Source organism: Lepisma saccharinum, chromosome 17 (genome assembly GCF_977018435.1).
Source record: "Lepisma saccharinum chromosome 17, izLepSacc3.1, whole genome shotgun sequence".
Lineage (NCBI taxonomy): Eukaryota > Metazoa > Arthropoda > Insecta > Zygentoma > Lepismatidae > Lepisma > Lepisma saccharinum.
In genome coordinates this window covers 1,676,362-1,964,719 of record NC_139245.1, presented here as the reverse complement: position 1 = coordinate 1,964,719, position 288,358 = coordinate 1,676,362, and the positions used below count along the sequence as shown (strand labels likewise).

General features: G+C 39.0%; 3 protein-coding genes and 2 long non-coding RNA genes across 5 annotated transcripts; 2 read left to right on the top strand and 3 right to left on the bottom strand.

The window, feature by feature from the left end:
* The first annotated feature begins 24,003 nt into the window (after positions 1–24,003).
* Positions 24,004–53,080, top strand: LOC146001142 (uncharacterized). The gene is made up of 3 exons (XR_014443526.1): positions 24,004–24,083; positions 27,564–27,645; positions 53,012–53,080. It is a non-coding gene; the product is annotated as an uncharacterized LOC146001142 (long non-coding RNA).
* An 11,016-nt stretch (positions 53,081–64,096) lies between these two features.
* On the bottom strand, positions 64,097–90,817 carry LOC146001141 (uncharacterized). Its single transcript, XR_014443525.1, has 5 exons — positions 90,720–90,817; positions 87,665–87,802; positions 84,174–84,304; positions 71,401–72,172; positions 64,097–64,799 (listed from the first exon to the last, which is right to left on the bottom strand). It is a non-coding gene; the product is annotated as an uncharacterized LOC146001141 (long non-coding RNA).
* LOC146001770 (uncharacterized) lies at positions 84,240–147,592 on the bottom strand. Its single transcript, XM_083139490.1, has 4 exons — positions 146,891–147,592; positions 138,547–138,604; positions 87,665–87,802; positions 84,240–84,304 (listed from the first exon to the last, which is right to left on the bottom strand). The coding sequence occupies exons 1-4, from the start codon at positions 147,590–147,592 to the stop codon at positions 84,240–84,242; spliced, it is 963 nt and encodes a 320-aa protein (XP_082995616.1).
* A 982-nt stretch (positions 147,593–148,574) lies between these two features.
* Positions 148,575–150,880, top strand: LOC146001769 (uncharacterized). The gene is made up of 2 exons (XM_083139488.1): positions 148,575–149,060; positions 150,866–150,880. The coding sequence occupies exons 1-2, from the start codon at positions 148,575–148,577 to the stop codon at positions 150,878–150,880; spliced, it is 501 nt and encodes a 166-aa protein (XP_082995614.1).
* LOC146001463 (putative NADPH-dependent quinone oxidoreductase VAT1L) lies at positions 150,707–266,556 on the bottom strand. Its single transcript, XM_083138789.1, has 9 exons — positions 266,264–266,556; positions 197,051–197,180; positions 195,340–195,555; positions 184,104–184,246; positions 165,587–165,690; positions 161,962–162,017; positions 160,105–160,299; positions 154,806–155,046; positions 150,707–151,496 (listed from the first exon to the last, which is right to left on the bottom strand). Exons 1-9 carry the CDS (start codon positions 266,515–266,517, stop codon positions 151,474–151,476), a joined length of 1,362 nt encoding a protein of 453 aa, XP_082994915.1. The 5' UTR covers positions 266,518–266,556; the 3' UTR covers positions 150,707–151,473.
* Between the last annotated feature and the right edge of the window lie 21,802 nt (positions 266,557–288,358).

The window sequence follows — 288,358 nt, the reverse complement described above, 5'->3', positions numbered from 1 at the left end:
TCTCTCTGGATGTATTCTATTTTAACACCTTTCTCTGTTCACAGACCAAAGATACAATACCTTCTCCGTGTAATAATTACTAATATCCTACACTTGGTAATAGTAATTATGTGTGGTGTTCACAATATTGGCGTTAAGCTCTTCGTCAAATTTCCAGAAAGTTACTTTCTTCGTCTTGATGGCATGTGCAGGTGTTACATGTTTGACAGAAAAGAGACACTTAATTTCGATAATGCCATCCTCACCTACCAGGCCGTCTGGGGACACTCCTAAATAGGAAATGGTGGGGTCAACAAACAGGCCGCACGGTGTTACCGTCACGTTAACCTCCTTTTCCACATGTTCAATGGCAGTGAGTTCTTTTTCCCTGCCGTACCGCATTGCTTCACAGTCCCAGTCACTGTAGAGTAGGGTTTTGACTAGTTTCTCGCAGCCAGTGTAGGGCTTTCTCTTGCACACTACCCCGAAATGGGATGCTGTGAGTAACTTACGCCTCTCTTGCTTCCAAAGCCCGCTGTTCCACTGCATTACAGTGCTCCCTCAAGCTCATGGCGTTCCTGTTCTGTGCGTGATAACGACTGCAGGAACTCTTGATATCTTTGCTGTAGCATATCAGACGAAAGGTCTGGTTTTTTGGTCATTTTGACCGTAATCCTTGTTATGCGTAATACCAACAGACGTAGGCTCAAGTCGCAACCTCTTCCTGGTTCTGGGATGCTGCCGGTTCTTGGAGAGGCTTAGTCGACGATTTCACCTTGACTCTAGCAACTTTGTGAAAAATCCTGGGCTGTTCTCGGCGCACATTTCTTTGTGTAGGCTGTATAATGGAGTGTGTGTGTTATGAGAAACCAGAGCAGCGGAGCATCTAGCCCAGTAAAACCTCTTCAACCCATAGTTCACTCGTTTTCCACCAAAAACTTTGCTATTATGGAGTTGAACTGTTCCGCAGGGTTGTTGTCTAAGTTCTTGAGGAGACTTCTGCAGTGAATTGCGAGTTGGCCCACTGCTTCCATGATGAGCGGGTACAGACTGGCTGCCTGAAGTTCGGGAACAATATTAATTTCTTCTGCAGATTTTCCAGAGCAGAAGTAGCCACGCTCAAAGCAATGCAAATGTTCACCGAACACATGTCAACAAGCAGGTGTCAAACCGTCCTGACTAATACGATATTTCACGGCCTTTGTCACTCCTCCTCCTAATCTCAGAATGCTGGATCCGATTCGTTTTCTCAGGTGAACATACTTCAGTTTACTATTAGTGCTTATGAGTCTCAGTTTCTTACAATAGTTCCGCAGTAAGTGATTAGTACACTCAATTTTTTCCACTATGACATCGGTGTAAGGTCTGGCTTCTAGAATTTTTGCATACACGCTTGAATACCCATCAGCCACAACCGAACTTCACACCACTCCAAACTTCGTTTAAAGCCCTCCACAATTATATTCGGCTTCATGTTGCAAACTCCACTAAAAGATGAAACGCACACGACACTTCAGTAGCAGTTACAGTCTGGCCAAGGGAGACAAAACCATCTGGAAGGACTATTCCAAACGCGAGAAGAGAAGCAGATAGAAACACGCTGTAAACAATGCTGTGATATTTCATCTGTGTGCGTTTGTTTGTGTAGTTTTATTTTCGCTCGCTGTGTTGTGTTCGTGATAGCTGTTACACCTCGTAATAAACCGTTTCGAAGTGGAACAAAGAAAATTCTGCACAATCAGTGGCGTATCCAGAAATGTTTCGGGGGAATATGAACGAAATGTCTACGAATAATAATAATAATAATAATATTTTAATTGAATTAAAGTAATACTAATTTCAATATATAAATTAATATATTATTATTACGTGACTAGGTAAAGAGGCAAACAGTGTATATTCATTCTGTAGCTTACCTGTAGTTAAAAGTAGAAACATTTACATAAGAACAAGTGTCAAATAGAAGAAGAATTAATACTATTGCATAACGAAATAAATGTTAGATACAGTGAAGTTTCTGATTAATATTGTATACATATTGTTATGAGTTGTAGTATGCATAAACCTTCTTTGTAATATCATTCAAAGCCGTACGATCCCAATATAATCCTTGCCTTCCAATAAGTTCACTAATGCTAAACGAGTATTGTTATTATTTTATTACTTGGTAATCTTTTCGTTTGGGGGAGAGGGTCCAGATGCCCTAAATAAATCATTTATGTCTTTCAAAGCCGTATGATGTCAATCCTAATCATTGCCTTCCAACATATTCAGAGTAAAAATAGTAGTACTTGATAAGTATTTCGGGGGCTATACTTCAAAGCCGTATTATATTTATAGCTATAATCCTTCCCTTCCAATACGCGTTCAGAGGAAATTATCCATCGAATATGCAAAAATTGCTAAAGGAGTATATTTACATTATTTAATTTTAGTACTTCATAATCCTTTCGGGGGGGGTCCGGACCCCCAGCAAACTTGTTCTACGTATTATAGCGTAATATTTGCCAAGGAGACCGATTTAATTGAATTACTCAAAATAACGTTACTGGTTTACGTACGTACAATGTAAACGTCTAATGGAAAGCGATAAATACTTCCCTATTTGATGATGTAGTAAACGGATAGGTATTATTTATATTTCATTCTGAACCCTTCCACAATACGTGAACGTCTGTGTAGTTATTTTGCCAGCGATTTTGTAGCGCTTGAAACTTCATTGTTGTTTCTGCAGCAGACGATTTTCTCGGAGCCCACATCTTACGCCAAACACACTTGCTGCCGTCACCCATATTTTGTAATTGAACACGTCCAGTTGACGCATGCACACTTCCCTGTCTTTTGCGATCGTGTTTTGTCTTCACGAGCTTTTTTGTTGTATCCCTCCGCGTTCTACTGTGGGTGGGGTTTAGAACGCTTCTAACTACCTGCACGAGGTGTCGCCACAGTGCAGGGACACTTTTACGTATTGCAAGGGTTTCGTTTTCCTCAAACAGTCTCAAAATTGGAAAACTGACTTCTACAGTGATGATGTTAATGTCAAGTACAATGAACATTGCATGACCCCAACAAAACAGTTTTCCATAAGCTTGTGTGGTTAACGAGATAATTGCATGTGAAAATTACGGTTCTCCCCATTTTTATGCCCAATTTACTTATTAAGCAGGGTCTTTTTTAAAATTTCGGCTTTAAAGGAATTACGCAGTCATATTTTCTGAAGGATAGAAAACAAACCCCGAGGTCCTATCTTTGCTCGTAACTGAAAAATCTGTTCAAAACGGAACGTCTGCACTGCGCGTTTTCGTCAATGTATGAAGGAGCCTTAAAACACCAAATCAAGCAACCAACCAATTAGGCTCATCGAAAGTGTCGAACGGAATTTTTTTGCGGACCCCGTGAAAGACTAAAATACCGGAAGAGTATCGGCTGGTATCGGTATATGAATTCCAACCGATACTTTCCGATACCGATGCATCGGTAGGTATCGGCTCAGCTCTGATAATTTTACACTAACATTCGTTTTCCGGGTGGCACGAACCAGTTTTCCCTACCTTCGGGAAGCCCATGGATTCTAATGCGAGATTGTAAATGCCTCGTTTTTGGAAGGAAAGAAGGTTGAATTCAAAGACATTATTTTGTACATTTCCATATTTATTGTGCATTTGCCTTTCCTCCTTTCTGATGAAAATGTTACGCAAGAAACAGATGAAATAGCTATTTCAGTTAATTCCAACACTAACGCTAGGCAACATAGCGGAGCCACAAATATCTTCTTATTGCAAAACTTGCATATTTAGGCTTCATACGAATTGTTTAGATGTAAAAGAGGAAATATTAGTTCCGTAATTATATTGTTAATTTAAATATTCCTTTCCATGGACAACTTTGCATGAAGGCGCAGTGCAAAAAAATATGTATGACAATATATCGCGAAATTCTTGGTGTAAATGAGTTCTTTGTATGATTTTGTTCTGGTTTCTATTCTCTTGGTTTTAAATGAATGTTACTTCCGATACATGTACGCAGTTTTAGTGGTGAATCAGGGTAAGAAGACTTTTCATTGGTGGCTACAAATATACCACGTGTAAGGTTGCTTTGCCAAATAAATGACAAGGACATGTATGAAGTAACATCCGGACATAATATTCCGTATTACGATTGCAGGTGATTCACTACATTGGCGTAACATGCTCGGAGCTTCTTTTCTTCTGATTTAGCAATCCCATCTTCTGTTTCTATGAAATAAAATAAACAGTAATTTAGTTGTGCCTAAGGGCGTGTCGACGTTGGGGACAAGCTCCCTCGATATAACTTTGAAATATTATTTCGAGCATAAAAAATTAGATTTATTTATCAGCTTCTTTCATATCACAATATTTAAATCGCAACGACCTCGATCTCTAAGGCTACTCTTATGTAAACAGCTTGAACTGTGTTCTAAAGAAATCTTTCTTAACCTTTAAACGTCCTGAATGTAACTCGGGGTGTAAGAGGTGAACCTTCATCGTAGTACACTCATTGCCAACCTCACTTCCACGCAGGGTGCAAAATCACTGCAGATTGGTGGGGGGAAGGAGCAGAAAGACAGACACACACACACTATCTATCTATCTATCTATATTATAAAATATACAATATATTATATCGACTGTATTTCATTCAAAATGTAATTGCAAATTGAAGATTTTAATGTACTACTGATGCTAAGAACAATGATTTGCGTAAGGGAGGAGGGGCAAAAATTAAGAGACATTAAGAAGATAATAGTTTCGTGTATAAAATTCACATATAAATGCTTTTACGTGTTTTATTAATATATTTATATACTTCGTGGTTGCTAACGAAAGGCGATGAGAAATGGAGAAGAAATAACAAGTCGGTCTAATTTCTGTGTTCTGGGGATTGCTGGGTTCAGTGTCCTAAGAGATGAGGCTCTTTGTTGTCCGTTTTTGTTTTTTTTGCATGTTTTCGATATAATTCCAGTCAAGTATATTCGAATCCCAAACTAATTGTTTATGTTTGTTGTTAAAACAAAAACTCTCCCCCCCCCCGGAAGAAATTGGTGGGGGGAAATTTCAGGACAAGATTGTTGGTGGGGGGGGGAATTCCCCCCGTCCCCCCTGGATTTCGCACCCTGCTTCCACGTAGTACACCCTGGACTGCCAAACTAACGAGACTCTGGCGTCTGGACCTTCGGCAAGTGTAATCTTCGTAGGACTGTGTGTGTGTTGTCCTTGTTTGTGCTGACTGTCCCTTTACAGCCTCAGCTTTGAACCCAGATAAGGATATTTTAGTTTTCAGACATGCTTTTATTTTTTGTTATGATAAGGAGCTAGGCCCCGTATAGTCCGTGAAAAATAGCTTTAGTGCTGACGCACCCATAATTTTAATATCAAATTCAAAATTCAACACGAATGTAACTCGAAAAGTCCACCATCTCTCATGAAAAGTAAGTGAGAAGTAATTTGATTGAAGTTTAGGGTATCCCTGGCAGAACCCGCATTTGGAGCGGGTCTGCCTACAACCCTGTCCGCAAAAGGATCTCCATTTCAAGGAACACTGACTTGAAAATGTACTGCAATAAAACACTTTGAAATGTGGTAAAATTATTAAAAACAATTAACCATCTGAAATAACTTGCCTTAACAGATTATACGTACATATGCGAGGGGCGTTCAAGTCAAACTGGGGCTTTCGATTTTTCACAATTGCGGTACACGTATAAAAATACTTTTATTTCTCAATACGTTCCGAGCTTTACACTAATGCATTTATCCCAGAATTTGACTAGTGCTTTGTTACCAGTAGAGTATAAAGATTCTCACCTGCAGGAAAGAACGTCTTTGGTGATCAAACCAGGTCCTTTCTTTTCTTGGCAGCAATACGCGCATATTTGAGAACTGACAGTAGTAAAAACTGTTGAAGTTTACACACCAGATAATTCATATGAATTATGCCATTTTTGTCTCCAAAAGTACTGGCCATAACCAGTATTTTTTCCAGGGAGGTGCAAGCAAGGTAATTTTTCGCCGAGGGGGAGGCAAAGGAGACATATTTTTTCCCATAATAGTGATTACCCCTCAAAAAACACTGCTTCAGTCTGAAGTTACCATGTTCCTTCAACACCATTATAATAAACATAAATTACTGTGACTGAAATGAAATTGTGTGTGAAATATATACTTTTTAGGTGGACATTAATTTTCCAGGGGGACGTGTCCCCCCTTGCCCCCCCCCCCTTCCGGACGTCCATGGCCATGACTTTGCTTGCTTGCTGACGCGATTGCTTGAAATCTTTTGGAGGTGGTGAGTCCACATGCTTCCACTGTTCGATTTATTCCACGCTTCTACGTACTTACACACTTGTCTGCCAACTTGTTTAACAAATTGTCGCGTTGTCTAGGTATAGATAGCAAATTACAGAATGATACTGAAACCTTGACGATATATATTTTTCTGATGTTGCCATTGCATTATTAGCATTTGATTTGTTCACTCAGAAGTTTTCCATGATACCATTTTTGGAAAAGACACATATTCTTTGTTCATCGCGAATTTGAATCAGTTTTAATAATTAATTTTTTTGTTTATTTTTCTTCACTTTTCTGCCACTTTTGGCTAATCGCGAAGATGAGGATGAGTGATGATGTGACTAAATTTTTGAAGTGACACTCACAAAGAACACGCATGCCCGGCCAGGATTTGAATACGGGATCCCTGGCAGATCTATTGTTTTGAAAATCACAGAATAATTTTCAGCAAGTCTTATATTTTACTGTGATTTTCGTTCATCAATGGTTGAGTGTGAAGCACAAATGTAGTCTTAAAAGGGGGTTATACGACTCTTTCTGGCAGTCGGTGCCATACCTTTCACGGATCTATGGTCTTTTTCTTTTTGCAGGAAAGCTGCGCCAAATGAAGATATTAATACCCCTATCAGACGTCAGTCCCCAGGCACACTACTGTTACAGCGCCTACCACAATATACTCAACATCAACCAAAAACGATAAATAGTTGCCCAGTAACTTCCAAGTATGAAAATAAAACACTTAGGAAAATATTTGGACCTAAAAGGGATGAGGAGACAGGTGAGTGGAGAAGGTTACATAATTTAGAACTACATAATTTGTATTCATGTCCAGATATTATTAGAATAATTAAATCAAGAAGACTTAGGTGGGCAGGCCATGTGGCACGAATGGTAGAGGAAAGAAGAGTTTACAGCATTCTTGTTGGGAAACCTGATGGTAAGAGACCTGTAGGAAGGCCAAAATCGAAGATGGAGGGATAACGTTGAGATGGACCTAAAGCAAATCGGTAAGGATGGAAAAGATTGGATTGGTCTTGTTCGGGGTAGGGACAGATGGAAGGCTTTTGTTGCTGCAGCCAAAAACTCTCGGGTTTAAGAAGGTGAGTGGGTGAGCTTCTTAATCGAGGCGAAGCAAAGTTTAAATTGGGATTCGATGCAATGCAAAGCGATATCATCGTCTTGCTGAATCGGAGTGCCATGAGTCTTTCTAACACGATCCAAGCTTTTCAAATACGCGAGTTCTCGATACATGACATTACATGAAGCGACTGCTCACCCTGCCTCTTGAAATCTCCTCTGCTGCATTGCGGTCATATCCCTTGCTCCCTGCTAAAACGTCACAGGGTAAAAGTAAGTTATCTGTATCCATGTGAGAATACATCCCTGATAATGGAGGTCTGGGTGAACACAGGCCCAAGGTTTCGCCCAAAAAAAAAGTTTCGTGTGAGGGACAAACAGATCAAAGTACTCAGAGAAGATCAAAGTTCTGCATGATAATTTGGCGCGTTAATTTCTACGCACTAACTAAATAACAACGAGCATCGAAGGTTGCAAAATAAGTAACCAAGGAAGAAAGCTGGTGTTATTTTTATTAATTATACTACCACAGTTTTGAGTATGGGCTAATAAAATCACCAATGGAATGTGTATCGCACAGGAGGCTTGTTAAAGGTTCAGGAATTTTAAATAAATTCAATTCCGCTCCAGAGAAAATCAGCGAGCGTAAATGGGTTCTGGACCGAAAAGATCATTTTTTTTTTCGGATAAATTTAAATTCACTCCCGGAACCTTTTTTTTCCGGATCAATTTAAATACGGTCCAGGAACTTTTTTTCAATGAAACAATATGCAACACGGACCTAATTTGAATTGTGCGAGAAATCAGGTTCAGATCCTGCAGCGTAACTCAATGTATGTAACTCTCTTCACGTCGGAAGATCACTGTACTGAGATCAATCGCCTGGTATAGAAGCAATAGACTGGTAAGTTGTACTTCTCTCGCGTTTTATTAACTAATTTATGTTTTCTGTGAAGGTCAGATAAGGATGACGAAGTACCATCTCGATACAGCATTCCTTCCCTGCCCTGTCTGTTTCTAGTGCTACAAAATTTGGAGTGTATATTTTGTTGTTCATATTCTACCTGGTAACATATACCAATGAAATCTTGTCGTTCAGCTTCTTTACATAAGACAACATTGCAAGTACATGTGAGCAGTGGCGGAGTAATCACGTTCTCTAGTGAAAGGCAAGAGTAGATGACCCCCACTTTTTTTTAAAAAAAAAAAAAAAAAAATTCTCCCCTGCTAGCTTCGTTAAAGCTTTATTATTAGTTTCAGACATCATGTTTGGGCTGGCCGATGGCTTGACTTTAAACATCAAAAAGAAGTATCGTCACTTATTCTAATGTTCACATGTAATTTATTTTTGCTTCGGGAGGAGTGAACTTTAGTTTCAGAGGTCGAGGAGGCATGATCTCCTTTTGAACATCTCGGAAGAGGGACAAAGGCCCAATTTGCCTTCCATCTTAGCATCTCTTGATATAGTTCACTCAAATCTGAAACATCTGATTAGTGAAGACTTGTGAAGTTGAGAGGGGTGAAAAAACTACCTCCTGTTGCAACATATTTTATCACATCCAGCTTTGTTTTTCACATCTAAAATATTGTTAATATTCTGTATTATTTCTGTTGATAAATTAGGGAAAGAGTATAAATACGTGCATTATGATTAGGGAAAGGATTTTAAGGTGCAAAATTATGGTCGGGAAAGGGAAAAAAAGGTTCTGAGGATGTTTTCAGAAAGGTGCTGATAAAATGCCTTTATTCAATTCTCTCTTCATCATCATTGTTCTTAACTGGTAGTGTGTGGTGTAAGTATCGTCCCGTAGGACTCGGCTTTTCATTGGAACGTGGTGCTGGGTAGGAGAGGTAATCTATTCTGTTTGTTTAGTTGGGATGATGGATAATAAACCTTTTCCTTTTGGAGAAAGGCCTCATCTCCAGGAAGCTATCAACTCGCTGCATTTGTTTAGTTGGGATGATTTTTCTGCACCTTCTGTATATAATTCGCGCGGACCGCAGAGAGAACTGTAGTTCTGTCGAATAGATTTTGTTGAAGTTTGTGTTTTCTCTCGCGGGTTTTGATACATTATCTTGGGAACTATTGGGGCTGCAATGATTATATTATACCCTTTTATAGCTCTTGTTCTGCTCTACAAAATGAGACTGTAGGATTTTATGTAGGTGCTCAAGAAGAGTGAAAATCATTTATTTTTCTGTCCAACTTTTTAACAAAACATGAAAGAAAAGGAAGGAAAAGGGTGCTGAAGCATCAAAGAGGGGGTAAAAAGGGGATAAATGCGCTAATCTCACGAAAAGGTGCAACAAAGGGTGTTCATTTTACTTGATTTCATGTCCTAAATACATATCTCAAACCAGGGTTGGCATTTTTTTTTCGGAAAAAAACAGTTCCAAACTTACGATTAGGGCCCGGGAGTTTATGTTATAACATATTTTTTATTTGGCATCAGATCGAGTACTGGGGTGAGATCTTTACATATCTGATGATTTGATTTGATTTGATTTGATTTAGTTTATTTTACTTCGCGTTTTGTGCCTCTTGGCTAATTTGCGAAGATGGGGATGAGTGATGAAATGATGAAATTGATGAATGGACATTCACAAACAACCAAGCCCGACCGGGATTCGAACCCGGGACCCTTGGCGTCGCAGCGCGATGTGCTAACCACTCGGCAACAGGGTCGGGCTACATATCTGATGAAAATCAGTCGAAATAGACAAACTTGATAAAGCATATTTTGACATTTTACCAATTTCGTGTTTTTACAACATATTTCTTCAATTTTCTCGTAATAAGACATATTTCTGTATAATTTCGTAATTGTCTTGCATATAATCGGTTATTTTATATTTTTTTATTTTTATTTTATAATTCGTACCTTTAGCACAACGGATAGTTCATATTATCGATGGCAGGATAAGGAAATTACGAACGAAGAAATTAAAGCAGATGTCACCTTCTTACCAACTAGTACGGAACAAAAATACCCCCTTTTTTATAGCGAGCTGCCAATTATGCTTTACTTTCCACAAAGGTGTAAATCTGACATAATAGCAAATAACAGTTTGAATAAATGCAGTGAACATCACAATATATTGTCAGTATTTTCCCACTACATTATATGGTTAAAGGGATTCTGACTTCATTTAATACCCCACCCCCAACGTAGTCGGTCTTCCCTGGAAGATACTGACATCCCGTATAATGAGACATTCGAAAGTACTGTTGTGCATAATTTTTGGCTTTACTGGGGATACTTCTGAATTTTTCTGACATATTTTTAATTTTTCATGACATTTTTTTCCATTTTTATAACATAATTACATACATATTTTAAAGTTTTATAGGACATAAAAGTTCCGGGCCCTACTTATGATAGTGAAATGTATTTGGGAATGATGCGTACTGTAGAAAAAGGTTCTCAAAATCTCCGGAGTTTGATAGTGAATAATGTCTTCTTTATTTTATCATTACCATGACACGTTCTGGACGTCGATGAATTCTTGAGTGCATATCTTTCATAATTTGCGCTTGTAGTATTAAAACTTTACAGGAATCCAGCTTCGTTAAGCACCTGTGTATAATTTTGACTTCAAATCAGAGTTTTGTCACATTATTTTTCCTTTCTCAAAACGATAGTTAATCTTATTTAGCTAGCAGTACCATTCGCAATATTTGTATATATTTTTTTTCAGTTTTCTTTAATAGCACAACACATTTCATGAAAACCACTATTTTTATCTAAACGACCAAGTTTATGGCTGTTGCGGTCTTCCCACAATTTTTGACGAAAAGAACTAAGATGTTTTAGGGCGAAGGCAATTTCTTTCTCTACAGCCTATCCCCCCCCTTCCGCCCATGAAAATGTATGATCAGCATGAAAACTTTATTGACACAGTTATACGTAGTACATGCGGAAGAATAGATTTATTTATCCTCTCCTCATCTTAGCCGTTTAGTTAAAAGTAAGAAAAAACGACATGAAATAAATCAACAGAGCATTGAATGGTGGGAAAACTTACTTATCGCGGTTTGTCAGAAATGCATATCTAATAAATAGCTATATAAATGATAATACAATGCAATGAATGTAAATAATAAATATACAAATACATTTGTTTATTGATTTGCTTTACTTTACTTCGCTTTTGTGCCATTTTTGGCTAATTTGCGAAGATGGGGATGAGTGATGATATAATGAAATTGAAGAATGGGCACTCACAAACATCCAGGATTCGAACGCGGGACTCCTGCCGTCGTAGCGCGATGTGCGAACCACTCCGCCACGGGGGCCGGCATACATATATTTGCGTGTGTGTGTGTGTGTATTTTAGAGTGCGGAGGGGGATTGTAAAAAAATCGGTCCCCTCCCCACTCCGGAATAACTTCCGACGTCCCCTGACCACTTCCACCCGAAAAAGGAAACGAAATGGAAAAGAGAAGAGAAATAAATGCCAGATCACGTTTGTCACCTCAAATTCAGTGACGTGCGGTGATGTCGACACTTGGGGTAGCAATCAGTGGCGTGCCCAAGGGAGGTTGGTGTTGGTCATAACCCCCTTCCCCCTTTAGGGACCAGTATCCCTAAAAAAGAACGTCCATGATAGGAAAAGATTGCAAAATAAGGATGGACTACTAAATGAAAGTACACGTAACTCCCAACCCCTTTCGAAGATCAAAAACAAGTTGATTTGACTACTAAGCCAGAGATCCCGGGTTCGAAACCCGACCTGGGCATGGGTGTTGTTTCTATTTGTTCCTTCATCAATTTTATCGTATCATCTTCACTATTAGCCAAAAGTGTCGGAAAAGCGAAGTAAAACAAACCAAATCAAACAATCAATCAATAATTTGATTTGATTTTTGTAACTTAGCGTCGCTGACACGTTTGGTTAATCGTGAAAATGATACGATACAATTAATGAAGAGACAAACACAAATAACAGTCATGCCGAGGTGGTTTCGAACCCGGAACTCCTGCTGTCATAGCGTGTACTGATAACCACTCCCCCATGGTTGATTGATTTTGTGTTTAAGTCCACTTTATGCACACAAAGGCTAATCGGGACTGGACCTAGATTTTAAAGTGAGATCCGAAGCACTATGTGCCTCCACCGGGTACCGATCCGGGGCCACTTGCACTCCTCCACTGAGGTCGTCCGACAACAAAGATGAGTGGATACGTGAGTACCGGTAAAACAAACTGCATTTTTCCTCAGTGGTAAATTTCAATTGGAGTTTTGAAACACCATATTTGTATATGATTATCGTCTTTTTTAAAAAAAAAAAATGCACTGCTTGATTTCCCTAATTTCTCCATCTCACGATATCGTTACTGAAGGATCCGGGCTCGAGTCCTGACCTCTGCATGAGTAACCACTCTTCACCCGTTTAATTTAATCAACGTTCATCGCCATGGCAGAAGTTAGGCAAAGTTATGGAAGAGCAACGTTTAAAAAAAAATCCTCCCAGTGCATCTACAGGGCACTGTGAAATCAGGAGTCCAGAGTTCTCTGTTTATGATTGTCCCTCGTGACTTCCTTAAGGTCAAGAAGTGTTGCATATGAACTGTGGCTTCAAGACAATAAATATTGTGATTTGAAAATAATTAGAGACGTGAGATTGATTGATCTATCTCTGCTAGACTAGCTACTCTTCAGTGCACGTCACTGCTCAAATTTGTGCGCGCCCCTCCCTAGGCCTAAATCTGGCCCTGCAGCTAAACACTTTTTTTTTTCCACAAGCGTTGCCATCAAGCACGAAGTTGAAAACTCAACGATGAAGGAGGGGGTTGGGTTTCCTTGATCTACGTTCATGATAGGTGGTAATCTGTAGTCGCACTGCATGCAACCTATCACGTGACGTCGTTCGCCGCGGGCCGCGGCAACCAGTGTTGCCAGGTCTACTGATTTCGCAAGAGATTTCCTGATTTTCAGCACGATCTACTGATCTCCTGACAAGTTTCAGGAAAATGTGGAAATCTCCTGATTTTTTGCTTCCTCAAATATTTATAATGAACGACTATTTAAAAAATCGAAAGTTGATTTAAACTTTACATATTCAGCTAGTGGAATGCAAAGACCTACGAATATTCCGGGGAGAGAGAGAGAGAGAGAGAGAGATTAAGATTTGGGAGAGGAGGGTCGTAACAGGCTTGATGACACTGGGAAAGACACGCGGCTTTTTGAGCCCTTTGTGCATTGGGAACTCCAAGACGGGTGTCTTTTCTTTTCCCATCTCGTGCGGTTTTGGTCAAAGGAGAGGCAACTGGAAACTGGATACAATACCAATGTTGCCACCCACACCTACGAGACACTGGTTCAGGTTTATAACTCTGATAAAAAATAAAATAAAAAAGGTATTCCACATTACGAATGCAGGCAAAGGTTATGGTTACGCAAGGTGTTGATTGATTGATTTGTTTTTATTTTACTTCGCATTTCTGCCACTTTTGGCTAATCGCGAAGACGAGGATGCAGTAGCGTACGCAGGATTTCATCAAGGGGGGTGTTATTTCTAAAACTTTTTTCCAAATTCACATTACTATTGTTTTATTATACTTTAATTAAATAATAATAATCACAATTAATTAATAATACTTATAATTAATTAATTAGCTAAATTAATACTAATAATACTACTAATACCACTACTACTACAATTAAGTAGTAGAGATCTACATAAATATAGTATTTATGAAAACAATAGAACGAAATTACTTTCTGGTCATTCGATTTTTATCAAATCCTGGGAGCATGTTTTTGTTTCTTTGTTACGAAATATTTGTCTGGTCAACGAGGTGACACATTTCAAGGGTGAAGAAGATCCATAAAAACAAGAAAATATATTAAAATAAATTGAAATAATCAAAGTATGGGACTCATCGAAGTAGCTGCGGTGATCTGGTCGGTAGAGCGTCTGACAATTTATATCACGCGGGAGATCCGGATTCGATTCCCGAAATTGGTTGGAATTTTTCCGGCTTCTTCCCCGCATAAATGTGCCCGATAATTCACATCTGGATTATCTCGCTGTTCTTACCAACAAAACATTTTACAATAGTTAAGCTTATTATCGTTTGAATAATTGTCTAGTCAACAAGGTGAGACATTTTAAAGAGAGACATTCAAACGTGCTGAGGTAAACAGTACAATGGGAAGGCGATCTGGTGACTGTATTCTTGTCCGCCTAGCCTTTGTCTATACATTAGACTCTTACAACGTACCATTAACTTTATTTAGTTAATTCTCATTATTCACACAAAACAAAATACATGTGCGCTGAACACTGGCGTACATAGAGGGATGGCCGATGGTGTTCCAGCCCCTACCAAAATTTTGAGAAAATCAGAATTTTCAAATAAAAATCCGTTAAGAACTTTAAAAAATCAAAATGTGTAAATGCGAAACCTCTTTTAAAGTGAATCCCGATTACCATTTTTGTCTTTGAATACAATTTTAATAGACTGAAAAGCTCCAAAAATACGAAATATTTTATTATGCATCCTGCCCTCCAAAACGAAGCCATGTGCTATCCACATTTACTATTCCAGCCCCTCCCGAAAAAAAAATCCTGCGTACGCCACTGAGATAAAAAAACAACTTTTTTCTCTTTTAAATCATAGTTACCCTAACCTAACCTCATAAACTCGTGTTTATTTTCAAGTCATCACTCTGAAAGACGCATGTGTTTGGAATGCTCTGCTTTTCTCCATGCTGCATGGAAATAAAACTTCAAATGATTATTATTGTTGTTAGTAGAAGTAGTAATAGTAATATTATTGTCCCAGATCTTTGACTGTAAAAAATTGGCCATTTAATTATTTTTCCACAGCATTTTTCATAATATTTCACAAGCTCAAGGGTAGGGGTTTAAACCCCGTAACCCCCCCCCCTTGCGTACGCCACTGCGAGGATGAGTGATGATATGATGAAATTGATGAAAGGACAACCATGCCCAGACCGAGATTCTAACCCCAGAACCCCTGGTGTCATAGCGCTCTGCTAAGCACTCAGCCACGGAGGCCTGTTAGAAAACTGTTGTTGCAGGCTTATACGTCGCAGTTTTATTCCTCTTAACTTAGAAATAATAGTTCATGTTTTTATAATGTTCTTTTTCTTTTAGCAATTTCTGAGCGTAACTGCTTCTACAATTGGTCTTATCTCCCTTTATACACAATCAATACTTTGCCGGTAGAAATTCAATTTCCCGATATTATACCAGGTAATCGACGAATGCAAAAAGCTGATTTAATTAACATTTACTTTCTCTGGAGCGACTGAGGAAAGAATGAAGAAAAACCTGCAACCTGATACTGGGCCCCAGGTTCGAATCTCTGACTGAGCATGGGTGCTCTTTGTGAGTGTCCTTTCGCCAATTTCACATCTTCACGATTAGCCAAAAGTTGCAGATGCGAAGTAAATTAAACCAAATCAATCAATCTATCTGTCTAATACGGCTTCATTGCCTTCCGTTATCAAAAAGGAAAAATCTTGGTTCAAGGATATTTCGGGGGTCCAGGCATGATAGCCCTTCTCCATTACCATTAATGGAATGTGTTGTTAAAAAAAAGTGTGGACTTTCTTTCCTCCCGTAAACTTTGGCTAGTTTTAAATAAAAGCAAGCTAAGGTGTTATCAGGTAGAGTATCCCCGAATGCGTAGTGGCTGAAGCTCCAGTTTCATTTTTACACAAAAATCACGAAATGTTTCCATCAACTTTAAACGCTAAATACATAAATCCACGCAGTCACAAGTATTTATTCTAGAATATTTCTGAGATAACAGAAAATGTAGGTCGGATTTTTCCCAGTAATATTACTGCTTTTTGCAATGTGTAGGAGCAGTGCCGTCGAGTAGGGGGCCAATGAGAGCAGTCCTTGCACCCCCCCCCCCCCCAGTTTTGGCACCCGATCGTCGCCACTGGTAGGAGGAAACTGTACCTTTACCTTAGGTGAATTAAGGGGGTGGGGTTATCGTACTCCTTGAAGTGCAAATCATAACAATTTTTTTATTAACATTAAAATTAATAATTAATGTTCAATAAAGATAGTGGAAAGCTTTTCCCACTCTACGCCACCCCCCCCAAGAACGTTGTTAATCCGCTATTATTAGTTCTTCTGATTTTTTAATAGATCTCCTGTTTTTTCAGGGGACGATCTCCCGATTTTAAAAAATCTGACCTGGCAACGCTGGCGACAACAGCTGGTCTGATTGTCAACTGCTGTTTGAAACACGTGCGGGAATAAAATCGGACAAATATACTAAAGGAGGCAACCCAAGAATGAAATCTAGAGCTGTAAGTACCCAGTAGTTGCTTTTTATGGAATTTTGTTTGCTTATTTTTCTGTCTTACATATAACCAGTTTCTAATAACTGAGGGTTGTTTTGACAGATCACTTTTCAATCTCATGTCGCCGTTTTGTAAGTCTTTTGGTTGCTTTGTAATTACAAGATAGGATAAGGGAAGTATAATTTCTCCACTACGCAATTATCGAATTGAAACCAATCCTATACTTTTTCGATTCCTTAATGTTGTGTAATTGGCCTATGGCAAATGCATTCCGAAGTTGGTTGTTTCGACTGGCATCGAAATTACGCGTAATTTATAATTTTACATTCAAATGCCTGCAATCCTGATTATGTTGTGCTGTGCAATAGTTCGCTAAATTTTCTTTGGTACTAGTTTACTATCCTTCGGACAGATTTCTTCAATGATAGAAAATACCTTCACGAACTTTGAAAATGCCACAGAAACTCATTTCCGTAATTAGTTTCTGTAAACTTTTCGTATCCCTAAAACGTATTTCTTCAATTTTACAGGAGAAAGTACTTACCGAAATGGCTTTATTTATACTTTAGGAAGGTCTTGGAAGTTTGTTTTCACCTCGTTGAAATTTTTTTGCCGGTAAATCATGTAATTTTCGACATTAATGTCACTCCGATGCACGAAAGCTGTTCCCTTGATGTCCGTCTACTAAGTGAACCCAAGGTACCTTTATAAGGTATGCCATTCCCGAGGTTCCGAGATTTATTCCCATGATTCTGTGCGCGCTATGACGTCATTAAGCGGACAGAATGGAACTTACTTCGTTATCGTATACGGAAGCTTGAGATAAATGGGTCTATTATTTACTTATACACACTTTTTCTTGAATGCCGGTAGAATGAGAACAAATCATCCTGTTTGTGCTCTTGCCACGTGCAATAATAATAGAAGAAAATCGCCTGGAATAAAGTCATCATCGCTTCCCAAAAAACAAGTTGCTGTAGCAGGATTGATTCAATTTGTTCCTCCAAATTTCGGACTTACTCAGTGGTGTAACCACAGGGGAGGGCAGGGGCATTGTCCCCCAACCTTCGACGGAAGTCAATTCTAGGGGGGGGAACATTGATGGCCAAAGGCACCTGCAGGGGGCACAGAGGAGAAATTGCCCCCTTCTATTTCAAATTTTATACAAATAAAAATACATTTCGTAAAATTTTCTTGCTCGCTTCGCTTGCAGTGCCAGCTTTTCTGAGTCTCGTCAAGTTCAGAGACGTAGCTAGGGGGCGTCGGGAGTCGGCCATGGGCGCCAAATAATCTAATTTTAAAAAAAATGTGAAAGAGAGAATGCCTTAGCGCCATGTGATATTATTTGTCCCTTATTAAATCAATATTGTTTTAAATTGCAAAAATTGGATCAAAAAATTTTCTTTCTCGCTTCGCTCGTAATATAATTGTTTTTTGTAATGTGATGTATGTAAATAATATGTTTTGTATATAATATATGTAATGAAAAAACTTTGAATACGTACATAATTTAGTGTTAGAATCTTGCATATGTATTTTCTTATTTTATGTCGCTCCATGTTGCATATGTGTAAAACATATGAAAGTTATACATGTTATATGTACAAACAAATATCTTCGGCATGCATTTATCATTCATTTTCTGCCATTCAAAAATACAGTTTGTGTGCTTGTTTTCAATTATTAGCTAATGTAAAATTCCTGGTGTTGAAAAAATATTTCAAATCGTTTGTTCCAAATAAATGCTTTAGCACAGACATCTACCTCCCTTTTGCGTAATTTATGAGGATAATAACGTATTTGATACTACTACTACTACTACCGCTAGTAATAATAATGCCATTATTAATGTCATTATTATTACTATTATTATTATTGGTACGTTTATCCTGGTACTTTCTCCCTCCAGATAAAAATTCGTGGTTGCGCCTCTGGCCTTACTTCCACACTCGCCTTCCGTATCATCACGTATGCAACTTTCAAAAACCTTTACACAATCGAAACTCAGTTTCTAAGTATTGCTTCATTGAATATTGAGTGCAAGATAAGATTTATTAGCTTTGAAGTTGAAACATCGTCCGCGAAAATAATACTTTGAACATCTCGTAGGTAGCGAACACTAATTAACAATTGCACTGTTACTTTACTTTATGTGCGTTTGTTGAGAAATTGTGCTGAAAATATAATGTACGACTTACAGGACAGGCGTTTCTCCCCTGCACATCCTTTCAATCTTCTCGTCAATCAATGAGAGGAGCTGTCATGTAAATAATGACCAAAGAAGCTATTCAATCAGGCCCGTAGCCAGGAATTCTTTGTAGGGGGGGGGGGGGGAGCGAAGTCAATCCTAGAGGGGGCAAATTTTTAACATATTGTGTCGCATTGGCACATATTATGGTAGGGTACACAGAGGTACTTGCCCCCCTCCCCCAAAAGCTATAAGTAACAGAAAAGGGATGGTATCTTGAAACTGCAACGAACCAAAAAAAAAAAACTTCGAGCAACATCAAATAGCAATATTTCGATGATGACCTTTCCAGGTTGCCAAAGAATATAAAGTTTAACATAAATAGGCTAATAGGGACTGTACCTACTTGATATCGTAATTGATTGATTTGGTGTTTTAAGTCCACTTTGTGCACACTAAGGCTAATTGGGACTGGACCTACAGTCTAAAGTGGGATCCTAACCACTATGTCCCTCCACCGGGTATCGAACCCGGGACCCCTTGACTACAAGGCGACGGCGCTACCACTAGACCATCGTGGAGGCCATATTTGTGTTGCTTGACAAGACTTATTTTCTAATTGCGCACTCTATTATTAGTAAAACACATTTTATGTGTGTGTTGGATATGGTATGAGATTTAATTAGGAAAAGCGATGGATAATGTAATATTTATACAAAGTAAATTAACGCATTATGTTCTTACAACAAATGTAACTATTACAGAATAGGAAGCCAGTGACGAAATTAGCCGTAAGTTTTTTTTTTAATTCCTCGCAGTAGTAAATATTGTTACAAATAAAATCGAGAAATTTAGATCCTCAACTTAGGTGGATAAGAGACCAAATTATAATTCTCAGCTTGCATTTACCTCCGATTATTAGAAGTATCATTCGACCGAAAAGCAATCTCTGACTGTTGGCTGATAAATGCGACGTGCCTAAAATACAGGAAAACGTAACAGCATAATCGTTCCATTATTTTTGTTTTGTATTTGTATTGCTTTTGTTTTATTTCAAGTATAATTTACCCCTTGGCTAATCGCAAAGATGAAAATGAATGGTGAGTAGATGAAATGGATGATCACAAATCCATGTGGATCACAAACAGTACAGAGTACTACACAGATTGTTGGCCCACATGCCAGAACCTAGTAAGCCCGCAAGATTGAAGTTCCTAGGATATATTACCTGGAAGAAATATTGCTATTTGAATGTTTCCCGAAAATACACCATTTATACAATAGCCATTATCTAATTCATTCGCCGGCTCGGTAGCCGAGGGCGTTAAGTGGTCGACTTTCGATTTCGCCTCCGAAGTTCCCGGTTCAAGTCCCAGCATGGGCATAGGTTTTCTCTGCGAGTCAGGCACGTATCCAGGAATTCCTTTCGTGGTGGGCTAAACACCATATTTTTAAGGGGTATATATAGAACCTCACAATTGTATGTTTAAGGCCAATGGTGGCAATTGGGTTCAAAACGGGAGTGGGGGGGTGCAAGAAAAGTTTACTTTCTCTTCCCTTGGTATGCAAGGGTTAGCATAAAGAGGTCATAGTGTGAAGGCAAAAAAATGGGGAGCAACTATCCCCAAAATCGTCGCCACTGTTCAAGGCTGCCAAATTATTCAGAACGTGAAATCGGAACATTTTTTACCACTCAACTCCTCTGTTTCCATGCATTAACATTGTGTGCCGGAACCATCTCAGTATGTGTGTTTGCCCATTTCTTATCATCAGACATCAAAACATCTATGGCGTCTTCGAGTGTTTTTTACGAAGCTGTTACACACGCACGGGATGGACAATCCACTCGACAACGCGAGACTCAAACTGTGGGCTGAGAATATTCTCGAATATTTCTCTCTGATTCGAGCCTGAACACCACTACTGTGTCTTGTCCTCCCATGTTTACAGTTCTTATAAAAGCTGAAACCCACCAAATTATTCATATTGAGGCCTAAGCACTCGCAAGTGTTCACAATTGTCTGTCACAACTTCCGCAGTCTTGTCGTATATTGGCACAAAACAGAGTAAGTCTTCTCGAATACAGTTCGAAACAATTAATTCACAATGAAAACCTTTCCGATCCCAACACATCTAGTGTTTCTTCTCCCAATATGATTAAATGCTTACTCATTTATCTCCAGTGACGTGCCCAAGGGAAGGTTGGTGAGGTCATAACCAAATTTGACCAAGTATTCCTTAAAATAAAGAACTTCAAAGAGAGGAAAAGATGGCAAAATGAGGACTGACCACCAAAAATAGTATGCATAACCCTCCTCTTCTAAAATTCTGGGAAAATTTGGTCCGGGCACAACTAACTCATCACTCAAAACTTTGATTTTCAGTTGATCTGTGCAGCTTATTTCTTTTTTAATTAACCGCTCCAATACCCGTTACTGATTAAATATTCACTTTAGAGAGAGACCTTCGATCTCTTCAGCCCTCGACCCGAACTAGCACTACACTGAGGCTCCGGAAATTCCGCTGTCGTTAATGTCTTCTGGTTTGGACCCGAACTGGAACTAGTAGTAGACTTCGTTACTTTACGGTATTTAGTCCTTTTCATCTTCGAATCACTAGATCTTATAAAGCCACCAATGGACACTGACTGTACACTAATCGACAGTATGAACTGTCATACTTACCTTTGAATACTCATTAACCGATTCTGTTGTACAGATCAACTTGGAAATTGAAGCCGCGTATTTTAACCTCATTATATTCTAGAACGTTCCACAGATAAAACGATTCGTTAATGTTGCCAGTAGTTCGACTCCTTCTCTTATTCAAGAACGTTCCCTCTCGCGCTTTCCAGAGATTAAAAAAATATAATGAATCGTCCTACGTGTGGCGCTACGTTTACAGCTTCCAAATGCTGACAAGTCTTTGCATAGTGTTGCGACAACACCGAAAGCGCAAGAAAAGTTTTAATGCAATATTATCAACAACAGGGTTATAGAACATTCTCCGTGTTGCCTTGGTAAGTATATCTCTCCTTATATATTATCGGCACACTATTTTAGAAAACAAGAACCTAATTTTGCCGGACCCTGTGGCTGAGTGGTTAGCACATCGCGCTGCGACGCCAAGGGTCCCGGGTTCGAATCCCACTCGGCCATGGTTGTGTGTGAATGTCCATTTATCATTTTCATCATTTCATCACTCATTCCCATCTTCGTAAATTAGCTAAGAGGAACAAAACGCGAAGTAAAATAAAATAAATCAAATCCAAAAAAAAAAAAAAAAAAAAAAAAATTATGTAGTGTAAACTGAAAAAATTAAGGGGGGCTCCAGCCCCCTGATCCCACCTTGGGTGCGCACTATTAACAATAACAGGGTTCTAGAACATTCTGTGTCTTGGCTCGAAAATTATTTATCTCAAATTATCATCACATTATTTAAGAAGCTATGAACGTAATTTTATGTAGCGTAATTTCCTGAATGGGGTGCTGGAGACCCCTGATTCCCACCTTGGATACGTGCTTGACTCGATAATTATTCCTCTCCTTAAATTATCGTCACATTATTTTATTTCCGACCACAAGAAACCAAATACCTCATTTTATCTATTGTAAACAGAAAACTTTTTGGGGGGTTCGAGCCCCCTAAGCTCCCCCTTGGATACGTGCCTGCTACGAGTGTCCCTTCATCAATTTAAACTAATCATCACTCATCCTGTTCGTCGCGATTAGCCAAAAGTGGAAGAAGACGATAAAAACAAATTTATCCTCATCGTGGCGATCAACTGGAGAATGTTAAAAGTAGCGTAAAAATATTAAAGGGAAATTCCAGGACATTCAGTAAAAAGACATATCAGAATATGCCCGGACAAGAACTTTCCTTAGAATGAGACATTTAAAATAAATGCAATAGGTTAGCTGGAAAGAAAAGCCGGCAGTGGACTACAGCCTGCAGGGACAAGATATCACGCAAAAAATAAACTATGCATTGTTTTGGAATAAATGTATTCTTCTATCGCGTATTTGATCTCTTGCTGTCAAATCAAATTAACAGCTTTGGTGTATAATATCAAAAGATGCATGAAAACACAGCGTTTCATGGGCCATCTGCTACATTCTACGCATAGCTTTCAACCGCTCGTGTCCGCTTGGTGACGTCACAAGCTCTAGCCAATAACGTGCAAGTCGCGGAGTGGCCCCCCCTGAAGTGAACCAAATATTTGCGAGCGTTTCATGACGTAACAACCGGTCAGTGTTTCCAAATACGCGGTTTTGTAACTGTGTAACAGTTCTAGAACGTAAATAAACGTGAGTTACTGTTCATCATTTCTGATTACGAACTTGCGACAACATGACGTGCACAGGATCAGTGGCGTGCTCAGTGTGAGGTTGATGGGAGTTATAACCCCCCCTTTCGCCCAGTATCTCTAAGGCTATCCGTGAATGGTTCGTGGGGCTATCCGTGAATGGTTCGTGGGGCTATCCGTAAATGGTTCGTGGGGCTATTTATGAATGGTTCGTGGGGTTATCCGTGAATGGTTCCTGGGGCTATTTATGAATGGTTCGTGGGGCTATTTATGAATGGTTCGTGGGGCTATCCGTGAATGGTTTGTGGGGCTATTTATGAATGGTTCGTGGGGCTATCCGTGCATGGTTCGTGGGATTATCGAACCTGACCTTGCTGGTCAGACATTATTGTCATTTTTCATATAAGTTGTTGTTAATGTGCTGTCTGCCTTTAATGTGTTTTAAAAAATTGATCACTCCAGAGTCTTAGACCATTGGATTTTTTTTAATCATGCGTACATTAAATTGTTTATTAAGTCTTGTCTACCAAGTGTATTTATTATTTTCAGAAGTCCATATTCTTCTCATACCAATGGACATGGACGTCCGCAGGATTTTTTCCAGGGAGGGGCAAGGAAGGTATTTTTTTCCAGGGGGGGTAAACGAAGGCAAATTTTCCCCAAAAATAGTGTTGTTCCCTAAAAACAATGCTTAAATTTGAATTTATGGTGTTCATGTAATAAATAACACATATTATTGTGGCTAAAATGAAATTATATGTATGAAATACATATTTTTTGGTTGACTTTCATTTTCCAGGGGGGGGCCACGGCCCCCCCTTGCCCCCCCTTCCGGACGCCCATGCCAATGGACAATGAAGATATGAAGAATTCTTCACTGGAACTTCTCTGATATCATGAAGACTGAACAGTGTGGTGTAATGGCAAGGTATTGCGCACCAAATAGTTTAATCTAACAGAATTTGTAACATTTCTTTTGATAAGTTGAAATTTTTATAGTTTAAATTCAGAGTTGCTGTTTCAATAGCATTTAAGTCTTAAGCAATTTGTGTATGTGAAGAAATTACTACATGATGGAATGTGTTGACCTACTGTGACCTTTATAGAGCCGCATCTTGAGTAGTGTGTTAGTATTTGACCATAGTTTTAGTATTTTTGTCAGTTTTACAGAGTATATAGTTCAAAATTGACTTGTACCCTTTTTTGCACATCAAATTACAAACGTTACATTTTCAACTTGATTCTTGCAATTGACATAGCTTGGCTATTCCATCTTCCAGTTTTTTGTTTTTTTTACTAGCATGTGAATTTTGCTGTAACTATGTGACATTTAGACTTGGGGCTTTTTTTCGGACTTGGTGAACTTCATGCATTTCACATGATTCCAGTTTAAATTTTATAAAAGTATTAACAATTATCATTAGAGTAGTAATACGTGGAACAAGTCCCTCATGTTTAATTGTGCATGCATTCTTTACGTACATGGTTTTATTTCTATTAACATATACTGCAGAGTTTTAGAGATTATTAATTGCGTGTTTGCTTGAGAATATTTTTCACATCTGTATACCCTTTTCAGTTTACTGTTGTCTTAGTTATTTGCTGCTGCCATCTAGGTAATATGTGTGGCATGTGAAGGGATTTTCTGAATGTGTGTGTTCATCGTGCAGTGAGCTATTGCGTAGTTTTGAATTGCCAGAAATGTCGGTAAATGCTTTCGTAGTTAGGTTAGTAGCATCTCAAGCACGACACCTCTTTGTACTTCACGTGGAGAGCCACCAGTGACAGATGGCAATAGTCTGTGGAATGCCTTGTCGATGGGAAACAAATATTTGGGCCAGGTACCTTTTACATATTTGGCGATAAATAGGACTTTTTGGAACGTAATCAAGGATTTTGCTTTGGGTTTTGCAGTTCGTGATTATTTCAGTCCAAAGAGGAAGTTTTTAGGTTTTTGTGAATTTCTGTATGGCATTATGAAATGCTTATATCCTCTCAAGTTAGGTATTTAAATTGTTATATTACTAAAGCGCATGAAAAGTTCAAGAGTTTCTTGGAGAGTGCTTTTGTAGTCCAATAATATAAATCTGCTCTCACTGCCCCCTGCTGGTTACTCTGTACCATAATAGACTTTTATTCAATTTAAAAATGCATGTTTGGTTCATGTGGACAGATTAGGATGTAGGCAATTTAAAGCTAACACCTTAGGCCTGCTTTTTACGAAAGCATTTTCCTTAACATTTATGCCATGACCCAAATGCTACTCTGAAAAATCTTATAGCATTTCAATGTCATGGCATTTCTCAAGATAGAATCGTTCCTATTTCCGTAGCATAACCAATCAAAACAAAGTTCTAGGTCACAAGTGCAAATGTAATCAACGTATCACTTCACATATGGGTCATTTCATGTAAAATCACCCAAGGAAAGTTGCTTCATAGTCATGGATTTGCTTCAATTTTTTTTTACTGATAGATCCTTGGTCCAATATGACAAATATGTAATTTTAGACTTGTCAAACAAATATGTTGAAAGTTAACATTTTTTTAAAATTCGAAGATTTTCAGTAATTGAGTGGAAGAATGAATGCACCATATGACACAAAATATGCCACATCTCGGAAACTATTTGCAATATTGTGATGATTTAGTTATTGCTGGAGAAGAAAAGAATAGTCCTTACAGAAAATAATTATGTTACCTGCTTAGAAAGTAGAAAAATCTTTAAATGAAGTAAAATGTTGTGATGAAAGAAACACTCCACTTCAGGTAATAGTTTGATAGGGAATCCCAGGTTTTACCACAATGAAAATTGTTACACAGCATAATCAAAACATGTCCAACAAAATATTAAAAAATCAGAAAGTTAATATTTTTCATAATAAAAATATCACAGGATTACCAGTAGTATGAATACACATAATGTTTGAAATGTTGAATACGTGGGAGAAGCATTAGTATGATGTTTATCCACTTGATATCAGCATTTCATTAAGAAGCTAAACAACTGACAAAGTCAGTGCCTAAAATAACCTATTTTGCTTGTTAGAACCTATTTTAGGTTTATGTGCCTAAATAAAACCTTCTTACTGTCCTTGTTTACTCCCCATTCTAAGGTTTGGCACCCAATTGTCTCTACAGCCTGCACAGTCCCAAGTGCAAACTTCTGATCTGTTTGATCCTTTTTGGCATTCACTCCTTGCAAAGTAATGTTTCAGCATTCAATTTTGCACTACTGACTATGTTTCTGTTGAAAGATAATTTTCAGCACATGAAATGATACTCACAGACAAAAGGTGGAGTTTGAGTGTGGATAATGCAAAAAGATTCATGGTGGTCACTAGAACCATGATAAAATTCAAGTATAATTCCTGTTTTTCAAGGTGAACGTTCCAAAAATTCAAGGATGCAAGCAGATGTTTTCTCTATTCAAACCTTACATATTACCGACTTACACCCTCCCTTCCACACACAAAAATATTAACAATATAAACGGTTTGTATGATTCCATTGTACCAAAAAATTTACCTAATCAACTTCAAGATATATTATTTTGTAATAATCTTTCGTCTGTCAGATTGTTCTGCAAAAGACACTAACAAAGTAACCGATTGAGAAAATTTTGTTTTATTTTCATGTAGCGTTCTTTTTCGTCCTAAAAAATAAAAATAATAAAAGCTAGACTGAGAGAAACTTGCCTCAGGGCATTTATAAACATGTATAAATTTAATGGGATTTGTATTAATAAAGGTTGCAATTTTTCATGTCTACGGAGAAAAAAATGGGATAGAGAAAACATCCGCTTGTACCTTTTTTCATGTTTTGTTCATGAATAATTTCCGGAGCCAATAATTCATGTGTAATTCCCGGAATTCCAAGTGAGTTGCCACCCTGATATTGTGCAGTATTATAATAATTTGACAATTTTGAAAATCATGAAGAAATAAAAATTTTAGAAAATTAATATTTGGTTATTACGGTTCTTGTGAAATTTTGTTTTTAACGATTGTATCTAATCAGGATTTTTCAGGAATTTGCACCAAATTAAGTCTTTTTGCAACCTATTTCAGGATTTTTTAGAGCCTATTTTAGGATTTTTAGAGCCTATTTTAGGATTTTTAGAGCCTATTTTAGGATTTTTAGAGCCTATTTTAGGATTTTTAGAGCCTATTTTAAGAACCTAAAAGCACACTTTTTAGAACCTAAATATCTGAGGTCTACTTATGACTTAATCCACATATATGTGTATTGCTATACCACAACAAATCTACCAGATTGTACCTTAAAATAAACCACAGAGTGCTGTATTTGTAACATCAATTCACAACAACTCAAACTTTTTTTCTTTTAATACTTCAAATCTGTGTTAAATTCGAAAAGTGTAGGCAAAAACTGTTCCTTTCTTCCAGGACCATGTTTCCTGAGCTGGATCTCCAAGGACTCCCTGAAGTTCGATAGAGAAGCCATCGTCCATAGAGCTTCCGTTTGCTTGTGAGTAGTGGGGTTATTTAAAGTTCCTGACATCACCTAGGCGTTGTGAATTAAGATAAGAGGACATTCAAATACAAAATAAATACGTAAAATAGTATTAAAACTTTTCAAACTTGCGTGAGTGAGTATATGTTAATCCAGATGACGTTTTGAAGGTAAATACTTCCTCCTTCTTCAGGTCACCTTACTGCTGAACGGGAGTTCATCGGCTGCCATGTGAGCACCTGGTTTTTAGTTTTTTTAGTTTCGAATATGAGTATTTTTTGGAATGTTTTACCTGGATAGGGATTTTTACGATTTTAATAACTAGGATTTTTAAGTGTTTTTTACAGATTCCTTCAACCTTATCCCTATTTAACACTATTTCACGTCACAATGTCCAGTGTCTAGATTTCTAGTTAGACCTGAAGAAGGAGGAAGTATTTACCTTCGAAACGTCGTCTGGATTAACATATACTCACTCACGTAAGTTTGAAAAGTTTTAATACTATTTTACGTATTTATTTTGTATTCAATAGTGAGTAATATGCACTTCCTCATCATCTTGGACATTCAAATTAGACTCAGTTAAATTGAAGTCATATTTGATAGCCAGCACGCGAAATTTCTTTTTCCACATAGGACAGGACTAGCACCGGAAGTGATGATGAAATCCTAATTAAGGGGCCTCGCGCAATCATCATGTAAACAAATGAAGATCAGATACCGAAGCGTGTTGTTTGTTGTTGTCTTATTCTGTATATCAATTGAATATATGTTAATTATAAAGAAGTGTGTGAATAATTTGTCGGATTGATATCATTTTCAGGTGAAATCCTTTTACAAACTCCCGAAAGTTAGTACACAGTTGAATCAATAATGATAATAATGCAATAACTGGAGTATAAAATCATATTGAAAACTGCAAGATACAAACTCGCCGAAAGTGAGTAGACAAGACAGTTGAATCAATAATGCAATAACTAGAGTATAAAATTATGATACTGAAAAATGGAAGAATGACGAAAGAAATGTCTGTAAGAGAAACCTTAGCATTGGCGTAATGATCGTTTAGTGCAAGATTCCAGCAATATGCAACATGTTAATATGGGTATGTACTGCGAGGCAGTGATTTATCAGCACAAACCCCACATTTTTTCACAAATGCCCAATTTACAGTTACTTTGGCTGTAAATTTACCCCTACACCCCTCTAAATGCAATGTTAGACCTAGCCAGATTAATATTTCTCAATAAACCTCTTCTGTGAGGGGTTGTAATTAATGCACTGTTTTTTTTACATTAAATAGTTAATGATATTTTAGTGCAAGCTTCTTGAAACATGTTGATATGAGTGTGTTATGTGAGGCAGTGATATATCCGTATAACCCCCACATTTTTTCATAAATACCCAATTTATAGTGATTTTGGGGCCCAAGTTCCTTTTGTTTTATTGCGATTTCATCATGCTACGTACGTAATTTTTACATGGTTCGATTTCGATTTACGTCTGTTAACACATACTGTGGAGTTTGGCACCCTTGACCCTGTGTACACCCTCTATAGAATGTGAAAGGTTTTGCATGGTATATGAATATTTTGTTGTTTGTGAACGGTTTCAGTTGATTTTAGCTCGCGAAAATGTGCCACTGTGAAATAAAGTGTTTCTTTACCAATAAGAGCCTGAAAGTTTTGCGCAATTGAATCTAGCACCCAAAACGACATTCTACAACAGCAAGTATAATTTTACATAGTTAGGTTAGGTTTGGTACCAATAGTTATTATCGACTTGTTCTTTTGCTATTTGAGTGTGCATACAAAGGGTTTTAATAATAACAAGCGGCGGAAGCACTCCAAAATGGCAGGTTTTTGCTTTTGCTGGTCATACTTTATGATCGAATATCTCAGTTATTTGTGTTTTCCGCACGCTGCAACTAATTTTATATTATGCAAAACATCAAAATCTGTCGATTAATATAAATGTCAATGTAATTCAGGAGGGGTATGGTGGGTAAACGGCCACATGTGCTTGACACCAGTCATTCGTGTATCAAAATGTTTGAAGATTTTGTTCAATAAGCTTCTACAGGTGCCATGATTGCCAAAATACTGCAATTTAAAGGTGTTGAAAAAATTGCACATTTTGCACTCATACTTTCGTAGTTAGGTGGGTCAGGTTTAGTTCTTTAAGCATTTTCACATGGAATGACCCTGTTTAGAATTTGATGATAAATTACAGTACACAAAGTTAAAATGCCATTACGTCCATGATGAAAAGGACCAAAATATATACTTTAGGAAATGAGTTCATGTTAATGCTAGTATAAATTCTACTTTTGGTAACAGTTAGATATAGTGAAAACAGAATTCTTCAAATTTACAGGAGAAATGATGGGAAAGTACTTACGAAATTGAGTTCCTGTGGACTTTTGGAAGCTGGGAATAGTGTTCTTTCAATTCGTGCAACTTATTCGGCCGGTAAATAATGTCATTTTCGACATTAATGTATCTCCGTTGCACGATAGCTCGTGCCACCATTACCGTCGACTACGTGAATCGAATGTTCCGTGCATTCGAATATGTAACCCCCTGTCAGTGTAGCAACCACGCAGACGTTTTACAAGATGACGTATGAGCGAGTTTTTTTTTTTTCCAATTTAATTTTCTATTTTTGCCTAACCTAACCTTCTGTGAATGGTTTGTGGATCAGTGTTAGCCTAAAAACTATCTTTTTTCGGTTAATAAGTGTTAGTGTAGCAACCACACTGTAGTTTTACAAGATGACGTGTGAGCGGTTTTTTCCCCCAATTTAATTTTCTATTTTTGCCTAACCTAACTGAACCTAACTTAACCTTCCATGAATGGTTTGTGGATCAATTTTCGCTTAAAAACCTTTTGTGAATAGTTTGTGCGGCATTTTTCGGTTCATAAGTTTGGAAACACTGCATATCAGCTGACGATAGACAACGTGAGTCAAGATTTGCCCGCCATATTGTGTGTAACGAAAGCGAATTAGCAACGACCAATAAATACTTGTAATCTGAAAAATTACACTTTTTTCAGTGAAAAAAAACATAATCCCAAGTTGAAAAATGTTCCGCTATGCATATAAGGTAAGTACAAATGTAAATTATTCGGAGTTAAATGTGTTTTCACTATATCTAACTGGTACCCTGCTTTTTATACAGTAACGCACAGGTTTCTGAAAATTTGATCTAGTGTACCCGATATATAGGCCTATGTAATAGATGTAATATATGTAATAGAAGAAAAACACTAATGAAGGCATGCAAGTAAATAAAAGAAAATGGAAATCCAACAACTTCAAATTTTCTGCTTTTTTAAAATTTTTCATAAAATTCAATCTTTACCTACAATTGGACATAGGTTTCCCTGTAGCAAGATAAATTTCCCTTCACATAACAACATTGTCTCTGCCAAGCACCCTGAAGCCTCATGTTTTTAAATAACCACTCTCCTACTTTCTTTTCGTCTCCCTTACCTACAATCTGGGAGGAAACCTGGTCATCAGAAGGGTGTGATGGAGACCAGTTTTTAAGATTTTGTAAATAATTTACTTAAATTCTGGTTTAGAAGCTTGTTTTCGTAGCTTGCAGAATATATAATGAGCAATAAACCATACTTTAAATGAAATACAATATGAAAAAAGTTTGTTTACTAGCTGTAATCGTGGTAATTGGAGAATGTGCCACTGTAATTTACATACACAGATATGGACATCCGAAAGGAGCCAAGGAAAATGACTGTCCACTTAAAAACTACATATTTCACACATAATTTCATTTCAGTCACGGTAATTCATGTTATTTATTATAAATTCATTGAAGAAACATGATAATTTCAGACTGAAATAGTGTTTTTTGAGGGGTAAAAATATTCCTGCCCACCCCCCTCGAAAAGATCCTGGAGATGTCCATGTACACAGAAGTAAGACAACTTATAGTAAACTTTATTTATATAAAAAGGCTAGGCAATACCAAATTCAAAAAGTTACATATATTTTCAACCAGATATGATGCATCATATACATAGCTTAAACAGTTTTTAAATATCAGTAAAGTAAAGTGCTCCCCTGTGTTATGCACCATGCCATGATGGCGTATAGGGGGTGTGAGGTTAGGTCCCCACAATTTCTTGATCACAGCCGAAGGTGGAGGTGATGTGATCAGCACCATGCCCCTGGCTGCCTTTACCCCCCCCCCCTGAGTTTTCTCTAGGTACCAACTTTATACGATGCTGGGTGGGTACCGGAGCTGCTTGAACAGGTGGAAAATTCCTGGTTCTCCCCTGCCGGTGATCGAACCCGGATCTCTCACATGGTAGTCAGACGCCTTAATGACTGAGCTACCGCAACTACATTTAAATATCAGTAAAGAAATTATATGGGTCATTCCTTGTCAGACCAATTTCAGAAAGTCTTGGATATTAGGTTTCTCTGAGAAATAGTTCTAAAGCTATAGCCTGTGGAAGAAGGTGGTGCACAACAAAAATTGTGACCCATATTTGATCAATAAGTATTGTAGCTAACTGCAAGGTTCAATAACTTTGGAACTATTGATCAATCACAGCTTGTTTAGCAAATACAAAGTCAAAGTATGTGTTAAAAGGTCTTGCATGCCATAACAGGCATATTTTGTGTGCATAAAGTTACAACTGTGATCCACCCAGGAACATGGTATTAATAGTAACACTGATGTCGGCTGAATAGACACACATTAGATTATTTCAATATCTATCACATGTGGCTGAATGTACTAGACATGGAAGAATCACTGGAAACTGTCGTATTTTCAAAGTTGATGCTCCGATCCCATCAATTTTTCTCGCAGATATCATCCTATTTTTTCAACTTTAAACATTAATTAATATGTACCCTTGAAATTTAACATTAATACATGAATTATGGAATATTCAAAGAGAGTATCAGGCCGTGTCCAAAAGATGCAAGACCATACTTGAAGCGAGTATACTTCGAGAATAATCTTGCAGTGTGGTCTTGAAGGTGTTGACTGGAAGTGTAAATCTTTCAAACTGCACTTCGACTGCAGTGCCAAATACGATCAGTAGATATAACCGAGAACACGTTGCTTTTCCACATTTTAAACACTTGTGTTTCAACACAGAAATCACATAGCAAATGTTCTTATACATACATTTCCACACATTTGAAGAACTGCAACAAACAACTTGCTGGCTTTCTACCTCTGCAATTTCTAACAAATGAACAACAACTCCACTTGTCATGTGACCAAGCCTGTAACTTGGCGTGCTCTTTAAAATCTCTGTGTACGCCACTTGCAGCTCCACCTTGAATAACACACAATAGGTTATAAATGATGGTATTTTCCCTCAGGTTTTTTATCACCCTGTCTCTGAACCGCCCATTCCAATTCTTCCATCAGGCATTAGTACACACTCCGAGCTACCCACACATAAAATTGGTGGGAAATTGAAGGGGGGGGGGTATTGCACGAAATTCGCTATTGAAGTAAGTAATTTAGTCTTCTAAAAATTACATGGAACTATACATAAAAATACATGGTTATTAATACATTCATCTGAAACCTTATTTGAATGAAAGCTTACACCATTTTTAACAAAAGAAAAGAAACTTGAAGTTTCTACGACAAACCTGAGGGAAGATACCATCATTTATAACCTAAAGCGTGTCATTCAAAGTGGATCTGCAAGTGGCGTACACGGAGATTTTAGAAAGTGCGTTAACTTCTGAACCCCTAGACCAATCTAAAAAATATTGTTTTTGTAATCAGCATTAAAAATTGTATAAGTATACTGAATTTAGTCAAAATTGGGGATGGTGGGTGACATGACCTGGATGAATTGACATCCAATGACCCCGAAGCAAGTGTCACTTGTTACTTGGCCTGTACTATTTTCTCAGGGAACTTTCAGACCAAAGCAACAAGTGACATGTGTCAGTCACTTGGAAGCAGACTCTCAGTAAACCGTTCAACCTTTTAAAACAAAGTGTGACAACGACCTAAACATGTCACTTGCATGTTGCTCGGACTACACTGTTTTCTCAATGGTATGCACGGTGAATGTTTTGCTTTATACTGAATGAGACTGTGTCGCTCGTCATCTGTGACTTCAGTCTGAAATCTCCTTCAATGGCGCACATCATTTCACCTCGGTCTTGCTTGTGCATGCATGGTGGATGTTTGCTTACAGACTGAAGGGGCCCATGTCAGTTGTCATGGCCCCCCACTGTCATGTGTTGCTTTGGTCTGAATATTCTCTAAACTTAACAAGATTGTTAGCTACATCATCAGACATTAAGATTTAATTTAGCCTGTAAATCACAGAGAACAAATTGCTAGTACTATTGTTGTAAAAAGGCCGGCTTTTTGATAGAAGTTTCCTTTTATAATCACGAATGGGCCTCTGGAGTGGAATAAATTATTAATGTTGCCTTGTAACAAGAAGATCGAACCTCAGTGGTCAGAGTGCCTCGGATCTCATTTCAATCTGTAGGTCCAGTCCAGAGTTGTAAAATAGGATTTTTTTGCTTGACATTTGCGACCAGTCTTATTTGCTTCTGCTTCAGTTTTAGTGCCAGTGTTTTTCAACTGCTGGGCCGCAAAAATCCATTGCACCCAGGGATTTGACAACAAATTTAAATCTAATTTTATATTTTACAGCAAGTCTATACATAATTGAACCATGATTATGCCAGAGTTGATATATAAATATTAATTAAGGGTGCATATTAATTTCCATATAAACTTTAAAGATCAGAAATGTATTTATCAGTGAAATTGTTGGGATCAGGGCATCGACTTGTAAGAAATAAATTTACTGGGCTGAGGTCTCACAAATATTGAGAATTTTGCAACAAGCAGCGAAAATACACCACTAGTTGCTCTGTGACCAGGTTTAGCAGCCATTTATCCAAATTATGCATGATGTACTGGAAAGCCAGAATACAAATATACATATTTTACTGAACACAAAATTTAATGTAAAGAGATTTGATACTAGACTTTCTAAAGGTAGAGCAGTATTTTCTTTTTTGCTTCATGTACGTGTTCGTATAACAAATTCAAACATTGTAAATAGTATCTTACTGATCATACTATTAGGTTATATTAAAAAAAAAAAAAAAAAAACATTCAAAACTACTCTAATTACATGAATATGTTTATACTACATAGATTTATTTAATAAGCCAACCAAAATATGAAGATAACACTCGGTAGGAACCGTTTCAACAATGTTTATGTCTATCTACGAATTTCATATTGTAAATTGTATTTTATATTATGAAATGAGTGTCCACTTTACAGTAGGGAGCTAAACGAAAACAATGAAACAGGAAAAATACTGCCAACTCCTGTATTTTCATTGATTTGACACACTTTTGTGAAAAAAGCTGCAGAAAGCCATTTTTTCCCCGACCATTTCCAATTCTAATTCTGCATGGATTTTTCTCTGTGCACGTAAAAATAGCAACTTTTGTGAATCAAAATTCCATTGAATTTATACATGTCTATAAATTCACTGAGGCACGTTTTTCACAGTTCAGCTTTATTTTTATCAAAGAAGGAAAAGAAAGCTGCGTGGAAAATAGAACAGAATTCTCTCAGTCTGTTTACTTTGTTAGTATCCTTTGCAGAACAATCTATCTGACAGATGGAAGATTATTGCAAGATAAAATATCTCGAAGTTGATGTTAAATTGAGTTTGAAATTTTTATACAATTAGCAATCTTTCATAGATTAGTATATGCCGTAACATTTGCGATTTATGTTTGTAGATGCATTTCGAGTCTTAGTATGTTAAATGGCAAACATAAACTCTGTACCATAAATTAAATATTTTTTGAAGTATGTACACCATTTAATTGAATTAGAATTTTTGGATCCATTGGAATGACTCAGACCCTTTATATTGTTACTATATCTGTGTGTGGGTGGAGAGAGACGGTACTAATATCTAGGATTGAAAGAGAGAGAACATCTATCTGCATGTACCCTTGAATTTTTGGAAAATTCGCCTTTAAAACTGGGAATTATACTTGAATATTACCATGGTCCTAAAGTTGCCATCCTGCAAGATCACTTAAACAAAAAAACAAATGTATTTTTCTTTAGTATCACTTTTCTGTCACTTTTGTCTATTCATGATGAAGAGAATGAGTGATGATATGGTGAAGAGACAGTCATAAAGAACACCCATATCCATATTCGACTTTTCGAGATCCCGACAAATCAAGAAATTCCAAAGGATTGTGTTGGGAAATGGTTATTTCTTGGTATTTTTTCTGCTAAAAGTGTCTAAATTTTTTGAAATTAATGTTTTTTTATTCCAGAAATGCAAAAACAATCACTTAAGAGGGAGGGGGATAGTGTGTAGAATTCAAGATTTTCACCATGAGATCTCTTCGTCAAGATGGGGGAGGATTTTCTCTTTATCGTTAATCAAATAGACATGTGTGCCAATTGTAGCGAAAATAGTCGCATACTCACAGCCAATAACTCCAGCTCCTACAGTTCACAAATTTTGTAAGTTTCCCAAAACATGATTGGGGAGGGAAATCCTATCATACGGAACTGATAAAATTTGCCATTTCTGGACCAGTTTCGGGATGGGGAACTTGCAAAATTTGTGAACATGGTGAAAATCTTGAATTTTACACATGTTCTCATCACAAATTTTTATCCTTGGGACACCCCTAGTTATGGCAGTCAAATGTTCTTTCCTTACTTTGTTCGACATGGCAGTAATTGCTATAACTTACAGTTTGCAAGTCACAAAAAAATATTACTCCCTCTGTCCCATAATTATTGTCCGGTACAACTTTGTTTGTTGTCTCGTAATAATTGCCCGATATTCAAACTGTGACATTGATGTAGGCAGAAGAACATGAAACAAGGGAATGAGTCATACAACTTTACTACTCAAGGATCAGTACAAATTGTACTTTTCATCTGCCTCTTCGGCTGTCATTCCTGTACTACCATTTTGGTATACCGGACTATAATTATGGGACAGAGGGAGTAGTATTTATCATAAAATGTCACCACTTGAATTACATGGTATTTTCTCATATCTTAGCTTTTAACAAGTCAGAATATTTTAATAATTTAGTAAAACAACATTGCAATTATGCTATTTTAGTTATGGTAAGGGCTGGATCCTGTATAACGTGACAGGTGCAAAATAGCCTAGGTGCTGACGCACCCAAAATTTTAAGTTCAAATTCAAATAAATGTATCTCCAGAGTTTTTTGCTCCTTAAACCACTCTATTCTTGTGAACAAATTGTTGCGATTGCTGTACAGAAATCTGAACAATTTGATTGAGTTGGTGTTTAAGTCCACTTTATGCATATTAAGGCTAATTGGGACTGGACCTGCAGTTTAAAGTGGGATCCGAACCACTATGTGCCTCCACCGGGGAGGCCAGAAATCTGAACAAGAATTCATAAAAACAGTAGGACGGAGCCATGTTGGTATCGATAAGTATCTTTTGAATTTTCTCCACTGTTGTCAATGATCTTGAGTGACTAGACGAGCAGCCAAGAGAAACAACTCTTTAGTCAAGATATGTCATTTTCAAAGGTTCATTCACCTTTGTGACTTGGGGGTCCAACACAAGAAGTTCCACATAGATTTTCGAGAAATGCTGTACCCTTTTGGAAAGCAGATGACAAGAACCAAGGCAGAACTGATGTGCTGCACCAAAATGTGACATCGAAGGCATGTAACTGCCTAGTGGTCAATGCTATGTGGAAAAATGAAACAAATCATCCATTGCCAATTCTTGCTTGCAAACTCTTGGGTAAGAACGTGGACATTTTCAAAACCACCATTATCATCATGCTGGGCCGATTCCAGAGTTCTTGGGAAAGGAATGAATGTCACTGTGTGGAGGGAGGGTTGTGGATTCCTACCCTTCTGTGTAAGTCTTTTGTGGGACTGCTGACTGACTGCAGCGACTTGTTTTTGTTGCATATGACAGAAAAGAATGGGCAGCAGGGGCATAAACAGAGCTGGTCAAATTAGCATTATTATTTTTCCATATTTGTATATATTTCTATGCCATTTTCCTCCCTCTCCAGGTTAACCCAAACAACAAGAATCTTGATTACATCAAATTGAAGTAGGGATGCTCATAATAATCCACTGCAACACTTTAAAAAGGCTTGCAAACTTTCAAAAACTTCTTCTTTTTGCATCCTGTGTGTCTAGAAAGAAGTTCACATAAAATGTCACAAGACATTTTAAAGTGCTATAATGCTACATGAGAACAATTTATGAGTTATTTAATGTGATGTGATGAGTTGTCATAACTCAGTAACTAGACTTTCTTATTTTAAACTGCTGCAATTATATAATCACACAGCCCTCCATTTTGGGGGAAAAATTTGGATGGTTTCAAATCAGTAGGCGATTCTGAAAGTATAATAGTATTTTGAGTGCAGATCACAGAAATGGCATCCATTTTTTTCCCCATCATGTCAGGATTTTTCAAAATTTCACAATTAAAATTCTCACATTCACCATTCCATTACACTTATTACAGACTGCAATAAACTAAATTTAAACATGGGAAATTTCGGTTGTTTACAAACCAATAGGCTATTCTGGAAGTATCCTCCTGATGGAGGATATGACATATTTCTTCCCATCATGTCAGATTTTTCTCCATGTCATTAGGTTCAATTAAGCGCCACCGTATTATAACATTCTGTTTTCAACACCTTCCCAAACACTCAATGTGTAATGAGAAGAAAGTAACACATGCCAATAATATTTTCTCTTTCGAACAGTTCTTCATGTTATGAATTGGGTATAATATCACATCTTTTTTATTTGAAGTTCTTCATCTTGTTTCATTTATACATACGTGTATACATCTCTCTCTCTCTCTCTCTCTCTCTGTGTGTGTGTGTGTGTGTGGTGAGAGAGAGAGAGAGAGATGAAGGAATTGGGAGCATAAAAATTGAAATCTCCATTTGTTAAAGCATAGCTCTGAAACTCATTGGTTGAAAGCTCATTCACTCCAATTTCTACCGGATGCAGAGTCTAGTAATAAGAAATTTCCACTCGGCTCTGCACAGTCAGCAAGGCAATGGCCCTTACCAGCAGTGATTGCACCTCCACTATAACTTTCCACCAGCATCAAGGGATACCCCTGGTGAATATCTTCAGGTGCAAAGTCCACCACATCTCAAAGGAATTCTGAAGTATAAAAATAAACCTGGAGATGGTAAATAGACACCATCAACGCTGATTGACAAGATCACATCATCACGAGGTCGCAACAAGCGTGCGGTACGATTGCAGCAATCTGGACTACAGAGAGCCAGAAGCCAAGAAGCCAGCCCAAGTCCGGAGAAGTAGCGGTCCAGCGATAAGCCACCAAAACTCCTGCCGCCTCCTATCGCTGTCAACATCTAAGCCAGCAGTCTCCAGCATCTCCCGTGCACCCATCTCTGCCCAAATATCGCCGACGCCAATAGCCGAGGGCCAAATCATCACGCAAGTGGTGAGTATCATTCAACCGACTAAGGCTCCCAACATCCTTAGTCCACACCATTCAGGGTAGAGGTGGTCAAGGGTGACCCAAACTGAAATCTTATGTTTATTTAATTGAGCTACGTCCCGGCATGACTCGATCCCATAATTAACCAGATGCCTGCCACACACATGTGTGTGTGTGTGTGTGACACACACACACACTCACACTCTTCAGATTGACCCTGCAAAGTAATAGTCGAATCTCATTAAAGAACGTTACAGGAGGCAAAATATTTTTTGCTATTTTAATGTTTCAAAGGTATTATACTAAAATTCTGTGCAAAGAAGCTGTTTAACAACACCTGGTACGAGTATTTTTTTGGTATACTCAATCTAAAATTTTGTGTCAAGACATTCTTCTGAGGACGACAACTACCATCTTTCTTTAGATGACTCATGCACTGTAAGTAGACTTCTGTCACAATATCTTCTCAACTTTCTAAACCCAATCCTTAGACTTATTTATGCACAACCATAATTCCTATTTTCCATATAAGGAAGGGGGAACACTAAAATTTTGTTGAAATTCAGTTGAAATAGCCATGCTTACGAAGGGTTTGTGGTTCTTTGCATGAACAACATGAGTATGATGATAAAATACAGTTATGTGCCCAGTTTCTTCATTTACTGTGGCTTCAATTCTTGCTGGACAGTTTACACGTTCGATTGCTAGTTGACGAACATACCACTGTTTTATGCATCCATCCTGAAATGTTTTTTGTCCTGATCTGTTGAAATACTTGGTTCTATTCAGTTCCTGTTTCCACTTCAAAAATTCTACAAGAATTGTACATGCTTGCAGTTGTAAGAAATGTAATCAGTGCATTAAAATCTCATGGTAATAGAAGAACCATCACATCAGATAATAAATACTTGCAGTAGTGGAGTGTCAATAGAGATGGGAGACAGTGTCTATCTCAAACTTTTCATTAGTAAATGCAAATAAAATATATATTGATTTCTTTAAATGCTGTATCTGGCAAAAGGATGAGTGTAGCGAGTTCATAATCTGACAGTAAAAACAGAACACTAATCCAAAACAAACCGAACCATACCTCGTTGGAGGCTGCAGCAGGAATGGGATGAGTACTGATGGATGATGTCTGGTTTCTATTTAGACAGGTTTCTATTTGCTATGCAGAAGTAAACTAGCTGATTGGAAGAATTTATTTAATTACAAGTATCGACACCATCATTCTTGACCGATCCTCTATTGCTTGACCAGAAGTTTTGTGGAATGAACAAATGATGTGATTGATTATTCAGTTTGTGTCCTTGATTTCTTTGTTTTGAGCTTCCTCCATTGTTTGTGAATCCACTAGGTTTGGAAAACAATGTGTATCTTTTCTTGTTAGGCACAGTGCCAATCATTATTGACTTCAGTAGTAAACATGGTATCCCCCAGCTAGCAAAATTTTCCCAAAGCATCCTTCAACAGTCCCATTGTCACCATGTCAAACCATAAGAGCATCTCCCACAGGGTGTTTACCACAATAACATCCAAAATTCTTGACTTTTCCATGACTTTACATTTTCTTGACCCTCATTTTTTTCTTAACATTTATTTAATTGTCCTCTAATTAGGTGTAGTAAAGAATATATTTTTATTCAATGAAAAACCCCTACCGCAAGGCCAGTTAAGATGAAAATTGAAGCTCTACTTTAAAAAGAGATTTAGACTTGCTTTAATTATTAATACATGTAAAACTTAATGCTTCAGACTTCATCCTGGATGGGGAATGGCCACATTACTTTAATAGTTTTACAAAACTTCACACATAGAAGAATGTAATTCTTGAGAAACAGAGTGAACAAATCTTTACCACAACTCAATACAATTTATCAAATCCCAGTACAATGTACATTCACTATACTGTAAAAAAAAAATTAGCAACAATTCTTGACCACAAGCATAATTTTGTGACTTTTTCTTGACTTTCTTGGCCTACTTGCTTGACTTCCTTCACATTCCTAACTGATAGACACCCTGCCCCAGATACAATTTTCAACTTCAGGTGCTAGTTTAATGCAAATATTACATGAAACTGCAAGTTACACCTGCAGGCTTCATTGCCAACAATTTTTTCTGGCCTTCACTACATGCATATTTATCATATTGGCAGGGCCTCCCTGATGGTGTAGTGGTAACCATCTTGTAATCAAGGTGTCCCAGGTTTGATACCCAGTGGAGGTACATACTGGTTCAAATTTTACATTAAACAGTAGATTCAGTCGCGATTAGCCTTACTGTGAATAAAGTGGGCTTAAACTCAAACTCTTAGTGGGTATTGTCGATGTTAGATACAAGCCTTTTGATCATATAAGCAAATATCAGGAAGTAGTTTGGCCCCAAGCAATATCATTAGCTCAGGAGCTTGACAGTCAACATGTTAAAGGATCCCACATTCAATTTGCAATGGAGGTACATTACTCAGTGGTTCAGATCCAAAGAGGCCTGAAAACAAAAATTTGGAGACCTTGTATTATTCTGTAATACTGTTTACCATCAAATCGAACATGGCCTCATCACAAATATTTGTTTTAATTGTTTTTACTAATATGCATTTTAACTTAGTGGGTCCATACACATGGTTTAAATTCATGTAGCAATAAAACTAATACATTGTGCGAGAGATTTGCATCCTTCAAGACTCTTATTCGTTTCTCAGACAGTGTATCCACATAAAGTTATTGTGTTAAAATGATAACATAGGTTCCCTTGAGTTTGTTCTGAATAATAATCCACATTTTTGAGAGATCTTAGGGAGAATTCACACCATTTCATCATTTCGAAGTGACACCAAACTGACAAGTGATGGGAGACACTTGTAACTTGATGATTTCACCAATGAAATGTAGCCTGCAATGGTGCTATGGCTTGGAAATCTCCCTCAGTCTCATCTTAATGGACTTAATCACAGTACACCCAATCTGATTAATTTATCATTGCACAACAACTATTCCCCACAGTACCAGACAGTGTTTGCTTCATCTCTACTTGTGGATATTTACCTTCTGTTATTGAAGGCTTTGTAATTTTTCAAGTGTACGCGAATGTCTATAATCATATACAGGGGCATATCCAGAAATAGAATCTTAGGGGGGATCCAGCCAGGGGTGCCCATTCCCAATGGCATGCCCCCCCACCCTACATCAAGTATTTAATGATGACAGCGTATCTATTATTATTATTAACAATAAAATTTACTACATACGAAGTGAATCATGTTTTGCTTAAAATCATGTTTCACACACTAACAAATAGTGTTTAATAGAACGAAGAAGAAAAAACAGTTTTGCGGATAAAGTGAGTATTAGTTTCTCTGTATTTAAATAGTGTTTCTTACTGCCTGGTAGTAATGCAATATATTGTTTTTAGGAATTCACCACTGCATGTATTATTCTGACGGAAAAAAAAAACAACTTTACTTACTGTACCAGAACAGTTACTCACGGTGGAGTTCGACATGGCTGAAGATAGGGATACATTTACAGTATGACTGGCACAGTGGGCACACATGCATTTTGGGTATTGTTGATTTATTCACGATTGAACACACCTGCCACTCACATCATAACCTTGACCTGTGATTTTTTTCCATGTCAAGACCAAGTTTGTGACATTGTTAAAAAAGAACTGATGTCAGATTTTCAGCTGACATATCACCACCCAGTGTGAAACTTGTAAACTTTTAGTGGATATTATTCTCAGAATCCACAAACCATGCACACAGAAAGAATTCTTCTATACCTGCTACATCGTGTCTCATCGGGAAGTATTATGAATCAACCATAGTATTTTCCAAATTTGGGGGGTATGGAGTTCCAGACCCCCTGATCACATACACACATGTATGCATGAAACAATATTAACTAATAATAAGCATGGTCATTTGAAATGTTGTGTGTTCATTTATAAGAAAGTGATTAGGGTGGAGGCACCGGGGCATGAGTTTACAATACCGGACCACTCTCCAATTTCTATAAAATTTCGCCTACTTACTAATTTCGGTGTCCTGATGACGTAACTGTAGTTCATATTTGGCAGTCACTTGTTAATATTGTACATTTATGTCTAGAAATTGTAAAATAACATTGCGATTTACCACGGTGATTGTCCCTACACAGCAATTCGGAACTATCTTTCTTTCGCATTTCATTCATGGTGTTCCTTTATGCACAACAATCTTGCTGACGTAACGAGGAATGCCTATGAGGTTAGGTTAGGTTCCATTAGCATAAATACAAAGAAAAATTAATATTTTAACTACGAGAACTATACCTTGTCTTGCCTGTTGATTTCTTCATGTTGGGAAAATGGCATCTTCCGTGGAGCTATTGTTCTTATGGTAGGGTTACGTTACGTTAAGAAAACATAGTTTATTTAGTTTTTTCCTCGATTTCCATACTTGACAGCCAATTATTACATGCAGATTCGTGTTTAGGAGTTCACAATTAGTGAGTAGGCAACATTTCATAGAAATTTGAGAGTGGTCCGGTATTGTAAACTCGTTCCGGCAACGGTTATGGTCACCTTTAAGACATTTTTGTACTGTAGATGTAATTTTGTATCATAAAAAAATTGATATTGATTTTGGAAGATTTGAAATGTATAGTTTGAAGTTTTGTGAATCTTGTCATATGGTCAAATTTATTCTATACATAATTCCCAAAAGATGAAACATTTAAAATTTTTGATGACATGTTTTCCCACTTTTGGCCACTCTGTATCTAGTTATGGGCATCACTTTCTCCATCTCTAGATTTTAGAAATTTCTTTCATAGGGGAGCTACTTTATCTGTGCCTTCACTGCCCCTGTTGCAGCCTCCCGTTTAGACAGAAATCTGTGAATTTGACCTTGATGTCATAATCCACATTCCTTCCACATCTGCGTCAAAGGTCAACAGCTCACAGGTTTTGGGAAGGAAGGGATGGAATACATGGTAGGCACTATGATTGAATATTGTGCATTCATTTTGTATAATGTATATATCTGTATCATCAAAATTGTTTTAGTAGTCAAGTGTGTAGTAGAGGATGATGTCAGTAGCAGTCAATTAACACCTCAAGAAATGTTTTAGAAGATACATAGAAAAACTAGTTTTACAACACACACATTTAATACTGTTAAATTTTGTTAATTTTAAATACATTTAAATTTTGAATGATTTTCATCTTTTTTATATTTTTTTCCTTGCTGTAGAGGATATTGAAACGATGAGATGAAATAGAACGGTCTCACTGCAGTACATGGGCTGCTTTTTTCCTCTAAATAGACGAACAAAATTTATATCCCCTGAAAGTACGTACCTTCTACATCCATTTTCCGGTGGTACTTTTCCGATTACTATTATATTACTACGCATAAAAAAAGTTTTTCCTACTACTAAAAGCAATGCATTTCTCCATTTGTTCACGTCCATATTGTTTACACACAGTAGCTGTCATTTGTTTTGGGGTCTTCCTCTCCGCACAAGAGTTTTGCTACCTTGTCTTCCAATGTCAGACGAGGAATGCTTGCAAGGTTAGGTTCCATTAGCATAAATACAATGAAAAATTATTCTTTGGGCTAAGAGAACTAACCCTAACTACCTATCAACGTAGGCACTTTTTGCTTTAACTAGATTGGTGCAGAAATGTGTGCCACCATGTCACTTTTTCCCCCAACCTGGATACGAATTTCTCGTTTCCTTCAAAGAAAATTTGGTAAATGTCTGTTATATCGGAGACACATTTCTTCATTTTTACAGAAGAAACTACTTACGGAAATGAGTTTCTGTACCATTTGGAAAGTTCATGGAGGTATTTTCTCACCGTAGAATGCTGCACAACAAGAAACAAGCACTTTTGATATAATAAACTTGCATTTTGTGCAAAGCGACAACATTATGCTGTTGTTTCCATTATGTACCTGCAGATGGCGCAAGCATCGAAAGTCACGCGGTCTCGCCAGTGTTTCCAAAGGTGCCTTTTTTTATGAGAATTTTTTTTAACTATGCTTACCTAACCTAACCTTGCCGGAAATGGTCTGTGGGGCTATCGTGAATGGTTTTTGGGGCTATCCGTCAATGGTTCGTGTGGCTATCATGAACGATTTTTGGGGCTATCCGGCAATGGTTTGTGGGGCTATCCGTCAATGGTTTGGATGACATAATGAACACGAAAGTAGGCATTTTTCGGTTAAGAAGGTTGAAACACTGCATACCCACTCCAAATTGACAAAACACAAGCACGACGCGCAATGATCCACAGCTGTGCGTGACACATTGTATGTTCCGCAACGGAAGAAAGGAACCAAAAGAATTACTCGTAATGTGAAAAATCTATGTTATTTTTGTGTAAAAAGCATAATGGCACCTTTAACTATGTTCCCCAATAAATAATTGGTAAGTACGAACACAAAATGGAGCGATTTTACAATACCGGGAATTTCTCCATTTTGTTTGAAATTTGGCATACTCACTAATTTTGGCCCCCTAATCACGAATCTGCAGTTAAAATTTGGCGCTCACACGTGGAAATAGCAAAATAATCTAAATGAAGTTCTTATTTCTGCACCCTCGATTTCCAAATTTCCCGCCGGTTCCGGGCTCCGCCCCTGGGGTAATTAACTTACCGCCCCCAACCGCTATCGTGGCCCCGCCTCCGCTCCGGCTCCCCGCCTATATCTATAGACTCCCTGTTAAGGGCATGTTAGAAATTTGCCGGATTCACCTGCCCCCAAATAAGCGCCAAATTTATACGCGAGCGCCAAATTTTAAGTGCAGATTCGTGATTACGAGGGCCAAATTAGTAAGTATCCCAAATTTCAAACAAATTGGACAAATTCCCTGTATTGTTAAATTATACCCACAAAATACAAAATATCCGATTTTAATGTGTCTCCGATATAACATACATTTACCGAAACACAGTTTCATACATCGGAGACACATTTCTTCATTTTTACAGAAGAAACTACTTACGGAAATGAGTTTCTCTAAGCATAGAACGGTAAAACTGCCCTTGCCTTGGCTAGGGTTCGAAGCCCAGACTTTCAGCAACAAGATCGTGAGTTTCATGAAACAATTTCCCTTCCAAAGAATCGAATTCACCAAATCTTTCTTACGTGAATAACTTCCTCCAAATTTCCAAGCACTTTATACTGGTGTCATTTCAAGCTGCAGCAATCCTCTGACATGTAATATTACCTTAATTTGTTGTACATTTATGAGCTCATTTGGCATGTGCATTCAATGACACTTTATATTTATTTGTAGGGTTTTTGCACAAATGTCGCAGAGAAAAATTTCCAGAAGCAAATGCGACATCTTTGCCACGAAGTTTGTATTTCTGTTTGCTTGCTTGTGCCCCTAATCCGCACTAATCTGTTTGTGCCTTTCAGTCGCAATGTTGCTAACTAACAACTCTCATTTTTGTTTAAAGAAAACGGCATATTCGCATATGTCCGTAGCTTCTTTCTAAAGCTATTTCTTTTTCTGAGTTGGCATCTCTGATTTTGTGAGGCCCCGGAATCTGGATTTCATTATCACTTCCGGTGCGGGTCCTGGGATATGTGGAAAAAGAAATTTCGCAGCCAGCACACTATAAAAACTTTTTCTTCTTCTTCGTGACCCTTACCGCTGGGTATATGGCAGTTTTGGTCAAAGATCTGGGATGTAGAACACTGGTGAGTAGATGTACCATTGAATCGAAGTCATAGTAATAGTTGTGGTCGTAAAGATATCGTAATATAATAAATAAAAACTTTTTCAATTCTTTGAAATTGATTGGAAAATCAGTTGACTATTGAGCCTGCTCTTTTTTCAAGTTCCAAAAGTCATCAGTGAACACTAGACACAGATGGACAAGAAATGTCTTGAGGCTTTCAAGTCATATGTATTATAATTACAGTCGGGCGGAATTAACTTGAGACAAATGGCTGCCGGCGCCACTGCAGGAGTACCAACCTACAGCGAACGCTTGGCTCTCACGTGAATCACGGGCAATCAGCTGACAACGGGAGATTTGAAAAATAATTACATTGTGTAACGGAAATATCACTGTATTAAGAGGACATGCTAAGAAAATTATAAGTATTCTATCTTCCACAATAAATGGATAAACAGTTTATTCTTTACCTTTATTCCGTAATTTGAAAACACTGCCGCTTCGCTTGCTTCACCAGTCACTGCACGTGAGTCCTTTCAACAGTTGGTAACATTTCGCGTGCCCGAACTTTAGAGTTTCCGTAGGCTTGTTACAGCGGGAAGTCTCCTGCTCTAGCCAATTCGAGCGCAGTTGCATCACTCGCAGAGCAGCCATTTCTCTCAAGTTAATTCTGCTGGACTGTAGTACGAGGGTGGTTTGAAAAGTTCTCGGAATGGAATAGAAAGAAACGACTTACAACAGTGATTTTTTTTTTTATTTTTCAATGTAGTCTCCCTGTACACTAATGCACTTGGTCCAGCGATGCTCCAATGCCTTGATCCCATCTCGAAAATTAGATTCCTCCAGGCCTGTGAAATACGTGTCAACTTCAGATATTAGTTCTTCCTTTGAAGAGAATCTCCGTCCACCGAGGAAACTTTTGAGTTTGGGGAAAAGATGGAAGTCTGAGGGAGCCAAATCAGGCGAATAAGGCAGATGTGGCAACAATTCGTAACCAAGTTCATGAATTTTTGCCATGGCAACGACACTTGTGTGAGGGTGCGCATTGTCCTGATGCAAGATGATTTTCTTTCTTGCCAAACCTGGCCTCTTTTCCCGTATCTTATGCTTTAGTTGGTCGAGGAGATTAGCGTAGTATTGTCCCGTAATTGTTTGACCAGTGGGAAGATAATCGATCAACAGAATCCCTTTCGCATCCCAAAACACTGATGCCATTACCTTTCCGGCCGACCGTATTGCCTTTGCTTTCTTTGGTGGTGGTGAATCAACATGTTTCCACTGCTTTGACTTGTTTTGTCTCTGGGGTATAGTAGTGGACCCACGTTTCATCTGTCGTCACAAACCTGCGCAAAAAATCTGTTTGGTTTCTCTTAAAACGAGTCAAACATTGTTCGGAAATGTCCACTCTGATGCGTTTATGGTCCTGTGTTAAAAGTCGCGGCACCCATCTTGCAGATAATTTTCTGATATCCAATTCAACTGTTAAAATGTGATACGCCCGTTCGGATGACATTCCTATAGCTTCAGCAATTTCACGCACTTTCAGTCGGCGATCTTCCATGACCAATTTATGCACTTTTTCAATAATTTCTGGGGTAGTAGCACATTTTAGGCGACCACTACGTGGATCATCTTCTAAGCTGTATCGACCAAATTTAAACTCGTTTGTCCACTTTGCAACAGTTGAATATGAAGGAGCAGAGTCCCCCAGTGTGTTCAGAAAATCGGCATGAATTTCCTTTGCTTTCATACCTTTCTTTACGAAGTACTTAATTACCGCTCGAATCTCGATTTTTTCCATCTTCACAAAGCACTGCACGGGAACAACTACAAAGTGACGTCTGCACCACAGATCTCTACCCAGAACACTGACGCGCCACGTGTTTATTAATAAAGGATGGCCTATTACTATGCGGGAACCTCGTTGTCCTAGCACTGACATCTGGTCGTGATTCTGAGAACTTTTCAAACCACCCTCGTATTATAATTTGCTACAAGGTGTGTGCTTATGAGCTGCAGTGGTCTAGTCTGTAGGGTGTCTGGCTGCCATACAGGAAATCTGGGTTTGATTACTGGAGTGGGTGATGTCAGGTTGGAATTATTTCAGCCTTGTCCCCACATAATGTGGTTATGGGGCTCACCCAGCCTCAAATCAATGGGTACCTGGGGGTGGGGGGAGGTAAAGGAGGCCGGAGCCAAAGTGGCCTAGATGGAGAATGTGTCCCATGGCATTTTTGTGGACTTGAGAAAGGTATCCGCTGATATTGGTCATTTCATTTCAGTTGATAAGTTTTCACTGGTATCAATGCAACCTTATTGCCTACACCTTTATATTATTGTTGGGGAAACGTTGATCAAAGTAACCAACAGGTTGGTCTGTGTTCGTGTTCCAATACAACTTTCTTTTTCCTAGTTTAAGAATAGTTTGTGTAGATTTGTGATTAAGACATAAATGCTTAATTGATTTTGTTAACCATTTCAGCATTCATTGTAATCTATATTGATTTAGTTTATATTACATCACTTTTCTGCCTGGCTAATTGTGTTGATGCCTATGAGATGAAGGAAGTGGCTATCAGCAATACAAGCCCCAGGAAGGATTATCCTTTGTGGTCAGGTGCTAGTGCCTCGTTAACCTGCAAAAAATACACTCCAGGGTGTACTACGTGAAACGGAGGTGTACACTGTAGAGATTACCCCTTGCACCCCTATACTGCTGAAGGGTAGAAAATGTTATAGGTAGAGACTGGATTTTAAAGGGGGAGAAATGTCCTCTAATAAGGTGAAATTATTGCCAAATAAGAGGAAAAAGGACTACAGTTTATTTTTGCACTCCACTAAAAATATTATTTTAAATGATAGCGCAATATATACTTTCATATATGAAAAGGGATACATTAAATTTCGTATCAACGGTATATATTGTGCTTTCATTTAAAATAATATTTTTAGTGGAGTGCAAAAATAAACTATAGTCCTTTTTCATTTCCTTCTTTTGAAGGTAAAGTACAGTAAGTAATCTTACCATCCATTTCAATTAAATATTCCTTGCAACAGGTTACCACATTCCATAGCTTGCTGGCACTCAATACTGTCGTCACTGTCACACAGTTAAGTTAAATCTATTCTAAAAGACTTCGCAATAAAAGTAAATCTGGCAGATAAGTACACTTTCAACCCAATGCTTACAATGTTTTTGTCTATGCATAAGTCCAGATCACGTTTCAGCAATCCCTGCAAGGTGCTCCAAAGGTAAAGTAAGGTAGAAGGCACTTGTTCTTTGTTTCTTCTAAACTGCATCAGTCATACAAAATATTTGATATCTTGTCAATAAAATGGAGAAAACTGGATGAAAAACAAGTCAATAAAGGGACCAGAAATGAAAATGTTTTAAAAAGGGGGGAATGTGGCTGAAAAAGGGAAGTCAAAATTTTGTAATCTAGTTGGTGGAAGATAATTATCAACACACATCATTCATTTAAAAGTTTTTCAGTGTGAGAAAGAGCCAATACATCATGTTCTTCGGCACTACCTGTGGTGGAAATAGTGGTAGTTAACCCTTTTCATCAGCTGAAGTTTAATACAGATTGGGGAGTTACGATCAATTGAAAAACATCCACTCTTTCTTCATAATGTTTCGCATTGCTTTATTTTTCCAGTCTCAACCATTCAGAAACTAAGGTTAGACAATAGCAGTAATGATACTGATAGTCTTACAAATTCCCACCAATAGTGTTGCTTGAAGACTAACAATAAAACATTATTCTAAATATTGATCATGTAAGTATTCCTCTGTAAATTATAGTCTTGTATTGACGAGAGTTTTGCTTTAAAGTAAGGATGGATCAATATGAAAATCTGGCAGATACCGATATTCTGTAGTAGAACCACCAGCAAATGAGCATGTGCACCGTTATCCCTCTTGCAATGCACAGCAGGGCCTCCCCAATGGTGTTTGATACCAGGTGGAGGTACATGGCACAGTGGTTGCGATTCCACTTTAAACTGTAGGTCCAGTCCCAATTAGCCTTTCTGTGCCTTAAAAACGACAAATCATAGCAATGAACAACAAGCTGCACTTGTATTTAAAGATATGAGTTTGGCGGTTACACGGAGATAGGTAATTTACTCTGATAAGCTTACTTTTCATTTTTTCCACGCAAATTTTCTTAGCGATCGATTTCGCCACCCATCGAGTGGCTTCGTCAGGCATGTACGAAATCGATCGTGAAGAAAATTTGCACGGAAAAAATGAAAAGTAAGCTTATCAGTGTAAACAAGCTGCACATTTAGACATATACTTTTTTAAAAAGTACACAATGGACATTGTGTGTTCATGTCCATAAAAAATGGCACAACATTGTAACAGATATATTGGATTGGTACAGTAATTTTACCAATAAACCGATATGGATATATTGGCTGATACCGATAGAGTACCGATTAATCTGTCCCATCTTTACTTTAAAATATTCAGATAATTACAACGGAATATATAAAATGGATGTCATTTTATAACCAAATTAATTTTTTCGCACACAATTTAGGTACAAAGTAAATTCAAAACTTTAAGTTTGCATATTTCTGCTAAAGTGCCATGCAGACCCCATATAGCACCCAAACTCTGCTAAAGTATCAGCCGATACCAGTGAATGAATTCCAACGGATACATAGGCTCAGTTCTAAAAAGAAAATGAATTTTCTCAAACAAGCACTTCATGTGGTAACACTTCCGAATGTTTAATGATTTATCGCAAGTATTGTAGGAGTAAGTTCGAAGCTGGGCGAAACTAATTAGCTAAGTGTTAGTTGCTGGAGAAATTCCAATTTGAATGTAGCTAGTGGAAGCTGGAAAAATCGTTCTCCAGGAAACACGCAGTAAGTAATCACTAAGATACTGAAGTACTGTTATGTATGGACACAATTAGAAATGAAACCATGTAAGAAATGTCTGTGGTCCATTATACATTCGGAATTAAACAATCAGAACTTGGCCCTTCATTTTCATGTAGCAATGTTTTACCATTTCTCATTCTGCTTTTGTGAGCTGTTCCTAATTTTCTGGGATTTATTTATTTTACAGTGTAGCCATTACATGAATTTGTACTGCCATTTTGTTTTCTTTTATAATGATTTTGTAGTTCACTCATATTTGTATTCCATTGGATGTACTCTGTTTCTCGTAGTTAAATTCAGTGTTGTTACCTGTGGAGGATTCAACCATTGTGAGGAATCTGTATTACACAGTGTGTGTGTGTCATTTTGTAATGTAATAAAATTCATATTGCATGTATGACCTTCATGCATTGTGTGTTTTCTGAGAAATAAAGCGAATGGTTATTCTAAGTGTCTGCATTCTGTGGAGTTAAGAAGCACGATGAGAAATGATGAAACCCCCAGAAGAAAATATAGTGCTTGTTTGAGTTTGGTTTTCGGTATAATTAAAATTTAAGTTGGAGCTGAGCATGTAAGAAATAACTACATTTATTTTTCTCTAACTGCAAGAAAGTTTAGAAAGCGACACATTGTTGCTTGGAAGCACTGCAGAACAGACGAACATTATGTAGGTGGTGATAATACAAACAATACAAAGCACTGGTATTATCATGTTGGCACTAAAAATCCTAGTTTGTTTAGATAATATGGTAGATAAGTGCATAGAGTATATAGTCTGCGTAGTATAGCAACTCTCATGAAAATACATTGCTAACAAATTGGTCAGTTGACTGCAAAGTAGTAAGAGTTTGACAAATTGTTCTGAAGATAGTGCATAATCAAAGAATTGTTGCTGCATCCATTGACTCATGATGATCATCGAAATAAGTGTACAACTATGCAATAAACAAGGTTTATATTCTTGTCATAAATATGCTTAAAACTTGGTAAACATGCCATATGAAGTTTTTGGTACAAGTGTGTGTTGGAGGGATGGGGAGTAGTCAACAAGGTCCTGACTATAATGACCTTGAGTTATGCACAAGGTATTAGTGACCAGAAAAAAAAAAGTACATTTTTATGATGAGGCTGTTCAATGCTGTGCCTATATTTCACAAGCGAACTGTGAAAATAATTTATTCTCTTAAACAATTACTCACATTAAGTGCTGGTCAGAATGTATGTTAACTTGTCATCGAGAAATATCAAATATTTATACGGTGAATGTTTTTGCAGGTTCTCCATTGGAGCTAATTCACATGAAATGCAAAGAGTGAGAGATCTACTTCCAGAGGAAGAGCAGAAAGGTAAGAGCATGAATAATTTTGTTTTCATCGTAAAACTCCTCTGAGAATTGTTCAAACGATGGTGCACTTACTCTGAATGTACTCCCTTTTTCCTCCATCTGAAATGTTGTGATTACGTCCCTAAGTGTCGGTGTGACTTACGGCACTTGCACCTGGTGTCGATGGTGGAAGTTCACCTTCATTTGAACAATTTCATGTAGTTTTCACATGATATTGGCAAGGAATGGTACTGTAAGAAAGTTAACGAAAATGGTATGGTTTTGCCTAAGATTTATACTTACCTCATTACAGTGTAATTGTACACATTTTGAAAAAAGCATCAGGGAAATCTAGATTTTGTGTTTCTTCTGATACAGCAAGTAGAAGTGAAACTGTGAGGCGATGTCTTTTGAAAATTGTGAATGGGACATGTTAATCAGTACTGTTGGTAGCAGCTGATATAGGTGTGTTTGTAGAACAGGAAAATTGCTCTAATTTAAGCTTTTAATTTAGTGCAATCTAGCCTTTTGTTATTGTTTTAATGAATATGTAGGTTTAATACAAATACCACCTGTTTGTAAAAATATGCACTTCTTTTTCTAAGCAAAACTTTTCGCAGACACTTGCTGACACACTGTTTCTTCACGGAACATTTATCCTCACAAACTTTCGTATTGTTTTGTCCATAAAACACACAATTTTATTTTACCTTTCAACGTCAGTTTAGATTTTGCCTCATGAGATAGTATTTTGGCATTTTTAGAATTAATTTCTTCCTCCCAGGCCATACCATTGTGACTCCTTCCCAAGTGATTCATTTTGTGCTTATCGAGTTATTAAACAAGATTGTTTTTGCACATCAGAAATGGTCTACAATTGCCAAGTGACAGTCTCCCCGGTGGCGCAGTGGTAGCGTCATCGCCTTGTAATCAAGGGGTCTCAGGTTCGATACCCGGTGGAGGCACATAGTGGTTCTGATCCCACTTTAAACTGTAGGTCCAGTCCCGATTAGCCTTTTTGTGCATAAAGTGAACTTAAAACAGCATCTCAATCTATTGCAAAGTGAGACAAGTAAAAGTTGCCACACTTGTGTAGTCTAAAGTTAAAGAAATTTTACTGAAGATTGTTCCAGTGACATATAAGTAAATCATTTCATGGTTTTTAGATTTGATTTTTTATATTTAGTGTCGCTTTTGTCCCACTGTGGCAAAGTGCAACGATGAGAATGAGTTACATAATGAAATTGATGAAGGGACACCTATGCCCAGCCTGGGATTCAAACCTGAGACTCCTGTCATTGTAGCATGTTTCATGGTTCAAGGACATTTCTAATTGGTACTGCGGTTTTTGTTATCAATTTGAAAGGTGCACCAGTTTTAGTGAGGTCTGGTTGTATTGTTTTCTCCTAGGCGAGGTTGTTCTCTTTTAGGCATTGCAGTTCCTGCATGACCAGCCATTGTGATGTCATACACAGTGCATCTCACGGTCTAGTAGTCCGTATAGCTGCGGCCAGCATTCCGGGCAGTAAGACTGCATCTGCTGGCAAACTGGATGCAACATCTGTGTAACTGGATCTGCTAGCTATGTAATGAAATAAGCTTGTACAATTACATGGACAGTTACAATTAAAATGAGCAAGTACCTTGTTACAAGAGGTGTTGAAAATGTTGTCCTCCTGCATCCATACATTTGCCGTATCTTTTTAGGAAATTTAACTAAGGTGCATCAGTGCACACCACGGAGCTTCGTACACAAAATCGGGTTTATCTGTGTTCCAATATCTGTTATTCTACGATGGAACATGGCCATGTAAATGGAACCAGTAACATTCTGCAACATCCAATTGCAGAAATTCTTGACACTCATGATCCCTTGGTAGCTCGCCATGCGAATGGCTTGGAAATGTGTTTCTTGTGCAAGGCACGTAGGGATTTTCCAGGGGTATGTTCAAATCGTTCTCTACGTGGTCTAATATCTCCTCAGTTAGCACATGTAGTTTCACACTTTGCTTATCAAGAACGGACCTGGTTTCCCTAATTTTGTTCACACGTTTCCGAACATTCTCTCTGTGTGGAACAGAAACATCTGGGAATTCTGCTGCAAAAAGGATTGTAACTTCCCTACAAGAATTCCTACTGACGTAAGTGTCAGCCATTGTTTGAAATTATACGAGGGCTATTTTTTATTCAAGGTCCGATCGGTTGCGAAATAAAAACCACAGTGAAATCAAAAATGTTTTTATTTGGAACATTTAGCTACACCTTCCAGCTGCTTCTCTATATAGTCGCCGCCCAAATTTAGACATTTGTTGTAGCGTGGTACCAACTTTCTAATACCCTCGTCATAGAAGGCAGCCGCCTGTGCTTTCAGCCAATTCTCTACGCTGGCCTGCAGCTCGTTGTCTGTGCCAAAATGCTGTCCTCCTAGCCAGCGTTTCATGTGCGTAAAGAGACTAAAATCTGAGGGAGCCAAGTCCGGGCTGTGAGGTGGGTGATCAAACACCTCCCATCGAAAATGCTGCAGGAGCGTCTGTGTTGCAGCTTCAGTGTGCGGCCGAGCATTGTCATGAAGGACAATGCCTGATGACAAGATTTCTCTTTGCTTCTTCTGAATTGCTCTTCGTAGACGTTAAAGCGTCACGCTGTATGAGGCTGCAGTGATGGCCGTGCCACGTTCCTTGAATTCCACCATCAACACTCCTTTTCTGTCCCAGAACACAGTAGCCATACACTTTCTGATGGAGAAGGTTCGCTTGCACTTCTTTGGTTTACTCGGGGAATCTGAATGCATCCACTGTTTGGATTGCTCGTTTGTTTCTTCATTTTCGAAATGGACCCATGTCTCGTCCCCTGTGACAATTTTGTTCAAAAATTCCTCTCCCTCATCATGGTAGTGCTGAAGAAACATTAAGGCGGCGTCCATTCGCTGTCTTTTGTGCTGGTCTGACAGCATCTTGGGAATCCATCTCACAGAGAGTTTTTTCGGTACTGAAGTCTCTCACTCACGATGGTATAGAGAGCTGACCTTGAAATTTTGGGAAACTACTCGCTCAACACAGAAATTGTGAACCGACGATTTTCTCGAATCGCCTGGTCCACTCGCTGAACAAGATCATTGGTTGACACTCTCTTCCTTCCCTGACCACCTTCATCATGAACGTCTGTACGTCCTGCTTCAAAGTTCCTGCACCATTGCCGTCACTTATGAAATTTTCACTGTACACTGCACTCATTCGTCGATGAATTTCGGTTGCATTGCACCCCTCAGCATGAAGAAATCGAATGACTGCACACACTTCACACTTGGCGTGCGACTCTAATGTTCTAGGCATGTTTCCGTGCTCACTGCGCGCTCCGAACTAACACGTGTGACGTGATGTGATCAACGGGCATACTAGAGACACTGCGCAACACATCCGTGCACAGCTTCATAGGATTTTCAATGTGGTTTTTATTTCGCGACCGATCGGACCTTGATAAAAAAAATAGCCCTCGTATATGTAGCGTGACAATATTAGACTGCAGAAAAGTCCCAGTAATGCTTAAACTAAAACAAAACACTTGTTAAAATATTGACACTTCACAAATACGTGCAAACTGGGCACCAGCTGCCTGCATACTGAAGCACTGACGCATTCAGTGCCACGGTCAGTGTAAAGCTGTAGGTCTAAATGCCAACAGACACGCTCCCACGGCTCAGCACACTGGCCTCCACCCTGTGGACAACTCGACCGTAAGATCCACTGTATTTTTCACTAGGTGCTCTTCCTTATTTCTTTCTGATCCCTTAGTGTTTTCTCATTTTTATGTTCATGATGATTTGTCTGTTCCATATATAATGACAATATGTTATTAAAGTATTTTACTTTTGAGTTGTTGTTTTTTAAAGTTATGCCTCTTCTAGTAATGTTTTCTTTGCCTTTTTTACAATATATTAATATATCACCAACATGTGAATGTATCACTCATTTTTTTAAACATCTTGGCTCTAAATTTTTTATTGCTTTCTGCATATGGTTTTGTCACTGAAAATAAGATTTCATGTGCTAAGTTTAATAATAAAATACAGTACGTCTTCAGATTTGTTGGATCCAGCATCGCTGTCACTCCTCGCCAAAGAAACCAGATGATGTGATGTCTCACGTGCACTGCTTTGAGTAATCACTTTCTTAGTCCTCCGCATGTCACACATTTCGGGTACACCTTTACACTTGCAGTATAAATGATTGAAGGTTAGAGTTGTGCATGAGCTTGATCATCCTTCACTTCAGTGTTAGTGTTTGTCAAAGTTTTTTCTGTCTAGAGATTTTAAGTTTTAACTCAACTTTGTGCTCAAATAGCCTAATCAGGACTAGGACTGAATCTAAAGTTTAATGTACAATCTGAACCACTGGATTCCTCAACCAGGCATCAAACTCAGAATCCCTTGATTACAAGGCATCAACATTACCAAAAAGCAAGGTAATAAGAATCAAAAAATAATGTGAAGGAAAATGTGTCATTGCGATATTAAGTGAGCTCTGTTGAACTTGATGTAGCTTAAAGATCTATAATGTATTTCGTATTCTCCTAAGTAATTTTTATCATATGTACATTAGTGAAAACTAAAGTATCCTATTTTTTTCATGCACTGCATAAAATAATGGGCTGCCTAATGTTCCATGAAAGCAGAATATTTTTTAAAAACTGACCAAACTAACAAGTGTTTAAGGTCATGTACATTGGATCACGTAATGCAACTAGTTTCCTGTTGTTTTTTTGTAATTCCACAGGAATATTCAGTTCAGTATTCAAGATGTGAATTAAAATATATCAAAGCGCACAAATATTAAACATCGGTGCACTTTGGCTAGAAATGTTTTAAACTAGCTTTTTGTGTGTTTCACGTATAGGATTATAATGCAACTTTTTAGCCCTTTATATATATCATTAACAGGAAACGGATTTATATGTACTAAAAAGGTCTAAGATATGGAATTAAATATGGACTTACAGTTGTCATTAACTCAATAAAATATATTAGGCTTAACTGTAATGCGAAATCCAAACACAAAAATGGATTACCAAAATTTTTTTTAAATGCCGAATCATGAATCTCCTATCAGCCCTAAACACAGACATTATATATAAAAATGTGGGTAATAAAAACAGAATTTTTGGAGCAAAGATAATACACAATAACTTTGATTTTAGCATTGTATGAATATATGTATTTACCTATAAATCAGTTTCCTGGTTATTAAATTTCACAAAAGGGGGTAGGGAAGGGGTCATTTTCAAACCACCATAATTTCACTATCACTGAAGTGAGATCAAGATCACATTCATGCTACTGTCACAAAATAAATTGTGCTTAGATTTTTTTAAAAACAACCTGTACAGATTATGTAGAGGTATAGAACTTTACGGGCACTTTCTTCCTATAGATTATTTTGCTATCTCAATCCTGGATATGATTCATGGTTGTTTCCAGTTTCTGTCTATTTACTTTTCGTACACCCTAATTGTTTCACACCTTACTTCTGGCAATCTTTCATTCTGGTCCCTAGGTGATTTCGGTATTGTTTTGCTGTTAATCATGAAGTCTTATTGCTCTTTGTACATTTGCATTTGTTATTGACGAGAAATTCGATTTAGGTACAGTGGGATCCATGAGTATTACCATGCAAATGTCCATCACAAGTTCGTGCACTTTTTTTGACCCAATAAGAGCTTCTTCTGGAATTGAAAGAAAACTCAAAACAAGCTGTTGATAACTTCTGCATCAGCATACATAGAAATCGATCGCTTATGAACACACAGGATGTAAGAGAAAGATTAACGAAAATAGTCATGGACAATTTGCATGGTAATACTCATGGATCCCGCTGTCCATCAACCGTTAAATCTTCAGTGTCTTTCTTTTCTTACTGTAGATGACTGGATTAAGAACACTCATATTCTTAAACTTTTCCTAAATTTCACATCTTAATATTGCACCAAAGGTTCCAGGTTTGAGTCTTGGCCTACATGCTTATTGGTATTTGTTGTGAACTAATAGTCTTTTATCCTCATTGTAGTCAGTCTAAGGATACAGAAAATCATTGTGAAACAAGAAAAGTGCAAATATAAAGATTATTCATAAAGATTGGTGCAAAAAGAAAAGCGTGCAGCGAGATTGGCAAAAATGATAACCTATCCAGCATTCACAGACCATAATGAATAAAGGCCTCACGTTCTTGTCTCTCTGTTTGTACATGTTCAAAAGCTAGTGACACTATATGTACACTTCTCCAAATGTTACCTGACCGCCCTTAAAGATTTCTTCTAAGTTCAAAAATCGTTAACGTGGCAACATAGCTCTTGAGCACCAGCATAGAGTAGACGACTTTACTACAGGTCACTTTACTAGACGAGAAAAACTGGTAAAAGATGTACATGCTTGGTTATAACATAAAGTCAGAAATTATATTCGCCCAACATATTAATAGAGAACAAAATGGAAAACTTAAATACGAGGGCCACTATTTATATTTTGAGCCTTGGCAACACTGATTGAAGTTAGGCGCGATTTGACGTTTGCACTGAATCATCTGGCATTATTGACTATAACGTACTTCAAATGTTTTGTCATTAGCATGATTTGTGTTGTTTATGTTGCCTTGGAGATTGCGCGACAACAATAAAATGGAATTAACTCCTGAACATTTTTGTGCGATGATTTTTTTACGATTTTCGACGTGGATTATCAAGACGAGTGAATCGATCAACTTACTTCCACATTTGGCGATGAAGCCCCATCCTTTGCCACTGTGAAACGCTGGTATAACGAATTTAATCGTGGCCGCCATTCGCTCACCGACGAGATTCGCGAAGGTCGTCCAAAATCAGTTGTTGTTCAAGAAAACATTGATGCTGTGCAAAACCTAATACTGCAAGATCGTCATGTGACATACTGTGAGATTGAGGCAACCATAGGCATTAGTTCCACCAGCATATATAAAATATTACATGATCATTTAGCTGTGAGAAAGGTATGTTCTCGTTGGATCCCACACAATTTGACAAAAACTCAAAAAGACGCTCGCATCAATTGGTGCAAACAAATGCTCAATAAATACAATCGTGGTGCTTCAAAAGACGTATATAAGATTGTAACAGGTGACGAATCATGGATATATGCATATGAACCGGAACGTAAACAGCAGTCGACTGTATGGGTGTTTCAAAATTTTTCGAGCCTTAAAGTTATTAAAAAAATAGCTAAAATACTTTCCGCTCTGAAAATGAAAGTTTGATTTTTCAATAAATTAGAAGAGAGTTGTTAAAAACCCACTCTTTGGTGGTTTAAACTAGTAAACTATTGAAGCAAATGGATATAAGCAGTTAAGTGCTAATTTAGTTTAATTTATTTTTACTTCCTTTCAGAATGGACCTTCCATGATACAGTAGACAGCTAGCATTTTAAAATACAGTTGTGTTTCGTGTACATAAGATTATGTTTTTTTAATATTGACTAATTTTACTATATAAAAAAAAGTCTGACATGCAAGAAAAAATGCAAAATAGTTTCCCTTCATCTAGGACCGGAAAACACTGAATTGTATCAGGTTTAGAATCGTTTTGAAGGCTCAGAAGAAAAGATGACTCTTTCATCAACTTCTGAGCTCTAGCCATCACATTCCTTGTTTGACCACCAAATACTTCTGATGGATTATAACAACAATTTAGGTATTTTTTGATCCAAATTGATGAAAGTTCCTGTTGCCTTCTTCAAGAATATAATAAAAATAATTAAAAAATGGTATAAACAATGAAGATTCGAAATTATTTCAGACTATTCACACCTAGCATGCCTAGATTGAGTGGAAACTTAGTGCTTGCAAATTAATCTCATCTCTGAATTGTATACCTTAGTGCCAGAAAGAGAAAAACAACAAATCCGTTGAGCAGATGGAACCATTCGTAGAATTCTACACCAAATTAATTATTGCGATCATTCTGAAACAAAATTATTCAACTTAATTAAGAAACTCCATACTCAATGTATCTCAATGCCCTACTTAAATGAACCCACGACCCTTAATTCCAAGGGGAAAAGAGAGCTGTGACGCATACTCTACAATGTCACTGGTAGCAACGTCTGATGACTGCGCTGTCTACCACTTTTCTATGCGACAAACACATTTTTGCTGCAAATTATGAGAATTATTAACTTTTGCTCATTGCAAGGCATTCTTATAGCCCATTTGGATAAACAATTCATAATTATGACCCTTTGTGTACAAACTTGACCGATTTCCTCCAGGTGGACCACTAACAATTGCAGTGTTACCAACCTTACAACAGTTTCTCTGATTCCAAATTTAACATGCCAAATCGCAAGTATTATCTGAAATTAAATTATTTGTCATATTTAAGTTTTCCATTTTTCTTTCTATTAATATGTTGGGTGAACATAGTTTCTGACTTTGTTATAACCAAGCATGTAAATCTTTTACCACAGTTTTTCTCGTCTAGTAAAGGAACCTGTAATAAAGTTGTCTACTCTCTGCTGGTGCTCAAGAGCTGTGTTGCCACGTTAACGATTTCTGAACTTAGAAGAAATCTTTCAGGGTGGTCCGGTAATATTTGGAGAACATCAAAACAGGAGAAAGCCAACAGCTGTCATGTGGAATACTTACAATGTGCATGTAAAAGTTTAGAGCTGTTCTGTCAGTTCATATCATGAAGGTTGTAGTATCTAGATTCACGTATCAGTATCAGCTTCACATATGCACCATTCTTTCTGAATGACTATATGTGGTTAAATCAAAGCATGTCACATAATTGTTAAAAACACACAAACAGCACGATAAAAAACACTTTAGCAGTTCTGCAGAGCTTTTGACCCCTTCACGGGATCATCATCAGAGCTGGTCGATGGAAGAGACGTGGTTTTAGTACCGCTAATCACTTCCGTCGCCCATCGACCAGCCCTGATGATGATCCCATGAACGGGTCAAAAGCTCAGCAGAACTGCTAAAGTGTTTTTTATCATGCTGTTTGTGTTTTTAACAATATGTTGCCGGCACATGACGTAAGAAGTTTTTTCCTGTCATATGGCACTTTTTTTTTTTTTCACACAGGCCAACTTCTCAAGAGAATTGTGCTCATTGACATGTCCTGTTCAACAACTTTCTGAAAAAAGAAAAAAAGTGGACACTAGGTAAGTTTGTATGTATAGATTGTGTTGACATCTTTTGACTCCAGAGGGAATCTTTTTCTTGCTTTTAAGGAAATGCTTTAACATGTCCTGTTCAACATCAACTGTCAGGTTCTTTGTTGAACAATTATTTTCAATGTTATCAAATAAGGTTTGAATATACAGTATCTTTCCTTGCCTTTGTACACTTCTCCAAAAGTTAACTGACCATTCTGAAATATTTCTATTTGGATTTGAACCCTTGTGGAAAAAAAGTTGAGAAGTGAAACAAACATCTAAAAAATAAAATAATTAATATAAATAATACTAGAAGCTCAGACTGTAACATTTTACCAACTGCTCTGTGAGACCAAGTCTTGAATGTGTGTGTGATTGCGCAAGTTAACACTTTCCATGTTATCACATCTTGCATAGTAGTTCATAAGGTATTGTTAAATATACTTTGTCTAAACCTGTGGTTCTCAAAGTGTGGTACAGTTCTGTTCACAGAATCTGGCACACTCGTTTGAGTTAAAGATCAGCTTTGGAGCCGATCGAGTGTGGCAGTACAGCCGAAGTAAAGGTTCGGGAAAACAGCACTCTACAGTGTTGCTTACCACGAAAGTTTTTCACTGGATGCAGGGAATTTTCTGACTTGCCGAATGAAAAGAAACTGTTACAGGAAAGCTTTGCATTTTAATTATTAATGGAATGCAGTCTCTAATTTCAAAAAGAATGGCGGGAAAAATTTCAGGAAAATATGTTTGAGATAATCAGTATCCCATAAATAATCCAAAAGAAAAAAAAGAAAAAAACCTGCCTCAATCCCTTCCCTTGGGAAAAGCTGATGTTCATTTGAAAGTAGAGGGGAGTGGATGGTGGTTCTATTACCTCTTTCCTTAGAGTAACGTAACAGCAAAGTCTATGTTCACCAAGAGGACCCGGGTTCAAATTCAGACCTGAGTGTGGGTGTTCTTTGCGAGTGTCCCTTCATCAATTTGCCCATATCATTTATCTTCTTCATCGCGATTCACTAAAAAGTGGAAGAAAAGCGAAGCTAAAAAAAAAAAAATCAAATTGACGTTCTATATGCGGAGGGGAGAAAATAAATAATCCAAGGCAATAAGAATATCTATCATGGCCTGAATGCCGTGACTTGAGTATCACTTTTGTTACTTTCTCTATGTATGCAAACTGGTTTTCTAGCTTGTAATTTGAACACGAAATCAGGATAAAGAAGCTCCCAAAATCAATGCAGATATCTTGAATTGGAAATACTTCAGAGTGGTCAGTTAATTTTTGGAAAGTATTCATTTGGTTTTTAGTAGTGTAACCCCAATCTTAAATTTTTCTGCATTATATATATATATAATCTTTCAATGTATTTCATATTGTTTGCTCATACAATTGACATCCCATAGTAACAATCTGGAGATTTTTTATTTTGTTGCAATATATTTAATTTCTAGCTGATCATTTTTTTTTTTATTTCAGGTGGATCTCTTCTGGTAGAACTGAATTTTTGAAGAACAAGTTTCTAAGGGAAGAAAGAAATCCAGAAATGTTTTCTAATTGAAACTTACTAGCAACAGTTGCTCAGCCAGTGCTTCTGATTGGGAGGAAAACCATTGGTATATGCTCTATTGTATCAATTTTTAGAACTAATAAAATATATTGAAAATAAGAAATTTGACTTTGGTTTTGAGATAGAAAAATAAATTTAAAAATGTAGTGTTTATTAAAAATTTATAAAATTCTTGGACTTACATAAAAAAATTAAAAAATCAAATTTTTGGACTTATATAATACAAAATGTGCTGATTTTGGTCAATTTTTGGCCGAAATATGCTTAAAATATCACCCTAAGTCCAATTTAAGAAAATTTTGAACCTTCCCCCACCTAAACACTTTAGGCCAAATGTTGATAAGAAGAGTCTCACATAAGGTGGGGTAAACTTTTATTATTTTAATTTAATAAGATAAAAGCTCCCTTTCCCAAGAAAGTGCTACATTTGAAAGAGTTTAAGTCCAATGTTGACAATGATTGAATTGGTTGGTACATCAAAAGGAAATGTTCAGAATGAAATCCCAAACATTTCCTTTGAATGTACCAACAGACTCAATCACTGCCAAAATGGGACTTAAACGCTTTCAAATGTAGCACTATGCCTGAAAAAAAGAGCATACAAAAAATTTCACCTTATTACAGGAAACTGCAAAACACAAAGTTTACAAAAATTCCACCCTCTGAGGGAAAACTTGCACTTTTACAATGTCTGAATGTCAAGGTGTAATGAAAGTAACCAACAAGTCTACATATTCCACGAGGTTATTTCAGGTCTTGTTTCACTCAGAATTCTTCTTGCTCTACGGCCTCCTCCACTAACCCTATCCTTAGATTTCCATCCAGCTGCTCCTCTCTTCGCTTCTGGTCTGGTGAACTCTTGCAGGCTGTTGGTGGGAGAAGCTTGGTCCATTTCCTGTACTTCTATTGGAAATGATGTTGATTGCAGTATAATGAACGAGAAACTTGCCCCATCTTATTCGAAGTTCATCGGTGGTGGTCCTTACAAGGCCTGGAAAATGGAGCAGTGACATCATGAAGAAAAAAACCTTTAAGTTAAAACTTAGAACAGAGGAATGTAACTCCAAAAATGCGGTTTTGTTTTGTTTAACATATTGCCTCTGGAGAGCTCTATTTGGAGTTAGGAAATAATGTATTCTTAGGAATATGTTTTATCTTCTGTAATTTTGAGAAACTCTAGTTACATCCCTCTGGTTCTCACATGAAATAAAATGCATCCTTAAAATTAAATGTTACTAGGGCTGAGCCAATGCTGATGTATCAGTACAATACTTTTTCGGCATTTTGCGGAGCCCATTTATCCTAGAAATTATTAAAAATTCAAACTATTTTTTTTTATTTTGCATGAAAAACTACACTGCTCAAAAGAATTAGGGTATAATGTGAGTTTAGACTTTGCATGGACAGCCAGACGATAGGTAGGTATGAAAACCAAGAATGCCAGTCAATGGGAGGCTAACACATGCCAAACAGGCAAGGCAAAGGCCACTTGTGGAAGATGAAGGCAAAATTAGTGGTCAACAGCAACATGTTACATGGGACTTACCAACGATGGACTCTCAGAGAGCAATGCCACCGCATGGAAATGGACCTCTAATATGGTGTGTGATGTCCAGCAACCGCTAAAACTGTTGCGCATCGCTGTGGCATAGAGATAATCAGGTTATCCAACAGGTCTTGGGGGATTCTGTGCCGCTCCTGAGGAGTCCGGGGAGGTGTTTGCAGACTTGCAATACGTCGGTCCAGTGCGTCCCACGCATGCTCAATGGGATTCAGGTCAGGCGAGCACGCTGGCCAGTCCATCCGCTCGATACCTTCCTCGTCAAGCATGGTGTCCACCAGCAGTGCCCGATGAGGTCGAGCATTATCGTCCATAAAAAGGAATGTGTCCCCTACCGCTGTAGCGTAAGGTACAACTATGGGTCGCAAGATCTCATCATGGTATCGCACTGCTGTCAGCGATCCATTCCGGACACTGTAGAGGTCTGTACGACCACAGATACTGATGCCGGCCCACACGAGAACTCCACCACCACCAAACGCGTGGCGATCTAGCACAAATTGTGGATTGTTGCGTGTTCCTCTTTTTCCACACAAACAGTCGTCGATTATCGGGATACGTGCTGAACCGAGACTCGTCACTGAACAAAACCGATCGCCATTGTTCATGGTTCCACGCACGATGTTCTTCAGCCCACTCTCTGCGGGCTTTCCGGTGACGTGCAGTGAGGGGCACGCACACCATCGGTCGACGGGCATACAGGCCTACCTGATGAGTGCGATTCCGTATTGTCTGCGTCGATACGCGCCTTCCCGTAGCCACGGTGAACTCACGTTGCAGTTAAGTAGCATTCATTCGGCGGTTCCGACGGGCTAGTAATGCCAAATACCTGTTCTCTTGTGGGGTTGTTGATGTTGACCGACCCTGCCCACGTCGTCTTCGTACCGTTCCGGTATCCTGGAAACGCCTCCACAGTCTACAGATGACACTCCACACGCTGCTGCCACAACTTGCTGTGTTTGACCAGCTTCCAGTCGTCCAATTGCTCTCCAAGCAGTGGACTCGCGTAATTCGCGTTGCGGAGGCATCACGTAATCACCCAACAGCAGCACTGCCTTGTTCCAAGTGGGCAGGATGACACAGAGAGGGCAGTACTTCTGCCCATTCCGCTCTACGCTCAGGCATGTGATGTGGAGCGTCGGTAGTCCCGTGGTGCATATTCTTTTCAACCGACTTTTGTGATTACATAACACTACGATACGTACGTTTACCCACAGAGTAACGATTTGTGCATGTTAGTGGCGAATTCCGTCAATATCGCATTATCCCCTAATTCTTTTGAGCAGTGTATTTTGTGATTACATAATATCTATTATAATATTCTGATGTCGTTAGGGAATCTGACTACCAAGGGAGAACCGGGATTTTTTTTCCACATGTTTAAGCTGCTCCAGCCCCCACCCAGCATCCTATAAAGTGAGTACCTGGGTGAGGAAACTCAGGAGCATGCATGGTACTGATCACATCACCCCCACCTTCAGCCGTGATCAAGAAAGTGTGGGGCCCTAACTCCACACCCCCTATATGCCATGGTGCATAGCACAGGGGAACACTGTACCTTTACATTTTTAATTCATGAATATTCTAAAACAAATTTCTTGATACATATAACCAGATAAGAATATGTACTTGGTGCGTACTGAAAGTCATGATCAACTTTTTATTTCAGACGTAAATGTTCACGTAGAGCGATGCGCTATATAAGACAGTTAGAATCATCTACAGGGTGGCTCAATAAGTCACTTAACACCCTCAGTACAAGGCCACTGCGGCGCGCAACATGGAAATGGTGATGACCAATCGTTATCAGGCCAAGGGGGAACCACATTGACGACACCCACACGGTCGGCGGCCATCTTGATGTACGCCATCTTGAATTCAACTTCAGAATTTTAAATGGGAAGGGGGTCGTGCAACATATCAAAATGGGCTAGAATTTCACGAGAAATGCAATGGTGAAGGTTTTTTCGACGTATCTTTAACCAGTAAAAAGTTATGACTGAATTCTTGTACCAATTTGCTCCTTTTCGAGGTGTTAGAAAAATGCCTTAAAATTTGTTTAGGGCATCGGTAATGCATCGAGATCAAAGTGAGGTCTAGGGAGAGACGTTCGCATGCCATTGCACATTATTTTAATCGGATACATCCATGAAGAGCTGCTCATTATGAATGGTTGTCGCGAACAATTTACAGTGTGACGCTTCCATTGAATTAAAAGTCCTTCACAGTGACAAGGCTAATGTTTATGTTCAGAAGGAAGTTCATAAACAAAATATGTGACCCTTGTCATCTGATAACTCATTTTCAACAGATCAAAGCTGAATGGTTAGTGCTGGTAAGTTAATGGTGTGGCGTGCTGTGTGGAACACGATTGGTTAGTCAATTTTCCATCAACGGAACCTTAAATGCTTAGGGCTACTTGGATTTGTTAAATAAACAGTTATTCATCTTTGCTTATGGAAGAAGGTAATTTTTACAGAGTTTTTTCAATAGGGAAGCAGTTTTTGTCCAAAGTTAGTTATCAGATGACAAGGGTCACATATTCTGTTTATGAACTTCCTTCTGAACATAAACATTAGCCTTGTCACTGTGAAGGACTTTTAATTCAATGGAAGCGTCACACTGTAAATTGTTCGCGACAACCATTCATAATGAGCAGCTCTTCATGGATGTATCCGATTAAAATAATGTACAATGGCATGCGAACGTCTCTCCCTAGACGTCACTTTGATCTCGATGCATTACCGATGCCCTAAACAAATTTTAAGGCATTTTTCTAACACCTCGAAAAGGAGCAAATTGGTGCAAGAATTCAGTCATAACTTTTTACTGGTTAAAGATATGTCGAAAAAAACTTCACCATTGCATTTCTCGTGAAATTCTAGCCCATTTTGATATGTCGCACGACCCCCGTCCCATTTAAAATTCTGAAGTTGAATTCAAGATGGCGTACATCAAGATGGCCGCCGACCATGTGGGTCCCCCTTGGCCAGGCAATGATTGGTCATCGCCAATTTCAAATTCCATGCCGCAGTGGCCTTGTACTGAGGGTATTAAGTGACTTATTAAGCCACCCTGTATTGTGACAACATACACTTGAAAGTGGGGTGATCGGCGCAGTACGTATGTGCATTAGCGAGTAGCGAGTAATGGCTCCGTTTGACATGTCGTTTCGCCAGCGTGCAGTAATTGAATTTCTGTTGAAGGAAGGTGCATCGGCATCAGATATCCACCGCCGATGGCAGGAAGTGTATGGTGATCAGTGTATGGCTGCCAGTAGCATCAGGCGATGGATAAAACATTTTAGAGGTGGAAACACAGACATCAGTAATCTCCCTCGCACAGGCTGCTCGAGAACTGCCTCGAACAACAGGAACGTGGCTCGCGTCCAGGAAATTATCCAGGGGAACAGGCATTTCGGTTAGGAACTTTGAGAAAACTTCGTCATGCTATTCGTGAAAAACGTCCTGGCAGGGATAGTGTTATCCTCCAACACGACAATGCCAAGCTGCACACAGCACAGCTAACGAGGGATGAAGTTGCCAGATTTGGGTGGGAACTCCTTCGACATCCTCCCTACAGTCCAGATCTGGCTCCTTCTGACTTTCACTTGTTTTCTTTTCTGAAAGAACACATGCGGGAAAACAGATATGACACCAACAAGGAAGTGGAACTTGCCGTTAGGAGAATACTCAGACGTGCCCGAACGGAGTTCTACAACAGAGGAATTTTCAAACTTCCAGAACGTTGGCAAAAATGTGTCGATTTAGATGGTGATTATGTTAAAGACTAATAAAGGTATGTACTTTAACAGGCATATATTAGATTCTTTTTTGTACAGTTTACTTCCTTCTTGTAACATGTTGATCACGACTTTCAGTACGCACGATACATACCATTATTGATCAATACTTTGAACAAATTTTAATTATTGCAATTTTCAAGTATCGGCTCAGCCCTAAATATTACTAAGTGAATTATGCTATAATCATACAGAGTAATACTTCGATTATGACTGGACTTTACAAAAAATGTGGGTGGGTCGTTTGAGAAACACTGCCTCAAAAAAAACTGAAATAGAGTGGCCACAAATGGCAAAAGAAAAAGTCCATTACAATTTTGTTTTAAGTCTACTTATGGTCAGATAGGCTAATTGGGATCTGAATCACTACCTCCATTGGGGAGACCCAGTCTTACCATAACTACTCAACTTCAAAAGATGTTGACTGAACACCAAGTGAGGAACCAACTTCCCCAGGCAAGAATGGACATTTGTGTTTAGCTTCCATGATGGAAGTGTTGCTGTTAGAATTCTGTTCACTGTTGAGGAGACTTCAACTTGCAAAATGACAATAATGGATGCCACAAGTCCACGAGAAACTAGAGTGAAGGGAGAGGGGAGGGTGGGTGGAAGTTAGTAGTTTGTGGTCTCTGCTTCAATACATGGCTTGCATAAAGACACACACCAAAGTGTTGCCAATCTGAAGCACTCTTGTGAAGGCAGTGGTAGATCCTCTTTATAGAGGGTGAGGGGCTCTCACTTATTGCACAAGACTCAAAACAACTTTCTGGTCAAGCCCCACCCTTCGCCTTCTGACATCAGGCAAAGTGCTATCCTTGTTAGGTTTACGTCTTTCAGCATAAATCTAGGACCTTGATAAAATTCAGTATGATTCCCGATTGCCAAGGAAAACTTTCTAAAAATTCAAGGATACAAACAGATGTCCTCTCTATTTCAACCTTACGTATTACAATCTCTCATCACCCACACATATTTAACAATATAAAGGATCAGTGTGATTCCAATGTATCAAAAAATTATATAACAAGCAAATCAGCAGCAACGTTTCACACCTAACAGGCCACAATTACAGTACGGACGCGATAAGAAGCGGCGTGCAATCAGAACGCAGAATGGCAGAACGCGACCAAATTCTGTCTCCTCGTTGGTTGCCATGTGGCTGCGGGGTTTCTACGTTGCCACGTTCGCACAAACACACGGACAGGCTAGTCAGCTGTTGGCAAGCTCAGGAAAAAGCGTCACACGAAATTAAGCACGTACGTATCAGTATGCTAATATATGTTATTTCCGTCGTAAAGTGATAAATTAACGAATATAGAAGTTTGAATCTGAAGTTTCTTGTAGGTTGACGTTAACTTCCCGTGAGCATTTTACATTCTGGCAAGCATGAAACATTTTATCTTCCTGCTCTACACAGCAACCGAAAACCTTCACTGAAAGAACCTTTGTTGTGTTTTTATTATGCTACATTGTAAGCATCAGCTACCGGCATCTTTTTACTTATGTTGTATCATATCACAATTACCAACAAAAGAAAATGCATCTTGTGTTATGAACAACACTGTGGCAAATCGTTCTCCTTTGATTTCATGCTGCCTCTCTTTGCCTTCTTTGTCACGCCGCGATTGTTGAAGCTTCAGAACGTACAAATGAAATGTATTTCTTGAAAATTAGGGCAAATTACGTATAAAGAAATTACGCACAACTTCGTTTCGTTAACACGTTTTTAAATTATATTTGAGGAACCTACAAAAATTCACCTCTAAAACAGAATTTTACAGAACTGAGTTACTGTATTACGGAGAAGAATTTATCAACAACAAATCAATTGTATGTGAATTGATTGATTGAGTTGGTGTTTTAAAGTCCACTTTATGCACACTACGGCTAATCTGGAATGGACCTACAGTTGGAAGTGGGATCCGAACCACTATGTGCCTCGACAGGGTATCAAACCCAGGCCTACTTGATTACAAGGTGACAACACTTACTCTACCACTGTGCCATCGGGGAGGCACATGTGGGTGTGTGAAGTGAGGTAATTTGGGAGCTATATGAGAATACAGGCTCTGGCAATACAGAGTTCAATAAATTACAGCGAAATGCTTGGCAATTGCTCGATTTCCTTAACATTAATGATACATTTAATACATGTGTTATTAATGCTTTGAGCTACCTACATGTAAAAACATAAAAAAATGAATGAAAGAATCAGTTGTTTTTGCTTACCGGCTACCATTGCGGTGGCGCTATCTCAAGATCATCTTCATTGTTGGTTGGTAAAGGAACATCTTCACCTGAGCTACTACTGTCACTGCTGTCTTCCCGCCCAAGTGAAATTACAAAATCCTCCATTTGCTGCTCTTCAACTCCCTCCTTTTCCCATGCTTCGGAAATAATCTTCCTTGCGTGTTCTATAACCGAACGCCACCTATCTGCTGTCACATCCCCGATAGCCTGTTCTGTCAATTGCAAAATTTTAGACTATGTAAAAGGTGGCAAAGTGTTCCTCTGTGCTACCAGCCCTTTGATCTGTGCCCAAATACGTTCGATTGCATTGTACATACAATGATAAGGCGGAAGACGGACCACCGCATGTCCCGCTTCTTCTGGAAGCTTGTCTATTCGATATATGGGGAACTGGGGTTTGTGTAACATAAGGAACTGCAGTAGTTCAGCCTTCCTCATGTTTCTGTGGGCTCGCGAAAATCCTGAAGTAGGTCAATCTGGCAACAGCACATCGCTACCAGAGAGGGTGGTCCCACGCCGCTTGCGTCTCGACTGTAGTGAAATCCTCCAAGACGAATGTTGCCCGTCACTTCAGTGTGAATTTTCCCAATTCTCCCATAATCACTATTATCTTGCACGTCTTCTCAATCCTTCCTTCAGATATGATGCAATGAAACCAGTAGCAAGTGGAAGTTGGAAGTGCAGCTCCTAAATTTATCCATTGTCACATTGCTGTGGATGCTGGGGAAATACTGTTGTCACTTGGGATCTTCTGTAAACAAGAAAGTGGCTATTACAGTAAAAAAATTAACAAAATTGGCATTTATTGCCAAATGAAGCAGTAACAAGAATATTATTTTCTTTACATGTAAAGTTATTTGCACAAATGATGAATGCAATATTAAAATTGTACTCAATTTTATTCATATTTCAAGGAAAAAGAAATACAAGCAAATTAATGTACTGAAATGAAATACTCACTTGTCTATAAAACTGGTTTATATGATGTTCTATTAACTTTGGTGGTGGCAGGCAGTGGCTACCGAAATCAATACATCATAAAAACCAGTCTCAAATTTCAAAGACCTACTTCAACTCAATTATGGAAGATTACTCCCTAAACTTAAACTATTGAGATAGTGCGATTCAAAAAGTGCGAAAATCTTACTTTCTCTATATTTGCCCACTAATATTCCGGAAAAGTTATTGTTGAAAGCATTAATTTCATTACTCCCATAAAATACTATAAATAAATCTCTCGAGTACTTTCAGTGCAGCAGTTGTGTTTGTTATTCTAGAAAATTATTTTTAGTACTGGTAAAATGTTCAAATTTTGCTACTTTCAATTTTCTTTTTCAGTTTCTCAAACCATTCCTAAAATTGAGTTCTTATTATTAACATAGAGTTGTAGCTCTTTCAAATGAAAAAGGATAAATTGTATCATTTTTCATTTCTGCATGACATAAATTTGAAGATAACCACGGTCAAGCCCCCCCCCCCCCTTTTTTTTTTTTTTTTTTTTTTTTTGGAAAAGTATACAAGAAGGTAATATGTAACACTTACTACAAGGAGGTTATTTCAGTCGTTCACCGCCAGCGTATCGGCCGTTCAGCGGACTCTTCATGCAACAGGTCCCGGCAAATTGCGTTCAGGAAGTCCGTAACAGAAACCGCTTGTTTTGTAATGTTTCCACTTTTCACAATTACAGTTACAATTACAATTGAAATAAGCACGTACCTTGTCGCAAGGATGCTGTGTGTGTGTGTGTGTGGAAAAGGTGTCCTCCCAAATACAAATATTTCTGGCACCTTATTTCTGACAGAAAATCTTAGATTAGACATCGCTACTTTATCGTCAGTTGTCAGAAAGGGAAGACAGCATCCCGGCGCATAAAGCAAACCGAAAGCGTAAAATGATATTTAAAAGTAATAATAATGATGATCACTAACCTCCTGTGTTATAAGAGATGTTGAAAATGACCTCCTTTAACAGCAATACAACACGTTTCTTAGGTTCAAGAGATCCGGTCTATCGTAATTCCCTGACCACTTTTCTGCAAGAATTCGTTTTCACGTAATTATCGTACATAAAAACTCTCTGTTCAAGACTATATTTGTTTAACGACATAACTAATGAATGAATAACAATTAACACACAATAAAGCACTGGCCATGAGTAGCAACACAGTATAAACAACATGCGTACTGATAAACGCAAACAGAAGTGAACTTGAACGTACACTGACTAGTCTGGTAGCCGACAGTGTTGCTAACCATTTTTCGGCAATGTCCCTACAGACGTAGTCAAAATGTCCCTACAACTGACCAAATGTCCCTACGCCAAGTAAAAAAATTATCACCTCATGAGCATGCAAAACAGAAGATAAAATATACACATTTACTTACCAAATCTTTCTGCTCGGTGCTTCCACAATTAATGAAGGAGCGAATTTACATTTGCCTATCCTAACTTAACCTAACCGTACCTGGAAGCGGACCCGGCGCCTACCCAGCGTCGAATAACATGGGTACCTGGGGGAAACCCTGGGGGGTAAAGGCGGTCAGGGGCGTGATGCTGATCACATCACCCCCACTCACGACCGGATCAAGAAAGTGTGGGGCGTTACCCTCACACCCCCTATACGCCTTCATGGCGTGGTGCTATGCACAGGGGAACACTTTACCTTTTTTGTACCTGAATGGTTCGTGGGGCTATCCGTCAATGGTTTGTTGGGCTACCCGTTTTTCGAGCCCAAATTTTAACTATGTTTGCCTTGCCTAACCTAACTTAACCTAACCTTACCGAGAATGCTCAGTGGGGCTATTTCTGAATGGTTTTGCGGTAATTGTGATTACGAACCGATAAAAAATATTTTTTTCGTATCACTTTAACATCATCGAAGACGCCATTTTCGTATCCTGCAATTTTATGATTGATGTAATGTTGCCAAATTTACCTGTAATCAAATCAGTTCTTCTACATCGTGATTGTCGCTGTCACATGTAAGCATGTTCTTTGGGCAATATACTGAAATGAATAAGTTTATTAATTAGCCCTCCTGCACACTCCACCTAACAATCTGTATAACATTAACAACTTTTTTACTGTTCTCTTCCGCTATTCTTATACAATCCATGCTCTCCAAGTATGAAATCAACAGTGTGGCAACGCTGTAGACAGCGTAACTAATTGTAATTTGTTCATATCAACAAATATGGCTACCATACTTGTATACGGAGAATCATTGCGAGAATTGAAATGCTTATTTTACAACTTTTACACGTTAATTAACATTTTTTCCCCCTCACCCCAACATGTTAACTTGAGATAAATCATCACGAATAATTATTTCGTGAGTATAAGACGTAGCATAGAAATTACAGAAGGGTCCGGTATTGGAAATTCTTGCCTTAATGAATAATAGGGGTGTGCGGGACAGAATTTTTTGGGTCGGGACGGGATCGGGACGGTAATTTTTTTAAATCCCGACATTCGGGACTGAAAAATTTGCAATTTCCCGACCAAGTCGGAAAATTTTCGGGACGGGAAATGTTCGAAATTTCCCGAAGCACTGGAAATCTCGAATTTTACAAGTCATTTTCACTTTAAGTGATTGTTTTTGCATTTCTAGAATAAAAACTTACAATTTTCGATAAGTTCCAGAAACTTACAAGGCAGAAAACGTCGAGAATTAACGACTTTTTAAAGTAAAGGATCCCGCACACCCCTAATGAATAACGTTGAGTCGTTTACTGTTGATTATGTTATTTGAAGTCATACATGCTGCTGCTGTGCAGAGATGGATGTTGGTTGGTGATGCTGTATTTCCTGCAGTCTTTAACAATTCTGGTCCCATTTTATTTCCCTTTTTTGTTTTTGTTGAGTTGAGTTGAGTTGGTGTTTTAAGTCCACTTTATGCACAGTAAGGCTAATCGGGACTGGACCTACAGTTTAAAGTGGGATCCGAACCACTTGTGCCTCCAAGGGTATCGAACCCGGGACCCCTTGATTACAAGGCGACGACGCTACCACTGCGCCATCGGGGAGGCCCTTTTTTTGTTTTTGTATCACTTAACATTGAAAATATTCTTTCCGTTTCCGCTTTAGAATGTGGCAATGTTAGCACTATTTTCGCGAGAGTGGAAATGTTTTCAAAAAGGAACTTGCCTTGAAAGTTTTTGGTAACCGATAACATGTTTCAAAATTCTGATGGAGATTTGTTAGTTAGTTCTTTTTTCTCCTCTTCGCTAAAGTATCCAGATAAACTAATTCATAAAATGTCATTTACCAAGATTGAAAAAAGTACCTACGTTTTCCCTCATTTGGCACAATCTGTCCCTACGTTCTTACGCGGGAGAAATTTAGTGAAAAGTCCCTATGCTTAGGGACATGTCCCTACGGTTGGCATCACTGCCGACACGTGCAGTATGAAGCGCCCTCTCGCGGCTGACAGACAACTCACCCAACCCCCGATAAGCTGCCGGCGCTGTCGCGACAACTGAGGATAAAGTAGCGATGACTAATCTAAGATTTTCTGTCAGAAATAAGGTGCCAGAAATATTTGTATTTGGGAGGACACCTTTTCCACACACACACACACAGCATCCTTGCGACAAGGTACGTGCTTATTTCAATTGTAATTGTAACTGTAATTGTGAAAAGTGGAAACATTACAAAACAAGCGGTTTCTGTTACGGACTTCCTGAACGCAATTTGCCGGGACCTGTTGCATGAAGAGTCCGCTGAACGGCCGACAGGCTGGCGGTGAACGACTGAAATAACCTCCCTGTATGTGCCAATAGTTACATATGGAGCAGGAGACTTGGACAATGACAGACAGAGACCAAAGAAAGATGCAGGCAGGCAGTGGAGATGAAATTTTTAAGGAGTATATTGGGGAAGACTAGAAGGGATAGAATAAGGAATGAGGAGATCCGACAGACAGTGGGTGTGGTGAAGCTTCAGGACAGGATAGATCAGGCACAGATGAGATGATTAGGACACATGAAGAGGATGGATGCAGAAAGACTACCAGTAAGAGCTTACAATGCACAAGGAGTGGGAATAAGGCGAAAGGGGAGACCAAGATGTTGGTTGAAAGAGCAGGTAGTGGAACAATTAACGTGAGAACAAGAACGAGACAGGCATTTACAACATGGAAATGAGACAGACATCGGTTCGTCTCATCTCGATTCCACCTCTAGTGTTGAAGTTGTGAGCCAACCAACCAACGTGCTCAGCTAATGAGATGAGGCAGCTATTTTGCAGTACAAAACTTGTAAATATCTCATTGATGGTCTGGTCTTGATTTATAAATTTATATCTGCCTCCTTCGAGTCTCGATTAGGATGGGCAATTCAAGTTCCCTCTCGTCTCAAGTCTCGAAAAATATAGAATGAACAACATATGCAAAGGGCCACTTGTACAAACTTTCTCAGTGCAGAGAGATTGAGACAAACAACAAAAAACTTCATTAAGAAAAGTTACATAAAAATATTTCATCACAATTTATAATAACTGTGCACACAGAAAGAAAACACAAACTGAAATTGCCTAAAAATGGATTTATAATAAGAGCGAAGAACATGAAAAGTATAATACTGTACTTTTTTGTGATTCCTATTTTGCACTACACTACAGGTTTTAGTAAATTTCGATAAATATAAGTTCAATTTTTTGGTCAGAATATGTTGTTCACAAATTCCGTGTTCAGCCATTGACTATTACCAGTATTGCTTTGTCAGTCTAATGCAAAAAACCCTTATTGAGTGGCTGAATTAGTAAATGCTCCTACTGTTAGGATATAATTCATCTGCAAGAAATACAGTACAAGTATTTGATTTGCAAGTTACAAGATAGTTGTGTTTTACACAGTAACTAATGACATTTTGTTGTTGCTTTCACGACCCACGCTAAGTTCACGTGGCTAGCAGAAAGCCATGCCTTCCCAATAGATGACGTCAATCAGAGGACATTTTCACATCAGTCACGTAGGTGAATTTCAGCAATGTTTGAAGGCATGTTTCTCAAGAACCAAAACAAATATCATCGAGATATCTTGCACATCTCATTTTTCTGTCATAATCTGTAAAATGAATGAATTTAAACGTTTTTCATCTTGTAGTGGAAATGTCCATTATAAGTACCAACATGGTACTTTGGTTAGTGGGTAAATATCTCTCTCTAGTATATATTCATATACATGTACATTTCAAATACAACTTTCAACAAGGAATTCATAGCTAGATATAAAGCAGTAGTTGCAAAAAATCTGGCTTCTTGGAATGGATGTTTTTTTGTTGTTGTTGTTTTTTTTTTTTTTTTTTTCAAGTGTTATCTTCATATTTCAGTAGGCTTTATAAATATAGGTACACCTCTCCAAAAGTTACTTGACTGCCCTGAAAGTTTAGTAAGTCCAGAAATCGTTAATTTGGCAACATAGCTCTTGAGAATGAGCAGAGTAGCTAACTTTACTGCAGGTCCCTCTACTAGGCACGAAACCCTGTGGTGAAAGATTTACATTATTTTTAATAATAGGAAGTCAGAAACTATAATTGCTCAACATATTAATAGATTTGATTTGATTTGCTTTATTTTACTTCGCTTTTTGTGCCACTTTTGGCTAATTTGCGAAGATGGGGATGAGTGATACGATGAAATTGATGAATGGACACTCACAAACATCCATACCCAGGCCGTGATTCGAACCCAGGACCCCTGGCGTCGTAGCACGATGTGTTAACCACTAAGCCATGGGGGCCAGCAACATATTAATAGAGAACAATATGGAAAACTCCAAGTATAAGGAATAATTTAAGAGAATACTTGCTATTCGGCATGTTAAAATTGGAATCAGAGAAACTTTTGTGAGGTTGAAAACACTGCACTTGCTCGTGGTACACCTGTAGGAAATCGCTGTCAAGTTTGAACACAAAAGGACATAATTACGAATAGTTTATGCAAATGAAATACAACACCACCTTGCAAAGTGCTGTGCAATGAGCAAAAATTAAAGAATCTCGTAAGTTGCAGCGAAAATTTGTTCTTCGCATAGAAAAGTGGCAGCTTGAGCAATCATCAACACTTTTCAAACCATTTGATACAAGTGATGTTGTAGAGTATTGGTAAAGTACTCGCCTCACAAATATCTTTTACCTAAGAATTAAGGGTTGCAGGTTCAAATCCGAAGCTCTCCAATTTTTCTTTCAGTTTTTTCTTGTAAGTATGACATCAGATACATTGAGCATGGAGTTTAGTAATTAAGTTGAATGATTTTGTTTCTGAATGTTCGCAATACCACCTTCAACAACCGTTTCCGTGTTGCCATTATCCATCTTTTATTCCCCCCCCCCCCCCCACACACACAAGACACGTCTTTTCGCAGGCGATGGGAAAGGGCCTATATATCAGGCAAGCACGCCACTATACCACCCGGACTCAACCTAGCTAACCAACTTTGTTTTCTATCTACTGTTTCTGGCAACACTGACGGTAGTGACACTGCCATCAGTATTCTGTGCCTCTACTCTTCGTAACCACGATCTCTTTCTTCTCAGTTGAATATGCAACCTGGGTTTCAAAATATCATTTTTTTTTTATTTTTGTGTAGATACGTGTTTACTGTCTTCCTTATAAATATATACAGAGCATTCCCTGACATTTGCTACGAGACTCGGCGGCAAGCGGCCCGGTGTCATTGCTTGTCTTTCCCAGTGAACGGGGTCCGCGACAGTCGCTAGAGTTGGCTATTAAAATTACAGTTTTCATATTGTGTACTAACCTTGACTACAGAAGGTGATGAAAATGATGTCCCTCTGCTGCAACACATTCCTGGCATCTCCGAAATAAATTGGCATTTACACGTGAAAGTTCATCTACTGTAATTCTCCAGATTTCTCGTACAAAACTCTCTTTTAACTCATGGATGGTGTGCAGATTGTCTTCGTATAATTTATTTTTAACATTTTCCCATAAATTTAAGAATTTTAGTGGCTCTAAATGCTGTGGTTTTTGAAAAACCCGTTTCTTGTGAGAGGCAGCAAATATATTTCCGACGAGACTGTTCTAACCCTTGTCCTATCTCATCGAGTTTTTTCTCAGTAAGTACATGTGGGTTTTTGTTTCCACTTTTATTCAGAACTGACCCTGTTACTCAACGTTTTTAAGAGGTTTAATATAGTGGTCCTATGGGGAACGGTAACACCAGGAAATTTCGTTGCAATACGTCGTCGCACTTCTTTCACAATTCTTCTTTCCGAAGTAACACTGGACAAGATAAATCCTTTGTTGTAATGTAAACTTTTGTGGTGCCATATTAAGCCACAATCTTCAAGAGACGGATACGACACAACACAACTTCCGAGGGAGGATTATACTGGTGTCAGTCTGCAATGTCAACAGAAAGGGAAAGAGAGTGAAGGCAGGGAGAGCAAAAAAAACAGACTGTTGCGGACCCGTTCACCGGGAAAGACAATCGCTTATGCCAGGCCGCTTTCCACAGAGTCTCGTAGCGAATGTCAGGGAATGCTCTGTATATAAAAAAAAATGGCATAGGAGACAGTAAACACTTACCACGATTGAAGAAAAGTTTGATATTTCGAAGTCATGACCTCATTGTCACAGTAGGTAGAAAGTATGGAGTACAAAAGCATAGAGGCACACTGTCAGTCAGCACAGTGGTGCCAGAAACAAGTAATAGAACACGGGTTTGCAAAAAGATCCTTTCACCAGTTTACTGTGGGAAGTATGGTGGGTGGGTTGTGGTTGGGGTGCAATGGGAGAAAACTTATTGGGTGGCTAGGTTGATTCGGGGGGTGTGGTGGTGTGCATTCCTGAAATGTAGGCCATTTCCCATCGCCTGTGGGTGGAGGTGTCAGTGTGCTGGAGTAATAGATGTAGTATGGCTACATGGAAACTGTTGGCGTGGGTGGCGAGGGTGAAGTTGAAGTTTTGGGTGGAGGCTCTGTGGTTATTGATGCGGAGGTTCAGGGGGGGTAATGGGTTTCACCCAGGTAGAAAAACCACAGATTTGACAGATGAGGGTGTATATTAGGTTGGAGGAGTGGCAGGTGCCCGTTGGGTGAAGGGTGAATTCACCAGCTGCGGTCGGGATCTGGAGGGTGGGGGAGGTGATAAGTATGGGGCAGGTCTTGCAACTTGTTTGTTTGTTTGGCACCGGAGGGATTTTTGAAAAGTGTGTTCCAATCATGCTCTAACGTCATCTAGTTTCTCCCCAGTAAGCACACACTGTTTCCCCTTTGCTTCTTATCAAGAACAGACCCTGTTTCCCTAAATTTGCTCAGAAGTTCTCGAACATTGTCCCTGTGTGGAACAGGAACATCTGGGAATTCTGCTGCTAAATGCCTTCTGACTTCCATACAAGAATTCATGACAACGTAAGTGTCGTACATAAAAATGCATTGTTTTAAATTGTGCGTGGCATGGTTAGACAGCAGGAAAGCACCACTAATACGTAAACTAAAACAAAACAATCTAAAACACTTGTTAAGGCGGTGGCTCAGTCGGTAACGCGTTTGACTACCATGCTGTAGGACGCGGGTTCGATCCCCGGCCGGTTCAAATCCGGGAACTTTTCTAACGTTGGAAGCAGCCCCGGTGCCCACCCAGCGTTGAATGACATGGGTACCTGGGGGAAACCCTGGGGGGTAAAGGTGGTCAGGGGTGTGATGCTGATCACATCACCTCCACTCGCGACCGGATCAAGAAAGTGTGGGGCGTTACCCCCACACACCCTATACGCCTTCATGGCATGGTGCTAAGCACAGGGGAGCACTTTACCTTTTTTTTTTTTTTTTTTTCACCAACACATGCAAACTGGACACCAGCTATCTGGATACTGAAGCACTGACGCATCCAGTGTCAAGGTCAGCTTGAAGCTGTGGATCTAAATGCCGGCAGATGCCCTCCCACCGCCTGGCATGTTAGCCGCCAATACACGGAAGACTCGACAGCGAAAGGCACTGTACATACAGTGTTGTTCCAAACTTTTAAAATAAGTAAATGCGCACATTAATTTCATTCCTCTACATGATGACTTTTTCAAAGACATAAAGAACATCAAGACCACAAAATGTAGCAAAAAGTCACATTGAGAGCACACGAGAGGTGGTCGAAAGTGCATGAGTGTATGTATACAGACACAATTCCCTGTTTGGTCAAAAACTCAGATTCTGACAATAATTTTGATCCGTGTAGAGCTTCCAACAATATCACTGAAAGCAAGTCTATTGAAATAAGATGGTGATTGTGAAGCTATGTTGCCACCACATTAACTATTTCTGGGTGCTCACGTAACTTCTGACAACCATTTCTTACTCATTCATGCATTTTTTGTGCCACTTCCTTGTTGCAATTTAATTGTTCAATCATGGGTTGTAACAACCGGAAGTGTGCATGACTTCTAATGCATGAAGTAATGTGAAATTTTCTTCTTGTAGGTACGAGCATCAAGATCTCTAAGGTACCACCTCCATGCTTCAAGAAAACACCTCTTGTCTCAACATCAGGTGAACACATTTCTTTTTGCCAATGGTGGGGATTCACAGACCTGTGAATTTACTGCAACCTCTATGCATTAAGGATTGGCTGGACCTTTGGCTGCCGCCTTTCAAAAATTGCTGATATTCTCAAATCTAAAAAATTATGTCAGTCTACAATTCCTTCAAGAGCATTCACGTGAATTTTCATGTGCTTTGCTTGCACTGCTTAGATATTCTCAATAGTTTCGTGGCTGCATAAGTCTGTTAAACTTTTGATAATATCTAGATTTGAGAATATCACAAACATTTTTCGAAAGGAGAGGAAAATTTGAAAACGTTTGCCCTGTCGGTGGCCAAAGCATCAACTAATCTACTGGGTTTGTAGTAGAATCACAGGTCTGATCCCAATCACTGGCAAGTAAAAATTCACCTCAAGACTAGTGTTAGAAAGGCACTAGGCAATGAATAACGATCACTTAGCACTCGGCTCAATGTATATTGATTGAATAATAATATATATTTATCAATGTGTCTATGTGTTCAACAAAAAACTTAAAAGTTATTCTTTCTAACAGAAAGGTTTATTGTTATCGATACTTACATACACTGGTGTGCAAGCATTCGAAACAAAAAGCTCTCTTCATACTTTGTCAAGTTGTTGACTTTACAATGAACTATATTTTTTTCCCACCGTATTTAAATTGATCTGGAAAAAAGGTTCCTGGACGTAACTGAAACAGTTTACAGATAAAAAGATTATTTTCGGTCCAGAACACATTTACGATTACTGATTTTCTCTCCTGGACTGGAATTGATTTTATTTCAAATTCCTGAACCTTTAACAGCCAAAGGTGGGGGTGATGTGATCAGCACCACACACCTGCCTGCCTTTACCCCCCACAGTCTCCCCCAAGTACCCAATTTAAAGGCCACTGGATGGGTGCTGGAGGTGCTTGAAAGGGTGGAAAAATTTCCAGTTCTCTCTAACGGGGATGGAACCCAGGTCTCTCGCATGGTAGCCAGATGCTCTAACGACTGAGCTACCTTGGCTCATTATGAGGCTATAGTGCAGGGCAAAAATTGGAAGGCAACTGCCAGACAGCATTTTCCACTACACTATCACGAAGGATGTATATTACATTTGTATGTATATTGCACACGGTGTTAAAATTCATAAACTACCACGCGTGTATAATGCGCACCCTGGTTTTTGATGGGTAAAAGTTACAAAAAATTATATCTCTTATATAATGCGCAGTACAATCCAGTTTCAAGAAATGACTTCCTTAGCTGTGGGTCATAAAGCTGTCGCTATGCTGATCAAGAGCATCATACCTATTCAATGAGTCACCTGTTGCTATGTGGACCAAGAGGAGAATATCATCTTGTGTAAACAATAAGTCTCCAACCCACCTTTCCCTTCTCCCTCCACTGTGTTTAGCATTCCAAAGCTTTCATTCTTTAACCACCTTATTTATTCTGTAATAGTAGAAAGCGATATCTAAATTACGTTATGGATTTGCAGGGCTCAGGAAGTTATTTTCAATTATTTCTCGCCCAAAAAATACTTGCTGATATGTATCCCATGTGATGGAAGGTGCATGCTCGAATTCCGCCAGAGTTGCACTGCTTTTCTTGGTGTCACAAAACATTACATTACAAAGTGAAAAAACGTGTGAAATGACCTTCAAACTTTTATACGTGGTTCTGCTCATTCCTTCTTTACTTTTTTCCGTGACTAATGTAACATTTATACGAGGCACATTCAGGACCTTCCAACTAGCAGTTAGCAGCACAAGATTTCTTCCATTAAGGAATTTACACACTCCATGTATATATATTATTATTTGGCCAGTAATACATTTTAATTATTGTTTTCTCTTATGTTTTCTATCATCCAAAGCACCATAGAAATCAGAACATTCCTTCATTTTGTGATGAACTTATTTCAACCTCATATAACATTAGCGTCATTATCTTGAATGGAATACTGTTGCCATATTCAGAAACTGCAGGATTTAAATTTAAGCTTTACAACAATATATAACATTATAGGGTTCCGTAAACATGAAAAATCAATGCAAGTGTCCCAAAATCATGGAATGATCTTGTACGGTTTCATGTTGGCTGTGTGAATTATTCCGTGCATAATACGCACCACATTTTTGGGAGCAAAAATTTACGAAAAAAGGGTGCATTATGAGTAAATACAGTAATACATATTTCAAATACACTGGACAATACAAATAAACAACCATTCACATAATTACTTACATTTCACTCCTGCATGCTCCTGTTGACCGTCAAATATATTATCAGTTTGGTCACAATGTCTTGCTTTCACCATATCCACGATGGGCACATATCCATAAGGGGCTTGCAACAACTATTTGAATCCTGCCATTCTGTAAAAAGAGAAGAGAAACTTTCAACCATCAAATTATCTGAAAATAAAAAGATTGTAAAAACAACTAGATAATATTCACATCTTAACTTTAGGGTAAGAGACAGTCAATATATTAACTTTAACATACTTCCTTACATAACAAATAACTGATAAACAAAACTATATAAAATAAATACCTAAAATGAAATGTGAATTCATTAGAATAAACATATAATGGAAACGAACATAACTAAATGATAGAACATTCAACACGTGAGAAAAACATAAAAATGTAAAATTTGACACACAAACACAATCTTATAGACAAATATAAATAACACAAAAGATTGCACACAAAACACAGAGAAATTAAAAAATCATTATTTCTAAGGGCAAGAGACAAAACAGACACAACCACACTAGACAGCACAACCATTACACAAGACAGATCCATACACACTAGGCACCACAACTACTACACAAGACAAACACATACACCACAACTACTACACAAGACAAACACAAGCACACTACACAGCACAACTACTACACAAGACAAACACACCACAGCTAGTACACAAGATGAAATCAAACACACAACTACTACAAAAGACAAATACACTAGACAGCACAACTAATACACAAGACAAACACAAACACAACTACTAAACAAGACAAACACAAACACACTAGACACCACAACTACTACACAAGACAAACACAAACACACTAGACACCACAACTACTACAAAATACACACACAAACACACCACAACTACTACACAAGATAATCATAAACACACCACAAGTACTACACAAGACAGTCACAAACACACTAGACAGCACAACTACTACACAATACACAAACACAACACAACTACTACACAAGAGAAACACAGTAGACAGAACAACTATTACAACAAGACATACACAAACACAAAAACAACACAACTACTACACAAGACAAACACAAACACACTAGACAGCACAACTACTACACAATACACACACAAACACAACAACCCTACTACACAAGACAAATACAGTAGACAGCACAACTACTACACAAGACAGACACAAACACAAAAACAATACAACTACTACACAAGACAAAAACACACCACAACTACTACACAAGACAAACAAGTACATCACAACTAGTACACAAGACAAACACAAATACTCTGGAGAGCACAACTACTACACAAGACTCCACAACTACTACACAAGACAAACACACTAGACCGCACAACACAAACACACTAGACCGCACAACACAAACACACTAGACAGCACAACTACTACACAAGACAAACACAAACACACCACAAGCACTACACAAGACAAACACAAACACACCACAACTAGTACACAAGACAAACACATCGAAACTACTACACAAGACAAACACAAACACACTAGATAGCAAAACTACTACACAAGGCAAACACAAACACACCACAACTACTACACAAGACAAACACAAACACACCACAACTACTACACAAGACAAACTCAAACACACCACAACTACTACACAAGACAGACACAAACACAAAAACAATACAACTACTACACAAGACAAAAACACACCACGACTACTACACAAGACAAACAAGTGCATCACAACTAGTACACAAGACAAACACAAATACTCTAGACAGCACAACTACTACCCAAGACAGACACAAGACATCACATTTAATACACAAGAAAACACAAGCTCATTAGACTCCACAACTACTACACAAGACAAACACACTACACCGCACAACTACTACACAAGACAAACACACTAGACAGCACAACTACTACACAAGGCAAACACAAACACACCACAACTACTACACAAGACAAACACAAACATGCCACAACTACTACACAAGACAAACACAAACATGCCACAACTACTACACAAGACAAACACACCACAACTACTACACAAGACACAAATACCACAACTACTACACAAGACAAACACACCACAACTACTACTGAAGACAAACACACTAAACAGCACAACAACTACACAACACACACAGATGCAAACAAACATGGATTTCTAAGGACATAAAACAACATAAATAAAGCAGATATACAGCCATACAACACAACTTCTACGGGTAACAGACTCACAAGTATATCAATCTACAAGAACATCAAAAATATTAACATAATTATCCAGGAACAAGATATATATATATATATATATATATCAAATAAGGTAAAAGGAAACACTCACCGGACAGTAGGAAAATTCAAAATTTTCGCTAATTTATAGCATCATCGGTGTGAGAAGAAACAGAAGCGTCTTCTGTTTCTTCTCACACCGATGATGCTATAAATTAGCGAAAATTTTGAATTTTCCTACTGTCCGGTGAGTGTTTCCTTTTACCTTATTTGATTTTTAGTTAGCCCTTTTGGCCCTCCTTGCTTTATATATATATATATATATATATATATATATATATATATATATATATATATCTGTGCGTGCGAGAGAGAGAGAGAGAGAGAGAGAGAGAGAGGAGAGGAGAGAGAGGGGCGCAGAGAAGGAAATAGACACACAAGGGAAAAAATGGAGAGATAGAAAAAATTAGAGTGAAATAAATGATATAGGGAAAGTTACAGAAAGAGAGAGGGAAAGAGGAGATAGAGGGAGAAAAATAAAAATCAATAAAAGGAAAGCAAAAACATATATTTCTAAGAACAGGACAAAACAAATAAGAAGCTAACACAACCAAACGTATAACTACTATGGACAAAATAAATCACCATGCAAGAACATGTGCATTCATAAGAACAAAATACAATGCAAAAAGACACAGCAGAATGGACAACACCTGGGAACACACACACATGCATAAAAACATAGGAAAAAGCATGAAAACAACAAACGTAAACATTTAGACATGAAAACAAATATAGATACGAGCAGTACTTAATAAGTACCTGATTTTTGCCCTGAAGACATGATGTGAACATTTTAAATAATAGAGTTAGAAATGAGATGCTTCTAAGTTAAATAGCTTGTGCGGTTTTAATATAATCAATGTAATGGCACCTTGTGTTAATTTCTGTACCATGAAAAATATTTATCCACTCTGCTTTTAGTAAATTCACTCATATGTACTATTAAATTAAAATATGATGGAGAGTGCAATGAAATAATGAAAAGAATCTGTGGCATTTTTGAAAATACCATCCCAGCATTTGCCTTTGCAGACGAAGGAAAAACCACAAAAAACCTTTGTCAGGATGACCAGCAATGGAGTTTGAACTGTTGATTTCTCAAATTTAAGTCCTCACGTAAATGAATGGTAAAAACAACTAATTACAGGTTAAACATTTAGACAGATATACTATAAATTTTCCTTACCTTTCAATATAGTGGTCTGTTGGAAATATGGACATTCTGTTGTGCTGATCCCAAGATTAGATGCAAGGGCAACATTGAAGCTCTTGGGTGAGCTGTAGTTTATTGGTTCAGATCCTGCCAAAATCTCAGATTTTGTTTCTGGAAGAAGAAGAAAAAAAGATATTACTGCCAGAAGTGAAACACAAATAGAAGTGACTACTGAAAGTCCTGCAGTGAGAAAAGAAGATACGCTTGATCCATTAGCAACTTTATTCACTTAAGCCTAGTTTTCATCTAGAGAGTGGCCACAAATTAAGGGGCACCTTTTGTCACACTGTAACTTTTATATTAATTGATCTAGTATTTATCTTTCCTTTTTATCATTCTTTACACGTATGTGTACCAATAACGTGTAGCTGAAGTTCAGCAACAAATGCTGCACGAATGTGGACCTCTAGCACTTAAAAGTAATACTCTCAAGAATCAACAAGTTATTTGATGCAACTGGTGTTTCAGACCTTAAAAATCTGGTATACCACAAACAGATAGAAGGAAAGCCAAGTACGTCTATAAGCTTGCATTGATTTTAATGAGCTCAAATTGATAATTATGTGGAAAAGATAAAATTGTCATTGTGATGTCTAAAGTTCAAATCACCAACCCTGAGACCATTTGTAAACAAAACCACGCGCATGCAGAAAGCATTGCAAACTCATAGAAGTAAAATAATCCACATGAAAATCCAGCGTTGTTACAGGATTCATTACGTAAGGTAAAGCAACGGCCAATTTGTAGTATGGGATACACTGCCGCAAATGACGTCTCACTTTAAACCCAATGCTCTTTCTTTTGTACTTATTGCTTCACCTTTATGGTTAACTATTTGCACCAGTAATCATTTCCCATAAATTTGGCTTCTTTCTTGCATGCGAATTAAATATATTTTACTTGCATTTTTTTAGACAAAATGATATAACATGGTAATGTATATTTCGGTAAATTTCTCGTAAGCGACAGATGGATTTCATCAAATTTACAGGAGAAATTACTTACCGAATGCAGTTTCTTTATACTTCTGGAAGTTCGGGGAAGTGTTTTCTCGCATCGTTCATTGAATTTTGCCGGTAAATCATATATTTTTCGATATAAATGTGTGACCGATGCACAAGAGCTCGTCCATCCGTTTACTTCCAGGTGGATGTAGCCTGTGTGTGGTGACATAATCCAGGCCAGTGTTTCCAAACACACGTTTATGTAACTGGTCACACGTTTAAATACGTTAAGTTGAACGTGCTCAACGTTTTGAAAATGACGTATGCAGGATGCGTGGTGAAATTGAAAGGTGTTGAATATGTTGTAGAGTTCGTAGTACAACATGGTACTGTTAAAGAAGAAATTGAATGTCTGAAATGTGGTAGCACATGTAAGCTGCACATTTTAAGTACACGGAAATTGAAATTTGTTTGTACAAAGCGAGTGGCAGGACGTGGCAAAGTGAGGCGCAAAAGAGTTCCCTGTGGTTTTTCTTGTTCTGCAAGATTAGGAACTTCTGTAGGACAAACTAAACTAAGTGTTCAGAAAATCGTACAATTTGTGATTTTGCAGTTCTAACATCCCGTTAACAGGGACTCTATAGGGAAAGCCGGTAGCTGGAGCGGAGGCGGGGCCGTGGTAGCGGTAGGGGGCAGTAGGAGGTCCAAATTTCCCACCAATTCCGGGCTCCGCTCCTGGGGTAATTGACCTACCGCTGCCCCGCCTCTGCTCCGCTCTGGCTACCCAGTTTTCTCTATAGAGTCCGTGTTAAAGGCAAGTTAGTAATTGGCCAGAGTTACCTGGCCCCAAATGAGTTCCAAACTTCAACTGCACATTCACTATTAGGAGACCAAAAATAGTAAGTATAACGAATTTCACATTTCAGACATTCCTCCTTACTGGTAAATAATGAGCAATTGTGCCGATCGCGGTCCACTCAATTTCGCTTATCTTGCACTTTCTACGCGTGGTGGGGTGGAAACATTGCATAGTGACTACGGTGACAAATTTAAAGTAAAAAATTATTTTTGTTTGAAATTTTTGAGTCCAAATTTCCCACCGATTCCGGGCTCCGCCCCTGGGGTAATTGACCTACCCCGGCCCCGCCTCCACTCTGGCAACCCAGCTTTCTCTATAGAGTCCCTGTTAAAGGCATGTTAGAAATTGGGCGGAGTCACCTGCCCCCAAATGAACCCCAAACTTTTAAATTTCAAGAAATCCGTTTCCAGGATACGGAAAACTTACCTGAATTTCACCACACATCCACGACACGTCATATTAGGCACAGCCCATTCCTTCTAACGAGTAGCTTACATTCACTGTCAGATTTTGGACATTCCTTCCTTTCTTCACGACCCTGTGTTCAATTAAATTAAAAAATCCACTGGGTCTTCCACACCCGGTACAAATTTCACCACGCATCCACAACACGTTATGTTTCTAACTTTCGTTGCAAAACACAGACAGTTCGAAACACTGGATACCCAATGAACATGAACAAAACACAATCACGACGCATGATGATGTACGAAGATGTACGCGCCAAACGCTATATCCGTCGGAGAATTAATTTTCAACGAACAACATAAATTTCAGCTCTGAAACATTCCCAAATCACACAAAACACCTTCCCGATGTTCGAAAATGCTACAGGAACTTATTACGGTAAGTAGTTTCTTCTGTAAAAATAAATAAATGTGTCCGAAGGATAGTAAACTAGTACCCAGTCATTAATCTCGAACGAAATGAAATCACTTTATATATCACGAACACCGTTGATATTTAAAAAGTGTCACCTCTTAACTGCATGGTCTACCATGCGTATAAATCCCGCCGATTTTATTCCTTTTAAGAGCCATCTAATCTAACTCCTTGACTTAACAACAAAAACCATAAAAGAACCTCGTCCGCTAAATAAAGGAATTATTATTTGATTATCATTATTTCTGTCATTTTCCCAGACACTGCTAATGGTTGTGTTTTTACAGAATTGTTTTTAACCTGTTTTAATTATTACTTATGAATTGTATAATTATTGACTTACCTCAGTGATACCACTAAATTCTTCTCTTTCTCGTTTAATTGGCTTGAGAAAACACACGAAAATTTTTTCTTTGAAATACTTGCGACCATGCTGCCGCCATCACAAAACAAAAGAAAGGAGAAACTGTGCACGTTCTTTTGCAATCATCTTTCATTAATGAGCAATTCTACGTGATAAATACTTTTTGTTTCATTAATGAGAAATTTTACATGACAAATAAATCTTTAACATATTCATTCTATCATTGGGGTGACCTATTTTATTTTAACGAGAATAGTACATATAAAAATAGTACTCCAAACATCTGTGTTGTGTTTAAAGATCACATTAACATTTCGGTAACCACCAAACGTCTCTAATTCCCTTATTTTCGTATTTTTCACATTGATACTTACATATTCTGCATTCGTAAGGATTCTTCTATTTCGCGTTTCGTTTTTTGCAGGCAAATAATCTCAATTTTCGAAATATGGAGTATTTTTATTTTCTTCGCTTTTGCTTGCGTTACACGCGATATGGCGGAGAAATCTTGACTAGCGTAGTCCATGATCAGTGGTTATGCAGTGTTGCGATCTTCTTCATAGCAAAATATCTAGGTACTAGTATGGAGAATACGTAAGTATGAATGTGGAAAATACGAAAATAAGGGAATTAGAGACGTTTGGTGGTTACTGAAATTTTAATGATATGGATAACAACATAGGCCTTTAGCCTAAAAATAAACTTCAGTCTGCTGACGTCAGAACGCAAGGTAGCAAGAGTGTTGTGCGATAAGTGATTGAAATAAAACAAAGCAACTGAAACCATTGGCGCGTGGATAGGTTAGTAGGGCCACGCAAAGGTTTCAATAGTGAAAAAGATAGCCCCACGAACCATTGGCGCGTGGATAGGTTAGTAGGGCCACGCAAAGGTTTCAATAGTGAAAAAGATAGCCCCACGAACCATTGGCGCTAGTCCCACGAACCATTGGCGCGTGGATAGGTTAGTAGGGCCACGCAAAGGTTTCAATAGTTAAAAATATAGCCCCACGAACCATTGGCGCGTGGATAGGTTAGTAGGGCCACGCAAAGGTTTCAATAGTGAAAAAGATAGCCCCACGAACCATTGGCGCGTGGATAGGTTAGTAGGGCCACGCAAAGGTTTCAATAGTTAAAAATATAGCCCCACGAACCATTGGCGCGTGGATAGGTTAGTAGGGCCACGTAAAGGTTTCAATAGTTAAAAATATAGCCCCACGAACGATTGGCGCGTGGATAGGTTAGTAGGGCCACGCAAAGGTTTCAATAGTGAAAAAGATAGCCGCACGAACCATTCGCGCTAGCCCCACGAACCATTGGCGCTAGCCCCACGAACGATTGGCGCGTGGATAAGTTAGTAGGGCCAAGCAAAGGTTTCAATAGTTAAAAATATAGCCCCACGAACCATTCGCGCTAGCCCCACGAACCATTGGCGCTAGCCCCACGAACCATTGGCGCGTGGATAGGTTAGTAGGGCCACGCAAAGGTTTCAATAGTGAAAAAGATAGCCCCACGAACCATTGGCGCTAGTCCCACGAACCATTGGCGCGTGGATAGGTTAGTAGGGCCACGCAAAGGTTTCAATAGTTAAAAATATAGCCCCACGAACCATTGGCGCGTGGATAGGTTAGTAGGGCCACGCAAAGGTTTCAATAGTGAAAAAGATAGCCCCACGAACCATTGGCGCGTGGATAGGTTAGTAGGGCCACGCAAAGGTTTCAATAGTGAAAAAGATAGCCCCACGAACCATTGGCGCTAGTCCCACGAACCATTGGCGCGTGGATAGGTTAGTAGGGCCACGCAAAGGTTTCAATAGTTAAAAATATAGCCCCACGAAACACTGGCGCGTGAATAGGTTAGTAGAGCCACGCAAAGGTTTCAATAGTGAAAAAGATAGCCCCACGAACCATTGGCGCTAGTCCCACGAACCATTGGCGCGTGGATAGGTTAGTAGGGCCACGCAAAGGTTTCAATAGTTAAAAATATAGCCCCACGAACCATTGGCGCGTGGATAGGTTAGTAGGGCCACGCAAAGGTTTCAATAGTTAAAAATATAGCCCCACGAACGATTGGCGCGTGGATAGGTTAGTAGGGCCACGCAAAGGTTTCAGTAGTGAAAAAGATAGCCGCACGAACCATTCGCGCTAGCCCCACGAACCATTGGCGCTAGCCCCACGAACGATTGGCGCGTGGATAGGTTAGTAGGGCCACGCAAAGGTTTCAATAGTTAAAAATATAGCCCCACGAACCATTCGCGCTAGCCCCACGAACCATTGGCGCTAGCCCCACGAACCATTGGCGCGTGGATAGGTTAGTAGGGCCACGCAAAGGTTTCAATAGTGAAAAAGATAGCCCCACGAACCATTGGCGCTAGTCCCACGAACCATTGGCGCGTGGATAGGTTAATAGGGCCACGCAAAGGTTTCAATAGTTAAAAATATAGCCCCACGAACCATTGGCGCGTGGATAGGTTAGTAGGGTCACGCAAAGGTTTCAATAGTGAAAAAGATAGCCCCACGAACCATTGGCGCGTGGATAGGTTAGTAGGGCCACGCAAAGGTTTCAATAGTGAAAAAGATAGCCCCACGAACCATTGGCGCTAGTCCCACGAACCATTGGCGCGTGGATAGGTTAGTAGGGCCACGCAAAGGTTTCAATAGTTAAAAATATAGCCCCACGAACCATTGGCGCGTGGATAGGTTAGTAGGGCCACGCAAAGGTTTCAATAGTGAAAAAGATAGCCCCACGAACCATTGGCGCTAGTCCCACGAACCATTGGCGCGTGGATAGGTTAGTAGGGCCACGCAAAGGTTTCAATAGTTAAAAATATAGCCCCACGAAACACTGGCGCGTGGATAGGTTAGTAGAGCCACGCAAAGGTTTCAATAGTGAAAAAGATAGCCCCACGAACCATTGGCGCTAGTCCCACGAACCATTGGCGCGTGGATAGGTTAGTAGGGCCACGCAAAGGTTTCAATAGTTAAAAATATAGCCCCACGAACCATTGGCGCGTGGATAGGTTAGTAGGGCCACGCAAAGGTTTCAATAGTTAAAAATATAGCCCCACGAACGATTGGCGCGTGGATAGGTTAGTAGGGCCACGCAAAGGTTTCAATAGTGAAAAAGATAGCCGCACGAACCATTCGCGCTAGCCCCACGAACCATTGGCGCTAGCCCCACGAACGATTGGCGCGTGGATAGGTTAGTAGGGCCACGCAACGGTTTCAATAGTTAAAAATATAGCCCCACGAACCATTCGCGCTAGCCCCACGAACCATTGGCGCGTGGATAGGTTAGTAGGGCCACGCAAAGGTTTCAATAGTTAAAAATATAGCCCCACAAACCACTGGCGCGTGGATAGGTTAGTAGGGCCACGCAAAGGTTTCAATAGTGAAAAAGATAGCCCCACGAACCATTGGCGCTAGTCCCACGAACCATTGGCGCGTGGATAGGTTAGTAGGGCCACGCAAAGGTTTCAATAGTTAAAAATATAGCCCCACGAACCATTGGCGCGTGGATAGGTTAGTAGGGCCACGCAAAGGTTTCAATAGTGAAAAAGATAGCCCCACGAACCATTGGCGCTAGTCCCACGAACCATTGGCGCGTGGATAGGTTAGTAGGGCCACGCAAAGGTTTCAATAGTTAAAAATATAGCCCCACGAACCATTGGCGCGTGGATAGGTTAGTAGGGCCACGCAAAGGTTTCAATAGTTAAAAATATAGCCCCACGAACGATTGGAGCGTGGATAGGTTAGTAGGGCCACGCAAAGGTTTCAATAGTGAAAAAGATAGCCCCATGAACCATTCACAGATAGCCCCACGAACCATTCACGGATAGCCCCACGAACCATACATAAATAGCCCACGAACCATTCATAAATAGCTTTAGAAATACTGGGCGAAAGGCGGGGGGGTTATCACCCCCATCAACCTCACATTGAGCACGCCACTGATCCTGTTCACGTTATGTTGTCGCAAGTTCGTAATCAGAAATGATGAACAGGAAGTCGCGTTTATTTACGTTGTAGAACTGTTACACAGTTACAAAACCGCGCGTTTGGAAACACTGACCGGTTGTTACGTCATGAAACGCTCGCAAATATTTGGTTCACGTAGTAGACGGACATCAAGGGAACAGCTTTCATGCATCGGAGCGACATTAATGTCGAACATTACATGATTTATCGGCAAAAAAAATTCAACGAGTTGAAAGCAAACTTCCAAGACCTTCCTAAAGTATAAATAAACGCATTTCGGTAAGTAATTTCTCCTGTAAAATTGAAAAAAGACGTTTTGGGGAAACGTAAATTTTACCAAGATCACAAAAATCAAATATATTTATGTAAGCCTCCCGATAGCACAGTGGTAGGTAGCGTCGACGCATTGTAATCAAGAGGTTTCGGATTCGATTCCAGGTGGAGACACATAGTGGTTCGGATCCCACTTTATAAACTGTGGGCCCAGTCCCGATTAGCCTTACTGTGCATAAAGTAGACTTAAAACACCAACTCAATCAATCAATCAAATACATTTTTGTAGAAGCGGATTACGTTTTGCTAAAAATGGCAAAATATAACCAAATATCACTTAAAATGTGCGCTTAAAAAGTCACTTATAATTTACAGAACCTTGCAAATACCCTTTTGAGTAAGAGTATTCGGGATGGAAAGAAAACTGGGAGGGGACATTAAGACCTCATAATGTGGGTCAAAGAGTTGAAAAAAGTGGGAGACAACTGCCCCCTTGTCCCTACTATTCGCTTCCACTGCTTATTAATAAAAATGGTCCACCAATTACCAAATCAAAATGCACCATCTGGACTGGGTACTAATGGTAAATTGCATTGCAGCATTGCTGCAAGTGTGACAGACCATTGAAAAGCAAATTGACATGTGACACTTAGATTTATCTTACATCCAACTTGAAGCATCAGGCAAGTCTTGCAAGACAAAATCGAATCTAGTGCACACTTGCAGTTAACTTACGTGCTATCTGGACTGTAGGAGAATTCAACGCTTTTTCTTCAGTTCTTAAAACTGGTTAAAAATAAGTTAATCGCGACGATTACGGGACATGAATGAAAAATCGCCTGTTCCCAAGTCGTCGCTCGAATCTTGAACGAAAGTCACACACACATTCTTTAATATTTGTTAGTCAAGCTGGTATTATAAACAGGAAAAGTTATATCATGCAGAATACACCACTTAGAAAAGTTGAGAATCGTCATACTCTTATAAATTAACTCTCTTATTATTCGATATTTAATTAACTTCAGTTAGGGGGCTGACAAGGAAGGAGGGCGCCCACACCCTCTGGCGTCGTCACTGTTTCATAATTACAATAATGACGTGCCTTGGAGGAGTTGTTTCTATTATTAAATTAAATTACACTTTATGCTCGTGTGCCTCCGTCGGGGATCGACCAAATAACCGTTATGTAATAATAACAATAACGACGACAACTTTACCTTGAGATATCCGCAAGAAAACTTATCGGTTATAATATTTCACAGGTGTCGCCATTTCCTAAGGTATCCCCAGGATCGTGTGGTAACATTTGGAGTTAAGCAAGCGGCAAATATGATTCCATTTCACACCAACGTAGCCTAATGATAATTTATAATAAATGTAAATATCATTTCTTTAAGGCCGAGTCTGCTGCCACGCACGTGTCAGCAGTAAGAAGAAGCGTCAAAATTGCTCCTGCCACGTAATTCGTCTGCTAAAAGGATGTTACAAGTCCTAAGAACAGATCAAGACGAGAGAAATGCAAGTTTATGATTAGTGGGAATGAATGTACAGGTAATTTAGAACCTTTTTCTTTAGAAAGCATTTAGCGATATTATTTTAATGCTAACAGAACCTAACCTAACTACCAGAGCATTTAGGTTTATTATTAGAAGAAAACTAAGGGACCTAATCTTAAAACATTTTTGTGAGTGTAATCGCTACAACTTTCACAGTATGTGTTACAGACGTAATTGCATACATAGCATGATGAAATCACGATAAAACAAAGACCGAGTCTGCTGCGACGCGCATCTTTTTTGAGGTTCCAGCAGAAAAAGAAAGTGGCAGGACACCAGTGGCGTGCCCAGGGGGGGGTTGGTGGGGGTTAAACCCCCCCCCATTGGTTTCGTCATTTAAAAAAATTCAAAGCAGAAATACATTTTATTTCATAAATCGCCAATATTGTAAAATGTTTACATTTGGCAATGAGAAATGTATTTGCTTCTTCAATTACTTTTGATAATATTGGAGTTGAGTTACAGCAATGCACAAGCATTCATTCATTCCTTAGTCACTGAAAAGGAAGTAGAATTTCCTTCTCAGTATGGTCAAGAAAAGAGCCGCAACCCTTGGAATGCGAACTGAAGGAATCCCTCCTCCCCTTTCTTTCACCCACGATGACCCTCTTAGGAGAATGACCCTCCCTTTCCTGTTACGACAGTGCTGCTAACTTCCCTTTTCTTTCTTTCCCCTTCTTTTACCATTTATGCCAGCAGAGCAAAGTTCTGTGAGATTTGAATCACTACAATTAGTAGGCAAAGTAAGTCAAAATCTTATTTCGCACCTGGATGCATATTTATTTCAAAATATCAATAATTATAATAATAATAATAATAATTTTTGCAGGCAGTAGCGAGGCATGGTTTTATGAAGGAGGCAAGCGATGTTTTGTACAATAGCATGCCGGGAGGGAGGGAGGGATGCGTTATATAGCGCAACTGGCCCAGTCAGTTTCATAAACAAAATAAAAGCAATTAATATGCCAAAATATTATACGTTTTACTCTTGTGCTCTTTACAAATTAGATATTTTTTTCTCAACCAATTTCCAGCCTTCAGTTTATTGAATTTTCTTGTAACATGTGTGAAAGATCTCACTTGAATTTGTGCGTAAATAATTTAGCAGTTGCCAACACTACTGACACTGACACTACTGGTTGCTGTCAACACTGGTGACGTAATTTGAGCTGGACCAAGTTGGATGCATGTTTCAGACATTCGACCGCCCGGTATCTTTGTCCCAAGTCCTGGTGTTCTCTGGGGTTGTAGCGAGTTGCAGTCTGCAAGGTAGCAAGTTGAAGTGGTTGTGTTGTGTGTTACGTTTCTGCGTGTGTAATAGATTTTTGACGTGGAACTAAAGATGGATAGAGAAAAGAGGAGAAACACGTATTAGATTATTTCCAAAAGAAACAAAAAATGGAAGTTGAAGCTTCACCTTCCACAAATAGAACGTCAGAAAAGATCGATTTAAGTTCAGAGGAATTCCATCCGAATTGCGAGAGTGAAACGTGCGAACTTTCAGACTCTTGATATTCAACAAGAAGGCATAACAGAAGATATTGCAAACCTTGTTGCAACATTATGTCAAGGAACTGTCGAGGTAAGTGACGTTCATTATTTGATAGCAGATATATCCATAGACGGATTTAGAATTGTTTTTCTGGGAGGGCACAGCATGTGCTGTAAGCATACAATCGTGTGTGTGCAGGGGAGGGGGGTGCCCGCGTGTGTATGTCTGGAAGACGTGTGTAGGATGTCACCCTATATCACCAATAAACTTTCGCAGGGCGAGAGAACATGAAGATGAACAAGTTCCCTCAATGATTTCAGGGGCCTCACCGATGGTGGTGTAATCAAAGAGGTCCTGGGTTTGATCCCCTGTGAAGGTGCATTGCACAGTGGTACGTATCCCGATTTAAACTTTAAGTCCAGTCCCGATTAACGTATCTGAATATAAAATGGACTTTACAATCATTTACTTTTTGTTTTGTTCACGAACCCTCCAAAAACGATAGATCCACCAAGGCATTTGAAACCCTGGCGTCGGAGCAGTGGCACTAGTGTCGCTAGTTAAAGCCACGGGGAAGCCTGTGGTTCACGTATTTTCCGAGGTCCCAGAAAGCTTGGTGCTACTATACAGTGTATATGTATGCAACCACATTATAAAATCAGTTTTATTATTTTGTAGGAAAGGGATAAAATTTGTATTACGACACGGGATAGACTAGATAGGCATCCTATTAACTGTAAATATTCCTTACAAATCTTCTGAATATTTCTCTTATACAAACGCAACAAATACAATAAGTAATATGTGTGTGCAGTAATAAATTCATTTTCTGAAAGCAACTTTTCTGGCATCAGTGGTCGAAGTAGGTGATGCTGCCTCCAGTTAAGAAAGTTTCACAAATCATACCCCCAATTAGAATAATTTTCATATTGAGCATCCTCCACCTACTGTATTGTCTCCATGTTGATCCATACAAGGATGTACCCCATCGTATTTCCAAAATCGATCAAATATCCCCTCCCTTTTCGGCTACGAATTTCTATTTCGAGCACTGTCTGGCAAGATTTTGTCGGGCTCAGTGACAGATCCTGTGGTGCGGTACTGGGCTTCGGAGGGGAAGGGGGGAGTGGCCCCTTCAACAGTTGGTTTCGCAGTTCCATAACGTTAACATTATACACAATTCCTCTCCATAGACCTAATATGAAAATGAATATGACACATTAATGACACTGTAGTAGAAAATGTTAATTACTGAAGGGGTTCGTATTTGTTTATCGACTGTCAAACAAATGTTTTGACCAATAATATAATAATACAATGCCAAAAATGTACACAATATTTAGCAAATCCATCTCCACAACAAGTACAATGTTGATTGAATTGATGTTTTAAATCCACTTTATGCACAGTAAGGCTAATAGGGACTGGGCCTAAAGTTTAAAGTGAGATCCGAACCACTATTAGCCTCCACCGGGTGGGTATTGAACCTGGAACACCTTGATTACAAGGCGACGACGCTCACACTGAAATGAAACTGTGGTATCGTCATCTTGCAGCAATGCAAAGACGTCCAGTAAATGCTCTTGAAGCAATTGATATATGCATTGAAGTAATATTTCCCTGGGTAAACACACGTTTGCGCATATTATGTACAATCCCGGTAACAACAACATCAAATGATAAATCATTCTCAACTTTGAGACGTTGAAGACCTATCTTCGAAATACCATTTGCGAAGAAAGATTAAATGGGTTACCTGCTCTGAACATTCACCGGGATACGTATATTGTCAGAACTCGCACAGAAACCTCGATGCCTAAATTTCAGAATTTAAATTGTTGAACTGTGGTACCTTATTTATTTCTGTCTTTAAGACATCAAGTAGTCTTAATCTCTTTAATGTTGTTACAATGTTGAGTGTACATTTTTTGTTTAAAAATTATATTTGAGCAATTAAATATAAAATATTAATAATTTGGAAATATTCAAGCAGGTGCTTTTATATGATGCAATAAAAACATGAAGCATCCATAGCAAATACATTGATTGCGTTCATTGGGGTAAAATCCAAGTATATTAATTATCTAATTTATTACAAGAAATTTGACCTGTGAACTGGAAAATGTATTGGATTCATAACCCCCCCCCCCCTTACGAAAATCCTGGGCACGCGCCTGCAGGACACACTACCTTTCTTTAACCCGTGACGCAACAGCCCGTGAGGCCTATAACCTGCCGAGGTAGAAGGTCATATAACCAGTTACGGGATGACGTGTGGTCAGCACAAAGACGCCCCCCCCCTTTTCCAGTCTTTACTGTATGTTTCCATAACCTGGTTACGCTACTCGTTCGTAGCTCTCCAATTTCCTCACAATGGTGGGTGGCCACGATCCTATACACAGGCCGAAATCTCAAGAGAAAAGTTGTTACGCTTCCCCCAGGAGACTCGAACCTCACGTCCCGTATGGCGGGGCCCAAAGCATGACGTCTTATACCGCACGGCCCTGGACTACGGACATTTTCACTTTGACGTGAAAAACGTTTTAAATCCATTCATTTTACAGATAATGACACAAACATGAGATGTGCAAATTATCTCGGCGATATTCGCTTTGGTTCTCCAGAAACACGCCTTCTAACACTGCTGAAATTCACCTCCTAAAAAAAAAAAAATTCTTCCGCCCAGAGTTTGGACTTGGAAATTCTATTTTTGTCTTTTCTGTCGAAAGTTAGGGAGGGTCACGTGAACCGCTGAACCAATCGGCTTTGACCAGTTGCCGTGGTGAGGGGGACTTCTCGTGGTATTCTGCGTTGCCAAGTGTATGCCTGACAGCAAAAGTTCGGCGTTATTGTGCGGTTTGTTTGTGCTTTTTTTTCGTATCTGTGATTTTTATACTGAAAGATGATGAGCCTAACGCGAATACACCGGCGAAATCGGAAGAAAAAAAAAAGTTGTCGGGCGTGGTATTCCTCTGCGTGGCCAGACTCGTGAATTAGTATGTGCAGTGCGAGTTTGTTTCGAAAATGAAAGAGATAATAATGGCCCCTTGATTCAGCTGCTCTGGGAATTATCAGAAAGTCCGTGATGTCCATCGGGAAGGAAAAGTCCAGCTTAATGGAGACAGACGCATCATAACATGCTATAGTACCACTGGAGTAAGCAGGATTTTATTTCGGAGGGCTGGAATTGTAAATGTGGATGTTACAAAGTTGCATTTTTTCCCGTGGGGCGGAATAAGTAATAAAACATTTCATAATTATTAGAGTTGAACGGATATCCACAACCATGCTGATTCTCTTACCTATCTCACCGATACGCTTGTTTGAAAATGACGCTGTTCAAAATGTTGACTAATATTAGTGTGTAAGTAAATATTTCCAATTGTGTGTATCAATTTATTAGGGTTGTGCTTTAAACGTAAGAATTACATCAAATTCTGAAAATACTATTACGTAATCACAAAATACACTTTTCCATACAACATTGGTTCAAAATAACGGAAACTTGGAATTATGCATAAATTCAAGGACACCCTGAAAGTGCTTGCTGCATATTTGCAAGCCTCGCGAAAGATTAAAATGTTGGAAAAGTATCGGCCGGTGTCGGTAAATATAATCCAACCGATATCTTCCGATACTGATACCACGGTTAAAAGTGGTTTAAAGACAAAAATGATATTTGGGAGGTTGATTTAATTATATTAAAATCAGTGGCGATGCTACATAAAGGGCAACTAGGGCACTGCCCCACAACAATTTTAACATAAAAAGTTCATCTGAAGAGACGATCGGTATATACGCGTAAATATTTTTTTTGTTTTTTCCCTCAACCCCTACGTTGCTGCAACCAGACTTACAGGGCATGCACCCTGTGCGAGGTTAATATATTTCTCCGTCCTGTTGGAGAGAGTCCAATTTCGGCTCTGCCCCGGAGACGTGACGTCACCGACTGATCCAAACATTTACAGCATAGGCAAGGGACGGCCCCCTCACAATGGAAAAGCGCAAAATTCGTAGCCGTCTCTGGGCAGTGAACGAGGTGCCCTGCCCATTCATGTTTGCCTCGTTCACCGTGCAGTGTTTCCAACGCTTGGCAGGCAGTTCATTCGTTCTTCCAGCCTGCAGCAATAAGATAGAAAAAAAATCCCTCGAATGCTTTTCTTCGCGCTTGTTCCGGCGACCTGAAAAGTTGACAACACTTTTTATTGCACAAACTAGCCCCTCGTATTTTCAAAAAGATCCTCCTTTCTTCTTTTCTTCCCATTGTAATACGGATTTGGATTTGAGTTAGTGTGTGAGTTTGCGTTGCGTTCCGTCTGTGCGTATTGGTCGCTTATGAAATAATTAGTTTTTCGCGATTTTATAGTTACTGTACGTGTTTATTTATTTGTGTAATTGTGTCTGTGTTCCAGCAACTTGACATGCAGAATATCTTCGTAAGTATAAACGAACTTTTTGGGGGTACATGGCCAATGTAAAGTGTTGTAACTTAACTTAACGCTGCATCATCTTCCTACTTAGTCATTGATATTAGTAGATACTTGGTGAATATGACATTGAATCATGTAGAAACTTTAATATCTACGCCTTTCAATTCATTGACAATGGAAGAGAAACTGCAGTGTAACATTTTCCTAATCATTCCAGTATCTACCCAAAGTTTAGTTACTGCAAGCGACGTCAGTATTCGAGGGTTTTTCTTTATTCATGTATTTTTGTTCCGTATGTTGCTGATTTTTTGTATTCCTACGTAGTGAGTATTTATTGCTCTTTGGAGAGATATCTTGATCAGAATGTTAATTTTATTCCAAATTGTTCGAACAATTTACTTACTCCATATCAAAGAACTCCCCTCAAAAACCTTAAAGAGGAATATAGAGGCTAACTGCCCCCCTCCCCACCCAAAAGAAAAATGTGCCCTGCCTGACTGAAAAGGCACGCGCCGCCCCTGATTAAAATGGCATTGCAAAAGAGGCCTAAAGGTGGAAATGAACGTGTGTTTGCTATAATAATTTTCCTCAACAAAAGAGAACATTTCACGAAATGTACACCATGCATAACTTAACTTACTGTGCCATGGCAATGAAATAATATGTAGATATTGCAAGTCACATGTGAATGGGGCATTGCAAGCAAGAAATCTACTGTTTCCAAATAATCACTGACAAAAAAAGAAGGCACGTAAAATGTTTACCAGTATGATTACCGTTCACGCATATGTTTCTGACGTTTCTGAATGGTGCGTTTTTGTTTCGTACAAATATTTTTCAAAGAAAAAATATATATAATACAATACGATATTTTATATTTGATTTATCATAAATGGTAAAAAGGACAAGTACACTGTTAGACAGTATCCTCAAAACTTGTACGAACGTACCGTGCAAAGAATAATTTCCGAATGCGTGGTACTGTGTTTTACAAACAAATATGCATACTTTTACAATGTTCATGCACGAAACTACATTACCAGAAACAGCTTAGGATTAAGCTTTTTTCTTAATAAGACATACATGTGTAGTACTGGACTTTACATTATGTTTGGTTATTCATTATGTGATGAAATTGTAGTCATTCAGAAAATGTACCTTGTACATGGAACGGTTGATTAATATGATATTTGACTTATCATAACTGGTAAAAAACAAGTGCACTTCCAATCAATTTACAATTCACTATTTGATATCGCTGTGTAGACAACAATGAAATTAATATAAACTATAAAGGATGGATAATATTGAGTAATCGGAACTCGACGTGCCATTTTAACTGGCGAGCAAAACGAAATATGCCACGAGAAGTAACTGGACCCTAAAATTTGATTGCAGTGCAGATGTTCATACGAACAGTCTCCACAATACCCTAGATAGAATTCTAACCCTCCGCAATAATTCCGAGTTTTCGGCTCATCGCCCCCCCCCCTCCCACCCTCGAGAGTCCACCCCCAAAAAGGCCAAGCACGGCGAATTCGGTTGCCGCGGTGTAGCAAGCGAATGCGTGGGTCTCCGCCTCCCTGCCTCTGCCTGAAATGCGAGCAAGCAAAGGGTGCATGTTGACAGGGAAAGATGTCCTGTACGACTGGACAAAAAAAAGACGTTTGGCAACACCGCTTTCGCCCATTTCACACTAGCACAAGTGGAGACGAAAAGTCTCGGGTTCCTCAAGTCCAAACTCTAGGGATGGGTTCAAGCCGTTCATTTGTGCGAGTCGACTCATGAGCGCTCGCTCACTGAGAAGAGTCGTTCAAATGAGTCGTTCAAAAGAGTCGCCAAGCTTCTTTTTCTCGAAACACATGCCTGAAGAGGGGGAAGGGGGTAGGTGGTGTTGAAGCAGATGATTGTATTTAAGTAAACGAACACAACGTACGTCCTTCAAGATTAATAAATTGTATTGCATTTTTGTGCATGTGTGTGTGCGTGTAGCCGACTAGATGGCCAAGATTCTGAAGTAATCGACATTTGATCTTGCCACAGAAGTTCCCGGGTTCTAGTCCCGGTCTGGGCAAGGATATTCTTTACGAGTGTCCCTTCATCTATATCATCACGCATCATCCTCATCGTCGCGATTACTTAAAATTTGAAGAAAAGCGGCATAAAATAAGAAAAATACAAATACGATTCTGTATGTGTGTGGATATACATATATGTGTAAACAGTAAACACACACACACAAACAAAATTTATTACACATACTTGTTTTCATTACTCTGTCTCATGAGTGAGATTTTCTATATTTGTATCTTGTTTCAGTTTACATTTCATACTGCGGATAATGCAAATTATGCAGTACGATAGCATACACAGAAATGCTATATAATTATATCAACCTTTTATTAGTAATAACGTGCATTACATATTCTTCCTTTCTTGCATTTTATCACTGGTTTTAATATCGCAACAAAATGCACTCCAGATCTGCGCTGCGACACATGCTTGCATTTCCACGAGCATCGCTCGTTCACGACTCTTGAAACAGCATGAAGAGTCACAGCACAGTTCCACGACTCTTTCCCCATCATTCGTTCACGACTCGCGAGTCGGCACGAAGAGTCATTAAGCACCTTAACGACTCGCTCGCCTTAGCGACTCTTCTCCTCCCTCATCGTTCACGACTCGCGAGTCGGCACGAAGAGTCATTAAGCACCTTAACGACTCGCTCGCCTTAGCGACTCTTCTCCTCACTCATCGTTCGCTCGCGAGTCGCGAGCTCTCTTACACAAGGCGCGGGTGCGGCAGTCTCGCCAGCAGACTGGATCTACAGTTTAAAGTAGGATCCACCCGCTCGCTCTCCGCGGATGGCTAAGAGCTGTGTTTAAGAAATATATATCGCTCTAGAACATTATCCATGTCCATCCCATATCCATGTCCATAGCTTTTTGTTGTTCTACAGTCATTCAATATAAGTTTCTGCCAATATCATAATGTATGATCGAATTTCTATAAAGCGGGCCAAATTATACGTATGTATTTTTTTAATGTTGCTTTCTACTAGTAAAACACCTTAACACGTAGGCTCACCGCAGATGGCCAACAGCTGTTTATATCACTCGTGAACATGACCCATGTCCATCTTACGTAGTTGTTCCTAATTCTGCAGTCAAAATATAAAAGCTTTTTTGCAGTATCATGTACGATGAGATTTATGATTAAACTTCTATATTTATTCTTTAATGCTGTTTTCATTAGTAAAATATTTACACGTTAATGTTAATGAAATATTTCACGTCATATGAAAACGATTTTGTCAGACAATGTTTAAAGTCCACTTTATGCTCAGATAGTCTAATCGGGATTGAAGCTACATTTTAAACTGGGGTCTAAATCACTGGGCAAGGTGCCTCCACCGAGGATCGAATCCGAGACAGGAAGCGATTTCCTTACCAGGATTTAACAAGGAATGAAAGGATGGCTGAATAACATAAATAAAACATACTCCATGGTGCATGTTCTTTGTTTCTTGGTTTCTATGTTGGCCAGCTTGAAATAATCTTGAAGTGACAGATAAGTGGTGTCGCTAGTGTTGCCCACGAGACGAGACTTTGGCCTGTCTCGTCTCGTGGAAATGCTGTCTCGTCTCGAAAATATTCGTTTGTCTTATGACACATGGTCAATCTCGTCTCGTCTCGAATTTTTAAAAGCCTGTCCCGTCTCGTCCCGTGGGCAACACTAGGTGTCGCCCTCCTCAAAGTAAGCCTATTGACACCGAAAGTTCCGGGTTCGAACCCCAGCCCAGAGATGAGTGGTAATCTGTATTTAACCTCTTGTCAATTACTCTAATCACCATCCATCCTCCGTCGTTGCCTTGTAACGATACCTGGTGGATCCCACTTTAAACTGTAGATCCAGTCCCGATTAGCTTATCTGTACGTAAAATTCATTCATCCTCGCTGTAAATACTAAGTAATTAGGTATAAAAGATGCATAAAATACAACAAAGCGTGTTAGGCAGTTAAAATATTAAAATTGAATTAATAAATTATAAAATATAATTACTCCATGCTAATTTATAAGAAATTATAGCATTTTAAAATTTGTTTGTTCCTTAATGGGAAAATAACTAGTAGCTTATTTCTTCTGTTCATTCTCATGTTAACAGATTTGTTTTCTTGGATAAATAAAATTGAAGGTGTAACTTAAAAGGTTTACATGTGCACGAAGCGGAAGAGCAACTCGATCGAGTATCGTGGTGAGACAAGATGACTTGGCACATCGTTTCAACTCGTGAATGAGAATGCATATCTTGTTCGCGATTTGATTTCAAGTTAAAAACACCTGTCTGGTCTTGTTCGCTTATCGATTTCAAAGCATAAATCGGTATCGTTACTCCAATGAGACGAGATTCTCGGACAGTACATTTTACACAGAGTGTCTCTCATCATCTCACCAACTTTGGAAGGATTGGCCCTGTTTTCATTGCGATTTTGTAATGTCCTGCTACTTGTGAAACTGATTCACTTCCAACAATTTCAGTCGCCTCCGTGGAGTGGTTAGAACAGTGCGCTAAGAGGAATCTCGGAATTGAGTGTCACTTCATCAATTTCATTATATCATCACTGATTTTCATGTTCGCGATTAGCCAAAGTGGCAGAAGAGCAAAGCCTGGTCAAAAGTGGTATCCCGAGCCGCTATGTGTTTCCACCGAATATCGGCCTCAGGACTCCCTGCCCTCGTGCCGCGATGTGCTAACCACTCCGCCACGGGGGCCGGCCCTCCCCATCACATCTCTGTTTTATACTAAAGGCTATGATTGAATATGAATTTAAAATTTTGTGTGCGTCACTTAGGCTATTTTGCACCCTTCACTTTATACGGGATCCAGCCCCTCACCAGAACTAAAATAACATAACTGTAATGTCCTGTAGTAACTAAAATATTAAAATAATCTGACCGGTTAAAAGCTGAGGCTGTAAAGGCACTCAGCACACATAAGGACAAAACACAGGACAACACACACACACATTCCTACGAAAATTATACTGGCCGTAGGTATAGACGCCAGAGCCTCGTTAGTCTGCAAAATGCAGTCCAGGGTGTACTATGTGGAAGTGAGGTTGACAATTGGGTGTACTACGTGGAAGGATCATCCCTTACATCCCTTAAACTATATTTCTCGAGACCCTTGATGTGCTAACCACGCCGGCATACATTATAGAATACTTGAGTAAGTTTTGTCAATATTAATTTTATTGATTGCATTTTTGTTTTGCAATGATTTTGCGCACTGAATTTTCATATTTATCTTTGCTTTTCATTTGTGTTTAACTTTTATTTTGTATATAATGCTGTGTTTCTATTGGTGTAAATTTGTGATTCGTCTCTAATAACGTTATCATTCCAATGTGATTTAAATTTTAATCTTCTAATCTCACGTGTATAATATGTAAGTATATGTATGTACACATGCATACAGAGAGAAAGAGAGAGCGATTGTATTGGGAAATTGCATGATATGATCGTTAGAGTGGAAATCCCCACCGTTCCCCGCATTATTTCAAATTTGTTCCTTGTATTACACAAAATATATTAAATTAATGTTAAAACAAATTGAATATCCATTATAGATCGGATTATAAGAAATTGTGTATAACTGCGTGTGTGAGCGTGTGTTTGTCTCTCAGGTTCTTTATTAAAAAAATCAGAAAAACAGAACATAATGTAGTATTCAAATATAAAAAGACCTTCATTTCACGAGTCCACTTATAATTAATTCATTATCATGTGGTTTGTTCTATTAGGTAATTCTTAACTGAATATAAAAAATTGTAAGTTATAATTTTTGTTTTAATACATGTTTGTTATTTTCACTAAAGGTTTATCATTTGAACTTGTGCTTGCTGCTTGTATTACGTCATTTTTGGATTTGGAGTAACAGAAAACAAAAGGTGTTTATTGTCTTTGATCTTGCTTTAGAAAATAATGATTGGTTGATTGATTTGGTTTATTTTACTTCGCTTTTCTGTCACTTTTTTGGGTAATCGCGAAGATCAGGATGAGTAATGAGGTGTACTAACCACTCCACCATGGAGGCCGGCGCTTTAGAAAATAATAAAAAGTAATAATCGCTTTCCACACTAAGTATTTTGTGTTGCAAATTATAAATTACTGCCCCCTTTTCTGATTCACCCTAATAGCATAGTGGTTAACGCTGTCATGTATTAAAATGGTCTGCTTGGCAAAAATTGTTATAAGTCCACTTTTATGCTCCAATAGGCTAATCGGGTCTCCCCGATGGCGTAGTGATAACGTCGCCGGTAATCAAGGGGTACCGTGTTCAATACAAAGTGGAGGTTCGGATCCCACTTTAAACTGTAGGTCCAGTCCCGACTATCCTATCTGCACATAAAGTGGACTTAAACAATAACAACTCAAAATAGGCTAATCGGAATATTGTAATCAAGAGGTCTGTGCCTAACACCTTCCCAAAATTTTTACAAGACTCCCCTAATATTTTTACTAACATTTAATTTCTTGTAATTTTAGCGCTAATGGTTTGACCAAACTTGAAACTACAGGACAAATTTGTTGGCTGTTCTTCGCTGCCCGTCATGGGCTGAGGTTGCGCGCTCTCTCTCTGCAAACAACACTCGCGAGTCGCGAGCTCGCGAGTCGACTCTTTCCTTCGTTCAAAGAGTCGCTAAAGTGTGCCACGACTCTTTGAACGAAGGAAAGAGTCGACTCGCGAGCATGCTCCTTCCCCTCTCATCGTACACGGCACGTTTCAGCCAGCTTTACTAGGGGTAGGGAAAAGGAACAGAGAGGACCCCCCTCCCTCTCCCCTCCAGTCCCCATTTGCTGCCCTCAGAATCGACTTGCTTTCTTTCAAAAATTCCGGCCGCCAGGCGAGTATACACTTGCGCATGCGCCTTCCTCGCAAAATTCGTGGAAAGGAGAGGGAATAATGGAATAATAGTTGCTTGGCGGGCGGAGGAGTCGTGGCACACATACGACTCTTTGAACGTGTCGTTCAATTCTGGTGAACGAGTCGTTCACCGCTCACAAGAGAGAGTCGTTACTTTTGAACGACTCGTTCACGAACGACCCATCACTACCAAACTCTAGCCGGAGCGACTTTACATCACGGATTTGAAAACTTGCTCTCCACAGATACGAAGTCCCTGCGTGCAGGCAGGGCTTCTGTTCGTTCCTTCAACTTAGCATGACCCGCGGAAGCGACAGCAAAGTCACTTGTTACCAGTGGCGGCTCGTGGTGAACCAAAGTGGAGGGGCGATAGCTCACAAATTTGCTCTACTTGTAATGTGAGTTTAAATCATGAATTTCGTATAACAGCCAACGTGATAAGAAATTGATATGTTCGTGTTTACCGAATATCATATTCTGCACGTACTATAATACATACTATAATAAATTAATAGTTATTTAATAGTAATGCGAATAGATGGAAGAAGAAATATAATTTTCTAACAGGTAGTAGCATTTTTTAACTTAACAGAGGTGAAAATTCAAAAAGATATTAATTTTGGTACTACTTTACTATACCGGAGGCACCTATCAATGATTTATTCGCAATTTTTTACATTGCTAACGTACTATTCTACATTGCGGAACATTTCTTTAGGTGAAATAATGAATTTCTAACGAAAATAATGTATATTTCTTAACATTAACGAGTACTTACTGTTGTTCCTTATTTCCAACAAACCATCCACGGGTAGCCCCAAAAACCATTGACGTTAGCCCAAAAATTCACGATAGCCCCACGAACCATCACGGGGACGAGGTATGCCTACTAGGTTAGGTTCCATTATAACGCCTTTCGTTCAATTTAGCATATACGGACAATACGAGAGCGTATTGTGCTCTCGAGCAGAAAGCAAATGGCGGCAGCAGCAATAGCACGTCGGAAATAGATTTTCGTAGAAAACCACATGCATTCGCATTAAAATGGATCAAAACTACATTCCCGAACATCAACAACGCTACAGAAAATGATTTGCGTACGTACTTTCTCCTGTAAATTTGAAGAAATCCGTCTCCGGTATAGTAAAGTGTTACCTTAATTTTTACACAACTTGATAAGCACGCACAATGACGAATATTTACGTGCATTGATCGTGAAAATTTATAGTAAAAAAGTTACACAGAGAAAGTTTCCTGTCCAACATGACTAATTGATATGTGAAATAGGGCACCAAAATAAATATCTCACTGGAAAGGTGATATCTGCGTTACCAGAAACTCTACAGTAAAAACTTCAAACTTACCAGAAATATTTTTCAGACATGCTTCTAAATGAAATTCATCCTTCTGTTCAACGCGAAATTTGCGAGTGAACTCACGACCTCCCTTCTTACACACTTGTTCTAGAATCAAATTCGGCTTAGATTTTTTATGTTTATTTTTCATCCAGACTTCTGGTAGAAACACTTCGCACCAACAATTTCTCCACACTGTTCATCGCGACAAATGCACAACTACAGCACACAACTATCGAAAAAGCTTCACTTTTCCATGGAAAACGAAGAAACAAGTGTCAACTATCGCCTTCCGATCCGGTCGTTTTATTGCTTCGGGGTTGCCATACAATTTTGCCAAATTTTCAGAAATTTGTAGTTCACAGGTTCCTGTAGCGGCTCTTGGTGAGTTTAAATGACGAGTTTCTAATTTATTTAACAACGGGCTTGAAAAAAAATTGGACAATTTTGTCACATTATCAGGAATTTTTTCAAACGTGCTAATCAAAACATGTAATCAAATCTACATGATGTACAGTCAGAGAAAGTAGTTCTTGGGCCACGAGACCTACGATATCCTAACATCTTAGAGCCTGTTGTCTATGCAACCCAAATAACAAAATTGTCACTTAGGTTTTCCTGGTGAACCTGGCTTCTCGGGAACGATTGAATAGCTATTGACAGCAGCGTGAGTCATACCCCCAGGCCCAGCCATAACAAACAACAGCTGGTTGCAGTGAGACCAGCAGAAAAAGTTTCAGGAATTGGTTTGTTAACAACAGCTACTCGTAAGGATATGTTCCCTTTACTGATATTAGAGTCATTGTCAAGAAAGTTCACTGAAATTGTGGTTTTCATCGAATCATCATCGCGCAACACACATGCTGTCAACCCAGAAGTCCTTGAAAAAGATTGGAGTTAAAAACAACTACTTGACAAATGATAAAACGAATCGATATTCATTAGTCCCAACTTAGAATTTTGTGTAAGGCATGGATCATCATGTCCTATTATCCATTTCATAGCTTCATTAATTATCCTCATCGCCTTTGTTGACGCAAGTGCTAGAAAAGCAATATGAAATAAGCAAAATCAAGAAGTTACATTTTCAGCGATTTCACGCGGCGATAGACAAAGTTTCATTAATCGGGAACCAAGGCCCTCTTCGTTCTGCTTCATTGTCATTTTCCCTCCACTTTGCCTGGCGCGATTAACCTGATGCTGATTAATGCAACATTAATTAAAATAACCAACCAACGAAACAATACACAAAGTGCACCAAAGCGGCGCATATTATGAATAGGTAAACTGTGATATTATGCTAATTTAGAATTTAGGAATAAAATGGGAATTTTGGGGCGTTCAGTTAAGTGGCTGCACATCCATTACGTTATCGCGATATCATCAAATTGTACGAAGCGTGTCTACACCTACGTAAAGTGCCAGTCCCCGTGATGGAATATTTAGCGCAAAGCCAGGGCTTTAAGATCAAATTTGTTTTGTTATTGTTTTTATTAGTAATTTTCTCAGTTTTTTTCCTCTGAAGTTAAATTATTCATGACAACGATTTATGATTACATTAAAGACATGAATGAACATACACAATTAACCCATTTTGGTCGGAACTCCAACTCGGAACCTTGTTCGGCAAGAAATACAAATATCCATAAGGCATGAGTGTTTCATTGGAGATGTTCCTCTACTTCCGTCATTTTATCACTAATATATTTTTGTTTAATATACAATAATAAATCACAACTACCTAAAAATAAATATTATTTTGCATTTTCACGTGCACATGTTTTTTTACGGTTACAGTGTGAACTGGCACCTGTTTATTTAGATTGTTCATTATGTTTCGTGTGTAGTTAAAGATAGGGAAAATGCTTGTGGATCGATTAGGACAATAAGAATTCCGTCCGTGACGGAGTGGTTAGCACAGTGTGCTACGATGTCTGATGTCCTGGGTTCGAATACCGTCGTGCGTATGGGTGTTCTTTGTGAGTGCCCCTTCATCAATTCTATTATATCACTCATCCTCGTGGTCGCGATTAGTAAAAGGTGAAAGGAAAACGACACTAAATAACAAAATAAAAAGAGGTTATAAGAAGCATTCTTATTTCCGGACGTGTCCTAGATTTTAGATTTGTGTCTGGCCTCCGGAAGAATTTGAAAGAAATCACAAATGTCTTATACGTATTTTGGGCATCACGTAACTTCAAATTACATGGAGAAACAGAAAATCTGAGGGAAGTCTGAGATAACGTGGTTCCTTGAAGAAGTATGCTTAAATCAAAGAGTGTGCATGGTTGCTACTGGATATTCGGAAAAACAATTACAATCCCAGCTCAGAAATTACTTCCCGATTTTGTAGATCCGGAAAAGTCCAGATATATGGATAAAAATGCTTACTTTGTGAAGTTTTATCGATACAATAAGTGTCGGTAATTTGTTCGAAGTAACAAGTTTCATTCCAGAAATTACATAAACAGTCCTTATTGGATTGATTGATTTGGTGTTTTAAGTCCACTTTATGCACAGTAAGGCTAATCGGGACTGGACCTACAGTTTTATAGTGGGATCTGAACCGCTATGTGCCTCCGCCGGGTATCGAACCCGGGACCCCTTGATTACAAGGCAATGACGCTACCACTGCGCCATCTGGGGGGCCCTCAGTCCTTATTGGTAAAACAAGGCACAAAATTCTGTTTTTTTTTTTCAGTGTATAGCAGTTTTTTACATTTCAATAAACAAGAACTTCCAGACTTTGTTTACGAAATTGTGAACTTTTTCCTTCCCGAATTCATGGATTGTTTTCCCTTCCTGGCCCCGTCTCGACGAAAAACGTTCTGTCTTGTATACACAAGTTGAAATCACGTACGGCTGTGCTATTAATTAGCAGTTGAAGAATTTTTAAATCAACCGTTCACTTCAATATTAATTTTTGAGCTGAAGATGTGTCATATTCTCGTTATATGTTAAGATGTTCTAGTAACCTATTATATTTACTGGAAATGCGATCGTGTCCAACATTTGGAGACAATTTGTCCTACTTTCCGCTGAAGAGTGATCTGATAGCCCTATGTGTGATAAGAACGGTTTTTACTCAATTTCTGATATAATTTATTCCAGCATTTCCTTCAACTTCTATTACCTTGTTATTACCTTAAATGATTACACAACTTTTCCTTCGTGCTCGACCTTTGGGTTCAGAAATGTTTACAACACCCCCATCTCCCGCGTGTAAATAGCAGGAGGCAACAACACTCTGGAAGACCATAATGTATACAACTTGTTTACTACATATTGTAGAATGTTAGCTTGATATAACTGTGGATTGGAACGAACGAAATAAAATACCTGTTTCATACGCACACTGGAACGAGCGCAGGCCTGCTGTGAGTCACTCCGGCAGTGAAGGTCACTGATCGAAGCAGTTGTTGCTTGCTTACTAGAAGCAGGCGCCTTATCTCTGCTCAAGGAAACACAGAAATGTTCGTTACTTTTTCTTTCGCCAGACTAATGGTGAACATTTACAGGAACGTAAGGAGTAGTATCGTATTTTATTGGAAGTATGTTTCGTGACGTATAAAAGATATCATAACAATATGTAAATCTCTTTTGTGGCCTACACTAAACTTAATGTTAAAGTTTCATTGGCATGTGAAAGCGGAAATTTAGAGATCCTTCTTCCTTACATTTCTAAACAACCAAAGAGTGGGGTGAACGTGAAACTACTTATTGTTCGCAACCAGAGGGCTGCACAACGGACAGAATCGCTTACTAGGCCCGCCTGGCTGGTCGGGCGGGCGAGTAAAACTATATACCTGGGTTTTGACCCGTCAGACATCGAAAGCCCACGGGTAACTGGAAGGCCTTGCAAGACGAAGCTCGCTTATCTTCAGCGAACGCTCTTTCCGGTTTTGAACATTCTCCAGATACATGAGTCACGCAGACACCGTTGCCAACTTTTAGATTCTAAACTGTTCTAGGAGCACTTAAAATGTTCATCACTTTTATTCCTTGGTAGAAAACATTTGTATCACTCACACCTAGTGGCGGCGATTGGGTTCCAAAACTAAGGGGTTAAGGTGCAAAGTGGGGGGGGGGGGGCAAGGACAGTTTAATTTCCCTTGATACATGAGGTTAGCTTGGTGCAAAAGTGTCAAAACGTCGGGAGGGAGGCAACTGCACTCTCTCGGTCCCGCCCCTAATTGCCGCCACTGCTGACACCTGTAAAGGAGTACGAACTATAAGTTTGGCAAAAAGTGCTATAGTCTATATTTTGGAACTTTGTTTTACTGGTGGTTGTTCTACATTATACTTTTTGGGGGTGCTCCGCTATGGCACAGTGGTAGTGTCGTCGCCTTGTAATCAAGAGGTCCCGGGTTCGATACCCGGTGGAGGCACATGGTGTTTCGGATCCCACTTTAAACTATAGGTCTAGTCCCGATTAACCTTATTGTGCATAAATTGACCAAATAAATGAATCAATCAATCAAACAGATTTTCTCTCAGGTGTAATTTTGCCAATTCAATATCCGAATTAGTTGCTCAAGATCCCCCTCCCCCTGAACACTAAGGCACGATGTTCCATAAAATGGAACATGAAATCCGAATTTGCATTATAAAAGGTTTTTGAATATTGTCATCTTTTTCAACAAATCGTCGTTCGCTCGTATCAACCTCATGGGACACGAGGCCCCTACATGCGCAAGGCCCAGGGTGTTCGCCCACTTCACCCACCCCTTGCTACGCCAATGGTTATACAACCTCAAGGCACCTGCACCTAGCAGAAATTCAAATATTTCCATGCGTAGTGAAATATAATGGCCGTTGGCCCGACCCTGTGGCCGAGTGGTTAGCACATCGCGCTGCGACGCCAAGGGTCCCGGGTTCGAATCCCGGTCGGGCTTGGTTGTTTGTGAATGTCCATTCATCAATTTCATTATTTCATCACACATCCCCATCTTCGCAAATTAGCCTAGAGGCACAAAACGCGAAGTAAAATAAACTAAATCAATCAATCAATCAATAATGGCCGTTGGCAACACTGACAGCAGAGCTCGCGTCTACTTGCAACAACTACATCGAGTCTCACGGGTCTTCCTAAGACCCGGGTAATAGAAAAGCCTGGCAGGCATCGATGCCTGTGCACAACTGTGACGTGAAGCTTGCTTGCGCGATGTCGAACACCTGGGCTTGACGTGCGTGTTGCATACTATTGTAGGCGCGTCTCTTCGCAGACGGGTTTTTCCGGGTCTTGTGCAGGTCTCTATTCGCAACACCGATATGTATTATACAAATGGTCTCTAATAAAAAACCCTATTACATCACAGGAAGTGATTTTAAGACAATTCTACCATGTATCCAACGTAACGAATATTCAGATTGATTCCAATCTTCTGTTTGGCTTTTTTTGTGTCGCATTTTTATCTTTTGCGATAATCGCGACGATGAAGATGATGGGTAATGATGCGAATGCAATGCTACATCTAAGCCTCGACAGGTTTCGAACCTGGATCCTCTGGCTTTGTAGAGAGTTACGGTGATTTTTATTTTTATTTTCATTTGGTATTTAAGTCCACTTTATGCACAAAAAGGCTAATCGAGACTGCTTCTACAACTTAAAGTGGGATCCGAACCACTATGTGTCTCCACCGGGTATCGAACCGGGGAATCCTTGATTACAAGGCGACTCTGCTACTACTGCGCCATGGGGAAGGCTAAGAGAGAGAGAGAGAGAGAGAGAGATTTACGGTGACTACGGTAATAAAGAATTGAAAGTAGCAGAACGACTAAGCTATTCTTTAGTCAATGAATATTATGAATGTCAGTTCAAATTGGAAAAAAAAATAATACGAAATTTCCAGAGTGCGTTATAAATCGTAATTTTTCTCTTTCCACACATTATTTTGCTACTAGATAATTGCATGCTAAGATGTAGAAAATGCTACATTTTCAGTGTGTCGAATTGAGATTTATTTCTGAGAATGGAGTATTGGGAAAATGATCACCTCACATGTTTAGATGATACCCCCCCACCACACACACACACACACACACACACACACAAAAAGGATAACGTCTATTGTTCTTCTATCGAAATATAACATGTATAAATTGTGTCAAGAAGAATTGGAGCCTATTCACATCCCTACGGAATTTGGAAGAAAGCCCACGTAGAGATTGGGAAGTTCTGTTCCGACAAAATCGGGATGTATGTAAGTAAATTAAAAAGCAAAGTGCTACCTTGTGCTTTGCACCAAGCCGATAAGGTGTATAGGGGGTGTGGGGTTAGGGCGCCAAGATTTCTTCATCAGGCCGAAGGTGGGGATGATGTGATCAGCACCACGCCCCTGGCCGCCTTAACCCCCCACCCCAGTTTCCTCCAGGTACCCACTTTATACGAAGCTGGGTGGGTACCAGAGCAGCTTGAACAGATGGACAAAATTCCGATTCTCCCCCGTCGGTGATCGAAGCCAGATCTCTCGCATGATATTAAAACGCCCTAACGATTGAGCTACTGCGGCACATATAGTGTAGTAGCCTATATAATTAAGGCAAGAATTGTTTTAGTGTTTCGTTCAACGTTTTTAGGCGAATCATTTTCGGAGATATAACGTGTAGCTCTTGTCGGTTGTGCGACCTGGCTTGAGAAAAGGCGATTTTCTGACGAACAACATTTAACCTGACAGGTCACGTGACTTTCCTACATTTCCTGTGCCTGTTGGCTTTTGCATGAAAGACGAGTTGCTCTTGAAACAGACAGAATCACCCGATCACCTAAAGGTGCAATGTGTGTTGCCTACCCTTCCGGCATTATTTACTGCCATTGAAGTCTTATGGGGAAGAACTTTTTTCCACCACTGTACTCCACATCATTGTAATCCAAATGTACTTTCCACTAAACTCAGAAAAAATACAAGGCATATATGTGATAATTTCGCGGGTAAGACTCTAGTTTACGTCCGTTTCCTAAGGAATGCGTGTCATATATCGTTGTAAAGGTTATTTTATAAGGAATTCAACAAAGTAAATCCCAAGGCGAGGAAAAATTTCCTGGAGGAGAAAATCGAGAAAAACCGATGTTGTCCGGATATGCGTGATTGAAAAGTACTGAGGACATTTTTCGATGATGAAGCACATATTTAGGGGTGAAATGAGTGCTAATGGAACGTAACCTAACCTCGTAGGCATACCTCGTTCCCGTGAATGGTTAGTGACAGAAAGTGTAAAAGAAAAACGTACTTACCCTACGGATGCCGGAGCGCCGGCTGTCTGCTAGCACGGTTTTGGAAACGGGCAAGAAGGACGTAAACTAGAGTCTAGCCATTTCGCGAGTAACAAGAATCTATAGCCAACTTCCGTGGCTAGCATAATGCATTACAAAGCCAGGACTCCTGGGTTCGAATCCCGGCATGTGTTCTTTGTAAGTGCCCCTACATCAATTTCATTATATCATCACTCATCCTCATCGTCGTGATTACCGAAAAGTAGCAGAAAGCGACGGTAAATAACAAAAATCAAGCAAGAGTCTGTACTTTTTCAGTTGCCAATATTTTCTTTCCTCATTGGAAATTGCGTTATTTATTGCTCTACTCTTATGTCATAAGTGAATAACATTATGGAATACAGAATGATTTTTTTCAACGGTTGGTAATTTTCTTTCTTATGTTAACTTCATTGCTTCTGGCAACTCTTCATTGTTTACCGTTCTCCGGAGAGAGGGCCAGTTTCGCCCAAGGGGTGGGTTTCGGACGACAAACCCTCCGTCCTCCCAGCCACAGATCCCGCTCGTGTTATTCCGCCAGTTCCTCGCCTCTTACCCCTCGCGGCCGCGCCTGAGAATGCTCTACGTCTCGTAAGGTGGGAGGACGGCGCCCTGCCACATTTCTCTCCAAGTTCCGTATTCCCGCGCACGGTGGCGTGTAAACTTCGCAATTGTCGCGGAAGAATGAATACAGAACCGACTAACCAACGATATATAAGCAATGAAATATTTGCAATTCAGACAATGTAATAGCTAATACATAAATGTTAATGTAAGGTTTGTTCACTTGTGGTTACACACGGCAGTGCGGCGTCCGTATCGGCCTTATGAGCGGCCGCCCCTGCTTGTTACTGTGTAAAACAAGTATCTTGTAACTTCCAGTGCAAAAATCTGTGCTCCATTTCTTGGAGATGAATTATGCCCTAACAGTATAGCAGTATTTACTATAATTCAGCAACTCGGTAGAGGGTTTTCCCATTAGGGTGACAAAGCAAAACTTGTAACAGTCAATGGCTGAACACGTGAACAGCCTTGTCCATTGCGAATACATGGGTTAGTTCTGACTGGCAAGAATTTAATGTTATAGGAATGTCTTTTTTGGAATTACAATTATTTTCGTCATAATATTTTCTTCGCAAATTTTAAGATAATACGTTTAGAACACACTAGTTTACACGGCAATTTCTGCAATATAAGAGGTGATACGGTATAAAAAGGTACGGGGAGTTTTTAAATTTCCTGCAGTAAATGACAGTTTTCTTCAGTTAATATATATATTGCAAATTTTTGTATTTACCCTACTTTTACGTCGCTTTTCCGTCACTTTGTTTAACCGCAACGATGAGAACGCATGGTTAATTTGGTATGTATCTTCTCTAACATCACATTTCTTCCCACTTTTGGCTAATCGCTACAATGAAGACTACAAGCATTATTCGAAGTTGGGGTGAAGGAGAACACCCCCACACACACACACACGCACACTACAACCACCACCAACAAGCGCAAACTAAGTATCACCCAACCTGCCACGATACGAGACGAACTTTTTCTTCTGTCCCATCTCATTTCGAAAACATTCACTTGTCCCATCTCCTTTTATGAGACGAGACGGAAAATGTCTCGTCTCGTGAGCAACACTAACATTAACAATAGAAGCATCCCCCTAGGTGTCCCCAAAGTCTCGAGCAAACATCCTCCCATGTAACAATTTTCAGTTCAATGAAATGTCACTCACAAGGAAACAGTCATGCCCAGGTCGAGTCAAACCTGGAACATGCGACTTCCTCAGATAAATCATGAATTTTGTGTATAATAATTACAACGCCAGTTCATTACTGGTAATTCTGAATCTGCAGTTTGGTTTGCATATATAAGCAGGATAATATTTAGTTTTCGAGGGCTCGTACCGTCGAAACGAGGAGTCAAAAAAAATATATATTAAGAAAGATTTTTTTTTGTATTTATAATGGCCTTTGCATACGTTGTTAATTCTATATGTCTCGAGACTTGAGACGAGAACGAGAATTGCCCTCCGAAACCGATACGGATGTTTATAAATCGAGACGAGACTGTCAATGAGACATTTACAAATAAACACGAGACAGACATTTACAACTCTCAACGAGAACGAGACCAAGGCTGCCATGTCTCGTCTCGATAGGATCCTTAGTGGTGAAGTTGTGAACCAACCAATTAATGTGTTCGGGCTAAGGAGATGAGGCGGCTTTTTTCGCAGTACAAAATTCAAAATATAGCGGTGCTGGGGGTGCTGGACCCGACAAAGTTGTGTGTATGTAGTCACGAAGTCACGCTAGTATTGATGCCTTTCTGTTCATCTTGTGCCACTGCATTTTTAAAAACCAAATATCTATAAGATTACTCGAGGGGGGGGGGGGGGATAACTGATTTGACAATCTCAATGCAGTTTCTTATCGCAGAAATTCCGAAACTATCAGGAAATTGCAGACATTTGGTCTGCAGTCCCATCTGGTGTGTGAAATTAACGTAATTTTCTTCCAATCCGTATCCCGTCCTACGTCTCTAATTTAAGAGAATAAAATAAATCCGAAGAAATTTTTATCAACAAGCGGATGAACAGGTAACTCTGGTAATTTTACTGAACCAAAGGGGGGTGGACCCGTTGAACCCCCGCTAAAATACGGCCTTGGTTATACACATTATTTCCTTGTAATAATTATACATAAACTAAGTATTAATATGTACTGTGCAACTGATGTAATCTTCTCAGTGTATTTTCTCTTAATTGCCCAAAAATATTTGATCATAACTTGCGCAACAGAAATGAAACACAAACTGAAATTGCTTTATGGAAAATAAAGTAAAATAGGCTTTATAAATAAAGTGAAGAATGTGAAAATTCTTATTTTGCACTACATAGGTTACGGTAAATTTCGATAAATATAAGTTTAAAATATATATATTTTTGAAAGTTTGGTCAGCAACCAATTTTACAAGCAATATTTTTCGCATGACCTGAGAACACGCACGCAGCAGAACCCTTTCATTTATCTTCCACGTGAGCAGCAGGGATATTTCATGGAATGAACATTACAAACCATAGCTTTCCTTTCCACTATCGCTCCTTCTTCCATTATTTAATGTACAGATTTATAAAACTGCTGAACATGTTCGCTCACCGTGGGCTACCCGCAGTAAACTGGACGCTCGATGCAGACGACAAACGAGCTCTCTCTCTCTGAGTAGTGACGTATTAACATGGCGGCGGCGTGTTTTCAGCGCAACGCTAGCCTCGCAACTTTGGAAGTTTCGTTTTTGCCCTAAACTGGAGAAACGCGAGAACTTGCAGGGGTCATTTCTCCAGGGTGTAGTTTTTAAAATTGTTGTAAAAAAAATTGAGTGGAAAATACAGTACAAAATATGTAGAGCATTCCCTAACATTCGCTACGAGACTCGGCGGCAAGCGGCCCGGCATCAGGGCTTGTCTTTCCCGGTGAACGGGTCAGCGACAGTCGCTAGAGTCAGCTATTAAAATTAGTTTTCATATTGTGTACTAACATTGACTACAGAAGGTGTTGAAAATGATGTTCCTCTGCTGCAACACATTCCTGGCATCTCCGAAGGAAATTGACATTTACAAGTGCAAGTTCGTCTACTGTAATTCTCCCCATTTCTCGTACAATACTCTCCTTTAACTCACGAATGATGTGCGGATTGTCTTTGTATACTTTATTTTTTAGATTTACCCATTTCTCTTTCCACTTTTATTCAGAACTGACCCTGTTACTCTAAACTTTTTACGAGGTTTAATATAGTGGTCCTATGTGGAACGGGAACACCAGGAAATTTCGTTGCAAAACGTCGTCGCACTTCTCCACAATTCCTCTTTCCGAAGTAACACTCGACAAGATATATCCTTTGTTGTAATGTAAACTTTTGTGGTGCCATATTAAGCCACAATCTTCAACACACGGACATGACAACACAACTTCCAAGGGAGGACTATACTGGCGTCAGTCTGCAACGTCAACAGAAAGGGAAAGGGAGCGAAAAAAACAGACTGTAGCGTGCGACTGTCGCGGACCCGTTCACCGGGAAAGACAAGCGCTGATGCCGGGCCGCTTGCCGTCGAGTCTCGTAGCGAATATCAGGGAATGCTCTGCATAATCACAATTAAATAGTGGTTATTCACGTTGTATTTCTAATATTTAAATACTTTCCTATAAATTGTAGGCATAAGGCGATTAAAAATTGCATTTTGATTACATTGTTGGAAGTGTGGGATGCTATCCATTATTATATACCATTACACCAATTTGCACCTAAGTATCAATTTACAATAGATTTTGGGGTGCAAAATTAAAAAAATGTCATTAACTATTGTTAATGGTTCTTCCCTGTTTTCATGTCAATCACCCGCAAATCTTATATTCTATGCCTTGTACAGTGGGATCCACGAGTATTACCTCACCATGTTCATGCACTTTATTTGACCCAATAAGAGCTTCAAGAATTAAAATAAAACTCAAAGCTTGCTGTTGACAACTTCTACACCAGCATACATAAAAATCCTTCGCTTGAAAACACATTGCATTCAAGAGAAAAATTAATGAAAATAGTCATGGACAATTTGTACGCTAATACTCATGAATCCCACTGTACATTGGTATCCATGAGTACTGCCGACCGTGCAAATTGTCCATGACTATTTTCGTTAACATTCTTCTTACATTCTGTATGTTTTTGAGCGATGGATTTTTATGTTGTTAACAGCTAAGCAACTTATACATGAATCCAGGGGGGGCCACTCCGCGACTTGCACGTTATTGGCTAGAGCTTGTGACGTCACCAAGCGGACACGAGCGGTTGAAAGCTATGCGTAGAATGTAACAGATGGCCCATGAAACGCTGTGTTTTCATGCATCTTTTGATATTATACACCAAAGCTGTTAATTTGATTTGACAGCAAGAGATCAAATACGCGATAGAAGAATACATTTATTCCAAAACAATGCATAGTTTATTTTTTGCGTGATATCTTGTCCCTGCAGGCTGTAGTCCACTGCCGGCTTTTCTTTCCAGCTAACCTATTGCATTTATTTTAAATGTCTCATTCTAAGGAAAGTTCTTGTCCGGGCATATTCTGATATGTCTTTTTACTGAATGTCCTGGAATTTCCCTTTAATATTTTTACGCTACTTTTAACATTCTCCAGTTGATCGCCACGATGAGGATAAATTTGTTTTTGTTATTTATCGTCTTCTTCCACTTTTGGCTAATCGCGACGAACAGGATGAGTGATGATTAGTTTAAATTGATGAAGGGACACTCGTAGCAGGCACGTATCCAAGGGGGAGCTTAGGGGGCTCGAACCCCCCAAAAAGTTTTCTGTTTACAATAGATAAAATGAGGTATTTGGTTTCTTGTGGTCGGAAATAAAATAATGTGACGATAATTTAAGGAGAGGAATAATTATCGAGTCAAGCACGTATCCAAGGTGGGAATCAGGGGTCACCAGCACCCCATTCAGGAAATTACGCTACATAAAATTACGTTCATGGCTTCTTAAATAATGTGATGATAATTTGAGATAAATAATTTTCGAGCCAAGACACAGAATGTTCTAGAACCCTGTTATTGTTAATAGTGCGCACCCAAGGTGGGATCAGGGGGCTGGAGCCCCCCTTAATTTTTTCAGTTTACACTACATAATTTTTATTTTTTTTATTTTTTTTTTGGATTTGATTTATTTTATTTTACTTCGCGTTTTGTTCCTCTTAGCTAATTTACGAAGATGGGAATGAGTGATGAAATGATGAAAAAGATAAATGGACATTCACACACAACCATGGCCGAGTGGGATTCGAACCCGGGACCCTTGGCGTCGCAGCGCGATGTGCTAACCACTCAGCCACAGGGTCCGGCAAAATTAGGTTCTTGTTTTCTAAAATAGTGTGCCGATAATATATAAGGAGAGATATACTTACCAAGGCAACACGGAGAATGTTCTATAACCCTGTTGTTGATAATATTGCATTAAAACTTTTCTTGCGCTTTCGGTGTTGTCGCAACACTATGCAAAGACTTGTCAGCATTTGGAAGCTGTAAACGTAGCGCCACACCAGTGGCGTGGCGTGGATTTTTAAAAGTGTTACCGGTTATCAGTAGGACATTTAAGGGAGACTTGGGCGCCTCCCCACCTCATGCCCCCCCCCCCCCAATGTCTTCCAAGTAGTTCATATAATATTAATCTGGTACGTATGCAATTCAATACTAGATTTTGGTAAAGTTATTAATCAGAAAAAAAATGTTGACATAAGGACTAAAGTGAAATCGCAAACATTGGTTGTTGACACAATAATACGTAATTTGATACTTACAGAAACATCGAAGGCTACTTATAGAGCAGATCAATCCGACTTTGAAAATAGTTATATGATGCTGGGATCCCAGGTTCGAAACCTAGCTTGGGCATGGGCGTTTGTGATGTCTATTCATCAATTTAATCATATCATCACTCATCCCCATCTTCGCAAATTAGCCAAAAGTGGCACAAGCGAAGCAAAATCAATCAAATCAAATCAAAAAACTTCTATGATGCTGTCATAAAGAGAAGTTTTTCATTTGAATTTGAATTTTTGGGTGCGTCATGGTCCATGTTATCCACATCTGAATTCGACACGTTTTTTTTTTCACCCGAAAATAGAGTACAGTCTTAGAAAAAAATGCCTGGGCCACGGGACGTAGAATTTCGTAACGTCTTAAAGCCTGTTGTTTATGCAACCCAAATAACAAAATATTCGCTTACGTTTGCCTGGTGATTCTGAGTTCTCGGGAAGGATTGAGCTTTGATAGCATGAGTCACATGACTCGTGCCACAGCCACAACAAACAGCTGGGTGCTACGATGCCTCCAGAAGAAAATTTCAGGAACTGGTTTCTTGACAAGAGCTACTCGTAAGGAAATACTATTCTTTCAAGTGATATTAGAGCCATTGTCAAGAAGGTTCGCTGAAATGATGGTTCTCATCACAGACCACACATTAATTGTTTAAGTCCAGTTCATGCACTGGACCTACAGATTAAAATGGGATCCGAACCAAATGCCTCTCTATTTGGTATTGAATTCGGAAGCCTTTCATTACATGGTGAAGACGTTACCACTACGGCATCAGAGAGGCAATGGAACCCCTTGAGAAAGAGATAAGCGAAAATTGCTACGTGACAAACCATATTTGACCGTAAATTTTAAAAATAAGACAATATTTTGTACTGACAGTTTCGAACCGTGGGAGAGGCATAGATTTTTTTGTACCATCGTCCATTTCACGAGTTTAATAATTCTTCCTCACCGACACGAGTAACGCGAGTGGTAGAAGAAAAGCGAAGTAAAATAACTGAAACAGAAATAAAAGGAAAAAGTGAAATAAATTTTATTCATAATATTCTGCAGTCACTTGAGTTGTATTCACGGGATGCTATCTTTAAAGAAAGCCGTGGTCTCTTCCTTGTCTTTTTCGCTTTCTTTGTGCTCTTGCTTCCCCCGTCACGATTGGTCTAAAACTAATTAATGCGACGTTAATTAAACAATCCAAACAACGAAACAATGCACAATCAACTGCACAAAACAACATTCCAAATGTTTTCGAATCGGAAAACAATTGAGATGCTGTAAAATGACTTAAGATGCAGTAATAAAGTGGGAATTCGGTACCGTATAGAATTAAATCGGTAGAGATGTTCGATTTGATTGGATGTTTGTTATTTAGATTTGCTATTCTTTCACTTTTGGCAAATAGAGACGATGAAGATGAGTGATGCTATGATGAAATTGATGAAGGGACACTTACCAAGGACACCCACGCCCAAGTCGAGATTCTAACCAGGGACCCATGGCATCGTAGCGCGCTGTGCTAACCACTCCTCCATGGAGTGGACATTATACCATATTTTGTGTGCTCAATTGGGATCAATCAATGGAATGAATAGGCATATTATATGATTAATAAATTCATATCATAATACCACGTCATATTATTCGGCACGAAGTAACATCAGAGACATTCAATCTTTCATTTTTGCCTTTCAACTAATTCTTTGAATTCAGGTTAATCACAACAATAAGATAAATTATGAAGCAAATGATAGTGAATGTGGGATATTATTACGAATTACCTGACAGAAACAACATTAAGCAGGCTCGGTGGTCAAGCTCATTAAGTGATTGACATTCGATATCGTCGCCAAAGTTCCCGGGTTTGAGTACCGTCCTTGTCGGGGGTGTTTGACTATTTCGTCATCAATTTCATGTAATGGTCACTCGTCCTTATCGTTGCGATCATCGAACAGGGAATAAAAATTATAAAATAAATACGATGGTTGTTGAGTTGGTGTTTTTTTAAGTCCACCTTATGCACAGTAAGGCTAATCGGGACTGGACCTACAGTTTCAAGTGGGATCCGAACCACTTGTGCCTCCACCAGGTATCGAACCCGGGACCCCTTGATTACAAGGCGACGACGCTACCACTGCGCCATCGGGGAGGCCCTAATAAATACGATGGAAGAGTACTTATTTCATCTCTCACGAAATCTCCTACAAAACCGGAATATATAAAATACATGTATATTCATTCACATACATTTTCGATTTCTATATTTAACTAATCGAGACCGAGAACGGGAGAGCAATTTTCAATTCGACAAACCGAGAGACGGAGAAACTGTCAAGTCTCGTTTCTTCTTGGCACCTCCGTAATCGAGTTGTTCTGTTTGTCATTGGCTTTGTATTGGCAATAATTGTCATTATTCTTCCCCTGCAGGTAAACCATAACGATGAATTATGATGAAATGAAGCAGATAAAAGGGCAAGAACAAGAAAGTCATGCCTGTTCGGGACTCCAACCAAGAACCTTATGTAACGAGATTTGAAATTCTGGAGAAGGCGTCCGTGTTTCGCTTGGTTTTCTCTTTCCTCTACTTCTCTTATATTATCATACATGTATAATAAAAATGGATCTGATACGATATGTTGCGATTCATAATTGTGCTGGTTAGATGCTACAGATGTGAACTCCAACCTGCAATATATTATTCCCTTTTGTTTCGTATCTGGTTGAACATGAAATTTTCTTACACTGTGACAATTTCTTTCTTAGTTTTGGTTTGGTGCACAGATATGCGAATCTGGACTCGACCTTCAGTTTAAAGTGGGATACTAACCACTATGTGCATCCACCGTGTATCAAACCCGGGATCCACTGATTACAAGGCGACGACGTTATCACTACGCCATCGAGGAGGCCCTATGACAAAATGTTATTCACTCGATCTCTACCATAATTTATTTCAGCATTTACATTTTCGTTTTCTTCTTCTTTTTTCCTTTTGTTAACTACTCTTACACAACTCTTTTTGCGTCTTCGAATTTCTTCTTGTTTCAGGAAAAAATAATACATGCAGGCTGTATAAAAATCCCCCGTTCAAATAGATAAAACGTTCACTCTCGAGAACTAATTTACATGTTTATCACTAACGTAACCATCAGGAAGGAAACTATTGAAATGTTAACTGATATAACTGCAGATGAAACAATACTTACAGCCACTAACGAAATATCTATTCTTGTGTAGCCTCACAGACAACAAGTATATGGTGAGTCATTCACTCTTGCTGACTACGGGCGAAGGTCACTGAACTAAAGGGTGGTGGCAAGCAAGCAGGCTTCTGCTCTACCAAAGACGAGGTCACGTGTTCCAGTTATCAATGGCGTACGAAATAAGGAGGAACACAGCTATCTGACTTATGTTTTGGTCCCGTCATTGCACATAGAACAGTTTATCGTCGTGGTCTTGAAGTTCCCTCAGGGCACTCCTACGTAAAGCTTCTCAGCTAGAAGGATATCTTCCCCATTGAGTGGAGGAAAAGTGGGTGCGTATAGAGGTCCTTCAACTTTCGTATTCTTTTTCATTTCAGAACCCGTGCTGTATCGTCGACTTAATTCAATCTATCCGATGTAGGTTTTAGGTTCTGTTTCTGTTCGGTTATTTCACGTTGTCTTCCTGCTTATGTTATTCGCGACGAAGGTTCTGGATTCGATAATCTGGACAATAACGGGATTGTGTTGGTTGGTTGATTGGTGTCTTAAGTCCACTTTATGTCCTGTTAGGCTAATCGTGAATGGACCTATAGTTTAAAGGGGGATCCGAACCACTATGTTCCTCCACCGAGTATCGAACCCGGGATCCCTTAATTACAAGGCGCCCACGATCCCACTGCGCCATCGGGGATTGTGTTCGAAACGAATGAATCAAATTTGAGTGATATGATATGCAACCATTGGAAGACTATTGAAAGAAAAGCTTTGGGAACCTGCCAGTTTTTCTACTGCAGACAGGAAACCATAAACATGGAAGAGAAGCTTATATTCTATGAAACCTGACGCTGTGTGCTCGAATACTGGTTAAATATAATCCATAGAGGCATAGCAACGTTAAACAACCTCTTATATGATACATATAGGTTTAAAAAGGTCGAAATACAAAGATTGTGTGCGCCTCACTGATGGCGTAGTGGTAAGGCCTTGTAATCAAGGGGTCTGGGGTACGGTAGCAGGTGATCGCACATAGTGGTTCGGATCCCACTTTAAACTGTATGCACTTCAGATTAGTCTATCTGTGCCGGTGACTCAGTCGGTAACGCGTCTGACTACCATGCTATAGGCCCCGGGTTCGATTCCCGGCCGGTTCAAGCCCGGGAACTTTTCTAACGTTGGAAGCGGCCCCAGCGCCCACCCAGCGTCGAATGACATGGGTACCTGGGGGAAACCCTGGGGGTAAAGGCGGTCAGGGGCGTGATGCTGATCACATCACCCCCACTCACGAAGGAATCAAGAAAGTGTGGGGCGGCGTGATGCTGATCACATCACCCCCACTCACGAACGAATCAAGAAAGTGTGGGGCGTTACCCCCACACCCCCTATACGCCTTCATGGCGTAGCGCCAAGCACAGGTGAGAACTTTACCTTTTTTTTTTTTTTTGCATAAAGTGGACTTACAACAAAATTTAAACTTGCGATAAAGATTATGATAAGGTATTAAAGAATTGGGTCTAACACATTTTTTTGTTGTTTACCAATGACATTGTTAACTAATATTCTTAATTTCAGTTTCAAGATGAAATCGGCTACGAAATAAAAGGAGTGGGTTCATATTTCTGTTAAGAAATTCCACTTTTGTAGTAGACCTGTGCCACACTAAGTTGTGACAATAAACAAATCTGAGACACTTTCAAAGTATTAAATTGCTATCTACGTATTTGGTAAAAATCTTTCAATATAATACTTTTTTTGGACGCGTCAAATCATAGTATTTAATTCCTGTTTTAGCAGCTTTAAGAAACCTGATTTTTGGGGAGGGGGTTACAAATGCCCTTTCTGCTCCTGTCAAGTTACGCCTATGACAAACAGGAATTCAAAGTAAAGGACTGTCCCGACTAAATCGGGAGACACGTCTGATAGATTTACAATTGGGAAAATCATAATTAAGCCTGTAGTTGAAAACAACCTATTTTCATATATTGTATGCAGCTCTACTTTTTCTGCAATGTGGATCAAGAACTGGGGACGTGGAGAAGCACAACACTCCACGTAACCAATAGTCACGTGACCCTCTTTGCTTTCCTGTCATGTTGACCTTCGCGTGGAACACATTTCTCGGTGTTAAGACAGGCAAAATCACCCGATCATCGAAGGGTGCAATATGTGTTGCCTACCCTCCTGCATTACTTGCTCCTATTAAAGCCTTATGGGGAAGAACTTTTTTCCATGACTGTACATGGCCAACAAAAGAGTTTAGACAACTGCACACATCCACATAACCACGGGTAGTCGTTATACCACGAAACATTGAAATGTCGGTCATATCCAGCAGACGACTTGGTTTTTAAATCGTTCAAAATAGGCTTTGGCCTCCCTTTCGCCACAATTTCGATTTTTTCTGCAAAATAACGAACCGAAAGATTGCTTCAAAATATCTTCTATCGCACGATTACACACCTCGGAACTCGGAGCAAGCTTCATAAATTAATTGACAATGCCCGAAAACAACATAAAGACGAAAGACACCAGTCACAAAACTCCCACTGCACAGTCCCTCCCACAAACCGTTGTTTACTTTTGTAACACGTGAAGCACCCTCCTTGCCCCCTCCCCTCTCAGCATCTGCCCTTCCCCAATATTTCCTTCGGAACCTGCAAGAAGTCCCGTTCTACTAATGTTGCCATCTTAGTTATTTTGAAACCAGATTTGCCCAAATCGCGAAACTTTTCGTTTCAAATAAGACGTATGTAGAGTAGATGTAGTCTTCATCTGTTTCCTAACTACTCCCACTCCCATGCTTCGCTAAATCCACTGAAATCTCATTTCTGACACCACTACCATTTCGTATATTTTACGTCCTTTGCTACCTTTAAGGCTTTCGCTTTATAGGATAATCGTGACGATGACGATGCGTGGTGAATTATTGAAATAAAATTATTATTTCTTTGTGTATGTAATTATTAATTTTTATAATTATGTAAGTAAAATAATAACAACGAACATTGAAATAACCATTTCTTGCTGAGGATTCGAACCTGCGACACCTGACACTTCAGAGCGTGCTAAGATAACAATCGGGAAATGATGCTTGTAAGTATTGTTTTCACCCAAAAACAGTTCTACCACCTCAAAAACATTGCTTCAATCCCAAAATATTGCATTCCTGCGACAACGTATGTCAATGTCAATCAGTATTATCAACAATTATCACAAATTCCTGTAACCGAAATAATATTATATGTGTGAAATATAGAATTTTAGGTTGACATTTTTAGAAGGACAGCGGACCCCTTGACCATACCCATCCCTCTCCTCTCCTTCTCGCCCATGATGTCGAAGAAGGACAAAGAGGACTTTCATAATCGCTGATATTTAGTGTAAATACAAAATATCACTTGGTAGTTTGCTTTTGCCCCAGTGTGATTTGATTTTTTAAAATTTTGATTTGGCGATTTAAGTCCACTTCATGAACAGTAATGCTAATCGGGACAGTTTAAAGTTGGATCCGCACCACTTGTGCCTCCACCGGGTATCGAAACCGGAATCCCTTGATTATAAGGCGGCGACGCTACTAACACTGCGCCATCGTTCCCCAGTGTGACTGGACACCTTCAGAGTAAGATAGACCCGATTAGGCGACTTAGCTCTTTTCTGTCAATTGAATATGGCAACACTGGTATGTTTCCTGTAAGCATCACCGGCAACTGCGCCGGCTAAACAGCCCGCCTCCTCCTCCCGCCATAACAGTCTTTGCCGCAACGCGAAGTCTTCCTTGCGTGGGCTCAGGGTCCTTCCTTATGTTGCCTGTGGAGCGTACCGGATCAGTCCTCCTCTTCGCTTTTGCCGGTGTCAGAAAAAATGGCAGTTTGCAATGTTTACTTTACGACAATATTACCAGTTTATGTACGTAATAATATTTTAAGACGGGTTCTTGAATTCTTTATATTTTGGTGTTACCTGCGGTAACAGCGGCTACATGCACGCCACGCCTCTGCGCCACACGTAGGACGATTCATTATATTTTTTTAATCTCTGGAAAGCGCGAGAGGGAACGTTCTTGAATAAGAGAAGGAGTCGAACTACTGGCAACATTAACGAATCGTTTTATCTGTGGAACGTTCTAGAATATAATGAGGTTAAAATACGCGGCTTCAATTTCCAAGTTGATCTGTACAACAGAATCGGTTAATGAGTATTCAAAGGTAAGTATGACAGTTCATACTGTCGATTAGTGTACAGTCAGTGTCCATTGGTGGCTTTATAAGATCTAGTGATTCGAAGATGAAAAGGACTAAATACCGTAAAGTAACGAAGTCTACTACTAGTTCCAGTTCGGGTCCAAACCAGAAGACATTAACGACAGCGGAATTTCCGGAGCCTCAGTGTAGTGCTAGTTCGGGTCGAGGGCTGAAGAGATCGAAGGTCTCTCTCTAAAGTGAATATTTAATCAGTAACGGGTATTGGAGCGGTTAATTAAAAAAGAAATAAGCTGCACAGATCAACTGAAAATCAAAGTTTTGAGTGATGAGTTAGTTGTGCCCGGACCAAATTTTCCCAGAATTTTAGAAGAGGAGGGTTATGCATACTATTTTTGGTGGTCAGTCCTCATTTTGCCATCTTTTCCTCTCTTTGAAGTTCTTTATTTTAAGGAATACTTGGTCAAATTTGGTTATGACCTCACCAACCTTCCCTTGGGCACGTCACTGGAGATAAATGAGTAAGCATTTAATCATATTGGGAGAAGAAACACTAGATGTGTTGGGATCGGAAGGGTTTTCATTGTGAATTAATTGTTTCGAACTGTATTCGAGAAGACTTACTCTGTTTTGTGCCAATATACGACAAGACTGCGGAAGTTGTGACAGACAATTGTGAACACTTGCGAGTGCTTAGGCCTCAATATGAATAATTTGGTGGGTTTCAGCTTTTATAAGAACTGTAAACATGGGAGGACAAGACACAGTAGTGGTGTTCAGGCTCGAATCAGAGAGAAATATTCGAGAAATTTCTGCGTCCAGTTCTCAGCCCACAGTTTGAGTCTCGCGTTGTCGAGTGGATTGTCCATCCCGTGCGTGTGTAACAGCTTCGTAAAAAACACTCGAAGACGCCATAGATGTTTTGATGTCTGATGATAAGAAATGGGCAAACACACATACTGAGATGGTTCCGGCACACAATGTTAATGCATGGAAACAGAGGAGTTGAGTGGTAAAAAATGTTCCGATTTCACGTTCTGAATAATTTGGCAGCCTTGAACAGTGGCGACGATTTTGGGGATAGTTGCTCCCCATTTTTTTGCCTTCACACTATGACCTCTTTATGCTAACCCTTGCATACCAAGGGAAGAGAAAGTAAACTTTTCTTGCACCCCCCCCCCCACTCCCGTTTTGAACCCAATTGCCACCATTGGCTTTAAACATACAATTGTGAGGTTCTATATATACCCCTTAAAAATATGGTGTTTAGCCCACCACGAAAGGAATTCCTGGATACGTGCCTGACTCGCAGAGAAAACCTATGCCCATGCTGGGACTTGAACCGGGAACTTCGGAGGCGAAATCGAAAGTCGACCACTTAACGCCCTCGGCTACCGAGCCGGCGAATGAATTAGATAATGGCTATTGTATAAATGGTGTATTTTCGGGAAACATTCAAATAGCAATATTTCTTCCAGGTAATATATCCTAGGAACTTCAATCTTGCGGGCTTACTAGGTTCTGGCATGTGGGCCAACAATCTGTGTAGTACTCTGTACTGTTTGTGATCCACATGGATTTGTGATCATCCATTTCATCTACTCACCATTCATTTTCATCTTTGCGATTAGCCAAGGGGTAAATTATACTTGAAATAAAACAAAAGCAATACAAATACAAAACAAAAATAATGGAACGATTATGCTGTTACGTTTTCCTGTATTTTAGGCACGTCGCATTTATCAGCCAACAGTCAGAGATTGCTTTTCGGTCGAATGATACTTCTAATAATCGGAGGTAAATGCAAGCTGAGAATTATAATTTGGTCTCTTATCCACCTAAGTTGAGGATCTAAATTTCTCGATTTTATTTGTAACAATATTTACTACTGCGAGGAATTAAAAAAAAAACTTACGGCTAATTTCGTCACTGGCTTCCTATTCTGTAATAGTTACATTTGTTGTAAGAACATAATGCGTTAATTTACTTTGTATAAATATTACATTATCCATCGCTTTTCCTAATTAAATCTCATACCATATCCAACACACACATAAAATGTGTTTTACTAATAATAGAGTGCGCAATTAGAAAATAAGTCTTGTCAAGCAACACAAATATGGCCTCCACGATGGTCTAGTGGTAGCGCCGTCGCCTTGTAGTCAAGGGGTCCCGGGTTTGATACCCGGTGTAGGCACATAGTGGTTAGGATCCCACTTTAGACTGTAGGCCCAGTCCAAATTAGCCTTAGTGTGCACAAAGTGGACTTAAAACACCAAATCAATCAATTACGATATCAAGTAGGTACAGTCCCTATTAGCCTATTTATGTTAAACTTTATATTCTTTGGCAACCTGGAAAGGTCATTATCGAAATATTGCTATTTGATGTTGCTCGAAGTTTTTTTTTTTTGGTTCGTTGCAGTTTCAAGATACCATCCCTTTTCTGTTACTTATAGCTTTTGGGGGAGGGGGGCAAGTACCTCTGTGTACCCTACCATAATATGTGCCAATGCGACACAATATGTTAAAAATTTGCCCCCTCTAGGATTGACTTCGCTCCCCCCCCCCTACAAAGAATTCCTGGCTACGGGCCTGATTGAATAGCTTCTTTGGTCATTATTTACATGACAGCTCCTCTCATTGATTGACGAGAAGATTGAAAGGATGTGCAGGGGAGAAACGCCTGTCCTGTCTCAACAAACGCACATAAAGTAAAGTAACAGTGCAATTGTTAATTAGTGTTCGCTACCTACGAGATGTTCAAAGTATTATTTTCGCGGACGATGTTTCAACTTCAAAGCTAATAAATCTTATCTTGCACTCAATATTCAATGAAGCAATACTTAGAAACTGAGTTTCGATTGTGTAAAGGTTTTTGAAAGTTGCATACGTGATGATACGGAAGGCGAGTGTGGAAGTAAGGCCAGAGGCGCAACCACGAATTTTTATCTGGAGGGAGAAAGTACCAGGATAAACGTACCAATAATAATAATAGTAATAATAATGACATTAATAATGGCATTATTATTACTAGCGGTAGTAGTAGTAGTAGTATCAAATACGTTATTATCCTCATAAATTACGCAAAAGGGAGGTAGATGTCTGTGCTAAAGCATTTATTTGGAACAAACGATTTGAAATATTTTTTCAACACCAGGAATTTTACATTAGCTAATAATTGAAAACAAGCACACAAACTGTATTTTTGAATGGCAGAAAATGAATGATAAATGCATGCCGAAGATATTTGTTTGTACATATAACATGTATAACTTTCATATGTTTTACACATATGCAACATGGAGCGACATAAAATAAGAAAATACATATGCAAGATTCTAACACTAAATTATGTACGTATTCAAAGTTTTTTCATTACATATATTATATACAAAACATATTATTTACATACATCACATTACAAAAAACAATTATATTACGAGCGAAGCGAGAAAGAAAATTTTTTGATCCAATTTTTGCAATTTAAAACAATATTGATTTAATAAGGGACAAATAATATCACATGGCGCTAAGGCATTCTCTCTTTCACATTTTTTTTAAAATTAGATTATTTGGCGCCCATGGCCGACTCCCGACGCCCCCTAGCTACGTCTCTGAACTTGACGAGACTCAGAAAAGCTGGCACTGCAAGCGAAGCGAGCAAGAAAATTTTACGAAATGTATTTTTATTTGTATAAAATTTGAAATAGAAGGGGGCAATTTCTCCTCTGTGCCCCCTGCAGGTGCCTTTGGCCATCAATGTCCCCCCCCCCCTAGAATTGACTTCCGTCGAAGGTTGGGGGACAATGCCCCTGCCCTCCCCTGTGGTTACACCACTGAGTAAGTCCGAAATTTGGAGGAACAAATTGAATCAATCCTGCTACAGCAACTTGTTTTTTGGGAAGCGATGATGACTTTATTCCAGGCGATTTTCTTCTATTATTATTGCACGTGGCAAGAGCACAAACAGGATGATTTGTTCTCATTCTACCGGCATTCAAGAAAAAGTGTGTATAAGTAAATAATAGACCCATTTATCTCAAGCTTCCGTATACGATAACGAAGTAAGTTCCATTCTGTCCGCTTAATGACGTCATAGCGCGCACAGCATCATGGGAATAAATCTCGGAACCTCGGGAATGGCATACCTTATAAAGGTACCTTGACATGAATCAACGACTTAAAGTGAGAACAGGAGACGAAATGACAGAAGGCTGTGAAATTGGAAGAGGAGTACGACAAGGATGCTGCCTATCGCCTACTTTGTTTAATATCTATTTAGAAGATATAGTGAAAACTTGTTTCCAGGGCACAGGAGGTGTCAAATTGGGAGGAAGAAGAATAAACTGCATAAGATTTGCTGATGACATGGCATTATTCGCTGAGGATGAAATAACTATAAATAGTATGTTAGAAGAGTTAAACAGCAGCTGTGAGCAGTATGGGATGAAGATTAATGTAAAGAAGACAAAGGCAATGGTTATAGGACGGAAACCAAGGAATATTAATGTGAGAGCAAACAGTGAAAGAATCCAGCAAGTGGATAGCTTCAAGTACCTCGGATGCACTATAAGCAGTGACATGAGCTGCAACCAAGAAGTGAAAATGAGAATCGCAATAGCAAAAGAAGCTTTCAATAGAAGAAAAAATGTTTTTTGTGGACCCATGGACATGGGTCTAAGGAAGAGATTAGTGAAATGTTTTGTGTGGAGTGTAGCACTATATGGTGCAGAAACCTGGACGTTGAGAAGAAATGAAGAGAAACGACTCGAAGCTTTTGAAATGTGGACATGGCGAAAAATGGAGCATGTAAAATGGACGGACAAGGTAAGAAACGAAGCCGTACTGAATAGAGTTGGTGAAAAAAGATCTATACTGGAGACCATCAAGAAGAGGAAAAGAAACTGGTTAGGACACTGTCTAAGAAGGAACTGCCTGCTAAGAGATGCCTTGGAGGGAATGGTTGAAGGAAGAAAAGTCCGTGGAAGAAAGAGATATCAGCTTATGGATGATATTAAAGTAACTGGGTCGTATGCTATTACGAAGCGTAAGGCAGAGAACACGGAAAGCTGGAGATTGCAGTGAAAAACCTGCCAATTAGGCAGAAAACAATGAATGAAAACAGCTTGTTTTGAGTTTTCTTTCAATTCTTGAAGCTCTTATTGGGTCAAATAAAGTGCACAAACATGGTGATGGGCAATTTTTACGGTAATACTCATGGATCCCAATGTACGTACGAAGAGGCCTAATTTTTTCAATTGAGAAAACACAGAGAAAACGTTCCTTGTTGTAAAAAAAAATACAAACTTAGCATTTTACGTGATTCTTGATGGTTTTCACCAATTTAACCGCATTTCGCGCATATTCTGTAGAAAATCATCAATTTTCTGCCAGCATTCGATAATTTTCTGGCAACAGTAGTATCATGGAAGAAGAGAGATTGATTTATTGATTGATTTGGTTTATTTTGCTTTTCTGCCACTTTTGGCTAATTGAATAAATGAATGTTGATTTAATGAAATTAAAGAAAGGACACTCACAAAAAGCATCCAGCCCCAGGACGCGATTCGAACATGGGAATCCTGACGTCGTAGTGTACTGTGCTAACCACTTCACCACAGACGTCGGCGAAGTATGATAGAAGATGCAGAGAATGAGACAAAGGAAGAGAAATAAAAATGCAGATAGAGAGAGAAGGGAGGATTGTTGATTTTTTATATTTAGCGTCGGTTTCTGGCACTTTTGGCCGATCGCGACGACGACGATGAAATGATGAAGAGACATAAAGAAAACCTGTGCCCAGGCCGAGATTCCAACCAGGGAATCCTAGAGTTGTAGCGTGCAGAAAAGAGAAGATTGATTGATTGATTTGCTTTATTTTACTTCGTTTCTTGTGCCACTTTTGGCTAATTTGCGAAGATTGGGAGGAGTGATGATATGATGAAATTGATGAATAGACACTCACAAACATCCATTCCCAGGCCGGGATTCGTAACCAGGACCCCTGGCATCGTAGCGCGATGTGCTAACCACTCCGCCACAGTACAGGGAAGAGAAATAAGCGAGATACAGATAAGAGAGAGGAGGGGGGGGAGGGGCAGTGACGCAACCAAAGGGGGCTAGGGGGAAATTGCCTCCCGCCAACTTTGGACAAACATTAACGGCCAAGGCACCCGTAGGGAAAGGGGGCACAGAGGGGCAATTACACCATCGATTTAAAATTTTATGCAAATAGAAATAAATTTCTTAAAATTTTATTTATCGCTTCGCTCGCAATACTAGCTTTTCTTAATCTCATCAAGCTCAGAACGAGATGCCGAACGATTTAGCCTAAATAAAAAAAAGTTGTTAAAGAAAGAAAGCTCTGGCGCCCGGTGAAATTATTTGTGCTCTATTAAATCAATATGGTTTGCAAAAAATTTGATTTAAAAATTTTCTTGATCGCTTTGCTTACAATATCATTGTTTCCTGTAGGCCTATGTAATGATTACTAGAGAGGGACGTCACGTAAGCCTTCTCTTAACTGACTTTTTCTTAAATGCATGAACATTTTTTTGGGGGGGGTCCATATTTGAGAAACAATTTATGTAATGTTTGCTGTTGGTTTATTATCAGGTGGATGAATTGAATGTAATTAAATAATAAGGTAAGTTACCGCAATAAGGCCCGGACCACAATAAAGCCCACTGACTGTTTCTCTGAAACTATGAAGAGCGACTGCCAGATGGCAACATTGTATGAGAGCTCAAAGTACTCAAGGAAGAACATTACCCGTAATTCCCGCATAGTATGAGTCGTCGTGGAACTGGAGCAGTCCGAAGTTTTGTTGCTGTTGCAAAAAAGTGAGATATAAATTTCAAACCACATATTTAGTCTTGTATATGTTCATGTATTGTAGACAGTAGGATAGTACTTGGTGTGCATGTAACATTAAACAAAGTGTTTCCCGTTGTATTTTTTTGTACCAAGCTGTAATATTACAAAACGACATGTCATGCCATGTTACACAACAAGGCCCAAGAGCTTGTGTGGTATGGTGTCATGAGGAGTGTGCTGGGATACTACCTCAGGACGTGGACATTTTCACTTGCCCTCGCTGCTAGATGGACTGAAACTGAATTGTAAGCTTAGACTTTTATTTCGTAAGTGGTTAATAATCTGATCTTATTGTTTTTTTGTGCTTTGAAGCATAGTTTTGTAACAATTTACCATCGAACTTGGAGTGCTGCTACGCGGGCCTTATTGTGAAATAGGGTACAAAATAAGGCCCGTTGCAAACATTTTTTCATCACATTTTATTTTGGATTTAGAGGAATTGTACGACTGCTATATATTGATAGTCTGTAACCTACATAATAGCGATTCTTCTAAATTGACAGTTTCAGAGGCAAATACTTTTAAGTGGGCCTTATTGCGGTAACTTACCTGATATGTTACATATATATTAAATAAACTTTCAATATGTACACAATTTAGTGTTAGCATGTTGCATTATGTATTTTCTTATTTTATGTCGCTCCATGTTTCATATGTGTAAAACACATGTTGTACATGAAAGTTATACATGTTATATGTACAGAAATAATTATATTCAAAATGTATTTATCATGAATTTTCTGCCATTCAAAAATACAGTTTGTGCCTTACGTCTCTGCAGAGGTGCAATCACAGGGAAGGCATTGTCCCCTTCAACCTTGGACCTATGTCAATTCTAGGGGGGGGGGGGCAAATATTAACGGCCAATGACACCTGCAGTGGGGGGACAGAGGGACGATTGCCCCTCTCGATTTCAAATTTTATACAAATAAAAATACATTTCTTAAAATTTACTTCCTCACTTCACTCGCATTATCTGCTTATCTTAGCATCATCAAGTTCAAAGCCATAGCTAGGGGGCAACAGGAGTTGGCCCTGGATGCTGAACGATCTAAATAAAAATTGTTTGCACCTTATTAAATCAATATTGTTTTTAGTTTGAAAAAATGTTTTCTTGTGTTTTCTGTAATGCATTGTAAATTACCAGAGACAGAAGTAAGACTTTACTTCATTGATTTTGTCTTACATGTATGACCAATTTCTTTTAGGAATAGGAGCGTGCACATTGTGAAATTTTTGCTGTTGGTTTATTGTGAGGTGGATGAATTGATTATGTAATGTATTTAAATACAGAGCATTCCCTGACATTCGCTACGAGACTCGGTGGCAAGCGGCCCGCAGCAGCGCTTGTCTTTCCCGGTGAACGGGTCTGCGACAGTCGCGAGAGTCTGCTATTAAAATTACAGTTTTCATATTGTGTACTAAGCTTGACTACAGAAGGTGTTGAAAATGATGTCCCTCTGCAGCAACACATTCCTGGCATCTCCGAAGGAAATTGGCATTTACACGTGCAAGTTCGTCCACTTGTAATTCTCCCAATTTTTCGTACAATACTCTCTTTTAACCTTCGAATGATGTGCGGATTGTCTTTGTATACTTTATTTCCCCATTTTTCTCTCCATTTTTATTCAGAACTGACCCTGTTACTCTAAACTTTTTTACGAGGTAATATAGTGGTCCTATGTGGAACGGGAACACCAGGAAATTTCGTTGCAAAAACGTCGTCCAACTTCTCCACAATTCCTCTTTCCGAAGTAACACTCGACAAGATATATCCTTTGTTGTAATGTAAACTTTTGTGGTGCCATATTAAGCCACAATCTTCAACACACGGACATGACAACACAACTTCCAAGGGAGGATTATACTGGCGTCAGTCTGCAACGTCAACAGAAAGGGAAAGAGAGCAAAAAAAAAAAAAAACAGACAGTAGCATGCGACTGTCGCGGACCCGTTCACCAGGAAAGACAAGCGCTGACGCCGGGCTGCTTGCTGCCGAGTCTCGTAGCGAATGTCAGGGAATGCTCTGTAGTATATTTATGTATTAAAGAAACTTCGAATATGTACACAATTTGGTGTTAGCATGTTGCATATGTATTTTCTTATTTATTGTCACTCCAAATTGATAGGAAATGTTGCATGTACAAAAATAATTATACTTGGAATGCATTTATCATGCATATCCTCCTGTGTGGCCGTGCGATCTAAGGCACTGTGCTTTTGACTCCGACTGCAAGACGGTATGGGTTCAAGTCTAACTGGGTTCAGTCTGGGTTTTTTGTCCTGTGTGTAGGACTGGTGGTAACCCACCATCATGAAGACAGTGTCGTGCCCGGGGGGGTTTATAACCCCTCCTCCCTTTGGGCCAATATTCGTAAAAAAAAAAGAACGTTCAAGGTAGGAAAATATGACAAAATGAGGGCTGACTACCATGAAAAAGTATATGTAACCACTCCCTTTCAAAAGCACGCCACTGCATGAGGAAATTGGGGAACTATAAGTAGCATAATCTGGTCACGGATATCTCCTATAATGTTCGAGGGTTCAAAGTGTTGACCCCACGTAACCCCATTACTGGCTGAAGATCTCCACACCTCTAGGTAGGGAGGGAGACTGGCAGTCGGGAGACAGACCAATGCCCTTCAAGGGCTATAGAGCCACGTGTTTTATTATGCATTTTCTGCCATTCAAAAATACAGTTTGCGGGCTTGTTTTCCATTATTAGTTAATGTGAAATTGAATGTTTTGAAAAAAATATTTCAAATAGTTTGTTTCAACACAAAGGCTTTAGCATGGACTTCTACCCCCTTTTGCTTAATTTACGAGGATAACGTCTTTGATAGTACTACTACTAATAATAATAAAATATTATTACTATTAGTGGAACGTTTGTCCTGGTACCTGGTACTCCCCCTCCCCCCAGACAAAAAATTGTGGTTGCGCTTCTGGGAAGGGGAAGATATTAAGTGAAATTCAGTCGAGAGGCAAACAAGCATACTACCTGGTGGAGGCACTCAGTGGTTTGGACCCCCCATTTAAACTGTAGGTTCAATCCTGATTAGTGTTCTGTGCATAATGTGGACTTAAAACAACAATTCAAACAAAGAGCAAACATGCAGAGAGGGGGAAGGAAATAAGATGCAGGAGAGAGAAAGAAGTAGAAAAGAAAAGAGAGAGAGAGAAGGAAATAGCAAATAATAGATAGAGAGTATATAAAATAAAAAGGAAAAAATGGGAGAGAATCATGAGAAAATAAATGATGATAAATGGCACAGTCTTCGGCAGGATGCCTAACTGGGGTGTCCTGATTGATTACCGCCAAAAGCCTTCTTTCTGATTACATACGCATGGCTACTTGTCTGTTTGAGTCCACTTTATGCACAGAAAGGCTAATCAGGACTGGACTGAAGTTTAAAGTGAAAACAAATAAATGAACACAATAACAAACCATCTTGAACAGTATCGGGACCTTTCTTCCCAGAAAAAGGCAATGTTATATGAGTTATGAGAGTGTGTGTGTGCTCCTCTTCTTCCAACTATTAAATATTAAGACCTTAAATTGACATGTGAAAGCTGGGGGACAATTGAGATTTAAACATTGGAGGGGGACTATCCAAATTTTGAATATGTAGATTATGATGGATTTTAGTTATGGGTGATTGAGCTTCACATTTCGGGGGATATCCAACTATTGTGTGTTACCATTACGTTTTAGACTGTCGAAGAAATTCTGGTGTGGGAACTGAGAATTAAGTTTTTGGGAAAAGGCAATATCCACTCACCAAAATTAACAGTAAGTGTAAAATTGGCATGGAAATTTTGGTGGAAGGACTGAGTATTAAACTTTAAGGGGGGGCATGGGGGGAAGAAATTAAGCTCTTAATAAAGTATTAACTCAAACTGTCAAGGGATTTCTGTACGGTGGAGGGTTTCGAACATTATATTTTGGGGACAATATTTAGCGATATCTAATGAACATGTTTTCGGTGCCGAACCTGGAAGAGAAGAGAAGCTGGAAAAGAGTAAATACCACGGAATCATATGAAAGTGTTGTCACTCCCATTAAATGAATATTCTTTTAATCCTGCAAAGAAATGGACGTAAAGATTTCTTGCTCGCTTCTCACAAAAATGCATTACGAATATATGTATTTGACATTTTGATGACATTGTGAAGAATTATACCATAGTTCCATTCAAGAGACAAACAATATTCACGATATTCATTAATATATCATTTCTTAAACAGGGTAGTTACTCTAGGACCATGATAAAATTCAAGTATAATTCCAGGTTTTCAAGGTGAACTTTCCAAAAATTCAAGGGTCCCAGCCGATGTTTTCTCTATTTCAACCTTACGTATTACCGCCTCTCACCACCCCCACACACACACGAATATATTAACAATATAAAGAGTTTGTTTGATCCCAATGAATCAAAAAATTCTAATTCAATTAAACGGTATATATACAATTTAAAATATTCAATTTAAGGTGAGGAATTTACATTTGGCATTTCACATACTCAAGACACTAAATGCATATACAAATATAAGTCACAAATGTTACGGAATATACTGATCTACGAAAAATTGATAATTGTATAAGTTTCAAATTCGAATTTACCTAATTAACTTCATGATATCCTACAATAATCTGCCTGTCAAATAGATCGTTATGCAAAGGGCACTAACAAAGTAAACTGACCGAGAGAATTCTGTTTTTCTCCAGGTAGCTTTCTTTTCCTTCCTCCATAAAAAAAACTGCTTTGAAAAACTTGCATCGGGACATTTGAAATGTATGAATTCATTTGGATTAGTAAAAGTTGCAATTTTTCACGTCTACAGAGAAAAATCTACGTAGAATTCACTCAATTCCCAGAGCAAAAAAATTCACGCATAACTCCCGGAATTCAAGGAATTCCTGGTGAGTAGCCACCCTGTTAAATTATAATGCTTAGTTGTTACTGCTTAATTTAAAGCAGGTGCATCATTGGGATGATGTAGGTCTATTAATAATAATATTGTATTATCAATTCCCTTTATGCTGTAATAGGTGTATTAAGAGTACTTCATAGTAGCACCTTGGATCATTACTCAATACAGTAGAAAAATAAATGTCAAATTTGCACAGTACTCTATAAAGCAGAAAAATATCAATTGACCTTGGGGGGGGGGGGGGGGGGTTGGACACCCCACGCTGCCACTGATTGTAACACGCACACAACAGTTTCAACATTCCCAAAACTGTGCCTGGTTCTCAGATTTCTGCAAAATGTTGGTAGATGATAGCATGGACCAAACTGTTTCCAAACATCACCAATAGATGGCAGATAAAACTCATGCAGTTTGGTAGGTCTCAACCACTCTCCCCAAGTGGACCTTTTCGGGAAAGGATATAGTATTCTTGAATGCCATATTTTTTAGGTATTGACAAATTTAAATATGTCAAACATTGTGTCATTTTATGGCACATGGCAAGATAATTCATTGATTGGTTAATTTATTTTTCAGCTTGTGAGAAATACATCCTAAATGTGGGTGTATCCTCCCCTCCCAGGTTTCCATTTAGAAGTAATGTGTTGCCGATTCTCTGATCGTAAATCACTTCAGGAAGTAGTACACATACACCATGGTACTTGTGCTGGGAGTAAACATCCCCTGGGAAATTTCGTACACACACATGCCGTGTGTTACCAGACTCTGATGAATTAGTTATAAAGGGCTGTGAATCCTGAAATCTCAGGTTTGAGCCTAGTTAAAACTTGGATTTGTTACTTCACATATTTGACAAGTTCATTAATCATCATTGTCATGATTAACGCAAGATGTAGAAAGAGGTGCAAACTAAGAAACAGAAACTCTCAAAGAAATATCTGTCCCTGCCAAGGTCAGGCCTTCTGTGGTGATATTGTCAGTCAAGTACTCAGCTTTGTCGGCTACCACAGGTGGCTTTGATTCCTAGGAGTTGTTTTTGTTGGAATAGTAGTAGCAATATATCCTCCAAGCTGTCTCGTTAGTTATTACTAGAGACCGGATTTTAAAGTAAAAAAAAATTGTACTCTAAAAAAGGACAAAAAAGGGGGGAATTATTGCCAAAAAAGGAAATAAAGGACTAGTTCACTTTTGCACTCCACTAAAAATATTATTTCAAATAAAAGCACCACAATATATACAATTCATATGTAAAAAGGGATACATTAAATTTCTGATGAAGTAAAGCAAAAAATGCATGAAATTAAGTGTACAGTCCTTTTTATACATGAATGGTATATATTGTGCTTTTATTTGAAAGAATATTTTCAGTGGAGTGCAAAAATAAACCATAGTTTTTTTTTTTACGGTAAAGTTCAGCAAATAATCTTAACCATCCTTTTCGATGAAATCTTCCTTGAAACAGCTTTCCACATTCCATAGCTTGCTACCACTTTGTGCCTGACTGTCATTTCATTGACACTCAATACTGGCGTCACTGTCACACGGTTAAGTTAAAAATACTCTAAAAAAACTTTACAATGAAAGTCTATAAATCGAACAGATAAGTACACTTTCGACTCAACAGACATGCCACCTACAATGTGTTTGTTACTGCTTAAGCCCAGATTGCATTGTTGCAACAATCGCTGTAATGTACTCCCAGAACTTGTGGAGGGAAGGGAAGGGAAGGTAGAAGGTGCTTGTTCTTTCTTTCCTCTAAACTGAACCAAATAGACAACTGCTGAAAGTTTTGTTCAGGGAAAAAACAGTTGTACCAAATATTTGATATCTTGTCAATAAAGGAACCAAGGTAGACTTTTTTTAAAAAGGAATGGGGGCTGAAAAAGTAGTCAATAAAGGGACCAGAAAGGAATTTCTTTTATAAAAAAATAAAAAATAGGATAAAAAAGGGAATGTGGGATGCAAAAGGGGAAAAAATGGAAGTCAAAACCATATTATCTTGTTGTTGGAAGATAATTATCAACACTTATTTATGGTGGTTGCGGTAAACGCGGTTTAAAATTACTTACGTGAAATTTAAAAGATTTCGTAATTCCGCGTTGCACAATTTAATGGTTCAATCCTATTAATTTCGAAGATCCACTGTCTTCATTCACAAAAGGGTACGGCGTTTGAAGCGGAGATGGTACCGCGTCAGTACATTGTTTGTTCCCGGGCGGCGGTGGTTGCGATTTTTCCCGTTCGGCAGCACTGGCGCGCGCATCTTGGTCTGCGTCGTCTGCTTCCTGTTGTCCGGTGGCGTTGCAAGTTGGGGGTTGGGGGGCTGGGCTGTGTTGCTCGGTAATGTGCCGTTCCTGTTCCCCGCGTGGCTGGAGGGGGGTCGAGTATGCGTATAGCATCTTTTCTTTTTCAGGTCGGGGATCTTTCTGAGGACAGGGTGCCAAGTTGGGTGTGCTTGTCCATTGTCTAGGTTTAGTGCTGGTTTCTGCTGGATGATAGCATGGGTTTCTTTGATGGTGTTTTCTATGACAGAGCCGGTTGGGTGAAGTATGGATATGGAGGAGATGGTGTGGTTAGTGGAGTGGAGGTGTTGGGAGAGGCCTGATTTAGGTGTGTCGTTTTTGGAATCTTTTACATGTTCGTTAATCTGTTCTTGGACGGTGCGGATGGTTCTGCCAATGTAGGTGTTGTGGCATTGGCATGTGGTCTTGTAGACACCGGGGGATGAAAGTTTGGGTAGGTAGTATCTCTTGAAGTTGGGTAGTGCCCTTCCGATTTGGGATATGGGTTTGTGTGCTACTCGGATGTTGAAGGGTTTGAGGGCCTTGGCAAATTTTCCAGATGTGGTGGGGTGGTATGGAAAGGCGATCCATTTGGGTTTAGGATTTTGGTTCGGGTTATCTCTGTTTCTTGGATGTCTGAACTGGGTTTCTGTTTTTGCGCACCACATTGATAGTTGGCGCTCGGTGTAACCGTTGTTTAGGCCTATTTCCGTTACGCACGCTATTTCATCTTGCAGGTCATCTTCTGTGCAGCTGTGTGTGAAGGCTCTTCTGTAAAAGTTCATCCATACTCCAGCTTTCTGTTTTGGTGGGTGGTTGGATTTTGCATGGATATACTGGGTGCCCGAACCTGGTTTCCTGTATACGGATGTGACGAACTTGTCTTGGAGTCGTCGGATGCTGAGGTCGAGAAAGTTGAGGCGGCCATTTTGTTCCCTTTCAACGGTGAAGTTTATGTTGGGATGTATGTTATTGAGGGCCGTTAGGAGAAGGGTTAGGTCCTCTTCCTGTTTGTAAATGACTATGGTGTCATCGGCATATCTTTTGTATCTTATGTGAGCAATCTCTGGTTGGGTGAGAATTGACTTCTCGGCCACATGCAGCACTATGTTGGATAGGGGTGCAGAAAGGGGGTTGCCCATCGCTAGGCCCCCTGTCTGGTGGAAGAAACTGTCCTCGAACTGGAAATAGTTGTGGGTGAGGCAGGCTTGTAGAAGGTTGCAGATTTCATCAGTTACAAATGGAGGCATGTTATTGCTGAGTAGCCAAGTTCTGGTGGAGTCAAGTGCAAGGCTGATCGGGATGGAGGAGTACATGTCCACTACGTCTATGCTGGCTAGTTTGCAGTTGTCGGCTTTGACAAAAGAGGTGACAAATTCTTTTGCCTCGAGGCTGTTTTTTAGGCAGTGGGTGAGTTTGTCATTGTGGGCGGTCAGTTTCTGGAGGAGCCATTTGGTTAGGTGGACACTTGGTTGATTGAAGCCGGCCACTATGATTCTCAAGGGGGTTCCTGGTTTGTGAGTTTTTGGTATGCCATATGCACAGGGAAGGCTGGGGTGGGTGTTCCTTAGTTTCTTCTTTTCACTATCTTGAAGGAGGGCACAGTTATCTATGGCTCGGCGGATGGCTGTATTGTATCTGCTTGTGGGGTCACGTTTCAGCTTTTTGTACCCGTCAGAGTTTAGTTTTGCTTGCATTTTGTCACTGTATTGGCCTTTTCCCATTATGACGTATTGATTACCCTTGTCCGATTTTATGCACCAACATTTGTTGTCCTGTAGCCACTTTCGGAATTCCTGTGTTGTGTTCCTTAGTTTATTGTGCACTGTGGGTTTATGTTTGCTAGTAGGTTGGGCATGTTGGCGGAGGATGATGGAAGCACAGGTAAGGCGTACACACTCGGCATCTTGGTTAGTTTTCGTTGCAAACGCTGTTTTTTCGGCAGAGCAGATTAAGTCTAGGGAGGGGGGGGGGAGTCATTTAGGAGGTTGAATTTGAGGCCGTGTTGGAGGAGGGAGTGGAATTCTGTCGGCACGGTGAGGTTGGTGAGGTTGATTATGGTGCTGGCGGGGGTGTTGGGGTTCACTGGTGTGGGGGTGAGGGCCGGAGGTTGGGCACCAAGGGTTTGCAGTTTCTGTGTTGTAAAAGTTCATCCATACTCCAGCTTTCTGTTTTGGTGGGTGGTTGGATTTTGCATGGATATACTGGGTGCCCGAACCTGGTTTCCTGTATACGGATGTGACGAACTTGTCTTGGAGTCGTCTGATGCTGCAAGAAAACAGCGATCCTAACACAGAAACTGCAAACCCTTGGTGCCCAACCTCCGGCCCTCACCCCCACACCAGTGAACCCCAACACCCCCGCCAGCACCATAATCAACCTCACCAACCTCACCGTGCCGACAGAATTCCACTCCCTCCTCCAACACGGCCTCAAATTCAACCTCCTAAATGACTCCCCCCCCCCTCCCTAGACTTAATCTGCTCTGCCGAAAAAACAGCGTTTGCAACGAAAACTAACCAAGATGCCGAGTGTGTACGCCTTACCTGTGCTTCCATCATCCTCCGCCAACACGCCCAACCTACTAGCAAACATAAACCCACAGTGCACAATAAACTAAGGAACACAACACAGGAATTCCGAAAGTGGCTACAGGACAACAAATGTTGGTGCATAAAATCGGACAAGGGTAATCAATACGTCATAATGGGAAAAGGCCAATACAGTGACAAAATGCAAGCAAAACTAAACTCTGACGGGTACAAAAAGCTGAAACGTGACCCCACAAGCAGATACAATACAGCCATCCGCCGAGCCATAGATAACTGTGCCCTCCTTCAAGATAGTGAAAAGAAGAAACTAAGGAACACCCACCCCAGCCTTCCCTGTGCATATGGCATACCAAAAACTCACAAACCAGGAACCCCCTTGAGAATCATAGTGGCCGGCTTCAATCAACCAAGTGTCCACCTAACCAAATGGCTCCTCCAGAAACTGACCGCCCACAATGACAAACTCACCCACTGCCTAAAAAACAGCCTCGAGGCAAAAGAATTTGTCACCTCTTTTGTCAAAGCCGACAACTGCAAACTAGCCAGCATAGACGTAGTGGACATGTACTCCTCCATCCCGATCAGCCTTGCACTTGACTCCACCAGAACTTGGCTACTCAGCAATAACACGCCTCCATTTGTAACTGATGAAATCTGCAACCTTCTACAAGCCTGCCTCACCCACAACTATTTCCAGTTCGAGGACAGTTTCTTCCACCAGACAGGGGGCCTAGCGATGGGCAACCCCCTTTCTGCACCCCTATCCAACATAGTGCTGCATGTGGCCGAGAAGTCAATTCTCACCCAACCAGAGTTTGCTCACATAAGATACAAAAGATATGCCGATGACACCATAGTCATTTACAAACAGGAAGAGGACCTAACCCTTCTCCTAACTGCCCTCAATAACATACATCCCAACATAAACTTCACCGTTGAAAGGGAACAAAATGGCCGCCTCAACTTTCTCGACCTCAGCATCCGACGACTCCAAGACAAGTTCGTCACATCCGTATACAGGAAACCAGGTTCGGGCACCCAGTATATCCATGCAAAATCCAACCACCCACCAAAACAGAAAGCTGGAGTATGGATGAACTTTTACAGAAGAGCCTTCACACACAGCTGCACAGAAGATGACCTGCAAGATGAAATAGCGTGCGTAACGGAAATAGGCCTAAACAACGGTTACACCGAGCGCCAACTATCCATGTGGTGCGCAAAAACAGAAACCCAGTTCAGACATCCAAGAAACAGAGATAACCCGAACCAAAATCCTAAACCCAAATGGATCGCCTTTCCATACCACCCCACCACATCTGGAAAATTTGCCAAGGCCCTCAAACCCTTCAACATCCGAGTAGCACACAAACCCATATCCCAAATCGGAAGAGCACTACCCAACTTCAAGAGATACTACCTACCCAAACTTTCATCCCCCGGTGTCTACAAGACCACATGCCAATGCCACAACACCTACATTGGCAGAACCATCCGCACCGTCCAAGAACGGATTAACGAACATGTAAAAGATTCCAAAAACGACACACCTAAATCAGGCCTCTCCCAACACCTCCACTCCACTAACCACACCATCTCCTCCATATCCATACTTCACCCAACCGGCTCTGTCATAGAAAACACCATCAAAGAAACCCATGCTATCATCCAGCAGAAACCAGCACTAAACCTAGACAATGGACAAGCACACCCAACTTGGCACCCTGTCCTCAGAAAGATCCCCGACCTGAAAAAGAAAAGATGCTATACGCATACTCGACCCCCCTCCAGCCACGCGGGGAACAGGAACGGCACATTACCGAGCAACACAGCCCAGCCCCCCAACCCCCAACTTGCAACGCCACCGGACAACAGGAAGCAGACGACGCAGACCAAGATGCGCGCGCCAGTGCTGCCGAACGGGAAAAATCGCAACCACCGCCGCCCGGGAACAAACAATGTACTGACGCGGTACCATCTCCGCTTCAAACGCCGTACCCTTTTGTGAATGAAGACAGTGGATCTTCGAAATTAATAGGATTGAACCATTAAATTGTGCAACGCGGAATTACGAAATCTTTTAAATTTCACGTAAGTAACACTTATTTATTTCATGATTCGTGTTGGAAAATAAAGAAAGGAGTTCCCTTTAAAATCCAGTCTCTATATTCATTACTTTTGATATGACCCTTGTATCTAGAAATATTTGAATTCCATAATTTTTAAAAGCTTCCATCTTAAGTTGATTTTTCATGGGAAATTTATTTATATAATTAAAAAACAACATTCAGTCTCTCAGCTCAGACTTTATTGTGCCTGTGCTTCAATGCAGCAGCATACATGCATCATAAGCATAATTGCATAAGCTATTTTCTTCCATTCATCACACAAGTTGTACCATGAAATTTTGATATGATTTAACAATATACTCAATTGTGATTTCAGGAACCCATATTGTAGGCAACCAATATACTTAAGTTTTCAAAAAATATATAATAATACAATGCAAAATATTCTTACATCAAGCAACTACAAAAATATTTGAAACATTAAAATCACTTTACTGAATTGACAATATTTCATTCCAATAACATATTATATGATGACATATGATCAATTTGATATATATTTCATTTAGCAAGTGATAGTGCCTTTTATTCCACTGATGTTAGCATAAGTTGAACTTCAATCCAATAAACCAGCTGCTGCCAAATCTTCAATTCTCATTACCTGCAAACACTGGATTACATCGTAAAAGTCATTTCTGTGGTGGAGTTCAGAGCTGATGACTTTTGCTACTCTGCACCAGTTTGTGGAAAAATATCTCTGGCGGAATGTAACTGGGATCTTCTTTAATTATCCCATATCATGACCCTGGTGGCTGGCAGAAGTCCATGAAAATGATTGTTTTGTATAAATGCAGCAAGTTACACATTTTCATTCATATTTGACAAAATAAATATATACTGATTTTTTTTTTTTTACACAAAATATAACACAGCACAGATTTCCAATGTGAACAGAACGTGCAATAGTTTACCATCTTAGCATCTTCAACTGGCATTTTCTTTTGAATCTGAAAAAGAAAGAGCACAAAATAAATACTCTGCTTTATAAACTCTTGAAATTTACAATTAATTCATCCTAGAAAAAAAAATGATCCTCTTATCCACCCCTTGAAAAATTGTAATTTTGGGCCAATACCATTTCTATTTTCTAATAAATTCTTACTAATATTTGTAATAAGTCATTTTTTTAATGAATCAATTTTGAATTAACTCAAACAGATTGGAAAATAATTTGCAATGTTCTTTAATTGCTTCAGCGGTGTAGTTAATTATTATTGCACGGACACAGATGGAGGGAGGGTAGCATACTTGGTTTACAAGTCCGTGCTCAGCCTTTTGGCATGTGCCAGTAAACTATTTTCCCAAATATTCTAATTTCATTGATTTGCTTTATTTTACTGCACGACTGCAAAAGCAAACAATGGGAAGTTCCATGCAGATGTATCTTTTTAGGATTTGCAATATTTTTTTCCTTTTTTTATTAAGGAGCGAAATTTTCAAAAGTGACTGCAGGCTAATGCAAAAAACCCAGTGCATAGTTAAATTATAAATGGTTTTCTTAAAAGTACACTAGTTCAAATTCCACAGCCCTTTCAAATTATTAAATATGTAAGTTAGGCAAAGGTCCTTTATACTAGTTTTTGAATTATGGCCAAAGGGTCACTTGGTAGCTCAGTGGTAGATCATTTGCACGGGTACCAGACCCAGGTTTGATCCTTGCATTGTTATTTTCACAATGTTTCAATAAGTATGTGTGTGCATGCTTTAAGCTATTTCATATAGCTAGTTCAGTTAAAAAAAAAACTTAAGCTTTGAGAATGCTAGTATCTTACCTTGCACAGAACTTCAAAAAGAGAACATTTCCAAGCCTTACATACACAAAATGTATTAACAAGGTATATCCTTGTTCAGATAAAAGTCTCACCTGATGGGATTCAAGACAGTGTGGTTTTATCTGAACAGGAGCTCAAAAACTTTAGCAATATTTTCATGCAGGATATGCAACTTAACTATTTGAAAGACCCTAATAAATTTCAGATTTCATTTACAAGTAAAATTTCTGGAGCATGCAACTAACACCAACATTTGAAAATCTTCACATGACAAATTATTATTGCAAAGAAAAATAGTGCAGAAAAGCACTACAGAAGTGCATGATAAATATGTGTATGATGAGTTATTTTCAGATATTACATTTGTAATGATACCTTAAATATATTTGAGTGTAATTAACTCTGATAAACTTACTTTTCATTTTTCTGCCTAAATGTCTGCCTGACGAAGCCACCCAATGGGTGGCGAAATAGATCGCGAAGAAACATTTATGCGGAAAAATGAAAAGTAAGTTTATCAGAGTTAATTACCTATCTCCGCGTAACCGTCAAACAGATATCATTAGATACAATATATTTGAGTGTGTATATGCTTCTAGACATGTACAGATATATGGCAGCTTGCAGACTGAAGTGACAATTGGTATGCCCTTCCTGTGGTGTTTTTTTTTTTCCTTTCATTCACTGCACATGTGAAACCCGCAAACTGGTCCAAGCAACATGTGCAGCTATTTCTGTCACTATGGTATCAAAAGTTGCATTTATTTCTGAAGGTTTGTTTCCAAGTGACATGTGTTGCCTGTCAAATTGCCCATCACCTCCTTTTGCATAATGCAGGATGAGGTTAAAGAATTGAAACAAGCATCGGCAACACAGATTACAATCGCTGTAACTGGCACCAGTACAAACCAAGGTGGATTCATTTAAATTGCAATTTAAATCAAGATTTAAATAAGGTGTTTTATTTATTCACTTTAAATAAATAATTTATAGAATAATGTACATAAGGATTTTGTAGAGAGTGAAAGTACATTAATCTCGAAATCATCTAATAGTGTTTATTAGGCTCTAAGAAAGGAAAAGAAAGTAAACAAAATATATGTACTGATGGGGTGAAGCTCATTGGAAACGAAATGTAATATATTAATTTTAAACACACTTAAGATATCTTGATTTAAAATTCAATAATTTGATTGGCAAAAATATTTTGTGTAGAAAAATATACAAAATACTAATGTTAAATCGTGAATAGTGTCATTATCATTAAACTGTAAATAAACATGGCAGCTGATATTTTGCAAACCATCATTAAAAAAAATTGGCAAAATTCAGCTACAGACTTTAAAACATCCAGAATGTTTTATTTTCACTGGAAGAAAAGTTACTGAAATTATGTATTATAGTTTCATTAACACACCCAACGAACATTTCCATAGTAGGCTCATAGTATCAGAAAAACAAAATATATTTACATATATTTTTTATTTGCTTTAATCAAACTGTTCAGATATTTTATTGAGCACTTTTTTATTTAAAAAAAACTTACTATAAGAAAAACATCTATATGTATGGTGCCAAAAAACATTCCAGCAATATCAAGTGTGTGTTTTTTTAAATAAAAAAATCATGATATTTATCCACCCTGGAACAAACCATTTCTGAAAACACACGCGATTTTAAATAACTGTGAATGAAATGATTGACAGTTTGTCTGATATTCCCTTTTTTGCCTTTGTACAATTACCTCACCAAGAGAACAGATGGGAGAAAGATGAATCGGCAAGAGCTACTACCTATAGTGCATGATCAGAATAAAGAAAAAACTGACCAAGAAATAAGTGTCAAGGCATCTTGATAATCTTTTTTCCTTTCCCACTCTCACTTAATATGTCTATGAAGATGAATCAATAAGATTCAGATATAGCATAGTTGTAACCAATGCTTTCTTTCTGAAAAACAGGAGTCTTGTATTCTTCACAAGTCCATTTGTTATGGTGTCACAAATAATTGCAATGCAAGGATACATTTGTGTGTTTACCTGAAAGCTCTATAGAAAGTTATGCTAACCACCATACCAAGGAGGCTGGTGGAATTACAAAAAATACTGACATGTATTTCTGCATGATCACATTTATTGGTTTTATATTAATAACAAAAACAATTATTTTATTGTCAGATATGAAAAATGTACCAGCATGGAACACCTCCAAGAAACGTTTTTCATGCATTTTCTTACTATTGCACATAGTATTATTCCAATATCTTATGGCTCCGTTTTGTCATTTCAGAAACTTCTTTTTCCAATTTGTCAAACAACTTTTGTGTTGCCCTGTTTATGAAATTAAAGAGTATTGTGATGAACAAATTTGAGTAGCAGTACTTTGTCCTATCAAACTTAAGTTTCTCAATTCTGACATATCTTATCCTCATGAAACTGCCATGACACTATTTTTACGTAGCCTGAAAAGATCCCAGAAACCATACCTGCAGATGAATTCTCCCCGCCTCCATTTTCTTTGGCATCTTTGTCCTTCTCTTTTTCCTCATCCTTCTTCTCTTCCTTCTTGTCCTCCTTGTCTGCCTTGTCTTTTGACTTCTCCTTGTCTTCTGACTTGTTCTTGCCCTTTGCAGGCGTCACTGGTTTCGGCTTTGGTTCCATTGCAGGATCAAGAACTATCTTGCCAATGTTCTTCCTGTCATGCATCTTTTGCATAGCTTCTGGAACCTACAAAAAATTAATTATGCGGTAAAGAAATATTTGTTTTCAAACTTCACTGTCCTAAGAAACACACAAATGACATTTTTCAGATTTTTATGTAATTTTTCTGGAGAACATTTATTTGTAATTTGATGAATATTAATAATAATTAGGAAAAAATGAACAAAAACAAAAAACTTGTACTTTTATTCTTTTGTTTGTTAAATTTCAGCTACTGTTATAACTAAAACACTGAACAAATTACTAATAAATATACTGACATTTTCACAAAAACTTACTTGTAATAACCAGAAATTAGAAGAAATATTCTACAGTGCAAACCTGAATATACCAGACAAAAAATTGAAATTGTACTTATGTTTCTTAAAATAAAAAAAATAGACTACAATTTAACTTGAGTTTACAAATCTCAGTTTACAAAAGTTTTTAAAGGGTAACTAAGAAGGTGCAAACTAGCAAGTATTCAATCTGAACATTATTATTGCTTTTTGATGATGCAGCTTTAGAAGTTGGTACATAAGAAAGTTTACAAATGCAAAAGCAAGTGCAAATCAAACTTTCACACTACAGAGATTATTCTGAAATCCTCCACACTTTTGGGCACACACAGAAAAGATACGGGGTGTTAAAAACTTTTGAGCTTTTGGTTTACTCATTCGTCCTTGGTGTGAAAAAGTTTCAAGTGAGATCCCCTGTAGGATCTACATCTCTTTTTCAACTAAACCATAATGAACACAATTTGGGAGGCATTTCAAAGCAACAGTAAGATACTGATTTGAAAGTCAAAAAACAGAAGTGATGAGTGTATGCTGGTTATTACAATGAAAAGCTACTTGGTATACCTTGTGCCTAAAAGTACTTCTGCACTATGGAGTAAGAAGAGTAGTAGTAATAGTGTATTCAAAGAGTACTAGTAATAGTGTATTCAGGCATGTAGTCAGGGGGAGGGCTAAGAGGGCTGAATCCTCCCGAAATCCTACAAATATCTAATTTAAATGGTGTATAGTGGTAATTAATTTTACTTCATTGGCAGGATTCAACATTAGATCAAAAAAAGTTTACTGTACAATAGAGGAACCAGCTTATATTTTTATATTCCACCATTTAATCTAAAGAATAAATGGATCCACAGCTCTCAAAATTTATAGATTTCTTTGCAAGAAGTCACACAATATAAACTTTATGAGTAAAAACTTGGCCCTAACTTTTAAAGCCCTTTTTTCAACGGGATGTGTAAAAGTTAATAATAAAATACAATAACTATGAATTTCAGTACACTAACTACAAAATGTATGAAAATAATGGACAACAGTTGTGTTGGATATTCACTCATACGGTGGATCAAGTAGCAAAGTTCCATTTATATAACAATAAATTTGGATTAAAATTTGTTTAACTTATAATAATTATTACTGTAAAGTGACAATTATAACTTTGGTAATAATTATTCTTGTCATCATTATTTCTACTAATCAAGTTTTATCAGTGGAATCCCCCCTCTACAAATATTTCTGGCAATGCCTGTGCTGGTAAGGGATGAGCCCCTCTCCGAAATAAAATCCTGGCTAGGGGCCCCGAGTGTATTTAAAGTTATATGCTGCAATTGCTCTGCAACAGCTAAAATCTGCCAACAATTCTACCACCACTTCTAGCTTTTAAAAGTAAAGTTACTTCTAGCTTTTAAAAGTAAAGTGCTCCCCTGTGCTCCACCATGCCATAAAGGCGTATAGGGGTGTGGAGTTAGGCCCCACACTTTCTTGATCACAGCCGAAGGTTCGGATGATGTGATCAGCATCACACCCCTAGCTGCATTCCCCCCCCCCCCCCCCGTTTCCTCCAGGAACCTACTTTATACAATGCTGGGTGGGCACAGGAGCCACTTGAACACGTAAAAAAAATTCCGGTTCTACCTTGCTGGGGATCAAACCAGTCTCTCGCATGGTAGTCAAATTCCACAACTTCCACTTTAAGCAGGAAGTTCAACTGTCCTTGCACTATAGAATTAATTTATGCTCTAGGTCTGAACCTGAGACTGTTCACACCAAAGAGAAAAGCCATTGTTCAATGCAAACATGGGTGTTTTCCAAAGTATTACATACTGCGAAAAATTTATAAAAAAGATTTTGACTGGTTATTTGGTGCTTACGTTTTACATGAAAAAGTAAATTTTGTTTCCTTTTCAAATTTCTCTTCTCCCAATGGAAAAACATGAAAGGAAAATAAATCATTGCCACAATTTTAAAGTATATATTCTTTGTGTGATGGTTACAAACAAGTGAATCAGTGGTAAGAGCCGCTGGAGAGAGTGACACCAGTCCGGCTTAGGCCAGGGTAAAACATGAAATTCTCAGGGCAACTAAAACTGATTGATAACTTATTTTAGAAGGAGAAAGTGAACAAAGGAAAACTTGTTTAACCTACTACGGAGGGTACAATGCACCGTATATTCTTAATTTTCATATTACATTAAATTTATATACAGGATTGTATTTAAAGCTGTCTGTTTCTTGGTCACATATATCTCTATAAAACATATTTCATCTACTGGAAGGCTGCTGCTTCTTTCTGGATACGTGATTGACTACTTCTATTTGGCTAACAAGCTTCTTCCATCTGCTAATAGTCTCCCTCTTCTTCTTTATCGATATGCGAGACTTCCTCTTCTATCAATTAATCAGCTGATTTATAAATTGGTTAAGAGGCTTCTTCTTCTATCAATTGGTTAATAGGCTATTACTTCTACTAGTCAATAGTCTTCTTCTACTCATCAATATACTTATTCTTCCATTTGTTAGTAGACTTCTTCTATTAATCAATATACTTATTCTTTAAACTTCTTCTATTGATCAATATACTTATTCTTCTATAAACTACTTCTATTAATTAATATACTTATTCTTTAAACTTCTTCCATTAATCAATATACTTATTCTTCTATAAACTACTACTTCTATCGATGAAATCCTATGCCTTTCATATATTTATTCTTCTAGTAAATATCTCTCTTATTTACCAAGGCCTATATCCAAATTCCTTCATTTATTAAACATTTGATTGATTTCCGTATCTTCCATGCTATATTTCCCTTCTTTTTGGGCTTTGTCAAAGATACAACAATAATACGAATCAATAATTTGATGCGCAATAGCCTAATAAAGGAAGAAAAAATTGGTTAATCAAAGGGCGCCACCTGTCCCACGCTCAACCTCGATCTGGGTCAGCAATGTCAGTGCTGCAACGAAGTGCTTGGGGGCTGCCACAGAGTTCGTGCTACACCGGGGAAAACAACCAAAAAGGTAGAGATATAAAATTGTAATAACTTTCTAACTTCATTTCCATTGTTTATCTCTGTTCATAAATTTATGTAAGCACAATTAATTTCATTTCACCAAACACTTTCATTCAATTCGAGTGTGCATTGTTACTATAATCTGCAATCCAAATATTTCTTCTGTGTGCTGCCATCTATGGTTCCTTACTTCAATCATTGGGACATATGGTTTACATGTGCGGATACGTAACATCAGTGACAATTTACTGTTCGTACTTTTCAGATTAATATGTGGTTTTCAGAAGAAAAAATATAGAACTGCCAATGCTTTATTGACATTGCATTTGCCATGACATCTTTGAGCTTGCAGGAATTACAGCATTTGCAGATGACACACATGGCACCTGTAATTCAGTTTTACCATCCAAATGCTGGTTCGAATATTGGATCGCAGACAAAAGGTTGGCTTTTGACATGTTCAACCTTGTTAACACTGCAGAGGCAGGCAACAGAAATTGCATTAGCTCTCCCTCCTATGAATTGTGCAGTGGGAAATTTCATTTAGCATCTAGCAGAGAGTGAGGATTTAGTTCAGGTCAACAATGAATGAGATTAGGGTAGACGGATTATACATGAGTGTTAATTGAAGAATTGTGAATCGTTTAAATGTATACTATGGACATGCCTTACATAGATTTGCAAAGGAAAAGAGAAAACTTGAATGTTTGTTACACATTAAAATTGTGATGTTTTTGTTGAAAAATACATGCAATCACATGATTACAATTATTATTTTGAATTTATTTCTTAGTATTGCTTGCCTCCCCCCATCTGGAAAAATGGCTGTGTGCCAACCCATGCAAGACCAAGTCTAAGACTCAGTGCAGTTCCATTTCTCTTCTTCCCTTGTTTTATACCTAAAATCAAGTCTATAGTATAGTGTAGTGGAAATGCTTTCACCTTGTAATCAAGGTCTCAGAGATTCGATACCTAACACAGGCACAGTGAACAATGGTTTGCATCCCACTTAAACTGTAGGTCCTGTCCTGATTAATGGTTTAAACCAGGGGTTCCCAACCTTTTTCTTTTTTTGACACCCTTAGTGTTTCAAATTTTTTCGGCACCAACGTCACAATGTAGGCCTATCTAACACTTGCAATGCTCAGTATGGTTAGGTTGCTTGTCTTAAGATAAAAAATACACACATTTCAAATTCAGAAATATTTTAAGAGTAAAAAGTACTACATAAACACATATTTGGATCAATTCTTAACATGTACTTTGGTCCAATTCTAAAACCATGTGTAGACTAGCAAGTGTCATTTCAGTGAAAATATTGGAACATTTTGCAGTGCCCTTGTAAGTTAGCCACAGTACACAGTATGGGAACCATTAGTTTAAACAATATCAACTTCATGTTGCTAATACAAGGTTCATTTTTGGAAAATACTTAAATACCAATGAGTAAATGCATCTCTTCATTATTAATATGAAAATATTGACACATGGGACTTAAGATAATAGTTTGAAGACTGATGTTATATGAAGAGAGAAAGATTACAAAAATTATAACTTGTTCATGGTTGCCCATGCAAAGCAGATACTTATTATATAGTTAACATGGTGTACAAGTCTTCAAAGTACTACTTACACACTTAGTAATAAGGTACTGAAACATTAATATGCAAACTTCTTAAACATTTAATTCCTTAATTTGTTTCTAATGTTTGCACTTTTAATTACAATTTATCAACATGATGTGCAAGTGTGTATTTTTGTACAAGTATACTCACATCCTCCAGTGCCCACGTTGAATCTATCACTGGTTTAATTTTTCCATCCTTCCACAGATCAAATACTTTGTTCACCATCTTCTTCACATATTCTGATCCATTCTGATTGAAGAGCAGATGTCTCAAGTTGAAACCAGACACACACTTGTTCTCATCAAACAGTTTGATCGGGGAGATTTTGTCAACTTGCCACCACTGAAAATTATAATCATTATTAAAATAATTATGTACTTTAATAATTAAAATTAGGGAGTAACTGACGTCATTCCGTATACAGGTATATTAGCACTCGTGCATACAAAGGCTGAGTAATGACTAATAAATTTGCTAATTTCATTCCAAATTCTCTAAACTTGAAATGTAATCTATTTACTGGCAACCAAATCTGAAATTACCGGACATTTCAAATTACTGCAAAACTTTAGTATTGCAATTCAGTTCTTGCACCATACTAATACACTCCGAAAGCTGAACATCAATGAAGTTCATTGTAGTGCATAATGTTAATCATAATGACCACCCATTATGAAGAGTGGTTGGTAAAAGAAGAAATGTTCAGTCAAATGAAATTCAAATCCATACTTCTAAGTGAGATTACTATATTTAGATTTTCAATAGTACAGTTGTTAATGTGGGCAAGTTTTGCTTTCAAAGTTTCAAATACGAAATCAGGGAAGGTGAGTGGGGAGCCATAGACAATACTTTCTGGGGGGATGAGGGGTTAAGTCACATTTCAAATATGGAAAATATCATACGAGATGCATATTAATATTAAAGGGGCATTTATCTAGATTTTCTTGTTTGTTTGGGGAAGGGGGTACAGCATCCTCCACACCTGCCCCTCTTCCTCCTGGTACCATCTTTCCTCACGATTCTAGATATATATTTGGTATGTTGGCATCAACCTTGAGAGGTTATTTGTTAAAACATCCACAAACAATATGCATGAAGAAAGCTGACCCCCCCCCCCTTTACTTCCTGAAAAATCTGTTAGGCCTAATTATAAAATTATTGTTATGAATATTAATAAATTAACTGGGTCATATGCTATTACAAAGCATAATGCAAAGAATAGGGAAAGCTGGAGATTGCAGTGAAAAGCCTACCAATTAGGCAGAAAACAATGAATGAAATAACATTATTTATTAAAGTATGGATGACATAAATGATACATCATAAACATTAAATGAAATATGATTTCCCATTGTCAAAATGTATTAATTATTATGATTTTATGACTCTCATAGTGTTTCTTGTTCTTTGTGATCAATCTTTGACGTTAGTCCTACCGTCCTAGCCGTATTTATCAGATAATCTTCTTGAGAGCAGCTTTATTCTTTATCACTCCCCGAAAACCTTACCCCACATATCACACACACAACTCTAGATTTTTCTTTTGATTTTGTGTCAAGATGCAGGAACTTTAAATTCTTGTTGCAATTCCACAAAGAAACAACTGCATACTTATTCTACAAATAACTGAACACACACAAAACACATCTTTTTTAGCATGAAGTGTTTGGTTCTCAAGATAACTCCTAGACTTTTATAAAATGGGACAAGTAGTGGCTTTTTAATAATATGGACTGTCCCAGTCACCCTATTCCTGTAGCTAATAAATCTTGTGTGCCAATTTGTGGAGTTGTAAGCTTTGGGATAAAAGGGGGCAATGGATTAAATATTATTTAAACAGAAATAGTCTCATGATGACACACTAGGAAGGAGGTCTTGGAAGCCAAATTTACACCACTTTCTTGTAATGCTATTTCATGTAATTTGTCTATGGTATTTGGAAGAAGAAAAATAACTGCAAGCAACTCTCAGTTCATGTTTAAATAAATAAAACAAGCTACTCACTGAACGAGCAAAACTGAAGAAACTCTTGGTTTCACCAGTAACAACATGAGATGTTCCTGAAATGAAAAAACAAACTTAATATGCTTCTACTTGTTCAGACTCAGCTGGACTTCTGACCAAAGCCAGGGCAGCTGTTTTCAAATTTTCCTCTTATCGAAAAACCACTATGGTATTCCAAAATCTGAAACATTACATCTGCTCAGAATTCCTTATAGGGCATTCATGTGATTTGTTGTGTAGTATGCTTTTGATGTTGTCCAGATATTATCAATAGTTAAATAGACAAATAGTCATGACATCTACAACAGCAAAAGCAAAATGCATGAAGATGCACGTGAATGCCCTAGAAGGGATTCTAAGCAGATGTTAATTTTTTCGATTTTCGAATATCAGTGGTTTTTCAAAAGGAGAGGAAAATTTGAAAACCGCTGCCCTTGTGTCGCGCAAAGGTCACACCAAACCTTAAGTGGCCTCACTACACATTGAAAAATTACTTCAAGATATTTTTACAATTTCACATGTTAATATACTGTAATATTCATGTCATCTTCAAACTTTCCTCGTAGAGGGTGAGGCAAAAATCAGGTTACAAGGTGATATTGCCCCCACCACGTCTTGCGCAACTGGGAGTGTTGACGCATGCCTTTAAGCAGGTGATGTGCATATTGAACATTTACTGTAACCATTACATATCAATCCTGTGTGTGTATGGGTGCACATACTTGTTTTCCTGCATAACTTAGCATTTGCCTCCCCTGTATAACAACTACATTGCAAGAATATACTTCCCATCAAGGAAAAGTATGTCAAACAAGAGAAAGCAAGGACAACACCTACAACAAGATGTTTTAAGTAGTTCATGTTGATACAGGTGCAACTTACTCACGAAGTATAGATGATCAGTACAATATAAAAAGAAAAGATCTTTTATAAAATACATAAGTACTTACGTTGGTGAGCATATGATTTCAGTGAAACTACGTTTCGGGATGTAACTACTCCCTTCATCAGGTAGATAAGCTATGCCAATTTAATTATGCCATTGGTTGCATCAAACAAGACTTTGATCAAGAGGTATGGTAAAAATGGATAAGAAGGTTAAAATGTGATTTAAGGCAGTTGAACTTGTGTAGGTGCCTTATTTCTCCCATTATGTTCGAATCCTGATATAAAAGTCCATAAAAACACGTTAAAAGAACTTTTCCAGAAGTGGCTCCGTAAACTCTGTGCAGCTGACTGAGGAGGTCTCTCATGGAATGCCGGAAGTTGTGCGGTGTATTTCCCTCTTACTCCCTTTCTCTCCTACTTCCGTTGGGTTACGTCATATCTAGCTCTAAATATATTATTTTGTGAGACGCGCTGATCATAGCCGGGGTGACCTTGAAGCAGATTTTTTCCTCTTGTTGTATCCCATCTTTTGAACATTTTGATCCATTTTTCGTCAATGTTCCAGTCTTCTCTGTTTAGTTTATTATCCCTCCCTTTGCGGATATATGTTGCTTCGTATACATTCCTACTTAATGGTTTATGATCAACTCTCACTATTTCTCGCTTCTGAATTTCATGTTCTTCCTCGATCACCCGTTCTGATAGTCTAGTTCTTGGGGTTCCTTCTTTTGTCTTTGTCATGCTCCCCCACCTAATTTTCATGCTCCCACCAGTTTGACCTATATATTCTTTATTACACGAACATGTTATACCACAAACCCCTTTTTCATCTTCCATTTTATTTTCCTTTTCTTTCCCATCCTTTTTATATTGTGTGAAATGTTTCTCTACCGTTCGTGGTGCCCTCATCCCGCATTTGATGCCATATTCTTTAGCTACTCTTTCTACCTTTACTGAAATTCCTTTGAAATACGGAATGCCGATATATTTGTATTTCTTATTCCCCATGTCAATTTAGTTTTCATTTGTCTTTCCTCCTTTGTCACCATTCATTTCTTCCCCCTCCTATCCTTTTTACATATCTTGTGTGCTTTCATGCGTATCTTATTCAAGTTTTCCTCTTTGTATCCATTTTTCTTAACCCATCCTATAGATCCATTCTTCTCCTTTTGCCCTCTCGTTCTTTTGACTGCATAGTCGTATCCCCCGAATGTAAAAGAAAGACTACGTGTTTTGTTCTTTTGGCATGTTCTGACTGGCTGTGAATTTAGAAGTCTCCGGCAAGGGTTTTATGAAAAACCCCGGTTTTAATTTTTGTTCCGGTTCTGATGATTTTTAGATCTAAGAAGCCCATTACAACCTTTACCATGTCTTCTCTTGTGAATTTAATTCGGGGATCTTGTTTCCCCAGTACTTCAAATAATTTCAGAAGATCAGCTTTTCCCCCCTATAACCAGAACGTCATTGACGTATCTCCCGAAATATTTAATATTTCCTACCATTTGTTCTAAGGCAGTTTTTTCTATAAAGTGCATGAAGATCCACGATGCAATCCCTGAAATAGGGTAGCCCATGACTAATCCCTCTTTCTGTATGTACACTTCTTTCTTGAAACTGAAATAGTTAGTTATATCTAGTACATAGGTCAAACCACCATACATATTCCCAAGCTACAACTACAGTGTGTCCGTAAAGTCATGGTGCACTTTTTACCGGTCACAGGAAAGCAACAAAACAAGATAGAAATGTGAAATCTTCACCAAATAAAAGGAAAACTCTCCAAGTTTCCGTACTATGATGCGCAAGCGTGTGCGCACACAGGTGATGACGCAACACCACGAACTGCACAGCGGCGGATCAGCCCTCGCCCACACCAGTCGAGATGTGGACAGTACAGAGAAAAGTCCAGTGTGTTCTGTGGCTTGCGAAGTTCGAATCCGTGAGCAAAGTGCAACGTGAATATCGTCGCGTGTACAACGAAGCGCCTCTGTACAGTCCACATCTAGACTGGTGTGGGCGAGGGCCGATCTGCTGCTGCGCAGTTCGTGGTGTTGCGTCATCACCTGTGTGCGCACACGCTTGCGCATCATAGAACGGAAACTTGGAGAGTTTTCCTTTTATTTGGTGAAGATTTCACATTTCTATCTTGTTTTGTTGCTTTCCTGTGACCGGTCAAAAGTGCACCATGACTTTACGGACACACTGTATATCTACTCCTTTTTCTCTAAGTAGATATAGCAGAGATTCGTACCCAGCATCTCTGGCTTAGTAGTCAAATCAAATAGTTTTTTTATTTTCGAATATGGGTGGGGTTATGTGTACTTTCTTTTAGTACTCATTCATCATTTTGCAATGTTTTCCTGTTATTGACATTCTTTTCTTAGGAATACTGAGCCCTAAAGGGGGGAGGGGTGTGATCCCCCTGAGCACGCCACTGACTGCTACCCCAAGTGTAGACGTCAACGCACGTCACTGCTACATTGCCATAAATTCAATATTACTTTTGAAATTTTTACATGATTATCATGGTCTATTGTTAATGATTATTGTAAATACATACTTAGAAAATTCTGTTCATATCTTGCTATTGAACAACTTTTCCCATAATTTTAATGTTCATACAAACATTTAATGGCAAAACAGAACTTTGCCATTATGCATGAACATAAGTGAACTATAATTCATATTCATGATATACCACATAACATGGGAGAATACTGATACTAGGGTACCTTACCATAAAGCACGTATCTTCCCATAGGCTTCAGAAGAGAGTATCCCTTGGAACATTCTTCTCCACACATGCAATCCAAGACTAGGTCCAAACCTTCAGGGGAGTTCCTACAATTTACATAAAGTATTAGTGGAAAACCAGAAAAACATACTGACAAATTTAAATAAACTAAACAACTTTCACATCAATAAACTGTCAGGCTATTGAAACAAGTACAGGAAGAATTAAGAATAATAATAAAAGGTACTAGAAATACTGCACATATTCATTAATTATCAGGAAGGTAGGACATCTTCTGATTTACATATATTGTGAATAATTCTACTATGCATTTTCATTTCAATTTCAATCCCATACAACACACATCTCCAAGGGACGTCCATATGATATCCACAATGTCCAGATCACATCCATGGGACGTCTATTGGACATCCCATCCTAGATATCCAGAGAATCTCCCATCCTGGATATCCATAGGACATCCAGTTCTGGATATTCATGGGATATGTGGTATTACATCCACGTGTTATCACAAATTTGACAAATCTTGCAGTTGAATGAGGACGTTACCTTGCATGGTAGTGAAGAATGGGCTCTGCTTACTCTGCCTATGTGTGTGAATACAAGCACTTTTCGGATGTGTAGATGCGTGTGTGTGAATTTGTGTGCATAAGTGCGAATATATGACGAAAGAGATCGAGAGATCGAGAGAGAGCGAGCGAGAGCGCGAGATCGAGAGAGAGAGAGTGCGAGATCGAGAGAGAGAGTGCGAGATCGAGAGAGAGAGAGTGCGAGATCGAGAGAGAGAGAGTGCGAGATCGAGAGAGAGAGAGTGCGAGATCGAGAGAGAGAGAGTGCGAGATCGAGAGAGAGAGAGAGTGCGAGATCGAGAGAGAGAGAGAGTGCGAGATCGAGAGAGAGAGAGAGTGCGAGATCGAGAGAGAGAGAGAGTGCGAGATCGAGAGAGAGAGAGAGTGCGAGATCGAGAGAGAGAGACAGAGAGAGCGAGCGAGATCGAGAGAGAGAGACAGAGAGAGCGAGCGAGATCGAGAGAGAGAGAGAGAGAGAGAGAGAGAGAGAGCGAGCGAGAGTGCGAGATCGAGAGCGAGCGAGAGAGTGCGAGATCGAGAGAGAGAGAGAGAGAGAGAGAGAGAGTGCGAGATCGAGAGAGAGAGAGTGCGAGATCGAGAGAGAGAGAGAGAGAGAGAGAGAGAGAGAGAGAGAGAGAGAGAGAGAGAGAGAGAGCGAGATCGAGAGAGAGAGAGAGAGTGCGAGATCGAGAGAGAGAGAGTGCGAGATCGAGAGAGAGAGAGAGTGCGAGATCGAGAGAGAGAGAGAGAGAGTGCGAGATCGAGAGAGAGAGAGTGCGAAATCGAGAGAGAGAGAGTGCGAAATCGAGAGAGAGACAGTGCGAAATCGAGAGAGAGACAGAGAGAGAGTGCGAAATCGAGAGAGAGAGAGAGAGAGAGAGTGCGAAATCGAGAGAGAGAGAGAGAGAGAGAGAGAGTGCGAAATCGAGAGAGAGAGAGTGCGAAATCGAGAGAGAGAGAGAGAGAGTGCGAAATCGAGAGAGAGAGAGAGAGTGCGAAATCGAGAGAGAGAGAGAGAGAGTGCGAGATCGAGAGAGAGTGCGAGATCGAGAGAGAGTGAGTGAGTGAGTGCGAGATCGAGAGAGAGTGAGTGAGTGAGTGAGTGAGTGCGAGATCGAGAGAGAGTGCGAGTGTACTGCTGGACGGAGCGTAGTGCTGATCACATCACCTCCAGTATGGCCGTGATCGAGAATGCATAAAGCTCTATCCTCCACACCTTCTGTATTCCTGAATGGCATGGTGCAATGTACAGTCACCGGCAATAAAAAAAGGGACACCTAGATCCTGAAATACTAGTTTGCCTGCAAGGGGCTGGTAGAAGTTGCCATTCAAAATTATCTATTAAAGTCAGTTTATCGCCGTAGAGTTTGGCAACACTCAATGTCTTGCAGGGAAGCGAGTATTTCAGGATCTAGGTGTCCCATTTTTTATTGCCGGTGACTGTACAGGGGGAAACTTTACCTTTAAAATATTCCTTGTGTTACAAAAAAAAAAAAAAAAACAAGAGGCAAAAACACACAATATACGGCGCTCTATTTCTAAAATGTTTTGTCGTTCATTAACACAATTCAGAATCATCATGTTTTGGTGTCAAGTTTTTCGGAATTCAAGGACAAAAAATTAGGTTCATCCAAGATTTAATATGGACCCTATTGCATGCTAGTACTCAACAGCGTGAAATAAACCCACATACTTCACACCGCTATTTCCACTAGAGTGGGTGGTCTTTTCTATAATTAATTACTCCACTGAACTTGGATGCTTTAAAGTAGGACCTGGACAGATAGATCACTAGCAAATTATTTCAAAATTTTCTAGTTCGAGTCCTGATAGAATTTTTGCTCTGAAAATTTCTTTACAGTTGAAGATTGTGTTGCATAAAACAATATTTTTATAGGAGGATGCTTGGATAAGAAGAGTAGCAAATTTTTGATAAAGCACATCAAGCAGGTCTCGTATATTACTTTCCTGAACTGTCACAGATTGTAACAAACTAGAAAAAATAATATTTACAGTTCTAGAAAGTAATACTCGACTTGCTGCTTCTATCCTAAAGAAATATAAATGATGCAAAATAATAGCCTATCTCCAATATTGTACTCTTACATAAACGTCCCAGTTTTAGAAATGATACATTGTTGATAAAAGTAAGCTAAAATAAGGAAGACTGTACGAGAAACTAAAATAGGAATCTACAGGATGGCCACAAAGTGGGCGTACCCCTGGGTTTTCGTCTGAAAGTATGTTTAATTGTTGTGGATTTGCAATCGTTCGACCATGATGAAACACGTGAAACTTTATTTTCAAGTGCAAGCCGCACCGTCCTTGTCACGTTAATGAACTCTCTGATGCTGATAGGACGTGACGCCTGAATATCTACTCAAAACATCTTCCAGGACATGGCACAGAATTCAGCTGTGCTAAGATCATGATGGTCTCCATGCCAATGTCCTGGAAAAGTGAACTATCAGGTACGTGATCACATCGCTATAACAACAACCACTGTAGTATCGGAAACAAAGGGGGGTACACCCACTTTGTGACCTGCCTGTATACTGTACTTTCCTCTGGGATCTTTTCCCGCATCTAGCAATTATCCTAGCCTACCAACATTATACATTTGTCCTACCACGAGTTCAGATAAGAATTCTGTTTTATAATATTTCCAATGCATCTTTCTATTACTTCCTCGACAAACACAAAATCTAAAATGTGAAAAACATTCCTCCTAACATTTATGAATATGAATAGATTAATAAAAGTTGCAATTTTTCCTCAGAATTCACGTATAATTCCCGGACACAATAATTCACGCATAATTCCCGGAATTCAAGGAATTTCCGGTGAGTAGCCACCCTGTATCAGCATAATGTCCACATTAGGTACAATTTTTTCCAGAATATATCCTTATCCACAATGAAATAAAAACATCCAGATAATGTCCCATGTCACGTGAACCCATGTTCAAAAGTCATCCATAGAATGTCCAAATTGATCCACATAATGTTCCAAAACACATCCAAAAATGATCCATACGTGTCCAAAACATGTTCAAAAATTATCCACAGAATGGCCTAAACATATCCATAATGTCCAAAAACGCACCCAAAAAATGTCCAAAACACATCCTTCCTGGATATCATATGGACATCCAGAGGACGTCCTAGAGATGCCTACTGGACATTCCGGGACATCCTATGGATATCCAGAATTTCGGAAAGAATATCCGTTAGACGTCTCCTGGATGTGTGTGTGCTGTATGTGTATGTTCATTAATTGCTAAGCATTACAATAATGCAATAGGTGTCATCAGTGACTGCGATTGGGTTCCAAAACTAGGGGGCAAGAACAGTTTACTTTCCCTTGATACAGAAGGTTTAGCATAGTGCGGTAACAAAAATGGCAAAAAGTGGGGGGGGGAACTGACCCTCCCTCCCTTGACCCTATAATCGCCGCCACTGAATAGCATCAGTTGTTATCATGCATTCTCTATTTATAACTGCCCGTTTTCATACACATGAATTAAATATTATTTTGTGTGGCAAAAGAATATAAAAACAAAATGCATTACAGCTTTAACTCTGGGGACGAAAAAATTATAAGCTAATAATATAAATCATATTACAGGTATGACTGGGAGTGTGAAAATATAACATAAGTATAACCACCAGGAAACCTGGGTTCTGGGAGGGGAGTGTGGTTGCAAAGCTGAAACTTTGTACGTGTGTGTTTGAAAGGTTTTTTGACTGATGATTATGAATGGCCAAAAACAGTTGAAAAAAAATTGCAATGTTATCCAACTAGTTTTGTTAGAGTATTTAAGTATATACTTTTTCATTTAATCTTCCAAAAACTTTAAAACATTAGAGAGCAGTTGGGCACACAATCCAGCACAAACTGCAGGTTTCTACAACTCATACATCGCAATGCTATGAGCTGCTAATGAATTCTCAGTGAAAAAAAAACAAAAAAAAAAAAAAAACAGCAAGGCAACCGATTTTCCAAGATTATGACATTTTCCCATTTTTTTCTTTACTTTTACACTTAGTCCTAAATTTCAATTACTAATTTTCAGCTTTCATCACTTTGGTCAAATCTTCCATATTGTTCCTGTACTTCGAAGTTTGAGTGTTGTTTTTTCCCCACACAAAATTTCAATTGTTTCAACATTTCTGAGAAACAATATTCCAGTTGCAGGTGCTGCTTCTACATTTCTGGACGCGTGCCAACCTGGTAAATGCAACAAGTCTGGCGCCCACCCACATCCAATGCAGGTTCATGCCACCCAGAGTGTGCCTGACCACCCTGCAAGAAGCACTTCCATTTTTACTGCTGCTTATTCTATTTCCTCCTTACATTTTATATTTACTTTGAACAAAATAATGAAAAGGAATGAAATATTTTGTTTACATTTTTTCAATTACTCAAATATTGTAAGCGTTTGCTTTTGTACTAGATAACGTTTTTTTTTCACTTTAGGCTAATCACGACGATGAGGATGAATGATTGTGTTTTAAGTCCACTTTATGCACAGTAAGGCTAATCGGGACTGGACCTAAGTGGGATCCGAACCACTATGTGCCTCCACCGGGTTCGAACCCGCGATCCCTCGATTACAAGGCAATGACGCTACCTACGACTCTGCCATCGGGGAGGCCCAATGAGGATGGATTATTAGGTGAAACATGTAAAGGGACAAGCCCAATTAACACAGACCCCTTCTTGTGATGACATTGTTATCGGCAGTACATTTTTTAAAAAAAATTCGATCAAATATCCCATTCAAAGCATTGGATTCTTGCGAATTTCATACATACTACAACGTGAGCAAACTAGCCCCCTCCCCCAAAACATACATGGATCTTTTTGGTTTTTTTTTACCAAATAGTGCTTTTCTTTGTGAGCTTGTAATACTGTAACAAATCAACAGAAAATGAAAATATATTTTATTTTTATTTTTGGGCGTTTCATGTGATTCTTTAACATAATTGTTTCAGCAATATCCATGATGGTGAGCGGACGTTGCCTGTTTATCGAATATGAAATGACCTCACTACATTTCTGACATCACGTTATGCTGAATACTAGAGCACGGGGGTCCATAAAAGGTATCATAAAATCTGCATTTACATTACAAAAGGTTTTTGTACATTGTAATTTCAACAATTCACCTTTCGCTCACGATGTTGCGCATTATCTAGTTCTACAGAATGGATTGATAGTAACACGATTTAAATAATTTCTAGTTAGTATCTTGAGATAAATCGTGCAAATTGACATTTCAACAAACTACGTAAAAATGACGAGATAAGATTTACGATTTCAAGACCAGAAAATTGACATCAAATAAACCAAACAAACAAACCCATATTTGAAGACGCTTAAAACTAATAATTTGGAGAATATATAGTCATCGGGTTGATATAATAACGAAACATTCTTATGGAAAATTGATAAATTGAAAACAAAATTAAAAGTTTTACAACTCAAGGTCCCTGTTACTAACAAATTCAAAGTCTCCATGTGTTGCGAAATTTAATTGCTGTTGACAACACAAGACAGTGGTGTTCGTGTTGGACTGAAACAACTACATCCGGTTTCACGTGACTTGTTAGTTCTTCTGAAACTACGGGGTAAAGAGAAAAACCTGGCAATCACCGAAGTCTGGGGATTCTCGTTCAAGGAAGCTCGCTTACGCAATGCCCGACACCTAGCTTGATGTGCGTGTGCTACCTTCATTTGGTGCAAAGGTACATAAACCTTAAACTTAAAACTCAGCTAGCTTATCTACAGGGTAGGGTTCTTTGTAGACAACGAAACCAGACAGGATGCCTTCCAATGGAGACGTTTAAACGAATATATTATTTAAACACAGGATACATGGAATAAGAATTTTACATGATAAGCTACATTCTTCTATAATTTTCTCGTTTACAGTCAATTTTCATCTCAATCTTCTTCCTCCATTGTAATGGGCAGATCTGGATCGAAACTTCCTTCTCAATGGACAGTCTGGACTTCCCTCTTAATGGACGTTCTGGGTTGGGACTTCCTTCTTGATGGACGGCCTGGATCGGAACTTCCTTCTCAATGGACGGTCTGGATCTAGACTTCCTTCTTAATATGGAGGATATGGACTTCCCTCTTAATGGACGTTCTGGATCGGGACTTCCTTCTTATCTTCTTTGAGAACTTCCCTCTGGATTTCAATTTATTTAGGTTTTGACTAATTAACGAATTCCTTTATCCTTTACCAACTTTTTCCTTTAAGCTTTGGGAATAATACTAATATCCTCCCTTGGGGCTTCGATCGGAACGCGCCACCACTAACTAGGTACAACAGAGTGTATACTTGGTGCAGCCGATTGACATGCGCATCCAAGTAGGTGCTACAGTTAAACTGCGCAACCAAAAAGTGCTGTGGGGCGTCGATCAGAACGCGCTCGCCACTGATGTAAACAAAATTTCCGCTACGGGAATGGTAAATCAACCAAACAGATGCAATATCTGTTCAAAGACGCTAACTTGTATCAGTGCTTTGACTTCCTTAATTTTCATATTAACTTACATGTGATCACTGATTTGATTTATAAAATATATATATTAATTTACTTCTTTCATATTTATTCTTTGTCTTCTTATAAAATATTCTATTGTTTTTCATCTTTCCAATTTGCTTTATTCTTATTTATAAAGTTATTCATATATATTATGCCAATTCTTAACCTTGCACGCCTGGTGCTGCCATCTCTATTCGTCTTTGGCAAACTATTCACATTACTTGGTCCTATTGGGTACGTAACACAATATTCCCCCCGTTGGCCATAAAAAAAAATTGTCGTAATATATATATATATATGCAGATACATTTTTTTTTCAAATTATATATGTACAAGTCTATTATTTCTTCTTGACGCTTTCTTTCTTCTCTTCTGTACAATTATATCTTCTAATGTTATCTAAATTCTCTCTCCTTTCTACATCTGTTTTTATGTGCTTTACAAGAACTGTATTTCTAAAAGTACTTATCACTTCATATGGGCCTTCATATATGAAAAATAACTTTTTGATAGCTTTCTCTGCTTACATTGCTTTTCACTTTCACTGTGAAATTATATCTCCTGGCATGCAGCATTATTTCTCATCTCTCGATTTATCTCTTCTTTCTATTTTCGTTCCTAGATATCTTTTCACCGTTCCGAAAATATTCGTGACATCTTAAGTTATTTCTAGATACAAAATATAATTCTTCAATAGCTCATCTCCTGCAAGTCTGCTCGTATAATCTCTCCAAGATAGTCTTTACCTGACCATATCCTGCCAAAAAAGTAATTTTCATTTCACCCTTTTCTTCTTTCAGCAATCTCTCTACAGATTATCAGTTAGCTCAGATTTTTCCGTTTCAAAGAACTCTCTCTCTTCTCTAAGTTAACCATCTAAATGTTTCTATCAGCTACAACAATTCTTCACATCAGCCTTAATTTCATATCAGCATGTATTTAGATATATTTATTTTCTGTGATTACAACCCATTCTCGGAATACAACCGATTCTTCTTTAACTTCTGGGATTACAACCCGTTTCATTTGCACTTTTCTAAATACACGATGACTTTTAATCGTCTAAGCTTACAAAGAATATGTTTTACTGATACTATTCGATCTTCTTTCATATTTTCTTCTCCTTTTCCTGAGTTCTTCATGATTAACTTCCTTCTGTGCCTAACTGTTCTCTTCTTTCTCTTCTGTTCGTACAATTGAAAAGTTGATTTCCACTTTCCATATTACTTTCTTTGGCTTCTTTCCTTTTACAAGTTTGATCTTTCACTATACGTCTCATTGTTTAATGGAGTGGTGACATAAATTAGCACTCATTATTCTTTCTTAAGATATCACTTGCAGAATAGATTTTCCTCCAACGATGACTATCATATATATACGTATATCTTTTTACAGTAACTAAATTTTTCTTCTTTCAAATAGATCATTAATATTTACCCCAACTAATAATTCCACGAATTTTTCTTCTGGTGAACTAGAACTTTTTCAGAGAACTTTAATAATTTTAGAAACATACGCTTGCCAGTCTGTAAATCATAACATCTCCATACTTAGCACTAGTCAGTCCTATTTGTATCTTCCAATTCTTTCAAATACTCGCTGCTTGTCACCATCTTGTTTTCTTTTTTTCTTCCTCCTTTTCTTTTCTTTCTTCTATTTTCTTTTCTATTCTTCTTAAGATCCTTCTTCCTCCTCTTCCAACTTTCTTCTAATAAAGAAATTACTTTCATTTCTCTCTTCTTCCAATCTGGTTTCTGCCAAGATTTCTTCTTATGTTCTACATTTTCATCAAATGCATTCTCTCCTTGTCTTTTCCGTTTCGTCTTCTTCTTCCTTCTCTTTGGCGAAGTAGCATCAGAATCCATTTGATCTATGCCGACCCTTTTTAGCATATTTTTAACTTTCTTCAGGTTCTTTTCTATTTTTAATTCCTTTATCTTCTTCTTCTTCCATGTCTTTAAGTGAATATATCTAAATCTCATTTTATTTTTCTTCCTTCTTTGTTTACATCTTCGGTTATGTGTATGCTTCTTTTCTTCCTCCGTCAGAGACTCGTCACTGGAACTTTCTTCTTTCATCTTCATTTCGACCTGGATTTCTTCATCATTACATTGAAAAGTAAATTTTTCATCCCTTGCTATTCTTCTTTCTTCTTCTTCCATTTTCTTATCTGTCTCTTCTTTGTTTCCTTCGCTTAACTTTATAGCTTCTTCGTCTATCTTGCTGTCATGCTCGTCATTGGAACTTTCCTCTTTCATCGTCCAGCTTCTATCTTCTATCAGGACCTTCGCTACTCCTGTCTTGCTTTCATTTTCTTCTATTCTGGAAATAGCTACTTCTATCTTGTCTTCGTTTTCTGCTATTCTGGAAACATCTACTTCTGTCTTGCTTTCATTTTCTTCTGTTCTTGAAACAACTACTTCTATCTTGTTTTCATTTGCATCTACTCTAGAAGATACTGCTTCTATTTGCGATTTATTTTCAACAATTTTTCTTTCCATACTGTTGGTTCTATGTATATTCTCCTCTCTAAGTTTTGAAACTTCTTCCTCGATCTTCCTATTTATACCCACGCTTTTGTTTTCAATTAGCAATGTTGTTTCTTCAATCTTCTTTTCCAATGATCTTCTATTTTCTTCACATGTCTCGGTTATTATCTCGTACATTTTCTTGCTTTCATTTCTTACTTCTTCTAATTTTCTACTATTTTCATCGAGCCTTTCTTTCACTTCCTTGTTATTTTCTTCCAACTTTTCTTTTACTTCTTCAATCTTCTTCAGTTCTCTGTTATTTTCATTTATCTGCATTGACAGCTTTTGGAACATTTCCATCAAGTTTATTTCTTCTGTCTTCTTCTGCTTTTCTTTTAGCTTTTCCTTCTTGCATTCCTTACATGTATAATCTTCTTCCCTTTTACTTATTGCTATGTATTTCTCCTTTCTTATTCCCTCGCACGTCCAATGTTTCATTTCTTTACATGTGACACAGAAAATAATTTCTTCCTTGTTTCCTTCCTCTCCGCAACAAATGAAAGTTTCCCTTTTTTCTATGTCTTCCTTCATTGTAGCTTCTCCATTCTCATTTCCATCTTTATCCTTTTCCTCCATTTTCAATTATTCTTTCTCTCTTCGCTGTCTGGTTCCTAATTCTCTAGCCCCAAAAGTTGGTCGCCATTTATTTATGCTACCTTCATTTGGTGCAAAGGTACATAAACCTTAAACTTAAAACTCAGCTAGCTTATCTACAGGGTAGGGTTCTTTGTAGACAACGAAACCAGACAGGATGCCTTCCAATGGAGACGTTTAAACGAATATATTATTTAAACACAGGATACATGGAATAAGAATTTTACATGATAAGCTACATTCTTCTATAATTTTCTCGTTTACAGTCAATTTTCATCTCAATCTTCTTCCTCCATTGTAATGGGCAGATCTGGATCGAAACTTCCTTCTCAATGGACAGTCTGGACTTCCCTCTTAATGGACGTTCTGGGTTGGGACTTCCTTCTTGATGGACGGCCTGGATCGGAACTTCCTTCTCAATGGACGGTCTGGATCTAGACTTCCTTCTTAATATGGAGGATATGGACTTCCCTCTTAATGGACGTTCTGGATCGGGACTTCCTTCTTATCTTCTTTGAGAACTTCCCTCTGGATTTCAATTTATTTAGGTTTTGACTAATTAACGAATTCCTTTATCCTTTACCAACTTTTTCCTTTAAGCTTTGGGAATAATACTAATATCCTCCCTTGGGGCTTCGATCGGAACGCGCCACCACTAACTAGGTACAACAGAGTGTATACTTGGTGCAGCCGATTGACATGCGCATCCAAGTAGGTGCTACAGTTAAACTGCGCAACCAAAAAGTGCTGTGGGGCGTCGATCAGAACGCGCTCGCCACTGATGTAAACAAAATTTCCGCTACGGGAATGGTAAATCAACCAAACAGATGCAATATCTGTTCAAAGACGCTAACTTGTATCAGTGCTTTGACTTCCTTAATTTTCATATTAACTTACATGTGATCACTGATTTGATTTATAAAATATATATATTAATTTACTTCTTTCATATTTATTCTTTGTCTTCTTATAAAATATTCTATTGTTTTTCATCTTTCCAATTTGCTTTATTCTTATTTATAAAGTTATTCATATATATTATGCCAATTCTTAACCTTGCACGCCTGGTGCTGCCATCTCTATTCGTCTTTGGCAAACTATTCACATTACTTGGTCCTATTGGGTACGTAACACGTGTTACATATTATTTTAGGCGCGACTCCTAGGATCTTGTGCAGGTCTCAGATTGCGATCCAGGCCACATCGCCCAACACCACCATCAAGGTGCTCGCAATTTGCAGGAGGAACGGAAGCGACTATCTGCTGACATTTAATCCTGCAGTGCTACTTTGGGGTCCTTGTTTTTTGTGACTGCCACCAGATGTAGTTTCCCGACATCTGATGAGTTTAGAAAAGCCATTAGTTTTGCAGGAAAGTCAGTCAGTGTTCACACTGTTGAGTAAGTGGGGTCCGTAACTTTTTTGTGGAAGTGTCAAGTGTGCAAGTTGTGCTCAAAATGTTTGTTCAAAGTGTCTTGAAAATGAACAGGATTAATTTTCTTGCAAATTTATCCAGTTTTATAAACATATGTTTGAAAAAAAGTTCATTAAAGCAGTGGCCATATACATTATAGCAGTATTTTATATTTGGGGTCCTCAGGACCCCTAAATACCATTTACTTTTTTTTTAGATGTAGTAGTGAAGGGTTAAGGCAACCTTGTGGAAAGTGTTCCTAGAAAGGTACGGCCTGTGATAGTGGCGAATGACGGATCCAACCAGGATTGACACCAGACCACCTCCAGGTAAACACATTCCTGCGGGTGTCCGGTCATTATTGGCAACACAGATACACCCAACGTCAGCTGGACTCCTTGAGTCAGCAGACAGGAACAGTTCCCCAAGTGGAAATAAATTTACGTACATGGGCAATAATGGCGTATATACTACAAAAGTAACATTCACAGTTTATAAAATCAGTAACACTATTTAGTCCTCTGCAGCAGCACTTAGAATTAAGCCATATAAATAGGGTTCCCAGACGTCCGGTTTTTCCCGAACATGTCCAACATATTAGCCTTATGTCCGGTGTCCGGGAGTAATTTGAAAAATATTACAAATGTCCTACATTTTGAGCGTCACATAATGTGAATTAGACAAATAAGTGTTTCAGTTAAACAAATAGAATCATGCAAGTTACAACAGAAGTCTATAGACTACGCTCCTAAACTCAATAGTGAAATTTGTTTTGTTTCAGACAATTGTCCAAAAAGAAAAGAGTTAGACCTCCTAGAAAAAGAAACGAAAGCAATTTATGAACAAAGTTTTGGAGACATGATCTGATGATCTCCCTGTTCAGTGCTGAGCAAAATTTATTGCCTTTGGGTTTATACCGACGGGACAAGGTGTTTCCCATTCTTATTCAATAGAAATGCTTTTTTTTTTTCATAAAGTCTGTAAAACGTTTGGTACTGGTTCAATATATTTTCAGAGAGTTTGTTCAGCCTCTCAAATACTGTATATTTTGACAACTTGAAATTTTGATAAAAATTGGCGCCTCTGAGAAGTACCAGTTAAAACATTAGTAAGAAGTGTATTGTTTAGTATTGATTACAAGTTTAGAAATTTTGCATTTAAGAATTGAAGGGCTGGGGTGTAAAACATGGCGACATTTTGGTAATTGAGTTACAAAGTAAAATGTGACATTCTTCAATTTTCGAGTGAAAATTGCCATGTCATACAATTTGCATTGGACTCTGAAGCCTTGTGTAATTGGTAAACACAACAGTATAGCTTCTAATACTCTTTGTGTCGGCCCCGTGGCGGACTGGTTAGCACATCGCGCTACGACGCCAGGGGTCCCGGGTTCGAATCCTGGCCTGGGCATGGATATGTTTGAGTATCCGTTCATCAATTTCATCATATCACTCATATCGCAAATTAGCCAAAACGTGGCACAAAAGCGAAGTAAAATAAAGTAAATCAATCAATTCTAATACCCTTTGATCTTAATGAACTCTAAAATGACCAAAATGTCACCATATTTTACACCTGAGCCCTTCAATTCGTTATGAAATATTATTTTAAAACTGAAAAGTGTCAATTTTAAATTACTTTCTAACGTGTTATAGAAATGTGCGTTATTTATTGCGAATGTTTTGTGTCCTACATTTTGAGACAATATGTCCCACTTTTCCCTTATAGCGATGCGGTAACCCTACATATCAAGGACAGCAAACTAGACAGCAGTCGGACGCGTGGAGGAGTGAGTTTGCTGTCAACGCAGAACGCTCAAATGATCCACTACTTCCTGTCGACACGAGGGCATCTCGAATCACGTGTTATCTTCAGTCTCGCCAGCCTTATTACACACAGCCTACAGCGCCATTAATCCTCCACTGCTGCAGCTATTTGTTCGGAGGCCTTCGTGAGGTTGCCGTAGCAACCAGTCAGCATCCTTGCACGGGGAGAGCGTTGACTCTCCCCAAAGAAGTAATTGCCTCAATATGCCAGCTATGAAATTACGATCTTGCCATATTTAACTTGATCAGATTTCCAGGCTCATCAGAAGAGGTGGAGCAGAATTTCATATCATTCCAGGAAGCGTGTTGTAATGTATTATGTTACAAAAATGCGCAAATTTAGGCTTCTAAAATCTGGAAAATTCAACCTAAATTTAGTTTTTTCGGCTGCTGAATCTACCGTTGCCGTACTTCTCATTTGCCATATGCAGGACATTCACCAAATAGGAATGTAACACAAAATATCATCTTTGTACACTACCGCGCAACATTAAGATGTATAAATTACCTTAAAATAATATATAGAACCGCGGTGGTCTAATCGGAGACCCTGGTTTGATTCCTGGGGTGGGTGGATCTAAGGTCTGAGTTTTCCCGGCCTTGTCCCCGCAAAAAAGTGGCCCTTTGGCTCACCCAGCCTCAAATCAATGGTACCTGGGGGGTCAAGATGGACGGAGCGTGGTGCTGATTACATCTAAATGGTGTGTGTGTGTGGAGCCCTGCCCCACATCTCCTAAATGTGACTTCATGGCACGGTGCTATGTGTAATGGGAACTTAAAAACAAATATCGGGTGATCAGTTTGAGATGTCAGAAGAGTAAACCGTTGTAATATAGGTTTATATACGTATCGCTGAGCAGTTTGTTCAGTGGAGGTTTACAGACTTCAGCCGCGTGGCGCTGGCGTTCATGGTAGAAATATAGTGGTCACGCCACAACAGCCACAATGTATCGTATGGGATGTGAAATTTTCGAATGTTATGTGCACAGTAGTACAACCACATGGCTGAAGTCTGTAAACCTGCACTCACTCAAAACTTACATCCTTCTGAATATATTACAACAAACTGCTCAGAGATACGTACATTAACCTATTGTATACAACGGTTTACTTTTCTGACATCTCAAACGGATCACCCGGTATATTATAATGGCGGAGTGGTTAGCACAACACGCTACGATGACAGGGTTCCGGGGTTTAAATCTCGGGCTGGGCAGGGTGTTCCTTCATCAATTTCATCATTCACTCATCTTCGCGGTCAGCCAAAAGTGACAAAAATTATAAACTACATCAAACAATGTATATTGCAAACTTTACCAAAACATCAAAAGTGATTGTTGAATTTGGAAGAATCCTACAAACACCGGACAAACTTAGTCGAATCCTAAAGTGACCCCAGTCTTCAGTCACGTGTAAATATTCCGCAACCTGCCTTTTATAATATTTTGGTAAATGCTCGTATACTTTGTGGGGTGGAATAATGCTGCGAATTATTTATTTCTTTTTTTTCTTATCAACTATGAGAATGACTGATAATTTGATTAAATTAGTGAGAAAAAATACGGAACACGCGATCAGGATAACTACACCTTCGAACACTCCATGAGCTACATTAAAGTAACATCAGTTTGTTATTGCACGTATATTTACACCCTTCCAATAAACAATGCTTTTGTGCAATGTACTATGCATACTCTAAAACAAACTTGAACTGGGTATTTTGTGTACAGTCCTCTGCCAAAGGCAATAGTTGGCAAATTCGTAGATTACATAAATTATATTTATACATCCTGGAGGAATATATTTGTGATACTAGAAACATTTTTTAGATTTCTGTTTCACATTCTGAACTTCGCACTGCGTACAACAAAGTGGATGATTAACTTGGAAATGCAATGCTAAGTGTTCGAATTCTTCTTTTGGGCTGCTCCCCAGCGTGTCTTGACAATATTCGCGTTACTATAATGTAAACTCACTTTGTGACTTACACGCTTAAGCCTCACGACATGTTAACCTTGCAGCAACTTTTCGCACATATAGACCCAAACGTGCGCGCAGGAAATAGTTCCGCTTCAATACTGCGGATTTTCTCACTGTCTGTGATATGAACAGCTCGGCGGTTAAGGCGAGACTGGCATGGGGATGCTGAGTGACGTTTTAGAGTGGATTGATACATAAAACCTGCTGCAAAGTTAACCTGTCGCGGGGCTTAGTTACCAAACAGCATTTCGAAATGTATGGGTTGGTTTCTTGCCAGAAGTTAACACATTCCCGTTTCGCCAATTCGACCACTGGTTATATATTTCCATAAATACTTCAATAGATGTCACTAATATATTTAGTGTGTAGAAACTGGAATTTGAACGTTAGGCACGTTTGCTGCATGCATGTTTCAAGGTTTAACTGCTTCTTCTTTAGCTTTGCTATTACATGAAAATTGGCAACAGCATCTGTCTCACCCATATACATAATCAATTTGATACAATGTATATATCAACATGTATGAAGCTGATATGCATCCCATATATATAGTCTAGTGGATGTAATATATATTTGTAACTCAATTATGCTGATCTACATCCCAAATATGTTATCAAGGGTATGTAATATATATGTAACTATAACCAGTGGCGTACGCAAGGGGGGGTTACGGGGTTTAAACCCCCTCTTGAGCTTGTGAAATATTATGAAAAATGCTGTGGAAAAAAATTAAATTGCCAATTTTTCACAGTCAAAGATCTGGGACAATAATATTACTATTACTTCTTCTACTACTACTAGTAGTACTACTACTACTAATAATAATAATTTTGAATTATTATTTCCATGTAGCATGGAGAAAAGCACAGCATTCCAAACACACGCGTCTTTCAAAGTGATGCCTTGAAAATAAACACTAGTTTCTGAGGTTAGGTTAGGGTAACTACGATTTAAAAGAGAAAAAAGTTGTTTTGTATCTCAGTTGCAAGAATGTTCAGTAAACTGGCGTACACAGGATTTTTTTCGGGAGGGGCTGGAATAGTAAATGTGGATAGCACATGGCTTCGTTTTGGAGGGCAGGATGCATAATAAAATATTTCGTATTTTTGGAGCTTTTCAGTCTATTAAAATTGTATTCAAAGACAAAAATGGTAATCTGGATTCACTTTAAAAGAGGTTTCGCATTTACACATTTTGATTTTTTAAAGTTCTTAACGGATTTTTATTTGAAAATTCTGATTTTCTCAAAATTTCGGTAAGGGCTGTAACACCATCGGCCACCCCTCTACGTACGCCAGTGTTCAACGAACATGTATTTTTTTTGTGTGTGAACAATGAGAATTAACTAAATAAAGTTATTGGTACGTTGTAAGAGGCTAATGTATAGACAAAGGCTAGGCGGACAAGAATACAGTCACGAATTCGCCTTCCCATTATATTGTTTTCCGCAGCACGTTTGAATGTATCTCTTTAAAATGTCTCACCTTCTTGACTAGACAATTATTCAAACGACAATAAGATTAACTATTGTAAAATGTTTTGTTGGTAAGAACAGCGAGTTAATCCAGATGTGAATTATCGGGGACATTTATGTGGGGAAAAGGTCGGAAAAATTCCAACCAATTTCGGGAATCGAATCCGGATCTCCCGCGTGATATCACTTGTCAGACGCTCTACGACCAGATCACCGCAGCTCCTTGGATTAGTTCCATACTTTGATTATTTCAATTTATTGTAATATATTTTCTTGTATTTATGGATCTTCTTCACCCTTGAAATGTCTCACCTCGTTGACCAGACAATTATTTCGTAACAAAGAAACAAAAAAATGCTCCCAGGATTTGCTAAAAATCGAATGACTAGAAAGTAATTTCGTTCTATTGTTTTCATAAATACTATATTTATGTAATCTCTACTACTTAATAGTGGTATTAGTAGTATTATTAGTATTAATTCAGCTAATTAATTAATTATAAGTATTATTAATTAATTGTAATTATTATTATTTAATTAAAGTATAATAAAACAATGGTAATGTGAATTTGGAAAAAAGTTTTAGAAATAACACCCCCCTTGATGAAATCCTGCGTACGCTACTGACTATAACTACTGTATCCCATGTATGCAATCAAACCAATGTAATAATATATAATTTAACTAATTATGCTGCATCCCATAGGCTATATGTAATCAAGTGGATGTATCTGTACTGTAATCATGCTAATGTTATATTTAACAAATGAAGTGTTCTATACTGCTGCAGATAGAAATATCAACAATGTAGTCAACAGAACGAGAATAAATTACCATTACATGACACTGTAGGTACTTTTATTTTTGAAGGTAAAAAACTGTAAGGGCCAATCAGGCCCGTGCCCAGGATTTTTGGGGGGGAGCAGATCCATAGGTGGAACTAGAATTTTTTCCTACAAGAGCACAGCATGTGTTGTAATGCAGTAAACATATGGGTACACCTACTTCCGACTGCCCACAAAATATAAGGTGTGAAGACTAGAGAGAACACAATTTAAAGAAAACTATGAAATTGTTGCGACGCTTCTCAATATTAACACTGCAATTGGAACCTGGACGATATTAATGTAAATTCATTGTTATATCATGTAAGCAACCTTGAAATTTATTTGCTAAGCTATTTACGACAAGCAAATGATATGCTCAAGTTATAAATTTAGATCCTGCACACGTTTGAATTGATTGATAGTTTACCTGCGAAACTACATAATGTCTCGTAATCGCCCATGAATTTCCAAACAATAGACAATACAATTATTGCATTGCATGCGTCACTACTTGCTTAAAATACCGTGTGCAAAATGCATACCCAATTATCCGTGTGACGTCAGTTATTGACAACGCCTAACATACTTATCACCCGCTCAAAAACTCAAAATGCACCTTACTTGTTTGCGTTGCAAAGTTCTCGAATAAAAAGTATATTAGGTTCTAGTGACTAGTCTCGTGCACTTCTTATTTAAGATAGTCAACAAACTTAGCACAATACTTACTTCCTAACTTCGCTGACGTAATCGCTGCCTCTGTCCAACAAATGGTCGATTGTATCATTCAATTTCTCGTGCTTGCCTTTAGATGCTATACCATAAATTGTGACGTCAGAGACAGTTCTACATAACTGTGCCACGGCTTGACCCTGAAAATAAAGAATGAAAAAATTAAACGTTGTACTAGAACGAACGTAACTTCAAAAAATAAAGCGTTCTTCCAATGTAGCTTGGTGCCGAAATTCATAAGATTCTTACCCATTTACGTCAATACTCGAAAAGTACGAGGGTTATCCAGAAAGAAGAGAACGTTTTGGTGTAAAACACGAACGACAATTAATGTGTGAAAATAGAGTTCGAAGTGATCGGGAAAAAAACTGCTTTTTTTTAAAAAAAAAAAAAGCTCAATTTTTTCCGCGGCTCTTTTGGTTGGGCTTTTTCAGGCTTTTTTTTCACAAAAGTGTCTCAATCATTGAAAATACAGAAGTTGGCAGTATTTTTCCTCTTCCATGGTTTTCTTTATCTCCCTACTGTAAAATAGACACTCATTTCGAAATCTAAAATACAATTTACAATATGAAATTCGTAACTACACAAACTGTTTAGAAAGCTGACTTTTTTGAATGTGAGGTTCTTTCCGAGTGTTATCTTCATATTTCGGTAGGCTTATTAAATATCTACGTTGTATAAACATATTCACACAACTAGAGTAGTTTTGTATGTGTTTTTAATAGAAACTAATACAGAGCATTCCCTGACATTCGCTACGAGACACTGTGGCAAGCGGCCCGGCGTCAACGCTTGTCTTTTCCGGTGAACGGCGTCCGCGACAGTTGCTACAGTCGGCTATTAAAATTACAGTTTTTATATTGTTTACTAACTTTGACTACAGAAGGTGTTGAATGTCCCTCTTCTGCAACACATTCCTGGCATCTCCGAAGGAAATTGGCATTTACACGTGCAAGTTCGTCTACTGTAATTCTCCCCATTTCTCGTACTATACTCTCTTAACTCACAGATGGTGTGCGGATTATCTTCATATACTTTATTTTTTAGATTTCCCCATAAATAAAAATAGCAGGCTGACAAATCGGAGGACCTAGAGGGCAATAATCCTCTACTAACAACCCTGTCCTCGAAAATTTCCTCTATTTAATTCAATGTTTCGTCTGCTGTATGGGCAGTTACTGAATCCTGCTGAAATCATGCACTATTGTCACTCTGTAGGGCTTAAATTTAAAAAATTTAGCGGCTCTAAATGCTGTGGTTTTTGAAACACCAGTTTCTTGTGAGAGGCGGTGGATAGATTTCCGAGGAGACAGTTCTAACATTTGTCCTATCTCATGGAGTTCTTCCTCAGTAAGTACACGTGGGATTTGCTTTGCACTTTTATTCAGAACTGACCCTGTTACTCTAAACTTTTTTACGAAGTTTAATATAGTGGTCCTATGTGGAACGGGAACACCAGGAAATTTCGTTGCAAAAACGTCGTCGCACTTCTCCACAATTCCCGAAGTGACACTCGACAAGATAAATCCTTTCTTGTAATGTAAACTTTGTGGTGCCATATTAAGCCACAATCTTCAACACACGGACACGACAACACAACTTCCGAGGGAGGATTACACTGCATCAGTCTGCAACGTCAACAGAAAGGGAAAGAGCGAAAAAAACAGACTGTAGCGTGCGACTGTCGCGGACCCGTTTATCGGGAAAGACAAGCGCTGATGCCGGACCGCTTGCCGCAGAGTCTCGTAGCGAATTTATTTATTTATTTATTTATTTATTCAAAGTTTCAGATACAGCACTTTTAAGGCCATTTTACACTGAAAACTCTAACAAATAACAAGAACAAGTCAAGATGGTTTTAGGTAAAAACAAGAAAAGTTAAATATAAACATAAGGCATAAACAAGGAAACAAACAAAGATTTACATATTCATTTTAGGGAAGATCGGAAAATGCTTTCAGGGGCAAAAATGTCTATGTTTGTGGGTAGATTATTGTAGAACTGGGGCAGCCTGTGGAATAGAGCGCGCTGTATAAGGGAAAGCCTAGCTGTGGAGGTGTGGAACAATTCAGTGTTTCGGGTGGATCGAGAGGGAACTCTGAAGTTGAATTCTGTAAGAAGAAATTCAGATCTTAATTTCCCATTGATGATTTTATAGAAAAAAAATCATATCGGCCATATCGCGTCGGGTCTGCAGGGAATGCTCTGTAACACAATGTCTGTATACAGGAAGCGTTCGTTTTCAGCATTTATTGTAGCAGGTGCGCTTGTAGTAGTTGTACAGTGTACTGTCTTGCCAAGTAGTGACTTTTGGCTCACCCTGTATAAATAATTCTGAAAATGCCTCATGTAGGCTATTTGGGTGGGCTCAGACTATTTCACGGGGGCTAGAGCTCACCTGGTGACGACGCCCCTGCACCAAACCACAGAAATCTGAAACATTTTATCATTTCCTTTCGCCAGCACTTCGGTCGTTAAATGCACAGAAGCGTGACAGTGCTTTTCCTATGCAAATGTCCACTACGCTCGAATTATCAACAGAAGGAAATTGTAGCGCCCTTCTTCACTAGACTGATACAACAAGTACTACTTGCAAAAGCATATGAGAACTGTTCAAGGTCAATAGTATCACATGACCACATCACAGGTTGGGCTGGCTTGGGATGCAGGAAAATATCGTTCTCCCCCATTTCAGAGTCATCCGTTAGGACCAATGAACAACAGTAAAGCGAAAATTATTGAGCGTTTAAAGTAAATGGCGCGTGAAAATGAGGATGCACGGCCAATCGTGAAATGTTTTATTTAATGGTAAAAGTAAATAAATAACCCAGCTTTGCTTGAATACGAGCTGTGTTTTAATTTCAACTCGCTGAGAAAAACAAGTTGGTCCCGAGTTTACGATAGGTGATTGCGATACGCAATTTTGAAAATCCTATCATTTACAGTTCCTGGATTGTGTTCTTAGCGAAGGTCGGTAATGCAAAGCTTTTTCTATATATAAATGGAGTAAATAAACAAGATGGATTTCCCTAACTCAAATTTGAACATTGGATATGGGCGGGCACATTTCACAGTTGCTAAAAAAAGATTGCATTTTATAAACATACCTATATATTCAAGACTACAGCAGAAAACCACAAAGCATTACATGTAGGCACGGAGGGCAAACTTCTTTTACAAAAGAGTGGTTTTAAACTGTCACAATTTATGAAGCATTTTCCTTTTTATATTGACCACTAGTGTTGCCCACGAGACGAGACTTTGGCCTGTCTCGTCTCGTGGAAATGCTGTGAAATGCTGTCTCGTCTCGAAAATATTAGTTTGTCTCGGAACACATGATCAATCTCGTCTCGTCTCGAATTTTTAAAACCTGTCCCGTCTCGTCAATAGTGTCGCCCAAGAGACCACTAGTAAATCCAAAATTGATATAAACCCCACAAATTTTCTGTCAGGAATAACAACTACGACAACATAGCCTATCTGTCACTTTATGGTTTATATTCAACGGTAGTAATGAATATATTCTGACAGTGGTGGCGATTGGCGATAAGCTTTTTGCAATTTTTGCCTTCGTACTATGCTCAACCTTATCTACCAAGGGAAGTAAACTGACCTTGCCCCACCCGTTTTGTAAACCAATCGCCGCCACTGTATTCTGAATAAAATAAATAATGCCTAATAAAAGTATTCAGTTCGCCACGCTTCAGATAGACTGAAGCGAAAGCTAAAATAGATTAGCAAAAACTAAAAAATACCTGGAAACTTCAATGTGTTCACCGCTCTCAAATACATAAAATAGAATCTTATTTATTGCAAACAAGAAACCTTAACGTCTGCAGGGTGATAAATTCCAAAATATCCACGAGATACTCTACACAGGGTGGCTCAAAAAGTCACGTAAAACCCTCGGTACAAGGCCACTGCAGCGTGCAACATGGAAATGGTGATGGCCCATTTTCGACAGATCAAAGCTGGTAAGTTAATGGTGTGGCGTGCTGTTGTGGAACACGATTGGTTAGTCAATTTTCCATCAATGGAACCTTAAATGCTTAGGGCTACTTGGATTTGTTAAATAAACAGGTTTTTTCATCCTTGTTTATGGAAGAAGGTACTTTTTACAGTTTTTTTTTTTCAATAGAGAGGAACACCAGAACAATATGGGAACGTTGTGAAGCAGTTTCTGTCCAAAGATAGTTATCAGATGACAAGGGTCGCATATTCTGTTTATGAACTTCCTTATGAACATAAACATTAGCCTTGTCACTGTGAAGGACTTAATTCAATGGAAGCGTCACACTGTAAATTGTTCGCGACAACCATTCATAATGCACAGCTCTTCGTGGATGTATCAGATTAAAATCGTGTGCAATGGCATGCGAACTTCTCTCCCTAGACCTCACTTTGATCTCTATGCATTACCGATGCGCTAAACAAATTTTAAGGCATTTTTCTTTTTAAGGCATTTTTCTAACACCTCGAAAAGGAGCAAATTGGTACAAGAATTCAGTCATAACATTTTACTGGTTAAAGATACGTCAAAAAAACCTTCACCATTGCATTTCTCGTGAAATTCTAGCCTGATTTGATATATCATATCACCCCCTTCCCATTTAAAATTCTGAAGTTTAATTCAAGATGGCGGACATTAAGATGGTTGCCGACCGGGCAGGTGGCGTCAATGTGGTTCCCCCTTGGCCTGGCAACGATTGGTCATCACGATTTCCACGTTGAACGCTGGAGTGGCCTTGTATCGAGGGTGTTAAGTGACTTTTTGAGCCACCCTCTAGAACGCCTGCATGATGCAAAAATTTGTCCAAATATCCACGAGGTATACTCTTAACGCCCGCAGAATAGTGCACAATAAGATCACTGTTTGAGCCCCTGCGACTTTGTTAATACTTTCTACTAACGCAACTTCTGTACTCTCTCTGAAGCAGTCTTAAAATGACATTCTAAATTACTATTTTGAACTTTTCAGAAACAGTTATTTTAAGTATAGATATTACTATCACAAATAAGTTTACCCGCTTTTGACGACTGAACTGTAAGTGAACATATGTTTGGATGCTTCTTGATATCTAATCACGTGTTGCCTCACACACATTGACACTAGACTTGTTTGCCTTGGTTTGCTGCTTGTGCACCTGCCAACTCGCATTAAGAAAGAGTGCAATAAGCAGTTTTGCCTTAAATAGCGCAGTAAAAAAAGAAACAAAGAAGTTACTTCTGGTGAACAGCGGTAGTGGTATCCACATTAAGTACAGACACACAACTACATTAGGAGCGCAACTCATCTCTAGTCCCGTGCTGAAGATTTATGCATCTTTTTCCATCTCTTCCAGAGTTCTTGTTCACATACTTTAGTTGCTAACACCACATTCCTACTTCTGCAGCTTGAAGGCCACGTGAAAATTCCTTCTGCGCACCAACAAAGTTACAAGTTACTACGGTGTAAAAAGCTTTTGTACGTAGTAAAGAAAAAAACATGGATGAAAAAGAAAGATATGGAGTGGCTTGCGACAATTTTCGATGTATATCGATGGTGTCTGGGTATTTATTGAACTGATAAAAGAACTATATATTTACGCATTTTATGCATATTCATAAAAAAGTATGTTTCTTTTCGACATTGCGAGGTGCACTGGCAACATTGGTCGTGTCATAGGGCAGTACCAGATGTGGCTATGTCATTCAATCAATGCCCAGATTAAATAAAATATTACAAATTTAACGTACAGAAAAATGTGCAGGTTAGGTTTTTGTACGATAAATTTCAAATCTTATTTGACTCGCCAGAAAACAGCAGTTTCACTGGAACTGTTCATGAAATTTACAGACATTTTCCCCTCTGCTAGAAAGCTGACCTATCTGCTTAACTCAGGAAGTTGGGTGGTACTCTAAAAACCGACAAAAACGCTTAACAAGCAGTAGAGCTGTATAATTTTGACATTAGCCATTCAAATTTAAGAATACATGCGGCTGTCGTTCCTATCGCTGACCATGACCAGATGAACGAAGCTTGCTAACAACTTGCAGCAATGCACTTACGCCGGCAAAACAATGTCTGTTTCTGTGAATATCAGTTGGAAAGCTAACAACCCCTAAGAGCTTTATTGAGCGGAATCCTTTGCCTTAAACGAGTCATTCTTTTGGTTCTCTTAATATACAAGTATTTACGTTTAAAAGTTCTGAATTATCCTTCTCAACCGGCCATTCTACTGCAGAAGCAGTTACAATGCACAAGAAGTCAGAAGTTTTGTCACAGATTGTCTTTAGTACAGTTGATGCTCATATAGGCTAATCGGGACTGGACCTACAGTTTAAAGTGGGATCCGAACCACTATGTGCCTCCACCGGGAATCGAACCCAGAATCCTTTCATTATGCGATAGCGTTAACACTACCAATACAGAGGGAGCGACTTAGGCACTGATGAGTTCAGAAACATTTCTCTTTTTTTTTTGTTTTTTTAGAAAATACGACCTTATTATGTATCTCTTAAATTTCGAAACTGAAAATATCTCACCCACCCCTTTTCCAAATCAGGCGTATAGCTTTCCTGCTTCAGGATATTGGGTAGTAGAATTCCAGAATAGGATGTTTCTGTAGGAACAAACTTTGGGGTGTGGGAGAAGTATTTTTTAGTTTGAGAGATGAGATCTTAAACATATAATAACGCTATATTCAGTGACTGCGATTAAGGGGCAGTTGCCCCCTCACACTCCTCGCCACTTTTGTCCCCGCCGGGTACCAAGGGAAAGTAAACTGTCCTTGCCCCCCTACTATTGGAACCCAATCACCGCCCTTGGCTATATTAATTTGTACCACAGAGCATTCCCTGACATTCGCTACGAGACACTGCGGCAAGCGGCCCGGCATCAGAGCTTGTCTCTCCCGATGAACGGGTCAGCGACAGTCGCGAGAGTCTGCTATTCAAATTACAGTTTCCATATTGTGTACTAACCTCGACTACAGAAGGTGTTGAAAATGATGTCCCTCTGCTGCAACACATTCCTGGCATCTCCGAAGGAAATTGGCATTTACACGTGCAAGTCCGTCTACTGTAATTCTCCCGATTTCTCGTACAATACTCTCTTTTAACTCACGGTTGGTGTGCGGATTGTCTTTGTATACTTTTATTTTTTCGATTTCTCCAGTTTTCTTTCCACAGGAAATTTCGTTGCAAAACGTCCGACAAGATAAATCCTTTGTTGTAATGTAAACTTTTGTGGTGACATATTAAGCCACAATCCTCCAACACCCGGACGCGACACAACACAACTTCCGAGGGAGGATTATACTGGCGTCAGTCAAACGTCAACAGGAAGAGAAAGAGAGCGAAGGCAGGGAGAGCGAAAAAAACAAGACTAGCGTGCGACTGTCGCGGACCCGTTCAACGGGAAAGACCAGCGCTGACGCAGGGCCGCTTACGGCCGAGTCTCGTAGCGAATGCTCTGTATATATACCTATATGTGCCTATACTGGGTGTTCTAAAAGCCAGGAGAATGGAACACACGATGGAATGGGCGCGGGTGTAAAACATGGTGACATTTTGGTTATTTTTGAGTTGCAAAGTAAAATATGCCATCCTTCAATTTTCGACTGAAATTGCCACGTCATACAATTTGCATTGGACTCGGTGAAGGCTTCTGAAATTGGTAAACACAACACGAAAGCAATTTATCTACAGTATAACTTCTAATAACCTTTTTTCTTAATGAACTCTGAAATGACCAAAATGTCCCTTACCATGTTTTACACCCAAGCCCCTCATTTATTATAATTTAATATAGTTATTGCATGATCATGTAGCTCAGTATGGATATGAGTGTTGCAGGTAGACAGACAAAAATGGAAGTGCTCTGAAAGCAGGAAAATGGATCTTTTTTTAATGTGCATGCCTCAGGTGGCAGTGGTGTGACGAATTTCACAGTCGCCACGGAGAAACTTAAACCAACGTTTCATTTCCATTATTTAGCTTTCCTTCGACAGGACTTTTGTAAGTCTACGTCGCCATACTACTGTCTAACTCATATACCGACGTAATTACCGTAAGTCATGTATATATACTGTTACAGTTGTTGGGGGAACAAGGCAGACGACACATGTTAAGATAAGTTTGATTACACTAACGAACTGACCTTCAATTAGAAAATAAGGTGTTAGCAATTATATCGCACAAGATATATTTTCAAAGAACAAGAAAGCAATTATGTTAGTTGTAAATTTGTTACGAAATAGTGCAGCGGAAACAAGTGCATTGCAAGATTGTAGTACCAACCATGCGCTGCACGGACAAAGTTGATAGGATAACAAAAGAAACCTTCACAAGAAACTCGAAAGAAACCAACAAGAATATTTGAAAACAAATCCACTGTTGGGAGCCTCAAACGATGCGACAAATGCCGACATGCCGTCAGAACGAGTTTGTCAACTTGCTCAACCCGTCCTTGCTCGCGCGTTCACTTACCCTGGCATGTGCGCCCATTATAGTGTTACAAAATTTCGAAGAAGCTTAGTAGATGAGGCGTTTGAAAGTTCCCGGAAGAGTTGTTTTTCAGATTTCGTCCTGTTTCGTTAGAATTCAAAAATTGCATGTTTACGTGATACAAGAAGGTTGCAAAAGTCAATTTGCATTGTTCCAAACAAAGCAGGTTGCTGAAAGGTCAGCGCTAATGCTCTGATTTCACACAACAAATATTTTAACTAATATTTATTTACTTGTACAACTGCTATCGTGGAAGATTGGAATTCTTGTATTTGAACGAAACTGGTCACGCTAATACTTAAAAGAGACAGTGGTGTGTACAGGATTTTCTCTTTACGTATACTTTTTTTTTTTGTAGTAGTAGTAGTAAACACTCATTTTGTGATCTCTTCCTGCCTTTGACGCTCTTTTTAGGGATACTGTGTCAAAGGGGGGAGGGTTATAACACCAACAACCCCCGTTGGGCACGCCACTGCTTAGACAAGATTAACTATGCAAATATCAAATTTGGTGTAGCGAATTACCAAATTCTAAACGTATAAACCTCTAAACAAAACACTATTCATCGGCGCCTTTGAGGTTTTATACTTTAAAACTGCACATTAAACATGAATAAATCTAAAATGCAGACGAGGTACCCTGCTCGAAAAGTCAATGGGAAATTAACAACTTTGCTTGTGCACATAAGCAGAAGTCTATATTCGCTGCATTATTGGCTGTTAAAAGTTATTGCAGTAGCTGCATGTGCATTCACTCTCTCAAGCAAGATGTAGTGAAAACCAGGTGGCTTATGCACAAACCAGTATTCACTTGCACTTTTGAAAGATATCTAAAGCGTTGGTTGGTTGTTCCGTTATTACCTATTGTAGCCTATACTGTGCTAATCACATGGAACTATGAAAACGTCTGCTTTACAGTTTCTGATCTCGATCGATTGTTAGAGTCTCGTTTCATCATTGCCATCGAAGCCCATGGATAAAGATCAAAGATATGTGCTGCTTCTCCTTGCTTGTGTTTACACAAGCAAGACAATGTTTTAATGTCAAGAGTCAACTCTAAAAGTGCCACACATATTACTACGACAATACAATGCACTTGAAGCACACCATCGATACGCACTGAAAAAATGTACAATGTGTTTACTGGGTGGAAAATATTTCAAATCCACATGTATTATTTACACTCTCCGTGTAACAATAGAAAATAATTCATGTTAATAATTGTTCTGAACTGTCCAGATGTGGTTAAGAATAAACATTAGCTTCTGAATTGTGTCAGTATGAAAAGAGTTTATATACAAGATAATCTAGTCAGTGAGAAAATTACGAAATGTGAAATATTTGTTTCTATCAATATGTCCCACTTCTTCAGGAAGGGAAAAAAGAATAGGTGATGAAACAAATGGCAATAATAATTGTTCCACTTGGGTATCTGATCCTGAATTATCTGCTTCACAGTGCATTATGCTATTGAGGTAATCTACAGCGGATGAGGATTTTTAACAATGTCACTGGAAGTAGACTATACCTTTATGGTCAAAGCCATTTGTTTTAAGTTCACGTATACAGTATAATAGGGACTTAAGTAAATAAATAAATAAATAAAAACACATTAAAATATTCTGGTTAATTATGGCAGTAGACAACCCCTTTTATTAGATGTATATCATGTGTATATTATTTTTAAATACTTGCTTCCGAGAATTTTACATTAAATAGCATTGTTTTCAGTTTGATACAAACTGACATTGTTTAACTTTTCTTTCAAACAGCATTGCACATTGTTTTTCATTTCTGTAGTTAAAGGTTTTCTATGTAGACTATGTAAACTAAGCTTATGTAATATATGCGTAAGCAAGACAGGACTGATTTATATTAGAGAGCATGTCTGTTATTATTTGGAAGGTTTAGATTTTTTTCAGAACAGGGATTTGAGAGTTGAGGTAGTCCAGTTGTTACGTGTCTTGACAGTCACACGAGATATCTGGGTTTTATTCCCACGATGACAATGTTCCTGCTTAGAGCGGTTTTAGGGTTTATCGAACTTATTTGATACCTTGGGGTAACCAGCTGGAGTATGGTGTTGATCGCATCAGTTCCAATGTTGCCAAGATGGAGAAAACGTGGTATCCTGCCATCCATGCTCCCGGCGTGCGTTGGAACGATGTAATGCAGTGGGGATAGCTTTACCTTTTAAGGCTCGAGGACCTCTGGCTGCAGTCAGGGCGATTTTTAAAAATTTTCCTCTACAGCCGAAACTGAAAAATTACATCAGCTTAGAATTCCATGACGAAGATGGAGGGTTAACGTTGAGATGAATCTAAAGGAAATCGGTAAGGACTGAAAAGACTGGATTGTTCTTGTCCAGGATAGGGACACATGGAAGGCTTGTGTTGCGGCAGCCATAAACCTTTGGGTTTAAGAAGGCTAGAGAGTGAGTTAGTACGGACTATAGACCTAAAGAACTAAAAAAAAATCCTTACCCTCTCTACCCCAACACACACGCACGCCGGATGAAAATTAATTGGCAAATACGCCACTTTTGGGCACATAATTCCTCAAAACTGCTTTTATCTACTGGCAATGTACTGCCTAGAATCGCATAAACGACAATCCACAATAAGATTACACCGAGTGACATCAACTGGAGCGTACAGTCACTGACACTTCTGTGTTGTAACAATCTCATTGCCTCCCAGATGTGTCCGTGACTGTAGATGCTGGATAGACAGGAACTTTGTACTTACGACGCCGCCTCCAGCGGAGTGGATGAGGACCTTCTTCCCAGCCGTGATCCCGCCCAGCTCGAAGAGGAGGATGTAGGCCACCAAGTAGTTCATCGTGATGGCCGCCGCGTCCTGGAAGGACATTCCTTCGGGCAGCCTGTACACATATTGGGCCGGAATGGAAACCAATTCGGACCACGCACGGAATTCTGGCAGTGCAACGACGCGGTCTCCAACCTGCGAAACAAAAATAAATGCAAGCGTTATATCATTTTCTTAATCCTGGAGAAGAATTCACTAACAAGACAAATTCAAATACAAGACTAACTTTACAAGTTCCCATTAATCGATCTTGGCAATATTTCTTGCAAAAAAATATTAACGAGAAGAGTGACAGTTTTGCACCAGCTGCGAATTAATTTCAGTATCGCCGGATTGGCACTGCCACTTAAAATTAGCCCGACCGTACAGGAGAATATGAATGTATCCCCACGTTGCAAGTGAAGCATTTCTTCATGTTGATAATTAAGGAAGACACGATGCATGGAAAATATGATTAACAAGTGTTTACATAATAACTTCCAATTAAAAGTTACCTCTTAATCAAACGGGAGTTTCGACTTTCCCGACGACAAATAAAATCTTCAACGTGTCCTCTTTCCTTTCATGTATTTTTGTACGTCATCGGAAGTTTAATGTTTGCGAGAGAACGAATAATAAAGGTAAAGGTAAAGTGTTCCCCTGTGCATAGCACCACGCCATGAAGGCGTATTGGGGGTGTGGGGGTAACGCCCCACACTTTCTTGATCCGGTCGTGAGTGGGGGTGATGTGATCAGCATCACGCCCCTGACCGCCTTTACCCCCCAGGGTTTCCCCCAGGTACCCATGTTATTCGACGCTGGGTGGGCGCCGGGGCCGCTTCCATCGTTAGAAAAGTTCCCGGATTTGAACCGGCCGGAGATCGAACCCGGGACCTTTAGCATGGTAGTCAGACGCGTTACCGACTGAGCCACCGCGGCCTATAGAGAACGAATAATGTTAAACGTTAATTTTTTCTCCCGTTGTTTTGATTTTGGTTTAGCGTAGCTTACCCCATGAGGGTGAGTGACATGATGAAATTGATGAGGGGACGCTTACAAAACACCCACGTCCAGACCGGGATTCAAACCCGAACTCCCTGACGTTTTAGCGCGCTGTGCTAACCCCTATGGCACGGAAGTCTGCACACGATAAACGACATACTGACCATTACATAACGATAATTAAAAGTAAACGCGACAAATAGAAAAATAGATCCAGCAGAAACTTGAACAATCGAAAAGGGCAACCTTAAAACTAGAGATGAGTTATTTAGTTTTGTTTTCGGGAGGGTTGTGACACTTGTCTAACGTTTTTCCATTTTTTTTAAAAAAAATCACAAAAATAACTATGGGAATAGTTGAACACACATTTATAAACGTGTTTTCCTAGCTTTTTGGAATGGTGTTTTGATGCATCTGATTTTCATATTCATGAACAAAATTCACACAGAATCCTTGTTTAATTACAGGTGGCAACGATTCCAGCATATTTGCGGAATTCATTAAATTTCCGTTCAGTAGTCAGTAATTTTACAGCGTAGCACTTATTTCCAACGCGGCTGTACCTTCAACATGAAATGCATTTTTGAACACTGTTTTTCCTCACATAAATTCCTAACCTATAATATTAATGAGACTGAATAATACTTACAGAAAATCCTTCGACGCCTTCTCCAACCTCTGCTATTTCCCCTGAACATTCAAAGCCAAGAATGAAAGGTGTCTTTGGTGGGGAATCAATTGTGCCTTGTCTGGCCATCAGGTCCTGGAAGTTGAGTCCACTGAAAAGAGAAACAATGATTTTTTAGTACTAAATAGCACGTCTTCAAAGAATCTTTCAAGATCATAAAACTTAAATTTAAATTAATCTGAATTCTCTTACAGCAAAAAAACAAAGACTTTGGTTGCACTCGTAACGCATTTGCTTCTCACAATTTCATAACGTTCCTCTCCAGTAAAACTTGTACAATCTGAGATTAATATAACAGCAGAGGTAAATCTCCCATAGATATTTCAGTTATTTCTTATTATGTATCTTATGTTGTCTTAAGGATTGGAATTGTGCTCATTGCAAAAAATTCTTATTCTTTGTGTTATTATTTCTATTCATTACCGCATTGCAGCAAAAATAAATTAACATTGTGATTGGCTCACTTTTGTCATTACCATCAGCTGTACATGTATTGAGTTTATGAAAGAACTTCTAACATCTAATTTTAAGTTATTTTTGAAAATCATCAGGTAACATTTCTCAGTTGCAGAATCAAACTGCGCAAGCCGTGTAGGTTTACATGCAATGAGTATGAAATTTCGAAATATACAAGACATTTTAACAAAATCAGGCATTAATGATACACTATGTTCATTGTCATGAACGTATGTCTTTTTTTCAGAGAGGGCCACGTAAATCTCAAGAGTTCAGCGTGAATGGACGTCAAATCCAAGGTTATTAGAAGTATGTCAAATCTACTGGCTAATCGAGGTTCAACTGTTTTAGACAATCGGCCCTAGGAAAACTGCACGAAAATACACCGATTGGCAATTTTAAACCGCAAACAAAATATTTTAAAACATTCTTCGAAATGTTAACAGTTGGGCTGAAAAGTTCGTAGGCTAACATAGTAAAAAATATTTTTTACAAAATTAGATTTTATTATTCAATATAGTTGCCTTTGAGGGCGATACAACGATTATAGCGGTCATACAATTTTTCGATGCCATTTTTATAGTACGATTTCTCTTTAGCCTCAAAATAGGCCTCAGTTTCGGCGATTACCTCTTCATCAGTGCTAAATTTCTTTCCAGCGAGCACTTTTAAGGTCTGCAAACAGGAAAAAGTCACTGGGGGCCAGATCTGGAGAATATGGTGGATGGGGAAGCAATTCGTAGTCTAATTCATATAATTTTGCCATCGTTTTCATTGATCACTGGTCTACAAAAAAAATATTTGTGAATGTTACAAGAACAAAACAAGCTGTTTCTAGAAGTTACTGAGCCCCTGAATGCAGATCTAATTTCAGAATTTCTCCATCGGGCTCAGATTTCCTGTAAAAATGTTTTTTTTTTTTGTATTTTCCTACCTCAGCCTATGTTCTATATGTAATGGTCGAAAGGACACACACTTTCATAAAAATGCTACAAACGTAAGAGGTAATATATCTGTGTCAGTATACAAAGGAATGAAGTAAAAGGTAACATGAAAGTGTATAAACATACTTAAAAATGTTTCCTTCCCGATTTCCTACAATACTTTGTCTCTGTAACATCTCTTCTTGAGGTCCAGCAGTAGTCGGACAACATTTCGGCCTTGATACCGGTTTTCCATTAGAACAATGTCTTGGTGAAACCATTCACCGTGTTTGTCACTAACGGCACCAAGGTTAGTTTGGAAGAAGTCCAGGTGATCATTCAAGAAATGTAAGTTTAGAGACATGTTGCATCCCATACGTTGGTATGATCTAATTAGTCCATGTACAATATTGCGATAGTTCTCTGCTTTATGATTGCCTAGAAAGTTTTTACATACACTTTCAACATCTGTTAATTATTGAATGAAATTCTCGTCATTCATCAATTCCCTTATTTGAGGCCCTACAAATATTCCTTCTTTAATTTTGCCATCGCTGATTCTTGGGAATTTTTGTTGCAAGTACATGAATCCACGTGAATTTCCGTGCATGGCTTTCACAAAGTTTTTAATTAGTCCCAATTTTATGTGCAGAGGAGAGAGATACACATTTTTGGGGTCAACAAGAGGAGTGTTCGCCACATTCTTCTGTGCAGGTACTAATTCACTGCGAAGATGCCATCTTTTCCCACAATAGTGATTTTTTCTGTCTCTGCTGTTCCACTCGCATAAGAAGCAGCAGTGCTTTGTGCACCCAAGCTGCATGCCAAGCAGAATTGCAATTACCTTGAGATCTCCGCATATATTCCATTTGTATTTCTCATATTGGATATTTGTCAGAAGCTGTTTCAAATTCTCATACGTCTCCTTCATGTTAACAGCATGAGCAATTGGTACTGATGGGAATTTGTTTCCATTATGGAGAAGTACAGCTTTCATACTAACTTTGCCGGAATTGATGAAAAGACGCCAATCGTGTGAACTGTATTCATGGCCAAGAAAATCCATAACGGATGAGATGTCATTACAAAAAACCATGTCTCCTTCGTGGGAGAAATTTTCTGAGAAAATAGTATGGCGGTCACGAAAAAAACAACACACTTTCGTATCGCAAGCGAGGAGATAACAACCTTTCAGTCACTAAAAGTTCAGACTGTTGCTTAGACAAATTTAAATCCCTCGTAAGATCGTTCAGATCCCCTTGTGACAATAAGTATGGCTCCATTGATGCCAGCTCTTGCACTTTCTTCCCCATGTTGGTCACCACAATCCTCTCCACTCACAGTCACATTCTCAGGAGGCTTTGGTACCGGCAATTCTTCATTGTGACATACAAGGTTTCATAAATTTGGGCACTGCACAGTATTCCTTGTTTTCGACATGATTCCAGCTATTTTGGTCAGGCAGAAATAACAGTCTGTTGTGTGATCTGTTGGTTCCCTCCAACAGCAAACGACATGTGACGTGATCCTTTTAACCAGCTTGTCAGAAGTGTAACACAGGTCAAACAGCACATGTGGGGGTTCAATGTTTTGTCCTGGTCCGCAACTTTATACCCAAAATAAAGTTCATAGCACTTCTTTACAAGAGGGGTAATTCGTCGCTTTTGTGACTTAACTGTCAACTCGCCACATATATAACAAAACGAGTTGGGGATATTTACTCAGGTACGAGGCATATTCTTCTGCACTAACACTACTCACGACTTTTGGAACTTCGAATCACAACCTAATCAAAGGGAGTTGGTTCCCACTCCATCAGAACTCACAATGCTGAGACACACGTGACAACAAAGAACATGGCGATTCTACGTGTTCGGACATGACTCATCGACAGTGTTGCCATGCCTCTCTCTTATTCATGATTTAGTGTGTTGCAACTGGAGGAAGATCCCTGGCCTTAGGAACGTGCTGGTCATTCTATAGTCATATAAAGACTGTTATTCAACAATATCTGTAGAGTAAATATAGGTTAAGCCACAGCCCAATAGGCAGAATTTTCCGATTTGCATTAGGTACAGGTTAGTGTGTAACAAGAAAACTGAGCCCGATAGGAAAAAACTGATTTCATTTTCGAATTCAGCATCATCGACTTATCTTAGAACACCATTCACATTCCTTGTAACAAATTTCATGTTGACCAGTGTTTGTGACACGGTGCATTGTCTTGATGAAACAGCACTTTTTTCTTCTTCAAATGGGGCCGTTTTTTCGTGATTTCATCCTTTAAACGCTCCAACAACGCTATGTAATAATCTCAGCTATCTCGATCAACTTCACTTTACGATCATTTAAAATTATTTTGTGGACTTTTTTGATGTTTTCGTCGGTAACAGCCTCTTTGGGGCGTCCACCGCGTGCATCGTCTTCGATGCTCATTTCGCCTCGTTTAAATTTAGCAAACCACTTCTCAACGGTTGATTTTCCTGGTGCAGAGTCCGAATAATGATTATCACCAAGCCTTGGCTTCAACAGTATTTTTTTTTCGCCAAAAAGCAATGCTTTATTAACACACGAAATTCTTTTTTATCCATTTTTTCACAATAACAAAAGCTGCTTCACTCACAATGCTATATCTCGCGAACTAATTATCCGGCAGCTGTGAAATTTATACACATATCTTTTGAAGGTTAGTACTCAGTAAAAATCACATGGATTTAATTCTAGTAACGCCATCTATGAGTCAGCCTACGAACTTTTCAGCCCAACTGTTATGTATCTCGCAACAAAGCTGAATATTGTCGTTATAACTGACTACTTTTGCCAATTTCCAATACAGCTACACAGAAACGTGCAAGTCAGATTTCATACCTACAACACAATGAAACAGTATATACAGAAGACAGATTACGGTAACAAAATTGATACATTAGGAAACTATACTAAAAATTTCAACGTGAAGCATTTTCCAGAATTGGCCCTAGGTCAAATTATTAGATTGGTGACAGCGACAATATGTTCCTCTTTTCTGCACACAAAGATAGCAAAATATCACGGTAAATGCATTAAGAGAAAATAACTCCACGGTCCACAATGAAAAGAATGCAACAGTGTTACATAAATCTTTCTGCCATTAGATGAAAGTCCCGACAAAACATTTTTCAAGGGAAATTTATTTTCACCATTAAGATTGGAAACCTGGAAACTGCTAGGTTTGTCGGTTAACTGTTTTCTTCCTCGCTAAAAATAAAAGCTCTTAGGAGATCACGAAAAAAAGCGGATTCACTCGACCGTATCCAAGAGCCCAACATTATTAGTATAGGCGACTGATTTTTACGGCTTCCTTTTCGCTAATGACAAGTTCTTAGGGTAGCTATTTCTGTGGCAAACGTACAGTATCATTAGCATTATTAAAATACTGAAATGCATCTTACACTTTCTGTAACACTACACTTTAAACTGTTCGTCAAACAAAAAAATTCAACAAACTATACTGTCCCGGTTATCTCTGGAGCAAGGCCGCGCTTAGCGGCAGAGAAGGGGGATATCGAGTGGGCAGAGCGAAGCAGTACACGCTGCTACGAAGGCTGGTAACTGCAGTCGCTTCCCCCTCCACGCATTCCCACTCCTTCTCGTGTGTTCATTGGTTGAACAGTCTCGCGTCACTACTTGCGCAGACTTGTTTTCGTTCGCTTGCTCCAGAGATATCAGACAGCGTATAGATTAAGACTATGTAGGTTTCTATAAACGTTCCTAGCTTGAATCCAGGTTTGGGCATAAGTTTACCTTTCTTGTTGTCCCTTCATGAATGTAACTATTTTTCATTCTTGTCGTGATAAACCTAGAAAAGCAACGTTCAACAGGTAACATTACATAAAACGGGAATTTCACAAGGATCGTGTAGTATTGTCATATTATAGAATACGATGGAAGAACTCTACTGGAAACCAAATAGAAGTATTTTTCGTACATGAACTGATATCTCGTAATACATATGCAACGTACCTCTAGTGCACTTCTTAAAATAAACTTATACCACGGCTACAGAAATCTTAAACTCAGGGGATAGGTTCTTTATTACAGAATTCCAAATAAGAAAGCGTTTTATAGCCAAGAGGATATAGTTAAATGCGATCTATATTTTGAAAACTGTACACAATACAGAGAAAATATATAACGAAGCTTTATATATATATATATATATATATATATATATATATATATATATATATATACACACACACACACACACAGATAGGGGACAAAATAATACGAACACCTGTGAAAAAGTATGCCACATTTCACACCGGCAGTACAACAGCACCACCTGGCACTGAAGTCTGCCACCTAGTGGCTGTGAAGGGGAAGGTATTAGTTTGCCAACAGCAGTCATTAGTGGTGCATTCGTCTATCATACGCTCTCAACAGACACTGCAATGTCAGACCTGACAGAGTTCCAAAGAGGCATGATTGTTGGAGCACGTTCAGCTGTAGCCACGATGACTGAAACCTCAAAGCTTGTTGGGTGTGCAAGGAGCACAGTATCAGCCGTTATGACAGCGTACACAACACAAGGTAAGATGGCGTTTTCAAAGCACAACAGTGGACGAAAGACAAAGCTTGCTGCTCGGGATAGGAGGGTGTTGAAGCGCATAGTGGCCCGAAAGCACAAGCAATCGTTATCCGAGATAACATCTGAAATGAACAGGCATCTCCAGGACCCCATTTCAACCAAAACTGTCAAAAGGGAACTCCATGCTGCAAACATTCATGGCCGAGTGGCATTTCGTAAGCCATTGGTGACATCACGTAATGCTGTCAAGCGACGCCAATGGTGCAGAGCTCACAGAAGTTGGTCCCCACAGCAGTGGCAACTAGTCATCTGGTCTGATGAATCAACATTCACGTTATTTCAGACCACGGGGCGCGTTTATGTGTGGAGAACGCCTCGAGATGCATTTCATCCTGACTGCCTCTTGCCGACTGTGAAGCATGGAGGTGGGTCCATTATGGTATGGGGCGCGATATCTTGGCATGGTGTGGGACCACTTGTTTTTCTGCATGGGAAGATCAATGCCAGTCACTATCGCAGCATTCTGGGGGATCATCTCCATCCTTTTGTCCAGACTATTTCCTGGGGACCGACCGCTTTTTCAAGACGACAATTCTCCTATCCACACTGCTGGATCTGTCCAAACATGGTTTGAAGAACATGACGATGAAGTAGGACATCTTGAATGGCCCCCACAGTCTCCTGACCTAAACATTATAGAACATTTGTGGGGATATTTGGAGTCCAAACTTCGTGCTCGAAGTCCGCCTCCAGCCACACTTTCGGAATTGGAGACTGCTCTGGAGGAAGAATGGCTCCATATTCCTTTAAACATTGTGCGTGACCTCTATGCGTCCATCCCACGTCGCAACCCCCTATTAATAAAGATTTTCTCTACATTCACAGGTGTTCGTATTATTTTGTCCCCCATCTGTATATATATATATATGCTGATTCCAAATTTACGTCGGTTATATTCTTATAAATATATCTATAATTGAAAGGAAACCATCTTTTTTTCTTCCTTCTATTTTCGTAAAAGGTTTCTTCTTTTCTATCTTTGATTAGGGAAGAGGCTTCCTCTTCTTTTCTTCCTTTTAAAGCGTAATCTTATTACATACATGCGCTCGTTTTCCCCGCTTCTTTTGCATTATACAAACGACACAAGCTATACTTATAGAAAGACTAGGGTCGACTAAACTGACAGTAGCGCCACCTCCTATGTAATGCCCAAAAGGGGAATAGCTGCCACGTCCTCTCACGTGAGCATCTACCAGCTTATGACAGGGGAGAGACAATGAGATACCTCTGGGCACAGATCAGGGTTACTAACGTTACAAATATATGGAAAGAAACAACAGATTTAACCCACTACTGAGGGTACAATTCGTACTATATTCTTGATTAATTATGTACAAATATTAAATAACTTTTGAAGTCTTTTCATACAGTAATTTTCTTCTATTTTTATTTTTTATTAATTCTAACCAATCTTCTTCGGGCTGCTTCTTCTTATAATCAATATGGCATCTTCTTCTTATGGCGTCTTCTTCTTATAATCAATATGGCATCTTCTTCTTATGGCGTCTTCTTCTTATAATCAATATGGCGTCTTCTTCTTATAATCAATATGGCGTCTTCTTCTTATAATCAATATGGCGTCTTCTTCTTATAATCAATATGGCGTCTTCTTCTTATAATCAATATGGCGTCTTCTTCTTATAATCAATATGGCGTCTTCTTCTTATAATCAATATGGCGTCTTCTTATAATCAATATGGCGTCTTCTTATAATCAATATGGCGTCTTCTTATAGCCTCTTCTTCTTATAATCAATATGTCATCTTCTTCTTATAGCCTCTTATAATTATTACATTGTGTATTTTTTCTTCTCTGGGCTTCTTTGTCGATCTTATCCAAATTGACGTAAATATCAAGAAAATCGATCTCCCAGACATACAAAGAGAAAGGGGTTAGTTAAAGATCGCCGCCTGGCCGGCGCTAACCTTAACTTGGAGCTACAATGTATGCGCCTCCAAATGTGCTTGGGTGCTGCCGAGAAATGGCGCTACACCGAGGGAAAACAACCCAAAAGCCGAACGAAACTCTCAGTTCGTGGGAACTGTAATAGACACAAAATCGAAATTGCAATTCGACTTCTTTACTTTTGTATATTAATCGCTTATGTTATTACTGGATGATAATTCCCCTTTTCTCCTTATTTATATCCTGTTATTATTTTAAACTTATTTATTTATTTCCTTATAATTAGTATTAATATATACAATCGTTATTTCATCACATCTGCTCTTCCCGTTGTCTCTATTTACAATCGTATAAGTTCTCCTGGGTGGTGCCATCTCTTACCCACTTTCCAAACTTATTTATGCAGCATCTTTTATAACCGTTGTTCCTCTTGCATGCTGCCATCTATGGTCCTTTATTTCAAAGAAAAGCAACGCAGTTTGTGTACGTGACATAGCCCAGGATGGCTAACAGCAAGCGCTGCCTATGGGCCAGTGCGTCTAATAAAGAGCGCAACCGTAAGTGCTTCGGGGCGTCTAATTTGAACACAGCGCCACCGAGGGACGGACAAATACAAAAGCTGACGATGTTCTCCTAGTCAGAGGTATTAAATCAAATTTTGATCACTAGGATCAAAAAGGAGATACATTTCTGAAATCATTTGTTCACTTATTAACTTTCCTAATTGTTTCATATACGAACATATTCTTAATTATCTTAATTGGCTATTTACAACATTTTATTTACTCCTATAATTTTTATACTCTTCCTTTATGTATTTTGCATTTACTATAATATATATAATCGCTCTTCTCCGCTCCTAGTTTCTACAATGAACTCTGCTCTTCTTTATATGGCGTGCTGCCATCTATCGTTACTCTCGGGAAACATTTGTTCCTTGCATTTTTCATTGTGTCGTCGGAACTGGCACGTGACATATCAGATAGAATGGCCACACGCCTACCTCGTTCTCAGTCTAGTCTTGGTTTCAAAGAACTTTATATCTCGCCATTGTCTCGAAATATCAGGCTACAAGAGACTCTTGCCTCTACATTGCATTCTTAAGTATATCATTTTGCGAAATGCTTTGTGAATTGTTAAAAATGTTTTTTTGTTTGACACTCGACAAACGAAAAGGAACTACCTGATTAATCCGAACGATTGCTTCGTTTCAAAATGTTTGATATTGTTTGCCGAATATGAAAGAATTGCTCTTTTTAATTTTGTGGAAACCAAGATTTTATAACACGGCATGGGCGTCGAGAGGGGAGGAGCCGAACCGGATCGTTGACGAAAATTGGCATCTTTTCATTTAGTTAAAGCTGGTGACTTTTATGGTTGATAACATGAAAAAAATCTTCAGTTGATTAGTACTCAATCAGAATAAAAAAAATGAATTAGATCGAAAAAAATTAGTAAAATACACGAACCAGGATGTCTTTTTTTTTTTCACATTTAATCCTGAGAATACATGGTTCGACAGTTTTCAAAAATTCTAAAAATGGATGATATTGAATGTGACGTCAGCGGCGGAGAGCATGATGGGAAATCTGGCCAAACTGCACGTGCTCCGGCACTCAGTCCGGCAAGCCATAGCAAGCACAGGTGCATGAAAATAACCCGAGGTTTAACATTTGTAATTGTATTACTATTATCGTATATTTTCAAATGAAGTTTCCTTTAGGTGAATAATGTGTTGTGCCATTGTTTATGTATTAATTGTGAGAGAACATCAAACTTTTATACAGTTTCGTCGGTGGTTAAGATGGCGCGATTTTTCAAATCCGGGGTGAAATATGAATCGTATTTTATCCGGGGTGATATATGAATCTTATTTTAAAGGCAAGTACTGTGTTTATGGCTAGCGATATATGACTTTTGTGTTACTATTTACATTCGCATGCTTTGCAACGAGTTTGTTGTACGATCTCTAAATCACAGAAAATTTGAAATACTGCTTATCAATCAGCGGGTGCGTTCGAAGTATGCGTATATTTGTATATACTTTTCAGCATATCTTCTATGCCTGTCTCAATACACATACGAAAAGTGACAATGATACGTTACGGCCTTAAAAAATATAGTACACAATTTTGTACTTCGGAACATTGCTATATATTAACATTTTCACGAGACCAAGTTTGTTTTAATTCACTTTTATTTAAAATATATTTTTAATTTTCTTTAAAATTCCCTCCAGCGGGAATCTAATTTCGGATCCTTCGATTACAAGGGGATAGCATTAGCCACTGCACTATCGGATAAGTCCTATTGATTCCATGAGAAACCGGCTCCGTAGTCCTGTATTTTTTTTCGTGTTACATAGCTTTATACAACGTTGTTTTGTGGCAAATAGCAGCTTTTTTGATACTTTGGTCATTGTTGAAGTCTACGTTTGGTATATAATCTAATGTAAAAGTCTACATTTGGTTTATAATAGTTATATTTGTACCTTGAATCACTGCCACAAAAGCTGTGAGCAATGCTTAAACTTTTTCAACACGTTCCTTCTGTGCTGCGAAATGTTTGCCGGAATCATGGCCGCGGGCGTGCTTTCGCGCAATGAATTGTGGGGGCAAGTTGTTCGCTGAATGTCTTCCATTAGTGTTTCATGTGAGAGAAACTACAAACTTTGTAACAAATTTCCCCCTAACTTTTATGGCTTTTTCTTGAAATATTACAAATTATTGTTAAAACTGAGGTTCTTACAGACTGTGGTACTGTCACGGGCACTTTCTGGGTTGTAAAAACCTAATTTTAATGGATTCATTACAACCCTGAAGTGTCAGTGACTTCAAAGGGGTGCCTTACCCCCCACCCCCCAGTGACAACAGCTCTTATCGTGGGAAATGGTATAATCTCGTCCTTGCCTATATTCAAATGACCGTTACTAACCCTTCTCAAATACAACAAAGAATGAATCCCATTGTCGGAAGAATCTCCCTTCCTCATAAACCAAACTGAAACAAAAAATGTCAGTCAATGTGGGTCATTTTCCATGAAAGTATTGCCATTAACTTAATGCTAAGCCTGAACGTGAAACCTCCCTTGCATCCTTTCCCATTTATATCGCAACTAGTTCCAGGAAATCAAAGACAGGCGGCACTGAAAGTGGAGTCACTGACCAACTTTCCGCCATAAGACAAGATTCCTGGAATCGATGCGCGTCCCACATGACGCAATTCAAGTACTTGCACGAAGGGGATACGCCACGCGTCTGAGTAGCGTCTGGTTGATGACCTCGATGGAAGGGAGTTGTCCTAGTTTATTCTAGACGTCTGTGAGGCGTGGAGCTTCTGTGGGGACAGATAGAAAATAGCTTTCTTCATACAGGGTGTCCCAGTTAAAAGTAATCCGGCTTCGATCAACAGTTACATGCCAAGGATCATGAAATGAAGTGTGTGTACTGATGATCTTTCGTGACTACAACGGTTCACGTTACAATGGACTATTCCATTTTACTGGTGCAATATAGCAGTCATTTGCTTCAGGCTTAACTGGGACACACAGTAGCATCCCACTGAATCAAACAAGAAATATTGCACTCAAACAATTTTGCGTGGTTTCAAAACAATTATCTACATGTCGTAAGGACTACGCTTTGTTGCTGCTACCCACCATCCCTATTTTCCGGAGTACTTTTGGCTGCGAATATGTTGTCCCTCCCAACCTTTTGCTTTCTAATACTTCCTACAGCAGGGATAGTAGTCATAATTTATAGCACTTATAACCAGGTCCGGATTGTCGTGTAACCAAAACATGCAAAATGTGGGCACAAATATATATAATAATCACCAGAGCATGATAAAATATATAAAATTGTTTTTTGTAGTCTCAAATAGTTTACTTAATGCCTGTGATATTTTTTTAGGTTAGAGTGAATTTCTTGCAGTCACCATCCACAGAATTAAGAGAGATAATCTTTCCTTAAACCATGACAATCACTCCAGAAAAATAATGTGTATATAATAAAGAGCATTCCCTGACATTCGCTACGAGACACTGCGGCAAGCGGCCCGGCATCAGCGCTTGTCTTTCCTGGTGAACGGGTCCGCGACAGTCGCTTATATTAAACCTCGTAAAAAAGTTTACAGTAACAGGGTCAGTTCTGAATACTGGAAAGAAAGATGGGGAAATCTAAAAAGAAAGTATACAAAGACAATCCGCACACCATCCGTGAGTTAAAAGAGAGTATTGTACGAAAAATCGTGAGAATTACAGTAGACGAACTTGCACGTGTAAATGCCAATTTCCTTCGGAGATGCCAGGAATGTGTTGCAGCAGAGGGACATCATTTTCGACACCTTCTGTACTCAAGGTTAGTACACAATATATAATTTTAATAGCAGACTCTAGCGACGGTCGCTAACCCGTTCACTGGGAAAGACAAGCGCTGATGCCGGGCAGCCTGCCGCCGAGTCTCGTAGCGAATGATCTATAAACTATACTGCCTTTTTGTTTACGTGTGTGAAAGGGTGAGCATGTGCCTGTATTGAGTTTATAAACGGTATTTTTTTGTTGTATTTTTTATTCATTTTTCTTTTATACTTTTGCTTAAGTGGAAGAAAAGGCAATAATTAAAGCCTTAACTTCGCCATGTAAACAAAGCCGATAATATAATATAAAATAAATAAATGAAGATCAAGCAAAAGATTAAGGGTCTGTTAAGTAGAAAAAACATTTTCATTGTTTCTCCCACAAATGTAACTACATTACTCAATGAATGCTAGAGAAATGACGTAATTAGCATTTTATGTAAAAATATGTACTCTAGACTGAAAATATGTAATATACCTCAAAATATGTAATATGCATCATGAAATTCATGTAATTGTATTGTTCCTTACAGTGTAACTCGACGATAATTGTCATCTTCCCAACACATACAACTTCACACCTTACTTTAACAACGGTGACAAACCGGTATAGGAACTGAAAACTAAGATAAACATTCGAGCAACCACAAAGTTGACCGACAAACACTATCCTGGGTGAATTATCGAAAAAAAATCTTGTTAACTAAAGAACAATTCCGAGTCTAAAACGTACAGAGTATTTACAATAAACAAGTACTATCTATGACCAGTTAACAGCTGCACCAAGTGTCAATTTCCTTCGCTTTAGTTCGCTCCAACCATGCACACAACGTTGAATAGAAGCAGATGTCAAGAAACTATACGTCGATGCTTTACTGGCCTATAAACGACCTGTTTTCGCGATAAGGGCCTACCCGCACACACTTCACATTATTGTGTCATTTCCTACGAGTGTCGTAAATGTACATACGTACAGTATTTATCACTGTATAACGGTACTTCTTGGAAATGTAACGAAATCACATGTTGCTAGATGTACTGAAATAATGTTGTACAAGCAAATAAATATCGAAAACTAGTGTGAAATTCTCCGAATATAAAAAGAGGACAGGAAAGAACAGTTTACAGGATTCTTGTTGGGAAACCTGATGGTTAGAGACCTGAATGAAGGCTAAGACGAAGATGAAGGGACAAAGTTGAGATGAAACTAAAGGAAATCGGTAAGGATGAAAAAGATTTGATTGATCTTGCCCAGGATAGGGACAGATGGAAGGAGGCTTCTGTTGTTGCAGCCATAAACCTTCGGGTTTAGAAAAGCTAGAGAGTTAGTATATTTATATTCTCATAATACATATATTTTATTTAGGCTATCTGCTTACTACAGAGCATTCCCTGCCACTCGCTACGAGACACTGCGGCAAGCTGCCCGGCATCAGCGCTTGTCTTTCCCGGTGAACGGGTCCGCGACAGTCGCTTATATTAAAGCTCGTAAAAAAGTCTAGAGTAACAGGGTCAGTTCTGAATAAAAGTGGAAAGAAAAATGGGGAAATCTAAAAAAATAAAGTATACAAAGACAATCCGCACACGATCCATGAGTTAAAAAGACAGTATTGTACGAAAAATCGAGAGAATTACAGTAGACGAACTTGCACGTGTAAATGCCAATTTCCTTCGGAGATGGCAGGAATGTGTTGCAGCAGAGGGACATCATTTTCAACATCTTATGTAGTCAAGGTTAGTACTCAATATGAAAACTGTAATTTTAATAGCCGACTCTAGCGACTGTCGCTGACCCGTTCACCGGGAAAGACAAGCGCTGATGCCGGGCAGCTTGCCGCCGAGTCTCGTAGCGAATGTTAGGGAATGCTCTGTAGAACCCAAGGGCGTGGTGGAGTTTCAATTGCCTATTTGGATAACGTTAGTCTAATTGTTGTAAATTCAAGTTTATTTTTGACAAAGTTATTGGTACATGAAGATGCAATTTCAATATTATAATCTAAGTATTAGTTATCATCTTAGCACAGATTTTCCTATAATTGTGATGATATTCATATTTATTTAAAAGTAAACGATTGAAGAAAATTAATATTGATACAGAATACCCAACTCTAACAAATGTAATACAATTCTGGTAATATCAGCTCAATCCCTCATATTAAATAAAAATAAAATTATTGTAGTTTTCATTTCCAATCCGTATTCGATTGGAAGAGGCTTGACGTAGAGAAATTCCTAGTTCAATTCACTTTACATCTTATTCGGAGATTTGCCACCGTCATCCTTAGCAGTGAATACTGAAAACTTAATTCTATGCTCAGCTTGTCCTGGTATTCCAAGCGTGAAAGAGCTGGACACTTATCGATGTTTTATAGTCATGAACATTGTTTACTTTTACGGCTGGCATTGAACATAACATTCTGCTTACAGGTCATTGGACTGAACATTCCTGAAGAGAAATTGTCAAGTAAAAAAAATATGGCACATTAATAGCGGTGTCGCTACTTTTGTCGGCAAAGTTTGCGTTTTGTGCCATGTCTTGTGTTGTGTGTGCCAAATATTTGTGAAAATATTTAAATAACAAGAGTGCTTCCATGATTGAAGAGACACGTCTTTATATTATTATTATTATTATTATTAAGCAGGAAATCGAAATATCTTTATTTAACGAGGCATTTCCGCTTGTTAATGCTGTTAAGAAATTACCGCCACAAAGTAATTGTGCGCCAATTTGTCAGTTACTGTAAAATGCTCTAGTTTCTTCAATACAGATGGATTGCAAACCCTCCAATCCGAACAAGAGTACCCGCAGATTGAGCTTCAAGTTTGCCCAACTAAACGCAGGCCCATGAAAATAGGCGGCTGGGCCACTGGTTCCCGCGCACTGTGTGGCAACGTCGACCGGGCTGCGTTGCCTAGTTCGAGCTTCAGACCGACCTCTCTCCGGGGCACTTTTGTGTCATCCCTGACCTTTCGAGCAAATACTGTCAGTTTGTATCACATGAATTACAAAGACGAACTCTACGAGATCTTTAATTATTTTAAACCTTCAAACGCACGGAGTTGTGCTCCGACGTGGCAACATCGCGAACTTCTGCCACCCGTTTAACACAAATTTCCATACCCAAAATAATTACCTCCCGAGATGAAATCACACCACTAAGTACGCATCCCCCAAAATGAACAGCTTAATTCACACAGCGCATAGAACATTGTGTGTTCAATAGTAACTTCTTTCTGTAATTATAAAGGCGTTCAATTATTATTCCTAATAAAATCCAACATTTGTGGCATAGAGAAACTGCCTTTACGTGCTACACACTACTGCAGCAAGTTGGATCACACTTCAAACTGTAGATCCAGTCCCGATTAGCCTTACTGTGCATAAAGTGGACTTAAAAACACCAAATCAATCGATCAATTATAGTGCAGCGAGTTCTATTTAAATAAAAGCAGCCGATGAGCACACGCTTCGGAAAACCAAGCCAAGAGTGAAAGTTGAAAAGGTCAATTTGTGGCTTGCACATCATGCTTCCCCACCTCCAGGGGGGCATAACAGCTATTCTGAAGCAATTCCACCCTTAACAATGAGCAGTTGATTCAGACAAACATTACCCTACCAGCAGGGGGGCAGAACCCGCACGCAAGGACAGCTCAAGAGTTCGTTGAGTGGATCTTCCTTATTATCTAATAAGGAACGCTTTGGGGCAGGCTTCGAGGACAATGAAAGGGACAAATGCGGGCCGCTTTTTCAGAGTTGATTCAGCAATTCAGGAGACTGAAACTCAACATTTCCGAACTACTTCATCTCGGGACCACAATGCCGGGTTAGCAGTAGCTAAACTCTTGAAGACCGCTTGCAGTTCGGGGTAACTGGCATCGAATCGGACCGACGTCATTGCAGTTGATGGCAGTGGGCCTGGTCAAAGCGAGCTATTGTAGGTGGCAGCACCCCTGTTGTGTCCCCACGCTCTTGATGAGCAATTGTTCTCCCATCTAAATACATGGGGAATTTGATACTGAACGTGCTGCTATTACATCAAATTGCAAGTTTAATTTCATCTTAACCTCAGAAATTATGTCTGAACATGATAGATGAATAATCTGAGCTGTAAAACTAAGATTTCTAAAAAAAAAAGATCGTTAACAACAGAAAAGATATCTAAAAATAAAATTAAAAAAAAAAAAAATTTGCACAGCACTTGCAATTTTCACTATTTAAGCGTTTTACTGTTGTGAATCCGGTGAAGAATAATACATAATTCCGCGCGACTGTATTTCTATTCTTGTAGTCGTTATTAATAACTGCTTTTTTTAAACGTGATATCACACTTTTCCGTTAGTAAATATATTATTCTGTTTTATATATACACATTTATCCACAAAATTAGTTGTTACAAAACATATGTTATCTTCTGTTTCTTTCTCGCAACCTCCAGGGTTTTCTTATTTAAAGGAATTATAATTTTAAAATTGTTGTAACCAAAGAGAAAATTGCGAAAATGCAACGGGAAAATGTCTGCTTAATACAAAGAAAACATACGTTAATAATATTAAGTTATCATATAGGGCATAGTGAAAGGTAAAGTGCTACCCTGTGCTTTGCACCACGCCACGAAGGCGTATAGGGGGTGTGGATTTAGGGACCCACACTTTCTTGATCACGGCCGAAGTGTATAATGATGTATTACGTGCGTAAGCGCACAATATTTATTTTTCTTTCATTTGGGGAGTTTCACCAAATGATGAACGAAATTCTTTAGGGACACAGCAGGGATGGCGCCGCCACCGGAAAAGTTTGCCCATGAACAACCCCGTTGCTGGCGCGTAGCGTTGCAAGATGGCGGTGATAAGTACTGTACGTAGTATTACCTGGTATTACCCTCATCCTGAAACATGGCCAGAATTACACATAGGACCAATGCCGTGCGATTTTTTTAAAAAAATTCCAGTGACTTCTTACGAGACATTCAGTTTATGTGAGCATTCGCTTTCAAGAGACTATGAAACTCGACCCTCCACATTCCAAAACTGGCACGAATTTAAGAGCGTATATAAAAGTCTTAATCAGCTTTATTCCTTGTGTACGAGAAAGAAATGTTTATGCTAGTGTCTTTATTTCATTGAACGCTTCAGTTTCGTTAATACGTTTTACTGAACTACATCACGCATTGGAGAGTCGTCAAATGTTGAAACAGTTATGGAGAATCTCGATGTCAGATGCAAATTTCTATTCAGACCATGAGAGATTTTATGTTCATACAGGAAGTGAAATGACAATTATTGTGTATATGATCTTGAATATGATGCTTTAGAAAAATGGTCCGTAACGAAGAGGGTGAAATTCATTATATTGAGTTTGTTACAACCTGTCACGTTTCCGGAGCTAGCGATCGCTCGACAGTTTCGGTGCGAATGAGAAACGAGGAAAAAGTAGTTTGCTAGGCAGCGAGGAGCGAATGGGCCGGAATAGAGGCGCTTACGTAGGCGCTGTTGCCACGTTGCGGTCTACTTCCACGTGTTTTGTTTGTGTCTCCAAGAGATTTGTTTTATAAGCGTCCTGCTAATTAGTGTGGTGTTGAATTTGTGCATTCCCGCTTATCTTATATGTGCAACCTGGCCGTTGCTTCCCTCAATGCGGGGTTCACTCTGCCTACAACGGCAACGCCGTGTGGTTTCCGCTAGCAAAAGCGGGAAACTTGACAGGATGTACCAAACGCGGTATAGATCATTCCAACTTTTCACGAGTAATATGAATTCCGAAATATCTTCCCTTCCGGGAATATTTGAAACCAGAAAGGTTCGTTGTTTAATCTATTAATGATAACAATGGGCAAGTCAGCATTTAAGCTTTGGTAGTTTTACCTGAGGATAGTTCATTGGACATATACCGGGTGGGGCAAATAAAAGTGTCCCGGAGATGTTACCATGGAAATTTGTTCCCCGGGCCACTTTATTTGCCCCACCCGGTAGATAAGAACAAAAGCAGACCCTTCGGGGTAATTGATTGATTGACATTTTTACTTCCCTTTTTGTGCCATTTTTGGCTAATTTGCGAAGATGTAGGTGGGGGGGATGAGTGATATGAAATTGATGGACACTCACAAACATCCATGCCCACGCCTGGATTCGAACCCGGGACCCCTGACGTCGTAGCGTGATGTGCTAACCACTCCACCACGGCGGCCGGCAGCCCTTCGGAATAAGACAGACATATGGTTGTCAAGACATATGGTTGTCAGAGGGAAACTGATTTTTCGGATCAGTCTATGAAGTAAAGTGGCGTTCGAATCAGGACTTGAACCATGACAAGTCAAGAAGCAATAAAATAGGATGCGAGATGGTTTTCAGGATATGGTGTAAGTTGTAGGAATGTCCGTGTATCTTTCGGCAGTCCTTACAACAGCAATTTTCTCTTCACAAGGGAATCGAGTTCTTAAGGCAAAGTGACTACAAAAAGAGCCTAGCCTACTCAGAAGGTTAGAGTAAAGTGAAAATGGGACAAATTAGAAGACTGCGTTCCGTTCAGAAGTTACTGGTTTGTGGCGGGAAGCCTCGAGCTTCCGCAAAGTGGCATTGATGCCTCTGCAGTTGAACGGTACGCTTAGTGGCGCGTGCCGGAGATCGAATCGCTGGAAAGGCGCCAGTAGACCCCGCCCCCTTGCATGCTGCCTCACGTGACACGGTAACATTCAGGTAACCCGTTCTTCTCGTACCGCTGTCTGTAAATCAACGGCGAACGCAAGAAGCACTTGTTTAGCATGAACTTCTCAGGACTTTCTTGCATAAAAATTCAACTTTTGCAACATTTCACGTCAGAGGAAGGACAGTGGCGTGCCCAGTATTTTCGAAACGAAAGGGTTATGTGCACTTTTTTAAGTCGTCAGTCCTCATTTTGCCATTTTCCCCTGCCTTTGACTGTCTTTTTTCATCTTTTAGAAATCCTAGACCAAAGAGCCGGGGGGGGGGGGGGGGTATGACCCGCACTAACCTCCCTTGGGCGCGCCACTGAAAGGACACTCCGATAATAATACACTAATTCAATCAATTGCTTGGCCAACTGGGGTTTGGGGGTAGCATACCCCTCGCCCCATTTCATACAGCATTTCTTTTTAAAAAGCACGTTAAATACAGGGGGATATGGTTAAATATAGGACTGCTATGGAAACACAAAATCCTATGGAAACTGTTCTGAATGCAGTAGCCCATTCTCCTTTTTTTATTTATTTATTTATTTTTTCTTTTACTCTTTCTACTTACGTGTCAAGTTGGTTACGAAGTGCAACAATGCGTCGTCTTTGCCATTGGTGTAACGTGGTGGTGGCCGCTGTGGCCAGTCTGTCGGTAACGCGTTTGACTATCATGCTAAAGGTCCCGGGTTCGATCCCCGGCCGATTCAAATCCGGGAACTTTCATAACGTTGGAAGCGGCCCCGTCGCCCACCCAGCGTCGAATGACATGGGTACCTGGGGGGAAACCCTGAGGGGTAAAGGCAGTCAGGGCCGTGATGCTGATCACATCACCCCACTCACCGTTCACCCCACACCCCCTATACGCCTTCATGGCGTAGTGCTAAGCATAGGGGAGAACGTTACTTTCTTTTTTTGGTGTATTTGGTGCCAGGCAGAAGGTTCTGATGCAGTCTGTTAGTAGCATCAACTTTGCTGAATACAATTTTCTTGCACCACCTTGAGACTGGGATGCGCCTGTATCACACTACTGGCAAAGAGTGCAGCGAACTAGAAAGAATTGGCTGATATGTTATGTTACTTCGCTTTTCTGCCACTTTTGGCTAATCGCGAGGATGAGAGTGATATGATGAAATTGATGATGACACTCCAAAAGAACAGCCATGCATAGGCCGGGATTCGAACCTGGAACCTCTAACATCGTAGTGCGCTGTGCTAAGCACTCCCGGCACAGGGGTCGGCGCAAACTTGGAAGGACTACTGTTGTGCATCAAGTATGGAAACGAGGCAAGTCTCCGTCACCTTGAAATCAAGGGGTCCCGGGTTCGATACCAGGTGGAGGCACAGTGGTTCGGATCCACTTTAAACTATAGGTCCAGTCCCGATTAGCCTATCTGTGCATAAAGTGGACTTGGAAAGAGAAGACATGCGTAAAATTTGCGAGGAAACAAGACCCTTTACAGTCTGGTATTATTTACGTCACATTTCCACCTCTTAGATTAACCGCAACGATAAGAATGAATGATGAAGCTGATGGGACAAAGTGACGCGTCTATGATGTACCTAGGGTTCGAACATGAGACCTCTGGCGTCGTAACTCGTTACGATAACCATTCTGCCACGGAGGCCGGAAGTGTCTCATTCGAGATTTTAGCACGGCATATGAAAAGCCTCGCCAAAATCAGAATTGCTTTACCAAAATACTTATTCAAACATATCAAAAGGATGTTATGAACATGATCCTTGCCTTCCTAAAGCTGCAGGGATTATGTATTGTCGGAAACACTTGCTGCCATTTTTGGTACAAGTATCCTCTTGCGGAAATGCCATTTGTGGTTGGGTCTTATCTAACCACAGCAGCAACATGTGAATCTGACTCATGGGGAGTAAAAGAGGCAAAGAGCTCTTATGAATAAACATGAATGGACGCCTCGAATACTTGGAAGCGAAGTAAGAAAGAAAAAAAACTAAGACTGAGCTGGGTAGCTACCGGATGTGCACCCTGAACAAGTGACTGAAACAGTGTTGCAATCCCTTCAGTGCGCTTGGGCTAGATATGCTACAAGCAGAAGTATTACAATGACAAGTTACCATTTTCCACACTGGCCATTTTGTTAGAATATCTTTATGAACGAGCGGACATTGTACTGTAACGAAAAGATATTCAGCAAAGATCTGATCTTCATTAAGCAGATGTCAGGGCACCTACAACACGTATTTTGTTGATTCGTTGATTATCTCTCGGTTGATCGCGACAGAAAAATTTCATAAAGGATAAAATGTAAGGAACTACCTGGAGCTCTTAAAATATACAATCTAATCACTGACCTAGACTAACTGCAGGACAACCACGTAAAAACTTGTCGATGACAGGCAGCGGAATTTCAATTGCAGTACATCGTATGATGCCAAATCAGGATAAAATTCAAAATCGGTTTTAAAAAACTAGGATAATTTGAAATGCCATCTGGATTTCTTGTCACCTCACCTCCAATTTTCTAAGCCAGCGATTTGTCAACATGGGGTGGTGGTGATGACGGACCCTCAAAAGCCTTTGAGGCATCCATGCTCTAACTCTCTAGCCTTCTTAAATGCGAAGGTTCATTGCTGCAGCAACACAGGCCTTCCATCTGTACCTCTTGAGCAAGATCTATATACTCTTTTCCATCCCTACCGATTTCCTTTAGGTCCATCTCAACGTTGTCCCTCCATCTTCGTCTTGGCCTTCCTACAGGTCTCTTACCATCAGGTTTCCCAACAAGAATCCTCTAAATTCCTCTTTCCTCTCCCATTAGTGCCACATGGCCTGCCACCTAAGTCTTCTTGATTTAATTATTCTAATAATATCTGGACATGAATAAAAATTATGTAGTTCTAAATTTTGTAACCTTCTCCACTCACCTGTCTCCTCATCCCTTTTAGGTCCAAATATTTTCCTAAGGATCTTATTTTCAAATACTCTATTTCAATGTAAGGGACCAAGTTTCACACCCATATAATACTACAGGTAAAATTACTGTTTTGTATATTTTAACTTCTAGTTTCTTAGATATTAAACGAGAAGACAAAAGTTTATGAAGAGAGAAGTAACATGCATTTCCTGAATTAAGCCTACTTTTTATTTCCTTTTTAATATAATTTTCATTTGTTAATATTACTCCTAAGTATTTGAATTTGAAAACTGGTTCAAACGAGTTAAATAATTCGATTTTGATTATTACCTAACACTTTGTTTCGGCCTGTAAACATCTAGTTTTCTCTTTGTTAACTTCCAAACCTCTCTTTAGCAGTTTCGAAAAATATTTTAGCATTATTGTTAATTGTATTTATATCATCCATGATCTAACCATCGGTAATTTTTACATATTTAAAAGAGACTGTTTCTTCAAATGATGGGAAGTTGAAAATGTAACTTAAAAAGCAACACTTTCATATTCAGTGTACAAGATTCTCTCGATGGAACTTAATGAAACATCATTGACATTGTAATGGAAGAAATCTAACCGAGCGGTTCCAATTTGTCGAGTGTCAGTGTATTCTTTTAGCAACCAAAGATTTAACAATTCTAACAACGCATAGAATATTTTGCGAAATGATCTGCGATGTATATCAGTGGTCCTCAACCTGTGTCCTAGTAAAAATGTAAAAGTACCACCACCCCTGTGCATGTTTACACATGCCATTAAGGCATAGGGCGGTGATGTGGAGGTAGAGCTCCACATATTCTTGATATAGGCCATAGTTGGCATCAAGTACGGTCGCCATTACCCGACAGGGTTGCCCCCAGGTACCCACTGATACGAGGCTGGGTGGGCCTCAGAGGCGCACAGAAACAGTAATGTCTGGAAAAATCCAGATCAGCTGACCCAGATCACCTGCCCCGGGATTAAAACCAGCGTCTTTCGCGTGGTAGACAGATGCTCTAGCAACCTGTGTCATGACTGTGTTTAATTGCATAATTTGCATATTAATAATATTCGAGTGTAGGTCTACTCATAAGGAATATACACTTGCTTGGTCGGTTTGGCAAAGGGCCTCTATTCAGATTGATTGATTTGCTGTTTTTTAAGTTCACTTTATGCACAGTAAGGCTATTCGGGACTGGACCTCCAGTTTAAGGTGAAATCCGAACCACTATGTACCTTCTCCGGGTATCGCATTCGGAACCCCTTGATAACAAGGCCATTCAGATTATTGTCCCAGTTATTGATGACCATTGAAAGTGTTACTAAATATATCTGTAATTACACATTGAACTTGGGTTGAAAAACTGTACATAGCTATAACTCACGAAACAACAGTCCGATCCGAATGAAACTTGCGGCATTTGATAAGAAAAAAATCTCCATAAAATAGATACTCTTCAACGCAACTCCACTAATGATGAACTAGAGTAAACAATTCAAACATAATGGCCGGAAATAAAACAAGGCGTGGCATATTTCTTCCCAAAAGACCACCTGATTTCGAACGTATCATTATGTTGCGCATTCTTGCACTATACCGCGTTTGTTAGAACCTGTACAGTTTCCCGCGCTAGCGATAGCTCGACAGTTTTGGTGCCAATGAGAAACGAGAAAAAAGTCGTCTGCTGGGCAGCGAGGAGCTAATGGAAGCCAGAAGAGAGGAGCTTACGTAGACGTTGTTGCCACGTTGCGTATTTTAATTTGCTGCCTGGCTTTGGCTTTCCCCAGCACGGAGATCAGGCGGTCTTCAACAGCAACACCGCTTGGTTTATGCTAGAAAAGCCAGCAATCAGCTGGCGCGGGAAGCGGGACAGGTTGTAACAAACACGGTATAGCGATATCAAAGCTTTTCGCACGGTTCGCGAGGCAAGGCACAGTTGTGGGCCATCTCTCAGCCGCCTTCCTTCCTGCCGAGTTGTATCAGAGCGCGCGTTACGTGATGGCATGGCAGACGTTGGCCCGTTGCCAGTCTTGCAGACACCACGTTCTCTCCCCGCCACGTGGTTAGCTCTTCGGAAGAATCAAGTCGGGGAGGATAGCGGTACAAAGATTCTTCACTAAAGATGCAGGAATGTGGTCTTCCCCTTCCTTAGAAGTTGCGTGCGCGCTGGCGAACTTCAGGTGTCCCTCATTTTCTGTTTCCCAATGTTTGGCTTTGAGAGCCGACCACGTTTGCTGTCATCTTTGGTAAGGATTGGCGTAGCAGTTAGCGAAGTATGGGCTCATCAGGCTCGGTCTGCTCCCGAAATTGTCAAATTATCTAGAAATAATTACAAATCTGTAGCGTATGCTGAGTCCAATATCCGGGCTATCTCACTATGTCACTGGTCCTAGGCTATGAATGAAAAATTTACCAACTCCTAAGAAATCAGGTTGCCAACTCCTAAGAAATCAGGTTGCCAACTCCTAAGAAATCAGGTTGCCAACTCCTAAGAAATCAGGTTGCCAACTCCTAAGAAATCAGGTTGCCAACTCCTAAGAAATCAGGTTGCCAACTCCTAAGAAATCAGGTTGCCAACTCCTAAGAAATCAGGTTGCCAACTCCTAAGAAATCAGGTTGCCAACTCCTAAGAAATCAGGTTGCCAACTCCAGAATCAGCATTTCACTGATATGAATAATAATATTTACAATTTCTCATCGATTTTTCTTCTGTATTTTATTCTCTAGACTTCAGGCTTCGCAGATATCCTAGCTAGCCTAGAATATACGCTCCTGTTACAAATGCATCGAAGATATTTGCAAAATACCTTGGGATACATTCAGTGCCGGGCTTTATTGTTTATGCTGAAATTCAAAAATATAATTATATTAATCGTTACTTCGAAGGTAGTACTTTACTAATATAGCACTTGCAATGTAGTTTACGCTTCGAGATCAATGCATAAGGACGGTATCCATAGTTACTCTTGGGACCATAGAAAGAGACCAAAATGTCCTTGAACTGCATTTTGCAGACTAGCGAGGCTCTGGCGTCTGGACTCTCAGTCAGCATAATCCACTGTGGGGCTCCTGTTGTGCCTGTCCATGTATGTTGCGACTGTCCTTTGACCAATTTCATCTTATCACCTTTCATCATCATCTTCGTGATTAGCCAAAAGTGGCCGAGAAGTGAGGTAAATTAAACCATTTCAAACAATCTTGGGACCATCAGATAGTTCTTCCACTTAGAATTCATAAATGTAGTAAATTTTACAAGTGAAAGACTGACTGACAGCCTACGAGGTCTGCAATGGTCTGTTTGGAAAACACACTAAAAATGTCCTCCATAACGCCACCTATATATAAAGTTGACTTGGTGATTACAGTTGTAAACATTGTACCAGATGGCGGTGTTAAGAGACTCATGGTACTTTCAGCACTATCATTCTTCAAAAATATATCGATCGATATAATCAGTGCAACACAAACTCCACAAGAGAAAGAATTGCATCAGTGTTTCATAGTACAGGCAAAAATTCAGTAGCACTATGCAGAGAAAAGGGAGAGCGGAAAAATTTTGAATGAAAAGGCAAATGGCAAAACAAATTTCCTGACCATTTCACGTTTTCCAGGCAATTGTAAAGTAAATCTGCAGACCATTCTGGGGTTCAGACACGGGCCATCTACAAAGGGGATCCTCTAGACAACGGATATTAATTTGTAAAGATAATTAACTAACATGCATAAGTTATAGGAATTGTGGTTCAGGATTGACGTCTCATATGTTTGCTGAAATATGGCTACGTTTCAGCATGCTAATACTCTTTATCAACATCCAAAGTTATATGGCACGGACTCAACAACATTACAAACACGTGTGTACATAATATATAACTACATTAACTCTTCCCATACACATACCAGCCTACATACGTCGTGGCAGTAATTTCAAGGAGGCAATATTTTTCATGAGGATAAACATTGAACAGTTTTAACCTTTCAATGTAACTTTTAATAACCACTAATCAACAGAAATCAACTCAATGTGGTGAATATTAGATAATAGAACTTTGGGAAGAAAAAACAGTACGGCGCTACTGTCTGCTGTTACAACTTGTTTCAGTGCTGAATTCAAATCATATGGCACAATTGTCTGAAGAGAGAACGAAGAATTGGGGATGGGGGGAGGCGGTTGCATCATTCAAATATATACTTACAGACACTAGAGAATTCTTGGAAAACCTTCACTATGCGAGATAGGACGATACTTGCCTTAGTCTCATCTCGAATCGCACAAACATTTTCGCAAAGCAAATTTTCCAACTTTTCCAGGGAATTTTAAAATAACATTTCCAGATCACTCTGTGCACTAACAAGGTAGTGACGCCTGTAAGTCTTAACTGCACTTGTTCAAGAGACGAAGTTACTGAACTCTTAAAAATAAATTAACTATAAAAACATTTTTATGAACAGTATATCCCCACTAGAGAAGCAGTTTTAAACAAAAATTGTATTTTCAATCCCAAGTCCTACCAAGTACACTCCTGTTCACAAAGTGGCAAATTGTACAAGGTTGGACATTTGAAGTATGTGAAGCTTTATCTTAACAGTGTACAAGAAACACTAGATTTTCCAGTACGTTTCAGCATGGGCGTAACTTAAGACTCAATTTTTTCTTTGGGGGGGGGGAGGCAGAATATATTTTTTATACCCCATAAAAATAGTATTATTTTGACAATATATTTTAATTTACTATTGTATATATAATTATATTTTATTATATTTTTAATATAGGCTAGTAATAATATTTTGATAACATATTTGCGAAATCATAAAATTGTAATTATCCCAGGAGGTTAACGAAAGTACCATTAACTTCTAAATTTTAATAAATCTGATTGTTTCAGGGGTTACGTGTTGGTGTTTTTAAATGTACTGTTTAAAAATTGCTTGACTTCACTCATAGATTGACTTCTTCCCGGATTTACAGGTCAGTAAAAACCTTTGCGTTCTGTTGGTAAATGAATTGTTAACCTATACTTGAATTTACGACCGGATCAAGAAAGTGTGGGGCATTACCCCCACACACCCCTATACGCCTTCATGGCGTGGTGTTAAGCAGAGGGGAGCACTTTACCTTTTTTTACTTGAATATCAACATCCATTTGTTTGTAAAGTTGTTTATATGATAAACATGAAAGACAACAATGAGTGTGAATAATTATATGAAAGTGATGACATCCCGAATCCCTTGCGTATTGACACGGTCGGTGTTCCCAACGCCATGCATTTTTCACTATCCTTGTAGAACGAGGACAGTGATGCGTGTATGGCCCGGGGGGGGGGGGGGAAGGGGCTAGACACGGAAGGTACATATCGTGTCACTGTGACCCGCATTCTCCCTGTCGCGCCATGCCGTGACCTGACTGGGTCACCGACACCACTAATTAAATATCAGTCGTTCCTTAAATCGATGGCCTCGTTTCCCCCCGTGGAGAAGAAATAGACACCTGTCTTGCAAACCATCATGCACTTCCACTTTCAAAAGAATGAACCATGAGTTCATCTCATTGGATTGGGAGTTCCTGCATCTCTGAATTCAGGTGTAAACAGGAAAGTGCGTAAAGAAAATCCCTATTCCTCAGGCTAGATAAATGTACTGTATATTATTAGTGGTGGACACTAAGCATCAATACCATCATATCACTCATACCCATCTTCGCTAGCCAAAAGTGGCAGAAAAGCGAAGTAAAATAAACCAAATCAATCAATCAGGAGTGTATAACAATTGCGACCGCGTACATTTGCGATCAAGGCAAAAATGTGGACGATTGCAATCCTTAAAAGTTGAAGGACGGACAATTGCGAAAGCGTCGATAGACTCTTGGCGGAAGCAAACTAATTCCCCTTTTTTCTATTTCACCCTTGGTAGCAAATCTATCAAGAGCAGTCAAACCTCGTGTTTGTGTTTCGTAAGTCTCTAGTAGATCCTCCTCCCTTACCCTTTCATCTAGATCTACAGCCCTTGCTTTTCTTCTCCAGTGTGTAATCCCCATCTGACGTAGATCCGACATTACATCATCCATCCTTGGTCTGCTACCAGTCTCATCTGATAGAACATTCCTTGCTGTATTCTCGTTGGAATTCCATTTTAACCATTCTTTCTATATGTTCAATTCATACATGGGACCCGACTTTGGGAGGGCAGAATCAAACTTGGGACCAGACTTTGGGAGGGCAGAATCGACAAGTATCTCCCCATAAAAATAGCGTCAAGAAATATTTTGCTAAATAACTTTTACATTTGTGAAATCATTAAAAAATTATATTCATTGCCTTGCTCCTGAGATCGCTGTTAACAAACGCATCATTTACTTTTAAATTTAATAATTTAAAAATTGAGTGGGGGTGGGCAAGTTCCCAGCGTTGGCCCCGCCAAGTTACGCCTATGAAGCCCCACGTTTTTTTTTTTTTTTTTTTTTTTTTTGTTATATGCACACATCGGTTAACTAACTCTTCCAGTTCCATATTAGGTATATTTTTACCTTCGGTCTTCGGTGACTTGTACGAATATCAGTTTATATTCAAATGAACTAAGGGATTTTTTATATTTAAGTCTACCTTTAGGGGTGATGTCAAGGTTGGTTCATAAGTACGGAAACACCCGTCGACAATATTTACGGACGGTGAAACAGGAAGAAAACAGACCCAAACATGATACAGGGAAAGAGGAAGGGGGGGCAACAGGTGACCATAATTAAATAGAAAACCTTTATTCAATATATTTGTGCATATTGACAACATTAACTTAATGGAAATTAATATTGCTTGTTAACTTTTGTTTGTTTCTCGTTCGGATTCGTTTTGGCTCCGGGCCAAAAAGTTGAATGGAGAATTGATACAAAATATAATAATAATAATTATGGCAGTTTTTAAAGCTTTAACTGCCATTGCATAGTAATTACATACATAATGCATTTTAAAAAATAAATGTTAAAACATTTATGGTGAACGGATCCGGAATTTATAATCATTATTAAGCATGATAAAGTATTCAAATTTACAATACAAAAATAAAAAACAACTTGGGTCCCGCTCTTGTAAAGTAACAAGTAGACGATAGCTATACGGTTGTTCCCATAAGTTACGTATATGCACGGAGAGTGACTAAATAGCCCCATCCTGTTCGCTGTACCTTTTGGCTCTCTCTGCACTCGCGTGTCTACACAATGACAGTGATGTCAGCTGGGACTGCACTACAGGTTGATGTGAAACCAGAGTATCACTCCGCGCAAAGCATGAAAAATTCTGTCCCAGTTGCTGCACTTTTGGCTCTCTCTGCACTCACTGGTTACACGGTGCAACACCGACTCGTCTACTTCCTTGATTTGGTGTCCGCACCGTTTGCACTACGTTTTGGAACTGTGTAATTAGTTGGGTATGATCGCGTGGTTTTTGCTAACTAATCAAATGTACGTTTAAATCATCAAACAGGCATTTGTTGAATCTTCTGAACTTTAACACCGCTATTCGTCTACTTGGTTGATCGTCATTTCCTTGCACCAGCCTGACACCGAATACACCTTTACTACATCTAGTGTCAACAAGTGCAGCGAACTAGACTGGGCTAACAATTATGCAGTTTCCTGTTTTCGTATACCACAAACAGCGGGAAACTGTTTCGTTTCAGTCTTTTACAGCTTTTTATCTTAAACTCATACAAAAGCGCGAATGCTCTTTGAGAGGATCGCAAGCAGAAATTTCCCCTTTGAACTTTCAGGTCCGTAACTGACGTGTCGATTGCAGCCTTCTTTCAATTGAGCTACAAGTCAGATTTTTCTCTCGCACAGGTGGCTTGATACGCAGTTGGCTTCTGGGAATGGCACTTAAAATGCAGTAAAGAGACGAAAACGGTCTCGACTGTAGATACGATGGATAATTCAAAGTTACGGAAATCGTAGGATCTTCGAAACGACCAATTAAAATTCCTCTCCATCGTCACGTTCGTCTTCGATGACGTCATATAAGGTTATTTCAGATCGAAATTGCCACTACGTGTTACGATTGGCAATTGGCGGTTCCGTTGAGTTTGTCATGCCTTTGGTTGGTGGCAGCTCTGTATCGTGTGAATGGGGTTCAGTGGCGTGCCCAAGATTTCCGTACGAGGATGTGACCATAAGGGAACGGGAGGGGCTTTTCCCTTCTTTTCTAGTAGTCACGTCGTATTATATCATTTCTTCATGTATCTGAATTCTGTGCAACTCATTCATGCGTGTTCGGCTATTGTAGACTTTTCTATCAGGCACGTATCTAGAAATATATTTCGAGGAGTCTCCGAAACAAGTGTCTCAGTAATAATAATGTTTAAATTAGAATAATTATATCAATTGTATTAAATACTAATTAAAATGCATAAAGTATTCAATAATAAATTGACATAGGAATTAGTAAAAATACGGTATAAGAAGATAGATAACAGCACTTATTCATTATCTAGCTCTCCTGTAGTTAAGATCGGAATAATTTGTATAAAAACAAGTGCCCTGGCAAAGAAAAAGAAATTAATGTCAAATAGATGAAGAAATTAATATTTATTGAATAACAAGAAAACAGGACGTTAGATCCAGTTGGCAAAAAGTAACAATCCTGATACATTTATTATTTTCCTATAGTTTACGGTTATTACAAGCATAACGAAACAGTTTTTCTTTGTGACGTTTCAGGAGAACACACGCTCCCTTCATCAGACATTCATTTTCATTTTGACTAAAGATACAGTTATAACAATGGTTAGCAATTTGTTAAACAAAAACAATCCGTTATATAATGGATGTTGTCAATGTTACATTGTTGTAATATAGCAACTTAACTGTGAAAAGAAGCAGTCTGATACATTTTATGTATATTATCATAAATAGTAGTACGCAAACAAACCTTTTGTACTGTCCTTCAAAACCATGATTCCAATATAATCCTTGCCTTCCAATAAGTACGGAGGAAATTAATGATTATACAACAAAAGCTAGACAAGAATATTTTCCTTATTTAATTTTAGTACTTGATATGTACTTCGGAGGGGGGAGGGGTCCGGACCCCTGGATCCCTCCTAAATACGTTCTTTTTTTCCCACATCCCCAGTAAGCTTATTCCCAAGCAATTACAAGAGCCTTCAGCGTTCATCTACACACCCCTGGACCCCTTTTTCCAACCTCCTAAAATTTGTTACCAAAAACTAGTTTTCTGGTCAGTTTGGTACTAAAGTCACCATTATAGTGGCCCCAAAACTACTTACTCCCTCTCTCGATGATAAATTCTGCATAAACTCCCGAATCGGGTCTTTGATATTAACAATATGCAGTACCCTACTGACGTCATTGGCACTTCACCGATCCATTGCCTTCTGGTGAAATCTGGAATGCATCCGTACTATTTGACTTACGTCATGTCTGGTAAAGGCCAGCGGATGTTTTGGGATGTTCCTGTTTCTTGTATAACTTTTCTATTTTTTCCCCTTGAAGTTTCTTGTTGAGTGGTTACTTATGCTGAGCCGTTCCTTGTTCTTCGAGCTTCAAAAATAAATAGCGCGATTATTATTAACATTCTGAAGAAGAGACTGGTAGCATAAGGAACGGACGTAAACCAGACGCTCCACTTCTTGGAAGCCTCGTCCTTTGAAGACCCGGGGAAGCTGTCTCGATTCACCCTTCTGGCGAGGGGTCACTGGAGCTAAATAACACACCAGGCATCCTATAGGGTGCTCTGGAATGTGGGTTGACGAGCCAAGGTCTCCCGGAGGTCGGTCGCTGGGGCAGGGAATGCTGGAAGTGATGTCGAGAAGCCTGAAGTATTGATGTCCTTTCATCCAGTTCTTTGAGCGATCCTTTGTGCTTCCGTCCCCCGATAAAATTACGTTTTTTGTTATGTTTATAAAGGAACTTTCCACTAGGGCGAGTGTGTCGGCAGCAGTTCTTTCCCCCTTCATTGTTCGTTAGGTTCGTGTTAGCAAGTTTGTCAGAATTATATCATAGAAGGGGCGTGGGCAGATTTTTTTTTCGGGGAAATCCAACCTTCGATAAAGCTTTGAAAACTTGCTAGATGAAACTAGTGCTGAAATAACTTGCTACATCTGTCAGTATGTATACCAATTGTGGCTGCTGTATTTATTTTATCCGCCTTTGAGCAAACACTTATCGCGAAAAATACGAATTACAAAGGTATATTAAGTCGGGCTTAATTTACATTCCCTTGCACAACGTGAGATTAAGTAGGAGCCCATCGACAACAGTGTAAATTTCGAATTTAGTACCCAAAAAGATATGAAAATGGCCTTTTTTTTTTTGTTTCTGTAAAAATTAGATTCTAGTGCAGTGTAATTTTGCCAAATTTAGGGAGGAATTCGGGCCCGGCAAGCCCATGTCTGGCTACGCCAGTGATCCTAGAATGTGTTACAAACAGTCCTTGACAACCGCTGAATTATTCACACCCCCACACCACAAACAGTACCTAACATACTCCATTTCTTTTACCAGTGTAAAAGCACATAAAAGTTTATACAAGAGCTCAATTTATGTTCATTTTGGTTCTTCGTGTACCTTTATCTCCCCCCCCCCCGCACACTAAGACAACTTCAAACCCCCACAGACGGGAAATTATGGATCAACCCTGATCGGCACAAACCACTATTTAAAAAGTTTGCCAACAGCTCGAATGTGATACACAGGAAAGAATACGTCACATATATCGTTGTTAAGTCTTTACGGGTGTGCTCCAGAAACAGAGCAGTCATAATACCGGGTGTCCCAGAAGTCTTTCCCTGAGGACAAACTTTATTCATATCCGCTATATGCAATGTAGATATGTGAAAGTGGTGCCAAAATATTTGAAAACTAACCAAGTTTATTTGTTGCAGGTTTTAGTAATGTGGCTGTAGTGTAGCAGTGTCAGTGCCAAGGAATCCGGAATTAATGCTCTTGACATCGGGTGGCATCTTTCCATACAGTGTTTCTTCGACTTGACAGGATTTGGCAATGAAGATAAATTCAATTTTTTAAATACAAAGTTATTGATGGCAGATATTCTAGACGAAATAATTCTGTACATTTGAAAGTTCCTCTGCACTGTTATTGGTGACTGACACTGCTACACTACAGCCACATTACTGAAACCTGCAACAAAGGTTAGTTTTCCAACATTTTGGCACCACTTTCACATCTCTACCTTGCATATAGCGGATATGAATAAAGTTTGTAATCAGGGAGACTTCTGGGTCACCCGGTACCTAAATTTTACTTGAAATTTACTGTTCAAATGTACGCAAAACAGAATCATGAACACGTTAATCTATCACGTGGACAGTTCGCTAATTTTTCATTATACATGCATGACCAAGTGATTGCAAGTGTAGACATGTTAACAGACTATATTACTTGACTTTACGCACTATGTAACGAAAACGTAATCGCTATAGTAATGAATTGGACTAGGATTTTTATGACTTACCATATTTTTTTGTAAGGGTGATGTGTTCCCTAAATATATAGAAATTCATATTGTGAAGAAACTAATTGATTTTTAACGGCATATTTTGGTATATTTGGCCATTTCTGCGTGATATAGCATATTTTGATGGATTCTCTGTCATATTCAGCATTTTTTCGCTTTTTCAAGAAGTATAGGTGGGTTTCATGTGACGTCAGAATTCGCACTGCCGCCATGTTTGTAGTCTGCAAGAAAATACCCACCACGCAGCGTTCGTTAAACCTGCGCCAAGAGCACGTTTGTTGTTAGTACTGTGTAAAATGTCTAACATTGCATAAATATGCAACGAAAAGGCCAACTCTAGTTCACCTGTGTTTATTTACTTGAACCAGCTACATGGAATCAGTTTGTTTTCGTATTTATTAGTGGTTCGGATTCTGCTTGAAATATTTACAACCTATGTTTCCCGCTCGGGTTGGGTCGATGACCTTGAGTACAGATTAACTGAAAATTCCAAGACACTGCCATTATGTTCAGTTTCCTTTTAACGTTTGTTCAAGCGCAGTAATTTGAAATGTTGAGTTGTTCGAAAACAGTAATTTCACTCCTTGCTTTAACAACTTGGGATATGCAGGCCTCAGTGACGGAGGGTTAGCACAACGCACTACGATGCTAGGGGTCCCGGATTCGAATCTCGGCCTGGACCTGACTTATCGTAACGACTAACCAAATATAGCAGAAAAACGAAGTAAAATAAAACAAATAAATCAATCAATTTGAGATACTTTGATATATCATTAACATGTTTTAACCAAGCAGTGCTCTTTTCTGACAGAGGAGAAGGTCTACATATGGGCGAAGTTTAAATATGGGATTTGGAGTTATCAGCGCTCCTGGGTGCTGCAGCCTGGCAGAGGCTATGGGAACTGGTTATCTGTCAAGGATAAAGGTCGCGGCGCCAATTCGCAAGAGAAAGTGGTGGTTAGTTTCGGCCTTGGACGCTGTTATAGAATTGCGACCTCCGAAAACTTTTTGCAGGTATGTTTATACTCAGTTTTCTGAATTCTCATCTGCTTTGTATATGTTATGATATTAGCGTTAAATAAAACAAATGTGGGCTTTTATAATGCCATGATTTGTTTGTGAAATATGTACCACAGAGAGCGAAAATAAATTTAAGAAAAATTGCCTGATGGTCTAAATATGGGCTATGACATGAGGTCTAATGCTCAGATCACATTTTCTTAATTTCGATTTTTCCCATTCCGCGTGATTTTCAAAACAACAGATTACTCAAATATGAATTGTATAATGTTTTAGCGATAAATGAGTTTTTTAAAAAAATTAATTGCTTTTTGTGATATTGTCACTTGTAGCCCATATATAGACCACAATTTTGAAACACATCATTTTACAATTTTTTTTATTTTTTATTTTTTTTTAAAAAAATGGAGACCTATACTTTAGCATGCTATTACATTTAAGTATATATTTCATAGATATGCATTTTAAAGGCAGGTGCTCGATATATTTTTTTGCTCCGAAAATGACAAAATAAAATGGCACCTTTTCTCAAGAATAGGATAATAGGGTAACAATTATTAACAGTTCGTGTTAATGAGTGAAATATAAATAATCAAGTACAAGCGTGCAATTATCAAGATGACTTTAACGTTGAATGTTATCATTTTTATCGTCAAAAATATCAAAAAGGGAACGCTACTTGAAAGGATGATAACACAAGTTCAATCCATTTGTACTAAAGTCACAGAGAAATTAACTTAACTGAAAAGAAATGTTCAGGCCACGCTCTGTACTGTTTGTTTTGTTCATTAATGTTGGCACGATTTATTCTCGCCATGGCGGCGTATTCCAATCAACAATCGGAAAATTCTTTCTCTGAAAATTCTATGATAAACGTGAGTGACCGCCCGCTAGAATCGCCACAATCATGGTTGCTCGATCCCACAATGCAACAGTTTGTGATGTAGGTGACACACACCTATACTGTCATTTTCCAAGTGGATTCGTTCTTACTCTCATGTTCACTCGAGGTTTTTTTTTTACTGTAGCAAAATCTTTTTCAATTTTTAATTGAAAATTTACAAAAAGTATTCATTGTACATTTCAACTCATCCGAGCCCATAAAGTGAACTAAAAATAGTATGTATATAAAAACATTTCAGCATCAGTTAGATCTTGATGTTTGAAACAGTCCAGTTAAAAGGGCATATTTTTCAAATTATAGTGCATACTCTAAAATTTTAGGTCATAAGAGCATATTTTATTTTGCATATTTTGGTGATTTGTAGGTCATAAAAATCCGAGCCCACTGAGGGGCGCACTGTACAATCGGTGACATTTCTCACTTCTCGTTCTGTTTGCCTGGAATATTACAGACTTCTCTTTTTAAACAATGGATTTTCCTCGAAGTACGTACAGTAGATATTAATGCCTCAGATATAAGATTTGTCACAGTTTGCTTTTAAGTGAACTTTGAAGATCCCGATAGGTCTAAGCCAGTGGTTCGCAAAGTGTAACCCCCGGCGTCCTGAGGAGACGTTGCTGGCTTACAGGGGCGCCGCGAAATGTTCCAAAATTTTCACTGAAATGACACCTGTTAGTCTGCGCATGGTTTTTAGTAATTTTTACATGTAAAATGTTTCTAAAGCTATCTATCCTAAGCTCAGATAGGCTTCTCGGGACTGGACCTACTGATTAAAGTGGAACCCGAACCACTGTGCACCGGGTACTGTACTGCATCCATAAAATACCTGAAAAATACTATCACAAATATTTTGAGAGCAACGGAGAAACATTTTGCACTGCATTGTCATCCTGATATGCCATTACAATTGTCAACTTCAGACCACATGTTATCAAATGCTGCTACATTACAAGTATCTAATTTCTACCACATCCTTCCTTTGGCACTGTAGTTTCACATTTCTCTAGCGCAACGTGCACTTGTCTCCGTGATATGATATTCGCGTTGAAAGAACGTGCAGAGAAGGCGCCGTGAGTATTGCACCACTGCTCCCTGCTGCACCGTCAGCTCTTGCTTCGTATGCATTTTTCGCTCTATCGTGCCTTGCGTGTGGCAGCTGCATGAGTTATAGGACTATTATGTCCCCGACTCGCTGATTAAAGTGCACAGGTTGCGAGGCTCTCATTGCCATCTCCCGATATCCTCTTAATTTCGACGTGCTGCTCTGCGGGCATTAGTTCAGAGTAAACTCAGTTATAAAGTGAGGTAGGTGATGATACGCGCAAGTGACTGCACTGCAACACTTCTAAAGGTCAGCATGTGTAAGAATTGTTTCTCTTGCTTTCGTTTTAATTCCACGAGAAATCGATTTTCCGGTGTACCGTGAGAGTTCAATTGTAGGAGTTCTTGAATCCTTACTAACGGGCGTGGAGGATCTTATAGTAGAGCAGCGAGTGAAGAATGGCAACTGCTTTCAATGGGTCTCCGAAGCAAAATAATAAACCAGCACAGAAAAAGAGCCCCTTACCCGGGCAAAGTGGGTGCTCGGGGAACGAGAAGAGTAGTGTTGCCCACGGGACGAGACGGGACAGGCTTTTAAAAATTCGAGACGAGATTGATCATGTGTCCCGAGACAAATATTTTCGAGACGAAACAGCATTCCTCAGCATTTCCACGAGACGAGACAGGCCAAAGTCTCGTCTCATGGGCAACACTAGAGACGAGCCCTTCCGCGGGCAAAGTGGGGGCTCGGTGAAACGAGACGAGCCCTTCCGCGGGCAAAGTGGGGGCTCGGTGAAACGAGACGAGCCCTTCCGCGGGCAAAGTGGGGGCTCGGTGAAACGAGACGAGCCCTTCCGCGGGCAAAGTGGGGGCTCGGTGAAACGAGACGAGCCCTTCCGCGGGCAAAGTGGGGGCTCGGTGAAACGAGACGAGCCCTTCCGCGGGCAAAGTGGGGGCTCGGTGAAACGAGACGAGCCCTTCCCCCGGGCAAAGTGGAGGCTCGAGAAACGAAACGAACCCTTCCCCCGGGCAAAGTGGAGGCTCGAGAAACGAAACGAACCCTTCCCCCGGGCAAAGTGGAAGCTCGAGAAACGGGAAGAGCCCTTTCCCGACAAGACACGCTAGCGGAGTGGACTGAATTCGGGAAGAGGTGAATATCTTTCCTTCTTTCTAGCTTCGTCTATCTAACCTAGCCGGCGATATCAAGACTTGAAATTCAGTAGGGTTCAATGCACGGCCTCCTTCAACATAAGACGACTAGCTACACCATTGGTCTTGACCTGTTCTGAACGTGAGACTTGATAACTTGAAACTCTTGGTTTTCAGACAGGTAACCAACCAGCCAGCGACGAAATCGTTCATCCTGTAAACGAGTTTGCGATGACTCAGAGGAAAGCCACGTGACCTAAACCGGCAGACAGACGAGCCGGCGCTCGCTTTGTAGACACAGCGGCAACGGTTGCGTGAGAATCGTAATACTCTGTAGGAATCGTTAAGAGTAAAAGTGGGGCGCTTTCATCTTCGATTTCAACCCCGACATCTGGACAAAGCATTTCGCGACAGTCGTAGGGAGAGTAGAGTTTGAAGTTTAGTTATGGGTCTGTATCACGTGATTTCAGATTCACTGCTGTGGAAGAGAAACATCTTAGCTTAAACCGAGCTCTTGTCTCGGCAATTATGTTTATCGCCACTTCCAGGAAGTGTGATCCTTGTTGACCTGGAACTAACAAGGAAGATTGTTTTTTTCTATCACGGCGTTAAAACTAGTCTCCAACAGCGTAGTAAGAATATCACTGAAGATGTTATCATTTAATACTATGCTACAGTGGCGGCGATTAGAGGGGCGAGGAGGGCAGTTGACCCCTCACTTTTCGCCACTTTTGTCCCCGCACTATGCTAAACCTAATGTGCAAATCGAAATAGCTATATACTGTCTGTCCTCCGAATCCAATCGCCGCCATTGCTATGCTACATACACTCGCGTCGATGGTATATGCCCTATACACTGGTTAACCTACTCGTTAGCATATACCTTTACTTTCGTCTATTTTATATTCATGTAATTTGGCCATTGGCCCAGTGAGTTTACAATCCTCAAGCGACACGTCTCGCATGTTGCTTCGGTGTGAAATCTGCCTAAAGAATGTTTTTTTTATTTTTCTACAAATAATTGGTGGCGGACTATAAAGGCTCTTATGGTTAAATGCGATAATTGAGGTTTGTTGTATTTCAGTTTTCAATACAGAGAGCGGGAGAAGAGAATTGTTGCTTTTTCTGTTTTTTCTTACATAATTATTTTCCAAGATTTTCATTCTTAGTGTAATTAGCAGTATTGTTCAAATGTTTAACGGTACACAAACTCAATGCACCAAAGCAATATGAAGAAAATAAAATACAATAACATGCTGTACTGTAATATATAAAATATACTAATCATTGAAATACGCGTTCACATACGTAATAATTTTTTAAAATGCTTTCCTTTATATCGCAATGACTATATCGTCTTAGTATTCTACCATATGTGACTTTTTTGTAGAAGTTTATTAACTTAATTGACTCGCAATAAAAAATTCATGGAAAAATTGTCTCTACTTAAGGTTTCACAAAATAGCCAATAAATATGAAAAATTTGAGACTACAGCACTGGTCGAAACAAAACTGATCTCCAGGAGACCCACTTTCAATTTACGGGTTTTGGAATTTCTCAACTGAATGAAGTATATAAAATGTACAATCAGGAGGAAAATGTCGTCGAAAACCTATTGCAGAACATGCTGATATTCCTACAACTTTCATCATATCCTGAAAAACAACCATACATTGTGTAGGTGTGCTTTGACCTTTAACATAATCTCACTTTTCTGCCATAAATGGAACACACATGTGGATTCTAATAAGTGACGCTTTTGTTGTTCAACTTCCCTTTTCTGTCACATTTGACCAGTCGCAACAACGAGAATTTGAGTCCACTTTATGCACACATAGGCTATCGGAACTGGACTTATTAAAGTGGAATACGAACTACTCTGCCTCCACCGGGTATCGAACCGCAGACAAGGCAAAGACGTTACCACTACGCCATCGGAGAAGCCCGATGAAAATGGTTGATATGATGAAATTGATGACTGACACTCGCAAAGAACACTCGTGCCCAGACCGCAATTACAATTCTTAAACATTACAATTTCCTGGAATGAGAAAAATCTTCACAAAATTCCTATAGCAATACACTAAGCTAAGCCCCGCGACAGGTTAAGTTTGCAGCAACGTTTTGCATATACGAGGGTCAATATTTATATTTTGAGCCTAACAATGAAAAAACAGGAATTTGGCATTGAAAACTGCTTTATTGTTTTTCGAAGTATTCTCCTTTATGGTCAATACACTTTTGCATTCGTTCGAACCATTCGTCAAACCAGTTTTTCCAATCTTCTTGAGGTTTTTGAACGCATCAACGGCGTCTTCCGCCGACGAAAATCGTTGTCCACGCAATTTATTCTTGACATTCGGGAACAAGAAGAAGTCATTGGGTGCCAAATCAGGACTGTACGGCGGATGACCCATCAATTCGATTTTTTGACTGTTCATAAAGTCGGTTGTTAGACGAGATGTGTGACAGCTGGCATTGTCTTCATGAAAAATGATCCGACGACGTTTGTTTGTTTTCCGTATTTGACCGAAGACCTCTGGCAAACAAATTGTTGTGTACCATTCAGAGTTGACAGTTCTACGTTCCTCTAAAGGCACAGTTGCCACATGATCAGTTTTCCCGAAAAAACAGGCTACCATTTGTTTCGATGTGCTTCGAGCGCGAACAACTTTTCTTGGATTGGGTTCATCTTGAAACACCCATACAGTCGACTGCTGTTTACGTTCCAGCTCATATGCATATATCCATGATTCGTCACCTGTTACAATCTTATATACGTCTTTTGAAGCACCACGATTGTATTTATTGAGCATTTGTTTGCACCAATTGACGCGAGCGTCTTTGAGTTTGTCAAATTGTGTGGGATCCAACGAGAACATACCTTTCTCACAGCTAAATGATCATGTAATATTTTATATATGCTGGTGGAACTAATGCCTATGGTTGCCTCAATCTCACAGTATGTCACATGACGATCTTGCAGTATTAGATTTTGCACAGCATCAATGTTTTCTTGAACAACTGATTTTGGACGACCTTCGCGTATCTCGTCGTTGAGCGAATGGCGGCCACGATTAAATTCGTTATACCAGCGTTTCACAGTGGCAAAGGATGGGGCTTCATCGCCAAATGTGGAAGTAAGTTGATCGATGCACTCTTGTCTTGATAATCCACGTCGAAAATCGTAAAAAATCATCGCACGAAAATGTTCACGAGTTAATTCTATTTTATTGTTGTCGCGCAATCTCCAAGGCAACATAAACAACATAAATGAAGCTATTGACAAAACATTTGAAGTACGTTATGGTCAATAATGCCAGACGATTCCGTGCAAACGTCAAATCCCGCCTAACTTCAATCAGTGTTGCCAAGGCTCAAAATATAAATAGTGACCCTCGTATAGACCCAAACGTACACGCAGAATATAGTTCTGCTGCAATACTGACGATTTTCTCACTGTGCGATATGAACAGCTCGATGGTTTTGAGGCAAGACTGGCACGGGAGATGCAGAGCGTCGTTCTCACGCGAATTAATACATAAAACCTGCTGCAAATTTAACCTGTCGCGTTGCTTAGAATTCAGGTTCAGTCCCTTCCAAAATAGCGTTCTGCGTACGTCCCTGTATATGGACAAACAGCCTTGCGAGGGGACCAACCTTCAATTGTTCAAACCTGCTAAAAAAGCAATTTCTGCTTCGCTTTAGTAGGTGATTGAACGTGTTGAATTTATTCAGCAAGTTTATTTCACTTTTCTTTTATGTTGTTTGTCGCAGAACGTGCGGGACGAAAAGCAATTTCAGTCAGGTGGTAGAGGAATTTTCCCGTACCACGCGTATGCATATTCTAATTGATTCATCTGCGAGTCATGTGCTCATTTGCATTGCCGGTCGTGACTCATTGAAAGGCAATGCGAGGTCGTCTATTCCATGAAAACTGCAAACGCTGCAACAAAGCGTGTGATAGCCTTGCACTTCTCCAAAACTGTATATGGGCAGAGGGATTTAATTATCAATCGTGACACTCTGTGGATCAAAGAGGCATTCTACTTTACGAAAATAACACGCAGAATATATATTAAGCAGTTTCGTTGTTGTTAGTACAAAAACCTAACGTTCATTTAAATTCAGTTTTTCCTCATAATCATGTGGCTAGTTCCGCAAAGGAATATCCTTCAAAATTATAATATAAATATGAAGCTAAGCTTTTCCTTACAAAAGAGTCAACATCCCAACCTCAAATACTTATTTTCTTCTTGTGTACGGACTAATAGGCTTTCAGAACTAAACGTTTCATAGTTTATTCAACATTTATGTAATCGTGTCTAAAACAGTGGAAAAACGTTTGAGTTTTCCATTAGCAGCGATCATTGTTTAACAATACGCTGTTAAAATTTTCTGAGCCATTATTTCGCATAAACTACAGATACGCATGTGAAAAATACAATAGCCCGGTTCCTGCTATTGCCACGAAACCAAGGGTGTACCAAAAGAGGGGGCTACGGCCCCTTCCAAGAATAAAACAAAACCCATTAGGAATACGCAGAAAGGTATGGAATTACACTGAATTTGTATTTTCTTGTGAACAAAACATGTTCCATATTTCTACGAAAAAAGATTTTTACTAATTAACCCACCAATGCAGATAGATACGACCCTCTTACTTGATAATAATCTTACCAACCATTCTTGTATAGGATATACGAAGGTAGAGCTAGCATTCCTGGGATTTTTATAACTGCGGATACGACTATATGTAGGACACATTCTTTTTTTTAGTAGTCAGAGCTATAATTTGTCATTTGACTTTAAGGAATACTCGGCCAATGACTGGCTTACCCCCCACAAACCTACCCTTGGACACGTCACTGTTCAGTTCATCCAAATTTTTAAATCCTGGGTAAGCAGAAGTTCCCAACTTACACTTTATATATCAAGTGAAGATTACTTAATTTTAGAGATCTCTTGCACCTAACAATTTTACAATTTGACTTCAAAATCTGAAAGTAGGTGTCTATGAACGTGTGAAATAATATCCTTGTCCATCCATTTATACCAGTCAAACTAAGGCGTTTGCCAGTGTTCGATCGCGTACTTTCTTGGTCGCTACGGTGATTATCATTGGGAACGTGGAAATGGGACTTGTAGGATATGAATCTTAGTATACGAGCCAGAGGGGGGCCTGGGAAAGTTTTGGAACCTACGACTAGAGTCTTAGCAATGTCGGTTCGGTGGACGAGCGTAAAGTTAATGTCGAATTTCGATCTCACCAGCTTCGTTCTCGGGTTCGAGTCCCGGTCTCGCGGTAATCGTTCTTTGTTGAGTGTCCCTTCAATTCATCTAATCTGATCCTCATGATCGCGATGAGCCAAAACTGACAAGAGAGAGCAAATAAATACACAAGTCGTGGTAAAGAAATGTCCTCGAAGCGGAAAAATTATGATTATCACGTGCAGACTTGAAACATTCTCCATTTTCTAAAATACATGCATGCATTATGAATGTGCTGCTATAGTCACGAACACTTCTGGGTTGTAACGAACCCATTAAAAGCCCATAAGGTCGATACAACCCACAAGTGTCTGCCTACATTTTCGATGCCAAACAAAAGTCAGTTTGCTTTAAGTCCACTTGTATGCTCACACAGGCTAATCGAGACTGAACCAAATGGCTGAGACCGAAAACAAATTAGGGGGAGGGGGGCAGTTGCCATACCAAAAATGCATACAGTCGAGACTGCTTTATACGTATGCTTTATGTGTGTATGTACACAAAACTGTCGCAGAAGGATTTTTTGGCATTGTTAGGGAAATGTGATGTGTATGATTGTGTTCAAAGATTTGGGTATTGTCATTCGATAAACATTTCATATTTAGCGGCTGATGAGATCAAGTACAGAGCATTCCCCCACATTCGCTACGAGACTCTACGGCAAGCGGCCCGGCGTCAGAGCTTGTCTTTCCCGGTGAACGGGGTCCGCGACAGTCGCACGCTACAGTCTGTTTTTTTTAGTTCTCCTTGCCTTCGCTCTGTTGACGTTGAAGACTGATGCCAGTATAATCCTCCATCGGAAGTTTGTGTTGTGTCGTGTCAGTGTGTTGAAGATTGTGGCTTAATATGGTACCACAAAAGTTTACATTACAACAAAGGATTTATCTTGTCGAGTGTTACTTCGGAAAGAGGAATTGTGGAGAAGTGCGACGACGTTTTGCAACGAAATTTCCTGGTGTTCCCGTTCCACATAGGACCACTATATTAAACCTCGTAAAAAGTTTAGAGTAACAGGGTCAGTTCTGAATAAAAGTGGAAAGAAAAACCCACGTGTACTTACTGAGGGAAAACTCGATGAGATAGGACAAAGGTTAGAACAGTCTCCTCGGAAATCTTATCCGCCGCCTCTCACAAGAAACGGGTGTTTCAAAAACCCTGTAGGTCCCCCGATTTGTCAGCCTGCAATTTGTATGTATGGGGAAATCTAAAAAATAAAGTATAGTAAGACAATCCGCACACCATCAGTGAGTTAAATGAGAGGATTGTACGAAAAATCGGGAGAATTACAGTAGACGAACTTGCAAGTGTAAATGCCAATTTCCTTCGGAGATGCCAAGAATGTGTTGCAGCAGAGGGACATCATTTTCAACACCTTCTGTAATCAAGGTTAGTACACAATATCAAAACTGTAATTTTAATAGCCGACTCTACCGAGTGTCACGGACCCCGTTCGCCGGGAAAGACAAGCGCTGAGGCCGGGCCGCTTGCCGCCGAGTCTTGTAGCGAATGTCAGGGAATGCTCTATAGTTTTCCAAATGGAAGAAATTTGGTCATTTCTCACAAAGATAAGCCATACTTTATTTTGTCAATAAAACTAAAATTTGTCTAAATTTCCAGAACTAAAACAATGAAAGTTTTAAGCAAAAAAGGAACAGTAAAAATGCATGTAAAAATAACAGATTTTAAATTAATAACACCGAATTTTGCCCTAAACCTCTGAAAATAACACCGAATTGCAGTAAAAAGTAACATCGAAATTCAGAGAAAAATTAAACGAAAACTTCACGTCCCTACATATACAGCATGAAAGCCACGTTGAGTTACACCATCTTTGATAAGTGCACAGTGTTTACAATTGAAAGAACTAAAATATTCTTCCATACGCGTACAGTAAAGATTACAAAGTATGTATTTAAGCAGCGCCATTGTTTTATGCCTAATAACGTATTATATGAAACGTTATTACTCCGCCATTACATGTTTACTCGTGACCAAGAGGTCGCTTCTGATTGGTTATGCCACGAAAAATGCTACGGAAATATGGCATTTCTCAAGGATAGAACCCGTCCTAAGATCTTTCACTTTACGCGGTAGCATTTTGGTCATGGCACAAATCTTAAGGCAAATTATTTCGTCTAAAGCGGGCTTAAGTCAGGTTCAACTGTATTGGGACCAAATGTGCCTCTACCAGGATCGAATCAGAGATCCTTTAATTATCAGGGAACAGTTACCATTACGCCGTCTGCGAGAGCATCTGCAGTGGAACGTACTGCATATAAATTTGCACTTCTTAGAAACAGTCCCCCTCCGAGATGAAATGGTAAATATTGCTCTGCCTTTGCGGCAAGCGACCTCGAGAATTTCAACCCGTTGTGCACACGGATGCGCTTCCTGTAGGGAGGAGCCTCTGGAATTCCGAACCGGAAGAAGCATACATTTTTTTCCTCTCTCCAAAAAGCATCTTCAACGGACACGTGTGCTGCGTCACTGTCCTTCGCAGCCGAATTTCAAACCAGCCGATACAGTACTCGCTCTGTTAGCATACAGAGGGAGTAGCGATAAGGGCATTCACAAGAGAAAGAAAACAACACAATGTCCCATCTGTGGCCCTTTTTTCATTAGCTGGCCACATAAGTCATGAAGACCATAAGTCTGAACCCTTCAACAGAATTGCATCCCGTCGCAAAGTCAGGCCATTAAATCATTCCATCACGAAAACTACGCTTGTGTTTGCTTGGCGAGATCGACTATGCCTGTTTCATAATGACAAACGGCAGAAGAGAACAGAAGGCATTTAGAAAAATGCAGCATTAACTGCGAAGTGTGGACTACATCGTCTGACGAGATCTAGGACACACGCCACGGAATTACCACGAACACTAACCCCACAGATGTCCCTTCATTTCCCTGAATATAACCTACATTCTTTATCAGATATGTACGTAGTAGCACGAGAGCAAATCTTTACTAGTCCTCCATACTACCATTCAGCCAGCTTTGATGTTTACCGCTTGCACATGCGGTGGGTGGAAAAATACCAGGAAATTTCCTACCACTGGCTCCTTCAGGACATCTCTACCAGCACGTATCTAGAAAATGTTTCGGGGGAGGTGGTCCGAACAAAGTGCCTCATAATAATAATTGGTTAAAACTAAATTACAATTATATGAAACTAATTAAAATAATATTAATTTAAATATTCAAATTAATATATTTTTATTACATGAATAGGTAAAAGTAGGGTATAAGAATAGTGATATAACAACACGTATTCATTATCCAGCTTACGTGTAGTTAAGGTCGGCAAAGTATGTACAAAAAAAACAAAAACTGTCCTGGCAAGGAAAGTAATGTCAAATAGATAAAGAATTCAATTTTTATTGAATATAAAAAAAGGATGTTAGATCCAATTGATGAAAAGTACATTCCTGGTGATATTTTATGAATGTTAGATTATAAGTGGTACTAAATCTTGTATAAATCTAGAGCTCGCTACGCGCGAGCCAATGGTTTCAACTAAACCGTACATCACTGGAGTGGAAGGAGAATGTAAAGCGAAATGCAATTTAATATTTTTGTATTTTCAGAGCATTACACAGTGTTCGACCAAAGGCACACCGTCACTATTCATGAATTCGGGTGTTGCATCAAAGGGAATGCAAGACCAACTGAAGCATCACTAGAAAATTAAACACGAAACAACGGATTTCGGTCGACCTGTCAAAGAGATTGTTCATCTACTGGTTATCTGAATACAATTATAGCAATCCACATAAAAAATAGAATATTGCATACTTTAAATTGCACATATTTATTACTAAAAACAATGGAAAATTGAAATATATTTGTTACTTCTCCCCCTGCGACACGTTTGTTCAGTCATCGAAGCCTTCCCCATAAGGTTCAGTCGAACTTTTCTATTCATACCACCCGCAACTGGAGACTAAAACAAATGGTAAAGTTTTGTGCAAAAGTGGTACTACATTGTTACAAAATTGGGTGAAATAACTGTACAGTCACTTCTGTTAAGAATTTACACCAGGCACACAAAGTTCAAACTATCTACTCTGGTTTCAGCCGCCTGAAACAGGTTACTATCTCGCTAATTCAGTTCGTTCCAGCTTTTTAAAAACATATTACATGATTTGATATTTCTCTATAAGAGAGAAATAGGCCTACTGAAATGTGAAAATCTCCCTTACAATTTCTGCAATTTCAACACTGCTTGTAATGTTAATGAACCAGATTTACGTGTCAGAATATTCAAGGAACCAGTTAACATTTAATAAGCTTCTATCTGAAAGCTGAAACGTTGTTCGAACACCCACCTGTCTTTTCCCCCCGTTACACAGGTTCGTTGCAGATCACTTCGGGTGCCATATGGCTGGCAACGAAAGGGGAAGTGGTATTTCCTCCCCCCCCCCCATTTAACACACGCTATTCTTTCCAGAGAAAAAAAATGCACTGTTACTATTCTGTAATGGAAGTTCCTTCGACTTGTTAACGATTTAATCACGATAAAATAATGTTCATGTGCATACCAAACAAAAACATCAATAAGTACATGCCAGTAGTGGTAAGAGAACAGTACCAGCAGCTTAGAACAAGGGCAATACTTTTAGAAGATATACACAGTGGGGGGCGCCGCCCCCCGCACTATGCTTATATAAAAAGGTAAATATACTGTCTTCCCCCCTGTTTTGTAACCCAATCGCCGCCACTGGCATACAGAATGCAATATTTGCAGTACAGTCTTATTTGGCTGCAGACTGATTGTCCTTTTTCTCTTTATGAGTTACAATCGATTATGGCTAAGGACATAAAAGCTGTGTTTGAACTCTGAGCAAGAGGGACAAACCCACCAGTCATATTACAATTTTGTTACGGTAATTTGAGTTAAATTTTGTAAGGGACTATCTTACAAGACTACAACAGGGCAATCTCAGGAATGCCATAACCTAAAACTGAGGAGATTCTTCTGAAGCAGTAGCGCAGTTTTGGGAGAGGATATGGCTTGTTTACCCCCCCGGGAAAACACCACGGACGGCCATGTGCACTGACTTTCTAACATTAAACATCAATTTTCAAAACCAATTACAGTACAGCGTCTTGCACGGCTTACATTAGGTTGCCCATCACTACCAGAAACTGTGCCTCATATTGTTAGAATGTATAACTTCAAATCTTCAGTTTTAAAAACATTAACATCTTTTTCGGAACAAATTAGCAAGTTTATATATATCGCGTGGATCAAGATGTGCATACATTTGTTTTCAGAACATATTCTGAGAGCTCTGGAATGATAATCTGCCAAAATGACCACATCACATCTTCATCCACCTGCTCATTATTTCTCTTCATTATATATATATTACACTGTCAAATGCTCACTACTTGATTAAAGACTTCGAGAATTGAGACCCGATCCGAAATTACAAATGCGTCAATCCATCTTATGTAAGGAAAACTACACTTAGTAATAGTAACCGTAACCTTGTCTCGCGAAACACTGAAGAATGGTTGCAACAGCCTTGAAACAATGCAAGCATGCATTTCCACTCCAGATACAATGTCAGGGTTGTAGCAAGACACGCGCCAACGCACAGCATTTTCCACAACGCATGTGACACGTGTTCTTCAGAATCTGTGAATATCGTCGCACAAATTTAGAAGTACGTATTCAACTCGAGATTGTGGGCGCAATGGCTCATTATACAGCAATGTTTTGTACTCGAAGTCCTAACAATCCCCCTCCGAAAGTACTAACAAGTTTATAAAATAAATAATGAAAATGTACTTGTTTAGCACTTGTATAATCGATGCTCATTTATTTCCTCTGAACGTATTGAAAGGTAAGGATTATATTGGATTAATTGATTGATTTGATGTTTTAAGTCCGCATTATGCACAGTAAGGCTAATGCTTATTATTACTGCTACTTTATATGTATACAATATTAACCAGATACATTACTCTTCCTCAAGTAGATCTAACATCCTTTTTTGTTGTTCAATAAATATTCAATTCTTTATCTATTTCACATTAATATCCTTGCCACGACAGTTATTTTTATACAAATTTTGGGAATGAAATTCACGCAATCTAGATAATGAATACGTGATGTTATATATCATATCTATTTTTGTACCGTGTTTTCATGCAATAAAAACAACGCAATGTTAATTAATTTACATGCTTTATAAATATTACAATTTAATAATTATAATCTAAACATTTCTATTATTATTATTATTATTTCTGAGACATTGGTTTGGACCCCTCCGAAATATATTTCTAGATACGTGTCTGGGCCAAGCCGATACCACTTTGAGCAGATACCCACGGATACAGATGCTTCAAAAATTTTAATTAAAACTTCAAAATATTAATTAATATTATAAAGTATTAGTCTCCAATTACAAGCATGAACTTTTTCATTGATTGATTTAGTATATTTTACTTCGCGTTTTGTGCCTCTTGGACTAATTTGCGAAGTTAGGGATGAGTGATGAAATTGATGAATGGACATTCAAAAACAACCAAGCCCGAGCGGGATTCGAACCCGGGACCCTTGGCGTCGCAGCGCGATGTGCTAACCACTCGGCCACAGGGTCCGGCGCATGAACTTTTTAAAACGCACGTAATCACAAAATAGTATTCTTTACAATATTGGTGCAAAATCAATAGTAGGGTTACCAGACGTCCGGTTTTTCCCGGACATGTCCTACATTTTAACCTTATGTCCGGTGTCCGGGAGGAATTTAAAAAAATATCATAAATGTCCTACATTTCGAGAATCACATAATATTAATTAGGAAAATATGTTACAGAAAAAATCGTGCAAGTTACAAGTGTATGGACTGCGCTACCAAACTCAATAGTGAAATTTATTTTTCTGCAGTCATTGCCCAAAAAGAAAAATTGTTTGTCCTGCTATTAAACAAACGAGAAAACTGAACCACTTAATGAACAAAGTTTTGGGACCACTTTCTGATAACGTCACTGTTCAATGCCTGAGCAGAATTTCTTGCCTTAGGGTTTATACTGATGGAAGAAGGTGTCGCCAATTCTTATTCAATATTCAACATAATTTGAATATTGTAAAGCAGGGGTATACCTAGAGAACTGCCAGTCAAGAAAGTCATGGAAGTCAAGAAAAAGTAAAGAAATCAACAAGTAGGTTAAGAAGTCAATAAAAAGGCAATACATTATTCTTGTCATGAATTTTTGCTATCATAATGACTGATTGGTTGATTTAGTTTATTTTACTTCACTTTTGTCTGTCCCTTTGGCTAATCACGAAGATGAAGATGAACGATGGTAAGATAAGATGGATGAAGGGACAGTCACAAACATATTCAACATAATTTGAATATTGTAAAGCAGGGGTATACCTAGAGAACTGCCAGTCAAGAAAGTCATGGAAGTCAAGAAAAAGTAAAGAAATCAACAAGTAGGTTAAGAAGTCAATAAAAAGGCAATACATTATTCTTGTCATGAATTTTTGCTATCATAATGACTGATTGGTTGATTTAGTTTATTTTACTTCACTTTTGTCTGTCCCTTTGGCTAATCACGAAGATGAAGATGAACGATGGTAAGATAAGATGGATGAAGGGACAACCGACACAAACCCCACATAAGATTATACTGGCTGTGAGTCCAGACGCCAAAGCCTCGCTTGTCTGCCAAACGCAGTTCAGGATGCATTAATACGAGAAAGTAGATCTATGTAATTCTCTTCTTAAATTCAGCTTCAGTTTTCATCTTAATTGGCCCCTTTGGTAGGGGTTTTCGTTAAATAAATATTTATTTTCTTAATTACTAATTTCCAACTTTACTCAAGTAGGGGTCGAATAAATAAACGTTAAGAAAGACGAAAAAAAGGTCTAGAAAAGTCCAGCAAAAGTCAAGAATTCTGGATGTGTTATTTTGATAGACACCAAGATGAAAAACTTCTGGAGCCATTTTAAATTACAGTAATTGCTATATATTTGTTTTTCATTAAAGGTCATAATTCAAACGTTGAGAAAGTACTTTCACTACCAACAGCACAACATACTCACAAGAGAAATTATTTTTTCATAAAGTCTGCAAAATGTTTGGTACTGGTCCCAATAATTTGAAAGAGTCTGACTGTCCACTCTAACATAAATTTAGTTTGACTACACCTGAAATTTTGATAAAATTATCTCCTTTGAGAAGTACCACTTAAATCATGCAGTAAGAAGTGCATTGGTTAGTAAGATTGCAACTTTTGAAATTTTGCATTTAAAAATTCATTAGGAATTCATTTTTTAAAACTGAAAAGTGTCATTTTTCAACTATTTTCTAACTTGTTCTATATAAATATGTATGATTTATTGAGAATGTTTTGTGTCCTACATTTTGACTTAATGTTTTACATTTTGGGACAGAATGTCCTACATTTCCCTTACAGCGATCTGGTAACCCTAATCAATAGAAACCTCGAATTTTGCATAACTTTCTGAATAATTAGACACTGCGAAAGTGTCGTGCGCCATATTTGCACACCCGGCGAACGGAATGCCGGAAAATTATGGACCGGAGTCTGTAGTAAAATCTAACAGATACTTTCAGGTACCGTTATCGATACATCGGCATCGGTTCAGCTCTATTCTTTATGTGTTTTTCACATTTCAAGCAATGAAAATACTACAATGTTATTATATTTTATTCAGAAACGTTCAATGTCCTGAAATATTCGGAATGCATATTTCATCAAGAACACAGGGTTGCAGTTCTGGAAAGATATATATATATCTTCCTTTTTTCGAAAGAAAGAGAAAGCAAAAAAGGGGGAAAAGGAAGAAAATGTGCAAAAAGATCGATAGAAGAAAGAGAGGAAGAGAAAGGAGAGAGATAAAGAGAAAGAGGGAAACAGACAAAGAGAGAGAAAGAGGGATAGAGATAAAGAGAGGGAAAGAGTAGGAAGGAAGGAAGGGAGAGAGAGAGAGAGAGCTCTCTCCCTTTCTTTCTTTTGATTCTCTCTCTCTCTCCTTTCTTTCAGAAGAAAGAAACTTTTTTGTCTTTATCTGTCTCTCTAGGAAAAAGGATAGAGAAAGAAGAGAATAAGAAAAAATATTTTTCTCTCTTCTTTCCCCCTTTCCGTTTTTCTTAGCATTTTCACTTTTTCGGAGTTATTTAAGCTTTCGTTTAGTTCCGTTTTAGTAACTAATGAGGCACGATTTTTGTCCACGTCTAAAGATTTGAAATTTTCGCTTTTCAATTTCTGCAAAATGTTAATTTTGTATCTTAGTATTCCAACCAAAAGCATATCTAGGCATCTTAGTTTCCCATCCAAACAGGACTACTAATTGTTGGATGATGAAAGGAATTTTCTTGAACAAAGTTTAAATTACTTCATTTCTTTCACGCTATAACGGGCATAACAGAAATGTTGAAATGGACGAATTGAGGTTACAGATGCGTGGCGTGCATGTAGCCGATGTTACCTCAAGTAGAGTGAGATTACTTTCGTAACATCTCTAGCTGTTTTGCATTGGCAGCTTTGGAGCGAGTCATAAGTCCCGGAGCAGCCAATCAACAAACGAGCCGTTGGCGTCATCTCTACCCAGCACCTATCGCTATCCCTGTTGCACGCGCTCTGGACTGTTGGTAGGCTCACTAACTTCACTCGCGCGGTCTGCTGCAGCTGTTATGTTATGTTTACTGCTATAGCAGTAAAATGTAAAGAATTAAAAGTTGTTTCAATAAAATGACAACATTGTTAAATACGTTAATGAACACCGTTGCCGTCGAGTAGATATTGCCTATACTCCATGAGGCCTTAGAAAGATCGCTTCGCGGGCTTGCAGCAGACGACAATCTGGGTGTGTGTGTGTGCGATAACCAATCAGGTCCGCGAGTGAGCGGGCCCGGTTGCCACAGCTAGCTCGCTGCACCCTTCTGGAAGGATGAGTGACCTCTGCCTGTTTGTTCGCCTGAGGAGCAGACGACACGAGAGTATCGGCAACAGTGTGCGAGGGACGTCTGCTGTTAGCCCGCGAAACGCTCTTTCTAAGGCCTCCTGCAGTTATAGGACATTTTTTCTGCAGCAGACAGAAGCGAAGAGGAGGCCGTTCCGCTATCCTGAAGAGGCAACAAGGGAGAAGAGGGCGCCAATGCAGGGATAGAGCGGGGAAGGACTTTGGTGCATAGTGTGCTATGTTGTCGTTCAGACCTACTGGAGCAGCCAGTGTTGTCACATCGGATTGGCAGAAAAGAGCTAAATCCCGCCTAAATTGGAATACCATTTCTGTGAAGCAACTAGAGGTAGACTGCAGAGCCAAGGCTGGATTTAACTACAACTGAGACCAATTAGGTAATACACGAAATATAGTTCCTTGGTGTGATTCGTGATTTGGACAAACCTTGCTCCAAAATACTAAGTTGGCAACAGTGGTACGTAAAGCTGGGCTTCCCTTCCACGAAGGAGTGGAGTTCTGTCGTCTGCTCAGTGCTCACCACACAAACGTCAAAATGACTCGAGAAAAGTGTGGTCCTCCTTCTTCCCCTTCGCAAAGAAACAGACAGATGAAGAATTGACAAGGGTCTATCACCATTCATTGGATTTTCGTGGTAACTGTCTCATGAGTGGTAGTTCTTTCTAGGAGTGTTGGTGGCTAAATCACGGTGCTGATTGCAAAACAAGAACAAAATGAACAAATATCTATCTCAACGACAAGTTTTCTTTACCGTGGGGGGGGGGGGGGGTGATAACGTCTAGCAAGTATAATTGTCGTACTGATAGCCGGTACCACTTTTGAAAAAGTCACGCCACGCCACTGGCGTTATACATACATGTATAATACTGCACCCCATGCTTTATATACTTTAAGTAAATACAGATAATTTGGTTCATCAAGATACCTGGGAAGGGAGAGGAAAAATTCCATGATTGATTGATTTGCTTTATTGTATTCCCTTTTGTGCCACTTTTGACTAATTTGCGAAGATGGGGATGGGTGATATGAAATTCATGAATGGACACTCGCAAACATCCATGCCCAGGCCATATTTCGAGCCCGAGACTCCTGCGTCGTAGCGGAATGTGGTAATCACTCCGCCACGGGGGCCGACTGGGAAATTCCATAAATCCTTGTTGGCAATTTTTGAAGTGACGTCAAATTAACATTAATGGAACAGTACCATGAGAGAGGACCAGGGTCGATCCCGAGCGGGGGAGAACCGGGATTTATGCTACCTCTTCAAGCGGCTCCGGCGCCCACAGCGTCGTATATAGTGGGTACCTGGAGGAAACTCTGGAGGATAAAATCGGTTAGGGGCGTGGTGCTGATGACATCACCCCCACCTTCGGCCGTGATCAAGAAAGTGTGTGGCTATAACTCCACACCCCCTATACGCCTTCATGGCGTGGTGCAAAACACAGGGGAACACTTTACTTTTTACAGAATCCTGGAAAGTCGCAACTCAAAAAGCCTTTGTGAAAAGTTTCACCGCATTCCGATGCTTCTGTCTCCAGAGAGATCTGAATTGGGCAACTTTAATTGTGCTCACTCTGTACAACAAAATGAAGATGCCAACTTCCTGTGATCTGACTTGCAACGTCCACGATGGAGTTTTGATCCCCGCTTCTGACTCATTGAGAGGTGTCAGTGTCGCACTTCAAGGTCCGACTCGCACCACGTGAAGAGCGAGCAACAGGCAAATGCACCGGGCGGAACGGTTAGCACGGTAAGTCGCACAAAAATTAATCGACGATCAGGCCATTTGCCACAGAGCGAGAATCCATCTTCATCAGCGGTCGCTTCTGCTCATACCTACTGGAAAGCTATCTCGCAGATGGGAATACTGCGTTACAATTCCAGCTATCTCCATCATGTGAATCCTTCCCATAACTAACGTTTAAAATGTTACTTTATAATCCAGGGGGCACCTTTAGGGATGTGCAAGCAAGGTGGATAAAAATAATGATTTTATTTTTATTTTAACAAATCAGATTTATTTTATTATCTTAATGTTTTTTAAAGTATTTGTAGCTGAATTTTGGCATTTTTTTAAATTATAGTTTGCAAAATATCAGCTGATATGTTTATTTACACTTTAATGAAAATGACACTATTTGGTTTAACATGATTAGTATTTTGTATATTTTTCTATACAACATGTTTGCTATTTTCGCCTATAAAAATGATTGAATTTTAAATCAAGAGAATTTAAAAGTATTTACAGTTCGCGTACCTACATTTCCTTTCGCATGAGCTTCACCCCATCAGTACGTATATTTTGTTTCCTTTCTTGGAGCCTAATAAACACCATTAAATGATTACGAGATTAATGTACTTTCCCCAAAAGTGATTCTGATATTTACAAAATCCTTGTGTACATTGTTCTATAAATTACTTATTTAAATCAATTCACATTGCATGCGGAAGAATGGAAACTTACATTTTTACATTTTCGACATTTCACTTTACTTCAGTTACAAAACCTGCGTTAATATTGTTACGGGCTAACAATAAAATAGTTATTAACAATGATCACAGATGGCCCCAATGTAGGCGAAAGAAAAGTAATAAAGATGCATAAAAAGATTGAGGTACGAGAGCGACACAGAAGTTTAATAACATGTAAAATAACACGCTATAAAAAGTTACAGAGATGAGAATCGAAGAAAATAAGCCAGGTTCTAAAGTTTCAGTCGTAAACGTCTAGAACCACAGAACAAGTTTTACTAATCTGTCCCACCACTGCTGTTGCTCTGATCGTACTGAACATAATATCCGATGGATGCGCTAAGTAAGACTAAGACTAGACACGTCTACGAACCTAATTGAATCCAGACTATTATAGATTTTTTGTAACAAAAAAAACAGTACAAGGTCATAAAAACGCCGTCGAGATTTCACTTTAGTAGAGTGCACGAACGACCTTGGGAAAAGTGAAATGAAGACTATGAAAAGTAATAAAGCAAATAAAATCTGTGAATTTGATTCCTTTATGGAACGAACATTTAGTACATACGAGAGTAGTTTGAAAAGAAAGGTAAACTAAGCAGAGATGGAAGCATCATAATCGAAATCTATATACGGTCAATAAATTTGATCCTTCAAACCCTTTGGGAGTTTCAGCCCAGTGCGTTGTGAGGTTATTGTTTATAAAATTATTTCTCCCGGTCTGCAAAATAGCCGTTCACAGCATGAATCACTTCATCGGTACTGAAAATCGTTGTCCTCCGAGCCATCTTTCAGGTTAGGGAACAAATGGAAGTCAGAGGTAGCTAGATCGAGCTAATAGGACGGATGAACCAACAATTTGAACTTAAGTTCATGGATTTTAGCCGTAGAAACCACTAACGTTTGAACAGGTGCATTCTGCTGGTGGTTTTGTCCATTTTTCAAAACGCTTGCACGTTCACCTACTACGCGTGATCAAACAACCTCGCAACACACTGGGCAGAAACTCTGCAAGGTCTCATTTGAAGGATCAAGCTTATCGACCGTGCATCGATTTCGAGTATGGTGCTGCAATCTCTGCTTCGTTTACCTTACTTTTCAAACTACCCTCGTATAAAAAGGAAAAATAACTGATTTTTTTATTTCTGCAAAATACGTACCGATTTCAATTATTCATGCATTTATGATAAATAAATAAAATTGCTTGGATACCATTGGACTGGCAATTTGACCGAATTACCATTGCAGGGTGAAACAGGAAACCAGCGTTCTTGCAGTGGAATTCGGACTCGCGCAATGCCTGCTCCGTGGGGAGTTCCAATATTCCGTTGCAATGGTATGCAAGGCATCTTCCGAACAACGCGAGAAGCAATCAAAAAATACTCCTTATGAGAATACGGCCTGAATACAAAACTCTTCCTGAAACGCTACTGAAGGAGTTTCTTATTGAACAATTTTCATGCCAAGAATAATTTTCCATTGTGCATAGAACAAAGTATTGCACTTTCACATCTGAGAGAAGCTGAATGCTACTGTCTAAAACCTGCACAGACAAGTAAGAATCCACACTCTTATGAGCATAATTCCAGTCGCTACAGTATGAATACCCTTATTTGCATCTCGAAGTTGACAAAACTTAAAAGCGAAATAAGAAAATGATTGTACTATTGTTTAACGTCGCTTACCTGCCGCATTTGATTAATCGCGACGATGAGAATGAGTGAAGAAATAGATCAAGGAACATTCACAAAACAGCCGTGCCACGATTCTAACCCGGGACCCCTGGTGTCGTAGCGTGCCGAGATAACCACTCCACCATGGAAGTCGCCGGAATGGAAGATAAAGTACCTATCTCTCGTTCATTATATCTTTTTCTTTCTTGTTTTAAGAGATTTTTCTTTTAGTAAATAGCAAAAGGTAAGCAAAAAAAAGGGGGAAAGGTAAGCAAAAAAAAGGGGGAAAGGTAAGCAAAAAAAAGAGGGAAAGGTAAGCAAAAAAAAGAGGGAAAGGTAAGCAAAAAAAGAGGGAAAGGTAAGCAAAAAAAGAGGGAAAGGTAAGCAAAAAAAGAGGGAAAGGTAAGCAAAAAAAGAGGGAAAGGTAAGCAAAAAAAGAGGGAAAGGTAAGCAAAAAAAGAGGGAAAGGTAAGCAAAAAAAGAGGGAAAGGTAAGCAAAAAAAGAGGGAAAGGTAAGCAAAAAAAGAGGGAAAGGTAAGCAAAAAAGAGGGAAAGGTAAGCAAAAAAGAGGGAAAGGTAAGCAAAAAAGAGGGAAAGGTAAGAAAAAGAGGGAAATATTCTCTCTCCCCTCTTGTATCTCCTGCACAATACTTACAAAAAAAATTTAAAAAGTGCCAAAAATATTTCCAACATAAGGTACTAGCCACGTCATAAAGTAAAGATTCCTGCAGGCTGATTTCCATCCAAGATCTCGCACTTCATCCCCTGTCTCGTCAAGCGTGCACCGCAACCGCCCCCCCAAAAAAACTTATCACTAGGGATATGATTTTTACGACTTGGCATATTTTTTTTGGTAAGGGCGATGTGTTCCCAAACATAGAAATTTATATTATGAAGAAACTAATAAAATGAAGGTGCTTTTTAAGGGCATATTTGGCCATTTCTGCGTGATAAGAGCATATTTTGATGGATTTTCGGTCATATTCAGCATATTTTTGCATTTTCAAGAAATATACAGTCATTTTCCAAGTGGATTCGTTCTTACTCCCATTTTTACTCTGGAGGTTTTTTTTTCCTTTGGACTGTAGCAAAAATCTTTCATTTTTATTTGAAAATTTAGAGAAAATATTCATTGTGCATTGCAACTCAGGACCCATAAAGTGAACTAAAATTAGTACGTATGGGAAAATCTCTCAGCATTTAGATATTCATGTTTCAAACAGTCCAGTTATAAGGGCATATTTTTCAAATTATAGTGCATATTTTGGAGATTTTAGGTCATAAGAGCATATTTTGGTGATTTTTAGGTCATAAGAGCATATTTTGGTGATTTTAGGTCAAAAGAGCATATTTTGGTGATTTTAGGTCAAAAGAGCATATTTTGGTGATTTTAGGTCAAAAGAGCATATTTTGGTGATTTTAGGTCAAAAGAGCATATTTTGGTGATTCTTAGGTCATAAGAGCATGTTTTGGTGATTCTTAGGTCATAAGAGCATGTTTTGGTGATTCTTAGGTCATAAGAGCATGTTTTGGTGATTCTTAGGTCATAAGAGCATGTTTTGGTGATTCTTAGGTCATAAGAGCATGTTTTGGTGATTCTTAGGTCATAAGAGCATGTTTTGGTGATTCTTAGGTCATAAGAGCATGTTTTGGTGATTCTTAGGTCATAAGAGCATGTTTTGGTGATTCTTAGGTCAAAAGAGCATATTTTGGTGATTTTTAGGTCATAAGAGCATATTTTGGTGATTTTAGGTCAAAAGAGCATATTTTGGTGATTTTAGGTCATAAGAGCATATTTTGGTGATTCTTAGGTCATAAGAGCATATTTTGGTGATTCTTAGGTCATAAGAGCATGTTTTGGTGATTTTAGGTCATAAGAGCATATTTTGGTGATTTTAGGTCAAAAGAGCATATTTTGGTGATTCTTAGGTCATAAGAGCATATTTTGGTGATTTTAGGTCAAAAGAGCATATTTTGGTGATTTTTAGGTCATAAGAGCATGTTTTGGTGATTTTTAGTTCATAAAACCTACTTATCACGAGCCATGCTTTCCTTCATAAGCATCATGAAAACAATCCCTCAATTACACCCCGTTTCGTTTGACCAAACAGGGAGAAAACTCGCAGCTGCAGCCCCTCACAAGAACAGAAAGGAGGGTGCATGCGGTTGCAGAAGATCTAAACAATAAAGCGCCAGGCTGGAACACACTCGCGGGGGGGGGCTCACTCCCCCCCTTCAGTCTAACATGTGAATTGTTTACAATTACCTCTGCGCTCATGTGTATACTGATGTGCATCTGGATCTGTTGTATCCCATTTATTTACACATTTCTTTCCCCTACACGTGTTCAGTGCAATCTTGCTAGCGAAGTGCGATCTTGATCAGTTGGTGTGCCTGTTATTTATTTATGATCTATAAATAAAAGCTAATACAATCCACCTGCTCCTTTTTGCCCTATTTATTATTGCTACAAACGTCTTGTCCACATATTCTTCATCTCCGGTTATAGTCTTTATCCTCTGCAGAGGCGTACGCAAGGGGGGTTTATCGGGTTTAACCCCCCCCCCTTGAGCTTTTGAAATATTATGGAAAATGCTGTAGAAAAAATTAAAAGTGGCTAAATTATCATAGTCAAAGATCTGCGACAGTAATAATAATAATAATAGTCTACCAATAATAATAATTTGAATTATTATTCCCTTGCAGCATGGAGAAAAACAACATTCCAAACACAATCTAAGCGGCCGCAAAGTTCAATTTTGCAATTTTTTTTTGCAAAAAAGTCGCGCAGTGACTCGCGAGAATTGTGAAAATTCCTTGCTTCGTCGCAGGTAAAGGTAATGTAAATTTCCCCGTGCATATAGCACCGTGCCATGAAGGCACACGTAGTACTGTGGTGGGCCACACACATTCTCGATCTCTGCCATTTTGCAGGGGATGTGATCAGCACCATGCTCCGACAGACTTTATCCCCAAGGGTTGCGCTCAGGTACCCATTGATATGAGGCTGGGTGCGGAGACAAGGCTGGAAAAATTCCAACCAATTCCGGGAATCGAACCAGGATCTCCCACGAGGTTGTCAGACTAGACCAGCGCGGCTCCGTGAATAAGTTTCATATTTTGATTATTTCAATAAATTTAATATATTTGCTTGTTTTTATGGATTTTCTCACACTTGTCTCACCTATCATATACAAATAACCGTTGACTAGACAATTATTTCGTAACAAAGAAACAAAAAATGTAGTTTTGTTCTATTGCTTTCATAAATATATTTATGTAGATCTCTACTACTTAATAATAGTAGTAATTAAATTAAATAATTAATTATAAGTATTATTAATTACTTAATTATGATTATTATTAATTAAAGTATAATAAAACAATGGTAATGTGAATTTGTAGAAATTTTTCGATATAACCCTCTCCCTTGATGAAATCCTGCGTACGTTACTGATCCTCTGAATCTCGTACATCGTTCACATTCACTTTGGCAAAACACATTCCGAAAGTTTTCCAGGTATTTTCAGAATCAATTTCCAGAACATTCCGTGGTGCTTTAACACGTGCACATTTTATTGAAAGAAATAAAGTTTATCCAATACCATTAAAAACTTAACAAAAAAAAAAAATTACGTTGAACACGTCCAAAGAAATTGGTTGGACATACATATAAAAGGATCACTTCTAGGTTACAATGATGCCATTGACTTCCAATGGGGTTACTAGGCCACAACAAAGAAGTATCCATGACTACACATGAAGTTTATCTTACTTATACAAGTTTTGGTCACCCCTTGTCCAGGACATTGCCTTTGAAACAAATTTCTTCATTGTTGAAGTTAATAAGTTGGTTCGCGTTGGGTTATAAGTACAGTTCATGCACAGATATGCTAATCGGACTAGAACTACAGTTTAAAGTGGAATCCGAACCACTGTGCAATGTCCCTACATCGAGTATCGAACCCGAAACCCCTTGATTACAAGGCGACGACGTGGTAATACCTCCTTGGCTGAACGTATATCTAGTTTGCCCAGGTGAATGCAATTATCAAACTGAAAACACCATTTACTGGCAAATTACACTTCACCTGGTGGTAGCTTTTTTTCCCCGTCAGTCTCTGAACATCTGTCCATGCCCATTTATCGCACCATGAACAGGCGGAAGGCATGCCTGTATCAAGGACATAGTACGCATCTGTCGCGTGAAGCAGCAAATCAGCACAACCTTTTTTTGTTCTGCGTAAGGTTACAGCATTCCATACACCTACATTTCAAAGTTACGAAATAAAAAGAGCATCCACACGGTTTGGTGTATGTTCACCAAATGACAGTGTCGCCATAAAAGCAGATCAGCTTCATTGGAAGTGTCATTGACTTCCAGGACCTACTTTTAAACAGCTACTACTGGTCATATTGTACGAAAAGGTACAGTGATTAATTTTAAGCCACGCTGCCTTGAATTTTATGGAATTTGACAGAGAAGAGCATGGTATAGGCTACGTATATCCGATTTATAATTCAAATAATACGCATATATTCTATGCTTTTTTCAACCTTCGACTTCCTTGCCGTACAATGGTTTAGCCTTTTCATATGCTTTCTCCTCTACATAAAAAGGTTGACATTTCCTTAAAAAACAAAGAAGGATCAAGATCTGTTAGTTCGTATGAACTTTCCAGCCTGATCATTACCAGTGCATACTTAGAGATCGGTTAGTTCATTGAACTCTCCAGCCTATTTTTGTGGGAGCAGGAAAACGTTTATTATCCATTTTGCCTTGACTCATCTCACTCAACAGGTCGCTAGGTGCCGTGGCTTGCCGCGAGTTGATAGCTTCCTGGAGATGAGGCCTTGCTCGAAAAGGTTTATCCATTATCCACATTTCCTTAAATAAATGTTCCAATTTTTCAAATAAGTCACAATTTCCTCGTTACCCAAGTCTGTGATACTTTGTGCCGACGAAGTACTAAAATAAAACTACAACATTCGCACTCCAATGAAAAATCAAGATGGACGTTAGATCACGATCATGACTATAGCTTTCTCCCAACGAAGAAGTCTGAATTGATCTAGCGTCAATAAGCAAGAAAAGCAATATAATGTTTGAGTTTTCAGTTTCTTTTTTAAAAAAAAGTATTAAGCCTTTTAACTCTTAATTTGTGCCAATCCTTCCCGACTGCACTAGACCAAATGAACGGTGGTGAGAGAGACTGGCCTGACAGCTACCAATTAACAGTTAGATATGGGAGCAGACGGCGCCAGGCTATTTCCGCGTTCACTGCACGAGGGTAAATGTTCATCGATTGTGCTTTCACGGAATGAACTAGACGAACAGTGGGAGCTGCCATTACGAAATGGAATATTAAGTATTCATGCAAACTACAAAACTGAGGACGATCTACACAGGAGAAATACAAACCATGGTGCCTCAAACGAGTGTGTCTCTCCCACCCACCCCGTTCATAGTTTACAAATGCATGATAACGTCACTCTGTGATAACGTTTTACAGCACTGCCTTTGGTGATAGAGAAACGAGATGATATTTCCACCCAATATCTAACGTCTGTGACAAATTATTCAAGCATCGCGTAGGGATACAAGGCACAAAAAAAAAAGCCTTTGAAATTCATTAATAGGGGCATATTCTACATCGTGGTCTCCAGATCACTCGAGGTTCTGCAGTTTCATTTCTATTCAATCAGCAACCAATGTTGCCACAACCAGACAGCACAATCTTTATTAAAAAAGGCAAAATTTCCCATGTTGAAATTTTCCCTGCGTATAAGAAAAAATGAAATAGCGATCTCAAAATTACACTACAGTTATTACTATTATTTCCACTGAATCAAAGAATTCATTGGCTTTAAATCAATTAGCTAATCGCAAAGATGAGAATGAGTAATGATATGATTAAATCCACTGAATTAGAAATATTAGGACTTATTGAATTGATGAAAATCAGGAGATAATGACGATTATTGCTAGCAAATTGCACACTGCGAAAAATATACGGAAATGTCAAAATTTTCACTATGACTAATTTTATACTTACAGAATTATTACAATAGTATGAAAAGTTAATGCGGTAATGGGAAAATATTTCCAAGTCGCAAATTTAAACTATTTATTTATATTTGAGTATAAAATATGCAAAAACAAAACTATTTATACACGTGATTCAGTCTGACTAATATCCGTCCCGGGAATCTTCTGATTTTCCTGCAATACTTTTCTGAAATTCCTATTTTCCATTATCACCTAAAATTTTGCCTGAATTTTTCTGCAATGAGGGAAAATTTCTTTTCATGTAGCAACGCTGTATGCAACGATATCTGTACAATGATACTGCACGATAAAAATTGAAGTTTCGTCAATGCGAACTAAATTTTGCGTATTCCACTTGCGATTTCTGGTAAATATAGAAAAAAGTTAAGGCGAGGAGGGACAATTTCCCCTTGGTCTTTCTCGCTGGGGCAGCTGCTGATCACTGTTGCCAACTTCGCTCTTTTGGAGCCAAATCTGGCTCTTTCGTGCACTCGTTTGACTATGAACTGTGGCACCCGCCCTCTGCCCCACTATGATGCCACCACTGGCTCCGGCCCAAAAATACCAACTTTTGCCATGAGTGTACATTTTGCACGTGACGTGATATTCGTATAGCTATAGGCTGCGTCACCCACCTTTTGTTTCCTCCCCATGTATTTTTATATATAGCGCTGTGGCTAAGATGAAGATGACAATTTTGTTATCCGGGAACCCTTTATTTTCGATTTTATATTAACATCATTGGATTATTGAGATGGGTGATGCCGCCAAATCTAGGCGGTGAAAACTAAGAAAGAATAAATTGCCATCACTTTAAAGCTAACTGTAATAGCAGTACCCCTACCCCTCTGACAACTAAAATTACCCTAGTAGGCACTTTATGCAGCCTTCGTTAATCTAGCTCCTTGAAAGTCCTCTTTAGCTATATTAATGGTGAAATTTAGCTCTATTATACACATCAGGTTTGGCAACACTGCCAGGATGGCCGTAGGAGGCAAGGAGAAATGCACTAGGCTTATGGGACCATTATTTTATTCGTTCTTTCGGGAATATCAAACATCCGATGACGTAGAAAAGTACATGGACGGAAAAAGGACACGTAGAACTATGTCATAGCAGTAGGAAAAGTCGAAACTCCCATTTGATGAGCCGTAACTTGAAGTTGATGTCCCATAAGGAATACATGGGATTCGGTAAATACTAATTCATCATATTTTTCAAAAATCGTATAAGGCTTAATAATCAACTTAGGAAACCGCTTCCACTTGCCACATGGGGAGAAATTCATACTCTTCATTTCTGCCGGAGATCTTTTTAGTAGCATTGCTCATTCCGACAATATTGGAATAAATGCATGCCTGGTGCGTAATTGTCCCTCTTCGCCTTAAACACACTTTGTTGTACGATTGAATTACAGTTGTGACTGACTATAAATCTGTGAGAAAATCACATCACTACTAGGCCTTCAATGGGGAACAGAAGCAGCGTCATGATTCCTTCCCTTTTCGCACACAAATTAAGCCAAGAGAACTGACGAGACGGCTCAGAGTATGCAAACGCGATTGTTCAGTCGGTAGGGCGGAGGTACCGGAATCAATTCCAGAGACTGTTGACTTGCAGAAATGTCCATAACTGTACGTGGTCAGGGGATGGTGTTCGCCACGCCCATTACAGCCACGATGAGATCACGAATGCGGGAGTTCTAACGACGCACCCCTTACGCGACGAGGGTACCGTAATCCAAGTACTTTTTATCACTCTTTGTCACTGGTTCTTAAGAAACCTACGAGCTACAATTTAAGAGAAGATTAAAGTATACCTATAACAGCATCTACTCTATATTGATTTTTGACTGTAAATACACTAGATGTTTAGTTCCTGACATATCTGCAGATAGTGTTCTTCCAAAAGCAGAACAGGTTTATAATTTCATACTGTTGTAGCTCTTATCGGCGTGGTGAGCACCACGTTCCTAGCCGCCGCCCTGTTCCCTATCAGAGGCTGGGTGAACCAGTCTCCTTATCCAGGGGAAATTGTCGAATTCCATGCCTGAGAAAGTCAAAGTTTAGGTATTTCGCTTGGCATTCAGACCAGGGTTGTTAAAGGTCCGGGAATTTTTAAGTTAAATTCCGGTCCGAGAGAGAAAATCAGGAAGCGTAAATTGGTTCTGATCCGTAAAGAACCTTTTTATCTGTAGAGTATTTCAATTCGGTCCAGGGACTTTTTTCCTGATGAATATAAATTCGGTCCAGGAACCTTTATTCCAGAATCAATTTAAAGGTCCAGGGACAAAACAATACGCAACTTGGACCGAATTTAAATTGTGCGAGAAAAAAGGTTCCTGTCCTGTTGAACTCAATAGAATTTATGAATTCCTCGACCTTTTCTGCCCCCTTCCTCCCTCTTCCCATACCCAACTCAGAGAGGTAGAGAGGAAGAAAGAAAAGGAGGGTCCTCATTCTTCTCTCTCTTTCCTCTTTCTGTCTTCTCTCCCCTTCTCTATCTTTCTATCCTCTCTCTCTCTCTCTCTCTAGGGGAGAAGAGGAAGAGAAAGAAAATGAGAAGGTTTGGAATAAGGAGTATGGGAAAGACCACTTAACCCTGATTCAGACGCCTTGCCAACCTGACCAGAACTTTTTTTTTTCTTTAGCATGATAAATTGTTGCTAGCACCGAGTTGGTAGATAGGTCACGTGATATATACAAAGATTCAGTGCTATACCGACGAATGTTCTATTCTCAGCCTATTTAATTTTTCTTCCATTTGAAGTTAAATGGCATTCAGTTGATATACGTGGTAATTAAATACTCGTAATAACTGGTTTGTTGATTTCAGCCAAGCTTTTCCATTTTATTCAGCTATGTGTAACAAGTTGTGTTCATTGCGAGTTTTACATTTTATGTACATTGTGTATAATAACTGCACAACTAAGGCGTCGCAGGGAATATGTGGGACGAATGGGTTAGACCGCCGCCGAAATTTTGACTTATTCATAGAAAAGTTATTAATTAAAATAGTCGAGAAACGAAATTACCTTCGGTTCATTACTATTCAGCAGAATACTATCAAAGATCTAATGAAAGTTGAGTAACAGTTATAGCAAGAGAGAAGAAAAAGAGTTTTCGTGTTCTTATTATAGTTTCTGAAATTTCGAAATGTGGACACTTGTGCCAGATATTGCCTCATCTGGTTTATCGAGATGAAATCTCAAGGATATATATAGTAAGAGTTTTACTTCATAAAAATACTAGGTACTGCTCAGATTTGCATCAACAGCCAAGATCTCCTACAAAAAATCCTGGTGACTGACATGCTGCAAACGTGAAAATTTCCAAATTCAAGACAGTATCATGGCTAACAATGTACCTAATGAATTGAGCGTGTAACGTGGTTGCCGTTGAAAAGTGTCATGGAACTTCTGCCAAGATTCGAACTTAGGGTCGTCTGCGAATATGAATAAGTAGTTATATCTAAACTTAGGCCGCACAATTTCACAAAATGCACGTTTGTATGTTTCTACGCTACAAACACGACAGGAAAAAACAATTGTGCTCACCTTTGCTTTAACTCAAGCATGAGTGAAACCAGTAATGGAACTGGAATTTCCCCTTTTCTTTCCCTGTGCAATGTATAGACAATTTCATCCCCTTTTTTTCGATTAGTTCATTAACGTAAATGTGGTCAAGAACTACTTTTACACTATTAAGTCCACTGTTTTAAGTCCACTTTATGCACAGTAAGGCTAATCGGGACTGGACATACAGTTTAAAGTGAGATCCGAACCACTATGTGCCTCCACCGGGTATCGAACCCGGGACCCCTTGATTACAAGGCAACGACGATATCAGTGCGCCATCGGAGAGGCCTAACAGCTGTTTGAATGAGTTTATTTATAAACTAGAGGATTGCTGAAGCTGCACAGACCATGGGCAGACTAAAACAAATTAATGACGTTAAGAACAAATGCCGCTCCCCCATCCTTCCAACCCCACCAAACGTCTAGAACACACACAGGGGTGATGGCAGAAATATATGTAAGAAAGGACATCCATTTTCAAGAAGGGAAAAACGTCAAATACGAAATACTATCAGAGAAACAATACGAAAACACATTACAAACAGTTCTTCCTAGTCCTTCCCAGAATTTCGTCAAATCGAGCCAAGATAGCAACTTCACTCCAGTTTCGAAGTCATTACTGTATGTCATTGCTCATTGGACATGATTGCGTATTATATATTTCGTTGCATTTACGTCACTTTCTATCACTGTAGCTTTAATCGCGACGTTGATGATGATTAGATGAAATATTGACCGGAACTCAAACCCAGGGCCTTCGTAGTAGAGATCACGAATCGAAACATTCCATGCACTGGTTCACACAGGTCACTTGGTATTGGAAGATATGTCCGGTTTTAACAGAATAGCGTTTAATATATCCACATGATTGATTGAAATTAAATTTAATGCAGTCAATCATAATCAAAAGTCTTAAAAATGCATCACCAGCAACAAAATCTGACATTTAAATGGAGTTTACAATATTAATAGCCTCTCGAAAAAAACACAGCCAGATATTCACATGGGCGTCCGGAAGGGGGGGCAGGGGGGCCGTGCCCCCCCTGGAAAACGAAAGTCAATTAAAAATTACATATTTCACACATATAATTTAATTTCAGCCTCAATAATGTGTGTTAATTATTGCACGAACATGATAAATTCAAATTTAGCAATGTTTTTTGAAGGATGCACACTATTTTTGGGGAAAATATGTCATGTTGCCCCCCCTGGAAAAAAATACCTTCCTTGCCCCTCCCTGGAAAAAATCCTGCGGACGTCCATGGATATTCACGAAGGACATATTTTTTTAGAAATCCCACTGATGCGATCACTAAGAAATATCAAAACTTATTTCATAAGCTAATTTTGAAGCCCATTTCAATACATTCACAAAGGCTAATCGCGACTGGACGAACTTTCCCGCATCCGCGACGGAAATCGAACCAATGACGGCACCAGACGGGGGCGGTATGGGGGTGCCCTCCCCCGGTCGATCAACCCGTCCTCCCTTGCAGTTTCACAGCAAACTAGGAAAAATAACTAGAAAAATTATGTTAGCACAATTTTATTATGGCATTTAAGTGTATACTAAATATTACTGCCTCCCCCCCCCCCGCCCCACTAAATCGAACTAACCGGACTTTTGTTTGGAGATAAGGGCTATATAGAGAAAGAGCTCTTTGAAAAACTCTTGGATAGAGGCCTAAAACTCGTTACTAAAGTGAAAAAAGGTATGAAAAACGCACTAATTTCGCTGAAAGAGAAGATTTTGCTAAGAAAAAGATCGATTGTAATTTAGCCATTCCAGATTTAGCTTCCTATTTCTTTACACTTTTCTGCCAACTTTCTAAATCCTCTTACGGTACTCCCGTGAATTATAAATGACTACACTAAAGGTAAGATCAGCATTTTGTTAGCGAAATTAAAATAAATTGACCAAATTCGATAAGTTCCTATTTTGCAGTCAAAAAAGATTTATAAAATCAAAAGTGTAGTTCTAACTTCGAGCCATTTAATGGAATCCGCGTAATTTCTAAGGTCATATTTGTAAATGCATCTTAAAGCCAACCTCCCAATTATTTACTACGGCCGATACAAGGGCAACAAGCCACACCATATGGCAATTATTGGAGACTTATTATACCGTAATAAAGAGGGTGGGTATTTTATTCTGGAACCGTCAAAACGCAAGAAACTATGGGAAATAACGAATCTGAAACAACTTCCAAATATATCTGTCATTTGAACATTTAGTTAAATTTACCCAATTCAATGTCAAACTCGAAAACCGTACGGGTCACGATATTTCATGATACAATTGCATAGATTTACACAGCTTCATCCCCGACCGATCTACAGAAGCGCGCGTGCAACTAGAAAAAGAAAATTTCCATCGTTATTTCTACTCCTCTTCCGAATTTCGTCGAAGTGGCCCAACAAGTTTCAACAGGTTAGATCCGCGACTTGTTGCTAACGCGTACGAAAATCGAACCAAGATGTCACTACGGGTGACGAAAACCGAGGCGGGCACATCGAGCAAAAACCAACAATATGTTTCAGAAGATCCCTCGCCCAGAGAGGGAAATTATTGATCCGGACGTCAAGTCGAGAGGGTTGTAACCGTGGGGAGGACATATACACAATGTTGTAAACCACCCGCCCTTCCGTACCCGGCGACAACCCTCTTTGCCCCACCCTAAAGAACTATGGCTGATTTGTACTCACCATGCTTTGACTCGGACGAGGACCTCGCCCTCCCCGGCGCTTGGTTCTGGTTTCTTTTGTAGTTTCACAGATTTTAGGCCGCCGAAACCGGTAAGAACGACTGCTCGCATTTCTTTTGGCGGTTCCCCGTTCTTCTTCTCGTCTCCTGTTGCTTCATCCTCCTTCTGTCCAGCATCGTTCTCTTCATTAGTTGGTGCAGTTTCGTTTTCTTCAGGCTTTGTAGCCTCTTTCGTTGCGTTCTCCTGATCGGCCATCTCGCACAAACTCCACGCACAGAATAACAGTTCAGTAACAGGTGCTCCTCTATCAAAAGTTTCACGCGCTGTTAGAACCGCGAGAGAATATAGTTCCCTCTGAAACTCAACGTTTATGTTATAAAAACGAAACTGAGCACAAAACTAGATGTGTTTTATGCTAATACACTACAAAAGACACGTAAATGTTACAATCCAGAGGTAATTTAATGACGTGGACTACGTATCACTGCGGCGGAGTGATACATACACAACACACCCCCGCGAAAGACCGCGTTATTCATGGTGCGTCTTATGCCCGTCGTCTGCTGAGACAATAAAACATGACAGCTCGCGTCTCCTTGATTAAAACAAATTAAACAGAAGGAATTATGTAGAATTAGCGATGTAATTACAGATTAATGCACGTTTTCCTTCGTAAATGCGTCTCAACTTGACGTGCCCACATAACATATGGTAACCCCTTTCAAACAAAAAGCCGGTGACAGCTTCAGCCAAGAAAGTGAGGATCGATTAAATAGTCCGAAGTTTTCAATGCACGTAGACTAGCGTGCTGTCCGCATTTAAAGCGTGTTTATTAAACTCGGATGGCTTTGTGGGGCATTTCGTACCCTGTGAGGAGAAGTACTGGCTTAAAATGTTCTTCTAATTGTGATTAATGCTATTAAGTCTACAGGGACATCGGAACTGAGGGGCAGGGGGGGGGGCGACTTGCCCCCCCCACTCATCATCGAGGGGGGCAAGATAGTCTTTTTGCCCCCACGGTCGCGTGCTAAAAATGAGACATTGTTTCTTCCAACTTATGTTTCGTTTTGAGAAAATGGAAAAATATTTTTACACATGTTAAATGACCACGGACTCAAGCTTTAGATACCAGCAAGAAACACATATATGACAGAAAAATCTACGTCCAGATAAGAATCACAGCCAGCTCTCCGCAAATCAAGCATAAGGTGGAATTAACCCCCTAGGCGAATTCACATCTTCGATTTCCAGTTTTCATTTGTATCTACAAGGTTTTGTATGTACAGGTGCGGTCGGTGTAAACAATAAACCCAGTGTACCCCGAATGGGAAGGGAGGGGGGCAGAGAACAGCTTAATTTTAAATCTTTTTTTTTTCATCTACAACTACATTCCATGGGTGCAACAACTCCGAACAGAGAGGCAGATGAAGCTTGAGCCATCTGAGCTGTGCGTCAAGTTAACTTTGCAGCAGGTTTTCGCATATGTAGATCCAAACGTACGCGCAAGAATATAGTTCCGCTGGGAAGGGTTCTATTCCGACACAATTGTATACTTGCAAGAAAACAATTATTTAATTTGTAAAATACAGACATATTAGTAAAGAGCATTCCCTGACATTCGCTACGAGACTCGGCGGCAAGCGGCCGGGCGTCAGCGCTTGTCTTTCTCGGTGAACGGGGTCCGCGACAGTCGCACGCTACAGTGTTTTCTTCGCTCTCCATGCCTGCGCTCTCTTTACCTTTCTGTTGACGTTGCAGACTGACGCCAGTATAATCCTCCCTCGGAAGTTGCGTTGTGTCGTGTCCGTGTGTTGAAGATTGTGGCTTCATATGGCACCACAAAAGTTTACATTTCAACAAAGTATTTATCTTGTCGAATGTTACTTCAGAGAGAGGAATTGTGGAGAAGTGCGAGGACGTTTTGCAACGAAATTTCCTTGTGTTCCCGTTCCACATAGGACCACTATATTAAACCTCGTAAAAAAGTTTAGAGTAACAGGGTGAGTTCCGAATAGAAAGTAAAGTACACGTAGACAATCCGCACACCATCCGTGAGTTAAAAGAGAGTATTGTACGAAAATTTGGGAGAATTACAGTAGACGAACTTGGACGTGTAAATGCCAATTTACTTCGGAGATGCCAGGAATGTGTAGCAACAGAGGGTCATCATTTTCAACACCTTCTGTAGTCGAGGTTAGTACACAATATGAAAACTGTAATTTTAATAGCAGGCTGTAGCGACTGTCGGGGACCCGGTTCACCGGGAAAGACAAGCGCTGACGCCGGGCCGCTTTCAGCCGAGTCTTGTAGCGAATGTCAGGGAATGCTCTGTATATAAATTATTCCGATCTTAACTACAGGTTAGCTATATAATGAATATGTGCTGTTATATCTTTATTCTTATACCGTATCTTTACCTATTCATTTAATAATAATACAATATTAATTTTTATGTTGTAATTAGTATTAATTTCAATAAGGGGCCCATTCCTTTGGAATTGTCCCGTTGCTCTTCAAATTAGTTTTCCATATAGTAAAACAAAGTTGTTACTTTCATACCATGCTTACAATGGCTGAAATAAAAATGGTAGAAATATAAGTTTATAAAATCAATAAATTTATATTTATAAATATAATTTTACAATAAATGGACGTTTGAAAAATGTTATGCAAGAACAAAACCCATTTTGTTTTCTTATGCTTATTAGTTATTACCCATGGACGTGCAGGATATTTTCGAGGGAGGGACAAGCAAGGTATTTTTTCCAGGGTGCCAAACGAGGCATGTTTATCCCCATAATAGCATTACCCCTAAAAGAACACTCCTTCAGTTAGATGTTCTTGCACAAAAATACAATTACTGAAATGAAATTATATGTGAAAAATATATAATTGTAGGTTGACGCTCATTTTCCAGGGGAAAGGCCTGTGACCTTCCATTGCCCCCTCTTCCGGACGTCCATGCTTACTACTTGTTTATAAAGCTGATTAAATGTTAATTATAGGCCCACACGAATATTGTATGTCCCAGGCCCCGCACACACCTAGGGCCGACCAAGATTTATAGTAAATATTTCAGTGTGTGCCAGGGTGCGAAATCATTTAAAACTGTTGGGGGGGAGAAAGATCTTAATCTACAAACCCCCTCCCCCCACAAACATACATATAAATTATACCATATACATATTTATAATGTTATTAAAAGTCAAAATAAATTACTAAATTATATTACTAAATTAGTAATTAAAAATAGTATTATTATTAATTACACACAAAGAAATACATTTCTTACTTTTCTGTATATCAGATATTATAAAGTAGCAAACTATTTCCTTTACTAGCTGGATAAAGATGTTAATAACTTATGAAATAGTTGAAGTGGTTCTATTATGTGTAAGTTTTTATTTTTTCTTTGTGTTAATATAAATCAATTAGATTTCATAGTTATTTTTGTCTTGCATTCTTGTTTTACTTTTTTGTGGATTTTGATGTAGATTTGTTAATTATCTCTTGAGAGAGAGAAAGCATTCAACACTCGCAACCACACTAAATTGTGTATGTTTTCGATATTATTCTTAGTAAAGTATATTTGAAATGAAAAGTAATTGCTTATCTTTTGTTTGTTGTAACAAAAGCTCTCCTCCCCGGAATTTTTGGTGGGGGGGATTTTTGAGGCCAAGATTGTTGATGGGGGAAATCCCCCCGTCCCCCCAGGATTTCGCACCCTGGTGTGTACGAATATGTTGGTGTATTGTGTATATTTTGGCTAATCGAATGTAAAACCACATTTAAATTTAAGTGCCACCTAACAGCAAACAACATGTAATAAAAACAGTGTCTGTATCACAAGAGTATCTTTGTAAAGTACATATTATTTTGGTATCACGTGTACTACACGAACTTAAGTATTATCTCGTTTTAAGTGTTGACTTGTCACGTGCAGCAGAACACACGCATTTGTTTACTCGGAGTAAAAGCAAGATAAACTTAACGTCTATTGCATACAGTGTTTGATATTCAATTTTTTCCCCCCCTTTCCTTTATTCTGTTCTTATCCAGGGCTTTCTTCAAGATCAATGTCATGAACTCTTAAGACCCCATGTCCAAGTTCGCCCTCACTTCTCCTCATTGGGTTAATCTGCGTTGATTACAGCGCCACGCAGCGGTTGGAAGGCGAATGACCGGAGCTCTGGTAAAATAGGTTTTAGTCGATGATTACAAAGACGTGACAACAGTTGTAAAAATATAATGCCACGAAAGATATTTTAGATCAAAAGGCAAAGCTGAATATTGACCAATAATTTTAATAATGTACTTTTGATTCGAAGTGCAGTTTTTCTAAACCTGCAAAAGGCGTGGCTTGACCTTTGACCAGATTGATACGAGAGGTTAAAGACATAAGGATGATGTTCTCTGAAATGCCTTGTTATCAAGACGTCGCCATAAATAATTTCCCTCTGCTGTTGTTACGCTTGTGCTTAATAGATAAATGTTCTTGTAGATTGTCTCTACTTTATTCTTCTATGGCAACAGGAATTCGATGCGGAGTTGAGGGGTTCTCTGCGCTAACTCGCTTTTTTACAACTGGTGGATGCCAAAATTAAGTCATAGATAGGGTCAGAGTTATGCCGTAGGTCCTAGGATTGTTGTTTAGTTTAGTTTACTTCTCTTTACTGCCACTTTTGGCTAATCGCGAAGATGGTTGGTGTTAAGTTGTTGTTTTTTTGTTTGTTTTTTAAGGGGAGAACCCCCGAAGTACCTCCACCCGCATACATTCAGGGGTATGCGATTAGTGCCTGGTACCAGGAGTGCCCATCCCCCCTAAAAAAGGTAGAAGATTCTTCCTCCCCTTATGTCCAATTATTTACCCATTTTTTTTTTGGTCAGCCAAAATTTGCGGAACAATATAATTCAGATATATTTAAGCAATGTATATTGTATATTACTTTGAGTTTTGACATTGATTGAAATAACATTTTACATAAATGATGATAACTTCTGCCGTTGCAAAGTTGTTGCAGCAAACTTATTGATAATTTCCTAATTTTGCACTACTTTTAAAATTGTTAGTGTGTTGAACCTTATTCTTAAAATTTTGTCTGCTTGATTAACCTTGTATTAATGCGAACAGCACGTCCTTCCCCTTTCCAAACCGATTCTAAAGGCATAAAGAGGTGGTGTTTCATTTCAATCCCATTCGGTAACGCGTCTGACTACCATGCTAAAGGTCCCGGGTTCGATCCCCGGCCGGTTCAAATCCGGGAACTTTTCTAACGTTGGAAGCGGTCCCGGCGCCAACCCAGCGTCGAATAACATGGGTACCTGGGGGAAACCCTGGGGGGTAAAGGCGGTCAGGGGCGTGGTGCTAATCACATCACCCCCACTCACGACCGGATCAAGAAAGTGTGGGCCGTTACCCCTGTACCCCCTATACGCCTTCATGGCGTGGTGCTATTGCTAAGCACAGGGTAACACTTTACCTTTTACCTTGACCCATCCCCGCGATCACCACAGGCAGGTAGAACAACTGTACATAATAACAGTAACTAAAAATCAATAACAAGTCAATCAAACGAAACGATCCCCCCTTTTTGTGTGAAGATATATAGAATTGGTAGCTAAACAATAAAATTTTGTCCCCCAAAAAAATTCCCATGATGCAGGCGAGTTATGAATCCTCCCTGTGGGCACCCCTGCCTGGTACATCTAAAAGAAATCAGGGCGTCATATCCGCGGAATTCCACTGTTGTCCCGTTTTCTTTTATTTCATAATTCAGTACAATACAATTGATTGATTGGGTTGGTGTTTTACGTCCGCTTTACGCACAGTAAGACTAATCGGGACTGGACCTACAGTTTAAAGTGGAATCCGAACCACTATGTGCCTCCACTGGATATCGAACCCACGACCCCTTGATTACAAGGCGATGGCGAGTACAATACAATGATAATACAAAATAATACAATATACTCGGTGCCGGATCTACAATCCGCAAAACCGCGCGGTGCGGGGGAGCGGAGGCGGGGCGGAGGCAAGTAAGCCTTTAGGGGGCCCTCAGTCATTGGCATAATATAGGGTTCGTATATGCGTATGTAAAAAATAAACGTAGGTACTCTGGGGTACACAAGCGAATATAATGTATACAGGTAAATGTAAAGTTTCCTGTGCATATAGCAACGTGCCATGAAGGCACATTTAGGGTATGTGGCCCCTCATATATTCGATATCGGCAATCTTTGAGGTGATGTGATTAGTACCACGTTGCGGTCGCCTTTAGCCCCCCCAGTACCATTTGATTTGAGGCTGGGTGGGTCCTAGAGCCGCACTCACCCCTTGTTTTCCGCGTGGCAGTCACACTATAATCAAATCAGGTTAGAATTTCACGATAAATGCAGGGGTGAAGATTTCATCAACCTATCTTTCTTTAATCAGGAAAAAGTTACGACTGCATGATTGTAACAAATGCATCATTTTCCAGGTGTAAGAAAACAGTGTCTTGGTATATATCACATCACCCCTTCTCATTAAAAAAAATGAGTTACGTCCGATTGGAACACACCAATGTGGTTCCCCCTAAACGTAAACTGTTTCAATCCCCTTTACATTTTTATAGGGTGTGTTAAGGGACTTTGGAATCACTCTCTAGGCCCTTATATGTGACTTTGTCAACATGATATCAATAATCACACACACACGCATACATTATGTATGATATATGTGTGTGTAAAGATAGGTAGGTAAAGGGGGTCTTTGGTAATATTTTGCGGGGAGGCCCAATCTTTGTAGAATCGGCCCTGGATATACTAGATCCGATGTTCGGGTAACCAGAACAATATGTTAACTATTGTTAGTATAGTTGAGTTGATAGTGGGCAAGGGAAGTACGAGATGAGGGTATATCAGAATGTTCGATGGTGCTGAGATGGAGGAAGGAACAATCACGTGACACAACTCGAGCCCCACAGATGATTATACTGGATGAGTTCAGACGCCAGAGCCTCGTTAGTCTGCAAAATGAAGTCCAGGGTTTACTACGTGGAAGAGAAGTTGACATTTGGGCGTGTTCGAGAATGGTCACTCTTACACCCTCTTAGGATCTGGGAGTATACAATTTCGAGTTGCCTACCTTAATGCGATTTTGATTTTCAAGCACATAATTTGCAGCCACGGTGAGTTTTATGTTATTTGGTGTGGAAATGAGTCCGTGTCGCTTGCGCCGAGTCATTTGCGCCGAGGCTTCTTATCGGTTCATTTCCGCCGCGACATATGTCAAGACCTTCCTTGGTGGGTTTTCCCACAATCCAGAGTGTCATCAACGCCGCGCGCATGTGTGTTTATGACGTTGCCCAGCTCCATTGGTAAATGAATGTAAGATGAAAGTATATATTCAGTATTTATGTAAAACTGAAACTTGAGAGAGACGACAAGATGGCTGAGAATATGGAAATGATAGAAACAACGCGTGCAATGCCTGCGAGCATTTGCATACCTACAAGAATTCAAATAACGTTTGTATTGTTGTTGTACAAGTGTATCGAAATATTGTGTTTATATATACGTAGCTATTACGTATATAATGTTTGCAAAAAATTACACTGTATTTATAATGTTTTTGACGATTTTATGTAGTGTATACTAATTAAGTGTAATAGACTGGCACGTTTATGTTGCTTCCAAAGTGTACATTTACGGAGTATGTACTTGTAGAATGCTTTCAATATTTTAACAATACTGTATTTACAATGTTTTTTTACGACTGACGATAAATGATTAATAGTTAATAGGCTGATACAGATTTATGTATTTTCTGTTGTGGAATAAAATTGATACAAGTAATCCTGTGTAACGTCTTTTGAAATAAGTAAAGAAAAGTCATATTTGACTCTCTGAATAGGTTTAACATTTCAGTGTGAACACAGCTGTGCATCGTCATAAACACACGTTTGATTTTATGTTTTAAGTCCTTTAAGCACTATGCACCATGTGCCCATAAACACGTGCGCGCGGCGGTGATGACACTCTGGATTGTGAGAAAACCAGCCAAGGAAGGTCTTGCCATAATATGTCAAGGCGGAAATGAACCGATAAGAAGCCTCGGCACAAACGATACGTCACCGTGGAAATGCCATGATTAAGTACAACAATATCAATAAATTCTCTTTAAAATAGAGAATTGAGATTGAAGACGGAAGGGATAGGGGGAGATAATTGAGAGAGGAAAGACGTCTCAACGAACTGCATAGACTTAACATTGAATTATAACAGATAACAAAAATGAAGATAGAAATTACACGCCTGTAAACCCTTTTACTGATGACTGAGAATGGCCATGTTCGATTAGCGAATGGGGGGAGGGGGGTACTCTCAGCTCGGTTGTGCACCTCGCCAAAATACCAACCAGACACGAATAAACTCGCCAGAGCCTGGTGCTAAACCAACACTCTACCGCAACAGGCGAATACGCGCTGAGAGCAGTTCTGGAAATTCCGTCGCCATGGAAACGAACACCCATGAGGAGAGAACGACCTGCCTGGACATTAGGTCGCATCTCTGGAGCTGTAACAGCCCACTCCCTCTCCAGCATCGTCGTTCTAAACATACTACAGAGGAATTTCCACGAACTGGACTCCTGGGGATGGGCATTAGCGTAACTAGGAGTTTATTTTCGGAGGGGTACAGGTTGATCGGTATGCGAAATGAGAAATTCCAATGACCAATGGGGGTGGGGGTTGGTTACAAGTCGGGGGTTCCTACCCCTTCACCGAACAGTGGCGGTGATTGGGTTCAATATTGGGGGGCAAGGAGAGTTTACTTTATCTTTATACATAAGGTTCAGCATAGTGCGGTGGCAAAAAAGTGGAGGGCAACTGCCCCCCACGCCCCCCCTAATCGCCGCCACTGTCCCCGAACAGAGGCGCAACCACAAATATTTGTCTGGGGGGAGGCAAGTAGCAGGTTAAACGTACCAATAATAATGATGATAATAATTTTAATAATAATAATATTATTATTATTGAATTATTTTTTCAACACATTCAATTTAACATTAATAATGGAAAACAAGCACACAATCCAAATATAATTCTTTTTAACATTAACATGTATAACTTTCATGCACTATATATGGTTCGCACATGTGCAACATGGAGCGACGTGGACACTAAATTGTGTACGTATTCAAAGTTTATTTAATACATATTATATACAATATATATTATTTAAATACATTACACAATCAATCATCCATCTCACAATAAATCAACAGCAAAAATTACATAAATTGTGCACGCTCCCTTTCCTCAAAAGAATTGTTTATACATTTAAAACAAAATCAATTAATAAAGTGTTGCTTCTCTCTCTGGTAATTTGCAATGCATTACAGAAAACAACCTGCGAGCGAAGCGACCAAGAACATTTTTAGATCCAATTTTTTTGCAGGCTGAAATCAATATTGATTTAATAGGGCGCAAATAAATTCACGGGACGTCAAAGCATTCTCTCTTTTACAACTTTTGGGCCTCCCCGATGGTGTAGTGGTAACGTTGTCGCCTTGTGATGGATCCCGGGCTCGATACCCGGTGGAGGCACATGACACAGTGATTCGGATCCCACTTTAAGCTGTAGGTCCAGTCCCGATTAGCCTTTCTGTGCATAAAGTGGACTTAAAACCACAATTCAATCAAATCAAACAATCAATTTTACAACTTTCTTCATTTAGATCGTCTGGCGCCGAAGGCCGACTCCCACCGCCCCCTAGCTATGGTCCCGAACTTGGTAAGGCTAAGAAAAGCAGGTTTTGCGAGCAAAAAAAAAAAAAATACGAAAAGTATTTTTATTTGCATAAAATTTGAAGTTGTGGGCGGTAATTACCACCCGCAGATACACTTATCCGTCAATGTTTGCCCCCCTAGAACTCATTTCTGTCCAAGGTTGGGGGCAATGCTCCCCTGCCCTTCCTGTGGTTGCGCCACTGTCCCTGAAGGTTACCCCTAATACTGCAGACTTCTGGAGCCTTGCTCGCCACAAGAAATCCATTCATTTAAGCAAGGACAAAATCGAATTTTTTTGCAAAATTGAAAAATGGTCTAAGTTTTTCTCATAGCTTTTATAGGTTCACATTTAACAATTTTATAGTTAGAGGGAGGGGGTATTGTCCCTCCGCTGAGTACGGGCTTGCGTCGAGGAAATTCTGATAGCGGCACAGTAAACGCATGTTCTACTTCTTAATTCCAGGCGCATTCATTTCCCAGTAGTCACAAAATAATGTGGAGTTTTGAACGTAACGGTCTGCAAAGAATTACAAATGAATCATGAACATTAACATGCCAATAGAGACAAACGAATTTCACAATACGTTCGAAACTACAGACGTGACGTGTTAAGCTGAACTAAATGACCACTGAATCAAGCTGACAATGAGTCATGACGTGACATCTCCGCTACGTCTGGTACGTTACCGATGAGTCACGTGTTTCAAGATCTTTTGAGAGCCTTTTCCGCGAAATCGCTCTCTCACTCACTTACTATCTGCTCTGCTTCCTAGCAGCTGGGAAAAAAAGGGTGGGGTGGGGAATATGGATACTAAAATTAGACCCGGAGGCAAGGAACAAATTAATGTAAGCTGTGTATATTAAATCCAGTTGGGGCTGTTTTGCTTCAGTCAACCAGGTTCGGCTAATTGTTGAATGATGTCCTCAGTTGCTGTTTAAAATCACGTCATCAGTGACTGACACGAGAAGTAAATTATCATGAGTTTGCTATATTGCCTCGCAAAGCAAATACATAGGATAGGAATGTGCACTTTTTTTTAGAGTATTTGTATGCTAAGAGCAAAAAAATGGCGCCTGGAACTTACTTTTGGCCTGTTGATCCATTATGACAAACATATCTCATGAATTGAAACAGCTAGAGAGGTGCTTGGACTTCTACACATACACGTACGCATTTTTACAGTTATTAGTTAAATCTTGTTTGCACGATTATCCAAATATAACTAGTGAAGAATTTTTAATTTGAACATTGAGTTGGTGTTTTAAGTCCACGTTATGCACAGTAAGGCTAATCGGGACTGGACCTATAGTTTAAAGTGGTATCCGAACCCCTATGTGCCTCCATCGGGTATCGAACCCGGGACCTTTAATTGGAACAGATGTTTATTATCAAATTCGAACTTTTTACGTATCCCCACTGGCGTACGCAGGATATTTTTCGGAGGGATAGTATACATATAGTGTCTGAGCTTGGATTCACGTGGCACGTGAAGGACTCGCACTTTGGCTGAAGATGTCTGTGGTTGTAAGTCAAAATTGACCTTCGGAGGAAATTATATATTACGCTCCCATAATCTCGCTTTCTTTTGTTCCGAAGTAGTATTCGTGTCATCAACAATGCTGAGATCAAATTTACTGGCGGAAGAACCATTTCAGATCAAGGTTGACCCTACGCTGTCATTTCAGCAATTACGAGGGTAGACAAGTAATATAAGACTTAGGTCACGAAAGAGACCCTGCAGATGTGGTCGTTCTTTGCCACAACCGCGACAGCGCTGAAAATCCTGCTTTCCATTCAAACTGTTTGACCCTCAGTTGGACCTTGGGTCTTTTCAGAAGCGCCAGTTTCAAAAGTGTTTACCGTTTCTCACCAAGGACGAATTTAGATTTACCAATAAATTTAAAATAAAATAATGAAAATGTACTTTTTAGTATTTGTTGTACAGTGGGTTCCAAGAGTATTACCGTGCAAATTGTCCATCACCATGTTCGTGCACTTTATTTGACCCAATAAGCAGTGGCGTCTCGTGGCCTCAAATTTGGCCGGGGCTTATTTTTTAAAGAATTTAAAATATAATGACAATTCACATGAATTACAAAAAATAGGTATTTTTTTCTTCTAGACTACAAAACTGGACTTACTTTTTTGAAAGAATTTAAAATGTAATGACAAATTACATGAATTACAAAAAAACGGGTATTTATCTTCTTCTAAACTACAAAACTGGACTTATTTTTTTAAAGAATTTAAAATATAATGACAATTCACATGATTACAAAAGAAACAGGTATTGTTGTGAAACATACCTTTCTACGAACGTTGACTCCTGTTCTTCTGCTCAGCAAATTTTGTTATTACTTTTTCGTTGAAGCCCTCTATGTTTGAAATGTATTCTATCTCTATTGTAAGCAAGTGCCAAGGCATTTGGTCTGTCTTGTCCCATTGCATTTCTTAAGCAGGTTTTAATACGCTTCAATGTGCTGAAACATCGTTCAGATTCAGCTGTTGCCACTGGAGTTATTTAAACTATGTTTGTCATTTTTACTGTTTCTGAAAAGGTACCCTCTAAATAATTTTAAATAAAAAATGAATGCAATCTACTAATAGAGTTTATGTTTTCTAACTCTTCACTACAATAAAGAACACGAAGTTACCTCTTCTATGAAGGGATAATAAATCTGTGAAGATGCCTCTGTTTAAAGATTGTTCTCTTTCATTATGTCCTCGTAGAGCAAGTTCATGTCGACCACAGAATTTTAAGCAATCGATAATTCTATTTTTCCGGACAAATTCATTGTGTCTTGTAATTGACAGCCTATGTCCTTCATCAATTTGTGTTCGAACATCAACCCTGCCAAACTCACTCAAACATAGCAAATGAAAGCCACCAAAACACTACAGAACAACACGCGAGATCGAACGCGACGCGAAGGAAGTAGCCCCGAATCAGCACTCAAATCCATTGGACTTTCTCCCGCTCTCCCTGCTAGCACGTGACCTTCACTGTAGCGTAGGTGCACCATGGCTTAGGTGGGTGTAGGCCACGCCTTCCTTTGCGACGTGCCCCAGAAAACGATAATTGACATCAATGCCGCTAGGAGCGCTGTCGTATCCATTGCAACAGACGATGAATTTACGTGGGTAAAAATCGCCTTTTAAAAGACTGTGTGATAGTTATGCGTTATGGTGATTGATAATTACGTGAATACGTCCGTTTTTCTTTAGGGGCTAAGCCCCGGAAGCCCCAAGGGACGAGACGCCACTGCCAATAAGAGCTTCAAGAATTAAAAGAAAACTCAAAATAAGCTGTTGACAACTACTACACCAGCATACATAAAAATACATCACTTCAAAACACACAGGATGCAAGAGAAAAATTAATGAAAATAATCATGGACAATTTGCACGGTAATACTCATGGATCCCACTGTACAGTCAACGGCAAAGATAATGGTATGCAAATTGTCCACCGCTTTTTTCATTACTTTTTTATTCTACATCCTGTGTTGTTTTAAGGAATTAAACTATGTTGGTTCGAAGCAGGCATTGTTCTCAGCTTATTGACGTCTTTATTTCAATTCATTGTCAACACATTGTGTAATTCAGACCGAATGAAAATGGTGGTGGACAATTCGCCTACTGTTTCTTTCGCCGTTGACTACTATAATAGATGGTTATTTATTTGCTATGTACAGTAAGATCCATGAGTATTACCGTGCAAATTGTCCATGACTATTTTCATTCATTTTCCTCTTACATCCTATGTGCTTTTAAGCGATGGATGTTTATGTATGCTGGTGCAGTAGTTGTCAACAGCTTGTTTTGAGTTATATTTTAATTCTTGAAGTTCTTACTGGGTAAAATAAAGTGCACGAACATGGTAATGGACAATTTGCACGGTCATACTCATGGATACCACTGTACTTGGAAGACAATGATTATTATTGGGATCATACTGCTTTGAAGGACAGGACCAAAGAAGATTTATGCGAACTACTATTAATGAAAATATGTATAAAACATTAATCAGGAACATCCATTTTTGTTATTAGTCAATAAATAAATATTCAATTCTTTATCTATTTGACATTAATTTCTTTGTTTTTATACAAATTTGTACAAAGTACAAGTACAAGTAAACTAGATAATAAATATATGCTGTTATATTTATATTCTTAGGTTAAGTATTCATGTAATAAAAATGCAATATTCATATATTTAATACTTTAATTAATATTTAATTGAATTATAATTTCATTGTTTTAATTTAAACACTATTATTATTTCTGGGGCACTTGGTTCGGACCCCCCCAGAAATGTATTTCTAGATACATACCTGTCTCTCACATTCTGAAACTATGAATCCGTGTAGGGAACAACTAGCTTATGTGTTGGGATGACGAGCATAGGCTTCGCCAAAGAGGCTCAACAATAATAATTATTCTCATGCTTATTAATAATATTACTCCAATATTTTAATTATTATATTCTTGTGGAGACTTTTCTACTAGATTCACCAAGTGAGTGAATATCCAGCACAACTCTTGTCATTATTTTTTACATTGCGTACAGTTAGTATACTGAAATGCAAAGTTATTAGGGCTGAGCCATCGGTATCGGAAAGTATCAGTTGGAATTCATTTACCGATACCTGCCGATAACTTTCCCGGAATTTTGATTTTACATGGGGTCCGCAAAAATGCTGCCCCAGAAATAATAATAATAATAATAATAATAATAATAATAATGTTTAATTATCCTGGATATTAAGCAAAATTCGAACTTATTTCTTTTCTGTCTTGCACCAATTTTCCGGTAAAAAAAATTAAATTTGTGATTACATAACATGTATTTTAATATTCTGATGTAATTCTTGAATATTTAAAAGCAAAATTCTTGGTAAGTTGATGCATACAGTTGGAGAAGAATACTTGCACACAAATTGAACTGCTTTAAATTATTCCAATTTTCAAGTATCGGTTCAAAGTGCCCTAAAAGTTATTCTAGTTTGTTATTAACTTTTAAACATTTTAGTCAGGTAATATTTATGTTGTGTGACCTCTCACATAAACTATAATTTTTCGAATTTTGAAAACTGTGAAACCATTTACTCTTTGGTTTAAATGATAGAATATGGAAACATAACTGTTCTTGTATTTTACACTAAATTATTTTCAATTTGACTGGTTTCTTGCTTCGCTATTATGTTCGAATATTAACTAAACTTTATGCTTCTTTTTTTGCCTTACCGATGGCCCAGTGGTAGCGTCGTCGCCTTGTAATCAAGGGTTCTTGGGTTTCGATACCCGGTGGAGGCACATAGTGGTTCAGATCCCATTTTCAACTGTAGGTCCAGTCAAGGGTGCCCATTGCCCCAAGTCCTATGACGCACTCCCCTTCAAAAAGGGAGAACATTTCATCCTTCCTCCCCCTTTTTGCGAAATTATTTACTCAATTTTTTTGGTAAGGTAGAATTTGTGGAACAATATAATACAGACATTTAAGCAATGTATGCTTACTTTAGGTATTGTTTACAATATAGACATTTACATGTATATTGTATGTTACCTTTGACATTAATTTGTTATAACATTTTACATAAGTGATAATAACTTCTGACTTTGCAAAGTTGTTGCAACAAAGTTATTGATAATTTCCTCTTTTTGAACCACTTTTAAAACATCAGACTCACAGGATGGAATTAAGGTAGACATTAGCCACTCATCGACCATAAAGAACGTAGTCTGTTTTTAATTATCATGACACTCCTTGTGCGTTCTGCAGAGCAACTTGTCACTGGTATGGAGATCAGAATTTTATAAAATACCTGCAAATTTGGAAAGGTCCAAATCTGGACAATGACAACTGGTTAGTTTGTCTACTTGACTAACCTTGCATTAATGCGAATTAGAACGCCCCCCTTCCAAACTGATTCTAAAAACATAAGAGGTGGTGTTTCATTTAAACTCAATCGCAACCCACAGGTAAATAGAAAAACTGTACATAATAACCATAACTAAAAATCAATAACAAATCAATCAAACGAAACAATCCCTCCATTTTTGTGTGGAGATAGACAGAATTGGTAGCTCAACTATGAAATTTTGTCCCCCCCAAAAAATTCCCACCACACAGGCGCGTCATGTATCCTTCCTGTGGGCACCTCTGGGTCCAGTTCCGATTAGCCTATCTGTGCAGAAAGTAGACTTAAAACACAAAATCAATCAATGCTTTCTTTGTAACTTAACGATGCCAACTTCCAGGGGTGAAAGTCGACAGACCGGTTGAAGATTGGTGAAAAATGTGCCTTAGTAGGATGCTTGCTCAGCCAGTGGCTTTGGCGACGATGAAAAGACAATTACAAAGATTGGACACAACACAAACACCGTAGAGGATTATATTGGCTGCGAGCCCGGCGCCAGAGCATCGTCAGTGTACAGCAATGATGTCCAGGGCCAGGCACGTATCTAGAAATATGTTTCGGAGGGGTCCGAACCAAGTGTCTCAGGAATAATAATAACAATAATAATAATAATAATAATAATGATGAAGGTTTAAATTAAAATAATTATATTAAATCAAATTAATACTAATTACAATACATAAATTAATACGAGGGATGATCGAAAAAAAAGGTTACAAAGCCTATATGGCGTATGTGTTAGACATAGCTGGAAGATCAACACACCTAATGATGGAGGGCACTCAACACTAGTCCTCGATGTAATCACTTTTTTTTGTTCAAGCACTTGTCACAACGGTAGATGAGGTTTTCCATACCGGTTACACAGAAATCCGCGTCAAATTCTCGTAGCCACCGTGAGACAGCTCTTTTGACATCATCACATGTCAGATAATGGTGGCCAGCCAACGAAATGGTAGTCTGAGCTCAGCTGATATTGAGCGTAATGTTCTTCTTCTGTCCTCACGAATACACTCATCCACAAGAGCACAGTTCACGTCAGTGGTTGAGGTACTGGGCCTACCGCTCCGTCCAGGGTTGTCATTAACAATACTGGTCCGTCCTTCTTTGAAGGCACGACACCACTTCGCTACGTGTTGCCTTGAAATTGTCCCCTCCCCATACACCTCTACAATCTGCCTATGAATGTCAGCAGGTGTAGTGTTTTTGGGCTACAGGAACCGCACCATTGCCCTCACTTCTACTCTTGACCAATTTTCTAGACGAATCACCATTTTAAATGTCCGCTTCTCGGGTATACATGGTCAGAAACCGAAGTCCTCAAACTCGCAACAAGACAAACATGTTATTAATTTACACATAAATTTTCGTTACGTTACAGTGAATAAAACAAAAGTTATATGGTTTGTAACCTTTTTTTCCGATCATCCCTCGTATTATTATTACACGATTACGTAAAAAGACTGTAGCTATAAAAATAGAGATATAATAGCGCATATTCAATACGTAGCTTACCTTTAGTTAAGATCGGAATAATTTACATAAAAACAAGTGCCCTGGCAATCAAATTAATGTCTAATAGATGAATTATTGAATATTTATCGAATAACAAAAATGATGTCACATGTAGTTGAAGAAAAGCAAGTTTCTGATTTGAAAAAGTTCAGAGGAAATTAATTAATAACCATCAATTATGCAACAAATGCTAATATTTTCATTACTCCATTTTAGTACATGGTAAGTCTTTCGGCGAGTCCGGACTCCTGGACCCCTCTTAAATACGTCCTTCCTGTCCTTCAAAGCCGTATGATCCCAATATAATCCTTGTCTTCCAATAAGTTAAGGAGGAAATTATAAACGAGTCATTCCATATGAAATCAACACAGCCCACAACCTGACCAACTCCGATTTTCATGAAATTCGGGGAGTTGAAACTATGCATGGAACTTAGTAACTATGAAAATTTTGAGTCTCGTGCGTCTTGTAATTGAGCATAACTTGACCCTTTTCAGCCCGCTTAGCTGTACTAAATGTGCTGTAACTCCGCCCCTATTTCGCCTAAGAAGCTCAAATAAAGCTTATTGTACAGGGAATTGAACAAGCTTTCCAGTGATATATAACAATCCTACATTTGGATAATAATATAATTTTGTCACATGACCTTGACCTTTGACCATGAATATCTCAAAACATGTCATCACCAAAAATGGTGAAAAAAATATATTTGGTCTCTCATGCCATACTCTAAAACATATAAAAAAATCATTCTGGGACTGCAATGGGATCAGAAGATGGAAAATAATATGTGTAACTATGTGACTGATAAAAGCCTCATTACATGAACTAAAATTTATGACGAGTCAAATGTCCCTTAACACCCCCTACAAAATGAGTTACCCTTGGTATAATTGGTCATGAAAGAAATAGGTTAGGCACAGGGAGATCCCTAGCTATGTGCGTCAGGCTCAGGTCCGGCATATTGTTGACCGCCATATTGAATTCAACGCAAAAATTTCAAAGGAAAAGGGGTGATGTGATGTGATATATCAAATCAGGCTAGAATTTCACGAGAAATGAAGCAGCGAAGTTTTTTCCAACGTATCTTTAGCCAGCAAAGAGTTATACACATATCTTTTACTTACGATATATGCACATTATAATGTTGTCAATGTTCCTGTGAGCACCCTTGTTGACGTCTCTCACACTCACATAGAACATTTTGCAATGTAGCAGTTGCAACATCATCGCAAGCAGCAACTATGCCTTTCTCAGATGGTCAATATCACGGACTTTTAGTGCATGTACCATTCTCTTCAAATGTTTCTGAAGGTGTTAGATCTGAGGAATGTGCAGGCCTTTTAATAGATCCCTGTCTGCCCTTCAATCTACCTAGAAATTACCATGAAGAAATTGCCACAATGTCCACATAGTGTGGTCACACCCTGTCCTGTTTCAAAACTCTGGAAAAGTACCATATCCCGTAAGCAAGGATGAAAAATCTGTTTACTTAACAAATCCAAGAAGCCCTCACCATTTAAGGTTCCGTTGTTGAATATGGACCAACCATTCCCGTTCTCCATACACTATACCACATCATTAGCTTACCAGCAACAACCATTCGGCTGGGATCTGTCTACTTATCAAATCACGGGTATTGCAAAGAATTTTTCATTCCAAAGGAAATGTTACGTAATTGTTTGAGATGCTTTTCCTAATATTTTTCACTATTCAACTATTTGGTGAATATCGCTGATTAAAATCATATACACTAGTGCGTATGCTTCTTTCTCTCCCGAGATGTCAGCGTGATTTCGATCAGTTCCTAACACATTAGGAGCATTCAAATGCTTTGTTTTTAACACCTCGAAAAGGATTGATTGATTGATTTAGTTTATTTTACTTTGCGTTTTGTGCCTCTTGGCTAATTTGCGAAGATGGGGATGAGTGATGAAATTGATGAATGGACATTCACAAACAACCAAGCCCGAGCGAGATTCGAACCCGGGACCCTTGGCGTCGCAGCGCGATGTGAACCTCGAAAAGGAGAAAATGGTTACAAGCATGCAGTAATAACTTTTTGCTGGTTAAATATATGTTGGAAAAACCTTCGTCACTTCATTTCTCGTGAAATTCTAGCCTGATTTGATATATCACATCACACCCTTGACCCTTTCCCTTGATATTATTGCGTTGAATTCAATATGGCGGTCAACAATATGCCAGACCTGCACCTGACACACACAGCTAGGGATTGCCCTGTGCGTAACCTATTTCTTTCATGACTAATTATATCAAGGATAACTCCCTTTCCATTTTGTAGTTACACATATTATTTTGCATCTTCTGATCCCATTGCAGTCCACAATGATTTTTTGATATGTTTTAGAGTATGGCATAAGGAACCAAATATATTTTTTCACGATTTTTGGTGACGTGTTTTCAGATATTCATGGACAAAGGTCAAGGTCACGTGACAAAATTATATTTTTATCCAAAGGTAAGCTTGTTCAATTCCTTGTACAATAAGCTTTATTTGAGCTTCCTAGGCGAAATAGGGGCGGAATTACAGCACATTTAGTACAGCTAAGCGGGCCCAAAAGGGTAAATTTATGCTAACTTTGACCTTGAATAATTTAACAATTACAAGACAAACGAAACTAAAAATGTTCATAGTTACTAGGTTCCATGCATACTTTCAACTCGCTAAATTTCATGACAATCGGAGTTGGTCAGGTTGGAAATTGCACATATCTGTGTTGATTTGGCATGGAATGACTCAAATGCTAAACGAGTATATTTTTATTATTCAATTTTCGTACTTAATATGTCTTTCGGGTGTGGGGGGTCCAGACCCCCTAAATACATCCTTCCTGTCCTTCAAAGCCGTATGATCCCAATATAATCCTTGTCTGTCTTCCAATAAGTTCAGAGGAAATTATACATCAACGGCTCAACGAATATATATTTTTCATTATTTAATTTCAGTGCTTCATAAATCTTTCAGGGGGGGGGGGGGGAGGGTCCGCCCTAAATACGTCCTTGTCCAGGGCGTACTGCGTGGAAGTGAGGTTGACACTCGAGTGGCTTCTAAAATAGGCCACTCCTTACATCCCATATAGACTAAGGTGGATTCCTATGGACGGAAGAATCAAATTTTTGTCTCGCGTGAAGTCTCTGGACAAATCGCTAGGACTGACGAGCTAAAGTTCAAAGGAAGTCAATTGAGTTTCTTAGCTTTTATGTGCAAGTTACGCAAGGGACAAAGTAGGTTATATTTTAAGGGCGTGGATTGGCGAATACTGATGTTTCATCTAATGAACTCAATAATATATCACTATTTTCATTCAGGAAAGGCAATACCTTACCTGTGATATTGTATCACTGTGTAACGAATTGAGAATTTTTACTCTTTTCTTCTCACTCATGAAAATACAGTCAATCTTAATTGGTCGCGAAAATCGACGCAAGTGCGCATGCGCTAACTGGATGAGTCCAGTTGAAAAACAGGGGTGACAGTTGAGAGTGAAAGGCAGACGGGGAAGCAGGTTTCTTGAGGATCGTTTTTGTTACACTTGGAAAAGAGTTATTACGAGTTATCAGCTTCACAAACACTAAAAGCCAGTAATAAACAAACAACTAAAGGCATGCAAGGAAAATTCTGATCTGACACCTACAGAGTAGTTTCGTGCATCTTGCTGGTTGCTTCCTCTTTCAAGTTTCGATTGGCCCACTTCACGGTAGACGTCTTCCGCGGTCGAATTGTGTGCGAGTCTTATTGAAAATAACATACTGAATTCCTGCCACACACGAACAGTCTCTGGGCCTCCCCGATGGCGCAATGGTAGCGTCGTCGCCTTGTAATCAAGGAGTCTCGGGTTCGATACCCGGTGGAGGCACATAGTGGTTCGGATCCCACTTTAAACTGTAGGTCCAGTCCCGATTAGCCTTTCTGCGCATAAAGTGGAGTTAAAACACCAACTCAATCAATCAAAAAAACGAACAGTCTCTGTCATGATATATTCTAAATATTTATATTCTGTCAGAAATACGTGCAGCTCCGAATAAATATTGCACACTATTTTTAGATAAGTACGTTTTTATTTTTCATTTCATGAAGCATTTACAGGTTTCTCTATTCTCCCATATCTCCTTCAAAATCGCCTCTGATTCAATATAATTTATGCTTATCTGTACTATTATCAACACTAGCACACCAAAATTTTGTCCACAGACCCAGACAACACATGCTCAAGTACTGACTATACAACCGTAGGAAAAATAATAAGTCACACCTCTAGAATAGAAATTCTGAATAAACAAATTTCCCTTCTACCAGGTTTTTGATAAATTCTCAAGACATGGATTTATTCAGAATTTCTACTTTCGGGATAAAGTTTTCAGAAAAGTGGAAAGGTAAATTTGGATTAAAATGGCCATAAATAATTCTTTCTGAATAGAAAATTAGGTGAGTCATGAAAAGTTGTGATCAGGAGGTGTGAATACTTTTTAGTGATGAATACTATTTTACATTTACACAAAGGGGACGTTACACAATACGCAATATCTCTGCACGGAATTTGGAAGATCATTTTCTCAAGCTGCTGGAAGGGGGTTCAGATGCGATTCCTGGGTACATTTGTCCCAATTCTTGATGAAGATAATTCGATGCTAGAATATGGTAAAGCTGTTCGCTCACTAAAACCCGGTAAAGTGGCGGTTACAGATGGAATGGGACCCGATCTCGTGAAAGCGCGATTGGAGGAAACGGGCAGGTCTCTGCTCAATATATTCAATAATGGAACGTTGGAACCTTCCCCGAAATCTGGAAAACAAGCGTTAAGTCATAGTATGCTATGAAATACAAGCATTTCGTAGTCGACTATAACAGTGATAATTAGGGAA

Excerpts from the sequence above, each read along its gene's own strand:
- LOC146001770 (XM_083139490.1), bottom strand. The coding sequence starts at position 147,592 with ATGGGAAAAGGCCAATACAGTGACAAAATGCAAGCAAAACTAAACTCT. Across the intron at positions 138,605-146,890 it reads GATATGCCGATGACACCATA|CAACAAAACTTCGGACTGCT; the intron begins GTCATTTACAAA and ends TTTTTGCAACAG. Across the intron at positions 84,305-87,664 it reads ACAGACCACTATATTGAAAG|AATGGCAGGATTCAAATAGT; the intron begins GTAAGGAAAATT and ends CTCTTTTTACAG.
- LOC146001769 (XM_083139488.1), top strand. The coding sequence starts at position 148,575 with ATGGGAAAAGGCCAATACAGTGACAAAATGCAAGCAAAACTAAACTCT.
- LOC146001463 (XM_083138789.1), bottom strand. The coding sequence starts at position 266,517 with ATGGCCGATCAGGAGAACGCAACGAAAGAGGCTACAAAGCCTGAAGAA. Across the intron at positions 165,691-184,103 it reads TACGTCAGCGAAGTTAGGAA|GAACTCCCCTGAAGGTTTGG; the intron begins GTAAGTATTGTG and ends TGTAAATTGTAG. Across the intron at positions 155,047-160,104 it reads CAACGTGGGCACTGGAGGAT|GTTCCAGAAGCTATGCAAAA; the intron begins GTGAGTATACTT and ends AATTTTTTGTAG.